This window comes from Mercenaria mercenaria, chromosome 11, assembly GCF_021730395.1.
Source record: "Mercenaria mercenaria strain notata chromosome 11, MADL_Memer_1, whole genome shotgun sequence".
NCBI classification, from domain to species: Eukaryota; Metazoa; Mollusca; class Bivalvia; order Venerida; family Veneridae; genus Mercenaria; species Mercenaria mercenaria.
Genome location: NC_069371.1, coordinates 35,431,086 through 35,678,105, shown reverse-complemented (window position 1 = coordinate 35,678,105; position 247,020 = coordinate 35,431,086). Strand labels below are relative to the sequence as shown.

Below are 247,020 nucleotides of genomic sequence, written 5' to 3'. Positions count from 1 at the left end.
GTATACATCAAAGATTGTTCTTAACATTTGTCAGTTTGCGATTACCATTTGATAATGTGTGTGTGTTTGTTTATCAAACTGCTTTATTGTCTGTTTGTCTGGTTTTTCATGTTTACCTGTCTGTCTGACTGTCTAACTGCCCATCTTTCTGCCTGTATGTTTCTCAGTCTGTCAGTCAGTCTGGTTTTCTCTCTATCCTTATATTTTCCGCCCACCTGCCTGCCTGTCTGTCTATCTGTATGTATATGTACATGTCTGTCTACATGCATGTTGGTGTGTCTATCTGTCTGATTGTCTAACTGCTTGACAGGTCTGACTGTCTGTCCATCCGTCCGTTCGTCCAACCGACCACCGACCGACTGACTGACCGACTGACCTATCTACTGACCAACTGTGTGTCAAAGCAGTCATATACAAAACTTTACTACATAAAAAGTTAACAAATGTACATCACCAGCTGGTAAACTTTCAGGCATCAGTTTTAAAATTTGTTATATGCTTTCGTTTTCTTTATCTACCTACTTTAGATTGGCGATTGTTTTAGTTTCAAAAATATTCATGTATATTGTTACTCGTGAATTCAAAATATTCATGCATAATGTCACTCACGAATTCAAAATATTCATGAATAATGTCACTCACCAATTCAAAATATTCGTGAATATTGTCCCTCACGAATTTAAAATATTCTTGAATATTAATTTAAACTAAACTAAAACCCAAACATTGACACCACGTTAACCAGCTAACCTTTAAATCGTTTAGGATGTACTATGGGGTATCAGGGTCGGTAATTTTAAATATCTATTAAAGTAGGTCTGATTTGGTTCTGACATTTTTCTGACTGATATATATGAGCCGCGCCATGAGAAAACCAACATAGTGGGTTTGCGACCAGCATGGATCCAGACCAGCCTGCGCATCCGCGCAGTCTGTTCAGGATCCATGCTGTTCGCTTTAAAAGTCTACTGCAATTAGAGAAACCGTTAGCGAACAGCATGGATCCTGACCAGACTGCGCGGATGCGCAGGCTGGTCTGGATCCATGCTGGTCGCAAACCCACTATGTTGGTTTTCCCATGGCACGGCCCATATAATGATAAGCAATAATCGAAATAGGAGTTTTCGACATAGCACTTTATATTATCTAGGAAACAAAATGAACTAAAAATATCAAAATTCACCAGTTTTTTAAACGTTTTTTTTTCTCTAAATAAATCTCTTAGATGCGCGGTGACCCCAATTTTTATTCTTTCCATTTGGAAACATCTTTGTGTGTCATTAAAGCTGCAAAATACTTTTAAAATTTTATCGGCAGAATTGTTTTTGTAGATCTAAACACGTTTACAACTTGTACATTCCTATAAACTGAATATTATATGTTATTATATCAGTGTATATGTATATTGTATATTATATTCAAGTGAAAGTGTAATACGCTAAATAAAGATTTACATCAATTATCAAGTTTAGATGTCATTACAGTTGTAGAATTTGGTAGGTCTTTTTTTCTCTGAAACAATTTCCATCTCAATTTGAATCTGTGCTGAATGACAAAGGCAAGGCTAAATTGTACTTATATTATTTTTAGTATAATGCAGTTTCACTCTTTATCGTCTTTGAAAAACATATTAACGATGTTTGAGTTTTATTATCTTCATTCCCTTTTCTCTTTTATTTTGAGAGGTGGGACGGAATTTATTTACAACAAAGCACGTGCTGCCATTCTTTTCAGCCTGCTGAAAGAATTCCAGGCAAATGTTTTAGTTTAGTTTAATCATATTTTATTGCAATTATCACACAAGACATGATAGTAAATGTACATCAAGACATGGATATACAGTACAGATATATACAACAGCAACAGAACATTAAGACATATAATTCTACAGTACATCAAAATACATTCGGTAACTTGCAATAGTGCGATAATACAAAAGGGTTGGACCACAAGTTTTGCCAGCATTAGAAATCGGTCCGTCCCTGGGTGTCAAATTAATATTAGATTAAACTAACTGGCGGATTTTTGTTTAGACTAGAATAGAAAAAAGTGCTTTACAAATTTTATAATTTTCAGATACAAATTTACATAATAGTAAGAGAGTTAAGATAAAAAAAACTATTTAAATAGAAGAGCGCGGGGAAAAAAACAGCAAAAAAACGAAAAAGACAGCAACATACGAAATCAAGCGCAAAATGATTCAATGCAACCTCACCACATCTGCTGCAAACATCCAGTCCAACCCAGAGTTCTCAAATCAGATATATAGTCAGACGATCAGGAGGCAGTGCTAGAGAAGCGATGTGTGTTTTTTTATATATATGTTTGTACTTCTAGAACAAAGTTTTGTTCTCCTCATCATTTAGTGAGTCAATACCATGGAGTAATTTTTGAGTACTAAGTTGATGGAATCTACGGGTATTAATAAAAAACAAGCGACGGGCATTGGCATAATGGCTACATTTAAAATAGAAATGTTCCGCATTTTCAATACCATGTCCACAAGAGCAATCATGATTGTCGCGTAAATGGTTATAAAAGAGATCATTGTTTAAGTTGCTACATCGGTTTAAAATACGTGTTTGAACTACATTATAGAATCGTTCTCCTATTAGATAAAAGGACGGAACAATTGGAGATTTAAATTTGCTCTTAAGTGTGTTAACATTGCGTGTCGGAAGGTCAAGATTATTCCATAGTTTTACTGAATCGGGTATAACTGATTTTGAGTAAATTTCAAGACGTCTAGGCACTGTAACAACGTTAGTGTTATTTCAAAATCATAATTGTTAGAATTATGAACTGTTGGAGGAAAAATCTCCGTAAGGTAATCCGGACGATGTCCATTGTTTCTTTTATATGCTAATATCAGTTTTTGCATAATTCTACGATCTGCAAGGGAAACCCAACCAATTTCCATTAGTAAATTTTGAATGGAAACGGAGCGAGTCAAACCAGTAACTATACTAGCAGCTTCGTATTGAAGTTTTTCTAGAGTGTCTTTTTCATATTGGGTACAGCTATCCCATACAACTGACGCATACTCAAGCAGAGGTCTTAGATACGATATATAAATATTGTTAAGAGTAGATCTTTTAACTTTGAATTTTAACATTCTCATCGAGCCGAGTACTTTTGAAGCAGAATTAGTGATAGTGTTTGTATGAGGGTGCCAAGAGCCATCATGACTTATTGTAAGACCAAGATGTTTGTGATCGTCGACAAAGTTTAAAGGATTATCAAAAGTTAAAGAAGTCTGGGCTATATCTCTAAAGAAGAAATACAATACTTCTATTTTGGAAGGATTAAATTTTACAAGCCACTGTTTCGCCCAGTTGGAAATTTGAGTTTCTATATAAATGGAGTCCGACGAAGATATAGCACGAGAGCTATCGTCAGCGAATAGTCTAGCGGTACTTTTAACAGAATCAGCAATATCATTTACATATACAAGAAATAAAAGAGGACCCAAGACTGCTCCTTGAGGTGCGCCTGCAGTAAGTGACAAACAATTTGAAAACGATTGTCCTACAAATACTTTCTGAGATCTATTTTCGAGGTAATCCGTTTGACAAAGTTTCCTGAAATACCATACTGCTTTAGTTTAAATACAAGGCCTTTATGCTAAACTCGGTCGAAAGCTTTCAGTGAAATTGGTCTATAGTTAGATGACAAATGTTTTATAAGATGTTCTCGGCGATCAAACCTCAGCCCTGGCTTCAACATACTTACTATGCAATCCGACACATCTTTTTTATGTTAAACTCTCTGACATTGCTCTCACACAGAATTGCAATTCTGCTGTAGCCTACTGACTTATCTTTACCTGAGCGTTCAAACTTGTTCTAGACAGTATGTACATCTGGATTTCGTCTATTTTTTTGTCCCCATCAGATTTTGAACAGACATGATATTCTGACAGCAGATGCTAGAACTTCCACGTTTATGATTTTACCATTATCCATTTTAGTTTCATACGAAACAGACTTTTTCGAACATTCAAGATTTTTTAAATAAACTAAATATATTGCCTGTGTGCACAATGTCTGAAGATTACATGGGCATAATTAAATAAAATTTGACAGACATGATTGATTTACTTGTGTAAAAACGTGACTGAGTTGTTGCAAGACGGATTTTCTTGTACTACACTGTAATCATTGTTTATGTATTTTGATAAGAGATGAATAAATAATTTTTGTCTGGACATAATGATTGTATAAATAATGTATTGCACATTAGATTGTACTAACTGGTTATATTTCTAACTAGGGTGAATCATAAAAACAATCTATTATAAATAGCCCTACTTCCAGCGGGGACAGTCAAAAGTAAGCAATTTTCTTTGGAGCCGATAAGGCGGAAAGTACTGAATACTGAAGTAAGTCTGAATTCGTGTCGGATTAAATGCTGACGGTACCATAATATCAGTATGATCAAATCGTTTGAACAGGACTTATCTAAGCTTGTTGAAATAACTTTTGTTGGCATTTGTCACATGATAAAAATTAGATATAGAAATTTAAGGCATCGTAGAGAGGTTGTATCTTAGTTGCTAATCAAGATGACAAGGTTTCAAATCCTGTTGATTGATGTCTCCATAATCCCTTACATAAGTGCCTGTTATACAAAATTAGGTCATCTTAGTAGAAGACAAGCCTGTACGAGTATATCCAGAGGACGTGAGCTCGATCCCTTGTCGAATCGAATATTCTCCATAACAACTTGACAATAAACAAAAATGGCTGAAATAAATTACCATCCACCTGCGGTTTTCAATTAAAAATGGCAGAAATTTAGAAAACAAGTAATAACTTCAACAACATCTAAATACATGTAAAATAGAAATATTTATTTTCAATCTTACATGTAAGAGTACTAACGTATATACTTAGGAAATTATCTAGGCCTGAGACACACTTTACTTTTTTGCGAAATATAATGCGTGCTCATGTTCTAGGTTATATGCCATAAAACGTGTTTTAATTGATTTAAACACGATGAGGTTATGCATGTACCTCCCGGGGAATAATTTCACGAGTACGTAGCCAGGTTAAACTCATTCTTCCAGCTTATAACCGACTTTCGGTATATAATGTTTCGTTTCTAACACGTACGTAATACAATAGATAAAACGTGGTCGCTAAATGTAAATTGACTTGTCGCTATCGTTAGCGTGTTCACATTTGAAGAAAAAGACTACTTGACTACCAGCAGTTCAATGTTTTTTGACTTAGTATAAACTCATACCCGGATTCAATTCTTACAAATAAATAAGGCTCGTTACATGGCTATGTTGGATTTCTACTTTTTTTTTGAAAAAGGGACTTCTGCTCAGCAATGCTGAAATGTGATTATTTCCAAAAACTATATTTGTAACAAGCAATTAAAGTAGTAAGAGTTAAACATTCGTTTTAATCTATTTTTCTGATACAAATGATTTGGGTCATACGTGAAATGCAAACACAAACTCATTTACTTTCAATCCAATAAAGCTCATTTGGTCCTGAAGTGCGTGTATAAATAACTTTGTCCTTTGCCCTTCGACATGTCTGTTCAGCCAATAACTCCGTTATTAAGATACATATGTGGTAAGACGCCGCATTTCCGACTGGACCTACTATCTGTAGCGATCGTTCGAAGCAACTTACAGCTTTGTCATAATAACCTAGTTTATAGTTGCAAAATCCCAACAAATTCAATGACCTATGGCGGTCAATTTTACCGCCGTCAAAACTAAGGAAGTCAGAAAATTCCTGTAAACATTGCTTACACTCTTTGACCTGTTTTCGTTTTAGACAAATAAGAAATAATAGGTAATACGAATATACCAGTGGGTGAAAAACACAAAAGTTCCAGTTATAGCGTTTACCGAGTAAAGCACATTCCAACCCTACACCAGGCGGAGCCCAAACTACATCTTCCGACGAAAAGTATATATCATGCGCTACCAAATTTTCCAACGTCGGACATACATCTATGCACTCGGGATAATTCTGTTCCTCAAGCGATATTTTTTCAGCCGATAATCCAATAAAGAACAAGTGTCCCTTCTTCGATATGAGTGAGTGGATTATCGTCAAAGCTTTAGTGTACTCACGCAGTAGGTAATGAAGAGTGGCAAGGTGGAGACATCCAATGGTTGAACCTATCGTTGCTCCAGCAAACAAATTGTAGATAGTCGTTATAAGTTTTGTTTTTGGCAACTCTGTGTCCGGATTGAATATTTCTGGTATATAACGCTTCCCAATCTCTATCTTCAAGCAGCTCAAAGCATGCTTTCGAAACAAGCTGTCAAATTCACTTTCATGTTCTGTTATATATAATCCTGCCTCTATTAATTTTTCAAGTTGTTGCCGAACACCAACAATGCGTATAAAAATAAAACGTCCATAATAATAACTTCTATGTGTCTTCTCCAAAAGTTCAGGAATATGTAGCATTTGTTCCCTTCTAGTATTAATAAAACATGCCAAGCTGCCTTTGCAGTTACTCCAGATTTTTCCAAGATCATCCAACGGGGCAAACCCCGTTGCAGCCTGAAGTACATATGGAGCTGTGTTTTTCTCGAGGTCTTCTAATTTATTTACTACGGCGGTTTGTATCTCTCTGTCTCTGAATTTAGTGAACAGTAAATTTCTCTTTCTGAAAATATAGTGAGGCAATGTCTTTGTCATCACACATTCTCTGAGACTTTGCAAGCATGAAACTATGCAATGAATGAGATTTTCAGAGGTCCAAGCATCGGGACCTTTATTTTCAATCTCCCAAAATACAATTGTCTTCAGAAAGAAAGAACTCAATTGATCAGGGGCAATTGGCTCCAGGAATTTTTTTCTTAGCAGTTTCAGTATCACATAGCACTGGATTTGTGTATCACTGAATTCCCATATTAATTCTCTTTCTGTTGGGACAAATGCAAACCTCCACTCAAGTGCACAATTAGTAGAACACTCGTCGCCTACCGGCAGAAGGTAACACGGAAGCTTGCTTAACGCTGATACTGTATTCTTTGAAGGCCATCCGTAAAACCTAGGTCGAGTGCACCATTCTTTGGCTTCTCTGGGCCAGTTGGCACACTCAATCCCAACTGCAATATCTGCCTGTTGAGAGTGGTCAAGTTCAATAGTTGAACATGGTCCATGTCGAAAGAAAGCAGTAGTCCTGGGACCAAAAGGTGAAAACTCAAATGTTGCGGACCTCAGCTTCAGGAAAGATGCAGAGAATCTATTGCTTGAAATGTATTCAGAATTTGCCTCGCCACAAACAAGGGATTCTTCTAGAATTTGTCTGGTCAAATCTTTCTTGTCAAGTAAGTGGTTTAGTCTTAGTTTTGAGAAACCATGACGCGAATCGTCTGTGTCCATTATCAAAAGGTGACATTTTTTAATCATGACTTGGTTCGGACTATCAGCAGCACACGTATCTGAAAATATTTGCATTTGGTCAACGTCACTTCCGGGTATAAGAGATTGTTCCATACAGCTGCCTGTTTGGATGAAATGTTTGCCATGCAGTGTTGCCACCAGGTACTCTGTTATATGTGCATAAAATTTCGTCAGTTGTAGATTATCTCTAACAATTTTCGCCCTTGCCAACGCACTAGACAAAAGTTTGCTTACTTCAGTGTTAATGTTGATTTCTTCGGTCATTTTCGTTGGAAGATATCTGTTGAAAGAATGCAGAAAATAGTATTAATTTTCAAATACTTTAATCAGACAAAAATAGGTAAATCATCTTTAAGGCAAGATATCTTTTTCATAAAACAAAGTTCTGTTTGTTTGTAGCAAAACAAAAAAAATCGTTAAGAAGACTCAGGATTTCATGTGAAATCGATCAGTACAGAATGTATACAATTTTACTCTTTTACATACTAAATACTGTTTACATATGACATTTAACCTGTATAACGCAAATACACACGTTGACAGCTTAGCTTAAGTTGTTTTACCTCTAAGAAGTCAACTTTTATCATTTACTTAACTTGTTGCTCTCCTCATGCTTGACAATATATAAAAATAAAAATCGCCTATTGACAAATGTAAGGACAAAGATTTAGGAGTAGGGAGAGCCTCATTCAAAGAAAACAATCCCCTTATACAAAAACCCTACAACAGTGAATGTATAGATGCAATTACTGACAGCAAGGACTAAACTGACAAAGAAAAAAACACCACTGGGGAATTTTGACCGGTTGAAGTTGCGCAACAAAGCTCAATCCTTAAACCCAACATGTTACTGTGGGACTAATCTTTAGTTCAGTGTAGTTTTGTATTTAATCGAACATGATTTTATGATGTTACCTTTCACTCCAGTGAAGTCGAGAGCCAATATATTCCAGTCAAAACAATCTTATTCCCGTTCCTGTTATATTTCTGTCATATTAAATATTAAATATATTTTAATGGTAAAGCTCTAATTCAGAGTCAATCACTGAGAAAAGTCGAGCGCGCTGTCTTACGGACAGCTCTTGTTCCGTGTTTCTGTCCATCAGAGAGAAAAATATGCTACACATATCGCAAAAAAATGTATTATAGCGAGCCATGCGCTCTGCACGTCGTCATAATGTTGTGAACATTTGTGCCAAGTTTCTTTAAAATCCTTCAAGCAGTTCAAGTGTTACACATCTCACTCGAAACAAAGTTATATGACCTTTGACCCCACTCTACGTGTGACATTGACCTTGTCTCGATGTGGTGGATATTTGTGCAATGTTTCTTTAAAATCCCTCAAACAGATCAAGAATTACAGAGCGGACACGAAACAAAGTCATATGACCTTGACACCTAAGTGTGACCTTGACCTTAAAGCTGATACAGGCGCTCTGCACGTCATCTTGATGTGGAGAACATTTGTCAAGTTTGTTTAAAGTCCTTTAAGGGGTTCACGAGTTACAGAACGGAGTCGAAACGAAATTGCTTACGGACAGACGGACACAGACAGACAGACGGCCGGATGACCACCTGTGGTATCCCAAAATACGTCCCCTTATAATAACAACATTCGTTATCGTTTTGAAATGCTGCCAACACGTTTTATATAGCTAGATTTCATATCTTATTCAACAATCACTGTTCGTTTTAAGTCACGCCGACATAGTTTCGGTTAGATAGCGACTTCCTAGTATTAGACATTTTCGAATTAAGTCTACGTGGACTGTGAACACCTAAGACGATAAATTTTTCAAGGGGACCATCTCAACATAATTTGATTATATTATGCGCAGTAGAAAAAAAAGTTTATAACGGCAATAGGGTTTGGGTTACTATATCATCACTATGCGGTAGGTGATATAAATTCGGATGTGTCTGTTTTTAGCTCGACTTTTTGAAGAAAAAATAGAGCTCTTGTACTCGCTCCGGCGTCGGAGTCGGCGTCGCCGTTGGTTAAAGTTTTTGATAAAGTCAAATATCTCTGTTACTATCAAAGCTATTGACTTGAAACTTAAAATATTTACTGTCAAAGTCTTCACCAGGAGAAATAATCCCCATAACTCTGATTTGAATTTTGATAGAATTATGCCCCTTTTTAACTTAGAATTTCTGGTTTAAGTTTTTGATAAAGTCAAATATCTCTGTTACTATCAAAGCTATTGACTTGAAACTTAAAATAGTTATTTACTATCGAAGTCTACACGAGGAAAAACAATCTTCATTACTCTGATTGAATTTTGACAGAAATATGCCCCTTTTTAACTTAGAATATTCGGTTAAAATTTTTGATAAACTCAAATATATCTGTTATTATCAAAGAAATTGACTTAAAATTTAAAATACTTATTTACCATCAAAGGCTTCACCAGGAGAAATAATCCCCATAACTCTGGTTTGAATTTTGATAGAATTATGCCCCTCTTAACTACTATCGAAGTCTACGCCAGGAAAATCAGTTCCCATAACTCTGATTTGAATTGTGACAGAATTATGCCCCTTTTGACATAGATTTTATTAAAGCTTTTGACTTGAAACTTAAAATACGTTTTTACTGTCAAAGTCTTCATGCAGATAATTAATCCCCATTACTCTGATTTGAATTTTGACAGAGTTATGTCCCGTTTTAACTTGGTATCTTTTAATGGTAAAGCTCTAATTCAAAGTCAATCACTGAGAAAAGTCGAGCGCGCTGTCTTACGGACAGCTCTTGTTCCGTGTTTCTGTCCATCAGAGAGAAAAATATGCTACACATATCGCAAAAAATGTATTATAGCGAGCCATGCGCTCTGCACGTCGTCATAATGTTGTGAACATTTGTGCAAAGTTTCTTTAAAATCCTTCAAGCAGTTCAAGTGTTACACATCTCACTCGAAACAAAGTTATATGACCTTTGACCCCACTCTACGTGTGACATTGACCTTGTCTCGATGTGACGGATATTTGTGCAATGTTTCTTTAAAATCCCTCAAACAGATCAAGAGTTACAGAGCGGACACGAAACAAAGTCATATGACCTTGACACCTAAGTTTGACCTTGACCTTAAAGCTGATACAGGCGCTCTGCACGTCATCTTGATGTGGAGAACATTTGTCAAGTTTGTTTAAAGTCCTTTAAGGGGTTCACGAGTTACAGAACGGAGTCGAAACGAAATTGCTTACGGACAGACGGACACAGACAGACAGACGGCCAGATGACCACCTGTGGTATCCCAAAATACATCCCCTCATAATAACAACAAAGGAATGGAGACGCAAGCTACTAGTATTACGTTTTCCACAGTTTTCACAATGACTTACCTACTGACCTACATTTTGATCCCAGCTGACCCAGTTTAGATTTATTCATGTCGGACGACGACGACGATGGAATATGGATACATTGCAATCAGACTAGCTCATCTTTTCAACTTAGACGCAGATGCGCAACTTATAATATTAAAGAACATTTCATGAAAGTGTTATGACGCTAGATCAAATACTTTTTTGCGATATATATAACAAAACATTTCTCTGGTAAACAGACAGACGGAAAGACAAATCCAAATCTTATCCTCCCCGCCGTTACATGACTGAAATACTGTTGAAAAACGGCGTTAAACCCAAAACAAACAAACAAAAATCTTATCCTGTTCGGCGACATAATAAGCCAGACCTTACCATCATCATAGGAATGTTTTCCTACCAAACATAAATTAAAATTATCATGTTGAGACTGTCCCTTTGAAAAATCGATCGTCTTAGGTGTTCACAGTCCACGTAGACTTAATTCGAAAATGACTAGTAATAACGAAGAAATACATTCCTTGTGCTCATCTGGGCATAGCACATAATTATTAGCACTATTGTGCATAAATAAACCTGAATGGAAATCGATATATGAAGCAGTCATTGTGACGGAATTATATTGCAGGCTAAACGTTGCTACTATTCCTAAACTAAACGGTGTATGATTCTATAATTATGTTATTCGTTCCACATTCTTATACTAAGAACGTATATCAAACAAATCAAATTAACGAACACAAATAAAATTAAACAGTACACAATACATAATATTAAGTTAACAACGAGATAGAAAATGAAGAACACAGTAAATACAATTCTTCAGTTTTATACTCTTATTGCAATATTAGCATGGAACGCCACAAATTATTCTTAACATTTATCAGTTTGCGATAACTGTGTGTGTGTGTGTGTGTGTCTGTTTATCAAACTGCTTTATTGTCTGTTTGTCAGTTTTTCACGTTTACCTGTCAGTCTGACTGCCTAACTGCCCATCTTTCTGCCTGTATATTTTTCAATCTGTCAGTCAGTCTGGTCTTCTCTATGTCCTTATATTTTCCCGCCCGCCAGCCTGCCTGTCTATCTGTCTGTGTGTATATCTACATGTCTGTCTACATGTATGTTGGTGTGTCTGTCTGTCTGATTGCCTAACTGCTTGACAGGTCTATCGTTCGACCACCAACCGGCTGACTGACAGACTGACCTATCTACTGACCAACCGCCTGACTGACTGACTGTCTGTCTGTCAGTCTTTATGTTTTTGTCTTTTTAACTGTGTGTCAAAGCAGTCATATACAAAACTTTACTAAATCTAAAAATATAACAAATGTGCATCGCCAGCTGGTAAACTTACAGGCAGCAGTTTTAAAATTTGTTAATATCTGCGTTCGTTTTCATTATCTACCAATTTTAGACTGGTTAATATTCGCGACTGTTTTAGTTTAAGAAATATTCATGCATAATGTCATTCTCGAATTCAAAATATTTGTGAATACTGTCACTCACAAATTCAACTGAAATATTCGTAAATAATGTCACCACGAATTAAAATATTCTTGAATATTAATTTACACTAAACTAAAACACAAGCATTCACGTATAGCTAACATTTGACGCCACGAATAAGACTGTTAACCAGTTAACCTTAAGACCGTTTAATGAAGCCTAAACGAAAGTTAACAAATCTACAGTATGGCTTATTAAGAGTTTGTTTGTTTTTGTTGGTTAACGTCGCACCAGCACATGTATAGGTCATATGGCGACTTTCAAGCTTTCATAAAGGAGGAAAACCCAAGGTGCCCCTCCGTGCATTATATCATCACGGGTAGGCACATTGGAAGAACCACCGACCTTCCTTAATCCAGCTGGATGGCTTCCTCATAGGAATTCAACGCCCCTGATGGGGCTCGAACCCACATCAGTGATAGGCAAGTGGTTCTTCTTCTTCTTTTTCTTTTACTACTACCACTACCACTACTACTACTACCACAACTATTACCACTACTACCACTACCACTACTACCATTACTACTACCACTACTACTACTACTACTACTACTACTTCTTGACCTACTAAGAGAAAACTAATATACATTAACCTGTGAAACTGTCGGAAAGCAATTTTTGAATCTTAAATGATTTCTTCAATAAACCTATATCTGACAACATGCTCTCGAAGTAAAGAGAAAAGTAATGATTAACAAAATTATCGGTTGAGAAATATGCTTCACTTTGTTTCAAAGGAATTCATCGACAAATGATTCTGTAGTTTTAGTTGACAAATAAATTTATGTTAACAGTTAAAAATGGTATCAAAATAAAAAAAAATAGTCTATGGGAATGATATTTTCGCGGATAGAAAATTTTCTACAACGTATATTTTAATGAATCTTCTCACAGTCGTAAATAAACATAATAATTATGATATTAAACATGATGAAATAAAATATGCAAGTCCGTGTGCTTGATTTTGAGATTTTTGCCCGTATGTAAAGATAATTATACGCACATTTCAAGTGATTTTATAGCATTATTTGGTCAAACATTTTAATATCATATTTTATCTTGAAAAAGAAAGTAACTTTGCCATTTTAGTAAATTTACTCACGAGTTGCCATTATTTCATAGAACAATTTTCACTTGCGTATACCAAGTCTAGGTCGTGCAGAACTTCAAGGAAACAACTTTTATGTATGGTTGCATATAATATTTAAGTGAAAGTGTAATATTCTACATGCAGAATCCGTGCTGCATAGGCAAAGACAAAGTTAAATTGTAATTACATTATTTTTAGTATAATGTAGTTTCACTCTTTATCGTCTTTGAAAAACATATTAACGATGTATGAGTTTGATCCTCTTCATTTCCCTTTGATTGGACGCAAGGACAATACCATTCTACCTTAGGCGTAAAAAAGTGTTTGTTTCTGGTAACGTGCTAAAAAAAATAGGGTAGGTAGGTAGGTATTTTTTTTTTTTTTTTTTTTTTTGATTTTTTAATAAGTAAGACTTTTCAGAAATTATTTTTGTGTTAAAAAATAAATACAGATAAGGGGGGTATGCCTTTAGAGCATCAGTAAGTTGATATCTAACGTGACTGACCATGTTTAAAGCATAAAAAGTGCAGTTTTGCAACTTTTTGTTAAAAAGTTAAAAAAAAGAAATATCTCCAAAGCCATAAAAAGATTTCGGGTTGCGCCAAAAATTAAGGGTAGGTCGTGATACCGGAAACAAACATTTTTTTACACCTTATTGGCATTCCGTATCCCCCCGTTCAAGAGCCCCCGGGGCGTTACATTTTGCACCAAGGGGCGTTTATTTCTGCACCAAAATACAAAAAAAAACGTAAAATTTTGAAAAAGAACTATCTCTATTTCCACAGTATTTACGCTAACATAAATTATTAAATCCAACAACAAAGTAAATTCGTTACCACTTTCAGTTATATAAATACGGCAATTAAGAAAAACACTGACTGTACACATTGACCCCGATTTCAACTCAGTCCATGTCCACGTGTTATTGGAAAATTGTACACGCGTGTAGAATTTTAGCACTGTTTAACTAGTTAAACTTTGAGAAGTTTACAGAGATGATAGCAGACTATGACAGTAGCGGACATTAAAAGTGAAGTCCAGTGGATATCTTAAAGAACTTGGTGTTGTTTTTTTCTAACATGTAAAATGGATATTTTACCGGAAGTGTTTAATTTCTATCAGTTACTTTTTTGCCTGACCTCTTGGAAGTAAAATGTCCATCCCTTCAAAGTCATTTTTATGCTACATATATGGTGAGGGCGTTTATGGGGGGGGGGGGGCGTTTAAACGGGGGGATACGGTATATTCTGTTTAATGTAGTGATTTGATGCGCTAACAGTCTACGCCCTCGCACACAACTGTCCTAGATCTCGTAAATGTGACATCCGGTCATTCAATACGTAATTTGTTGCGCACAATGAGAGGGTCGCAGTGGGGTTTGTTTTCCCATATTGGCCATGCGTTCGAGGTTAACGGCGTATGTCAACCTTTGTGACAAATAAAATGTTTGGCATGTTTCAACAACGCCATTTTTCCATCCTCGGGTTTAGTAATATTTAATCCGCGGAGCGTGTAAAGACAGAGAGTCGCCGCAGTTAGGAAAGAATAATTTTAACGTCAGAGGTTATTTCTAAGGTCACGGAGTTTGATTAGCCAGCTTGTAATGACAACAGCTTTCGAGGTCAGTTGCTCAGTCAAGTGTGACTTACCAATTCTGAGTGTTCCTTCGCAAGAGAAGGAACAAACATTTAACTTTCCAAACTGAAAACATGAACTATATTATCATGACCTTGTGATACTAATTATACAATCAAAAAGAAGAGAAAATGTGTATTACCTTAGAAAGGGATATTCGTAATTTTGTCCTAGTTTTTATTTATTGATTTATAAAAGCTGTTAGGATAAAAAACAAAGACAAATATCAAACAGGGAATGCCACATACTAAAAATGCAGCCTCCCCAAAACGAAACCCACAGCAAAAAAAATCAACTCGTAAAGAAGATTCAGGAATTCATGTGAAATCGACCAGGACTGAATGTATACAGTTTTACTCTTTTACATAATTGCTATAACTAAAATACTGTTTACATATAGCATTTGACCTGTATAACGCAAATACACTCGTTAACAACTTCAGTTGTTTTACCTCTAAGAAGTCAACTTTTATCACTTACTACACTTGTTGCTCTCCTAGTGCTTAACAATATATAAATATCAAAATTGCCTATTGACAAAATGTAAGGACATAGATTCAGGAGTAGGGTGAGCCTCATTCAAGCAAAAGAATCCCTTCGTACAAAAACCCTACAATAGTGAATGTATAGATGCGATTACTGACAGCAAGGGCTAAATAATCAAAGAAAAAACACCACTGGGGAATTCTGACTTGAAGTTGCTCAGTCCTTAACCCCAACATGTTACTGTGAAACTAAACTTTAATTCAGTGTAGTTTGTATTTAATCGAACATGATTTTATTATCTTACCTTTCACTCCAATGAAGTCGAGAGCCAATATATTCCAGTCGAAACAGTCTTATTCCCGTCCCTGTTACATTTCTGTCATATTAAATATTAAATTTCGTGTATTTTTCATAGAATAGGTACATGTTATCGTTTTGAAATGCTGCCAACACTTTTTTATATAGCTAGATTTCATATCTTATTCAACAATCACTGTTTGTTGAACTTAAACAAAGAAAGACACTCATTGGGCTCATCCGGGCATATCACATAATAATTACCTCTGTCGTGCATAAATAAACCTGAATGGAAGATAGTAGTTTTAGCATTTGGCAGGTCAAACGTTGCTATATTCTATAACTGTTTTTCTTAAACTGAACGGTTAAGACTTTATTATGATATTCGTTCGACATTCTTACTGTTGAACTAAGAACGTATATCAAACAAATAAAATTAACGAACAGAAATTAAATTAAACAATACACAATACACAATTTAAAGTTAACAACGAGATAGATACTGAAGAACGAAATAAATGTAATACTTCAGTTTTACACTCTTATTGCTATATTAGTATGGAACGCCACAGTTGTCTCTTTATTGGTGGTTTTCATTCCCGTCAAGTATACATCAAAAACTCTTATTAAGATTTATCAGTTTGCGATTAACATTTGAACATGTGTGTTTGTCTGTTTATCAAACTGGCTGTCTGCCAGTCTTTCTGCCGGTCTGTTTCTCACCGGTTTCTCTCTGTCCTTATATTTTCTCGCCCACCTGCCTGCCTATCTGTCTATCTGTATGTATATTTACATGTCTGTCTACATGTATGTTGGTGTGTGTGTGTGTGTGACGTCTGTCTGTCTGATTGTTTAACTGCTTAACAGGTCTGACTTTCTGTCCATCCGTCCGTTCGTTCGCCAAACCGACCGCCGACCGACTGACTGACTAACCGACTGACCTATCTACTGTTCGACCGACCAACTGTCTGTCAGTCTCTCATAGCTATGTTTTTGTCTTTCTAACAGTGTTTCAGAGCAGTCATATACTAAACTGTACAACATGAAAATTAAACAAATGTACATCACAATCTGGTAATCTTTCAGGCATCAGTTTTAATATTTGTTATATGTATATGCGTTCGTTTTCATTATCTACCTACTGTAGAGTGGTTAATATTCGCGACTGTATAGTTTCATAATGTCAGTCACGAATTCAAAAGATTCGTGAATAATGTCACTCACGAATTCGAATTCAAAATATTCGCGAATAATGTCACTCACGAATATGAATTCAAAATATTCGTGAATAATGTCACTCACGAATTCGAATTCAAAAGATTCGTGAATAATGTCACTCACGAATTCAAAATATTCTTGAATGTTTATTTAAACCAAATTAAAACACAAACATTCATATTCAGCTAACTCTTGACACCACGAATAAGGCTGTTAACCAGCTAACCTTAAAATTGCTTTAAAGCCTACACGAAAATTATCTAATATACAGTAGTTTGTTTGTTTTTGTTGAGTTTACGTCGCACCAACACAACTCTCTAGCTTTCATGGTTGAGGAAGACCCCAGGTGCCTCACCGTGCATTATTTCATCACGAGTGGGCCCCTGGGTAGAACCACCGACTTTCCGTAAGCCAGCTGGATGGCTTCCTAATAGGAATTCAACGCCCCGGATGAGGCTCGAACCCACTTCGGTGATAGGCAAGTGGTTTTAAGTCAGCGACGTTAACCACTCGGCCACGGAGGCCCCTTGACTTACTAAGAGAAAACTAATATACATTAGTCTGTGAAACTGTCGGAAAGCAACTTTTGAATCTTAAATGATTTCTTGAATAACCTATATCTGACAACATGTCCTCGAAGAAAAGAGAAAAATAATGATTTACAAAAAAATATTGGTTGAGAAATATGCTTCAGTTTGTTTCAAAGGAATTCATCGACAAATGTTTCTGTAGTTTTAGTTAACACATAAATTTATGTTAACAGTTAAAAATGGTATCAAAATTAAAAAAATGGACTTCACATAAGTTTTGTTAATGGGAGATTTTGGGAATAACATTTTCGCGAGTAGAACATTTTCTACAACGTAGATTTTAATAAATCTTCCCACAGTCGTAAATAAACATATGATATTTAACATACTGAAATAAGATGTATAAGTCTGTGTGTTTGATTTTGAGTTTTTTGCCCGTTATAAAAGAAAGTGATTTAATGACATTATTTGGAATTACTTAACATGATAAACATCGTATCAATCGGGTTTCCGAAGACACTTTAGCAATACATTCTACTAAAACATTTTGTGCTTATTTTGTATTTATCTAATTCAGTATGAGTTGTACGACTTGCTTCACAATCGACCTTAAATAAATTAGTACAAACTAAAGTAAATACTAACATACACAATTGCTTTATATGAGGCACGCATAGAATCATTTTCTTAAGCACGCTTGTTTTCAATGTAAAAACAAATATGATATCAGATATATTGTTGTGAACTATTTCAAAGACTCGCGTGACTTTGTTTGATTTGTGCGACATTTATAAAATATGCAAAAACAGAGTCCCTTTTCAATAGGCCTACCTCATAAACTAGTCAGTTATCTTTTCTACATGTAACTAAATCAAGTGAATGGCGTACTTAGATAGAAACAGTTATCGATAGAACTTTTATTTTTCCTATAAACTGAATATTTAAAATATAATATATCCCCAACAGTGATTTGTCGTTGAATAAAATTATTGCTTGGAGTTTAGATGCAAAAGAATTATATCACGAGGGTGCAGCCCGAATGATATAATAATAGATCTACGCATCTAAACGACAAACAATGATTTTATTCACGAGCAAGTCACTGTTTGAGATAGATCTATAATATTTCAATTCTAACACCTTATCAAGGATTATTATGTACGTCCTTGACGATATCCATCAAATATTTGCCAGTTCATTTTTCTGACGTCACAATTATTACGTCATGGCGTTGGACCTCATAGCGGCTCGCTGGAAAAGAAATCAACAGAAAACAGGCAAATTTTGAATGTGCATAAATCTTTCAAAGAGATACGCTTACAGTTGAGTCTCTCAGATGGCTTTAATAGTTTGTCTTGTTAAACTTCAAAGATTCTCGTGGAAGAACCCCAAAGTTTGACCCTATACATGCGTCTCCATTCTCCTAACCAGTAGATGTAGTAACTTTTCAGCCTTATCGGAACATTTCTGACATTAAGTTGTCTGTAAACTATCTAAATATTGTACCACGTGTCTTGCAGGTTGTTCAGAGATTCGCTTCAATTCCTATTCCCTTACTTCATCATTAAAATCCATCATTAGTTCTGTAGAATTTCGGGGTTTCTCAGGGAGGATCAAGAATCTCCGTCCCTTCGTGCGTCCCCATACTTCGTACTACAGTAGCTAGTATATACCTTTTCTAATAATTCCAACCACTTTTAGCGATAATTTCGTGCCAAAAATAGCTGATAATACAAAAATTGTTTTGCAGAATTCTGACGTTTCTCAAGAAAGATTTTCAAAACCCTTCCCGTCCTGTTCTTCTATTTTCAATACTATAGTCTGTCCCACCTAATTTTGGACCTCCGATAATTTATTTATTCTATACATAAAATTGTCAAAAATGACATCGTTAATACCAGACGGTTAATATCTCTAGGCACCTTTTTCATTTTTTTGAAAAAATGTAAAATGAAGTTAAAAATCAAGATTTTATGTTTTTCCCCATAGACTTGCATTGTAAAACTTCTGACTTTGAAAATTGTGCATTTAACTGGACATCGTTTGGAAGGATTAAAGGATAAATGGAATAATGATTAAAGGAATTTATAACTGAATACATTACTTAATGGCCGGATTCTTTCGTGCAAAGTTACAAAGTAAGTTCTTTTTCTATTTTTCAAAATTTCGTTTGTATACTAAATTGTAAATTCTATTTCAAACCCATTCTGTTTCTTACGGGAGGAAAAATAGTTAAGTGTAAAAAATAAGTGTGAAGCGTCCCCACGGAATAACACGTGAAATTTCCCGAAAATCTCCAAAATAGAGACTATTTGGCAATGGCGACCAGAAATAAACAACAACGAATTCCCATAGAGAAACTGAAATTTAGTCGCACGGGCAAACCAGACGATTGTTTCAAAAATCCTTGAAATTCTCGAGGGTGACTTTTTTTTTATTCACAAAAACATGTTTTATGTTCTTTGATCCCGTTTCATTTCTTCATATCAGACCAAAGTTGAGGTCCAAAATTAGATGGGACAGACTATAGTAGTTAATACATTTCAACTTGATTTGCGCATATATCACAGCTAGTAATGCTTACATTTTATGTCCAAATCAATTTGTCTCGTAGAAATGTAACATTTCATTCGGGGTATGACCTGGAAATCCCCTTCCATACAAACTGTGCCCTATAACAAGATCTGTTCATTTTGGTTTAATATTTTTGATGCAAAAGCTATTATCTCCCATTATGTAATATGGTCTGAAGACCTACAAAATGCTTCATGGAGATTTCGCGTGTGTGAGGCATATTTTCGGGAAAAAACTTCTAGGTTCCTAGCCTCATTGCCAAAGAAGCTTAACGAAGGGCGGATAATAACGACGAATTCACAATTAATATATGAAGAAAACATATCCCTTCTATCCCTTCATTTGCTTTTCAGAAAATCCCTAAATTTGCCCTATCTTTCTTTGGTGAAATTAGTCTTACTGTTATTCTAAGTTTTCCCTTGGGTAGCCCAAACCCTCTTGTCAACCACAATTTATTTGGTAACAGAATCACCGATAACTTCCACAAAAGGTACCCCTGTGTATTTTCGAGACATCCGTATATATTAATGTTATATTGATTGCACCTTAGATATGCATAAAACGCGTGATACCGGGTGTAGTGAAAATGTTATGACAGAGGGCTGTGCTCACGGACCTCACTTAGCGCCTCTTCTAATGGGCCTGCATGCCCCTGTTAGCTTTGTTTCTATTATTAAATCTTACTATGTTCTGTTTTAGCAGTTGTTACATTAATTCCTTGTGCGGGTATTGCAAAGTTGTGTGGATAGGCGAAATATATCTTTCAATATTAACCAAATATTTGAACATGGTGGAAGTGTTCATGCAATCGAACCTTTCTCGCACCGAAAGAAGTTTGATAGATAACTGATAATTTATGATGTTTGTTTACATTTCTAAAACGATAACTATATATTTAGAAGACGACATTGTCTAGGTATACAAAGTCTTAATATTACATGGACATAATCAAATATAATTTGACAGTCAAGATTGATGTACTTGTAAGAAAGCGTGATTCATGTGTTTCAAGACTTAGATTTTCATGTTCGAATCATTGTTCGTGTATTTTGATAAAGGATCAGTGGATCATTTTTGGACAGGACAAAATGTCTTCACACATTTATCAATAAAACTGGTTACATTGCTGGCAAGAATGTATCACAAAAACTCCCATTCTAAATGGCCCTACTTTCATTGGGGGATTTCTTCAAAGTCGATATGGCGGAAAATACTGAAGTAAGCCTGACTTCTTATCAGATTGAATGCTGACAGTTCCCTCAAGTATCAATATGATCAAATGATCTGAACCAAGCTTTAGAAGATAAGGGAGGTTTATAAAGCCGTGGTGAACAATTTATTTAGGCATCTTGGGAAGAACTATTTTTAGCACGTGTCACATGATAAAATGTAGATATAGAACTTTAAGGCGTTGTTATGGAGAGGTTGTGTTGGATTTGTTGGATTTACTGGTATCTGTGGTTAAATACTGTCTGATGTGATCTGTTCGCGCTAGTTGTGCACACAGAGTTGAGCTGTTGTCTTAGATTCATATTGTTATCGAGAACAGTCATACGGTAGTAATGTATCTGACTTTATGCTTTGATATGAACAGTGTGAACAACATTACTTCTGTTCTAAATATCGGTTTAGAACTTCAGCATGTGGCGATGCATCCAAGAGTAGGTACTGCCGAGACAGTCCACAGTACAGGTTATCACGTCAGGTTACAGTTTCCATTGGCTCGAATGATCAAATATAGGGAAAAGTGACCATAACCCCTTGTGGCAATGTTTTAAATGATCAAAATCATTGACAAATCTTGATAGTGGTTTACTCACGAAACTTTTGTGTAAATTATACAAAATTGGGAACAGCGGTTTAGACGGAATTGTCGTTTGAAGATTTGTTTAGCTCTGCTGGACCTTACGTGCAAACCAAGCAGAACCGTTTGAACAAATGAATGATCACAGCTTACCCCGAGCACACTGCACTCAGATGAGAAAAAGTCGTTGGTCTAACTGTGCAGACTTTCTTATCAAATTAATTTAAAAAATGCCCTACAAATTAAAATAATTCATTAATAAACTTTTGAATAACACGTTTAGAAAAATCAGAACCACGATATTTATTCATTGTAATCACAATGCATGACTGTTAACTAAAATTGGGATATTCATTGATATTATCTTATGAAAACAGCACGCTCTCAAATTACGTTATAGACTCCTATTTCAGTCGTAAAGACAAGGGAGTAACACAGACTAAATAACGTTAGTAGTCGATGGGTTATTATCGTTCCCGTTTCTGACTCCAGTAAAATAGTTAAAGGGACTCGTTCAAACATTTTAGACGATATCTTTCTTGCAAAAATCCATGAAATATGGATACTGTGAAAATGATCAGTGAAACAAACTGATTGACATGAACTTTGCAGTGTTTCTAATAAATAAACATAAATATTTTGCAGAAATGGGTAAGGCGTTGCAACGGTTTTGGTATAACGAACAGACTCAGCATTCTGTCCGCTTTTGTACCAATAAATAATACTTATTTTCACTCACTTTACCGGTTTTCAATGTCCTATATATATATGCACAATTTATTGGAAATCATTTTAAAGTTTCATCCAATTTTTGGGCGAGTAGCTTTAACCATGTCGAAATAGTCAATAAGACATGTTTAGGTCATAGTGCGAAAATAAGTGTTCCACATAGTTGAATACACAAAATTGTTGAATGGTGCCAATGGTCACAATTTCCCATGTATTTCTCTCCGGTAACGGTCACACAGTTCACACCTTTTAACTAAAAAAATGAAAGTGAATTTCTACTTAGTGTCATTTGTAACTTAAATTCAAAAAAATAATTTAAAAGCAAATACTGCTACATTTTCATGTTTTTCAGTAGTTTATTCAAATAAAACGGTGAATTAGATTTGAAGTTTTCACTAATTTTCGCACTTACTGGACTACAGCTTAACGCCGAAGAATAAGAATTATACTTCATCGGAAATTCTTTCAAAAATATACACTAAGACAGACGTATATAAGAGTCCTAAGAAGGTAAAAAAATACGTTTCACTGTATTAAAATGACAAAGAAGATTGCGTGGTTTTTATATTAATTCCATATGCGGATATGGCACAGTCTTGTAGAAGAATATTTTTTATTGAAAACCCAACATTTTAATGTTCATTTTATAGCGAAGGTGCATCCGAACCATCCTCACATCCGAAAGAAGTTTGACAGATAACTCGTGGTAATTTATTTGGTTTGTTTACATTTCTAAAACGATAAATGTATATTTAAAAGAGCAGATTGCCTATGTATACAATGTCTAAAGATTATATGGGCATAATTACATAAAAAATGACTGACATGATTGATATACTTGTGAACATTTAATACAAGACAGCTTTTCGTGTGCTAATCATTGTTTATGTATTTTGATAAGGGATAAATGGATAACCTTTGTCTGGATATAATGTTTGTACAAATAATGTATTGCACATTAGACTGTACTAACTGGTTATATTTCTAACTAGGGTGTATCATAAAAACAATCCATTATAAATAGTCCTACTTCCGGCGGGGAAAGTCAAAACGTAAACGTGCTAAAGTAAGCTATTTTCCTCGAAGTTAATACGGTGGAAAGTACTGAGTACTGAAGTAAGTGAATTCTTATTGGATCAAATTCTTACGGTACCCAAATATCCGTATGATCAAATCATTCGAACTGGGCCTTAGAAGATACGGGATTTATATAAAATGCGTACATAATAATTTATTTAAGCATGTTGAAAAAAACTATTGTTGGCATTTGTCCGATGATAAAAATTAGATATAGAAATTTAAGTCATCGTGGTGAAGAGCTTGTATCTAACGTTAATCAGAATGACAAGGTTTCAAATCCTGTTGATCATGGTCTCAATAATACTTTACATAGGCGCCTGTTATTCCATTTCAGGTCAGCTCAGTAGCCCATGCCGAATTGAATATTTCCATACCACTTTGACATTAAACAAATGGGCTGAAATAAATTCTCACCAGCCTCCGGTTTTCAATTAAAAATGGCAGAAACCCATATTTACCAAGTAATAACTTCAACAACATCTAAATACATGTAAAATATAAATATTTATTTTCAGTCTTACATGGTAGAGTACTGACATATATACTAAGGAAAGTACACTAACTGAAGTCGAAGTTATGTACACACATTTGACTTTTTCACAAAATATAATGTGTGCTAGGTTATACGCCATTAAAACATGATTTAATTGATATGACCTGGATGCATGTACATCCAGGGGAATAATTCCACGGGTATGTAGCCAGGTTAAGCTTACCCTTGCGGCATATAACCGACTTTCGGTATATATATAATGTTTCGTTTTTAATACCTAAGTAAAACAATAGATAAAACGTAGTAGCACTCTTTTTAGTCGCTACATGTAGATTGACTTGTCGTCAACTTTAGCGTGTATTATTTGAAAAAAAGACTACTTGACTACCAGCAGTTCAATGTCATGTGACTTAGTATAAACTCATATCAGGATTCAATTCTTACAAATAAATCAGGCCCGTTTACCCAGACATGGCTATGTTGGATTTCTACTCTTTTAATGAAAAAAGGGGCTTCTGCTTAGCAATGCTGTAATGTGATTATAACGAAAAACTGTATTTGTAACAAGCAGTTAAAGTAATAAGAGTTAAACATTCGTTTTAATCTCTTTTTCTGATATAAATGTTCCGATATAAATTATTTGGGACATACGTGAAATGCAAACAAATTCTCAATTTCTTTCCATCCAATACGTTCAATAATTTTCACACTTGTAGCTCATTTTTGTCCAGAAGTGCGTGTATAAATAACTTTGTCCTTTGCTCTTCGACATGTCTGTTCAGCCAATAACTCCGTTATTAAGATACATATGTGGTAAGACGCCGCATTTCCGTCTGGACCAACTATCTGTAGCGATCGTTCGAAGCAACTTATAGCTTTATCATAATAACCTAGTTTAAAGTTGCAAACTCCCAACAAATTCAACGACCTATGGCGGTCAATTTTACCGCCGTCAAAACGTAGGAAGTCGGAAAATTCCTGTAAACATTGCTTACACTCTTTGACATGCTTTCTTTTATGACAAGTAAGAAATAATAGGTAATACGAATATACCAGTGGGTGAAAAACACAAAAGTTCCAGTTATGGCGTTTACCGAGTAAAGCACATTCCATCCCTACACCATGCGGTGCCCAAAATACATCTTCCGACGTAAAGCAAATATCATGGGCTAACATAGATTCCGACGTCAGACATATATCTATGCAGTCGGGATGTTGTTTAAACGATATCTTTTCAGCCGAAAATCCAATAAAGAACAAGTTTTCCTTTTTCGATATGATTGAGCGGATTATCGTCAAAGCTTTAGTGTACTCCCGCAGTAGGTAATGGAGAGTGGCAAGATGGAGAAATCCAGTGGTTGAACCTATTGTTGCTCCCGCAAACAAACTGTAGGTATCCGGTATAAGGTCTTGTTTTGGCAAAAGCGTGTCCGGTTTGAATATTTCGGGTATAATACGCTTCCCAAATTCTATCTTCAAACAGCTCAACGCATGTTTTCGTAGCAAGCTGTCAAAGTCACTTTCATGTTCTTTTATATGTAATCCTGCTTCTATTAATTTTTCATGTGATGTTGGAAGATAAACAATGAACATGAAAACCTCATTTGCTTTCAAAAATCTTGATAATATATCCATCTTCTCGCCAACTTCAGGAACATCTGGTATTTGTTCCTTTGCAGTATGAATAAAATGTGACAAGCTGCCTTTACATTTATTCCAGATTTTGCCAAGATCAACCAACGGGGCAAAACCAGTTGCAGCCCGAAGTACATACGGAGCTGTATTGTTCTCGATGTCTTCTAACTTATTTAACACGGCGGTTTGTATCTCTCGGTCTCTGAATTTAGTGAACAGCAAATTTCTCTTTCTGAAAATATAGTGAGGCAATGTCTTTGTCATCACACATTCCCTGAGACTTTGCAAACATGAAATTATGCAATGAATGAGATTTGCTGTGGTCCAAATGTCAGGACCTTTATTTTCAATTTCCCAGAACATAATAGTTTTCAGAAAGAAAGAACTTAACTGGTCAGGGGCAATCGGCTCCAGAAATTGTTTTCTTAGCAGTTTAAGTATCACATAGCACTGGATTTGTGTATCATTGAATTCCCATATTAATTCTCTTTCTGCCGGAACAAATGCAAACCTCCATTCAAGTGCACAATTAGAAGAACATTCATCGCCTACTGGCAGAAGGTAACACGGAAGCTGTCTTAAAGCTGTTATTGTATTCTTTGAAGGCCATTCGTGAAACCTAGGTCGAGTACACCATTCTTCTGCTTCTCTTGGCCAGTTGACACACTCAATTCCAACTGCAATATCTGACTGGTCACCGCGGTCAAATTCAATAGTTGAACATGGTCCATGTCGAAAGATAGAGGTAGTCGAATGCGCAAAAGGTGAGAATTCATTTGTTCCGGACATCAACTTCAGGAAAAATGCAGAGAATCTATTGCTTGAAAGATATTTCGAATTATCTTCGTCATAAACAAGGCATTCTTCTAGAATTTGTCTAGTCAAGTCCTACTTGTCAAGTAAGTAGTTTACTCTTAGTTTTGAGAAACCATGACGCGAATCGTCTGTGTCCATTATCAAAAAGTGACTTTTTTTATTCATGACTTGGTTCGGATTATCAGCAGCACATGTGTCTTGAAATATTTGCATATGGTCAACGTCACTTCCGGGTATTTGAGAGGTTTCCATACGGCTTCCTGTAACTATGAAATGATTATCATGTAGTGTTGCCGCCAGGTACTCTGTTATAAATGCATAAGATTTCATCAGCTGTAGATTATTTCTAACGATTCTATCCCCGGCCAACGCACTAGACAAAAGTTTGCTTACTTCAGTGCTAATGTTGATTTCTTTGGCCATATTTGCTGGAAGATACCTATTGAAAGAATGCAGAAAATAGTATTAATATGCACTGAAAACTTTTTATGTATTAAATACTTTAATAAGACAAAAAAATAGATAAATCATCTTTTAGGCAATATATCTTTTTCATAAAATAATGTTTGTTTGTAGCAAAACAAAATCAACTCGTAAGGAAGATTAAGGATTTCATATGAAATCGATCAGTACTGAATGTATACAATATGCTCACTTACTGTTTACAAATGACATTTAACATGTATAATGCAAATAAACTCGTTAACAACTTAAGTGTTATTGGTACTGTTTAGCTTCTCAGCATGAACATTTCGGCCTGGGTGGTTCCAATACTCCCGCTTTCACAGCTTTGAGTATTGTATAATCACCCCTTGGATATGGTGCCTGCTTTTTAATTTTGTCTTTTGGCAGTTCCGGTGATATGCAGGTTCCATAACCTCAGATCCCCTTTCTAAATTCCAGTTTGTTTAGTTCTGCTCATTGTTTTCTCGTTTAGGGCAAACCCATTATTTTAACTGGGGACCATACGCCGCTTTTCCTGGAATTATACACTAGTGTAGCATTGAAGGTTCCATGTGCACCGCCGTATGAACATATCTGCGGATGTCTCTAAATTGTTTTTTGTACTTTTAGCATGTATAAATGTTGAGTTCTGCTCAACCCGGGGCTAGAGGGCGTGGACGGTAGCATGCATTTCCACTACCGTCCATGAACAGGCTCAATCAAACCGAGCCTGCAACATTTTCGATTTTGTTGTGCTGAGCGACCTGTGGAGTTTCCACTTTTCCTATTTTAAATTGTTTTACCTCCAAGAAGTCGTCTTTGATTATTTCCTAAACTTTTTGCTCTCCCTATGCTAAACAATATATGAATATCAAAATCACCTATTGACCAGATGTAAGGACAAAGATTTACGAGTAGGATGAGCCTTGTTCAAAGAAAACAGTCCCCTGCAACAGTGTATGTATAGATGCGTATATTACTGCTAGCAAGGACTAAACAAACAAATAAAGAAAAAACACCACTGGGGAATTTTGACCGGTTGAAGTTGCACAACAAAGCTCACTCCTTAACCCCTAACATGTTACTGTGAAACTAAACTTTAGTTCAGTGTAGTTTTGTACCTAATCGAACATGATTTTATTATGTTACCTTTCACTCCAAAGAAACCGGGTGCCAATGTATTCCTGTCAAAACAATGTTATTTCCGTCCCTGTTATGTTTCTGTCATATTAAATATTAAATTGCGTTTATGTTTTCATAGAATAGGTACATGTTAGCGTTTTGAAATTCTGCCAGCACGTTTTATATAGATAGATTTCATATCTTATTCAACAATCACTGTTTATTGAACTTTAAGTCACGCCGACAAAGGGCTCATCCGGGCATATCACATAATTATTACCTTTATTGTGCATAAATAAACTCGAATGGAAGGCAGTAGGTTTTCCGATATATGAAGCAGTTGATATATTGCATAACTCTTTTTCTTCAACTGAACGGTGTAAGATTTTATACTAAGTCTTATGTTATTCGTTCCATATTCTTACTTAAACTAAGGACGTATATCAAACAATAAAATTAACGAACACAATTTAAATCAAACAATACACAATACACAATATAAAGTTAACAACGAGATAGATAACGAAGAAAGAAAGAAAGAAATGTAATACTTCAGTTTTACACTCTTATTGCTATATTAGTATGGAACGCCACAGTTGCCTCTTTATGGTGGTTTTCATTTCTTCAAGTATACATCAAAAATTCTTATTAACATTTATCAGTTTACGATTAACATTTAATAATGTGTGTTTGTCTGTTTATCAAACTGACTGTCTGCCAATCTTTCTGCCTGTCTGTTTCTCAGTCTGTCAGTCAGTCTGGTTTTCTCTCTGTCCTTATATTTTCCCGCCCACCTGCCTGCCTGTCTGTCTATCTGTATGTATATATACATGTCTGTCTACATGCATGTTGTGTCTGTGTGTCTGTCTGATTGTCTTACTGCTTGACAGGCCTGACTGTCTGTCCATCCGTCCGTCCGTTCGTCCAACCGACCACCGACCGACTGACTGGCCGACTGACCTATCTACTGTCCGACCAACCAACTGTCTGTTTGTCGGTCTTTATGTTTTTGTTTTTCTAACTGTGTTTCAGAGCAGTTATATACAAAACTGTACAACATAAAAATTAAACAAATGTACATCACAAACAGATAATCTTTCAGACATCAGTTTTAAAATTTGTTATATGCGTTCGTTTTCAATAAATACCTACTTTAGATTGGTTAGTATTCGCGATTGTTTTGGTTTCAAAAATATTCATGGATAATGTTACTCGTGAATTCAAGAGATTCGTGAATAATGTCACTCACGAATTTGAATTCAAAAGATTCGTGAATAACGTCACTCACGAATTCGAATTCACGTTAAGCTAACTCTTGACACCACGAATAAGGCTGTTAACTTGCTAACCTTAAACTCGCTTTATAAAGCCTACACGAAAATATCCAATCGACAGTATCACCTACCAAGAATTTGTTTATTTTTGTTGCGTTTACGTCGCACCAACACAAGTATAGGTCATATAGCGACATTCCAGCTTTCATGGTAGAGGAAGACCCCGGGTGCCCCTCCGTGCATTATTTCATCACGAGTGGGCACCTGGGTAGAACCACCGACCTTCCGTAATCCAGCTGGATGGCTTCCTCATAAGAATTCAACGCCCTGAATGAGGCTCGAACCCACATCGTTGAGAGGCAAGTGGGTCTAAATCAGCGACGTTTACCACTCGGCCACTTCATGTTTAACTCTCTCACAACAAAACTGCATCTCTGCGATAGCCTACTGATTTATCTTTACTGGAGCGTTCAAACTTGCTCTAGACAGTGTGTACATTATGTTAATATTTCTCTGGTTCTCGTCGAACGTTTGTTCCAATCATATTTTGAACAGACATAATATTCCGACAGCAGATGCTAGAACTTCCACGTTTAAGATTTAAGCTTTATTTAACCATTTTAGTTTCATAAGAAACAGACTTTTTCGAATGTTCAAGATTTTTAAAAACAAATATATTGTAAAAGCCACTTCACCTGAAGCTACATCACTCTTTAAACCGCCATATGATCTAAATTGAGGCTCAAAACTGTCTGTCACATGATGCGCAAAGCAAAACTGTCAGTCATGCTTAAAAGTCCAAGCCATACATTAACATTAAAGATTATGTACGCAATATCATTGTTAGTGCCCCTTCAAAGATTATTTTATTGCATGTCACAAGTACGACACGGCGAGATGTACAGCTTTAGAACATGCAGTGTTAGTATGATACCCAATAGTAAAATATCAAATAGACGATTTTATATACAATGTACAATGTCAAAGCCGACTGCTCATTTTGTCCTTTACTTGAGTTACTGCACACCGTTATGGTTGTTAGGGGGGAAAGTGATGTTTTTAGGGGAGGGGGGTGTTGTTGTTTTTTTTAACACAGTCATCTGATTTTTCTTTAGACCAGATGTTAGAAGCAGGCTTAAGATATTAGATTTTAACAACTTTGGTTTTCTTTCTGAAAGATATGGTTGAGCCTTTAGATGAAATGGTGTAAGGAGTATTACTGTTTATAAATTGTAAAATGTTATGTATTAATTACAAGTAACCATTATATTCAGCATTGTGGTCAGGCTGGCCTTTAATTAATATATCATAGAGTAACAAATTATGTTCACCTGCATTCTTTCTCACAAGTTTAATTAATTTCATTCAGTTGAATGGCATCACTCAGTTTTTTAATTTGAAATGGATTTGAAACTTATAAAACAATGATAAATGCTTAGACCAAAATTACAATATCTCGATGAACTACCAATTGACCTTAATTAAGTCATATGTTTCCGACCTAACTGCTAGAAATAATATAATTTATGAAAAATTTCAGTAATACTGTTTATGGTAATTAGGATAAAACAACTATTTGAAGATAGTTATACAGATACCAGACGTTCACAATGAGATTCAACAAAACATTTGTTGATTTTATATCATTTTTATTGATTTTCAATTACCCTAACATTTTTTAAGGTGTTCCTTCATGTTTACAAGAACAAATATGCTGAAACGGTATACATCCAAATTATTTAAACGCTATTGGTTTGTAACGAATCTAACTGGACAGCAAAAGAAACTATCCAGTTTTATAACTGGGGTGTTTTTTATTAAAAAACTTTAATTTATAAATCACTTGTGTTTTTCATGTCGCATTACACTTGAAGAACTTCACGTGTAAACTTTTAAAAAATCAATCAGCTGTGAAGTAAGTAGTCCCACAATAGCCGTTTTGCACGAAATTCACGTGCGCCAGTGATTAACAATTTTCTTTGTGAAATTGTATTGTCATTGGAAATATTGATAATTGACTAACTCGAAAAACAGCATAAAGTTTAAAAAATATTGTTGGTTGCACCGCACGACTGAATCAAATTCAGCGCGAGCGCCCAATTGGGATGTTACAATGCAACTGACGCGCAGAAGATAAAGCCTTTCAAACGGCTACTGTGGGACTACTGACTTCACGGCTGAGTGATTTTTAAAAATTTATCATGGGAAGTTCTTCAAGTGTAATTTTGGTATGAAGTAACAATTCAAATTTGAATAATTAATTTTTTATTTCAAAATATACCAGTTATACATCTGGATAGTTTCTTTTGCTGTTCAGTATATATTTATTGTTCTAGGAAATAACTCAAATCCAAATAATTTCTATTTCATTGTTAATGAGAAATATTTATCTAAGTTCAGACGCTTTCTCAGTGGATGTTTTTCTGTCTACAGGTGCTCCCTCAGTTGGCTGTGCTCTTGAAGTCGGTTTATTAGTATCAGCAAGTGTTCCCTCTGTTGATCTGTTTCGGTCACCAGTAGTAACCTCAGTTGGTCCGTTTCTGTCAGCAGGTGTTCCCTCGGTCGGTCCGTTTCGGTCCCTCAGTTTTTCTGTCAGCAGGTGTGCCTTCAGTTGGTCCGTTTCTGTCAGCAGATGTTCCCTCTGCCGGTCCGTTTCTGTCAGCAGATGTTCCTTTATTTGGTTTGTTTCTGTCTGCAGGTACTCCTTTAACTGGTCTTTTTCTATCAGCAGGTGTTTCTTTCACTGGTCTGTTTCTATCAGCAGTAGATGCTCTTTCAGTTGATCTGCTTCTGTCAGCATGTATTCTTTCATTTTGTATGATTCTGTCAGCATGTATAGTTTTAGTCTTTTCAACCAATTTCTTTCTGTCGGCGGGGTTTTCAGCTGAAGGTATTTTTCTTTCTTCACTGGACATTTCACTACTTCTCTCTTCGTCATTTCTTCTCCTTGTATCTGGAATATTATACGTGCATAGTGGGAAAAAAAACTTTCGAACTCTATCCCATGTTTATCTATTAATAAGTGAATGAAAGATGTCTTCATCACTGAAACCTTTTCACGCTTTTAAAAACAATTATAGGTGAGATGAACAAGAAATCTATATAAGGACATAAATATGTGCAGCAAATCATGGACGGTATCATTTTGTATCATATCGATTAAAAACCCAATAGATTTAGTTTAATCATTATCTGTTCCGCTTCTAAGGAAAGTCATTTCAGTTCTAATTCAAATTGAGTCTGAATTAACACCTAAGTGAAAACAATATCATTCCTTTATAAATACCTTGACCTCCTCTACCATGAACTTGGCCTCTTCTACCAATTTGATCTCGGCTCCTATCGCTGCTATCTTTGCTTATGCTTCTGTTACTGCTGTCCCCTTCCATATCCGTGCTTCTGCTTCTTTCACTCTCCATGCCTCTATCTCCTCCCCGGTCTTTACTCCCGTCCGTTTCTTTTTGACGGGGTCTGGCTAAAACCCCAGCGAATACAATACTCAGTGTTATTAGAAGAAGAGTAAATTTCATTTTCCTGCCTGAAATGAAATGGAACAATTGCGAATAAGGAGAAATACAAGAACGTATATACATCCGAAATAAATCTTTACATTTGATAAATATGCCGCTGATTTTAACAATTTAAATCTATTTTGACAATGGGATGCACAGAGAAGTGGGCTTATCACTAAGATTGATATATTAATACTGTATCTATTACTAATTATTAATTGATAATTCTGCATGTTTGGATCAACATATCGTGTAAAGCGTAGATTTTAGTTAACTCAGGGAGTCTCCTTGGCGGGTGATTCGGGCTGCTGACTTGGAACTCCTAGTTTTATTCATCGCCTACATGGATTTGAAACCTCGCTTTTTTGTGTTGGAGATAGTCTTCTGCATATGAGGAAGCCATCCAGTTGGCTTAAGGAAGGTCATTTGTTCTAGCGCCCGCCCATGCCTGCAACAATGCCTGGGGTAGCACCTGGAGTCTTTCTGTAGCAACAGAAGCTGGAAAAGTCGCCATATACCATAAATTGTGCTGGTGTTGCTTTAAACCCAAGACAATAAGGAAAATAAATGATTTAAGTCTGATTTTCAAAACAACATGACGCTATTAGCAGATTCATCCAATGAAAATATTAGGGTCCTACGTTTTAATTTTTGCGAGACTGTTTACCTCGAGCAATTTTCATTATGGGAGTCAATTTTGATGACATTTCCGCAAATAAAAAAACGTTACAATGTAGGTGTTGCTAAACTTGTAATGGAATTTCGCTTAAGCCTGTAATAAGGAGCGTGATGGGGTTTGCTTATTTCATTACCTCCCATGAACAAACTCAGCCAGGTCGAGTCTGATATTATTTTGCTTAGTTGCATTCTATGCTTCCAAAGGATCGTCTTGGAGATTTTATTCTCATATTTGTAAATTTACATATGTTCTATCACATGCCATTAAAATGTATAGGACTGTGCAGACCCTTTTGAGATATTTCCCTACAAACAAAAAGATCCGCAAATGTCAGACTGATTCTTTTGACATTTTTTAGATATTAATGCATGTGTCATTTTTTAATTTTTGTATTTAATCTTTAGACAGGAAGAAACGTAGTATTTTTTATCAGTTAACATATGAGTTGTCATTTATGTACAATATCTAAGGTAAAATGTTTTAACAATTTGTTACAATTTAATCTCCTTAAGTGGCTTTTGGTATAAACATTATTACTTATGATTTTTCGGAAAGTATCACGGTAAGATGCAAAAAGAAGTAATTTAAAAGCGTTTGTGATACTAACACAATCCGGAAAATTTAAAATTACCTCAAGTGAATTCTAACCTGTCTTCAACACTCGGTTAACACTAATTACTGCAAATGATCATTCGTTTAACTTTTGAAATAATCCATTTCTTGGTCAAAATTTGATTAACCACCATAAACTTAAGTGACGAAAATTCATATGAATGATATTTTGCGTTTTTCGTCAGTCACATCTCACAAACATTCATTCAGTCAAAACGAGTCTGCTATTATTTTACTTATACCGTGTTCAGACTACGTTTTTAATCCTACATTAACTTGGGTTTATTTTTTAAACTGGTTTGCGTCCACACTATATGTGGTGTTAAACGTGAATTTTGTAAAGGTCAAGTGGTTTCTGTAATGTAGCATTAAAACTACCTCGGGAGGTGGTTTTAATACTACATTAAAAAGTAATGCTACATTATTTTACAAATGTGAACGCAAATGTGGGTTATAACTGGTTTTACAATCCCAAATCTACAGATCTTACCTTTTGGAGGAAGAATACCATGTGTTTCTCTTTTGTATCAAACAATTGATGCTGTGGCTGGCAAAAGTAATTGGACTTTACATTAAATTGCGATAAGGAGTCATGCTGACACTCAAAATGGAAAATAGATGGAATGAACAGAAATTCTTAGATGAACACAGAAGTTTAAATATTGATGACCCCTTTTTGTTTCTGTTAGCCTCAATTCTTTGTAACCTTTTTTGCTTATTGCAAGATATTTGTTAACTTCCAACATTGTATGTATATATCTAAACCACATTTCTTTGCCTAGTGTGGACGCAAACTAGATTATATTTTGATGGGTTTTGAATGTTAAATACCAATTATAGCCAATTAGTGCCTAATAAAAATAAAACCATTCTGCTAGTGTGAACACGGTATTAGTTGCGTTCTACGAGTAGGCGTCCATGAGGGTTTTTGTTTTGTATATTTTGTTATCATTATGTATTTAAAAGTTGTAGATCGGATTTTTGACATGTTACGGACTTGATTTATTTTCTATCTTTTTGTGTAGCAGCGGAGATGGGGGCGGTGTATTCGTGTACAATTATCTGAATTTCATTAGACTATGAGTAATGTTAAACACTAGAAGTAAATTATCAAAATTTAAATTGCCCAGCCAAGACCAAAATTGAAAATATTTGTAAATTTAATGAATATGCTTTGACTTGAGATTTCTATGTTTATCACAATTCTTACGAGTTAAAAAATGAATATTTTGCACAAGTTTAAAAGGAAAAATATTGCATAAATGGGATTGATTGGTACGCTGTTATTTTAGAGTTTACTTTTTTTCAAGAACTCTTATTGAATATTCATTTATAGAAAAAGGTTGCGAGTCCTTATTAAAACGACCTTATCGGTATTATATGGTCAATAACAGATATAACTATAACACAGAAAAATAAAAATTATCAAAAATATGCTTTCAGTAATTGTAAGTGTCCTAAACGTTATTTTTTTTATTTATTTTATTTTTTGGGGGTTTTTTTATTAGCTATTCAGTAATATTGGTTATAAGGTAGTGATAGAAATAATAATCATCTTCGTTATATGTAATTGTAGTAAATAGATAAATGAATAAATAAATAATAAAGATATTATATATGAAGAGTATTTACAATGTATGTATAAAAATCACGAACATTTTTTTAAAGTGATTTTTCCGTGTCCGTAATTTTCGACTATTATATACAGATTAGTTTTATATTAATTTAAGTCAATAAATAGTAGTAGGATATATAGACATTTATGAATTTAAGATACATTTCTTGAATATAGTTTAAAAGAAATATATTTGAAACAAGCTTACTTTCTGCTTTCCTTTTGTAAAGAAACAGTCCAGTAATGTTCTGCTTAATAGAGTTTACGCAGTACGGTTTATATACCTGACAGTCCCGCGGAAAATCTCGAACAGCTATATTAAGATTCTTAATCCGAAGGGTAGATCTACTTCAAATATTTGTGTACTATCAAAGTTTTAGGCATGTTCTTCGACGTACAACGCCTCAAAAGACTTTTTGACATTTTGAAATTACACATGCACTCAATACTTATCCGTAAATCGTGAATGGCGAAAAATTATTATTGAAGCAAGATAATTTGACATATTTCAGAAGGAATGATCAACTTTATATACTTATATCTGCTATTTATATATCACTCCGTGTTAATTTTGAAATGTTGCAAACCCTTGGTACCGTTAAGCTGATTTCAATGCGATGCATCATTTGTATACAAACGGGGCTGCATTTCTGTGTGCCTTACATAGATGACAGACATGAAAATATCAATCTCGGAATGTAAACTACTGGTTTTGTTCCTATTTCCAAAACGGGAAACTTTATATAATTATTTGATTCCCATTCTGAAAGTAAAAAGCATCATAATTCGCGTCATTCAAAAGGCACGGTTCAAAGAATATACATGGTATCTTTAAATCAAATGCATTAGTGTTAACATGACATAAATATCTAAATTTATACTGTTAATTTTTTTAAATGTTTTCATAATATTAATTTCATTTAACATTTAAATTACGTAATATCAAATTTTCCGATCTGGATACTCATAAAGATTGGTATTGAACAGCACATTTTTTAAATAATACTTAAGGTACATAAAATTAACAGTTACTTCTGAATTTATGGAATAGTATGCATCATTTGGGAAATAGATTTATGTTTTTCGTGCTTTGTTGGCAAATAAAAAATGTTTTGAGTTCAGATACGTAGTAGTCTATTCGTTTCGTTTTCCGGACATGATGGGCGGAACGATGGTGCAGATCTTGTTTGAATTTATTCTTGTATGAAATTACGTTAACGTTCAATTTCAAACCCTTCTTACATCTGCCCTCCACTGTCAATTCTAGCTTGACATATTGCGTTCAAGATATAAGAAACGTGTTTGTTTGTGTTTCCGGTATGACAGATTTCATCCAAAATATATAGTATCAATAATATACTATGTTGAAAATCATTAAATGGAATATTTTTATGAAAGAAACATTTTTCGTGTTGAAAAATGTTTTTTTGGTAATATTTTAGGCCATTTTGAATCATGGTGGCCATATTGAATCATATATCTTATTGTTAAATGTGTAAGCATGGCTGTTGCATGATAAAATACAGTTTGGTATTATTAAAGATAAAAGTAACTGATTTAATCACACTAAGATAAAAGTTTGTAAAACTTTTAGGCCATCTTGATGGCCATCTTGAATTTTGGTCACAGTATTGCTTAACATTTTTATTTCTAGTTCTTAAAATAAGCTTTAAAAAATCTTAGCTTGTAGTCTAAACATGTGTTTATTCTAACTACATGTATACATCTACCGACATCATATTTTAAGGTGCTTGCGTTATATTTCCTTACTAATTGAGTCTGCGATAGATATGTTAGTTGTAGTAAGTATCATTATGTATCTTATGTCAAATTTATAACCAATTATATGGCGTTGCTAATTTGTGCCATATGGGTCTAATGACCTTCTGGATTTAATTAATAAACTTTGAAACCTTGAAACTTTATCTAAAGCTTATTATATGTACTATTTTGTCAGAGTGTCGTACTATTTTGTTAAACGACACCCTATTTTCTCAAAGAAAAATGCTATCATGTCCACTGAACTTACTATCTTGTCTGAGTCACTTACTATTTTGTAAAACTACCATCCTATTTTCTCAAAGTAACCAGCTATCATGTCCAGCGTGCATAATATCTTGTCAGAATGACGTACTATTTTGTTAAATGACCATCCTATTTTCTCAAAGGAGAATGTTATCTTGTCAAGTGTGTATACTATCATGTCAGAGTGACGTGCTATTCTGTTTAACGACCGTCCTATTTTCTCAAAGTAACATGCTATCATGTCCAGTGTGTATACAATCTTGTCTGAATGACGTACTATTTTGTCAAACGACCATCCTATTTTCTCAAAGTAACCTGCTATCATGTCCAGTGTGTATACAATCTTGTCTGAGTGACGTACTATTTTGTCAAACGATCATCCTACTTTCTCAAAGTAACATGCTTTCATGTCCAGTGTGTATACTATCTTCTCAGAGTGACGTACTATTTGTCAAACGACCATGACAAGATAGTATGTTCACCGGACATGATAGAATGTTACTTTAAGAAAATAGAATGGTTGTTTAACAAAACAGTACGCTGGAAAATACACAAATGGAAATTAGGCAAATATGTTATGGATGTCGTCAAGGGCATACTTAAAAGTCGTTTGAAACGTGTTAGAATCGAAATGATATATCTTATTTAATGACTTGGTCTTGAATAAAATCATTGCCTGTCGTTTAGATGCGTATTATCATAGATTCTATCACCCGGGCTGCGCCCTCGTGATATAAATCCTTCTCATCTGAACTCCAAACAATGATTTTATTCAATGGCAAGTCACAAAATGGGATATATTATTTCTTAAATAACGTACAAATTTTAGTTTTCGTTTTTAATAGAACAACAAACTGGGTCGTGTTAGAATTGAATTTTATTTTTGATAAAGGATTAAGAATGACTTAGAGCGAAAAATAGTGTCCAGAAGAGTACATGGTGTAAATAAACAAAGTCGGAAGATTAAATAGACAAAGTTAAATAAATTTGACAGCTACGATTGATTTACTTGTGATAAAACGTGTATCATTTGTTTGGAAACTTAGATTTCCATGTAAAAGCCAATGTAATTTGATTATACACGTTGACTTTTGTCATACTTAGAGTATGTAAAACTTATGTATGACATATTAATTTGTCTTGGTTATACTTTTTGACAATGATACAAGGATCTAAATGTATGTATTTACACCACTTCTCAAAAGTTTAGTGGATATTGTTTGCTAAACAAGCTGGTTTTTGCTTTTTCAAAATGAATCAAAGTCGATGACGGACAGACTGAATCAGTAGGCGTTTGGCAGTAGATATTGAAATTTCAAAGCGTAGTGCAACCCAAGATACGGGCGACAAAGCTTCGAATCCGGTTGGTTGAGTGTGGGCTCAAAGTCCCCAATTGATGCTGCCATGATACAAATAAGATACGCTCACAGCAGCACAAGCATGTAAATCAAGAAGCATCTAGCTCGATACCCGGGCGAGTAAAATAGTCTCCATAACAAAGACGTGCACGTCCTGATGAATGATGTCACGAGTGTGCAGCCAGTCAGAGTGATCTATAATTGATGCAACACGTACGCTTTTGCAAAACATGTTTATATTCTAATACGTTCTATATGTAAATAATACATCAAATAGGATAACACTATTTCTTAATCGCGACATGTGGCTCATCGTGATGTCAAAACTAGCATGCATTATTTAAGAAATATTAATTTAAATAATTTAGAATCGTGTTTTATAAACCATGGACGGTTATACGTTGGGCGCAATAATTTCACGAGGGCGCAGCCGAGTGCAATTATTTCGCACCACGTATAACTGTCAAGGTGTATAAATAGTGTTCAAACACGGTTTTGCTATAAATTATTTCGATTCCAGTATGTTTGTTCTTGTAAAATTTAGATCAAATATGATTGAACTGCTTCTTCGCGCATGTATGGTGCCAAATGGTAGTTGTCACGCTGCTTTGTTTATGCATACCAGTACTTGAAATGGTAATACGTCTTGCAGAATAGTTCCATTAGGGTGCAAATGATAGCGAATTATTCTGCACAGCGAATAACCAACTCAGTATGTAACTAAATTAATCAAGACAGTTGTGCTATGTGAATTTTAGAATTTTTTAAGCATGTTTTAAGAACAAATATATGATGAAATTTAAAAGCACTATTTCTCGACGCATACATGACGCTACTTATAACGTCGACGTAATGGCAACATACTATCGTTGTGTTGATTTAAGCATTGCTAGTCATATAGCAGATTCATGAATAATAGCCAATATCGTTATGGTTATAGTATGTTATAGTAAGTATTTGATTGGTTGAATTCTATTTGAATTAATATAATATACATGTACTAACACATGAGAGTTAAACAAGAGGTTACACTGTCCTATGTTCGGCAGGCAAATTAACTAACAAATTCAAATGCATCAAAGATGCATCTGCATTATGTCATAGCCATGAACCAAAGGTACGTAGCTATATAACACATCAAAACGGTTTTCTCTAATGAATGACATTAACCTGTATATAATGATTATAAACTGGGGATAGACCACATATCACAAATACTAATATTATTGCAAGTATAAAACATTTAAGCAAAGTACAAGCCTTTGGCTCTAGTTGTATAAACTACATTTTTAAGTTTGACGGAAACAAATCAAAAGTGACTTAAGAGTAGCCTGCGTATTTTAAGACCAAATTTGTGGCACTTGTCTGATCACAGACTCACTCATTTAAAATGAAACTCCTGAATTTTAAATAAATTATTTTATTCATTACATGAACAGTACAAGTAATCAGAATAATAAAATACACAATGGAAACATTCTATTCTGCTGTAGCTCCTCCCACTTTCAAACAAACTTTGCGTTTACGAATATTTCTAAAATTTCATTTTTTAAATACTGTCGTGAATTTATATTAACATACACTGTAAATGGTTCAAAATTACGTTCATGTCATACTGAAAAACTAGTAAACATGATTAATATTAAAATGATTGTTGTTTCCAGTTTACACAATGTGGTATAAAAACGTATGGCATATGTGTAGCTGATATAACCTATTGCATATAGCTACAGAAAACACAAATCTATTGTGTACCATTCATATACTTATACTGATTCATCCATACAACTTTTGATATTACACAATGGATTGTCTTAAATATAGCTGTTGATATAAAGACATTCGTTGTGCTATTCTTTCTTTGGCCCTTTTGGTGGGTTTCTGTTCATCTGCCATTTCTGGCGAGGCTTATCATTACATATAGCTAGCTGGAGACCTTGAGCATCATAGGTCATTTCCACGCACTTCTGGAAATTTGGGTTATATATGGAGTCGTCCTGAAAATGCGAGCATTAAAATTAAAATTACTTATTTCTACTATTTTAATCTCTTTCGTTCAGAAAAATATCTACAATACTGTTAATAATTTACCCAGCTGCAACAGTATGAAAAAATAGAATACACGTCTAGCTCGAGAACATAATTATTGAGTTTATGAATGATCTTACATTTCTGTAAATGAACTCCTGATGACCTTTGCCTCCATGGCAACCGTAGATTTTGACCTGCTGGCCGTCAGGGGTATCCCAACAGTATTCATCACGTCTGATCTCGTTGAATCCACTTAGCAACCAAAACTGTTAAAAATGTAACAATAAATTGTGATATTTGTAACTACAGTTTGACAAAAAGTTTAATGCTGTTGTAAAACTTGACGTAATGGTTCTAGTGTAATATGTTTTAACATATAACTTAAAATATTTGTAAATGTTTGTGTTATAATTTAACATAACTGAAATTGTTTAAGGTGCCTCACTGTGTTCCTTTATTTGTTTGTTTTGGCCTCGTGTGTTTGCTTTGTAGTGTGTGTGTGTGTGTTAGAAGTGTGCACATCTGCGTGCTGTGGGTTTCGTTTTGGGGAGGCAGCGTATTTGGAACGTTGCATTCCCTGTTTGATATTTATCGTTGTTTTTTAACTTGTAATGTAACTGATCATCTCTTAATGTACAAAAGCAAAGAGATGAGTCGTCCAACAGAAATAGTCTCGTTCCTTACAGTAGTGCATGTACATATAAGTTAATGGCAGACACTTACAAAAGAAACAGATAGACAAACAACACGGATAAATATCCAACAGAACAAGTGCGTTTCTAAAATGCTGTCCCCTCAAACCGTGACCCTATAGCATGTGTGGGTATGTTAATTTATAATATATGCATTAAAGTTTATAGGCAAAGTAAACATACACTCAAAGACTTTTATAATCGGTCACTGTTGTAATTGCGATAACTTGGATAATATTTAAATTACACAATTGAAATTTTCTCGATCACCTTTGTTCCCATATGCTATTTATTCGTGGCGGTAATTTTCCATTAAAATGGCTTAAAACAACCATGCGTGGTATACTTTATTGTTTTATTTTCAGCGTACATCTTGTAGTCTTAACGAAATATATGAAAATCATAGGTGACCGGTTATAAATGTCTATGAGTGTATACACAATGAGAACCAAATGAACACCGTGGGGTACCGCCTTGTGGCGGTCATTACTAAAAACGCCACTTTGGGATTTTAGTCGGGTATGGTGCCTCCCAAAGTTCAAAAACATTTTCAAATTGCAAAACTTGTGGTATATTATAACATATAAACGGTTTATGATGTCTGTAATAAAACAATATCTCCGAAATACCATTTATATTGCTCGACGGAACGATTTTTTAAAACAATGTCCTTTCCATCCTTTCTATCAAATATAATATATAACTCTGAAAATTAAAAAACAACAACACTAACTTCTCATGAGCCTACCTGATTGCCGCCTTGTGAGTGGCACGGGTATACAGAGACAGGTTGGTTCCTGCCAGACTCGGTGTCAGTATTAGCATCTATACACATAGCTCTGTCTTTACTTCGAATCTTGAAATATTATATAACATATTTCATTTTGAGGTTAAACTTGAATTATCAGTCTTAAAATTAGAAACAAAGCAAATAGTGAATGAGGTGTCGGTCGTTCAACCAAGAAGGTCACTGGTTTGAATCGAGTCAAAGGGCAACTTCTTAAAAGACACCAGCATTGGTTGCATCCAAGAAGTGGACCTGACTGGTGTGATTAGAAAAAAAACACGACGCTTATTAAACAGTCGGTATAAACGTACACAATCGAGACGGTGAATTTCCATTCAAGAATTCATTTAAAGAATAAAGTTTGAATAACAGCTTACCTCTCCTGAAGCAATGGAATCACCCGGTACGAAAAGCTCGGGATAAATGTTGTTGAGGTACCATTTGAAACTTTTACACTGAAGTTTCTCTCTTAAAGCTTTTCGTTCACTTACATCTCCGTAGTCACCCTATAAATACATTATCAAATATTGGGGCCCAGTACAATATGTTTGTTGTCTGTCTCCATGACGCTAAATCTTAATTTGTTGGGTTTTCCCAAAAGTTATTTTAACCAGACCACATACATCTCTCTCAGATTCATTTGTGTCTCCCTTTTCTTTGAACTAGATGTAGGTAATAGGTTGGGTTAACCGGCTACTGTTATATAAATCAAACTGAAATACTGCTAAACCAGTCAAATAAACAAACAATCATAATTTTGAAGAAACTAAAAAAAACACTGTTCCTTTAACAGTTTTGTATTTTTATCTTTAAATTTATAACAGAAAGTAATAGTAAATATGCAATCAAACTATTAGTTTTAAAGCATACTTGCATGCCTACCCGCATATCTACCCTATTTTGAAAACCGAAAAATTAAAGGATAGTTTTGAGGAGTATGCTTTTTATTCATACCATCTTAATAATATTCTCAGTGAATTACTGTTCAGGTTACTATCCACTTTCAACTTACCTGTATCAAGATATCAATTAAATTGCTATTTTGATTTTTATATTAATGGTTTATATGTTTTCGGTAGAATAATAGTTCTTGCATGCATCGTATTCCTTAACAAAGTAGTTTTGATTTAGTTGTAATTAACTGCCAATTTTAAGCAGAAATAAATAAGTCCATTTGCAAAACAAAAATCATACCAAGTTATGATTTAGTCTCATGTAGTAGTAGTCCTTGAAATCATCAAGCCATACTTCAGCTAAACGCACAAGGTTTCTCTGAAGAGCATTGCGGTTTCCCCACTTGTAGGGACTTCTTTTTCTGAACACGTGACCAACATGTGAGCAAGGGATCGTCTCAAGCGTACCACCACACATCCAAGTTTTAAAAGAAAGCTCGAGATTTTCCCCACCCCATATATCCATCCCACTATCGTAGGTGCCAAGTTTGCGGAAGTAATCGCTAGAAATTGCAAACAGACCACCTGCCATTGTCGGTGACCTTTAAAAAGTGAAAGATGTTTCAAAGTGTTTGCCCCACGTGACTTTTCCTGGGACGGGCACATGACTGTTACTTTATCAGCGTTTTAAGTTTATTTTTGTGAAAAACTTTGAAACTAAATGTAACATTTTAAACAATATCGAAGTTACTTTAATATTAAAGTATGATACGAAATATATGGTGTAAAATATATAGGACCAGAACATAATATCTAAACATGAAAGCATACAGCTTTTGTAGGATTTTCTTTTCATTGACGTGTAAAACAAACAATAATATTATGAACTTTACTACCAGAAATCCCCAATCAGTTGTTGCTGTAGTACTAGGGAATGGATAACGTAGCAATGATATTGCAAATTTTACACTGAAGCTGAGCATAAGGTATCTTACCTAACTGGAAGATGGTTTTTATGATTAATGCGCTCTAATTCTTTTTCAGGTATTGCGTGCCAATTGAAGAGGAGTCCCCAATCAAACCCTCCAACAAAAACTGATCTGATTCCCCCACCACTCATACCGTTGTATCTAAATGTGTTATCATCGATTACATCTATGACGGGAACCAGTACATTCGTATTATTTTCCTTTATTCTGTGTAGTAAGGGTGGGAGCCAGCCTAAATATGCATGAAAGAAAATAAAAAAGGTATAAATGGGTAAAATGGAAGCTAAAGCGTGATCTTATAAAATTCATAAGACTTCAAAAACAATTACAAAGATCCTCCTTTAATCCATTCACAATTAACGATAACTGTAAAATATGGTTTATGAATCCAGTAATGGAGACTGCTATTGTATATTTGTCATTTTAAATTCCTTTATTCTGATATTATTTTTTCTTATTTTTCTTGAATTAGAAGACCGGTATGAATGAAGGAGTAATATATAAATTTTCCTTTTTCTAATTTAAAGACTTAGTAAGCATTTCGAGCTAGCATTCAACTTTGTGCCAGTTCTAACATCGACCTTCAATCGTGTAAAAAGTCAAAGCTCAAAAACACCGAATTTTGCTCAGCTCGAAAATCAAAATTCATTTTTTCATGAAGCCGAAACATCGAGTTATCATTGACTCGAAATTAATGCTAACTCGAAATTCAACAAAAGGGAACTTTGAATTTCAGTCTTTGAACTGGCGCTTATTTCAATTCCAGTTCGAAATTCGGCTTTTTGAAAATTCAAATATAGATCTTTTTACCATCTCAAAATTCAGCTTATTTGAAATGAAATTACTGGAAATTCAATATTAGCTCGAAATTCAAAACCTTAAAGATATTCATTTCGATCTTCAAACAGGTCTATGTGGTCAAATAGCAATCACCTCAAAAATAAAGACGCCCTACAGTTTCACACATACCTGTTTAAATATTAAATCAAAACCTCCCTAATGATGCAGTTTCAAACTTCATAGTAGGAATAAAAGTAGCTGATGAAATAGGTACAAAACTGGTAAAGGAATAGATATACCCACAACCGCACATAACAGTTACTAAAAATGGCTATACATAGTTAAGTTATGATATCTGAAACTACATGAAAATTAAAAGCAAAGGTATATGTCCTGGGAATTGGTATGCTAATATGTTGAGCAGATTGTATACTAGATTTAACTAAAAAGGAAAGAACTTCTGCTTTGAGCAGACCTTTCAAACCCCTCCTTAAAAGCATATTAAAATCAAATTTGAAAGTTAACTTTGATTTCAGTGTAAATGCTACACTTAAATCAGATATCAATTTTGATCCATATTTCTGTTACCTTATAGGTGATGTTCTTTTACTCTCCAATCTTTGTTTCTCATGGTCTGGTATAGCATGCCAGTGGAACCTTAAGTCCCATCGGAACCCACCGACGTAGATTATAGGAGGTTCGGACTCGGAACCAGCGGAATAATGATATTTAAATGTGTCGTCATTTATCGAATCGATAACGGGTACCAGAACATTTGTGTCGTTCTGTTGTATTCTAAATAGCAAAGGTTCTAGCCAACCTACAAAGCAAGAGAGGAAGCAACTATACTACCAATCGGTACTCCTCGGCGACTATAGATAATCGGTATTTACCGAAGTGTGGCGGAAATGGCCGAGAAGCTCCGATTGCTATGCTACATATACCTAGCCAAATTATGCTTATGCAATTTTTGTCTTCAGAATAAGAAATTAATCAAGGGAAGTAATATTTCGCAAAGCTAAGATCTATGTCTTTCTTTCTAAGAAGTATAATAGTTTTTTTTCTAAAGAACTGAATGGTGAAGAACTTTTGCTAAAACGATATGTTTAACATCCATTTAATACCGTAAACGTTAACCAGTACTTTATGTTATATTGCAAAACATATCTAAAATGCCAGGAAAAGCAATCCGGATAAGATTCTTTTTACGTACGTTAGTAAGTCACTTTCTTTAAACAATTTAATTTCATAATGTTTATTAATCCCAGGTAAAACGGGTCAAACGCTTATAGATAATTTTCTCATTAAGTGACATGTCTCGAATTTTTTTCTTGACATTGGAATGTTTCATTATCTTAATAGAAAAAAATTGCTGGTTTCACCTAACTACTGTCGCCACATATTCGCATAAAATTTGAGTACATTGTAATTACAGAAGTTTTCCTAATACCCAGGTACTTAGATTAATTATCTAGAACACGGTTGTGCGAGACAAAATATGCTAAAATAGTTCTTGTTTTCCATATAATGTAGCTGACCAATTAGGGAAAGAGATATCTGCTACATTAAACCTAGTTAACGAAGTGAGCATGTGGATGGCAGTAGCGGTTTTGACATGTCCAAACGCTTATGCGGAAAATACAAGACCTTTCAAATCGCCAAAGTAACATTTGAATGAACAGTTTCGAAATAAATAAGTGAATGTATGGTTGGAAGAAATATTCGACCACACATTTCATAAGTTCTTATACTAAAAACCTGTAGAGTTTTAAATATTGCGATGCAAACTTCTGTTAAATGTGTACATAATTTCACATAAAAAATAACAAGTTATTATTAGACTGTAGCAATAAAATTGTATTCTTATTATAATTTTTATATTCAAATAAAACATGTTTTTTGAAATATTTAGGTCTGGAGGTAGTCAGTGTATTAAAAGAGAAAGATCTTGTACCGATCTATAGCCGTTTTCCCATCTTGGTCACAGTTCTAATTTGATACAAAAAGAAGAATCTTTACCCTCTGTAACTTCGCAGTGAGAATCCAAGAACACAGCTACCTGGGCAGTACAATGATCAAAGCCCATAAGTCGCGCTCGAATGAGTCCAGATCGTTCAGGTGCCCGGACAAGAGAAACTTTCTCAAGTTGGTCAACATACTTTTGAAGAGGTTCCTTCAAATGCTCTGAAAGAACGATGGAAATATCTGGGTTTGCTAAACGTTCACTTTCCACATTTTCCGCTTCTCTACAATTTGTACAGTGGGTACATGGTTTACATACAAATTTTTACAATGCCTGATTCACGACTGTACCTAAAAGGTATCCATATTTGAGAGTCTATTAATCAAATATAAGTCAAACAGTTTTGTACTAAACTTCATCAGACTCTCAAATATGTATACTTTATTTTCCGTAACGGACATCACAAAAATACGTTAATAGTCTTGGCGGAAATAGGGAAATAGTTTTGCAAAATCTAGAGAACTATAGGTGCTGAAAATAACATATACAGTAATTGTCGTCTATTTTTAACTGTGTTAAGATAAATTTCTCGTATTTCTTTTGTACAATATAATACAAGTTAGAAGAGGAACCATAATGGCTAATGTCCTTAATTTATGAAATAAACTATTCTTATTCTTCTTCTTTTCAATCATTTTTGCTACTTCGCGACACAGAACCATGAAATTGGTATATACATTAACGCATATATGAGAGATGCCAAACACATTTTAAAAACTTTCCTACCAAGGATAAAGTCATACCCTTGAATACTATGACAGTTAAACTTTATGCTAGACGCCTTTCTGATCTCGCCACGCATACGCTTAATATTTTAGGTCAAAACTGATAACTAATCTTTAAAATGAAATAATTGACTCAATAACTTATATTAGTCAGTCACTGTATGGGTAACATCTTAAATATTTGGCAATGAAGAACAATCTCACTGATGCTTCCCTATATAAAATGTACTTGTTGATTTTTATGTAATTATTTTCATTTTAATTCTTAACTTATATACTTTCCAAGAAAACAAACGTACCAAATTCTGAGAAATCGTCAACAAGAATTATCTGTTTTAAGTTTTCCTCTGGTGATCTGTCCAAAATACTGTGCACCGTGCGTAGTAATACACTCCAAGCCTCGTTGTGAAATATTACTATTACGCATGTACTAGGCAAATTTTTCCCGTAGTTCAGTGTCTTGCATCTAGGGGAAAAGAAATTGTTTGTCATTCTTATATATAGTAAAATGTAAAAAGATAATGTTGTAAAAAGTGTGATCAATCCAGAGAGAAAATATTAAATTTCTATCAGACACAGTCATATGTGTATACAATTTGACAAAAATGTCTAGAAATCTCTTTGGTCTCATACTCTGTATGTACAGCAACGTGCCATCGGAGTGCTTGGACCAGAAATGTGAAATAATATACCTTCTTGCATTTTATTTGTTTTGTTGCAATACAGTAAATCGAATTACTTGTTTATTTAACTATTTCAAATTATTGTTTGTACAGCTCAGCTCTGTTTTATATCAGCTTCTATGTCAAAGTACCTATCGTTGGTTATTGCGCTCTCCCAAAGTCCTTGAATCCTTAGAAGCAGATTTGTCTAACAAATAGTTCGAGGGCTGTTCATTATTTTTTCAGAATGACTGTAAATGACGAAGTTGCCTAAAACAAGTTTTACTGGTATATGAATATCAGCAGAGTACAATGTGAGAAAGAGCACTGATAAAATGGAAAATTATAGGGGACTAGTAAGTTTTTAAATTTTGACGATCTAGACTTTGAATTACGAATTACGTACGCCTGCGATGCCGGAGAAGGCAGAAACCCAAAACTGGAAAACAAACTTTCTCATATGTCACGACAATTACGACACAAGTTTATAGTTGAGTGAAATACATTTATGAATTCATGAATTTATCTTGTTGGGTTCTAAGTCACACTCGGTCGAGGAGGCCCGCAGCCGATGGTGAAAAGAGAAAATATTTCAACCCAGACGAACTCTACAGCTGGTCGGATTTACCCCCTGTTGCCATATATATGGAACATTAACTTTTACAAATTTACTTACTCTGGGTCTCTAACATCAGGTAAGCTTCTGTGTAGTGAAATCATGTCACTGACATAACGGTTAAATGCATTATCACCCCATCCTTTATCAAAATCCGCCTGCTGTTCTCGTGTTAGTTTAGACTTGTCAATATCAACACCTTCTCCATTTTCACCTTTGAATATGTACATAAAAATAAATATGATTGAAATTCAAGAAAAATGCTACCAGTGTTGTTCTAGGATCCAATGATTATTTAATGTAGGAAAAAAGTATACTACATGATTAGTGTTTGTTGTACTTATATAGTATATCTATCAGAGATGACATAACCATCACATGGAACGGTAATGGAAACAAAAACAATATGAATTTCGTTTTACCTGGTCCATTGTTTTGTGGTTGTTGTTTCCTGTCCTTTGGAGGTTCTATCTGGGCACGACCATCCTTTTCATTGTCTGTTTCACTTTGGATTCCTCCTTTATGATTTTGACCAGTTTTCTCCTTTTGACCTTCGTCTTTCCGTCCTTGATCCCCGACCCCTTCATCCTCAACGCCATGTTCAGTTTTACTTTCTTTATGTCTAATATTTCTATCGTTTTCTGCATTTATATTTTTATCTTTGTTTGACTCTTCATTGTCTTGTTTTGAGTCTATATGGCCCGTATCAATTGCATCATTTACATTTTGAGATTCTTGAGCAATATTATCTTTTATTTCTTTATTTCCATGACCATTCTCATGAAAATGACTAGCCTTAATAACTTTATCACTTAAATCTTTTCTTTTTATGTCTTTAAAATTCGGATTTTGTTCTTTTTCATGATCTGAGCCGAATTCGTGTTTAGAGTCGGTTCCATTATCCATTATAGAGTCAAAAATGAAAACAGCTAAAGAGAAGAAAATTGCTACAGCTATGAGTCTAGCGAAAAGTCGCTTTAGATATCTTGTGGGTATCATTATCACACGAATGACTGTTTTTTGAGGACTATGTATAAAAATTATATAAAAGAATGATGTCAGAAGTGATGAACTAGCTATGTATCCGTTGAATTCACTGTAGTAAAAGTTGTCACAATTTTATCCATCCACATATGTTTTCTATCAAGTAGATACAACTTAAACGTCATTGCAGCATGTTTTAACAGAACAGACGGTGTTCCTGATCATCTTTTTCTTTCCGTGAAATCCTCTGTCTCTTTACAAGTAGGATCTACGCAAATGTATCTGTGAAGGAGCACAGAAAATTTCATGATAAACTTTCAGTAACAATATTACATCCTTTCTCACTCCAATCAATTTTTACATACTTTTCTTGTTTTAAGTTTTAATATCAAATACCTGACATTGGCGTCTAGAATAATTCACTGTTGTCTGAAGAATATTAACTCCTCTACGGTTTTGATTAATTATAAATTGAACATCTTTGGCAGAATGTCAGCTACAGACATACGTAGAATACCACGTCTTAATGTGAACGACATCGGACTTTACCAAATTGATCCCTTGGAAACAGATGTTGCCCTATTGTACGTGCACCAATGTTTTTATCAATGGAATGCAAACACGTGTTGCACAAAATCGAATGGTATAATCACAGTATACTGGTAGACAATACTTTCATGTAATTAATAGATCAATAAAAAGAGAATAGAAGTTTCCACAAAATAAGAAACGAATAATAGTAAAGAAATGTCTCGTGCTGTCTGAAGCAGATTTTAAGCTTGTAAAATAATAATTTACCCTTTTCGGCCGATATATGGAGATGATTAGTCATGTTATATTGGAAATTAGATAATGGAGTCTATACATACATAGATTGCCTGTTTACGACGTATCCGCATATTGAGGACCTATCCTACGAGTAAACATGTAAAAGTGGCATCTCTCCCTAACTGGTTTTTTCTTGTTTTAACTTATGCTGTTTCTTTTGTCTCAAACCATGACTTAAGTAGCAATATCAAAACATATACAGTTTTTATCTAAAACATGCAATCTCAAGCAGATGATCAAAGAGGTTAATCTCATTTTATCTTTCAAATAATCTGTTGTAACAATCTGTATGTACTAGAGTAAACGTATAACATGCAGCAGCTTGAAAAGTGATCTAAATAGTTTAAAACAAAATCAAATCAGTCACAACGACCAACATAACATAATGAATATTTTCAGCGAGTCAAAAGCAAGCGCCGCTGTGGACACGTCGATACGTTACCAAGTATGATGTACAAATCTAATACCACTAAAATCGTTAAATTAATGCTTCAAATTAGTATAACTTTGCAAGTGTATTTTTCATTGTAGTATCTGTGGTGACTAACTTTAAGATTTTAAAACTTTTTTTTCTATTTTATCTTCATTTTTTTATAATCTTTGAATTTCTGTTCATTTAAAAGGAAGTTATTTAACAAAATATTAAACAAAAAAAAATGCATGAAATTATTCACATCTGAACGAAAGGTACATACCGTCTTCGGCATTTATACATCTGTGACACTAGCCTCCCTCTTAACTTTTTGTGGAACTACATTGCAATTTCCATTACAAAAATACATGTGTGCGTAATAGCTTTTTACAACATATCTGTTGTTGGTTTAATTTCCCTACAAAGAAACCTTTCAACATTCGCATTAGATTTATCGCTATCCATTTTGACTGCCGCATATAAATAGATAACAAATCCACCTCATTGTATATACCTTGGTAATGTTGAAATGTTACTAAATCAGGGGTTATCTTTGCGTTCTTATCAGGGTAGCTAGTCTGTGTCGTTTTTAATAAAAGTTTACAACTCGGTACAAACACCGCTGATCTTTGGCTTATTCGGTGGTATAAATCAAATGTAAAACTAATTACCCTCTCTTTCTCATGCTTCTATCTCTACACATCTCTAACTCTCTCATAACAGATTTAAAAACAATGAACGAAAGAAATGGTTTGAAATCTTATAGTATTTTGAGACATTGAACAATAGATTGTCATTGACATTTAGGATGACTACTGGTTATACCATAAAACTTCAGTAATACTTTCAGGTATACTACACGCAAATTTCATATTTGAAAATATGAACAATTACTACATATATAAAATGTAAATATATACTTAACAAGTGTTTTGTGTATTATAATTAACAAGCGTAAATATTAGGTTTAAAATAGCACACACTTAACATATTATACCTAAATACAACTACTTATAACTGTGTTCTACCAGTAAGAGAGGTCGATCTCCAGGATTCAGGAGATGCTGAAACCAATCTTTCACAGACCCAGTGTTTTGAGAAGAAAAGTGACATAATTATACAAACTTTTAATAGCCTCAGGAGTTATCTCAACAAAACACAGACTACACCCGTTCCCCCCCCCCCCCCCCCCCCCCCCCCCCCCCCCCCCCCCCCCTCTCCCTCTCTCTCTCTCTCTCTCCCTCCCTCCCTCCCTCTCCCTCCCCCCCCCTCCCCTCTCTCTCTCTCTCTGCCCCCTCCCCTCTCTCTCTCTCTCTCTCTCTCTCTCTCTCTCTTCGAGTCAGAATGTGGAAAGCACAACTCGCTCGACAAACAAAAAAAAAAACTCACTAAAACATTAACAAACATGTTACATTAAATTTGAGCTTTCAGTGCAATGACTTGCAGCATATTATGCAAAGGAATACAACATGTATTTTTACTCGAGTGCAATTCCATAACGAGAAACCGGGGAGGCATTGTACAGAATATAGCATTTCAATTGTCAAAATTATGACATCAACTTGTTAGAAAGCGAAAGGAACATATAGAGAAAAATGCTGGCTTCGACAATGTTCCATTGTTTACATGCATTAATTATTAAATGTATTCGATCCGGGACATACGCGGTATAGAGCGGTTATCCATTTGTAAGTTAGTTTTCCAAGCAAGAATTTCAAACATGTTCATCTTGTATTGGAAAGGGCATCGATGGTAAAAAGGGTATTTTTAAAACTTACTGAAATTGTATCAAGACATGTTTATTATCCAGGCCTGTGCTAAGATCATTTTAAAATGCGAAACGATATTGACTGTACTTGGTAGGGGCGGAGGGGGTCTGAGACCTGACCCTAAGTATCTGTGGTATCAATGCACATGTTATACGTTATATATGTGTTGAGAAAACGATCGTTGCACCTGGGATACACTTACTCATGAATTTAATAAATTACAAACAGTAATCTTGACAGTAAGATGAACTCTACGCTTTGGTCTTTTGATTGGGTCTGATAGGATGGATGGTATATAGGCTGGCACTCCATAAGATCTTAGAACCTACGGAAGAGTGCAGCCAAGAAAATAATACAGACTCCAGGTATTAAGAAGAATTTCATCATATAAATAAACTGAATTGTCTCTATTATACCAGGACCAGACCATATTACAATTCTGAATCCTCCTGGACTATGCTGCTTTGGTATTCGTCTTCTGTCCGGTTTCGTCAGAGTTTCAAAAAGGTGTCTAGATTGAGTTACAATGGAAAATAAAAAGTTGTCTAGATTGAGTTACAATGGAAAATAAACTATCAAAAATGATTCTTTAATATTTGTGTAAAATATCAATATCACTAATTATTTAATATGATACAATTAAATAGATGAATCAAAACAATATAGCGCTACTGGTTTTCGGACCTAACTTCATGGATTTTTGCGTTTATTATACAGCTATCATTAAAATGTATAGTTTAAGGTGAAATTTAACTGCACATATCAATAAACGGTACATATTCTTGACAAATTACTACGTGTCGCTACTACAGCCGCTTCGCTCAAAAAGTAGACCTGCAATTATCTGCCATTTCTATACGTACAACTCGGATAGATAAATCAACAGAGTTTAAAGGAGACAAACTTACCTCTCAGGAACAGACTCAGTCAAACTGCGTCTGCTATTATTTTACTTGGTTGTGTTCTGTGCCGCCAAAGGATCTTCTGAAAGATTTTATTAACTATCACAACAGCAGTCTGTAAGTGCCGTGTTGCGGCTGTAAAATGTCTCCCCGTACTTGTAAATATATTTTCTGGTCTTTGGGGAACATAGAGTACATTCAATTTTGCTCTTTAGAATTTCTCCGAGGCCGGTGCTTAGGGCATGAGGTGTGTTGCACTTTTCATTATCTCTCATGAATAGACTCGGTCAAACCAAATATGTTGTTTTATTTTGCTTGGTTGCATTCTATGCTTCTACAGGATTTCCTTAAATATTTTATCAACTATCGCAAAAGCAGTTTGTAAGATCCCTGTGTAAAAGCCGCTCTTTTGACTCAGCCTTGTTTTATATTTTGGTCCTTTGGTATCATGGAGTACATTCAACTTTATTATGATAGAATTCCTCTAAGGGCGGTGCAAGGGGGCGTGAGAGGTGTTGCACTCTTTAATGCCTCTCATGAATTGTCTCAGCCTAACCAAGTCTGCTATTATTTCGGTTGGTTGTGTTCTATGCTTTCAAAGCATTTCTTATAGATTTTAATTACAAAAAAAATATTACTATTTGCTAATTTGACCTTTCACCAAAATGATACAGAGTCGAAATGTCATCTAACACAATATCTTGACGCAGCTGTCCTACTTTAAAGATCGACACTGCCTGAAGATGTTGTCTCTATTGTTTTAAAGAGATACAGAGAAGACACTATTTAGTTATATACGTAAAGACCGAGTTAATTTTAAGAGACGTGATGAAATTCTAATATATTTGCCGTTATTGTCTGGAAAAAAATATATAGCTGGAAAAATAAATAAACTACCTGGACAACATTACATTGTAAGTTCCAGCTACTGATATAATCACAAGATCTGAGAGTAAAGTGTACTTTTTTCCTATGTTTTAGAATCTAATCGTAATAACCGTTCTTGGCAGTCATAGATGTCAATGTACGTTTATTTTTAACAGGTGGTGGCAGCTTGTATTTCTATATCTTGTTATCGGCAATGTATTTAAGGAAAAATTTTGACAGAGTGCTTTGTCGATATTTATATGTTAATATGGGAAAAGGCAATGCCTCAATCGGGAATCGTTACAGCCCATCAGCTTTCCGAGAAAATATGCGTTTGTATCAATTTAGGTAGATTTGGGAATAGAAAAACAATACTGCACATATTTGTGGTCAGAGACCACCAATTCAAAAAAGTACAGGACACTTACTGGGAATAAGGTAAGTGAATACCTGAGAATAAGGTAAAGTTTCTCCGTTCTGATTGGTCAGTCATGTAAACAAACCCAAGTAGTGATTATTTTTTTCAAAATGGAATGTTTTTACTGCATTTATAGTATTTCATTATACATTTTGACAAAATTTGCTACATTTTATGTATATTCAAAAAAAGTTTTATCAAATGAATTTCTCCCGCCATGCCAACGATGTAAACTGGGGGTCACTTAATTCACACGAAAATTACTTTAAAAAAAGTATCACTATTCATATGTTTTTCGTCCGATATTTTGGTGGAACTAAGACAGTTCTTGAAAAAAGTGATTATATATACATGTTTCGATTTATGGAAGGCTGTACACGCCAAAATGTTATAATGGAAGTCTATGGGAAAACAATTGGTGTTCTCTAACCTTGTACTGATGTGCAAGACGTTGCGATTCAAAAAATTATGTGGACGCTTATTACGCACAAGGAAAAAGCGTATTCTTCCAAAAAATCCGAAGTCAGACGCTCTGTGCACGTGCCGGAAGACCACATTTTTTAATTCGATAGTAATACTGAACAGACTTTGTGTCGATCATTTTTTCTAACGGAAATTTTGACATGGTGATAATATGAAATAAGGCAAAGCCTCAAAGCGAGCTCAAAGAAATCGGATTTATCTAAAAATATTATGCATCATTTATTTGTCACAAAGAAAGTATTCACTAGTCACAAGAACTCAGGAGAACCTATTCACTTAAAAAGTCTACATTTAGTGTCACCATACCTATAACAGTGAATATCATAACGTTATAAAATTTATGGGAAGCCGGTGTCACGGTGACGTCATACCGCGTTCCCGTTTCTTTTTGCTTATTATGACATTTTTTCCATTTTGTGGCCGATGCTTGATCTTTTAAATGAAAACGATATTTTTTTTTCAAACAACTGGAAATCATTTTTTCATTATTGTTAAGTGATGAATAATTTTTAGCAATTGAATGAAGTTCTGTATTCACTCCGGAAAGAAGTACTTCCTGTGAGCACCAGTCCGCTAGGGTGCGCTTTTTTAAAACTTCCGACGAAACTTTTCAAATCCATCACCAAGTGTGAAAGTATACTTGCGTTACCGTAAAGCTCGATTCTCGAGCAGGCCCTTCGGGCCTGCTCTTCGAGCTCGCTATTAATGTCAATAAATGTACTTTTGACTTATCATGTTGATGCTGGAATACTGAGAATTACTTTGTGTTATTTGTCTGCTTTATATTCAGCACATTTTACTCGGCTAATAAATAAAAAATGGAATAAATCTAAAACTGTAAGCATTAATTTCATTTCTGGTCTCGTGTAATAAAACACTCACTGAAAGACTTAATGAAAACTATCGCCCGAGGTTCGAAGCCATTCTGTTAGTGTATACCGGAATGATTTATACAACAAACAAAAAAGGGACAAACAACGAACGTATCTTAGGATATATAATTATGTCTCCCCCAGGAGACATATTGTTTTTGCCCTGTCCGTCCGTCCTTCCGTCCGTCCGTCCGTACGTCACACTTCATTTCCGAGCAATAACTGGAGAACCATTTGACCTAGAACCTTCAAACTTCATAGGGTTGTAGGGCTGCTGGAGTAGACGACCCCTATTGTTTTTGGGGTCACTCCGTCAAAGGTCAAGGTCACAGTGGCCTGAACATTGAAAACCATTTCCAATCAATAACTAGAGAACCACTTGACCCAGAATGTTGAAACTTCATAGGATGATTGGTCATGAAGAGTAGATGACCCCTATTGATTTTGGGGTCACTCCGTCAGAGGTCAAGGTTACAGGGGCCTGAACATTGAAAACCATTTCTGATCAATAACTAGAGAACCACCTGACCCAGAATGTTGAAACTTGAAAGGATGATTGGTCATAAAGAGTAGACGACTCCTATTGTTTTTAGAGTTACTCCGTCAAAGGTCAAGGTCACAGGGGCCTGAATATTGAAAACCATTTCCAATCAATAACTAGAGAACCATTTGACCCAGAATATTGAAACTTCATAGGATGATTGGTCATAAAGAGTAGACAACCCCTATTGATTTTGGGGTCACTCCGTCAAAGGTCAAGGTCACAGGGGCCTGAACATTGAAAACCATTTCTGATCAATAACTAGAGAACCACTTGACCCAGAATGTTGAAACTTCATAGGGTGATTGTACATGCAAAGTAGATGACCCCTATCGATTTTGGGGTCACTCCATTAAAGGTCAAGGTCACAGGGGCCTGAACATTGAAAACCATTTCCGGTCAGTAACTTGAGAACCACTTGACCCAGATTGTTGAAACTTAATAGAATAATTGGTCATAAAGATTAGATGACCCCTAACGATTTTGGGGTCACTTTGTGAAAGGTCAAGGTCACAGGGGCCCAAACATTGAAAACCATTTCCGGTCAGTAACTTGAGAACCACTTGACCCAGAATGATGAAACTTCATAGGATGATTGGTCACCCAGAGTAGATGAACCCTAACGATTTTAGGGTCACTCTGTTAAAGGTCAAGGCCACAGGGGCCTGAACATGGAAAACCATTTCCAATCAATAACTTGAGAACCTCTCGACCCAGAATGTTGAAACTTCATAGGATGATTGTTCATGCAGGGTAAATGACCCTTATTGTTTTTGGGATCACTCCGTTAAAGGTCAAGGTCACAGGGGCCTGAACATTGATAACCAGTTCCGATCAATAACTTGAGAACCACTTGACCCAGAATGTTGAAACTTCATAGGATGATTGAACATGCAAAGTAGATGACCCCTATTGATTTTGGGGTCAGTCTATTAAAGGTCAAGTTCACAGTGGCCTGTTCATGTAAAATCATTTTTGGAAATAACTTGAGAACCGCTTGACCTACAATGTTGAAACTTAATAGGATGATTGGACATGCAGAGTAGATGACCCCTATTTATTTTGAGGTCACTTGATCAAAGGTCAAGGTCACAGGAGCTGGAACAGTGACTTGAGAACCACTAGGCCACTAGTGTTGAAATTTAGCGGGATGACTGGACATGCCAAGTAGATGATCCCTATTGCAGCCAACCATCAGTGTCTCTTTGACTTTCGCTCCTCACCCCTATTGACTTCGTGCCTATAGGACTTTGCATTGGGGGAGACATGCGCTTTTTTACAAAAGTATTTTCTAGTTTCTCTTCTTCTTCTTCATTTCAGTACAGGCACCAATCATCTGGCATATAGTCGTACTGGCGCTTGCGTGTATACAGGTGAATAACTTATTAAAATATACAATATTACAGAGCATCTAAAAACGATCCAGTACGAGTTTACCGAATCTCTACAGGCTGTACTTCCCTCTTGAAGCTGTCTAATACGGGACAGCTTATTACTGTCTTGGAAGGCTGTTCCATAACCTGATGGTGTCTGGGAAAAAAATGATTTCTGGAAGTTGAGGGTCCTGGCAAATGGCATCAGGAATCCCTTGCCATGCCCTCTGACTGTGGTCAACGGGCTGAGGTGTGTAGTTGGCACATCTACTAATCCATGGACAGCCCTGTACATCATGGTGACCTTTGCCTGTTCTCTTCATTCCATGAGTCAGTGAAGGCCCTTGAAGATCATGGAGCATAGGTGTGATGTTGATGGTTCGTCTGTAGTCAGAGAAGACCATCCGTGCTTACCTCCGCTGCACCATCTCCAGTCTATTTTTCCTGTGTATGGGGATCCCAGATGACTGCAGCGTATTCCATAAGTGGTCTCACCAGGATAGTATAACAAAGTTATTTTGTTTTCTTTGGGCACATATGCAAATTTCTCTGAATAAATGTTTAGTATTGTTTGCTTTCTTTGTAATAATGTTTATATGATGGTTCCAGTTGAAAGTCTTACGAACGTTGATGCCTAAATACTTTGTAGATTTTACTTCTTAAAATATGTGGCCATGGATGCTATATAGATTTCTAATTGGTTTCCGTCTGTTGGTGACGTGTATACATTATTTGGCATTTCTGAGGGCGAAATTCTATCAGCCTATTCTTTTTCCCATTACTATAGTGCTTCCAGATCCCTTTGCACTTCCACTGACCTAATCTTGTGGTAGAGCACACAGTCATCAGTGAATTATCTTGCAGTTGACACTGCAGAAATGTAACCAGGTAGGTCATTAATGAATAAGAGGAACAGCAGAGGTTTAAATATCATTACTTAAACGCGCTATTTTGGTAGATAATATAGTATATGTTCAACATTAAGAGGTCTGGCCCTCTTTGGTATTGATATAATATAAAGCTTTATAAATGAGAAGGAATTATTACTGCTTTTTCCTATGTTTCGCTGCATACATCTTAAAAGTATAGAAGGACATTTTGTTGGGTTAAGAGTCACACACCCATGATTTGAGCCGCGCCATGAAAAAACCAACATAGTGGCTTTGCGACCAGCATGGATTCAGACCAGCCTGCGCATCCGCGCAGTCTGGTCAGGATCCATGCTGTTCGCTAACGGTTTCTCTAATTGCAATAGGCTTTGAAAGCGAACAGCATGGATTCTGACCAGACTGCGCGGATGCGCAGGCTGGTCTGGATCCATGCTGGTCGCAAAGCCACTATGTTGCTTTTCTCATGATGCGGCTCATTTATGTCATGTGGCGGCTATGTCGCTTTTGATATTGGATGAAGACCAAAGTGCTCCTATGAGCATGATTTTAGGCATGGTATGGTACATGGATATATCCACCGACCTTCCGTAAGCCATCTTGATAGCTTTCTCCCATAAGAATTCTCCACCCAAAGCGAGGTTCCAAACACACATCGGTGAGAAGCAAGTGCTTTAGAAGCCAGCGACCTACACGCACTTCTCTATTCTGGTCATGATAGATGCCTAGCCCCCAAATAGAATTCATGATACTCTTCCTGATGCCAATTAATTATGGAAAATTAACGTATATATATACATTTGTATTCTGAAAAGAAAAGAAAAAAACAGAAGATCATATGTTTCAAAGGTCATAATGCAAAAAAAAAAAATATATTAAACTTCTTGTTTGTATTTCTATATATTTTCTGCAATATTAATGTTAAAGGGGCTTGCCTTCAAATTAACTTCTGTTGTGTCATATTTGCTATTACTCTTGCTTTGTTGTTGAAATTTTGATGTTCATCTCGAGCATGCTCCTTTAAAAAATACTTGTATGAATTAATAAAAATATGGATTACTAAAAAAAGAAATTACGGAAACTACAAACTACTGAAAACAAGAATTACTGAAAGTAAGGATTACTGAAAATAGAAACTTCTGAAAGTTAGTGAAAAGAGAATTTCTGAAAGTATGAATTACCGAAAGTAGAAAATACTAAAAATACGAATTACTGACAGAATTAATTACTAAAATAGAAACTGCTGAAAATAAGAATTACTGGAAGTCTGGATTAAAAATAAGAACTACTGAAAATAGATATTACTGAAAATAAGAATTACTGAAAGTACGAATTGCCGAAAATAGACCTCAGTGAACATAGGCAGTACTGAAATAAAAATTAACCCTTAGCCTGCTGGCGGAAAGTGATTCTGCCTTTGCGACCAGTGCAGACCAAGATCAGCCTGCACATCCGTGCAGTCTGATCATGGTCTGCACTAGTCGCTATTCAGTTAGTAAATTTTCAGTGAACACCCCTTCGAAAAATAGATTATATTGCCCAAATTGAATGATGGACCAGTCCATTTTAGAAATTTAGCAGGATAAGGGTTATATAGGAATTACAATAGGGAGAGTGCTGACAAAATTCCAGTCTGTATCTCTATAATCTGTAAAAAAAAGAAACAGCAAACTAATAGCTGTCACGTCTAATAGCGTCCCTTGACGTGACAACTACCTAGGCTTTTATATCCACAGAATGAATAATAGGTTTGGGGAATTTGTTATTTCTTATTTTGTTCAGTTTAACGTTTTAACTGCACTTAAATTCTGACTGAATTTATGTTTATTTTAAACATGTCACAAAGTATTAAAATAAACTGAACAAGAAGCCCAAACTTCCACAATTATATGCCTTGAATTTAGTATTGGCATGAACTTTGTTACTTGTGTATTATACACGGTATTGAAACTATAAAACATATTTATCTAATCTCTATTTTTTTAATTCCTGACAAAAAAGCTAATTGAGTTCTTTGTTTGATCAGATCGTATCAATCAATTTATGTGTAGACAGAATTTTCTATTTTGCACAATATAATATATCCTAGACACTGAAATAGCAAGGCACTCAAAAATAGGCAAACGCACAACATTAAATACGAATTGATCAAGAGTTGAAACAGCTATACTCGCGGTTAGATTTCGTTCTATGTAACCGGCTATTCCGATGCAGAAAAAAAAACATTTTAAACCATTACTGGTGTAGGGGTTTTCCACTCTTTGGTCTATTAAAGCAAATATCAATAAAATCACATCACCTTGAAAACATATGTTAACATATTGTTATGCACCATTGACTGGAAGGATGACAGAGAACATGGTTAAAGCCTATGCCTGGGGCACTACAATGATATAAACTTGTCCACTCTCTTATTATTGTTGTGTCGAATATGGACAAGAATTAAATACTCCTCCAGTGAATCATAAATATCATAACTTGTCGCTTAATAAAAAAATACCACCACTAGGTTTCAAGGTGAGTTTCTGGACTTAAAATGTGTGACATGAAACAGATATTTTAGTCGTTTTCATCGCATAAACTACTGAAATGGACAGTCTGAAAATCACGTGCGACGGACTGTAATGTACTACTATGCGTAATACATTCGCTGAAAATTCTCAAAATTTAATTTTCGCATTGACAGTTTTAGAGAAGTATATGATGGTAACTAGTACGTAAGATCTGCCTACATGGTCCATTCGAATGCAAGGGCTGTACATATTAATTAATGTTTAGTGCAGTAAATGTCATTTTCGTGGCAGATATAAAGTGCTTGACTGTAAAAAGGATATATGTGGCTATTTTAAGCTACTTTATATGCCTCCAAGAAGGTGCCGGAATTGCTACACAAACTTAAAGTGTAATTCCTTGTGTCAACCATTTTTCATAAGTCTCAGTCAGGTGACCATGGTTTCCTTGTATTACCACATACTTGTTGCATAATTTTCATAACAGTAGTGTCGTATGAAGTGAAAAACTAGAAATTAATACGGGAAAACCGAAGGTTTTTTTCCGTCTATAGATAATGTGTACGTGTATATATGTCAAAGTAAACCTATATACCGTTCAACTTTGGAATATGTTCTATACCTTCACCGGTTGTCCTTTCTATCCCATAATTCCCGGAGCTGCTGCGCCGCGGTGAATAATTTTCAGGACGACATTCGACAAAAGGTTTCTTATTAACAATTATCAGCAGACTTAGCGGCGCTGAAAGAAAACAAATTATTCTTATTCTGTCGTATTCTAACGAGTTGAAAATTCGCGGTATTAGATGGAATCGGTCTTATTCGGGTCTCTTTGTGTAACGTTTTTTATGATTCAAGCGTCCCGCTTACTGTATAGTTTTTAATATTGAATAATAATGTGCATTATAGTAGTGTTTGAAGAACAAAATCATCGCCAGTTTAATTTTTAATGTAGAAAAGCCAGTAATTACAAAAAATGCCACTGTAAAACGAATACAGACTTGCGTAACAAAAATTATTATATACACAATTTTATACTAAAATGTCATAGTCCCCGTGGTCCATTGGTTAACTTACATGCTTTGTATGCGCGAGGTCCGGAATTCGAATCCCGTCTTACGCCCAGCATATTTGTCACAAATTTTGGAGCAGAACTCATCAATGTGTATAGTTTACCAATGTTCTGTCTGTAATTTTTGAACAAAACTTGAGATTCAATTCAAAGGCATGGAAAGGCATGTGATGCTTATCTCCCTTTCACAGCCCTAGACTGTTAGGAGTCTGGTAAACAAAATTGAATTTCGACCAACATAGTTTGTGTTCTTGATAAAATTGTGGTCAAGAACTTTTTAGAATGAATTTGAAATAAGAATTTATCATGTCAATGGTTTGTTTGTCATTCTCCCACACAAGATCGAGGTTTACCATAGCTAATTAGTGGGACAAAATTTGTCCTAAAAGATGTCATTTGACAATATAAATGACATTTAAAAGAATTGCAATAGTCTGTGTTTAGGATAACAGGTTTATGTGAGTTCAAAAGTTTATTTGTTGGAAGAACATTAGATATCTACATTAAAAATTTAAATCAGTATTTTCTAATATCCAGCCGAAAAGAGACAAATTTCTATTTCACTGGTTTCTATGATCATAACTAATATGATTAACCCTGGAACACCTGATACGTTGTATCAGACTTTCCTGGATTAACCGTATAACAGAAATATTTTAGTTATAATTAATTCTCCTCATCTTGTGTTGTAGAAGACGTATTTCTTTTTCTTTAATAGAATAAAAAATGCCAAATTGTGTTTTAATTTTATTGTAGTCTAAGAATCATAACAAACTGATAATAAATATCAGGAATTATGGGTTATCATTAATGCAAACAATTGACATTATGTTAATAACTTAATAGAACATCAAACTTCATAAAAAGAATCTGTAATACCAGGTATTGGCATTAATTTATGATAACACAACTTCAATTTCTTCTATTTTATGGGGCACTGTTGGTTTATCAAGAGAATTCTGCCTTTTAGATAGTAACTAAATTCATACTGGTTTCCTATTAATTGTAATGTCCATTTTCTCTTTACAAAGAAATATGTTTTAAAAGAATTTTTCTAAGTTTGCTATTAAGTATGAATACTGTCACGTCTGGCTTGATGTTGCACCTACATAATCTAAATGCGCTGATACTATGAGGTTGAATGTGACGTTACACAGGATTAAGGTGTATTTTTTAAACTATTTGTTACATGTACATGAACTGAAAAGAAATGCATTCCCAGATTTAGAAAATTGTATTAGAGAAACGAATCGACAGCAAAGGCGTGATCGTTGGGGCCCATAGCACCGACTGTATATACTGGACTAGTGGCCTCTGGTGCATTTTGGGACTAGATTCTGTGCACCCAACTATTTTTCCGTCGTCTGTCTGGTCTTGACACAGTTGAAGAAATGATCTGATCTTGTTTATTTAAACCAAGCATTTTACAACATTTGCCTTTGTTCATAATTTTCATAACAAAAGGCTGAAGAGCAAAACCATCAGGCTTACTGTCAAAACTGAAAATATCAAAAAGAAAAATGAATGCAGAAAGTAGATTCTGCACAGTATAAATGTTTTATTGAAGTGATATTTTTTGTGTATTTGTGTATATTATATAATTATGTATTTGTATGTCTTGACCATATTGAATAAACATATTGTAAATGGTCAAAGGCATTTGTAATGCCGATTTGCCAATAAATGAAATGAAATGAAATGAAATGAAATATAACAAGGTTTTCCCGTCAGATAGGCAGCGCCTAATTTCATATTATGATAAATTTAGCCCCGTCTAACCAGATAACCAGATGGCAAGTAATTTAGTGTGCTGATATTTCTATTCATCAGCCAATCAAAAGTAGGTGTTCTCATTTTTACGATAACAATTTTACTAATTCTAAAATCTTATCGAATAAATTACGATCTCGCGGTTGATATCATAGGTACATTGTTAAAGATCAACATAAGACCTTAATATTATTCATTTACCTAGTAGGTACTGATTTCACAAACGAAAACTATGATACAACAATGACATGATGTTGTTGTTTTTATATATAATCACGTGATAGTCCATTCTAATTCTATCTGTATAAGTGTTACATGTCAAATTTCCTATATTTTCAACCTTTTTTTTTCTTTGTTCTTTGAAACATTTTCCGAAGTCATGCGTTTGACACAAACTTGTCTTTCCCTACTCCATTTACAGTTTCAGTACCCTAACCTGGAACAGGAATAATGTATTACTATGTATTTATGTCCCTGCCTGGAACGACTAATATACGTAGACGTTCCTGTCCTAACCAGGGTCTTTCAAAAATTTGAGTGACCCTGTCCTAACCAGTAAACTACTTCAACTACTTTAATGAGTAAATAACGTGCATTAAAGATATGAAATCAAGTAATTTGTGTTTTCTCCAGATTTGACTGAGAGCTAGGGGTCGAGATAAGTATTCATAACCAAACTGCTTTCTTAAAAGAGGCAATGCAAATGTTTGTTTATATGTATATATATTTTTGTACATTATAAAACAATAACTAAATATGAATCTGGACATTCAGTTTTCTAGCAACAAAGCGGAGCAATAATAAATGCACCCAAATGTCCTCTTTTTAACATTAAACGAACCTATTTGAAATATATATATATGCCTGTATCAGATAACAACATTTTATTTTGAAATTGAAAAATGTACCTTCATTTGTTCATAAGAATATAATTTTCAACAGTAGATCTATATAAAAATGATAAGTTAAATATTTTTGTTTGTTTTTTCTATAAATGCACCGTTCCGATTATGTTCTCCATGTTGTCAGTCAATGAAACATTAATCAAGCAAGCAAAAAGTTCATAGGTCATCGTATGATCCACGCGTGATGTTTCTTGTCAAATCGCGTGAAAATTAATTGAATGTTTATGCGATTTTGAAAGCACTAACAGATACTTTGCAGAAAACGTTGGCAGTATATTAATTGGCAGTTATAAAGTGAATATTTTCTGCAAAATATTTCGGTATGGTATTTTATCTTTTTAACATTTCTCTTTGTTTTTGTCGTTTGTTTACATTTGTGACAGATGGGTGGGGTGGCTTGTTTGCAAATTTACCGGCTAACCACTATGAAGTAGCCATAGCAAATGCGATATTATTTTCTGTGGTTTTTATTAGAATTTTTTTTATCTGAATTGTACTATGACTTTTACTCTAGATACGTCGTTTCTTGTTCTTTGAAATCAACCTGTCCTAAACACTGCTAAACTGCTAAAAGTCTTGACTTAAAAAGAAAAGTCAAGACAAAACACTGAAGGGACCACTCAGATCGACAGACTACTGACCAGTCAATTAACAGACAAGGGGTTACAATTTTCAGACCACTGATTTACTGACCAGATTAAGATAACAAGCATGGTACATTGAATATCACTAATGAAAATATCTGTTGGACACCACTTTGGTTGCAGTTCAAATAACCAATGAAATTTATATGTGCTTCAAACCATTTTAACTAAAAAGTACTTCACCTTCATAATTTTAATAGTGTGTAAAGGTTTTAATTATAGTATACTGACTTAGATTTTAACATTTTTTAATGTAGACATTGCAAGTAAGAAACATCTTGTCTCGTATTTGAAAGTAAAATGTAAATTTTGATTAAAGATTATTTATCTATGATAGTTAAAAAACAATAAAAATCAGAAGTATTGTAGTAAATTCTGACATATATTAAACTCAATCACTTGTCATTAAGGATTTTTCAAAATGTATTTCCATATAAGTTAATAACAAAATTCTGGACGAGGTGTCAATCCTAATTGTAATTGTTAACAGTTAACTTGAAAAATGCACATTTTTCCACTTTAATCTTACACAGCTCAGGATTTAAATATCCAAGTTGATGAAACTTTCAAAGTATTTGTCTTACAAAGTTAAAGACTTTAATTTTCTATATTCTATTCTGCCTTTAAAATGTAATATCATTCTACAAGAAATAACATTTATTTCCTGAATTCACATGACATATCTCGTTAATCCAAGTAATGTACATTATATGTAATTTAGAAAATGCGAATCTCTTTAATATCACATTAGAGCTACCAGGAGAATATTTTTCTTTTTCTTCTTCTCTTTTTTTTCACACATACTGAAAGTTAGTCATTTTCCATTTATTACAGTAAGTAAATTGTTCTCTGCATGTATACATATGTAGTATATGTAGTATATGTTATATACATGTACATGTATATTGCTGATGCTGCCCAAGTATTGTAGGACTCGTGTCAATCTGTAAATAAACTAATTGAATTGAACTGAATGCAATTTAATTATTTCCAAAACTGATCAGTATGTCTTGTCTTTTCTGAATTCTATCAATTAGTAAGTTCATTTGTTTTGTTTGGTTTTGTCTCCGTATCTTTCAGATTTTGTTTGTATAAAGTTTGAATGTCTACTGTAATGCAATTTTAAATGTGTATACGCTTGAAAGGATAAAAAGAGTGCTATATAAATGTGGTACAATAATACTACCACTTAGTACAACTACTACTAATAATAATGGCAAATCTCCAATTATAGTACCATCAAATACATATTTATATTTATTACATCTTAAAATTTCTCTTATTTAAGTTAACATTAAACAGTTTATTATAAAACACAGTAACACTTTGTGATGAATTCTCTGTTAAAAATTGGAAATTTCCGATCTAACTGTTATAAATTTCTTAGACAATAGGATTGTTCTAAATCAGTATAATTCAACATCAAAACTCCAGATTTGTTACTTCCAAAACAAGTAGGACATTTTCTAAACATGCTGCAGTGCAATATTTGAATTAAATATACAGACCTTTTTGTTTTCTGTTGTCTGTTATAATACTAAATTAATTACCATTGAAGAAAAGGGAACAAAGAGAGCACACTTAAATCAAAAAGGCTTTTTTTTTTTAAATTAAAGTTAACTTATCATTTGTAAAGTCGACAGGCTGTTGAAGGAATTTGTTCACAATTGGGATATCTTATATTATAAAGAATTGTATTTGATATCAAATGCAAATTTTAGGCTTAAAATAACTAAAAAAGTGAAAACCATTTGAAAATCATTTAATATAAATTATATTTTTTGTTAAACCAAGCTTGTCTATCATTACAATTAGATACAAATACCGGTACTCCTGAACTTTGCTAATAATTACAATACAACATGTCAGTATGTTTATACTGCAGATGCAATATTTAACAAAAATACTTCATTTTTTTATTGAAAATGAACACATTGAATATATGTTTTCTTTAAAACTGATTTCTTGAGTTGCTTTGAACAAAAAAGCAGACAAATTTTGCTGTCATTTTGCACCAGCTATAGAGTATCTTAATTAATTTTTAAGACGTAATACACTTCTATTCAAATTATTAAATTTCATTTAAAGTTGAAAAATGTGTATACATTGCACATGCAATCATTATGCTTTTAAAAGAAACTATTATTTTCTTCAGATGCAAAATCATTTATCACTTTAAGATACTTTTTTTTTCTACACACTAACTTTTCTCTTAAAAGAATAATTTCCCTTTCAGATCTTAGTATAAATTACCAAGGATACTAAATATATTTTCGAAAAAAGTTTGTTATAAATGCAAAATAATTAAATATCTCCAATGATTAATCAGATTACGGTCACAATGTGTAACAGTGAGCATGTGGATATATGGTTTATGCATAAAATTGATATTATACTGTTATCAATTAGCGGCTTTAGCCTAATTGTAATTATGGGTAATTGACATAAAAGATAAAGAGTAAGGGTAGATTTCCTGAAAGCACAGAACACCCCAAACATAGTCATACAGCCATGCATCGCAAAGTATGTCCAAAACAAAAAGAAATTGCCACAGAAAAATATTTATATAAGTAGATGATGTGCTTCAAAAATCCAACAGCAAGTACATTTTAATTACATGCAAAATGCAAAAAAGGGTGGGGTTTTGGTGGAAAGCAGGAAAAAACAAAACAGTGGGGCACCGCCCAGGGACGGCTAGCAGCCAAAAATATGGTGGGCACGATTAACGCATTCATTATAACTGTATTGAAGAAGTACCAATGGTCGAATAAGACAAAACTGCATAAAAAAATTTTAGTTATTTTTGTTCTTATTAAACATGACGGTGTCTATTTATACATTCAAATGCTGTCAAGTTTCAACAGATTTTAACCAAACTTACACAGTGATATTATTATTGTAATGTCAATCTGACTAAAGTACATCTCCTATATTACGCTACGCATAGGATCTGAAAACGACCTATTTATTGCCTCGTTCTGACGGCTCTTTTGCTAGCCATTCAGAGCCTAGCTTACAACATCTTGCAAATCTACATGTAACATTGACTTTTGATATTTACAATTCTTATGTCGTAATGTATCAGATAGCCGGTTAGCTCAGTCGGTAGGCCACTTGCTTTGTAAACGAGGGGTTCCGGGTTCGAGTCCTGGAATAACCGCATATTTTTCTTATCCTTTGACAATCGAACAAGTCGTCTGATTGGATAACATAAAAATAGCAATAATGGAAATCCAAAATATACAGAAGACGAATGTGAATGGGTCGTTCTCAGATCTTCGTTTAGAAGATCAAGTACTTTAGTCAGATTGATTGTAATGTAAGATGAACATTCTTGAATTGTCAAAATTCCAGTATTAACCTAAGTTTGTTTGCAGTGCGACTGACAAATTAATCAGAAAGTTTTCATGGATACTATACTACCTGTTTCAGTGGATTTCAACCAGACTTATACAGATAATTTAGCTACATAATATACACGAGTATTTGCAGGAAAGATATTGTGACTAATTCCAGTATCACCATCATTAACAAAGGGAGACTAAAATTATTTTATTGTTTAATTGTATGAAATGTGATTTTTATTTTTTGCAGCCTTAGAGAATGTCAGCCAAGGCAATACATGAGGCAAAAGGGAAGGAACTTTTAAATAAGTTCCTAGAGGGTGCTTCAATAAAGAACAAGTTTGCTGTTGTAAAAGAAGATGTGAATTGGGGACAGCTTGTTGATGACAATCCATGGCTGTCGACTGAGGTTAGTTATTAACATGTAAAACTATGTTCATTAGTACCCTACTAGTTGAAAACCAGTTTTGGGGACTCTATCTAAAGATTGCGCTTTTCCATCTGACCACACTTCTCTGTCCAATCCATAACTCAGTCATTCATCTTTACTTAGCCCATATGAGATTACATGTCGTGTGCAACACCCAGACTTAAAGGGTCAGTGTCACACCTTTAGGTCAAATGTCAACAGGCCTTTTTTTGTCTGTTCCTTTTATAGTTTTGAAAATATGAATATTTAAAAAGGATCTTGATGTACTACATTGTATACTGCTTATTTTCATCTTGATGTACTACATTGTATACTGCTTATTTTCATCTCTAACTGTTATCTGAAAGTCTGTATTTTCTGTATGTTTAGTACACTGGCACCAGACCAGGAAGAAAACGCCTCTGAACATGTTATACCCTATCCCTAGGTATTCTATAAGAACCATGGTCATGAATGGGAAAGTGCACTAATCCAGTTCAATCGTACATTTCTCATATAAACGCGCAGTTCGGTGAATGGGTACCTAGTATATTGAACAAGCGATAATTTATCTTTTATCGTGCGTCAGTCAAATTATCCCAATATTCCATATTGCAGAGGAGCTCCACATATTTATGCTTTCGTCAACGCTACAGAAAAAGCTTGCGTGAACTCCCCTAATGAACATCCGGTCTAGAGGTCACGGCAGTGTGCACATGTTAGGCGAAATGTAAACAAACAAAAACAGAATGCAAAATATTCACAGTTTTACGATAAAGCTCAGAATGATGAATGAAATTCATCTTGGATATGATTTTGAATTTGAAATCATACATTGGTATACATCTGTTCTGTTTATTTAATTCATTTTGCACATTTATGCTGCATATACACATTTTATCGAACACGTGTTGTAAAATGACGACTGACATACATTTTCACATCAGCTAATCAGAATGATTTTGTAATCTAGACCGGAACTTCACCAGGGAAGTTCAAGCAAGCTTTTTGTGTAAAGTTGAAAAAACTATAAACTACACATTGTTTTTCTAAGATAAAAAGTATTGAAGAAATGTGACCAGTACACAATGGTAGATAAATTACCACTAAGTCTTGTTTAATACTCATAGTACACATTTACCCAACTGCGTGTTTAAGGTATGAAATGCGCGATTGAAATGGGTTAGTATATTTTCCCAATCATGACCATGGTTCTTATAGAATACCTAGGGGTAGGGTATAACATGTACAGAGGCATTTTCTTTCTTGTCTTGTGCCAGTGGTTTAGTATGCTTATAACAGTCTATATCATATAAAAGTCTTCTCAGACTCTCTCTTCTCAGCTCAAACTGTTAAAAGTTTACAGAAATATACAGTTTTCTTGTTTGTTTAGTATGCTTGTACCTATGACTGACAAGGTAATTCCTTCTATATTTATCATCCTCTGCCTCAGGCAGAGGGATATTGTTTTGTCATTGTCTGTTTTGTTGTGCGTCTGTCAGTCCGAAATTGAAAATGCTTATAATTCAAATTCAAATTGTTTAAGCTAGAATCACCAAACTTCACATAATTATTATAGCACATGACCTTTTCTCATTCATAGAATTATCCCCCTTGACCTAGTAAAAGCTGAGTTTTTCCCTTTGATTTTGAAAATGCTCATAGTTCAAAATGCATTTCAGCTAGAATCACCAAACCTCAAATGATTATACATTAGTATATGACCTTTGCTCACTCAAATTATTATCATCCTTTCCCCAGTAAAAAAAAGAGTTTTTTCCCATTATTTGGTTTAAAAAGATATGGATTTTTGACTGTATCTAGGTAACATATTGATGGATCTTCATGAAACTACACAACTATTTATCACTATAGGGCAGTGATGCACACACAATTTTGTCAGGATCTCTACATTATTAGTTATTGCCTTTTAATTATTTAAAAATTTATAAATTCCCACAAAACAAAGTAATCCATTGATGGATCTTCATGAAACCTATAGATCACTATAGAGCAGAGTTTTCCCCCCTTGATATCGTAACAGATAGGAACCAACAAACCATAGCAGGGTCCTTTTGTACATTATTTGTGTGTATCTGGAAATGAAATATCTTTCAAAATATACTCCTCCCAATCACACAGGTTATTTGATGGGAGATATAAATTCATTGAATTTGCTTGTATGTATTCTCTTCTCAGACTCCTCGCCTCTAGCTTTTGAGAAAAAATTCTGATTTTCTTGTCAACAAAGAACCAGGAGCTGTTTTGAAAGCAAGTCACAGTATTTGAGAAAAGAGCAAACACTGACTTTGTTTTTGGACACTACCTGTCAGAAAAATCAGTCTGATAGGTCTAGTGCATGTATAGACAGATTTATTTTGTTTATGAACAAAAATAAACAGGTATGTGCAGGCTTTATTGAGCTATGCATTACTGTTTTTCTAACTTTTCCTTGTGACAGAAACAATGCTGAAAATGGCCAAGTATATACTGTAACTGTCTCGTCTCTAACTGTTTGACTGTCTCTGCATTAGCAGTGTTTTTGCAAGGTGTGGAGTGTTAGTAGGCATGTTATACAAACCTCTGATCTACAGGTTAGGGTCAGCACCTTATCTGCCTTGTTTAGGTTGTTTATTAAATTACAAATAATTCAAGCAGTATGCAGTTTCATTAATAAATTTTGTTTGTTTTAAACATAATCTGTTCCAACAGAAATCTGTTTTTATTACATTTTGTGCTTTATGTTAATTTATGGCTTCATTTAAGTGGAACGATATCTAAAAAGCAGTAAAATAAATAGTGCTTTGAGTAATCAAGATCACCATTGTTAGATGGGTTCTTTCAAAAGAATTTCTCTTGCAATTTTTGGGGAGGTTAAGAGTTACCTTTTGTTTTCCATCTGTCAGTTAATTGGTCATCCGAATTTATCTCAAGAAGTATTTGGCCCAGAGTCATCAAACCTCACTGGGTTGTTAATCAGCATGGGCTATTGTGCATCTGATGTTTTAATTTTGAAGTTGCATAGCCTGACCAGAGTTATGGCCATTGTGTCACTTAGTCAAAAATATGCATAAAAAGGGCCTAAGTTTGTGTCACATGTATCTCAAAAAGTATTTGACCCAGAATTATGAAACATTATTGAAATATTATCCAGCATGTGAATTTGTGCACTGGGGTTTTTGTTAGAACTTAGAGATATCACTCAGCCAGACCAGAGTTATGGCTCTTGACTTAGTCAAAAATATGTGTAAAAGGGAATAAAAGTTTGTGTAGCACTTACCTCAAAATGTATTTGGCCTTAAGGGTTATGAAACATCATAGGAATATTATATAAGTTGTGCACATAAGATTTTGTTTACAGATTTCTATTAGTCAAACCATAGTTTGGCTTTTGATTGTCAAAATATGCAAAAAGGGCATACAGGTTTATGATACATGTATCTCAAAAAGTATAGATTTTAAACATTCAGCTGTAGCAGATAAAAAAGTGTTCTATTTTTCTCAAAGATTTTGAGGAGACCTTACCTTGGCTATCTAACAAGGAAAAACAGAAAATAAAAGATCTAAATTTTGCCAACTTCCTTGTTGGTTTATTGGCACATTGTACACATACCGGTAGTTCTTTTCAAAGGAGATCACATAACATAAAAAATGTCCTAATTTATAAAAGAGTCACATTTCATAAAATTGCCATAATATTATACCTTAAACCATTAACTATTGCCTTGCTCAATAAGCAGTTATTCACTTCAAATGGTCTCCAGATATATGCAAGGTATATATTTCTGTGGTAAGGAACTGCAGTAAATATATGGTTGAAATTTAATGAAAAGCATTAAAAAAAAAAAACATGGGCAAAAAATATTTTGGTTGTTTTAACTGTAAAAACAAAATATCTTTTTTGGGGTGAGGGGGATGAAAACTTGCGATGTATTTTAACATGTTGTTTCCTATATGCTAGATAAGATACTACTCACTGTTTGTGTTAAATAATAAAAAAAAGTATTCAGATAAATTTTGAATTATATCTTGTCTCCATCAGATCAACTATGTTTAAATGTTGTGCATCTATCTATCATAATTATCTTTAATAGGGTTGTAGAATGATTTTTTTTTTCTTACTTTAAACAAGAGATAAAATTCGGTGACACAACTATTTCCTTGACTGTAAAGATAACACAATTCAATTCAGGCACTGATTGAACCTTTCTGGGTGCGGTTAAATCCGACACAGCTAGTGGTCTCCCCTTACTGTAAAAGCAACAAACGTTTTATCAATCTTTATTTCATCATTTGATATTGAAATTGTTTTGTGTATTTTTAAGAGATTTAAAGGCTAAAATGTATGATATAATAAAAAATTGAAATAATGTTTGAATTTCTTTTTAAAGGTGGTAAAGCAGAATTTGATAGAGTAATGGGCTTTATCAGAAGTTCAATAAATGATCATTATGTCTCCCCCAGGAGACATGTTTTTGCCCTGTCCGTCCGTCCGTCCTTACGTCCGTCCGTCCGTATATCACACTTCATTTCCGAGCAATAACTGGAGAACCATTTGACCTAGAACCTTCAAACTTCAAAGGGTTGTAGGGCTGCTGGAGTAGACGACCCCTATTTTTTTGGGGGGTCACTCCATCAAAGGTCAAGGTCACAGGGGCCTGAACATTGAAAACCATTTCCGATCAATAACTAGAGAACCACTTGACCCAGAATGTTGAAACTTCATAGGATGATTGGTCATGAATAGTAGATGACCCCTATTGATTTTGGGGTCACTCTGTCAAAGGTCAAGGTCACAGGGGCCTGAACATTGAAAACCATTTCCGATCAACAACTAGAGAACCACTTGACCCAGAATGTTGAAACTTCATAGGATGATTGGTCATGAATAGTAGATGACCCCTATTTTCCGTCCGTCCGTCCGTATGTCACACTTCATTTCCGAGCAATAACTGGAGAACCATTTGACCTAGAACCTTCAAACTTCAAAGGGTTGTAGGGCTGCTAGAGTAGACGACCCCTATTTTTTTTTGGGGTCACTCCGTCAAAGGTCAAGGTCACAGGGGCCTGAACATTGAAAACCATTTCTGATCAATAACTAGAGAACCACTTGACCCAGAATGTTGAAACTTCATAGGATGATTGGTCATGAAGAGTAGATGACCCCTATTGATTTTGGGGTCACTCTGTCAAAGGTCAAGGTCACAGGGGCCTGAACATTGAAAACCATTTCCGATCAATAACTAGAGAACCACGTGACCCAGAATGTTGAAACTTCATAGGATGATTGGTCATGAATAGTAGATGACCCCTATTGATTTTGGGGTCACTCCGTCAAAGGTCAAGGTCACAGGGGCCTGAACATTGAAAACCATTTCCGATCAATAACTAGAGGACCACTTGACCCCGATTGTTGAAACTTCATAGGATGATTGGTCATGAAGAGTAGATGACCCCTAACGATTTTGGGGTCACTCCGTCAAAGGTCAAGGTCACAGGGGCCTGAACATTGAAAACCATTTCCGATCAATAACTAGAGAACCACTTGACCCAGAATGTTGAAACTTCATAGGATGATTGGTCATGAAGAGTAGATGACCCCTATTGATTTTGGGGTCACTCCTTCAAAGGTCAAGGTCACAGGGGCCTGAACATTGAAAACCATCTCCGATCAATAACTAGAGAACCACTTGACCCAGAATGTTGAAACTTCATAGGATGATTGGTCATAAAGAGTAGATGACCCCTATTGATTTTGGGGTCACTCTGTCAAAGGTCAAGGTCACAGGGGCCTGAACATTGAAAACCATTTCCGATCAATAACTAGAGAACCACTTGACCCAGAATGTTTAAACTTCATAGGATGATTGGTCATGAAGAGTAGATGACCCCTATTGATTTTGGGGTCACTCCTTCAAAGGTCAAGGTCACAGGGGCCTGAACATTGAAAACCATTTCCGATCAATAACTAGAGAACCACTTGACCCCGATTGTTGAAACTTCATAGGATGATTGGTCATGAAGAGTAGATGACCCCTATTGATTTTGGGGTCACTCCATCAAAGGTCAAGGTCACAGGGGCCTGAACATTGAAAACCATTTCCGGTCAGTAACTTGAGAACCACTTGACCCAGAATGATGAAACTTCATAGGATGATTGATCATGCAGAGTAGATGACCCCTAACGATTTTAGGTTCACTCTGTTAAAGGTCCTGGCCACAGCGGCCTGAACATGGAAAACAATTTCCAATCAATAACTTGAGAACCTCTCGACCCAGAATGTTGAAACTTCAAAGGATGATTGTTCATGCAGAGTAAATGACCCCTTTTGGTTTTGGGGTCACTCAGTTAAAGGTCAAGGTCACAGGGGCCTGAACATTGATAACCAGTTCCGATCAATAACTTGAGAACCACTTGACCCAGAATGTTGAAACTTCATAGGATGATTGAACATGCAAAGTAGATGACCCCTATTGATTTTGGGGTCAGTCTATTAAAGGTCAAGGTCACAGTGGCATGTTCATGTAAAATCATTTTTTGGAAATAACTTGAGAACCACTTGACCTACAATGTTGAAACTTAATAGGATGATTGGACATGCAGAGTAGATGACCCCTATATATTTTGAGGTCACTTGATCAAAGGTCAAGGTCACAGGAGCCTGAACAGTGACTTGAGAACCACTAGGCCAAGAGTGTTGAAATTTAGCGGGATGATTGGACATGCCAAGTAGATGATCCCTATTGCAGCCAACCATCAGTGTGTCTTTGACTTTCGCTCCTGACCCCTATTGACTTCTTGCCTATAGGACTTTGCATTTGGGGAGACATGCGCTTTTTTACAAAAGCATTTTCTAGTTTACACTTAATTGTGTTCACTGAATGTTTAATACATGTTCAGTTTTCATGTAAACTATTTTTATGCCCCCGAAGGGAGGCATAATTAGTTTTCAGCTGTCCGTCCGTTCGTTAGTTTGTTAGTTCGTTCGTTCGTCACAACGTTAACTTTTTGCATGAAGGCACTTTACTCGCGAACCACTGCACCTAGGACCTTCAAACTTCACATGCTGGTAGTACTTATTGAGTACACGACCCCTACTGACTTTGGGGTCACCAGGTCAAAGGTCAAGGTCAAAGGTCAAGGCGCTGCGGGGGCATTTGTCACCATTAGTGACAGCTCTTGTTAAAATTTGATTTTCCTATCCTGGTTGCCCAACAAAAATAGAGTATTTTAGCATCTATATATCTTTAATAAACATACCTTGCTTAAGGAATAATATGAATACATAAGAAGCTTTTTAATATTTTTTTAAAAGTTTAACATTAACAAATACATATTTAGCCAAAATTCATTAGAAATACAAGTTTTTAAACTTAATATTACCTCCCTTTACCTTTATTGGTTGCACTAACAGGATAGGTTGGAAATCAGTGAAATAGCAAGCTACACAGTATTTTAAAACTTATCTTTTGTTTACAATTATTGAAATATCTCAATATCTGTCAAATTCCAGGGCACTCATTTGGCCGTTTTTGGGCCGAATATGGGCCCCATTCCCCTCATAAAATAATATGTTTTTTTCCCCTTTCTCAGAAGAAAATTCCCCTGATAATAGCTTGTTTGACACAACTAGGTATGAACTCTCTTTCAAGTTATATAGTGCCTCGAAGGAAGCTTACTGCTGCAATACAATTACATTAGTTAGAAATGATTGTATTAAAAAGTGTGAAAAGTAGTAACATATATATTGCTGAAAACTTCCCCTTTTTAGCTCACGTGACAGGGTGAGCTTTTGTTATCACCTTTCGTCCGTCGTCCATCTGTCCATCCACAATTTCCTTGTGAACACGATAGAGACCACCTTTTTTATTTGATTTTAATCAAACTTGTACTCAACTTGTATGGGCATAATATCTCGGTTCCTTTCGAAAACTGGCCAGATCCCATCTTGGGTTCCAGAGCTATGGCCCCTTAAATGGCCAAAATTTGCTATTTTTGGCTTGTGAACACGATAGAGACAACATTTTGCAATCAACTTTTGAAAACTGGCCAAATCCCATCATGGGTTTTAGAGTTATGGCCCCTTAAAAGGCCAAAATTTGCCAATTTGGGCTTGTGAACATGATAGTAACCACATTTTGCAATCAGCTTTAATCAAACTTGCACACAACTTGTATTGGCTTAATATCTCGGTTCCTTTCAAAAACTGGCCAGATCCCATCATGGGCTCCAGAGTTGTGGCCCCTTAAAGGTCCAGAGTTTGCTAGTTTGGCTTTTGCAGCCATATATTATTATTATTATTATACCAGATTTATATAGTGCCCTTTTCATGATCAATTTCATGTTCAAAGGCGCTTTACATAGTTCAAATGCAGCCACACAGGATGCATAATTCATCCTCTACTAGTACAGACACAGAGCGATCTGACCAGAGGGACAGAGTGAGATAAAGCCCCCATGACAGAGAGATCAGAAATCAGATACAGGCTTGTCCGGCTAACTTAGCCTAGCTCGTTGCGAATAGACAGCCTGGTTGTTTAACGTGCCCAGTATATAGTAGACTTCATTTATGGTTTGATTTGATACAAACTTGCAAAATACCTTCAACAACAATAAATCTTGGATTCCATGATGAATCTGTCAGATCCAATCATAGGTTCTGGAGTTATTTTATATCTGATTACCTCCCCTGATTTTAATCAAAATGGATTTATATCAATAAGTACTTATAGAACTCATTTGAAATTTCATTATTGTCATTAGTTGGACTCAGACAATCAGGGTAGATAACTATGGACTGATTTTATGTCAAATTACCTCCCTTTATTTCAAATTAGAATGGGTATATCTCCGTTACTAATGAAGATACTGATCTGAAATTTCATTTATGCCATCAGATGGACTTGGACAGTCAGTGAAGATATAGTGCATTTGCGGTGCTACGAATCGCAATTTAACAAAATACCGGTATACTACAAAAAGGTGTTGTGGTCCCGGCTGCTTTCCTTCTTATTTCTATGTAACAAAGTCGCGATTTTACGAAAATGCAATTTTACGAAAAATGCGCTCATACGAATGTATTGTTATGCCCTTAAAGCCTGTTTTCAACTTGTTTTAGTTGCGATTTTACGAATGTATTGTCTTAAGTTTTCACACCTTCCATAACGGCGTGAAAATGCTTTGGAGTGGAAAGTGTCACTATCATTTAGCTGGGCGTAAACAGTGATTAAAGTGTGAAAACTTAGTTATTAAATTCGAAACACATACGCTATACACTACGCACAAGTTAGTGGTTATTTTTTTCTCCTATAACTATCAGATCGGATGGCATACAAGTCACACTTGCTTCGATATCTATACGTCTCAAACAATCACTGCATAAAGAAAATAAAACAATATTTATGTCCTGATCGTCTGTATATTGTCGTTTTATTATACCAAACAATTGGTAAAGGGTAGCTGAGGGTATCGGAATATGCAGTTGCGATTTTTTCTCGTGCAACAATGTACCCTGTATGTGTTTTATGTACAGTGAATACAAAGTGAAGAAAAATAAACAACCCGCTCTACATTCTACATATGATCTGAGTTCAGATTCGAATAAGATTTGTAGTAAACCCAGATGTACATATAAAATTGGTATACATGTACTCCGATACGAAAATCACATGTTTAAATATCACGGGTTACGTATATAGATATTAAGGTGCTATATAGCGAAATTTTCTATGCTACGCTCGAAAGAAAATGCGATATTACGACAAAAACCGGCCGGTCCCTTGGCTTTTCATAGGATCGTGATTGTACTGTACATATTGACTGAATTTATGACAAATTACCTCCTTTTAGTTTTTATGTAAATGAATATACCTAGCAGCTTCTAATGAGATTGGTGTGAAATGTTATTTATGTCTTCCATGGTAAAAAATTTCTACTTTTACTTAATTTTCTAATATATTGTTAATCGCCCGCTGTGGCGGAGGGATTATAGGAATGGTCTGCATCCGTCCTTCCGTCCATCCTTCCGTCCGTAACAAAATCATGTCCGGTCCATATCTCCTAAACACCTTGAAGGATTTTCATGAAACTCCGGTCAAATGATCACCTCATCAAGACGATGTGCAGAACCCATGAGTCAGCCTTCTCGGTTCAAGGTCAAGGTCACAACTCAAGGTCAAAGGTTTGAGCCTGCCATTTTGTGTCCGCTCTATATCTCCTAAACCCCTTGAAGGAATTTTATAAAACTCAGGTCAAATGATCACCTCATCAAGACGATGTGCAGAACCCATGAGTCAGCCATGCCGGCTCAAGGTCAAGGTCACAACTCAAGGTCAAATGTTTGAGCCTTCCATTTTGTGTCCGCTCTATCTCTTAAACCCCTTGAAGGAATTTGATAAAACTTGGGTCAAATGATCACCTCATCAAGACGATGTGCAGAACCCATGAGTCAGTCATGCCAGCTCAAGGTCAAGGTCACAACTTAGGGTCAAAGGTTTGAGCCTTCCATTTTGTGTCCGCTCTATATCTCCTAAACCCCTTGAAGGATTTTCATCAAACTTGGGTCAAATGATCACCTTATCAAGGTGATGTGCAGAACGTATGAGTCAGCCATGTTGGCTCTAGGTCAAGGTCACAACGGAAGGTCAAAGGTTTGAGCCTTCCATTTCGTGTCCGCTCTATATCTCCTAAACCCCTTGAAGGAATTTTATAAAACTTGGGTCAAATGATTCCCTCATCAGAACGATGTGCAGAAATTATGAGTCAACCATGCCAGCTCATGGTCAAGGTCAAAACTAAGGGTCAAAGGTTTGAGCCTTCCATTTGGTGTCCACTCTGTATCTCCTTAACCCCTTGAAGGATTTTCATCAAACTTGGGTCAAATGATCACCTCATCAAGAACTCATGAGTCAGCCATGTCAACTCAAGGTCAAGGTCACAACTGAAGGTCAAAGGTTTCATATCTGTATCTCCTAAACCCCTTGAAGGATTTTCATGAAACTTTGGTCAAATGATCACCTCATCAAGATGTTGTGCAGAATTCATGAGTCAGCCATGTCAGTTCAAGATCAAGGTCACAGCTAAAATCAAAGGTTTACCCTTTCACTATCCATAGCAGTGGCGGGGGATTTAGCTGTCTTTCAGACTGCATTGTAAAGGTTTGTACTTTGTATCTTCTACATGCATATACCAATGCATGATTACTTCCCCTGATTTTAATAAAAATGGATTTATCTCAGTAAGTATGTAAAGGACTCATTTGAAATTTCATTATTGTCATTAGTTGGACTGAGACAATCAGGGTAGATAACCATGGACTGATTTTATGTCAAATTACCGCCTTTTGTTTCAAATTAAATGGGTGTATCTCAGTAACCAATGAAGATACTGATTTGAAATGTCATTTATGTCATCAGATGGACTCAGACAATCAGGGTAGATAACTTTTGACTGAATTTATGACAAATTACCTCCCTTTATTTTATGTAAATGGCTATACCTCAGCAGCATCTAATGAGATTGGTCTTCCAGGGTAAGGAATAGTCATGCTAGTACAAAAATGCAGCATTTGAGCCTAGGACCTCAAACTTGGTATGGAGATTGGCTATGACTAGTACTTGACCCATAGGTCAAAAGGGACTGTTACAAGAAAATATTTATCCTGATGATATTTAAAGTGTATGCCTATGTGATCTATGTCAAAACTTGATGTTATCATTAAGAGCAATGGTACTCAGATGAGCGATATAGGGCCATCATGGCCCTCTTGTTGTCTTAAAACGACAGAAAATTCCCCTTCCTGGGGGTATGGGTACCTATCCCCAAAAGTTGTCTAGTGCCCTGAATTCAAATGTAAAACTAGAAATTATATTTTGAAATCAAATAAAATTAGGGAACTAACTCTATATAAGGGGTCTTTTTATCATTAAATAAATCTGTAACAGAATACATTAAAAATGAAAATTGTCATAAACTGTTGCTTAAAATTAAATGTGATTGACCGCCTTTAACGGCTGGCACGTTATTTTGAAAAAATTCAAACAACAGCAAATCATAGAAAGAAATGGTTGTTTTATATGAAAATTGAAGAGCATAATAAAACATATATATTACTATACAAAACGAGTGTCAGTTTACTTATATATTGCATTGAATTCCAGAAAAGGACTGCATTCAGGAGTCACACTTTCAACCCCTTAAAAACACACCATTTTCTAAGAATTTTTACATATCTTCATTTTGGGGGCCTACCTAGGCCGAGTGGTTAAGGTCGCTGACTTCAAATCACTTGCCCCTCATCGATGTGGGTTCGAGCATCACTCGGGGCGTTGAATTCTTCATGTGAGGAAGCCATCCAGCTGGCTTACGGAAGGTCGGTGGTTCTACTCAGGTGCCAGCTCGTGATGGGATAATGCACGGAGGGGCACCTGGGGTCTTCCTCCACCATTAAGGCTGGAAAGTCACCATATGACCTATCATGTGTCGGTGCGACGTTAAATCTAACAAAACAAAAAACATATCTTCATTTTGGTGCGTTTGCAATATAATGGCCCAGTGTTTTTTTTTTTACAAAACTAGGTTTAACTTAGTTTTCAGCAATTCTTTTAGTTTACAGCAATTCTTTACAAATGGCATTCATTTTTAGCTCATCTGATTTTTTGAAAAAAAAATGATGAGTTATTGTCATCACTTGAGCGGTTGTCGGCGTTGGCGTCGGCGTCGGCGTTGCCTGGTTAAGTTTTATGTTTAGGTCAGCTTTTCTCCTACACTATCAAAGCTATTGCTTTGAAACTTGGAAAACTTGTTCACCATCATAAGCTGACCCTGTATAGCAAGAAACATAACTCCATCTTGCTTTTTGCAAGATTTATGGCCCCTTTTGTACTTAGAAAATATCAGATTTCTTGGTTAAGTTTTATGTTTAGGTCAACTTTTCTCCTAAACTATCAAAGCTATTGCTTTGAAACTTGGAATACTTGTTCACCATCATAAGCAGACCCTGTACATCAAGAAACATAACTCCATCTTGCTTTTTGCAAGAATTATTGCCCCTTTTGGACTTAGAAAATCAGTTTTCTTGGTTAAGTTTTATGTTTAGGTCAGCTTTTATCCTAAACTATCAAAGCTATTGCTTTAAAACTTGCAACACTTGTTCACCATCATAAGCTGACCCTGTACAGCAAGAAACATAACTCCATCCTGCTTTTTGCAAGATTTATGGCCCCTTTTGGACTTAGAAAATATCAGATTTCTTGGTTAAGTTTTATGTTTAGGTCAACTTTTTCTCTTAAACTATCAAAGCTATTGCTTTGAAACTTGCAACACTTGTTCACCATCATAAGCTGACCCTGTACAGCAAGCAACATAACTCCATCCTGCTTTTTGCAATAATTATTGCCCCTTTTGGACTTAGAAAATCATTTTCTTGGTTGAGTATTATGTTTAAGGCAACTTTTCTCATAAACTATCAAAGCTATTGCTTTAAAACTTGCAACAGTTTTTCACAATCATAAGTGGACACTGTACATCAAGAAACATAACTTTATCCTGCTTTTGCAAGAATGATGGCCCTTTTTAGACTTAGAAAATCATGGGTAGGACAATATTTCTATTATACAAAAAAAATCAGATGAGCGTCAGCACCCGCAAGGCGGTGCTCTTGTTAAAGGGGGACTACTTTTTGAGAATGTTTTAAGTATCCAGTCATAATATTTTATGGGACAGTACAGTTCAACATGTATTGGACAGGTAGATTGTTGGAAAACATGTTGTTCGTTTAGCGAATATTTCTGCGGTTTGGGGATATATTTCTAAACCATAACAGTCATGTGATTTTCATTGTGCGGCAATGATTGATGTGGCAATAGGGGAGGTAATCATTACAAGGAGTTTGATTTTTATCATGAAATTAATCAAGATTATAACATGTTTATTAAAAGAAAAGTGATATAAAAGTTGTAATACTGTCAGCATGTTAAATAAAATATCATACCATTAAAATGAAATAATTTTATTATGCGCCCAGAAAAATTCAGGGAAGCATTGTTATACTTGTTGCTTCGTGATAGTAAGGACATTATTCATACATCCTGCTATTCTTGCCTGATCTATTTAACCCATAGCCTGCTGGCGGCAAGTGATTCTACCTTTGCGACCAGTGCAGACCAAGATCAGCCTGCACATTCGTGCAGTCTGATCATGGTCTGCACTGTTCGCTATTCAGTCAGAAATTTTCAGTGAACACCCCCTCAAATAATAAATGGTATTGCCCAGAATGAATGATGGACCAGTCCATTTTAGAAATTTAGCAGGCTAAGGGTTAATAGCAACAGCTAGAGACATTGGTTAGAATTCAATGAAACTACACAAAAGCTAAAATTGTTTATTGAGAGAATTTTGACCAATATATGATTTAAAAAACAGTCACTTGTTTAAGTAATTTAAAATAGATAAAAAATTCAGAATGCTCTTTTAGTGTTTTGGTACAGTTTTGACAAAAAGTGCAATGATTTTTGCCAAAAGTAGTCGTAATATGTACACTACTTTATTTTCTGTATGCACTTTGATCTGTTTGTCTATGGCTTTCTCTCAATCTCATAAATAACATAAACAAGCTTTTATTACCTTTAATGAGCCAATTATAATAATTACTGCACTTTAAGAGGGCATAATGTGCTAATATGATCTCAAATATGACATTGCTGCTGTCACGTGAAGTGGCATACTGTCGACAGGTGACATGACAGCCATATGATTTCATTTGTTGTATAATTGTCACATGATTTTCATAGTACTTCCAGTTTTTTTTATTGAGTGCTGTTGGGTCACATGATCAGATTTTTTTTCCAGAGTAAACTGTCACATGACGAAAGTTTTTTTTTAAAAAAATATGGGAAATTGAAACAGAGTAAAGTTTAAACAATTTTGAACTATTGTGTCATTTGGGCACATTTTTTGTGCATAAAATTAATAATTATAAATATATTTGCATTAAACAAAAATAAGACCATCAAGGAAAAAACAAATGTGGAAATAAATTTTTTTAAAAGAATAATTTTCCGGTTCCTAGACTTGTTTGTTTTGTAAATTTGGATTATATAATATATAGAAACAAAAGAGATACAGATAGTAGGAATAGGAATATATATATATATATATATATATGAATATATATATATATATATAGAATATATATATATATATATACTGTGTGACATTTATGAATTCTGGACAAATAAAGAAAATATACAGTAATTATAAGAAAAATATGGGAAATATAATGTACATGTAAGTCTATTAAAAAAAAATTGTTTTATTAATTTTAATTTGGGCCTGAATACTGTTCAAACATTTCCCCCCTTCTGTTTCACTGGAAAACTAGAAATGCCTTTGAAAATGCTGCAGAGAATATTTTTAGCCCACCATCATGATGATGGTGGGCTATTAAAATCACTCTGCGTCCGTGGTCCGTCCGTCCGTCATTCCGTCCGTCCCTCCGTCCGTTAACAATTTCTCGTTATCGCATCTCCTCAGAAACTACTGGGGGGATTTTGACCGAACTTTGTCAGAATGATGTATTGGTACCCTAGTTGTGTCCCCCTGAAAATCAGACTGGTTCAACAATTTATGAGTGAGTTATGGCCCTTTGTTTATTTCTATAATTTATATAGATTTATATAGGGAAAAACTTTGAAAACCTTCTTGTCCAAAACCACAGAGCCTAGGGCTTTGATATTTGGTATGAAGCATCATCTAGTGGTCCTCTACCAAGATGATTCAAATTATTTCTCATGGGTCAAATATGGCCCCGCCCTGGGGGTCACATGGTTTATATAGACTTATATAGGGAAGAACTTTGAATAACCTCTTGTCCAAAACCACAGGGCCTAGGGCTTTGATATTTTGTATGTGACATCATCTAGTGGTCTTCAACTAAGATTGTTCAAATTATACCCCTAGGGTCAAATATGGCCCCGCCCTGGGGGTCATATGGTTTACATAGACTTATATAGGGAAAAACTTTGAAAATCTTCTTGTCCAAACCACAAAGCCTAGGGCTTTGATACTTGTAATGTAGCATCATCTAGTGGTTCTCTACAAAGCTTGTTCAAATTATCCTCCTAGAGTTAAATATGGCCCCGCCCCGGGGGTCACATGGTTCATACAGACTTATATAGGGAAAAGCTTTTAAAATGTTCTTGTCAGTAACTACAACATTCAAACTTGGACCACATGTATATTTTTGAGTGGCAAGATGAACCTTGACATGAGTTGACCTTGATTTTGACCTAGTGACCTACTTTCTCATTTCTGTAGCTACAGCCTTCAAATTTGGACCACATGCATAATTTTGTGCACTGGAAAAAACTTTGACCTTTATTTTGACCTAGTGACCTACTTTCACATTTTTGAAGGTACAGGCATCAAATTTGGACCATATGCATAGTTTCGTGTTTCAAAATGAAATTTGACATTGATTTTGACCTAGTGACCTACTTTCACATTTCTCAAGTTACAGCCTTCAAATTTGGACTACATGCATAGTTTTGTGTACCGAAAAAAACTTTGACCTTGACATTGACCTAATGACCTACTTTCACATTTTTGAAGGTACAGGCTTCAAATTTGGACCACATGCATAGTTTTGTATTCTGAAATAAAATTTGACCTTGATTTTGACCTAGTGACCTACTTTTACATTTCTCAAGCTACAGCCTTCAAATTTGGACCACTTGCATAGTTTTGTGTACTGAAATGACCTTTGACCTTTACATTGACCTAGTGACCTACTTTCACATTTCTAAGGTACAGGCTTCAAATTTGGACCACATGCATAGTTTTGTATTCCAAAATAAAATTTGACCTTGATTTTGACCTAGTGACCTCCTTTTACATTTTTGAAGGTACAGGCTTCAAATTTGGACCACATGCATAGTTTTGTGTACCGAAACAAACTTTGACCTTTACATTGACCTAGTGACCTACTTTCACATTTTTGAAGGTACAGGCTTCAAATTTGGACCACATGCATAGTTTTGTATTCCAAAGTAAAATTTGACCTGGATTTTGACCTAGTGACCTACTTTTACATTTCTCAAGCTACAGCCTTCAAATTTGGACCACTTGCATAGATTTGTGTTGTGTACGGAAATGAAATTTGACCTTGAGCTAGTCAGTAAGTCTTGAAATTTGGAACACTCAAAAATGGCACATTGGTGGGCGCCAAGATCACTCTGTGATCTCTTGTTGTATATACTAACCATTAGTTAAAATTATTTACGGTAATTTAATTTTTATCATTGAATGAAAGTATTATGTTCTGTTACAATGCTTTTACAGTTGTTTTCATGATAGAATATTTAACCTTTACCCTGCTTAATTTCTAAAATGGACTGTTCCATCATGCAGTTTGGGCAATACCATTTATTATTCAAAGGGGTGTTCACTGGAAATTTACTAATTGAATAGCGAACAGTGCAGACCATGATCAGCCTGCACGGATGTGCAGGCTGATCTTAGTCTGCACTGGTCGCAAAGGCAAAGCCAATCGCCGCCAGCAGGCTAAGGGTTAAGGTGGTGGACCAGTAGTAACGCTCGGAAATTTCTGTGCCATGACAATTTCAGGGTTCTTAGAATCTGTCGTAACAAAAAATTTCTTTTTGATAAGGACAAGAGAACGCGGAAATCACGTGAAATATAAGGATTGCCATTTATGGGCTTGTTACCTTTAAGCGTTCACATTTTGCGTGAGACACACAACATGACATTGAATGGCTTGCCCTTTACATGTACCAGTCCAGTCTTGACATTCCTTTAGCTTTTGAAAGACAAATGAGTGTGGATCAATGAAAAATAACATGTGCCTGTTAAACTTTTAACCTGCTGGTGGCAAGTGATTTAACCTTTGCGACCAGTGCAGACCATGATCAGCCTGCACATCCTGGTCCGCACTGTTAGCTGCTCAGTCAGTAAATTTTTAATGAACACCCCTTTGGATAATAAGTGGTTCTGCCCATATTCAATGGTGGACCAGTCAATTTTAGAAATTTAGCAGGGTAAAGGTTAAGTTTTAAATAAAAAGACTGAAAGCATTCTTGGAGCTTTTGTTTATTTACTTACTATTGAGGTTGTGAGCAGATATGCTTTAGGTCTCTCTTGAAAATTTTAGATGACTGGATATACAGGTCAGCTTTCCTCAGTCAAACGCCTTCAAAAAGTCACCATTTTCAAAGAACTGTTAGTTTTGATTCATTTGCAATTGCATGCAAGTGTTGAAATTTCACATAATTAAGTGGAACACAGTTTTCAGCAATTGTTTATTTTTATTTCTTTACAAATGGCATTCATTTTCAAAGGGGGACATCTTTTTCAGAATATTTTCAGTACGGGACAGTATGGCAGAACATGTAATGGTTAAGTAAAATATTGGTAATGATGTTATTCGTTTATAAAATATTTCTATGTTTTGGTGATATACTCCTAAACCTTAACTTTTTGCCGGATATATTTTTTTGCCATTCCTGACCCCAAACCCTTTCAGCGGGGGATACCAATTCATCGAATTTGCTTGTTACCAAATGAAATGCACTTACATTATTGTTATACTGATTTGTAGATCTGCATTTATCTTTGTTACTTATAATGAAGGGTAGAAGCAGGTTTGATATGTTGCGGCTTTGTTGTGGGAGGATGGGGGCAGGGTGAAGAGTAGGGAGAAAGAATTATAAGCATACTGTTAGCATCAGCATGAAGAAGAAGTGACATTTCTACAGGTATTTGATAATTTTGCTTCCTCCTAAACCACAATGTAAAACTAAAAGAATCGCTTTATATCATTTTAGACAGGTGTTTTGTTTTTGTCTTGCAGAAACTTGTTGTGAAACCAGATCAGTTGATAAAAAGACGAGGAAAGCTTGGTTTGATCAAAGCAGGGACAGATCTTGCTGGTGTTCAGGAATGGCTGAAACCCAAACTTGGAAAGGATTTCACGGTAATTCAGTAGTTTTAGATGTAATTTCATTAATATTTAAGCCATACTGATTTTGTTTTGTTTAATGTCTTCGTGTGCTTTACCACAAGAAGAATATTTTAGACAGGACATTCTTTAATTGAATTCCACATGACATCATTCTGCTATTTCCTTGAATTCCATTATGACTTTATTGGATTAATTGGAAAGGCATGAATTGAGAACTTCAATTTTAATAGGACATTAATTTTGAGGTATAAAGAAGAAGTTGCCCTGTAATCTAGAATCTTTTGATTTTATTAACATTTATGAAAATATTTAGTATATTTTGATTAAAACAGCAGTAAAGACTAGGAACATGGAATAACTTTATAGTATACTTAGATTTAAGATCACACTTCCGGCAAAGGTTTAATTCATATTCAATGAAGAACAAATACAGTCGAACTTTGTTTGCTTGAAATCGACGAGACCGGCAAAATTTGTTTGAATTAAGGTAGTTTGAACCGTCGAAAATTATACATTAAATAGGGATTTTGTTGGGACCTGACAATGAGTTTTAGCAAAAGGTGGCATTCTAATTATCAGACATACAATGTTTGAACTGTTTATCCATCCATTCATCCATCCATCCATGTGTCTCACTAATTTATCAGACACCCTTTAAATGATGTTATGTTCCAAGTTATGTAGCAAAATCATTTAAATTTCATGATTTTTTACCATCTAAATGATAAGTGGGCATAATGGATCATATTGCCAAGAGTTTCATATTAGATTTTATTTTGTACTTTGGACTTAATGATGTTTTAAAGTTCTATGTACAGATCTGTACAGAGACATCTATAAAGTCTGAATTCAGCAAGTAAAATTTTCCATTTTCATTCATTTTATGTTCAAAGGTTCTTCTTCTTTCTTCTTTTCGTTCGCGCATAGCGATATTGCATGGTGCTGTGGTTCGTTAAGAGAGTGCCAATGGCCCAGCACCTCTGTCTTCAACTTTCTAGGTTTCTTTCAGGGTTACCTCACCCTTAGTTCCGAGTTAAAACCCTATCCTGGGAACACAGGAGCTATTTGTCCCATAGCTGGGGGTCTGTTCATAGGCATCAGGGCGTGTCCACACACTGGTGGGCCTGGCATGCCACATGTCTGGGGGCAGACCTCCTCCGAGTCCCCTGCAGTTCTGCCTGAGGCCGCAAGGTGCTCAGTTACTGTGTGGCGCCATCTCAGAGACACTGCAAAAGGGCTTGTCTGCAGAGAGGCTATGTACTGGCAGGGAAGACTTAGCACTCGGCTCCTTTTTCACCAGAAGGCTAGCCAGCAGTGGAGGCTGAAAGCGGAAGGTGACAAGCACACAACACACAGCACACCACACAGCACACCACACTTGACGCATCAGCAGACCAATTGCCACAGGCGCACAGTTCAAAGGTTGATATCCACAAATTATATCCCTACAAAGTAGCCAGATTTTGAAAAAAAAAACCCCTGAAGAAATTTGGTGCCAAAGGAAATAAAAAGATGTGGTTTATTAAATCACTGTAGAAACAGATATGTAACATTAGCTGGCAGAGTAATTTTCATTGGGACTGTATATATCCATTGTAACAGTTGTTAGACCCTCCTCTTCCCTTTTAAAGCAATATCTTGTCTCCGATATAATATTTCTCTAGCATTTTATAACTTTCTATGTCTTGAAATCTGGCATTTCCCAGTACAATCAATTCTTTCAAATGGGTGCTATCAATCTTGGGTATTGATCAGTTGTTATACAGTTTTGTATTCTATAGAAAATTTGCCATAAAGCTGAGGTCAATACATTTTGGAAGAAAAAATGATTTTTACTTGGTAGCAGTAGGCATGCAATGATTTTTAACAAAATGGTGCTGTGCAGATGTTTGTATAATGCAGTCATTATTCAGTATCATTAAGACGAAAAGATGTATGACTTTGGATTTTTCCAGAAACATCTTTATCCAGCTTCAGAATGGTTTCTTTGTTCTGAAGGTCTGTCTTTTAAATAGGAGCCTCCATGGCCTGGTTGTTAATTAATAAGGTTTCTACCTCTAATTGTTTGCCCACCACCATTGCAGGTGCACAACCCCTCTTGGGGTGTAGAATTCTTTCATGTGAGAGAGATATTATAGTTAGACCGAGGAGGGTTAATGATTCTCCCCAGGTGCCCCCTTCTGCTTGAAAAAATGTACAGAGGGACACCGTCTTCCTCTACATATAAAGCTGGATAGTCAAAAAGACTAATGTAGCTACCAGGACTGAAATTCTACAGATATTTTTACATTTAGGGTAATATTCCTGCATTCAAATAGTTGAGCATTGGCTGTCTTACGGACAGCTCTTGTTTGCTACTCTGGTTTGAAAAAGTTGAAGTCTATGGGAAAATCACAATTTTGATAACATTTTCGCAAACAGGAAATTTTGTACAATGTAGATTTTAATGAAACTTCTCACAATCATAAATAAACATCTTGTCTATAATATGGTGAAATAAAATATATATGTCTTTGCTTAATGTTTTTGAAATGTTTGCCCATGATAAAAGAGATTGATCTGCATAATATTATTTCAAGCTGATTTTAACGGAATTTTTAACTTACTTAATGTGTCAAATGCTTTAATATATCATATTTATATCTTTAAAAAGATAGTAAACATTGTCATTCTAATTAATTTACTCAATCATGGGTTGCCATTTATTCATAAAAGATTTTTTATTTCCAGTATGCTGAGTTCACACTTTATTCTCAGTTATCCGGATAAAAGACATTTTGCCATTACTTTCGGTTGTATCAAAGGTGCAGAAGTACCTTAAAAGAAAACTACTTAAAATTGCTTATTATGTCTCCCACCACACAGTGGTGTGGGAGACATATTGATTTACTCCAGTCTGTGTGTCTGTCTGTCTGTCTCTGTCTGTCACAAAGCTTGTGCGCACTCTAAGTCAAACATTTCTCATCCAATCTTCACCAGACTTTAACAAAATGTGCTTGCCAATAACTCCTTGGCCAAGTTCGATAAGCAGCCAATTCGGCCCAGGCACTTTGGAGTTATGGCCACTGACTTAAAATTACGGAACCATTCATACAAGTCCATCTAGACTCACTAAATATATTATATATAAGAACAGACTTACTATTCAGATGATTAGGCAGTTGTGGGAGACATGCGCTTTTCTCAAAAGCAGCTCTAGTTTTAAATGTCATTTTACACGACTGGTTCCATGTTACACTATAAAATGTACAATGCACATAATACACTCAGTAGGCTTTTTGAAACAGACGTTAGTTGTTTTCATTTTGTCCAAACAAATCTGATAAATTATCTATAAGAGGGATGTGCTTACAGCAGTCATGTTACTGTTTAGCAAATTAATGAGACAAAATCTTTGAGAATGTCACAGCTGAGTTTGATTGGATCAATGTTTGTGCTAAAATCATGCTAATTGTCCCATATAAGAAACATTATCCCCACAATATGTGTCTCCATATTAGCATGACAGTCACATTTATGTTCAATATAATGGTTATATCGTAAAGGGACTGGACTCCAGATTTAGGCTAAAGATGCTCTAAAAAATTCTTTGAAATTGAAGTTTGGTAATATTATGATCATTAGAACATGGTCAAGATTATGTTTCTAAACAAAGAAGTATAAAATACACAGAATGGCAACTGGCTATAGTCTCGCGTAATCTCATGTCGGAGCGTGAATCGGCGTTATCTTAGTAAAAACAAAGATCGGCTGGTATGGAGTTCAATTTGTACCTTTAAAACTATATCTAAAATACATGTTAGCTTCTAAAACAACAGTAGTTTGATGTGAAATAGTCTTAAGACACAAAGTACACGTTTCTTACCATCAAAAGGAGCGTGGTCATACGGAGATAATTAATTTACCGATGAATAATTGCTTGCGCATACAAAATGGCGAGTGGAGAACGCGTCACTTCCGGTAAACGAGATCTCATTCAGTTATCACGTTTTTTTGGCGTGATTTGCTCTATATGCCTTTCAAGCTGCCAATCTATTTATTATCCCCCGACGAAAGTCGGAGGGATATAGTTTTGGCGTTGTCCGTCCTTCCGTCCGTCTTTCCGTCCGTCCGTCCGTCCTTCCGTCTTTCCGTCCGTCCGGAGCCATATCTAGGAAATGGTTGGGGATATTTATTTAAAACTTCATATACATGTTCACCACAATGAGTTCTTGTGGCCCGTCAAGTTTCAGTCAGATTGCCCAAGTAACACCAGAGTTATGGCCCTTAGAAGTTTCTAGTGTTAACTATATAGGGTACTATAAATATGGCAATTTCTGCATCATAACTTTTGATATATTTGACCTAGAACTATGAAACTTAAACAGAATTTAGATCACCATAATGTGATTGTGTACACACAATTTCATTTGGATTTATTTGTAAATTAAGAGTTATTGCCCTTTAATTGTATAAAAATCCACATATTTGTACATAACAAACTTACCATTTTGTAGAATTTCATTAAATTTCTTTCATTCTTTTCCATGAACATTTATTGTAAACATGTGAAGTCGTGTACCCACACCTGGTCACCCCCTTACCTTGATCACACACCTCCCCCACATCCCCCGACACCTCCCCCCGCCCCCAAAAAAAAAAAAAAAAAAAAAATTCATTCCTTATTTTAGATTTTTTTCAAACAAACTTCATATACATGTTCACCACTATGAGGTTATGGGGCCCATCAAGTTTCAGACAGATTGCCCAAGTAACACCAGAGTTATGGCCCTTAGAAGTTTCTAGTGTTAACTATATAGGGTACTATAGATCTATAGATATGCCAATTTCTGCATCATAACTTTTGATATATTTGACCTAGAACTATGAAACTTTAACAGAATTTAGAGCACTATAATGTGGTTGTGCACAGACAATTTTGTACAGATTTCTTTTTGTAACTTCAGAGTTATTGCCCTTTAATTGTCTAAAAATCCACATATTTGTACATAACAAACTTACCATTTGGCAGAATTTCATTAAATTTCTTTCATTCTTTTCTGTGAACATTTATTATAAACATGTGAAGTTGTGCACCCACACCTGGTCACCCACTTGCCTTGGTCACACCCCCCCCCCCCCCCCACCCCCCCCCCCCCCCACACACCCACACACTCCAAAAAAAATTTTTTTTTTTCATTTCTTATTTTAGATTTTTTTCAAACCTTCCAAGTTGTACCATTCCCCCACCTCACTTCTCCACCCAGTCATGCCCACCACTGATCATGCATCCTCTGCCCCCCCCCCCCCCCCCACTCCAACTTCACCCTTTTACCTTTTTTTTTTCATTTTTAATTTTCAATCAATATTTATAATCAGCATGTGAAATTTTGTTTCCTCTCCCATTCCCCTGCACCCCCACCCACTAAAAAAATAAATATATACATATATCTATATATAGATATATATATTTGCATTCCTTTTTTTTTTTTTTTTTAAATGTTTAAACCTTCAACATGTTAAGTTGTGACTGCACAAACCTTGCCCTCAGCCATGTTCAAGATATCTTACCTGTGTTCTCTTAAGGACATCTGATCTTTTAAGTTCAAATGTACATGTAAAACAGCAACACCTGGTGCCAAACCACTCAAAGACAATATTTCATTCCAGTTAAACTTCAAGCTCACATTTCAATTAACTGCATTTAATTTTAAAAGCTAAGCTTATTACAGTAAGCATATCCCATTCAAAATAAATTCTTTAGTCAGGATCAAAGTATCATACATTTATTATGTACTGTTTAATTAAACATTTGTTTTCTGTTAAATTGATTTTGACTTATGAAATTATTTGCTTCTTATTAACATCCTTAACTTTTTGCCGGATATATCTTTTTGCCATTCCTCACCACAAACCCTTTCGGCGGGGGATACCAATTCATCGAATTTGCTTGTTTTTATCTTTGTTCTAAACAATCTTAAAAAGTGCAAAATCAAGAAGAAGAAAAATCATATCTGAAGTGGAAATTACTTTGGCAATAAAGAAGTAACTTAAAGTTCCAAAGCCTGCAATAATTTCGTGATATCAGAATTTTTTATTTTTTCCGTTGTTGTTTGATCTGGAGGTTGGTGCCTTTAGGTTTAACCTGTTTTGTGCTCTGAAAAGAGTTTTGGTATTCCTCTGTTCTTAACATGTATGAACAAGTATATACCCTGTTAGTAGGACACAATGTATTAGTGTGGTATATTATGATATTTTGGTCTTTGTATATCTGCTTTTAATGCTATGAATTTAGTTTTCATTTCTAAAATTTTCCATCTTAAATATCGGGGGAAAAAAAGGAAAAAATTAAGCTGTATTTTGCAGCTGAAAATAAAAATATCATCTTTAAACATTACCACACATTCTGTGAACATTTTGTTCTGTTTGGAAAGTTATGAGTTTTTGGTGTTAATTTTGAGGCCAGCGAGTCCCTTTTAGTTCCTAAGTATATAAGTATTGTCTCAAGCTGGGTGATTTACTGATAGTTCCGTTAACCTTAAGACTCGGCAAGTGGATTTAGATACAGCCGATTTTACCAGTAAATGTCTGTATTAGGAATCAATATAATAGAAGAGGTCTATAATTTGGTTGCATTTCTACATTGATTTTGTCGATAGGGCTTGATTAGGTAGAAGACGTTTATTTTCTATTTCATTGGACAATTTATGTGTGAGATAGACCTCAGAAATATCAAGCGGTATTTCTCAGATTTTCATTAATTTTCTGCGGAAAGATCAAGCAAGATAAAAGTTAATCTATAACAAAATCTGGGCAAATTAACTTTAGAAGTTAACCATATCTGGTTAACTTCTATATAATATGTATTTGTTACAAAGTAATGAAAATATCAGAAAGTTGTGTCTGTGTGTAATTTACTTAGTACTGTTAGGCCAACATTTTTTTTATTTTCTGGTTTACGGGAGATTTTTCAAAAAATTTGGGTGGGGGTGGGGGGGGGGGGGGGGACAAATAAAAATAAAAGTCCCAATTTTGAGCAGTCGACCAAATAAATAAAAACGTCCAAAAGGATACAATTTTTTTATTTTTTTGTAAACCACAGAAAACAAGCTTGCAAGCTTAAATTGCATACACGCTCACAAATGAACTATTCTGAACTGGTTTATATCTCATCATCTCAGTATACTGTTGTTTTCTTTATGTGTAGCTTGTATGAATAATGCCATTTTCAAAGTCATCAAGGATACCGCTATTTGTGTTTTTGTATGTATCTTATTTTGTGGTAAAAATAGACATATGGAAACATTTTTCATAATAAAATATACATATACCACAGTTGACATTGTCATATCATAAGAACACTGCATAATGTTTATTATATAAACATGAATAAAAACTGCTATTAAAATGGGGATATACAGTGACTACTTTAGGTCTGCATCCTGCATACATGCATATTACTTCGCTGGAGATGCAGTCTTAAAGGTGGATAATCAGATTTTGGCCATGTAACGGATTTGTTTGAAACTTTAATGTCTGATCATTTACACCCATTTATGTTCTCTTAACGCTTAATACAAGTTAGATTTTCACTGGAGGTATTTTTAAAATTTAATTTTCCTATCCGGGTTGCCCAACCAAGATAGAGTTATTTTATCATAAGTATAAATTTGAGAAACATACTTTGCCTAAGGAAAGGTATAAATATTAGACATATTGTAATATATTTGTAAAAAATTTGCATTAACAATTATGTATTTAGTTGTTATTCATTAGAAACGCAAGTTTGAAAAAATATTATTATCTCCCTTTGTCTATCTTGGTTGCGCAACCAAGATAGATTGGAAATAAATGAATTCAGAACATATACACACAGCTTTAAAGCTTGCCTTTTGGTTAGGATTGTTAAATACTTAATATTTCTATCAAATGCAAATGTAAAACTAGAAATTGTATCGAAATAAGAAGAAATATCCAGCTTTTTAAATACTTTCATATTAAAGGGGAGTAATTACAAAAATTTATAAAAATTAATAAAATATACATTTCCAATAGGAATCTATCTCTATGTAATGGGTCTTTTGTTCCTTAAATAAATCTCTACCAGAATATACAAAAAGTAAAAAATGTCATAAATGTTGTTTAAATATGATTGACCACCTTTAAAAGACAGGCACTGTCATACTAGAAATGAAAAGTTACGAATTGATAAATATTATGCACACTGACTTTAAAATTAAATTGCTTTGGTAAAGTTTCAGTGGCTCGAATATTGTGTTATATTTTACCGACTGTCAGTGCCACCTATATTGTATGACAAGCCAAAACAATCTGAATTTTGATTCAGTTAAAATGTGTACAAAATAACAACCACTCGACTGATGTTCAAACAACTGAGATGGGACTTGGAATTATTAAGTTATGAGTCCGAAAAAACATTTATTACTTGATATGTCATTATGTGTTCCTCAGTGTCAAAACCATATGTGGCATACCGGTATAGTGTCTGAATGTTCATCCCATACTTACTTTCAAAGGGTCTTCTTACAGATTTTATCGATATACTTAAGTGAACATGAGAATATTGCTGGGAGTTTCATGTCTGATAATTATCTTTTGAGTTACTGTAGCTGGCTAGAACTTTAGTCAAACTTATTTTACGCAGTTCTAAGAAATATTGAGAGAATCTTTTTCATATGGCCATTAGTTCCACTCGGACTGTCCAATTATTTTGACTAGTTTGAATCTTTAAAATATCACATTTATCATTGTAAAGCAATTGCAGGTACATGTGTCATTTTACATTGAAATTGCACTTTATATAGAACAGAACTACTGAAAATTGTGGCATTAGTTATTTTTTTTTTCTTCTCTATCCCTCAAGTCTTCAAAGTAAAAAAAAATGTGTTTAGCAAGTTGACTCACTTTTGCTCTTCCGTCTTGCCATTTCATTGGTTTCTTTCCTTTTTAGCTCATCTGATTTTTTGAAAAAAAATGATGAGTTATTGTCATCACTTGAGCGGTTGTCGGCGTCGGCGTTGCCTGGTTAAGTTTTATGTTTAGGTCAGCTTTTCTCCTAAACTATCAAAGCTATTGCTTTGAAACTTGGAATACTTGTTCACCATCATAAGCTGACCCTGTATAGCAAGAAACATAACTCCATCTTGCTTTTTGCAAGATTTATGGCCCCTTTTGTACTTAGAAAATATCAGATTTCTTGGTTAAGTTTTATGTTTAGGTCAACTTTTCTCCTAAACTATCAAAGATATTGCTTTGAAACTTGGAATACTTGTTCACCATCATAAGCAGACCCTGTACATCAAGAAACATAACTCCATCTTGCTTTTTGCAAGACTTATCGCCCCTTTTGGACTTAGAAAATCAGTTTTCTTGGTTAAGTTTTATGTTTAGGTCAGCTTTTATCCTAAACTATCAAAGCTATTGCTTTAAAACTTGCAACACTTGTTCACCATCATAAGCTGACCCTGTACAGCAAGAAACATAACTCCATCTGCTTTTTGCAAGATTTATGGCCCCTTTTGGACTTAGAAAATATCAGATTTCTTGGTTAAGTTTTTTGTTTAGGTCAACTTTTTCTCTTAAACTATCAAAGCTATTGCTTTGAAACTTGCAACACTTGTTCACCATCATATAGTTGACCTGTACAGCAAGCAACATAACTCCATCCTGCTTTTTGCAATAATTATTGCCCCTTTTGGACTTAGAAAATCATTTTCTTGGTTGAGTATTATGTTTAAGGCAACTTTTCTCATAAACTATCAAAGCTATTGCTTTAAAACTTGCAACAGTTTTTCACAATCATAAGTGGACACTGTACATCAAGAAACATAACTCTATCCTGCTTTTTGCAAGAATGATGGCCCTTTTTAGACTTAGAAAATCATGGGTAGGACAATATTTCTATTATACAAAAAAAATCAGATGAGCGTCAGCACCCGCAAGGCGGTGCTCTTGTTAATGAATTGTGGTATTTTTCTGACAGTCCCACATGAATTTGATCGTTGTCCAATTATAATAAACAGACAACAAATCTCGTACATGTGATACACCAGATTTTTCAACATCTGGACAGCGTTGACAGGTGAAGGTCTTTTTTCGTAGGTGATTACTCCTAATGTCGAGCTTTAGATGTTGTATTTTCTACCCAGATCAAATTTGTTTACAATACTTGTTATCTCTGCCAACTTATTAAAGATTATTGTCTGTAAACTTGTATATTTTTCCTATTTAATTTCACACAATGTACATTCATGTAGGCCGCCATTTTTCATGCGTCTACTGATCTAGATTAAAAACCTCTACCATACAGTTAAACTTTTATTTTTGGCAGCAGCAATTATGGACGGTCGGCGGGTAAAATGAAAATAAAAATACTGAAAATGACTTTTATTTTTATTTTGTTTTGTCAAAAAGTAGTGTCGGCGCTCACGTAAACCGGAAAATTAAAAAATGCTGGCCTTAATTTGGAAAAAATCTGACATGGTAAAGTCGAATTGTATTGGGTATAAAATACATGGTTGGATTGTGACTGAAACACATGGCTAGAAATGAAATACACATACTGTTCAGTAATTAACACATGGTATTGTTTTTAGCTCTCTTTTTGTGATCGCTCGGCGTTCGACATCAGTCGTCTGTCTGTATGTCTGTCTGTCGTCTGTCCGTCAACATTTAGGCTGTATTTTTCAACTGATCTTCATGAAATTTTGTCAGAATGATTACCTTGGTGAAATCTAGGCCAAGTTCGAAAATGGGTCATCTTGGATCAAAAACTAGGTCACTAGGTTAAATCAAAGAAAAACCTTGTGTATGCGATAGAGGCAGTATTTTTCAATTAATCTTCATGAATTTTGATCAGAATGATAATCTTGATGAAATTTAGGCTGAGTTCAAAAATGGGTCAACTGGGTTCAAAAACTAGGTCATTAGGTCAAATCAAAGAAAAACCTTGTGTATGCGATAGAGGCTGTATTTTTCAATTAATCTTCATGCATTTTTGTCAGAATGATTGCCTTGATGAAATCTAGATCAGGTTTGAATATGGGTCATCAGGGATCAAAGAGTAGGCCACTAGGTCAAATCAAAGGAAAAGCTTGTATATGCGATAGAGGCTGTATTTTTCAATTGATCTTCCCGAAATTAAGTCAAAATGATAACCTTAATGAAATCTAGAATGAGTTTGAAAATGGTTCCTCTGGGGTCAAAAAGTTGGTCACTAGGTCAAATCAAAGAAAAACCTTGTGTATGCAATAGAGGCTGTATTTTTCAATTTATCTTCATGAAATTTGGTCAGAATTATTGCATTAATCAAATCTAGGTGAAGTTTGAATATGGGTCATCTTGGGTCAAAAATTAGGTCACTAGGTCAAATCAAAGAAAAACTTTGTGTAGGCGATAGAGGTTGTATTTTTCGATTGATCTTCCTGAAATTAAGTCAGAATGATTGCCTTGATGAAATCTAGGTCAAGTTTGAATATGCATCATCTTGGATCAAAAAGTAGGTCACTAGGTCAAAGCAAAGAAAAACCTTGTATATGCGATAGAGGCTGTATTTTTCAACTGATCTTCATGAAATTTTGTCAGAATGATAGCCTTGATGAAATCTAGGTCAAGTTCAAATATGGGTCATCTGGGTTAAAAAACAAGGTCACTAGGTCTAATCAAGGAAAAACCTTAGGTATGCAATAGGGGCTGCATTTTACACTGGATTTTCATAAAATTTAGTCACAATGGTTGCCTTGATGAAATCTAGGTCAAATTTGAATATGGGTAGTCTTGGGTCAAAAACTAGGTCAGTAGGTCAAGTCAAAGAAAAACCTTGTGTATGCGATAGAGGCTGTATTTTTCAATTGATCTTCATGAAATTTGGTCAGAATAATAGCCTTGATCAGATCTAGGTCAAGTTCGAATATGGGTCATCTGGGGTCAAACACTAGGTCACTAGGTCAAATCAAAGAAAATACTTATTTATACTTAAGATTTTTGCTCCAATTTTAATGATAATTGGTCAGAATATTTTTTTTGATGAAATCACTAGGTCAAACATGTTTACACTGTTATGGTGTGTTTCTCAGGTGAGCGACCTAGGGCCATCTTGGCCCTCTTGTTTAAAGAATGCACAGTTTGGCGTCCTGGAAACCAACCATTATTTCATACCTAAATGGTAATTAATAGTCTATATAAGACCAAATAAAAAAAGAAAAGACTAAAAGTCACGTGACACCCACTGACCAGAACTCAGCGCAGTCAACTGAGGAAGGCTATGCGATATAGCCGAAATATCCAGGTAAAAAAAGAAACAATTGCTCTAAGTAAATGGATTTATTCAAAAAATAAAAAAGAGACTTTAATTGTGTAAAAGTAGGATCTAAGAAATTTAAAGTTCTCAGAAGATTATATTTCTTTGTTCTTACATATGTATTAGTTTAATTTAACACACCAATGAAATCTACGAAAATCACTTCCAAGCTTACAGATATTTGCAATGATTTCAGACAAGTCTGTATTAGGAATCAATATAATAGAAGAGGTCTGTGATTTGGTTGTGTTTCTACATTAATATTGTCGATAGGGCTTGATTAGGTAGAAGACGTTTATTTTGTTCTTCACTGGACAATTTATGTGTAAGATAGATGGAAGAAATTTTCACTGACTGGAAAAACCTTATATTTTTACAGAAAAATCTAACAGAGAAAATTATTTTCAGAATCATGAGGATGATTCTGATGTCAAAGTCTGATGCATAAATATCAATATTGCATGTACATTATATACATGGAATGAGAGGTACCTTGAAACAAGAAATTGAAATAATTTCATATAGGGTATTACAAGACAATTGAATTTAAGGTAGCAGACCCATGATGACACATCATGGTTTTCAGTAAAAGGCAGAAAATGCTGAAATCGCATTACAGAGAAAACTTGCTTTACTTATTGTCATAACAAGTACATTACCTTAAGAAATAGTTGAAATGTAGGATACGATTGTTGATTGTGTGTTATTTAGAAGCCAGGCTGTGATTTTTGTACTTCTAGGCATATGCATATCTGTAGGTTTTTGTTCTTTATTTTCATTTAGCTTCTGAGGTATCAGAATTCAGAGCATTACAAATTTTTCCCACAATACAGCGGTACAAGTTCTGTATGTACTTGTAAAACCAGTATCTGTAGTCTTGAATGTATATATATGCAACATCTATTATTATAGTGTCAGACTGTCAAGAAATCTTTTTCTAGATAAATCTTACAGCTTTCAAGGGTTATAGAAAGAACATGAATATATACCTTGCCAGGTTCATGAGTTTAATGGCCCTTTGAAAGTTTATATTGTCCTTTGAAAGTTTATATTGTCCACTGAATATTAGCCTTGTCCGGTTAACTCCTTTACAGGTTTTAAAGATCTTGCTGAAAAGTATCATTATAAAGTGAAACTGAGTATATACATGTACTACAGTGCTGCATACCCCAGCAGGTACAAATACTTGGACGGCCTCCCCCTCCTGTTTACAAACAAACAATAAATTAAAGGAATTGCAATCATATTGTTGTGAAAACAGCCTGAGGAAATGAGAAATGTAAACTTTACTTTTGGCAAATTTTAGATTGGAAGAGCTGTTGGAAGATTGAAGAATTTCATCATAGAACCATTTGTTGCCCATAAACAGGTAAGTTTGGATAATTATGACCTAAAAACAATATTACACTTCTTTGGTCTAATAGTGTGCAACCTACTTTTTTAACCAATCAGTGCAAGTTATTTTTAAAAAAATGTGGCTTCTTATTCCTGAAGACAAATGTGACTGAAGCAATGATTTTCGAAGAACAGCTCTACGCGCTGAAGAGCGTTGACACGACTGCAATTCTGATTGGTCAAATGTAGATTTCACACTATGTCTGCTACGCTCCATTTCCCTCCCTATCAGTTTCTTTTTCACAAAGAATTGACACTTCATAAACTCTGTCAGATTCTATAACTTGGGGGCCTGTGCATTAGGTCATAAAACTGAGCTGGAACCAGCCTAAGAATGGAGCCTTGCCATTAGGTAATTTCAAATTTGTGTTCAGAAACAAGCAGTCAGAAGCTGGAGTCTTGCAAATTGTTTTGAAACTAGGTATCATCCCTTGAACTCTGTATACTTACACTTTGTTAGTTTGTGACAGACTTATAAGCACCAATTATGTTCAGAACCCATTCAACTTCTTAGCTCACTTGACCACAAATTGCTCGGAGTGACCTACCGTGATCCTGTTTTGATAAAATCTCAGACGAGATTGAAACTGGGTTATCTGGGTTAAAGGCCTCCAGTTGTAATCATTGAAAAGCCTTGTTAACACTCTGTAGGTCATATTTTCTACTGGATCTGTATGGAACCTGATCAGCTTGTCTCTATAACTTGATCATCTGGAATCAGAAACTAGGTCACTAGGGTTAAATTATAAAAAAAAAAACACAAAAAACTTTTGTTAACACTCTAAAGGCCATATTTTCTAGACAAGGTCAGAATATTTCTTTGTAAAATCAAGATCAGGTGAGAAAAGGTGTCATCTGAGGACGAAAACTAGGTCACTAGGTCAAATCAAACAAAACCCTTGTTAACCCTCTATAGGCCATATTTTCTACCTGATCTATATGAAACCTGGTTAGAATGTCTTTATGAAAACTCTTTTTAGGCCATCTTTTCTATATGATATTTGTGGAATTTTTTGTCAGAATGGTTGTCTTTCTGAGAGTAACATGGATGTCAAGTTTGAAGAAGTAAGAACTTCAACTAGGTCAGAGACAGTTAAACTATTGTTGTTATAGTGACCACTGTAGTACTCCAAATAATGTTTTAACATGACTTCGCTTTGAGGTTAACAAACCTTGTAATGCTGAAGTACTGTTGAAATTTATATTATTTTGATCACCATGGATATGCATGATTGTTTCCAGACTGAGGAATTCTATGTATGTATATATTCTCATCGCTACGGTGACACATTACTCTTCCATCATGAAGGAGGAGTTGATATCGGAGATGTGGATGCCAAGGCTGTCAAGATGGATGTAGCGGTGGATGAGGAGTTGAACACTGCAGATGTAGAGTCCAAGCTACTTGCCAATGCTCCTGCAGAGGCTAAACAGTAAGGCCATTTGTTAGAAATATTTGTTGACAGATACCTGGTGGAATTTAAACTAAGTTTTTCAACTGCAGTTTTAATTTTAATGGTTCTCGCCATGGAGACAAATCTAGAGCAACTACTGATCTTTCTACAGCAGGAGAGTCATTTAAACATGCACACTATTGCAAAACTGTTTGTACTCATTGGGGGCTGATTTCATGGTTATCATGATTGCATCAATACATGAAATTTAATCCCAACAAACAAATTCTCCTTTTATATTCAAAAGTTGAAATCCTTTCATACCTGAAGATCATGGTTCTATCTAGGTATCCATCCAGACCTTGAGATTGTGGTTCCACCCTGGTATCTTTCCATAGCAGATCATGGTTCAAAGTATCAATCCATACCTAAAAATTGTGGTTTTGTCCAGGTATCCATCCATACCTGAAGATCATGGTTCTACCCAGGTATCAGTCCGTATCTGAAGATCATGGTTCTGCCCATGTATCAATCCATACCTGAAGATCATGGTCTACCCAGGTATCAATCAGTACCTGAAGATCATGGTTCTGCCAAGGTATCCATCCATACCTGAAGATCATGGTTCTACCCAGGCATCTTTCCCTACCTGAAGATGGTTCTACACAGGTATCCATCAATACCTGAAGATCATGGTTCTACCCAGGTATCTTTCCCTACCTGAAGATGGTTCTACCCAGGTATCCATCAATACCTGAAGATGGTTCTACCCAGTTATCTTTCCATACCTGAAGATCATGGTTCTACCCAGGTATCTTTCCATACCAGAAGATCATGGTTCTACCAAAGTATTCATCCATACCTGAATATGGTTCTACCCAGGTACCTACTTGAAACTTGTGGTTCTGTTCAGGTATCCATCCATACTGTCAAACGAGACAGTTTGATCTAATTAAGAACAGGCTTTTCAAGGGGACAGATTTTCAAGTGGAATAACAGATTTTGTGGTTGTGTCAGTCCATGACATTAAATCCTGAGGAACAAAGAAAATTCCTTTATACTTTCTCTGTAAACTGAAATCCAGGTTTTGGCCAAAACTAAGAAATTTCATGCTAATGAAATTAGATGATTTCATAGTACATGTGTTGGATATCAGTAGCAGCAGGATTGAACTATGTGAATTTATTTTTCAGAACGTTGGTCAACTTTATCATATGCCTGTACAAAGTCTACAGAGAACTTTTCTTCACATATTTGGAAATTAATCCATTAGGTGAGATTTTTTGGCATACATTTTGTCTTATATCACATTAAATTTTCATCTTTAATAGTTATATCTAGTCTGCTAATGCCATTTTGTAGTGAATTGCTGTTGAAACATAATGGTTACAAATTGTGAATTTAAGATGCAAAAAACATTATTTAATGAAATCTGGGTTTGTCCACATATTCTGAGGTTTAGATAAAGTTGTCAGGAAAAAGCTATAAAATGTAATATCAGGTTTTCTGTTGGATAGACAAAATTGTCAGTGTTAGGTATTAATGTGCTTTTAGACTTTATTACTATAAGATAATTCAAGCGTGTTGCTACCAGATTTCATTGTTTGGGCAAAAACAGCTGTTAATTTGTGAATTGCAAATTGTAAAGATAAAATGAATAGGAATTTTGTTTGCTGTGTATTGATACAACAGCAAAAACCACAAAATTTAGTCCTGACTTCATTTTACTAATCATGTAGGACAATGTGCCAGTTGTACAGATTAATATGGAGTTTTATAAGCATGTTTACTCGATATGGGTTAAACAGTTAGTTGGTATTATATCTACATTTCATTTACAAATAGAAAATAGAATGTGTATATTAGCATGTCAGCTTATTTGTTTGCCCGTATCAAATAAACAGTTCTACATTGTTCTGCTGAGATGACAGATAAACTTAAATGATTGGAGTGTCAGGCTGTTATGACCCCCCTTGTGAAGAAAAGGTGGTATATTGCTTTGTTCATTGCCTCCCTGTCTGTTGGTCAGTCTTTCTGTCTATAGACAATTTGGTTTCTGATTGCTTAATGTCAAAGTGGTAAACTTCATGGAATGTTTGCCTGTGGTCAATAGATGACCCCTATTGTTTTCGGGTTAAAATGCTAGTCCAAAGTCACAGTCACAGTTACATTGAGATTGAAAACAGTTTATTTTTCAATAAGTAAATAACGCTTTGGCTTACAATCATCAAATTTCAAAGGGCGATTATCTGTGGACTGTAGATTATTCCTGTTCTTTTGGGGACCAGTAGAGCAACGGTCATGATCATAGTGACCTCCAGACTGAAAAAAAAAAAATCAATTTCAGCTAAATTACTAAAGAACCCTCGGGCACACAGTTGCCAAACTTCATTGGATGATTGCATGTGGGAAGTAGATAACCCCTGTTGTTAGCTCACCTGAGCAGTGCTCAGGTGAGTTATTGTTATCGCTTGATGTCTGTCGTCTGTCTGTCTGTCAACATTTAGCTTGTGTATGCGATAGAGGCTGTATTTTTCAACTGATCTTCATGAAATTTTGTCAGAATGATTACCTTGAAGAAATCTAGGCCAAATTTGAAAATGGATCATCTTGGGTCAAAGACTAGGTCGCTAGGTCAAATCAAAGAAAAACCTTGTGTATGCGATAGAGGCTGTATTTTTCAATTAGTCTTCATGAATTTTGGTCAGAACGATTACCTTGATAAAATCTAGGCCAAATTCGAAAATGGTTCATCTGGGTCAAAAACTAGGTCACTAGGTCAAATCAAAGAAAAACCTTGGGTATGCGATAAAAGCTGTATTTTTCAATTGATCTTCATGAGTTTTGGTCAGAATGATTGCTTTGATGAAATCTAGGCCAGGTTCGAAAATGGGTCATCTGGGGTCAAAAACTAGGTCACTAGGTCAAAGCAAAGAAAAACCTTGTGTATGCGATAGAGGCTGTATTTTTCAACTGATCTTGATGAAATTTTGTCAGAATGATTACCTTGATGAAATCTAAGCCAAGTTCGAAAATGGGTCATCAGGGTTAAAAAAACTTGGTCACGAGAACAAATCAAAGAAAAACCTTGGCTATGCAGTAGGGGCTGTATTTTACACTGGATCTTCATGTAATCTGATCAGAATGTTGTCTGGATGAAATCTAGGTCAAGTGTGAATATGGGCCATCTAGGGTCAAAAACTAGGTCATTCGGTCAAATTAAAGAAAAACCTTGTGTATGCAATAGGGACTTCATTTTACACTGGATATTCATAAAATTTAGTCAGAATGATTACCTTGATAAAATCTAGGTCAGGTTAGAATATGGGTCATCTGGGTTAAAAAACTAGGTCACTAGGTCAAATCAAAGAAAAACCTTGTGTTTGCGATAGAGACCGTATTTTTCAAACGATCTTCATGAAATTTGGTCAGAATGATAACCTTGATGAAATCTAGACCAAGTTTGAATATGGGTCATCTGGGTTAAAAAACTAGGTCACTAGGTCAAATCAAAGAAAAACCTTGTGTTTGCGATAGAGACCGTATTTTTCAAACGATCTTCATGAAATTTGGTCAGAATGATAACCTTGATGAAATCTAGACCAAGTTTAAATATGGGTCATCTGGGGTCAAAAACTAGGTCTCTAAGACAAATCAAAGAAAAACATTTTGTATGCGATAGAGGCTGTATTTTTAGCTCACCAGTCACAAAGTGACAAGGTGAGCTTTTGTGATCACGTAGCTTCCGTCATCCCTCCGTCCGTGTGTAAACTTTTGCTTGTGACTACTCTAGAGGACACAGTTTTCATGGGATCTTTATGAAAATTAGTCAGAGTGTTCAACTTGCTGATATCTAGTTCAAGTTCGAAACTGGGTCACGTGCGGTCAAAAACTAGGTCAGTAGGTCTAAAAATACAAAAACCTTGTGACCTCTCTAGAGGCCATATTTTTCATAAGATCTTCATGAAAATTGGTCAGAATGTTCAACTTGATAATATCTAGGTCAAGTTCGAAACTGGGTCACGTCCGGTCCAAAACTAGGTTAGTAGGTCAAATAATAGAAAAACCTTGTGACCTCTGTAGAGGCCATATTTTTCATGGGATCTGCATGAAAATTGGTCAGAATGTTCATCTTGATGATATCTAGGTCAAGTTTGAAACTGGGTCAACTGCGATCAAAAGCTAGGTCAGTAGGTCAAATAATAGAAAAACCTTGTGACCTCTCTAGAGGCCATATTTTTTACAAGATCTTCATGAAAATTGATCAGAATGTTTATCTGGATGATATCTAGGTCAGATTCCAAACTGGGTCATGTCCAGTCCAAAACTAGGTCAGTAGGTCAAATAATAGAAAAACCTTGTGACCTCTGTAGAGGCCATATTTTTCATGGGATCTGCATGAAAATTGGTCAGAATGTTCATCTTGATGATATATAGGTCAAGTTCAAAACTGGGTCAACTGCGGTCCAAAACTAGGTCAGTAGGTCTAAAAACAAAAAATCCTTGTGACCTCCCTAGAGGCCATATTTTTCAATGTATCTTCATGAAAATTGGTCAGAATGTTCACCTTGATGATATCTAAGTCAAGTTTGAAACTGGTTCACGTGCAGTCTAAAAGTAGGTCATTAGGTCAAATAATACAAGAACCTTGTCACATCTCTAGAGGTCATATTTTTCATGGGATCTGCATGAAAATTGGTCAGAATATTCATTTTGATGATATCTAGGTCAAGTTCGAAACTAGGTCATGTGCGGTCAAAAACTAGGTCAGTAGGTCTAATAATAGAAAAACCTTGTGACCCTTGTAGAGGCCATATTTTTCATGGGATCTGCATGAAAATTGGTCAGAATGTTTATCTTGATGATATCTAGGCCAAGTTCGAAACTGGGTCAAATGCGGTCAAAAACTAGGTCAGTATGTCAAATAATAGAAAAACCTTGTGACCACTCTATCTGTATGAAAGTTGGTCTGAATGTTCATCTTGATGATATCTAGATCAAGCTTGAAACCGGGTCAACTACGGTCAAAAACTAGGTCACTAGGTCTAAACATAGAAAAACATTTTGACCTCTCTAGAGGCCATATTTTTCAATGGATCTTCATGAAAATTGGTGAGAATGTTCACCTTGATGATATCTAGGTCAAGTTCGAAACTGGGTCACGTGCGGTCAAAAAGTAGGTCAGTAGGTCTAAAAATAGAAAAACCTTGTGACCTCTCTGAAGGCCATATTTTTCATGAGATCTTCATGAAAATTGGTGAGAATGTTCACCTTAATGATATCTAGGTCAAGTACAAAACTGGGTCACATGCCTTCAAAAACTAGGTCATTATTTGACCTTCTTGTCCTTAAGTGCAATGATAACAGGTGAGCGATATAGGGCCATTTTGGCCCTCTTGTTTAATTGAGGTTCATGAAATTGGGTCAGAATGATTGCCTTGATCAAATCTAGGTCAAGTTTTAATGTAGGTCATCTTGGCCCCAAAACTAGGTCACTAGGTCAAATTGAAGAAAATACTTGTTTACACTTAAGAGACCACATTTTTGGCCCAATCTTAATGAAAATTGGTCAGAATATTTGTTTCAATGAAATCACTAGGTCAAACATGTTTACACTGTTATGGTGTGTTTCTCAGGTGAGCGACCTAGGGCCATCTTGGCCCTCTTGTTTTAGGGATTAGTAGGCAAAATTTCAAGGTCAGAGTGCAAGTCTGAAATTTAGACTGAAAACTTCAAAATGCTGAATTTTCTTTTTTGACTGGTCATTGTTATATTAGCATAATTATATTGTGATAAAACTTTGCATGAATGTTCATTTGGCAGCTACAGACATCTCTGCAAAGTTTCATCAAGATAAATATGTTTTTTACAAAGTTATGATAAATTGAATTTATGTCATTCTTAACTCTAAATCCAAGTTTCAGAATCTAACCATTGATGAATATGGGACCAGCTGTTGCTTAAAATATCTGTGTTAACTGTTAATTGTCTGTATGTATAAATTCAGACTGAACTGTCTAGTTTTCATTTCATTGATTGAATAAGAAAACAATATAACTGGAAATATTTGCATTTTTCTTGCATCATGTTTACTTCATAAGCTCAACTGTATAATTTATTATCAATTAACCCTTACCCTGCTACATTTCTATAATGAACTCGTCCATCTTTCAATTTCGACAGTACCATTACCTGTTAAAAGGGGTGCTTACTAAAAAGATACTGACTGAATGGCAAACAGTACAGACCATGATCAGACTGCATGGATGTGCAGGCAGATCATGATCTACACTGGTCGCAAAGGCAGAATCAGTTGTGTCCAGCATGATATGGGTTAAACAAGTGCTATTTGTAAAACACAGTCATATGCTCCCATGATGGCCTGTCGAAAGCATGTATTGTATGTAATTTTGTATTCTGTCAACTTGACATTGGACCACATGACATCATGAACAACAGGGGTCATATACTGACTTATAGGCAACCATTATAATCACTGTGTACCATTTTATGAAGAAAAAAGCATTAATTATTGAGCAGAAAATGTTTTCAATCTCATGGTTACTGTGAACTTGACCTCTAGCCTACAAATCCCTACAACAAAGAGGAGTCATCTACTAACCACATGCAGTCATCCTGAAGTTTCTTGACAGTAGGCCAAAACATTCTTAAGTTACTGAGGCAAAAGATATAACTTTTATAAAAAGAATATCTACATTGTCTCAAACTTGACTGGCCTGTGGAAATATGTTTAAGAGGTTGGTAGCTTGAGCCATCCACATTCTGTCAGTTTTTATTAAGTAAACAGGTCAGTCTTTCAACAACCATTTATCATTAAATGTTATACACTTACCGAATGGCTAGCAGTCAATAGTTAAAACTGCTGCCTGAAACCTGAACTTGAGGTCAATAGTTAAAACTACTGCCTGAAACCTGAACTGGAGGTCAATTCAATAAGTGTTTTATTACATGATATCAAAAATAAACTTTCATTGTTTGACTTTAGCCCAGCCAAATTTAATGTTGAACTATAGACTGATCAGTACAGCACAGACTGGGAACCAGTGATTTATATAAGGAGTCATGTAATAACCAGTTATGTTGACCATTATTGACCACAGTATTTATATAGCAAACTTAAAATGTTTAAATAAATAGGTTCACATGCATAACAAATTTACAATCCCATCATGGAGGATAGTGTTCTGCAACTTTCAGTCAAACAGATAATGTAGATATTTTTAACCCTTACCCTGCTAAATTTCTATAATGAACTTGTCCATCTTTCAATTTGGACAGTACCATTAACTAATAAAAGGAGTGCATACCAAAACAATACTGACTGAATGGCGAACAGTGCAGGTCATGATCAGGCTGCACGGATGTGCAGGCTGATCATGATCTGCACTGGTTGCAAAGCAGAATCAGTCATGTCCAGCATGATAAGGGTTAATCATTTTAAAAATTATTTAATAATCATTAAATCTCTATCCTCTCAGATACCACAACAAAGCATGGTAGGTAACTGATACTTTAGACAATTATAACCTTCACCCCTCTTTTAATTGTAAATCTGACAGGATGTTAAAAACATGTCCAACTGGAAATTTTGAAATGCGTTAACTGATAGACAAAATCCAGATTCAGCTTGCACCATTTTGTTTGTTTGAGTGAAAAGTTGTGAAAAATAATGGTTTGAGAGTTCCAGTCATTCATGTTTGAATGAATTGAGGTAGGGATTTCACAAAGCCAGAGCAGAGTTATGACCCTTAACATAGGTAAAAATATGCTTACATGAAGTGGGGCCACCATTGCCCTATGGACTCACATCTGGTATTTCATTTTGATGCTTTTTTTAAAAAGCAGAAATACATTTGTCTTATTAAAAGAATGTAATTGGTTAAACAAAAAACAATTTAATTCTTTTTCAGTGGTGACAGGAGGCAATGTTTATGTTCTGGATTTGGCAGCTAAGATTGACCAGTGTGCTGAGTATCTATGTAAAGCCCAGTGGGGAGATATAGAATTTCCACCTCCATTTGGTAGAGATGCTCTCCCTGAGGTAAGATGGACCAGTGTTTTGCTATAGAAAGACTAAATTTCAGAAGTCATCAGCAGGGGATACAGTGTGATCTAAGATAAAATTGGCAGTATTTATGCTGAATCGCTTTATCATAGCTTTATGTTTTACAAAGGCCAATGTTGAGGTTTTTCTCTGAGATCAAGGTCATGTATGAATGCTGAATTCCATGTCCTCTGAATTTTTTTTAACTACATGAAGGATCATTCTATTACAGTCAGAAATATTTATCAGAATGAGGAAATGTACAGAGTTCAAGGTCATGGTCATATTCAAAGGTCAGAGGTCAAAGATGAGAAAATGGGGGAAGGAAAGTCTTTTGAGAAGTTGATAAATCCAGTCTTTGATAAAGATTTTCAAATTTAGGGTACAGTGACCTTCATTCCATGTGGGAAAAGAATAGAAAAGTTTTTTTAAGAATTAAGTAAATGCAAATAAAATTTACTCTGAAAAGAAATTAAATCCAACATTTTTTTAGCTCTGACACCTGTCACGTAGTGACAAGGTGAACTTTTGCAATCACCCTTTGTCCGTCCTTCCATCGTTCATCCGTCCTCTATTTCTTGTAAACACAATAGAGACCACATTTTGGAACAGATTTTTATCAAACATGCACACAACTTGAACTGGCATAATATCTCGGTTCCTTTCGAAACTTGGCCAGATCCCATCATGGGTTCCAGAGTTATGGCCCCTTATAGGGACAAAATTTGCTATTTTGGCTTGACCACATCTTGCAATAGATTTTTATCAAGCTTGCACACAACTTGTATTGGCATAATATCCCGGTTCCTTTTGAAAACTGGCCAGTTTTTAGCTCGACTATTCAAAGAATAGTCTAGCTATTCTACTCACCCTGGCGTCGGCGTCGGCGTCACACCTTGGTTAAGTTTTTGCATGCAAGTACATACAGCCATCAATTAAAGGCATATAGCTTTGAAACTTATTTTTTCTTTTTCTAGGTCAATTACCAACCTCTCTGGGTCAAGTCCCATAACTCTGACATGTATTTTGAGCAAATTATGCCCCCTTTTGGACTTAGAAAATTTTGGTTAAAGTTTTATATGCAAGTTACTATCTCCAAAACTAATGCAGATATTGATTTGAAACTTCGAATGTGTCTTCGGGGTTATAAAACTAGTTGATAGCAGCAAGTCCCATAACTCTGACCTTCATTTTGGCCAAATTATGCCCCCTTTTGGACTTAGAAAATTCTGGTTAAAGTTTTGCGTGCAAGTACATACAGCTATTTCTAAAAGGCATATAGATTTGAAACTTATTTTTTCTTTTTCTAGATCAATTACCAACCTCACTGGGTCAAGTCCCATAACTCTGACATGTATTTTGAGCAAATTATGCCCCCTTTTAGACTTAGAAAATTTTGGTTAATGTTTTACATGCAAGTTATTATCTCCAGAACTAATGCAGATATTGATTTGAAACTTCACATGTGTCTTCGGGGTTATAAAACTAGTTGATAGCAGCAAGTCCCATAACTCTGACCTTCATTTTGACCAAATTATGCCCCCTTTTGGACTTAGAAAATTCTGGTTAAAGTTTTGCGTGCAAGTACATACAGCTTTTTCTAAAAGGCATACAGATTTGAAACTTATTTTTTCTTTTTCTAGATCAATTACCAACCTCACTGGGTCAAGTCCCATAACTCTGACATGTATTTTGTGCAAATTATGCCCCCTTTTAGACTTAGAAAATTTTGGTTAAAGTTTTACATGCAAGTTATTATCTCCAAAACTAATGCAGATACTGATTTGAAACTTCACATGTGTCTTCGGGGTTATAAAACTAGTTGATAGCAGCAAGTCCCATAACTCTGACCTTCATTTTGGCCAAATTATGCCCCTTTTGGACTTAGCAAATTCTGGTTAAAGTTTTGCGTGCAAGTACATACAGCTATTACTAAAAGGCATATAGATTTGAAACTTATTTTTAGCTCACCTGAGCACAAAGTGCTCAGGGTGAGGTATTGTGATCGCTCACCGTCCGGCGTCCGTCCGTCCGTCCGTCCGTCCGTCCGTCTGTCCGTCCGTCCGTCCGTCCACACTTTCCTTTAAACAACATCTCCTCCTAAACCAACAGGCCAATTTTGATGAAACTTCACAGGGATGTTCCTTGGATGGTCTTCTTTAAAAATTGTTCAAAGAATTGAATTCCATACAGAATTCTGGTTGCCATGGCAACCAAAAGGAAAAACTTTGAAAATTTTCTTGTCCAAAACCGCAAGGCGTAGAGCCTCTATATTTGGCATGTAACATCATCTAATGGTTCTCTATCAAGTTTGTTCAAATTATGCCCCTGAGGTGAAAAGAGGCCCCGCCCCGGGGGTCCCAAATTTTACATAGACATATAGGAAAAAAAATTTAAAAATCTTCTTGTCTGAAACCACAAGACCTAGGCCTTTGATATTTGGTATGTAGCATTGCCTTGTGGTCCTCTACCAAGAATGTTCAAATTATGTCCCTGGGGTGAAAAGAGGCCCTGCCCCGGGGGTCCCAAGTTTTACATAGTCTTATATAGGAAGAAATTTTAAAAATTTTCTTGTGTGAAACTGCACGGCCTAGGCTTTTGATATTTGGTATGTTGCGTTGCCTAGTGGTCCTCTACCAAGATTATTCAAATTATGCCCCTGAGTTGAAAAGAGGCCCCACCCAGGGTGTCCCAAGTTTTACATAGACTTATATAGGAAAAAACTTTAAAAATCTTCTTGTCTGAAATCACAAGACCTAGGCCTTTGATATTTGGTACGTAGCATTGCCTTGTGGTCCTCTACCAAGATTGTTCAAATTATGCCCCTGGGGTGAAAAGAGGCCCTGCCCTAGGGGTCTCAAGTTTTACATAGACTTATATAGGAATTTAAAAAAAAAATCATTTGTTTTTGCAATTATATTTAGTTTTATTTTGTTATGATTCCATTAAATACCATATTTTCTTTTTTTCTAGGTTTACATGAATTATATCAAGAATTATATTCCAACAAACTATAAACTATAAATATTTGTATTATTGATAGTGACAAGTGAAAAACTTGTGGGATCAATAGTGTGTGACATAATAATAGTGTAGATATAGTGTGGATTTTATAGTGAAGTGTGGATTTTGTAGTGATATACTAGTAGGAGATGCCTAGAGGGAAGAACTGGAGAAGAGCACAGGCAAGGAAGGCAGTGATTCAGAGGAATGATGCAGAAAATGGGCGCCTGGTTAACTCAGATGGGGGTGGAGCCCGCCCCATTAGTCCTTTATTTGATAAAGGACCATCTGAGTGCATTGATAATGAGCTGGAATTTCTGATTGATATTGAGATTGATAATGAGCCTGAAATTCAGATTGATAATGAGACTTGTACTGAGCCTGAAATTCAGATTGATAATGAGACTGGTACTGAGCCTGAAATTCAGATTGATAATGAGACTGGTACTGAGCCTGAAATTCAGATTGATAATGAGACTGGTACTGAGCCTGAAATTCAGATTGATAATGAGACTGGTGCTGAGCCTGAAATTACCTGAGCACAAAGTGCTCAGGGTGAGGTATTGTGATCGCTCACCGTCCGGCGTCCGTCCGGCATCCTTCCACATTTTCCTTTAAACAACATCCCCTCCAAAACCCAACGGGCCCAAATTTTGGAAACTTCACGGGGTTTCCCTTGGGAGGGGCTTTTTAAAAATTGTTCAAAGAATTGAACCCCAAAAACAAAATTTCGGGTTGCCATGGAACCAAAGGGAAAACTTGAAAATTTTTTTGTCAAAACCCGAAAGGGCGAAGGCCTCTATAGGCATAAAACATCATAAAATTTTTTCTCTATAAAGTTTTTAAAATTTTGCCCTGGGGGAAAAAGGGGGCCCGCCCCGGGAGCCTAAATTTTACATAAAACATTAGGAAAAAAATTTAAAAATTTTCTTGTCAAAACCAAAGCCCTGGGCCTTGAATTTGGATTGCTTGCCTTGGGGTCCCACCAAAGTGTTAAAAATTATGCCCCGGGGGAAAAAAGGGGCCCTCCCCGGGGGGCCCCAATTTTAAAAGTCTTAATAGAAGAAATTTTAAAAATCTCGGGAAATGCACGGCCTAGTTTTGATTTTTGTATGTGCTTCCCTAGTGGCCCTCTCCAAATTATTCAAATTATCCCCCCTGAGTTAAAAGAGGCCCCACCCGGGGTTTCCCAAAATTTTACATGACTTATATAGGAAAAAACTTTAAAAATCTTTTGCTAAATCACAAACCTAGCCTTTGATATTTGGTACGTACTTGCCTTGGGTCCTCTCCCAAAGTTTGTTCAAATTATCCCCCTGGGGTAAAAAGGGGCCCCGGGCCCGGGGGGCCAATTTTTACAAGATTTTTTAAAAATTTTAAAAAAAAAAAATCATTTGTTTTTGAAATTTATATTTACCGTAGATCCCCATGTATAACCCCCCCCTTATAATCCACCCCCATTTTACTAAAAAACCCGGAAAAAAAATTTTTGGTCAATTTGGAGGGGAGGGAAAACGAAAAAAGTTTACATCGACACCGGTAATAAATTTTTACTCCAGGGGCGGACCGCTTTGGGGGTCTCGCGGTCTTATTTTTGTTTTCCGAAAAAAAAACCAGAAAAATTTTGTGTATTTTTTTTTTACCTTTTTTAATTAACTATTTTGAATAAAAAATGCAGCTGATTCTTTTCAGAATGGTATCTTTCAAAAGGGGGGAATGACTCTAAATTTTCAAACCGAAACAAAAGGTGTATAGTCTTTTTGTACGATAAAATTTTCCAGAAATTTTGGGAAATTAACCTGTCCCCTCGTGAAATTTATTTTGTTCACGTTTATCTCGTTGACAAAAATTTCTCATTTTTAATTAGACATAATTTTTGTGTTTTTTAACATTTCCTTCCAAAATCTTTTAAATTTATATAAAATTTAAATTTTGTTTGAAAAAAAAAGAAAACCATCGATCTTTACGGAACGAAAGGGCAATTTTTGATTAGGGGTGACAGTAAGCGCGGGAGTATTTCCCTTTCCAAAGGCGCTCTAACAAACTTTTTTTTGAAGTTGGAAAATTGTCTGACCGTGTATTAGCGCACCCACGATTCGGGGGGGGCCCCGGGGGTAAAAAAACACGCTTATACATGGGTATCTAGGGTAGTTTTTATTTTTTATGTTTCCCCTTAAATACCATTTTTTTTTTTTTCTGGGTTTTACATAAAATTTAAAAATTATATTCCAACAAAATAAACATAAATATTGTTTTATTGTAGTGACGGGGAAAAAAACTTGGGGATAATAGTGTTGCATAATAATAGTGTGATATAGTGGGGTTTTTATATGAAGTGGGTTTTTGTGGATATACTAGAGGAGATCCAGGGGAAGAACGGGAAAAGAGCACGGCGGGAAGGCTGATTCAAAATATCAAAAAGGCCTGTTAACCAGTGGGGGGGAGCCCCCCCCTTTATCCTTTATTTGAAAAGGACCTCGATGCATGAAAATGAGCGGGAATTTCGATAATTTTAAATTTGAAAATGAGCCTAAATGGGTTGATAAGAACTTGAAAGACCTGAAATCGATTGATAATGAGACGGGTCTGACCTAAAATTCAATTTGTTTTAATAACTTGTATGACCTGAAATTTGTTCATGAATAGAGTTGAAATGTGCAAAAAATTTTACAAGACGGTCATTATCCCGTAGAAAATTTTTCTCATAAATAAAAAAAACTATGATTATGCTTATCCGTTAAATCTATGAATAAAAGTATGGGTCAGTAAATTTGGTTCCTACCATAAAGGGTATCAGTTTTTTCTTTTATTCAAGGGGAAATCAGTTATTTAAACTCATTTTGTTTTAATTTTTATGCAAGATTCTTTTTTTATCAGAAATTATTAGTTTGTTTAAATACGTGATCAATATATAAACATTTTTAAAAACACCTTGAAAGGCTTGGAAAATTAGACCGATTTTTGGTCTTGACGAAATTCCAGATAAATAAATGTTCTTCAAGCTTGTTTGTGTTGAAAAGGCAGACATTATACCGGGTTGCTGTTGAACATTTTGGCATTCTGTTTTACCTTCTTTACACAGTCTTTACATACACATTTAAAAATGTAAACAGCTTGGTGATGTTTGGGAGAAATTTGTTCAGCAGTTTTTGTCAAAGATGACTTTTTTTCGGTTTTTTGATTTCATTCACATGGTAAAGAGGGGTTGTCTAGTCCTGAGGTAAATGTGGTTGTTTCTTTTAAACTGCCTAATGACTTTTTACCTTTATTTGTTGATGCAGCATGGCATTGATCCTTGCATAGAAATTTGCCTTGCATTACCTCATGTGAAAGTAGTAATGCCTCAATCTATTGAAAAATATTTTGAAATCAAGAGATAAAAAGGTCAAAAAATAGAACAAAAAAGCGTTTTATGCAAAATTTGGGGGGAACAAGAAGATTGGATTTTTTAAACATAAAAAAAAGATAAAAAAGTACTTTTAAAAAATTTAAAAAAGGAAAAACGAACTAATCCTGATTAAAGAAAAAAAAAACAATGCAGAAATTTCAAAAAAAAAGGCAAGCCAACATAAAATTTCAAAAAAAGAGAAAAAAAGCAGAAAATTTCCAAAACAAAAAGCTAACCAACAAGACTTCAAAAGTAAAAAAAAAGAAATGCAAAAAAAGTTCAAACAAAAACTAACCAACATCGACTTCCAAGGAAAAGAAAAAAAAATCAAAAAGTTCAAAAAAAAAAAAGCTAACCAAACAGGTTTTAAAGGGTAAAAAAAAAAATGCGAAAATTTAAAAACAAAAAGCAGAGCCAACATAGATTTCAAAGTAAAGAAAAAAAACAAAAATTCAAACAAAAAGGGTAGGCCAAAAAAGTTTTAAAAAGGGTAAAGAAAAAAAAAAGCAAAAAATTTCAAAACAAAAGCTAAGCAAAATGGGTTCAAAAGTAAAAAAAAAGAAAAGCAGAAAAGTTCAAAAACAAAAATTAAGCCAACATAATTTAAAAGGGTAAAAAAAAAAAATGCAGAAAAGTTAAAACAAAAACTGGCCAACATAGTTTTAAAAGGAAAAAAAAAGAAACAAAAATTTCAAAACAAAAAGCTAGACCCAACAAGAGTTCAAAAAAAAAGAAAAAAGAAATCAGAAAATTCAAAACAAAAAGCTAGACCAACATGTTTAAAAGGGTAAGAAAAAAATCAAAAATTCCCAAACAAAATTTGCCCCTTTTAAAAGGGAAAAAAAAAGAAATGCAAAAAAAATTTTCAAAACAGAAAGTAACCCAAACTAGATTCAAAAGTAAAGAAAAAGAAATGCAAAAAACTTAAAAACGAAAACAAGAGTGATAAAGGGTTTTTTGAAGTGGGAAAATCCTTTTCAAAGAACCCAAAAAGAAGTGCTCGAATGAAACCTTAGTGTTGAAAGAGAAAGGATAAAAAAAACTAAATTTTTCTCGTCAATGCGGGACAAAAAAAATACTTACTTAAAGATAAGACCAAAAAAGCTGAAAAGCGAAAAAACCTGTTTTTAGGCAAACGGGAAAACTTGCTGCAAAACAAACAGAAAGGAAAGGGAACTTGACTTGATCTCACTATTTCATGAAAAGCAAAAAAGGGTTTGGACCTCAGTTTGCTGCACTGCTGAAGCAGACCGGGTTTAAGCAAAGGTTTGAAAATTTTACAATTTTAAAAGGTGTTTTTTTAAATTTTTGACTCCCCCCCCTTTATTGAGGTTTAGAAGGAATGTACAACTTGTAAAACCATTTTAAAACAAAATTTCCAAAGTTATCTGAAAGAATGGTATGGGCTGGCCTGAAAAAAAATGAGCTTCATTTTATCCTTTGGAAAAAATTTTAAATTTCTTTACGATACCATTCATGCATTTTGGATTGCCAAGGGGCGTAAAATTTCTGTAAAAGGGGAATTTTCAATTTTTCCTTTTGATATTCAACCTTTGTAAATGCCTTCCCAAGACCTTTGATGAAAATAAAACATAGCTTTTAAAAATTGAAAAAGAAATTGTCATACAAATCCTGGCATTTTCAGAGAAGTGCGCCCATTACGGTTTTAGTAGCTTTGCACTGTTAAAAAAATAGTGACTTCTAAAAAAAACTCAACATTTTAAATAGATAAGAAGGCCTGCACAAAACCCAAAAACTGTGAAGATACAGTGCAAGAATTTTTTTCATTGAAACGACAACACCTACATTTTTAAAAAAAAAGAAAAAAATTTTATTCTACTTTTAAAGGTAAAGTCAAAAAATTTCCTTTTATGATTAGATCAAAGAAAACCCACAAAAAATGGGGAAACATAACCTCTTTTTGATATGCAGATTTGAAAATAAAAACAACACATTTTACCTTTGTCCAGAAAGTCACGCCCTTAGTATTTCAAGATAAAATTCAATTTTTATTTTTTCCCTTCCAATTTTTTTGGGGGAAAAAGGGAGAACTGCAATGCAGAAAGTTAAACCCCTTCAGCATGGGAAATTTTGGCTAAATGGGAACTGAGAACATGATAGCGAGCACCCAATAGTGACCAAATATTTTTTTTAAATTTGAAAAAAATTAAAATGAAGAACTAAATGACAAATTTAATCTTGCTTTTAAAGAGGTATTTGAAAAAAAAATTGACGCGTTCGGCAGAAATTCAGACTACTTGAAAGACTGACAAAAAAAAAGGGATATTACTTTTCAAACAGTTTTAAATTTTCTCCTATATTTAAAACAAGAAAAAAGATATTTTTGCAAGATGACAGTTTGGGTTTCCCAAACTTGGTTATGTCCTTTCATCTGCAATAAAAAGATGGACGTTTTTATTAATATGTTACAAATTTTAATGATGGCAATGAAATTTTCTAAAAGACAGATAAAAAATTTGCTGGAACAAAAATAAAGCTGATTCAAAAAGACCCTGTACTGTTCTCGTTTTTTTGAGCATGGGGTTCAGAAATTTTATAAAAATTGTTCTAAAAAGTTCTCACATGCCTTGGTTTTAACAGACTATTTTTATCGATTGAATTTCAAAGAGAGGGTTTTTCCCCCATTTCATATGATGTTTGGGTGGAAAAGCCCTAAATATAACAGTTTTTCCCCAAGGGAAAAAATAACGGGATATGTTGACCCGTATTTTTAAATGCGTTCAGATTTAAAAAATTTACAAGAAATTCAAAAAAAATTCAAAACATTTAAAAGGGCCGCAAAAAAGGGGAAAAAAAATTGTCGATTTGGTTACCCACTTCCCCCATTAAATCGGGCAATGGGTTCAGAGCCCCTTGATAGATTTGACAAGTCAAAAAAAATGCAAAAAAAAACAAGAGAAAATGAATTCTGAAAAAATGGGTTGATATGTCATATGAAAAGTTTTTAAACCTTTTTGGGGGGACAGGGAAACTAATTTAAATGCATACGAAGTTCTTTGAAAACATCTAAAGTATTTCTAGAAAGAACCCGATTTGTGTAAAATTGTACAACGAGGGGTCTTAAACCGGAAAGCAAAAATTTATATTTAATTTTATTAGACCCTATTTTTGCAAGTACAGTATCTTTAATTAAAATCCACGGGGGAATGAGTCTTATTAATCGCGCAAAGGGGCCAGAAATGGAAATTTTGTTAAAAAGAAAATTAAAAACATTGGGAAAAGATTTCAAATATGTTGGGTTTTGCCAAAAGCCTTATTATATTCAAATGTCTTTTTACAGGAGTACAAGAAGAGTGTTTATTAACATTCACAACCCCGTCGGCCAAAAAAAAGTGTACGGGCTTGCCGATTCTTCAACAAAATGTAGCTGACAATATCTCAAAAGGGATTCAAGAAACCAAAATGCCCCCGAAAAAAGGGCCTTGCGATTATTTTCAAAGTTAAAATTGCTATCCAAATTAAGAACCCCCTGGCCAAGATGTGATGAATGAAACATGTTAACAGAATATTCAGATGCCAAACTCTCTTGGGCTGAAAAAGGGACAAAATTGAAAGAGACAAAACCACAAAGAAACGTTATTTCATTTTTCTCAAACAGATAAGAAATCTTTTCGAAAAAACTTCTTTTTTTCTGTCATGAGAAGAAACGACAGATTGTACCAATTTTAAAAAGTACAAGGGGCATTATGAACAAAAAAGCATCAAAATTTACAGCAAGTGCAAACTGTTGAACACCTTTTAGGGGCAGAAATGGACGGAAACTGCGAAAAAGACTTTTTTCTTGATGAAATTTGCGCCCAAAAAAACAGTTAAGCAAAAAACTGAGGGAAAAGCTTTTTAATCTGAACTTTTTTTTTTTTTTAATCCGTAGGCTTTGAGCAAGAGAATATATATTGGGGATGAACTAAGCTGTACTTTATCTGCTACTATTTATTAAATGAAAAGGTTCCAAAAACCAAAAAAACTTCTGAGATTTTGAATAAAAACAAAAAACTTCTTCAACCCGTTTTACATTGGGGGAAAAAAAAAAGAGGCCTTGTATGCTTTTTGACTGGGGAGCAGGTTTGGAAAATGTTGAATCAAAGGGGTTTTATCAGACCCTTTTACAGGGATTTTTAATCAGAGAAGGGAAAATCAGATGAGAAAAAAAATCGTTGGTCTATAAGGGAAACAGCTTAAAAATCAATGGTTCAACAATATCAACAGCTTTTTTCAAAATTCAAGCAAAAAGGAACAAATTTAAATTTTGGGAAAACCCAAAACTTTTGGTCAAGTAAGAAACCCTTTGTTGCATTATAGATGGAAAACAAGTTACAAATTTAAAGCTAAAATTTTTTGACCAAAGACTTCAAAAACTGACAGCACAAGAATACCTTTTGGTGGGGAAAAAGCTCATAGCTGTAGGTGACTTTACCATTAAAGCCATGCAGGACTTGATATTTCAAGACCTTTCACAGAGCATCGCAGCATCTAATGTGGGAAGACACTTTTTTATGTTTGATTGATGAGATCAGCACAAAAAAAAGACAATAAATTTGAGAGGTTTTAAAAAAAGGGTTTCCAAAAATAAAATGACAGACCTGACAAAGAACGATCCCAAAAATGTCGGTTGTCCAAACCAGTAAAATACCCACAGAATGCACCCCTAATTTTTAGAAAAAAAGCTTTATGCAAAATTTAAAACAACATCAAAAAAATTAAATTTTCAAAAAGTTTAAATTTTCTTTTTCATGACCATATAAGGGGAAAATATCACGGAAACAAAAGAATTTTGAAAAAATTACCAAAGATCCGTAGTACGATGGGTTTGCACTACTCTTTGACAGTAGTGGGTTTGGGTGTTTTAAAGACTTGCGTTTTAAAATTGACACAAAAAGGGTAATAATGGGCCTCTTGTTTGTTAAAGATATAAGGGGCAAGCAAGCTGAAAACCAAAAAAGACCCAGTATTAAGGGTAAAGTTTTAGACCCCCGAAAGGGAATGAAAACGAAAAAAAACACGTAGGGCTTTTTTCAATCACTTAATTTATACAGTTGGGCTCCCCTATTTGACAAGAGCAACATTTCCACTGAGACAAATACAATTCAGAGAATCAGTTCCATTACAACCGCTGCAGAAACTGTTCACGAGCTCAGGGAACCCCTTTGACCAAATTGTTTTTTTTTTGTCACAAAAACAAAAAAAATCCCCATATCCATTATGTAGCCTTTTTAAAAATGAGGTTTTTAAAAATCCCATATTTTTTAATTCAAAAAACGGCTTTTCTTTGGGTGACGTGAGAAGTAAAAAAGGGAAAAACTTGTCTAACAAATATTCACTCTGTTATGTCCCCCTTGACACAGTCAATTCTGAGAAAAATTTTAAATAGTCTATAAAATTGTAGATCTTGCACAGACATTTTGAAGAGTAGCTGAACAATATCTTGTCACGCATTGATTGGGGTTGCGAAAAAATTAGTCCAAAGAGGAAAAAAACAGACTTTCAAATTTTGGGGGGGTTTGAATTAGAAATGACCAAAACCAAACAAAACATAAAATCGACCATCCATGGTTTTGCCTTTTAGTTAAAAAAGATGCACATTTCTAAATTTCCCCTTGCTATAGTACAACGAATTTGAGGGTGTCAGAATGTAAAAATGGCAAGCAAATGCAAAATTTTAAATTCTGTACAAAAACACCAGGTCCCTTCCCTTTTTATCTTTCTTCAACATTTAAAACAGCTTTTTTTAAACCCTGGGCTCGGATAAACCGTTATTTTCAGGGGGATTTCAATTAGTTGCCAAAAGCAGTCTAAAACAAAATTTTGAACGAAAGATTTTGTTTCCAACAAAGGGGATGAACCCAAAAACCATCAGGGGCCAAAAGATCTAGTATTTGCAAATTGCAGTGGCATGTTTTAACTGTAGAAAAATTCTGTAGATCACAAACTTGTTTACTTTATCATAAAAGGTTTGATTATCATTGAAAATGTCACAAAACGAAATTTAAAAACACTTCTTTAAATTTATCCCCTGGAGAGGAAAGCCAACCCTTTTATTAAGGTTGGGATTCATATGTTTAACTTTTTTTCAGGGTGGGCCCCGGGGCTTTTTTGGGAATAAAGTTTTTCTTTTTTTCTTTTTTAAACATTTTTAAAAAAATTTCCATTTTTTTTAAATTTAGATATTTTTTTGCTGTTGTTTTGTTTTTAAATGTGAAACAGCTTTTATGTAAAATTTAAAGACCGCCCATCCTACATTTAAACCTTAAATTTTCACTGAAAAAGCATGAAAATCCTACTAAAACATGACGCCTTCAAAATAATCTATTTTTATAAATTTATATAAATTACCTGTTTTTGCTCTAAAGTGTGGGGACGGGCCGTTAACTTTACCTTTTAATCATGGGGCTACACACAAAACTTTTGTTGTAGACTTTTGTAAACTGTAGTTTAAAATTTCTTCAATTTAAGCTGCAGTAAAATAATGTTTGATAGAAAATTTTTTTCCTTTGCATTGCCATTTTTTTAGAAGATTGTGGAAAAATCAGTAAAAGTAGGGGGCTTTGAATTTTTAAAATTTAATTGGAAAGACGTTTTTTGTTTTTTGGCAAATTTTTCAAAAATTTCTTCCATTTTTGGGAAATTTTAAACCATAACTGTGACTAAAGGTTTCTGAAAATGACATACCATTGCATTTACTAATGAATTAAGTTTTGTGCATAGTTGTTAAAAAAATGTGAACACAATTTTTAAAAACGGGTTTTTCGAAAGCTTCATTTTCAAAATACATTAACAAACAGGTTTAAAACTTGCAAAAGCTTGCTGAAGATTTGGCAGTGTTCAAGAACCCGAAGTTTCTGTATTAAATTGAAGGTAGCTCTGAAAAAATCTGATTTTTTTTGCCTAATCACAAAAAACTGTATTTCGCTCTGTGAGCTTTTAATGAAGCTGTAGGTGGGGATCAAAAGCTAATATTGTGCTATCATAAAGAAACGTAGCTGCAGTCTGATAAGCTGTGTGGTACTTATAAAAATCATATTTTTTTACGATCAAGCATATGTTTAATATTATAATAATATGAATAAAAAGATAACTTTTTTTTTCTTTTAAAATTTGGAACAATTTTTTGCAATTTGCAACAGCAAATTTTCTTATGATTCACATTTCCCCTTTTACATACATAGTCTTTAGTTTTAGTTTAACTTACCTTACTTTAACCCTTTTTAGTTTTTAACTACAAAAAATGAAGGGTTTTCATGGGATTGCAATGTGTAAAGTTTTAAAGATATTTTTGTCTAAATCAAAGGGTTAGTTTGGTGATATCCTGTTAGAAATATAGAATTGGCGAAAATAGTCCCTTTTTGCAAGAAAAATAAAGCTTTAGTATGAAGACAAAACGCAGCAAATTTAAATTTACTATAATTGTAATTTTTTCCTAATTTTAATATTGAAAATGGTTTAGGCTTTAAAAGCTTACCATAACCTTTTTTATTTTTGGGGTTTCCCCTTCATACACTACAAGAACATTAATATTTAGACAAATATATTTTAAACAACATGATGGTCCGAAAATTAAATTCTCGGGGAAAGGTTTTATAAGTTTAAAATGTTAAATTTCAATAAATAAAAAAAAAAAAAATTTATAATGAAATTTGTCATTTGACAAAAAGGTCTGCATTGTTTAAAAAATTTGTTGCCATAGAAATGAATCCTGTTTTTTATGAACACACCCCCTGGATTATCATGACATTTTTTATTCAATAAACAGATCTGATTAAGTATTTCAATGTTCCTTTCACTTGGGGAGCGAATAGGGCCATCATGCCCTCTTGTTTTTTTTTCAGACAATTTCCCAACCTCACGGGTCAAGTCCCATACCGGCAGTTTTTGGCAAAATTATGCCCCCTTTTTGGGCTTTGAAAATTGGGTTTAAAGTTTTACATGCGAGTTTCTATCTCCAAAACTAATGCAGATATTGAATTGAAACTTCACATGTGCCTTTGGGGTTATAAAACTAGTTGATAGCAGCAAGTCCCATAACTGATATGCATTTTGGTCAAATTATGCCCCCTTTTGAACTTAAAACTCTTTTGATATTTAACTTTTTGGGGTAATATTTTCCTGCTTCTGTGACAATATTTCGAATAGTCGAGCTTGGCTGTCTTACGGACAGCTCTTGTTATCATGAGTGTCAGAGTTATGGCCCCTTAAATGGCCAAAATTTGCTATTTTGGCTTTTGCAGCCATATAGAGACTTCATTTATGGTTTGATTTAATACAAACTTGCAAAATATCTTTAACAACAATAGATCTTGGATTCCATGATGAATCCCTCAGATAGAATCATAGGTTCTGGAGTTAGCGCCCCTGATTGACGCCCGAAAGAGCCAAAATTTGTTAAATTTTACCTTGTGAATACGATAGAAGTGACATTTTACTTTTGATTTTAACCACACTTACACACAACTTAAATCACAATAAGATCTCTGTTACTTTTGAAAACCAGCTATATTCCTTCATGGGTTCTAGAGTTACTGCCCCTGAAAGTTTCTATTTTTGCCCTTTCAGCCATATAGAGGTTTCATTATGCTTTGATTTGAAACAAACTTGCACAGAATGTTTGTCTTCATTACCTCTAAGCCAAGATTGAAATCAAGTCATGTGGGGTCAAAAACTAGGTCACCAGGTCAAATCAAAGGAAAACCTTGTTAACACCCTAGGGGCCACATTTATGACCTTATCTTCATGAAACTTGGTCAGAGTGTTTATCTTGATGATTCCTAGACCAAGCTCAAAACTGGGTCATCTAGGGTCAAAAACTAGGTCACCTGCTCAAATCAAAGGAAAAGCTTGTTAACACTGACAAGAGGCCATATTTATGACTCTGCCTTTATGAAACTTGTTAAGAATGTTTATCTTGAATGTTCGAAACTTGGCCATGTGGGGTCTAAAACTAGGTCACCACACAAATCAAAGGAAAAGCTTGTTAACACTACAGAGGCCACATTTGTAAACCTATCTTCATGAAACTTGGTCTGAATGTTTATCTTGATGATTCCAAGGCCAAGTTCTAACAGGTGAGCGATACAGGGTCATCATGATCCTCTTGTTTTGCATTTTTAGCTCGACTATTCGAAGAATAAGTAGAGCTATCCTACTCTCCACAGCGTCGGCGTCACACCTTGGTTAAGTTTTTCGTACCAGTCCACATTTTGACAAAGTCTTTTGTGATAAAGCTTTGAAACTTTCAACACTTGTTAACCATCACCATGTCCAGTTATAGGCAAGAGCACATAACTCCATCAAGGATTTTGGCTGAATTATGGCCCCTTGTGACTTAGAAATCATGGTTAAGTTTTTCGTACCAGTTCATATTTTGACAAAGTCTTTTGAGACAAAGCTTTGAAACTTTCAACACTTGTTTACCATCACCATGTCCAGTTATAGGAAGAGTACATAACTCCATCAAGGATTTTGGCTGAATTATGGCCCTTTTTGGACTTAGAAATCTTGGTTAAGTTTTTCATACCAGTCCACATTTTGACAAAGTCTTTTGAGATAAAGCTTTGAAACTTTCAACACTTGTTTACCATCACCATATCCAGTTATAGGCAAGAGTACATAACTCCATCAAGGATTTTGGCTGAATTATGGCCCTTTTTGGACTTAGAAATCTTGGTTAAGTTTTTCGTACCGCTTTATCTTTTGTTTAAAGTAATTGACATATGGCTTTGAAACTTTTATCACTTGTTCAGTATAATAGTCTCTATGTGTAAACAAGAGTACATAACTCTGGCATCTATTTTGGCTGAATTATGGCCTTTTTTGAAATTTTTCATACAAGTCCATATTTTGCCTAACCATTTGTCATATGGCTTTGAAATTTTTACCACTTGTTTACCTTCACAGTTTACATTATAAAGGCAAGACTTCATAACTAGGCCAAGGACTTTTTGACATAGAAATAAGTTAAGTTTCTCATACCATTCCATATTTTGTTTAAACTGTTTAACTTTGAAACTTTGAACACTTCATTACCGTCATGGTCGCTCTTTGCCATTTAGTGCGAGACTTATCGAAATCCACAAATAAAGGAACATTGTTTGTCTAATCAAATTTTTTCTTTTGTCTGAAAATCTGTGTTAATATTTTGACCCCATTCTTCAAACAATTCTTGGAATAGTCGCGCGAGCTGTCATCGGACAGCTCTTGTTATGGAAACAAAATGACTGACATTTGTCAAATTTCTTTCTCATTTTTAAGCCGATTTTGAAAATTGTTTTGCTGCCTCACATATTTCAATAGACAGAATACACACTTGGGCACAAAAATTGCCTTTCACTTAAATGGTTTTGATTATTTCAATAGACATATGACATTTAAATTAAACGAAGGATCTTTAGAAATATTGCCTATTTTAGCATATATTACTGTTACAGGAAGCGTATATAGCAGAACTAGATGCAAAGAGTGGAGCATCACTGAAACTGACTATCCTGAACAAGGCAGGAAGAATATGGACCATGGTTGCAGGAGGCGGAGCTTCAGTAATTTATGCGTAAGCACTGAGTTTGAATGTGAATGTAAATTATATACTCAAGAAAGTTAAATGCATCTGATGAGGGTTTTCTACAGTAAACTTTTATAGTATATATCTTAAGATAGAATATTTTATTGAAAGATGTGCATTGGCTCGTTAAATCTATTCATACATGATAGAAATGTGGTTTTGTTGTCTGGCTTTAAGCCACATCAAAACAAAAGGGTGTATGCTTTAAATAGAGAACAACACTTGGTGCCTGTCAAGACATAACCTTAAAGGCTTTACCAATGTTCACGACAACATCACCTTGTATGTTTTCAGTACTGCTTTTCCTCAAGGAAGTCACCTCAAGAGTATTTTTATAAAGTTGAAGCTGTCTTCACAAAGAAGTAGAAATAAATTAATATAAATAAAGTAATAAAGCTTTATAAGTGACAATGGCCAATGGAGACATTGTAACATTACAATTCTTTTGCACTTACTCCACAATATTTAATTTCTGTCATAAAGCACTGTGAAATCTTTAACTTTGTTGTCATGAAATTTAGTGGTTTTCTCCAAGGTGACCGTTCCGTGGAGACATAAATTCAAGGATTTCTAATTTTGAAGATAATATTAGTAGAAATATTTTTTTTCCTTGAGATATTTTGTGATTTATATTGCATGTGACATGTCTTTGTATAATGTTAATGAAATTTCATTGCTACATTTCAAAAAAGAACAAGAAAGTATTGTTTGTTTGGACAGTCTAATGAATGTATGTCTTTTGTAAATACCAGCCACTCATTTCATTCCTAGACATTTATAATTTTCAGAAATAAAATTTGGTATTTTTAAGGCCTTTATAATGCTGGACACGATTGATTCTTGTTTGCGACCAGTGTAGATCATGATCAGCCTTCACATCTGTGCAGTCTGATCATGATCTGCACTGTTCGCCATTCAGTCAGTATCTTTTTGGTTAGCACCCTTTATAACAGTTAATGGTACTGTCCAAATTGTAAGATGGACAAGTTCATTATAGAAATTTAGCAAGGTAAGGGTTAAGGCCTTTATAAAACCAAGTCCTGGCAGTACAATGTAAGTTTTCTATGTTCAGTTCTTTTGAGTATGATTATTTTTCAGCGATACGATATGTGATCTAGGTGGTGCTAGTGATCTTGCCAACTACGGGGAGTATTCAGGTGCACCAAGTGAACAGCAGACGTACGAGTATGCCAAAACATTGCTGTCCCTCATGACACAAGAAAAAAATCCAGATGGTATTTTATATTTAGAATAATTGTAAAAGTAAACACAAACATATTATTAGTCCCGTACCAGTGTTTCATCAGAGAAGACCTATGGTTTGCCCCCAGTCTCTCAAACCCTCACACAAACCAGGAAGCTGCAATAACTGAAGTACAAGGTATTTTTTCAATATATGGTACAGTACATCAGTAGATGGAAATATGGAGAATATGCACATCCTTTTATTTTTATTTTTTTTTGGCAATAATTAGTCCAATGATATGACTAGAAAGAGGATAGTTGTAGCCTGTGATTACTTAGAAAGTACAAGTCATTTTTTCCCTAAACTTGATTTCATGTATAGATTGCTTTGAAAATATTCATGTTTTTTATTTTTTGCTTCGGCAACAAATAGTTAAAAAGATATGACCAAGAAATGGATCCTGTTTTTTTTTTATGAAATTTAGCTTAAAGGTACCAGAAGCGTGGAGAACATGCTCATTATTTTATTTATGTCCATTCTCCAGTCTGGCTGTCCTGATCACCACATAGATAGAAAGCAATATGTAGACTATATAGGTCTTTTTTTTGTCCCTTTATTTGTTCATCACCTTGCCACATTTTGGGCGATATAACTTTGAATATGCTCTGTTTTTATTTATCACACATTTGACATTGCGGGAGTGAAATAAAACACTTCAACGACTGTGTCGTTTTAAGTATAGGAAATGTTTGTCGAGTTTACTTTGTGTATAATAGTTATAGAAAGTAGAAACTTTGATGTTTCAGCAGGAAAAGCTTACATGTAATAAAAAGAGTATTACATTTGTGTCTTTCAACCGGATTGAATTTATCAAACTCGTTGAATAAAATTGATAAAATGCTCTGCAAAGTCTCGCATTTTATTATTTAATTCAACTTGTTTAATAAATTCAGTATGAGAAGACACTCTTGTAATATCCTTTTTTTCCTGCCGAAACATCAAAAATTCTACTTTCTTTAACTATAGAAAGTCAATTTGACCAACATCTCCTGTTCTTTAAAATGACTTCGACGTCAAAGCTTTATTACACTAGTGTATTATCAAATTTATGTAATGGTTTTATTTCACTCCCGTGACGTCAAATGTGTGATAAGATAAATGATATAGAGCCGTTATTAAAAGTGTATTCTGAAATAATTAATAAATTAATTTCAGGAAAAATTCTCATCATTGGTGGAGGTATAGCAAACTTTACAAATGTAGCCGCCACATTTAAGGTAGGATTTCTCATTGAATAATTAGGAATTAAAAGTTAAGAATTGGTCAGCAAAGCAGTGCAGACATATAAGCTGCGCCATGAGAAAACCAACATAGTGGCTTTGCGACCAGCATGAATCCAGACCAGACTGCACATCTGCGCAGTCTGGTCAGGATCCATGCTGTTCGCTAACGGTTTCTCTAATTGCAATAGGCTTTAAAAGTGAACAGCATGGATCCTGACCAGACTGCGCGGATGTGCAGGCTGGTCTGGATCCATGCTGGTCGCACAGCCACTGTGTTGGTTTTCTCATGGCGCGGCTCATATAAGGATTACTTCAGTTGTCTGTAGCATCTGGAAAACTTAATAACTTGAGGATGCCTGCAGGTATGATCCTCAGACTGTGTGGTCATTTTGTTAGAGTTTTGATGAATTCTGTCCATTTTTGGGGTCACTGAGATTAAGCTAAAGGTCACTGACATTGGAATGGGAAAGTTTGTCTGCTTGGTATCTTGCGAATGGTAGCATTTTGAAGTAGATAAATATTTAAATGAGTATGCTTTCATTGGTTTGAAATAGCAAGTTGGTAAATGCACTTCTTCCTTTTTCTTGTTCACCTGTGACTGATTGCACCTGCAGACCATTGCACTTGCTAGTGATTGAGCCTGCACATGACACAAGTGCTCTATAGGACACCCGTCTAGTTTAGTTGTTTAGTATTTGCTAGATATCTTCTATTCGGAGGGGCCTCCATGGCCGAGTGGTTACAGTCGTTGACTTCAAACCATTTGCCCCTCATCGATGTGGGTTCGAAACCTCATTTGGGGCGTAGAATTCTTCACGTGAGGAAGCCATCCAGCTGGCTTACGGAAGGTCGGTGGTTCTACCCAGGTGCCCGCTCGAGATGAAATAGTGCACGGAGGGGCACCTGGGGTCTTCCTCCACCATTAAAGCTGGAAAGTCGCCATATGACCTAAAATTGTGTCGGTGCGACGTTAAACCCAACAAAATAAATAAATAAATCTATTCGGAGGTTCTTCTTAGGGGAAAAATTTGAAGTTGTTTGTTTATGTCATAAAAAATCCTGATTGTCAGACTCTGTACACATTAATTGGTATATTTTATTTAAACCATGACAATTTAGCACCCATGATCTTTTTTTTCAATATATGGACAGGCTTAAATTTTCAGGAAGCACCTAAATACAGTGATCCCATTTCTATTTTGGTAATACAGTTACAAAAAGTTTATCTGAAATAGTGTTATATCTAGAGCTCAAAAAGGCAATGTGTTGTGTAAAAGGGGCAGAATATTGGCTAAAAGGGGCTGAGTGTTGTGTAAAAGGGGCTGAGTGCTGTATTAAATGGGTAAGGTTTGGAAGTAGCAGATTGAAGTGTTCTGTGATTTCTATTTGTTTACATTTGTATTTCATTGTAATAAATGTCCTTTAGTTTGCTTTTGTCACAACATATGGCAGTCAGTGCAGTTTTGATTGATATATACTCCAGTTAATGCTTCCATGTTGAAATATAAAAATAAATTGATTAGCAATTTAGTTTGTGAATTAATGAGTGTCATTTCTTGAAGTTGAAGATCTAAAAGTTACTTGTTTCACTATAAATAAATTGCAATTTTTTTTTGTTCATATAACTTGGCATCTCATTTTGTAAAGATTTCCAAATTATCAACACAGCATTGTATTAACATCTGTTTTCTAATGTTAGCCATTTGGGCTTTGATAGAAATTACCAGAAATGGTTGTCCTTCCTGAGAATTGCTTTGGTAGCTTTCTTATGTAAAATACATGTTGTAGAGACATCAGCTTCTGTGCTTGTACCCACTGTTTGTAATGAAACAACTTTTTACCCAAAATGTAATATCCAGGTACTGATACACTTTAAGAAATAAGTACTTTACATGGCACAATTAGGTAATTGAGAGATAGTAATTCGAATTTGTACTCTATGTATCATGAAGAGTGACACTAAGATTGAGCCTATCGAAAGGAAAATTTTCAAAAGTGTGCGCAGCATCAGTGTAATTTTTGTTTAAACGGACATTCGTAACTTATTTTTTTTTTGCTTTCAAAATTTAATACATGTATGATTTATACAATTTTTTCTGAAATTTTCAATGGAATCAGGATCAAATCAGGATTATGTATAAAAAAAAATAAAAGACATGAGAAGAAGCTTTTAATGTGCTTTGCCTTTTGGTATCTTTAAGGTACTTCTGCATGTTTGATAAACTGAAGTAATGGCATAATGTCATTTATCCAGATAATGTAGAACAAAGCCTGGACTTGGTATACAAAAATTGTTTTATGAATTAATGGCAAGCCGTGAGTAAATTTATTAAAATGGCAATGTAACTATCTTTTTAAAGATGAAATATGATATTAAAACCTTTGATACAATAATTAATTTAAAGTAGCGTGTAACATGTGAATCTCTTTACTCACGGGCACTTATCTCAGAAACAAGCACACAGACCTATATATTTTATTAGCTTTTCTGAATTTGGAAAAAAATCTACGAGATTTTGTCGTCACTTGATCGTTAGCGTCGGTGTTGGTTAATATATTTTTTTTAGGTCCAGCTTTTCTCAAAAACTATAAGAGCTACAGCTTTGAAATATTGCACACTTGTTTATCATCATTAGTTGACTATCTAGGCCAAGAAAAAATTCTATTCGCAAAATCAATATTGTCATTTTCCCGTAGACACCCATTATTAAAACGTGTGGGGTTTAAATTTTTCAAATCAGGCTAGCAAAAAATCAAGCACACAACCCTATCATTTTTATTTGGCGAATTTTCTAAGTATATTCTGTAGTTTTGAAAAATCAGGGTTTAATCAAATTGTATATTGTAGAAAAAAATTTGATCAGGTTGCTTTCATTTTTTTGCTGTCCCATTATATGCTGTTTACAAAATCAGCAAAGCATGTTAGATTAGATATAGCAGGTAAAGGTGAAAAAAATGTGGGAAATGCAGAGAAGGATAATGACCCACAGTTGAAGGACAGGTAGGCAGTTGAAAAGAGGTGTGGCAGAGCACCAGACTGCATTGCTATAGAAATAACACTGTTTAAGCAACTTGTAAACATTTTTATATGCCCATTTTGAAGAAACGGACGTATTATGTGATGGCACATGGGTCTGACAGTCTGTCCATCTGTCTATCCTTCATAACTCATGTCCGGAGCATTACTTTATAATCATTAAATGTATTGACTTTGAACTTGACATATAGATAGATGGCGATGAGACTATGCAGAGCACTTGAACTGGCTCTGTAGATCAAAGGCCAAGGTCGTAGACATCAAAAAAGTTCAAAACTATCCATCACATTTTAAGTCCAGAGCATAGCTTATTAACCATGCAAGATATTGATTTCAAACATGGCGTTTAGGTAGGTGGCAATGGGACGATGTGCAGGGCACTTGAACCGGCTCTGTAGGTTAAAAGTCAAGGTCACAATTTGAGCTCAACGGTCAAATTTGTCCATCATATTTCATGTCCGGAGCATAGCTTATTAATCATGCAAGATACTGACTTCAAACATGGCCTGTAGATAAGTGGCAATGAGACGATGTGCAGGGCACTTGAATCGGCTCTGTAGGTCAAAAGTTAAGGTTACAATTTGAGCTCAAAGGTCAAATTTGACCTTCATATTTCATGTCTGGAGCATAACTTATTAACCATGCAAGATATTGACTTCAAACATGGCCTGTAGATAAGTGGCAATGAGACGATGTGCAGGGCACTTCAACCGGCTCTGTAGGTCAAAAGTCAAGGTCAAAATTTGAGCTCAAAGGTCAAATTTGTCCATCATATTTTATGTCTGGAGCAAAGCTTATTAACCATGCAAGATATTGACTTCAAACATGGCGTGTAGGTAGGTGGCAATGAGATGATGTGCAGGGCACTTGAACCGGAGGTCAAAAGTCAAGGTCACAATTTGAGCTCAAAGGTCAAATTTGTCCATCATATTTCATGTCTGGAGCATAACTTATTAACCATTCATCGTATCGACTTCAGACTTGAGATTTAAGTAGGTGGCAAGATGACAATTTACAGAGTGCATGAACCAGGGTGATAGGTCAAAGGTCAAGGTTACAGCAAAGTCAAATCTTTAGTATCCTGTCTTCATCACTGTGCAGACAGGCACCCCTCCAGAAAAAAAATCATTTAGTAGTTTCTTGCTCTTTAGTATCCTGTCATCATCACTACACCACACACACACATACACCCTGCTCCCACCCCCACCCCTTACCACACACACACAACTCTCACCAAAAAAACAAAATCCATTCTCCTCAGATATAACCCTTTCGGGCATATATTGCTCTTGTATGCATTTCAAATGAAACTTGACTTAGGAAAAAAATTAACTTTTTTATTTTTCATTAAAGTAGTATTTGGTTTAAATTTATTGACAAATTAATTTCAAGCATGGAACCCTGTTAAGTAAAAGAACTAACATTTCCAAAGGAGTATTTTATCGTAGACACTTTGGAATTTCAAACAAAACCGGCGCTAAATAAGGTTTTACCTTTTTTCTGTGAAATCATTTACTTTCTTGGCATGAAATTTCATAGTTTTGGTGAAAACGGCTATTGCATGGGGATATGAAATCGTGGGTTTTGATTTTTGACTGTATTACTTTTTAGCTCCACTATTCGGAGAATATGTGGGCTATTCTACTCGCCCCAGCTTGGGCGTGGGCGTGAGCTTTCTTGGTTAAAGTTTTTCGGCAACCTTTGTTTTTCTGTCATATCTTTGTTACTTTTGCTTATATCTTACTATAACTTCACATAAACATTGTCCAGCATACAAACAAAGTATATGCAGGGGCTGGGCCCACTATACCCAAGGTCAAGGTCACAAACAGAATTATGCCCCTTGGTGTATCTCCCTTTTAAAGTAGAGGTCTCTTATTGAGATATATATTTATTTTACTGTCAAATCGCGGAATAGTGGAGTGCGCTGTCTTACGGACAGCTCTTGTTTATTCTATTTGTTTATTGGGATATAATTTTGTAGATTGATGCAGCCATGGTATCCATGAAAATTAGTCATCCATGAAAATTAGTCACCCATGAAAAATTATGATTTCACTGTAGTGGACTACGTTTGTTATATTATTTCTCCTTATCAGATAGACAATTTATATCAAATGCTGTGTAAACTAATGATGGTAATAAAGTTTTCAACCAAAAGTTGGACAAGTATGAAACTTTTAATTAAATTGCTTACAGGTACAATTGTTAACATTTTTATACGCCCGTTTGAAAAACGGGACGTATTATGGGAACGCCCCTGGCGGGCGGGCGGGTGGGCGGCGTCCACAGACCTTGTCCGGAGCATATCTTCTACATGCATGAAGGGATTTTGATGAAACTTGGCACAGTTGTTCACCATCATGAGACGGAGTGTCATGCGTAAGAACCAGGTCCCTAGGTCTAAGGTCAAGGTCACACTTAGAGGTCAAAGGTCAAATTCAAGAATGACTTTGTCCGGACCATATCTTCTTCATGCATAGAGGGATTTTGATGAAAGTTGGCACAATTGTTCATCATCATGAGAAGGAGTGTCATGCGCAAGAACCAGGTCCCTAGGTCTAAGGTCAAGGTCACACTTAGAGGTCAAAGGATACAAGAATGAAAACTTTGTCCGGAGCATTTCTTCTTCATGCATAGAGGGATTTTGATATAACTTGGCACAAATGTTCACCACCATGAGGCGGAGTGTCATGCGCAAGAACCAGGTCTCTAGGTCTAAGGTCAAGGTCACACTTAGAGGTCAAAGGATACAAGAATGAAAACCTTGTCCGGAGCATTTCTTCTTCATGCATAGAGGGATTTTGATATAACTTGGCACAAATGTTCACCACCATGAGACGTAGTGTCATGCGCAAGAACCAGGTCCCTAGGTCTAAGGTCAAGGTCACACTTAGAGGTCAAAGGTCAAATTCAAGAATGACTTTGTCCGGACCATATCTTCTTCATGCATAGAGGGATTTTGATGAAAGTTGGCACAATTGTTCATCATCATGAGAAGGAGTGTCATGCGCAAGAACCAGGTCCCTAGGTCTAAGGTCAAGGTCACACTTAGAGGTCAAAGGATACAAGAATGAAAACTTTGTCCGGAGCATTTCTTCTTCATGCATAGAGGGATTTTGATATAACTTGGCACAAATGTTCACCACCATGAGGCGGAGTGTCATGCGCAAGAACCAGGTCTAAGGTCAAGGTCACACTTAGAGGTCAAAGGATACAAGAATGAAAACCTTGTCCGGAGCATTTCTTCTTCATGCATAGAGGGATTTTGATATAACTTGGCACAAATGTTCACCACCACGAGACGTAGTGTCATGCGCAAGAACCAGGTCCCTAGGTCTAAGGTCAAGGTCACACTTAGAGGCCAAAGGTCAGATACAAGAATGACTTTGTCCGAAGCATTTCTTCTTCATGCATGGAGGGATTTTGATGTAACTTGACACAATTATACATCATCATGAGACGAAGTGTCATGCGCAGTTCCCTTCTTTCGAATTACTTCCCTTTGTTGTTACTATAAATAGCTTATATTGTAACTTTTTCATTACTAGTCGTAGGGAAAAATAGAGACCACTTTTCTGTAGTACAACATGCATGCTACATCCAATTTTGAGGTGTATTTTGACCAGTCTCTACCTGGTAAAGATTTTTGTGAGGACTTACAATATTTTTTTTTGATTTTTTTTTTTTTTTTTTTTTTTTAAGATTAACTTCCCTTAGTTGTTACTATAAATAACTTATATTGTAACTTTTTTATAATTGACCGTAGGGAAAAACCAAGACCACTTTTCTGTGGTACAACATAGATGTTACTTTCCAATTTTAGGTGTATTTTAAGGTATCTCTACCTGGTAAGGAGTTTTTTTGAGGACTTAGAAAAACAAAACACTTAGTTATTACTAAACAACCACAAAATTAAAATTCCATTTGCAAATACAGGTGCTAGAGTAAAGAAATTTGCTGTGACGGGCGTATATTGTGACATTCTTGCACTCTTGTTTATTCTATGTTGCTAGGGAATTGTGCGAGCTTTACGAGAGTACCAGCAGAAATTGATAGAAGGCAATGTTGTAATATATGTGAGACGGGCTGGACCAAACTATCAAGAGGGGCTTAGGATTATGAGAGAACTTGGTATGTGTTGTTTTTGATAAACTCAAATGAACCGCACCATGAGAAAACCAACATAGTGGCTTTGCGACCAGCATGGATCCAGACCAGCCTGTGCTTTCAAAGCCTATTGCAATTAGAGAAACCGTTAGCGAACAGCATGGATCCTGACCAGACTGCGCGAATGCGCAGGCTGGTCTGAATCCATGCTGGTTGCAAAGCCACTATGTTGGTTTTCTCATGGCACGGCTCAAATCAAGCTATATGGATCCTACATGTCTGTTAGTGTAAGACAGGGTTTTTCCAATCCAAGGGGTGTCAAGGAATGGACAACCAGTGGTTAACAAGGTTTTCTTACTTGCCTTGTCCCAATGATTAGGAAAACAATCTTTCTACACAGTCATATATGGAAGAAGAGTCTTTGTCTTATTCTATACCTTTTGTAGAAAGGATGAATAGATTTCTTTCAGTTTTAGTACACATGTATAGGACTATATATTGTAAGCCAGATTTGACTTCATTTACACTCTTGAAGGAATGAATAGACTGAATTCACAGATCTACTAAAACCCGTGACGATGTCATCACGGAAAATATATTTTTTGTCACGGGTCTGTCACGGGTTTTGCTGTTTGTATTGTTTTAGCTTAAACTTAAACTCATGGGCAATTTATATCACGACATATGCCAGTTCTAATGATGTCATTACGTGACGACGTCAAATTTAATGGCAATAACGTCACGTGATTGTCTTAGTAACGTCGTCAGTCAAAATGGATGGAAAATAGATGTCCTTATCTACGGAACAAATTCTCCATTTAATACGGTCCGAACAGCCGATATCGGCGCTACCGTTCAGGCCAAAAGGTGGGGAAACATGGATTTTCAAAGGAGAAGGCTTAAAAAAACAGGATTGGAGAGCCGATGGACATCGTTGGGTGAACCAAGGAACTGTGGGCCTACCTCGCCGAAATCCAAGATTGAAGAAAAAATATTTCTACATCCATACAGAGAACGGAGCTTCAAAAGAATTTGTGAAATTTGTTTATCACGAGCCGGATTGTACCGACGGTCCATTTGTAATTCAGTATATCGGAAATGAACAAGTTTCACAGCCAATGTCACACGGAAATTCAAAAAATCAGGATCGTCCTTTCTTGAGAGCTAAACCAAGCAGTTTAGAAAAATGGCTGAAACAGACAAAGTCGGAAGACCCGAATCTTGTGTATAAGAGAGAAATCCATGACGACGAGGAGCAACCCCGAGACTTGAAGCAAATACAAAACCTGAGACATAAAGGCAATACTGAACTTAGAATATCCCGTGATGCCTTATATAACCTTCATGCGCTGGCCAGAGATACAAGTAATCAATTCATTCAGGTAATAAATACTTACCCAAATTTAGTTGTTATCTGTGGACACAAGTTAATGTTTGAAGAACTTGAAAGGGTACTATATCTCGACAATGAAAATCAGTGTCTCAGCTATGACACAACATTTCAGCTCGGAGACTTTTACGTATCTACGTTGATATTTAGACATATTCTTTTTAAAGAAATGCCTTGCATGCCAGCCCTCTTTATGCTGCACGAACGTAAGTTTCAAAAACATCACGAATTATTGTTCACTTTTTTCAAAGAAAATGTACGACTTCCCAAAACACTTTTTGCTTGTGTGACTGACGGTGAACAAGGCATTATGAATGCTATGTCGTGCGTTCCGACTCTAGTCGATGTGAGGTGCTGGAACCATATTTTGAACGATATCGGAAGGTGGCTGACGGAGCAAGGGTTCTCGAATGCGGAAGTAAATGCTTACAAAGACCATATTCGTTTCATATTTGGGAGAGATTCAAGAGAGGAAAGTATGGCAGCATTTATGGAATTGAATAAAGCCTGGGACGCGCATTTCCAAGAATATTTTGAAGAAAGAATTTTACCTCAGTTGGGAAAAGTTTCAAAATGGGCTATAGAAAAAATTACAAGGTATGACCCATACAGTGGCATAACCCAGAACCAGAGCGAAAGTATGAACAAAGTGTTAAAACAACTTAACAAATGGAAAGAAGCCCCAGCTGACGTAGTAGTACTATCATTTCTACGCCTTCATCAATATTATCTGAAGGAAATTTCTCGAGGTCGCGCAGGATTTGTACGTACACTTTAAAACCTCAGTACATATCAGCAAAAATAGATTTTTCTGAAATAATTCAATTTGCAGTTTCACAGCCTGAAGATATTGTAAATGGCATCCGCGAAAATCAGTTTTTATCAAAGGCAGAAGAGCAAATACTACCAGACGCCATTACGCAAAGGGTTGACATTAACATTTCTCGAGCTGATGAACTCATAAAGAATGATAGAATAGTTTTTGCCCAAAGACTAGGAACATTTACAATACTCGGTCAAGATGACAAGGCTCGAGTAGTCACAATTTTCCCAGAGTCATGTTCATGCGGATGCGCTAACTGCTATCATTTAATGGCTGTGAAGAAGTCTTTGGGCATGGACTTATGCTCAAAAGCGCAGCCAAACCTGACTATCCTGCGCGGCCTTGATGAAAAGAAAAAGGCGGGAAGGAAACGGCCGAGGATAGGAGACTACGATTATGAGAGTTCCCCGGACAAAAAACCCGTGACAAAAGAGGTGTCACGGAAATTGGATTCTTCCGTGACGGAACCGGTCATAAGCGAACATGAAAAACCCGTGACAAAAGAGGCGTCACGGAAATTGGATTCTTCCGTGACGGAACCGGTCATAAGCGAACATGAAAACCCCGTGACAAAAGACCCGTCACGGAATGTAGAGTCATCCGTGACAGAACCTTCATACACAATATATATAGAAGAAAACATAGAACCTGGACAGCCAGTTGCGTCAAACACATTTGTCAGTGGACCTGATTGGTTAGATATTGGAAACCTTAAACTTAAGGACGAAGAAAAAAACATTCTTTATTCACCAACAGAGTGGCTTAATGATCGGATTACAGATGCAGCAATGATTCTCATGAAGAGACAATTTCCGCATATATGGGGTTTGGACAGTTGTTTAAACGCGGTCAATCTGACTTTTCCTCGTGCATATGGTAATTTTATCCAGATTGTAAACAGAACTCCAGAGCACGGTGGATCCCACTGGCTTACTTTGTCAACCATGAAAACGAACAATAAATCGGAAATAAAAATATACGATTCCAGCTTTACATCTTTAAGCTTTCAAGTTCAACAAGTGGTGTGTAATTTACTTAAGAAGGATACCCCACCAAAGAAGTCTGACAAAATTTTGTTAAAATTCATGGACTGTGCTTTTCAGGAAAACGGTAATGACTGTGGTCTGTATGCAATTGCAAATGCCATAGCGGAAGCTAACGGAATAGACCCGTGTACTCAAAAATATAATGTGGAACTTTTACGTGGGCATTTAATTAATTGTTTAGAAAAAGCTAAACTAACACCATTTCCTGCCGGTTCTAGGACCCTTGAGCATGCAAGTGGTGTTAGATACACCGCTTATCTAAAAGTATTTTGTTCATGTAGAATGCCTGAAGATGGTATGTATGTTGTTTGTGATAAATGTAAAATATGGTACCACCCTGAATGCGAGGGTCTACAAAAAGATGACATACCAGCAGATGACGTTCCTTACTACTGTAAAAAATGCACAAACCCCAAAAAGCAAAGTAGAAAACGCACGAAAAGAAAATGATTGTATATTTTAAGATTTGTTATTGTTAATAAAAATGTCAATAATTACGATTTTGTGGTCAATGTTTAACCAAATGTAAAGAAGCCAATCATCGGAAGCATACGAAACGTTCCGGAAATTACCGAGTCATGTCCGTCCATTGTTATACGGGGCGTTCCGTAGTTTGCCGAATACAATCCTGTTTCTAAAAATAGATAGCGTCACGGTGTTTAGTACTTTAAGTAGTCCATCACGGAAAATTCAATGTGTCACGGATATTAGGTGTTTGTCACGTATTTATGTCGTCACGGGCATCACGGACTTCAAGATTGTCACGGGTTTTAGGTGATCCCCTGAATTCATTATACACCAATAAACCTTTTACATTGTCAGGTAGTTCTAAAAGTCAGATTCTTTACAGATTTTATAGCTGTTAAACAGGTCTTTGTTTTATTCAGAAAGGCAGTGTTAAGGGGATATCATTTAGTCTGCCGAAAGGCTGGCAGTTCCAGTTGATCCAGTGGTCAAGAAATATATGAGGAATATTCAAAAAAATATATAAATATAAGTAAGACAATTGTTTTGTTTCCATGTTGTCATTAAAATACTGCCTGTAGTTCACTGAAGATTATGCATGGCTCCCAAAAACAGAGCTTTAAGGAAACAGTTTTAATCAGTGATGATTTTTATTTCCAGGTGATACTTTAGGGGTACCAATCCATGTGTTCGGACCCGAGACCCACATGACAGCTATAGTCAGCATGGCCCTTGGTAAGAGAGATATACCCACAGATCCTAAACCCATGCCAACCACTGCAAACTTCCTACTCCCAACTTCTACTGCAGGAGGGGTAAGTTACAAACTAGATTCAGTAATATAAATTTTGTGATGCTGAAAGTTTGCTGTATTTAGAATTGGACTCTGTCCACCCACTTAGCTCAATAGGGAGGGCACAAATCTTTTGAGCATGAGGTCGTGAGTTCTATCATTGGGCCTCATATGTTCTTCATGACAATTTGGGACACATTTAGTGTATAAATCTACCTATTTCTATTGTTTTCTTAAGGTACAAATTTAGGTAAATAATACTAAATGCTTGTTTGAAAGAGTTAACTCATGATGCACGAAACATTGAGACACTATTATTATCTCATTTCTGATATCATGACTAAAGCAAGTAGGTTTACCAACAGTTATTTTTCCATATCAAATGGGAGTTGAATACAAGGTTTTGTATTCATTTATGAAATATGTATTTTCAGACAGAAAATATTGAGGTATATAATATAGATGAATATTTCTCATTAGGGTTTTGAGTTTGAGTATTACTTTGTTTATGAATATATTAAGTGAAAATAAAATATGGCAAAATTTAATGTTTATTTTTCTGATTCAGTCTTAACTAATTTTTTATCCATTTTATAGGCTCCGCAGGTAATTGCTTATGTTGTGAAGTGTTTATTTATGCTTCATTTTGCTAATGCAAACTTAATATGATTTGCAGTTGTTTTAATCACTGCTTTTGGAAAAAAAATACTGCATGTAAAAGTTTGTAATTTCCATTGCCTTGAAAACTTGTACATGAAGTTATAGCAGAGCTACCGGCGCCGCAAAGCGGCGCCGACAGCGTCGCATTACGGTTAGACGTATAAACAAGAAGACGAATAGAGAGATCTAACTGTGTATACTATCGAGTTGAAAATTCGTGGTACTTTTTGGAATCGGTGTTGTTCGGATTTTTTCATGTGCACTATGCACATAGTAATTAATCGGTAAAGACGTCAGTAGACGCTTACTGTTTACGGTTGACAAAAGCGTCTCGCTTACTGCTTTGAATATTGAATAAAAATGTAAATGCGCATTTGATAATAAAAAATTAGTGCTAAATACATTTTCTACGAAGAAAAAAGAAATAAAATACAATATTTCATGTTGAAACGACTTTTGTCACGCTGCCATTACCGGACTGTATTATATATACTTATGTTTGTCATAATGACGTCATAACTCCACAGTGGTGTAGTGGTTAGCGAGTTCGCGTTGTAAAGCAGAGGTCGTGAGTTCGAACCTCACCTGGACCAGATTTTTTTTATTCCTTTTTTATTTCAATTTTTTTATGTATTATTATGAATTTTGAAAATATTGTATAACTAAAGTCATTGTGAAATTCAACAAGTGTTTACTTTTGATGTCAGGTTCCAATGTAGTGCCTGTGCAGTAGTCAGTAGACATAACTTTAAAAAAAAAAGCTTTAGGATCAAAATATACAGGCATTGAATTTCGGCAAACACTGTTTTTCTCTAGGTAAAATTCTGATCATTAATTTTTAAAAATTGCTAGTCTTTTGGGTTTAAAACAAGCTTTGTATAGTCATGTAAATGATTGTAATTTTCCCATACCAGGCGTCTATTATAGCAGTGTTTTTGACTGAAAGCTGGACACAATCATACTTCCTTTCAGAAAGAACCAAAATTTGACAATAATGACATTTAAAAGAATTACAATAGTCATTTCCAGGATTATGTAAATTCTAATTTCTATTAACTTTAGGCTATTGTCCTAATGAGATTCTGTTAGGTTTGAAGCTTTTCAATTTGAAGGAGTTATTATTGGTGACTGGTTTCCAGTATGATAATAATTTATGTAAAATTGTTGATGCAGTACGTTTTAAAACAGAAATTATTCAAATACGTTCTTTTTTTCTTTTGGTGCAGATGTTAATCTATATCGAACTTTCTTTTAATTATATACAGAATATCTTTCGAGTATTTCACATGTCAAGAATTAAATTTGATGCAGTCTTAAACATACATTCAGAAATCATGAATTATCATTAATCAATACTTGTAATTTTAATAGATCTAATTTAAATAGAACATAAACTTCCTAAACGAATCCATAATTCCAGACAATTCCAACACCACTCCTTTAATTTTTAAGGGGCACTTGTGATTTTTCAAGGGAGCTCTGCCTTTAGGTAGCACCTAATTTCATATTATTAGTGTAGATTTATTAGGTTGACTATTTGAAACATAGTGAGAGTTACTCTACTCACTTGGGAGTCGGTAGCCTAGTGGTAGAGTGTCCGCTTCGAGTGCGGGAGGTCGTGGGTTCGATCCCCAGCGGCGTCATACCAAAGACGTAAAAAATGGTACTAGTAGCTTCTTCGCTTGGCGCTCAGTATTAAGAGGATAGTGTTAGGACAGGTCAGCCCAGTGTCAGTATAATGTGACTGGGTGGGGTATCATGCGTGATATTCTAGTGAGGCAGCACTATAAAATTGGGCGTTGTGCTCACTGCTACAAGTAGACACCGTCGTTTATATGACTGAAAAATTGTTGAAAAAGACGTTAAACCCAAACACACACACATACACACACTTGGGTGTCACCTACAACATCATCACATTTTATTTACTGAAAGGGCAATGAGCTCAGGCCTCTGATTTAGGGGGAACTAGTTAGATATTGGGACAAAGTGGAATAAAAAAAAAGCCAGATACAGAGTCAATTTTGGGGAAAACTGCATGTTTTAAAAGAAATTTTCTGTGGGGGGAAAAGGCCTTTAAATGGCCGCTATTATAGGAAAACCTTGAAGTTTTGTATGCAATGTAATATCTCAGTAACCAATGCATGCATCTGATTAAAACTTCACACAAACCTTTATAGACATCACACCTACTGAAATAACTTTATATAGCCTTTATTTCCTTTTGTGTTGTTTCATTTTCATTTTATATTATCACACTTTCTGTTATATTATTTTTCATTGTTTTAAACTTACACAGTGTATTGGGACATTCAATTTTTTAGCAGGAAGTGCTCATGCTTTAAGAATCATTGTATATTGATTGTCAGTCCATCTGTTGTTCATTCGCAATTTCTATAAAAGAACATCCCCTAAACCACAGTGGAATGTTCCTTGGGTGGTCCCCTTTCAGATTCCTTCAAATCTAGATCATCCGTACAGAATTCTTGTTGCCGTGGCAACCAAAAGGAAAAAGGTTTAGAAATTTTCACCTCAGAAAGCACTGGCCAAAGTTTAAAATAACTTCACAGAAACATTTCTCGGATGACCCTCTACCAGTTTCCTTCAGATAGTTTTGTTTCTTTAAAGTATGGCCATTAAGGGATGGGACAGTTTTCCCCTACATGGCTATATGGAGTACTTTGAAAATCTTCTCCTCTGAAACTGCTGACTTGATTCACTACTAAATTTCTTCAAATCATTATGTTTCATTTAAAAAAACATAGCCCAGCGGTGTCCCGGAGCTTGTTTTCCCTATATGTCTATATAGAAAACCCTTGAACAGCTAGTTCAATCTCAAAATAATTTGACAGCAATGTTTCTTGGAAGACCCTCTACCAAATGTTTTCAAGCGATGCTGATTGTGAGAAAATATGACTGTCTAGGGCTGGAACTAGTTTTCTGACTGTATGTAGGTATGACTATATAGAAAACTTTAAATTTAAAGTCTGCTCCTCACCTCCGGATCTGCTTTCTCAATTTGAAATTTTTTTTTACAGCAATGCTCCTTGGGTGAACTCCTTCTAAATTCCTTCAAATCATTCTATTTCGTTAAAAAGGATGGCACCAGGAGGTGGCTCTAGTTTTCCCTATTTGGCTTTTTGGAAAACTTCGAAGTTCTTCTCAACTGAAATGGCTGGCCCATGTTTAAAATGATTTTGTAGCATTTTCCTTATTTCAAAATTATTCAGTCCAGCTGTGAATGTCAGGTGAGTGATTTAGTACCTTCATGGTTCTCTTGGTTAGAATGACAAGATTTGTTGTCGGCTATATGACCAACTTGTTTCAAATGTGGAAAATGTAGATTCTAAAGTAGTAGTCTAAAGATCTGTTCTGATAGTAGTCAGTTTCCATGGGATTGTGTATTGTCTTATACCTCATTTTGGGGAGGGTTTTGTTTTGGTTGTATAATCAAACGAACACAAGGGTTTCCAAGAATTTAGAAATTTTGGAATTTGATGATTATTTGGATGGAACCACTTCTGCATTCTATGTATGTATGCACAGGTTTTATAAAAGCTAGAAATAGATATAAAATCTTGAAATAAAAATAAAATCTTACTTGGAAAAACAGAAGAATTGCAAAATATATTTTTTATTATAAGTTCTTTGTTTATGCTAACTGAGATAATAATGAATGTAACTTCATACCAGTCCACTAGCAACTAAAGACACAGTTGAAATTTTAAACGATTTTGATGTCTGAAATGGCCGAAATTTTCAATGGAAAATGCCTTATCAAAATCATTTCTGGATGATAAATTCAAAACTAATCAAGATATTTTGAAAATTATTAGAATTCTTTTTTCCAACATTGTGGTTCTTTAGACTGATATGATTACATGAATGCTACTGACTATAATACTCTAAGAGAAATAAAGAAAAACCCTTTATAGAAATCTTGATCAAACAGTAGAAGGAAATTGTCTGGGAAATTTGAATGCAAGCCTTTTACTTTTATATGACAAATGATGTCTTTGCTAATGGAAACAGTTTCTGTTGCCAGCCAAGCAAACCAAATTTGTCTAATTCTTCAACATATAATGTTGCATGTTATGCAAATACTATACATGTTAGTAAAGGTAACAGTTGTTCTGTTTCTTTAGTTTAGCTCCTCAAAAAAAAAAGAGTCCTGAGAGAAAGATTTTAGTTAAAATAGGTTAAACATTACCTGTAACATTTTCAGGCATCACCAGTCCCAAGCAGGCGTGAATCTTCAGCCGACCTCACAAAAGCTCCAGTCACAGCACCACCTCCAGATGTTGCCACCCTGAGTGACAGCCATTACTCTCGACCATTATTTACGAAGGGGACTAAGGCCATCATCTGGGGAATGCAGCAACGAGCGGTGCAAAGCATGATGGATTTTGATTATGTCTGTTCAAGGAAGGCACCATCAGTTGTAGCTATGATTTATCCATTCACGTAAGTTTATTTTTTTAAGATCAGAGTTATTAGATGAGATGAGTAATTTATTGTGACCCAGTCTCTTTTATCACACATTTTCCAAAGTGCTTTTTGAATTTGCCACTGTGATAGTTCAGATATGGGGGGGGCTTCAGTGGCTGATTGGTTAAGGTCACGGACTGTGAATTACTTGCTCCTCACCTCTGTGTGTCAAAGTCCTGCTTTGGTCATCACAATTCAAAACACCTAATCTGGGGTGTTGAATGTGAGTTGTTCTACTGCAGTTCATTCCTGTGTCTGAAATTATGCCTGGAGGGCACCTACTGTTGAGATTCTGTCAGTATGACCTTGAACTCAACAATACAACAATTATACCAGGTAAGTCCTATGGGAAATGTTTTTAGTTGCTTCCTTGCTCTCTCTGATGATATGATATAAGACAGTACATATTAAGTCATTCATCCTCTACCTGTGATTACCAAGACTTGTGACTCACAGTCAGGTGGAAGAAAAGTACTTTGTTTAAACCTGGCACATATATCAAAGCTTTTAGAAAAAATTCAAGAATTAGTGAAATATCATTCGGTGTTTCTTGAACAGTTGTACAGGTAAATGTTTACATTCTGTGTGATTTCAGTGGGGATCATAAACAGAAGTTTTACTGGGGTCATAAAGAGGTCCTTGTACCTGTTTATAAGAACATGGCTGACTGTATGAAGAAACATCCCGATGCTGATGTACTTGTCAGCTTTGCATCCTTGAGATCTGCTTATGAAAGTACCGAGGAGACGTTGACATTCCCGCAGGTAAAGTTAAACACATACAGGTTTATATAGGTTTGGGGAGACTATTTTTTTTCCAACGTGGCTTTGTCTGTTGGATATTCAAATTTGTTTTACATATCAAGAAGATACCGACTACTAAATACATACAACCTCAGAACAAGACAAATTGCTGTTTCTCCAATTAACTAAACTTATTTGACTCTTAAAGCTTATTTGTATCCTTCTTGTCACATGTTCAAAGTCACAATCTTCCAGTTCTGGGTCCAAGGTTAAAAAACAAGAAAGAGTTTGTAGACCACTCTCTGAATGCAACTTTGCCATCAGACTATTTTTGAGTCGGCTAAACGCTGTCAAGCGTTTGACGAGTCCTTGCTATCGCACGATTTCTCATTCTTAAATGGCCTCACAACACAGCGAAGTGATGTAGTTCCATTGGATTGTCCCTAATTTCAAAGAGTTCATTGATCGAATGAAGTTCATTTATGTCAATCCTATTTGCTATGACCAATATACGATGTAATCTGTCATATTTATGACTTGTAATTGTGCAATACTCGAATAAAGCCACATATTTTCTTCCGCGGTAACTCATTAAACATAAACACGCATAACGATTCTGCGGGATTTGGTAATACATTTGCGCATATGATTATGGTGACGAATTTTATGCCCTTTTGTCACAAAATAGCAAATATGATGTTCACAAATTCAAATAAAAACTGCATATTAACTTATTAGCCAAATTATCCATTTGTTACCCTGTCCGTTTCAAAAAATAATCTTTAAAATCATTGCGCAAATAACAAATTTATTGTGCTGTGCATTTTATGAATTGCGCAGACTTACAAAGCTTGCGTAACATCCAGCGAAAGACAATTCGCGGATGAATCCTAACTACATTCTGGACACTTCTCGGCGAACACGCGTGACCTGTTTATAACAATTCTTCTACGACTTTACGTGGGTTGAATTCTGTAGTCAGTAAACGGATAAATTATCGGAAGAAGAAGCTCTTACTGGTTTGTTTAGGCACTACTGATATTAAAAATGATATCAATTCTTATTTTTCGAGAAATAAACAAATCGGCGAAACATTAAATTGTATTTTCTTGTAGTTTTTGAAATCGAAAGTAGATCGTCTATGTTAGAGTGCTTTGACGAAACAAAACAATTTTTTTTATGAAATGATTTAAATAATTTCACCGTAAACTTCAATGTCAGATACTGCCAATTGCTGCTAAACTGTCTTCATATCATCACAATTTGTAAAACATATTATTGAAACTGGAGATTTTGGCAGTATGAAAGAAAGTGTAATAATATCCGGATATAATATTTTGGGTAAATATCGAGCTGTGTTATGAAATTTAAACATTAAAGTAACAGACATGATAGATATTATTGTAACAGAAATGATTCTAGAATTTATTTTTATAATACATACATAGAATCAATATCAGACTTATATTCTAGTGCTGAGGCATGACCTGAAAGTAAAAATATGAAGTGACAGTTATTCATACTTTGAATATTGTAATACTAAAAAGAATCTAGGTAATATTTAGAAATTGAAACATAAAATTTTCAGTTAGAAATCGCACCAAAGGCTGTATCAAGGGTCTACATTTTCAAAATTTTCTTGTGGTGATACCCCAAACCATATTTGCAGGAGGGGGTATCCTCCCACACCCTCCCCCCATATTGCCACTTTACAGTTTGATACATTTGCCCTTTTAACCACCTGCCACAATGCCCATTTCAAAATCTGACTGCAGTTCAAAGCGGGAAGGAACACCCCTCCCCACACCCACCCTGCTACCGACCACGTAAAAATGGCTCAAACATTTTTTCAGCCCAGTCTGGGCCTGTCTGTCTACATGAATCAAAACGGATAATTGAAAGTACATAGACTTGGGGACTACTGACATGGTTTTGAAGGGGTTAACAGGTCTGAAATAGAATAAATGATGGTTTTTAACTAAAAAAGAACTGCATTTATTTATATTGGTTATCTTTTCCGAAATTGGTAGCTAGTCCGAGTAACTTCTCTTAGTTTCGAATGCGCAATTTTCCTGTCAGTGTAAACATTCATGACACTATATATTGACACTCAGCAACATTTACATATCTTTAAACGCAAAAGTAAGTATACTTTAAATTCACATCCCTTATAATATGATTGAACAATACCTAGCGTGTGACACGGTTATTGCCAGGCCCCTTATCTGTAAAATATCTGAACAGTTCTTTCTCGTCCATCCGTTACAAATTGTATGTGGCAATCCGCGCTATAAAATTTCAATATATAAATTTTCATATTCAAATTTTATCATGTGCGAATATATACCAGCCGATAATTGCCTGTTTTGGTAATGCCGGAGGCAAGTGTTTACTGGAAAAATGTTTATAGTCATGTGCAGTATCTTAGTGTCACCTGTCAAATTGTAGTTTGTACTTTCAACATTTTTATTTTTGCGAACCACTCTTCAATTTTAGAGAAATATATTGGGTTTAAATACTTGTATAATGTCAATCAAAGTTTTACTAGGCATAGATTGAATGTCCATTTCATCTATTGTAACAAAATCTCTGTTCAGTTGGGGAAAAAAACTAAAACCAAACTGAAACTGGTAGACTATACTACCAGTACATCAATCATTAGCCGACTCTCAGGCCCTTCAGGCCTTTGATTAATACGTGCTCAGAAGTAACCAATCAGATCAAGGTGTCTGAACTCTGTATTACCATTGGTTCAGAACTGGTTACATATGTGGTAAAATATGCCAAAGTGATCCCATGGTGGTTGAATCTATGACTTCGTTTTGAGCAAATGGCATCTTGTCATCTGAACTACTGCTCCCATGAAAAGCAATTCTTTAAAGGGGCTAATATTGAAATATCTGTAGACTTAAACTTCTGGTATGACTTAAAACCAAACCATAAAAGAAAATTAGTGTCAGAAATTTTCCAACCTTTTAATATATTGATTTACCTTGTATTGCAGATTCGAACTATAGCAATAATTGCGGAGGGCATTCCAGAGAATCTCACAAGAAAATTGGTTAAAGTAGCCACTGAAAAGGGAGTCAGCATTATTGGACCTGCCACTGTATGTTGAACATGTATTCTTACAATGTATTTTCTGTATGGTTGAATTATACATGTTTTCAAAATACCTTTATATCCTACTTTCAGAGATTAGAATTATGTACATATATGTGTTGTATGTGTCACCATACATTTATTTGATATGTGACACTAGATAAATCTATTGAGCAGTTTTTAGCAGATTCCCAATTTCCATATAATTATAGTCTAACCTGTCTTAAAGTGGAATTACATGCATTTTTCAAGTAAAAATCCAGCTGAAATAGATGTGTGTGTAAAAAAGGTGGAGGAAATTGTAGCTTTTAACCAAATATACCAAACTCTTCCTGTTACCAGTACGAAATAATAAGTTTCCAAATATCACTTTTCTTATTTCGAGTTGGGCAGTCTTTTTAAGAAAAGTCAAACTGCACACATGAGTTGCTTCCCTTCAACTTCAGAAATCATTAAATATAGTTAAGGGAGATCACTTCATAGAAGATTGAAGAAAAGAACTGTTATTTTATTAGTCGGATTTCTTTATTTCTAAAGCATTAACTTCAAATACTTATGCAGCATTATCGTTAATTAAACACATTTAAATGCACAGTAACTGAAAATTGCTTCTATAAAACATTCACCAAAAACACAATATATGCAGAAAGATGCGCATCATGCCACTTTAACATCCATCTCTGAACAGATACCATCCTCCTCTAAAGAAATTCCGTTGTGGCTATAATTTCTGATTTTACTTAAGTTACTGTGAAATCATTCAATTTCATAGACATAAAAATTTGTGGTTTCAGCCAAAACGGCTATTTAATATGATCTGATTTAATGGACTTTGACATTTGAGAATAAAATGAATGGGAATTTTACTGGTTCTGAGGTAGATTGACTTGACAGTGAAATCCACAAAAAAGTAGTTCCTCATTAATATTAATGATCTAGCAATACTTGTGTTCTTTTAGGTAGGAGGAGTTAAGCCAGGTTGTTTCAAGATCGGCAACACTGGGGGTATGTTAGACAATATTCTGTCTTCCAAGCTGTACCGACCTGGCAGCGTAGCTTATGTGTCACGATCTGGTGGTATGTCGAATGAACTGAACAACATTATAGCCCTCAATACAGATGGTGTCTTTGAAGGGGTGGCTATAGGTGGTGATAGGTAGGTTTGTTGAAATGTACATAATTCAAGAGTTAAGGATGATAGATGAAAATGGTTCAGTGTTACAGACATGTAAAAATTGTTTCTTTGGTTCATTGGTTAAATATGGTGTTTGCTTTAAAACATAGGTTTCCATGGGAATTTTCTTCCAGGAAGTACATCAATATTTATTTGATATTCTTATTACATTTGTGCAATTTATTTGTTACTAAAAGGAGGCTCTGTCTACATGACTTCAACCATTTGTTGGTATTTTTAGGTACATTCGGTGAGGCTTCATTGTTAAAAACTTCCGAATTTATGTTCCAAATTCTGCCTTACTCCTGTTCAGTTTGTGATGTTTTGTCACAAATTGTCAATATTTATGTGGAACTTTCATTAATTTCATTGCATTTCATTCTTTGTAATATTTGTACAGTCGGTACATAATGTAATTGTTTCAGGTACCCAGGTACAACGTTTATGGACCATATACTGAGGTACCAGGATGATCCTGATGTTAAAATGATTGTTCTACTTGGTGAGGTAAGTTGATATGCCTACAAATAACAGTAAAACAGTGCTTCTTTGAATTGGACTGTTGAAGCACTAAGGGTTCACTTGAACAAGGGTGTGGTTTGTTACCAGATATTTTCTGTATGAAATTGTTCTAGATGGCTTCAGCATTTAATTTAATAATGTGACTCACATTCTGGTCCCTATGTATTATTATTCTATTCTATGTTGTTACTGGCAAAATTGATTTTTGAGTCGGCTAAACGATGTAATCGTTTTGACGAGTCCTTGCTATCCAGCGATTCTCTAAGTCTAAATGGACCAAATAACACAGTGAAGCGATGTTGTTCCATTAGATTTCTCAAACTTCAAACAGTTCACTGCAAGAATGAAATTAAGTTGCGTGAATTCCCTTTGCTATGACCAATATACGATGTAATCTGTCATATTTATGACTTGTAATTGTGCATTACTCGCATGTAACTCATTAAGCATAAATGTGCATTTTATGAATTGCGCAGGCTTACAAAGTTTGCGTAACATCCAGCGAAAGACAAAAAATAGTTCCACAGGGCTCCAGATAAGATGCGTATTAGCGTAAATTACGTATAGAAATAATGCAAATACGCATGTCTAATAATTTCTAAACGTATATAAAATTACAGAAATGCACACAATGCTTTTTTAAAAACAAAATCTGAATCATCTGGATGCTTTAGGTAACATAGCCGATCCCGATCAGCCTTAATTCTCCCACATTGAACGTATACACGCATCGTATGATTTCTATAAACTTTGCGTGGGTTTCTACACACACACATGAATTTTGCAGTCAGTAAACGGATAAATTATCGGAAGAAGAAGCTCTTACTGGTTTGTTTAGTTACTACAGATATTAAAAATGATTTTAATTCTTATTTTTCGAGAAATAAACAAATCGGCGAAACATTAAATTGTATTTTCTTGTAGTTTTTGAAATCGAAAGTAGATCGTCTATGTTTGGCGAAATGAAACAACTTTTTTATGAAAAGATTTAAATAAGAGGTAATTTAACCGTAAACTTCAATGTCAGATACTGCCAATTGCTGCTAAATGTCTTCGTATCATCACAATTTGTAAAATATATTGTTCAAACTGGAGAAAAGTGTAATCGTATCCGGATATAATATTTTGGGTAAATATCGAGCTGTGTTATGAAATTTTAAGAAAAAAAACTAAAAACAAACTGAAACTGGTAGACTATACTGTCAGTACATCAATCATTAGCCGACTCAGGCCATTCAGACCTTTGATTTTTGTTGGGTTTAACACCGTACAGACACAACTGAGCTATAATAAACTGTGTCATTAGTAGTGGAGACAGTCAAGACATTTTATCTGTTCTAAACATCAGCTGCAAGGGTACGAGGGCAATTTGGAATGTTTCTGGACAAGTGGCGCAAATTTTTTATCTTTAATAGTTTTGCTATGTAAACTTTTGACATACATACATGTAGCTATCAGTGTACTCTAAGGATTTGTTGTGGGGACAACAGTTTTTTTAGCTCACCTGTCACATAGTGACAAGGTGAGCTTTTGTGATCACGCAGCGTCCGTCCGTCCGTGCGTAAACTTTTCCTTGTGACATCTCTAGAGGTCACATTTTTTGTGAGATCTTTATGAAAATTGGTCAGAATGTTCATCTTGATGATATCTAAGTCAAGTTTGAAACTGGGTCACATGCCATCAAAAACTAGGTCAGTAGATCTTAAAATAGAAAAACCTTGTGACCTCTCTAGAGGCCATATATTTCACAAGATCTTCATGAAGATTGGTCAGAATGTTCACCTTGATGATATCTAGGTCAGGTTCGAAACTGGGTCACGTGCCATCAAAAACTAGGTCAGTAGGTCTAAAAATAGAAAAACCTTGTGGCCTCTTTAGAGGCCATATATTTCATGAGATCTTCATAAAAATTGGTAAGAATGTTCACCTTGAAGATATCTAGGTCAAGTTCAAAAGTGGGTCACGTGCCTTCAAAAACTAGGTCAGTAGGTCAAATAATAGAAAAACCTTGGGACCTCTCTAGAGGCTATATTTTTCATGGGATCTGTATGAAAGTTGGTCTGAATGTTCATCTTGATGATATCTAGGTCAAATTTGAAAGTGGGTCACGTGTCATCAAAAACTAGGTCAGTAGGTCAAATAATAGAAAAACCTTGTGACCTCTCTAAAGGCCATATTTTTTATGGGATCTGTATGAAAGTTGGTCTGAATGTTCATCTTGATGAAATCTAGGTCAAGTTCAAAACAGGGTCATGTGCGGTCAAAAACTAGGTCAGTAGGTCTAAAAATAGAAAAACCTTGTGACATCTCTAGAGGCCATATTTTTGAATGGATCTTCATGAAAATTGGTCAGAATGTTCATCTTGATGATATCTTGGTCAAATTCAAAAGTGGGTCACGTGCCTTCAAAAAGTAGATCAGTAGGTCAAATAATGAAAAAACGTTGTGACCTCTCCAGAGGCCATATTTTTCATGGGATCTGTATGAAAGTTGGTCTGAATGTTTATCAACTGGGTCATGTGGGAAGAGGTGAGCGATTCAGGACCATCATGGTCCTCTTGTTTTCCTTTTGAAGGAATATAAGTATATAGGTATCCAAAGAATAGATAATATAACTGACTACCAGTTCTGAATATTTCATAGAAAAATGTAAAATTTCATGTTTTTTATCCCGAAACTTTTCAAACACCCCTGGTATGTAGCTGTACTACCATTATCAAGGATCATACGAAGTGAGAATTCGTCTGTAAGCTAATGTTGAAATTTTGCATAGGATTTATTTTCTCTTCATTTATTAACTGATTGTATTCATGAAAAAGAATGCTCCTAAAATTGCCTTTACTATTATAAAAATTTCGTAAGTTGCTGATACGTTGTGAATATTCTACCCTGAACTAATTCTGATTTTAAAAGAACTGGTAAACTTTAATCCTGAAGGCTTGCAAAACTGATTTTACCTTGTGTTATGAGGGCTAGAATTTAACTTCTTATATGGAAATTTCTCCTAGTACAGGATTTTTCAACAGTCAAATATCAACTTTAGTGGCAACTTTTTCAAATTAACAAACAGTCTGTCGCCGAGTATGTGCACTATATAAAAATATCTTCAATGCATACTGTGTAAATTAAATGAACACTGTGGCCATTTCCATTTCACGATTTTGTACTTATGAAAATTTGCAGGCATATGGAAATACAATGTGCATTTTTCATTTTCCTCTGATATTTTGCAAATATGCAGTTGTTAAATTTGACGACTTGTCTATGTATATTTCAGGTGGGTGGGGTAGAGGAGTACAAGTTAACCCAGGCCATGTCAGAGAACAGAGTTACCAAACCTGTTGTTGCTTGGTGTATTGGTACCTGCGCAAAAATGTTCACATCAGACGTGCAGTTCGGCCATGCTGGTTCATGCGCTAATGCCGATGCTGAAACTGCTGTCGCCAAAAATAAAGCACTAGCTGATGCTGGGGCGCATGTTCCGAAAAGCTTTGATGAATTGGGATATCTTATTAAGTATGTTTTAACTTTTATAGTATTATAATATATGATTGTATAGATGTGGGAACTTGTAATAGATATAAATATCTGCTATTTCTTCACTAAATTTGTTTTTATGCCCCCGAAGGTGGGCATATTAAAATCACACTGTGTGTGCATCCATCCGTGTAAATTCTTGTCTGGGCTCATAGGGGGATTTGAAAATAATTTGACACAAATGTTAATGATACTGAGAAGGTATGTTGCGCTTATAACCCGGGTCTGTCAGGTCAAGGTCACAAAAGGATGCGTGTTTTTTTTTGTGTGTCCGGTCCATATCTTTTTGGCACATGGAGGGATTTTGAAATAAGTTCGCACAAATGTTCATCTTATCCCAAAGGTGTGTCGTGTCAATGACCCGGATCTCTTGGGTCAAGGTCAAGGTCACAATTTGACATATTGGTTTTCTGCATGCAGTCATTATTTTTGTTTTTGTTGTTTATATATGAATTTAAAAGTCATTTTGTGCAAATAACTATTTTAGCCTAAGGATATGCTATGTGCATGATCTGGGTCTCTTGATGGGTCAAGGTCAAGGTCATTATTCAAATTTTTATTTGTTTTGCGCAGACAACTGTAGCATTCTTGGGCATGCTTTGGAGGCATTTGTCACTAATAGTGACAGCTCTTGTTATTATTAGATAAGTCTTCATCTATAATTATTATTATAATCAACCTTGCTAAATATTTGAACAACCAACTGTGAATAACCCTGACCCTTAGTCCAGATTTCTCCCTGTTGTGACTTACTCTCCACAAATAAATGTCAATTTCCTCACATGAAGCATAGGTGAGAGACAAATGAATATCTGCCAGTTAGAGGACTGCGCTTGTGATGGCCATTAAACAAAAGGATCAAAGTCGTGACTGTGATTCTACAAGAGAACCAAACTCGAGACCACGATTCTAGCAGAGCACAAAGCTACATCAACACAAATGATTGCAATGATAATAACACAGGTGTAACAAACACACAAAAATACATGAAAAGAATGGCACTGCCTTGGAACAGTCGGGTGCAGAAAACACCACAAGAGAGAATAAACTAGTTTACTAACCTTTACCCTGCTAAATTTCTAAAATGGGCTGGTCCATCGTTCAATTTTGGCTGCAACACTTGTGCTTCAAAGGGGTGTTCACTGAAAATTTACTGTCTGAACAGCGAACAGTGCAGACCATGATTAACCTGCACGGATTGGTCTGCACTGGTCGCAAAAGCAAAATCACTTGCAACCAGCAGGATAAAGGTTAAACTCCAACTCCGTTCCTATATTACAAGACATATTAAATAAAATTACTTCACGCTAGGTGAATCCCTTGCACATAATGTTCACATTTAAATTTCAGGCAAGTTTATGATGATTTAGTTGCCGACGGAACCATTATCCCGAAACCTGAACAGGCACCCCCAACAGTTCCTATGGATTTTGCTTGGGCAAGGGTATGTATTGTGGTGTTTAGTGTAAGAATTTTTCAAGTACACATTCCCTTGATGAAAGATAATATGTTTTACTTTTGTGCAAATGTGGAGATATTTGCAGCAAAGTGGTTGAGTTGCTGACTTCAAGTTTCTCGTCTCTCCAGTTGGTTTGTGCTTCCTTTCATACAGTGAGGCAATTATGCAAACGCCCTTCACTGAAACACTACCTGGAGATTCACCCTGGATCTTCCTCCACCAGGGAAGCTGGATAATCACCATGTAACTATCATAGGTGCTTTATGACTGTACACACAAGCATCCCCACCCTCTGTTGAAATTGATTCTTGGAGGTGATGTTGATGTTCAAAATAGTCATATGCAGGTATGACTTTTTATGCCCCCGAAGGGAGGCATATTAGTTTTCAGCTGTCCGTCCGTTCATTCGTCACACGTTAACTTTTTGCATGAAGGCACTTTACTCGCGAACCACTACACCCAGGACCTTCAAACTTCACATGCTGATAGTACTTGCTGAGTACACGACCCCTATTGACTTTGGGGTCACCAGGTCAAAGGTCAAGGTGCTGCGGGGGCATTTGTCACCATTAGTGATAGCTCTTGTTAAAACAAGTTGTATTAGCTATAGATTTTGCTTCCTAAGTTTGTGTTGACCAAGTATTTATATTGTGATCATGAATTACACATTTCAGGAATTAGGTCTGATACGTAAGCCAGCCTCGTTTATGACCAGTATTTGTGATGAAAGGGGCCATGAGCTGCTGTATGCAGGTATCCCTATAACAGATATATTCAAGGAAGATATGGGCATAGGAGGAGTCCTTAGTCTTTTATGGTTTCAAAGAAGGTAAAGGTTTTACAGCAAAAAGTTGTTTTTTGATGGGTTTAATGACAGTATTTCAACAGTATCCAGTTATATATGGCAATCAATGAACCTAGATTTACTAAACAATATACTAAATCTTTTCTCCACAAGTAACTCTATACATATTACTCAGGTGAGCGATCCAGGGTCATCATGACCCTCTTCTTTAATGTTTTGATACACTTTATACAATATTACTTAATACATTTGACACAGATTTAAGCCATTGTTCAATATCTTCATCCACATTGGAGTCATTAAACACTCCAGAGACAGCTCCAGCCTCCTCAGATGTGCCCGGGTTCACTATCCAGCCTTGAAATAGTCATGGGCACTGTCCTGTGACAGGTCTTGTCTTTTTGGTCTATATGAAACATTGTCAGAATGTTTGTCTGTATGAAATCATATGTAATGTAATTTCAAAAAAAGGTGCTAGACTATTGTTTTAAAAGACTAGATTATTCAATGTCTTGGAGAAAATATATTCATACTCTTTACCTTTTAAAAATGTTGAAATATAAAACTGACAAGTTATCGTAGCTCTAGGCAGGTTAAGACATAACACCAGGAAAACTACATCTTAATTTGGTAATCAACAGTCTGGCCGGTGCATATAAAAGGTCTATGTACTAGACAACCAGGGAGGCAAGGCGGCAGAGCCACCAACTGTGGTTCTGCCAACGTAAGTCAAAATACCATTATGCCTCGTTAGGTTACCTTCCAAATATGTAGACTTCATGAAAGACAACTCAAACATAATTAGTTCTTAACATTTTACAGTAGCTAAATATTATTTGGAAGATGGACACTGAGACAATAAAACTACTTGTATTAAAAGACTTTCTTTAACTACCTGAAATTAAATAAACATCAGAAATGAACTATTGTGTCTTCAATCTTATATATGTGTGTGAAAGTTCTACCACAGGTTTTACAAGTCTGGTAACACCGGTGCCATGTGGCTTTTAGAGGCCATTACGCTACAAGACGAATTTTGGTATCCGAGGACCAGGATGTTCTCTGCGAGATTGTTGCGGCCACGTATTACACGAAGTACTCTGCCACTATACATCACGCCGAACTGAAAAGACGACACGAGCCACTAGATCTTCAAAAACGCAAGTAGAAATGTCTATTTTCCTTTTAAAAGTTTTGGGCATATTTTGGGAGGAAAAAATAGTTGAATTCAATCTAGCACGAAATGCAGTTTAAAATTAAAACGTTACTGAAAAGTTTGCATTAATAAAATTATGTATCAAATCAGAGTTATGTATAGAAATATTTACAAATCTTGTAGGGTAGGCGAAAATTAAAGAAAGCAAAACACTAGCATTAAACGCATACCTTTAGAAAAAAAATCTTATATTAGGTTTGTCAAAAATCAAACAACCTAAAAACCCTGTGGCGATATATTAATGAAGTAATATTTCAATTGTTTTATAACCATGATATATTGACAGCTTTCGTCTGCCCAATTTAGCTAATTTACAGAGTTTTCAAATTTTATATATTTTAGTGTTTTGCTTTCTTTAATTTTCGCCTACCCTACAAGATTTGTAAATATTTCTATACATAACTCTGATTTGATACATAATTTTATTAATGCAAACTTTTCAGTAACGTTTTAATTTTAAACTGCATTTCGTGCTAGATTGAATTCAACTATTTTTTCCTCCCAAAATATGCCCAAAACTTTTAAAAGGAAAATAGACATTTCTACTTGCGTTTTTGAAGATCTAGTGGCTCGTGTCGTCTTTTCAGTTCGGCGTGATGTATAGTGGCAGAGTACTTCGTGTAATACGTGGCCGCAACAATCTCGCAGAGAACATCCTGGTCACGGCACCAAAACAGAATTGTAGTGTAACGCAACAACAATTCTTTTAAAGTTTCAATATAAATTTATTTTCACAAGTGATCAAAAGTTCATTAAAATATCAATATAACCGTGTAATAAACTGACAGAGTACTTTTTGTAATAGATGACCTTAGCCTATATCTAGCTATTTCTCCGTCCCTAACCTGACTCTAACTGATTTTAATCTCTATATATACGTTTATAAAGAGGAGAAATGCTAGACAGGCCTGTGCAATATTACCTTAATATCTTGTAAACTTCCGAGGTAGTCTAGTATATTTTCAATCTTTTTCCGTAAATAAATCGAATAGTAAACAGATAAGACCCTGTGGCATTTGATTCAATGACATGTTTGACAAGTACACTCGGTCCTTTGCAAAACTAGGTCATCTTGGTGTAAAATCTATCATTAGGTCAAATAGAAAAGGATTTACATTGGAAATCACATTTTTGAATGGATCTTCATAAAAAATTTCTTGACTATCTATTATCGTACTAAAATGTAAATAAAATCGTTAACTTCCATGATACAGTTTATGATGATAAATAATCAAGGGCAAACTGTCATTGTTAGGTGAGTGACTCTGAGGGTTATCATGGAACTGTTATTTAGAAAACAAAATCATGGCTGCATTGGGGTGATGGTTCTATGGAATATTGAAAATGTTCTATATTTAATCTGTAGGCCATTTTTTAAAGGCACTGACCTCCAGATTTTGGATAAAAAATGATTTAAATTCTTTCAAAATTGAAGCTTGGTCAAAATTATTATAAACATTAGAATATGAGTTTTTGTTTCTGAACTATTTTAAAAATGCCATATCAACAAAAAAAAGATGACCGCGTCGGGAATCGAACCCAGACTGCTGCAGCAATAAAGAAGTTTTCCACTGTCATTACCAATACTGCTATGGAGGATTTAGTGTTTAATGCGCATGAAATATAGTCGAGGCAGTTTACCTTGAGTAAAACTTTACAAACGCTTTTCGAATTTCTTTGTAAAAAAGTAGTAAAAACAACTTATTCTCATGTATTTCGGTAACATATAGTCTGTCAGTAATTAAGTTTCAAAGCATTCTTCAGAAATATAGCATTAATTTCGAGATACCTAAAAAAACACTTTTTTTTGTCAAATCATCTGGATGCCATGCCTTTAATGTAATTTGGAAGAAGCATTTCTTCAAGTTCAATGGCTGTTGAGCAAAAAACAGGTGATCGATATCAGGCTGTCATGGCCCTATCGTTTTCAGGTTTTTTACCTTGTTGATTTTCACATGTGGTTTCTGTTTGGTTTCCTTGTTGCACTTAGGCTTTAAACAATGGAGTTTCAGTCCTGTAACCTTGTGGTTAGGTTTTTACATTCAAGTGACAACGAAACCATAGATACTTATAAGTTAGTTTGTTAACAAATATTAAGTGACTAACTAGTGAGATTTGTCAAGTGAATTTTCAAGAAATGCAACCATTTTCTTCTGATAAGAAGTGAAAACTGTATGAGGGGGATTGGTATGTTTCAGTTTAGTTCATTTTCCACACTTGAACATTTCCTCAATATTAATACAGTTTAGCTCGTGGGAGTTAGGACTTGTCAGATGGAAATTTCCATTTTCTTCAAATGACTACTTCTCCAGACATATCTGATCTTGAAACTTTCTCAAGTGGTAGGGATTGCATGCTGTGGCCTTTGTCTTTCAACCCATTCATTATTAGTATTAACAACTGAATTTCTTCTGTTTAATATACAAATTTCAATATAACATGTATATCTGGCATTATAGAAATTAGAAAATAAGCGAAAGTTAGCAAAGTAAAATGCTGACTATCTACCTTGTTTCAAAAACTTCCCAGACTCCTATGAAACTTTAGTTTTTACCATTACAACAAAACTATAAATATAATTCTGATATCTGTAGGTTTGTTCCAAAGACCATTTTCGTGAAATTCAAGTTTTAACAAAGCTTTAAGGACTATAATTACTGTAAGAAGAATGGCTACGTCACTTTCACTTTTAATTTCCTGTGATTTGTCAATGAGGGATGTTTCAGATGTAATGCAATTTCCATTGTGCCACAATTTTATGAGTTGTGTATAATTTGGACAGTTTTTTTAGTGTTTAAGTGTTGAATAAGTTGAAATAATAATTAAGCAGGGGTGGTTGGGGCTGCCCCTCCACCAACTGTTAGAGTGATAGGGCCAGTATATGTTTTGCTGCCCCATCATCCCCGCAACCCCCCTCCGCCTTTCCCCTCCTAGCCAAATCCCTTAACCTATGAAAAAAATACTGACCCTCACATCCAAAAAGTTTGATAATTGATGATTATATTTCAAAGTTTACATAACCTTTACTTTGATATCCGTATCTTTATTACCGTAATCATATTACATTGTTTTGGCAGAAAAATTATTTGCCAGAAAATGCTAAAATCCTAGCTACAAGGATTTGCCATGTGGTTGCTGCATAGAAAGTCTTCCCGTACTTATTTTCAGTGTTGTTATAGGTTTGATCCTTTGGGATCATGGAGTTCATTCAAAATCTATGTAATATAATTCCCCAGAAGCCCGTGCTAGGGGGCACGAGGGCTGTTGCACTTTCCATTACCTCTCGTGAACAGACTCCTTCAAACTGAGCGCTTGTTTGCATTCTATGCTTCCAAAGGATCATATTAAATTTTCAGGTTTTATTACAAAAGGAATTTTTAAGTGCAGTGTGGTGGCCATAAAAAGTCTCCTAGGGCTATAGCCAAGTAGTTATGGTCTCTGACTTCAAATCACTTGCCCCTCACCAATGTGAGTTTGAGCTTCACTAAGGATGTCGAGTTCTTCATGCGGGGAAGCCATCCAGCTGGCTTACGGAAGGTTAATAGTTCTACCTAGATGCCCGGCCGTGATGAAATAATGCCCAGAGGTGCACATGGGGACCTTCTTTCACCATTTAAAGCTGAAAAGTTGCCATATGACCTGTATGTATGTCAGTGTTACATTAAACCAAACAAAAACAAAGTGAACAGAAGTACTTTGATTCAGTGTTGTTATATTTTCTGGTTCTTTGGGACCATGGAGTTCTTTCAGTATCCATGTAATAGAATTCTACATAATCTGGTACTAGTTGGCATGAGGTGTGTTACACTTTCCACTACCTCTTTATGAACAGACTCAATCAAAGAGAGTGCATTTTTTTTTTTTTTTTTTTGCTTTTTTGCAGTCTGTGCTTCCAAAAGATTTTATTACAGATTTTATTGATGTCCCAGTGACGGTATTTATAGAGGCAAAGTGTTGGGGTGTTAGATCATCCAAAATATTCGCCAGACTAAGCCTCTTATGGATGTTCCTTGTCCAAAAAATAAAAATCTGTCCTTGCCGGAAAAGGTTAGTCTTCTGAAAGCATGACTTCATCTAGAAACACACTTGATTCAGCAGTATACAAGACACCCAGTGCAGACAGTTGAAAATACTTACAAAACTGTATGTGCAGGCAAAAAGAGGCTTTTTCGAACATTTCCTTATAAAATAACTAACCAATGTCTTAAAATGAATTTTTACAATTTGAAACACCCCTTGTATGACTTGTCTGTAATATAGTTTCATAAGATAATTGTTCGGCCTTATTTATTTCACACATTTTGTAGAAGGTGACAGAAGTTTTTAAAGCCCGTTATTGGAATATCAGGAGGTTTCTTCTCATCCATCTCAAAAGTAAGTGTACACACTAAAAGTTGTTTTTTTTTAAATAAATTAATTATAAATGTGTAATAATCACATTTTTGTTAACATTATCTGTTGTTTTAAACATTACTTTATTTAAAATACTGCAAAACAAATCCTGTTGAGATGTTAATAGTTGTATTTATTTTGGCCCTTTAGTACATGCATATTTCTTTATGTAGCACCTCTTCTGTTGTTAAATACAAATGAATGTAATAAATGTAATTAAATGATTTTTTTGTGTTATGTCTGCTTTCCATAAATTAATGTCCAAAGTCTAGCATCATAAATGTGTTTCATTTTTACTAATAATTTTATATATTGTATATTATATGGGTTATTGAGCTATATTTTAAATGATTTCAGAATGTCTCAAGCTCCTGGTCATTCCGAAAGTTTATCATTGAAATTATCCGAAGTGCTCAATGATATTAGTGTAAATGAAAGAACAGTACTGAAGATGAGAAGGATATTGTTGTTGATTGAATCTATATGCAAGAATAGGAAGATACTAACAGGAGACAACTGCTCCACGTATTTGTTTGGAAGTCAGGTGGAAGGTTCAACAACTCAAGGACTAAAGTCGGGCATTGATGTACTCTTCTGCAACAATGACTGGAATGTGATACAGGACTGGAGTATGTGGCAACCAGGCATGGGGAATCTTCTAATGATCAAAGAGGAGACCACACCTGGCTACTGTTTTCTCCAATATCTAAAAGTTGATGAGCCTTCTCCTTGCGCCTGTAATTACCATGAGACACAGAAAGATTTTCTTGCAGATGGAAGAGGAAGAACATTTGTGAAAAACAGTTTTAACATTGCCAAGTTTAAAAAGGGTTATGTTGTTAATGGTCCAGCACATACATTTACAAGATATAACAATTTCTCAACTACTGATAAAGTTTTAGCCTTTCCATGTAAATCATGGCCTAAAGAAGCCCAACTCTGGTTATCACAGCAAGGTATAGGAGGGTGGCCCACAGACGAAATAAGGAGATACTGTGAGGCTACAGGGTGTTTTGTTGTACCAGTAGGCAGTAAGGGTGGAGTTGATGAAGAACTTGAATGGAGAATATCTACTTCAAAAGCTGAAAGATGTCTGATGCTAAGTTTAAACATCACACAGATAAGATGTTACATCTTGATGAAGATGATTCTTAAAACATTCATCAGTCCACAGTGTGAAAGTGCCATTTCTAGTTTCATGTGTAAAACTGTTTTATTTCATTGTATACACACTACACATTCAAATCAGTGGCAGGAGCACAATTTACTTGCATGTTTAAAATATTGCTTGGTGTCATTGCAGTACTGTGTTAGACAAGTAAATTGTCCACATTTCATAATACCTGAAAACAACTTGATGGCTGGAAGAATTTCTTTTCCAGTCCAGCAACAGCTTCTTACAATTCTGGAACCCATCGTACAATGTGAAGTTTGGGCATTAATGGATATTCCTACTGATTACCTTGGCGTGAGACTTCAAGAGAAGATGAACACGTTACCAGTGTATCCATCTGGTTTTTATTGCCACTCCTCAGTTGATATGTCTTCTGCGGCTTTAGGATCTCTCATATATGAATTTTTCTTTCTGGTACGGTCAGAATTATATTCCAAAATAATAATCAGACTTGCTAGAACATGTAGAAATGAAATGGTGCCTTCTCTACTTTTAAACGTAATATCCATTTTGGTTAGAATATATAGCACAGCAGAATCTGATACACTGCAGAAATCAGTGTGCAAACTTTTGGCTCGGCAGGTTTGCTCTTCCCTTGGATCTGTGATGGCATCTACAGACATTGATGCTGGTAATTCCATATCCCACATGGCTCTTGCTTTATTTTCAGCAGGATTGAACTCTGATGTGTCATCTTGCAGGCTGAAACTTGCATCAGCATTATACTGTGCAGGAGAAACAGAAAAAACAATGTATGTTCTGGGTAATGTTGAAGAAAAGTTTGACTTAGATGTTGTTGAACCTGTGTGTGCGTGCTGTCGGGGTTTTGAAATGGTCTTAAAACGAGGATTTGTCAGTAAATTTCATACATGCAATGAAGAACTTATAAAAGATATTGCAGCTTTTTGTGTTAAATTCATGCGTTGTGAAATGAAGTGTGTCCCCCAAGAATTACAATATGAAATGTATAGATCTACACAAGAAGACTTCCTCGAGAGGGATGAAAATGATGACTGGATGGACTGTGCTGTGGTGGATTCTTTGCCTTACCTTTACTTCCTACAGTACAAGACTTACAGACACCTTCAGAGAGGAGCAGATCAACAGCGGGCCCTTTCACACCTTGCCACTACCATTGATACCGATCCAGATCTCAGACACAGAGAAACAGCGCTGAACTTACTGGGACAATGTTTGGAACAGGAGAACAGATATGACGCTGCTCTTTGCTGCTATATAAAATCTCGCAATATACGTACACGAAACAATGCTGCAAACATTCATATATGTAAACTGTTGAGTAGATTTTATGTCAGCAGAAGGGCAACGTAAGAAGACAGACAATATATGAATCAAAGCATGATATTGCAACAACAGACAGATGAACTGGCAAATGTTAAGCTTCTTGATTAACTCCCTTCAGTTTTACTGATACAGTTCATACAAATATATATACAGTAAAATTATTACAAGCAGTATTTTAACCCTTCATTGAAAGGTATATTTATGTATTTACTAAGATCTTTTAAATTACAAAGTATTGTTATTTTAATAAATACCTAGTTGTAAAATAGGAGTGAACAAATGACAGTAAAATGTAATTGAGCCGCACCATGAGAAATCCAACATAGTGCGTTTGCGACCAGCATGGATCCAGACCAGCCTGCACATCAGCGCAGTCTGGTCAGGATCCATGCTGTTCGCTAACAGTTTCTCCAATTCCAATAGGCTTTGAAAGCGAACATCATGGATCCTGACCAGACTGCACAGATGCGCAAGCTCGTCTGGATCCATGTTGGTCGCAAACACACTATGTTGGTTTTATCATGGTGCGGCTTAAATATGTTGTAGTCTGTGAATTATGTAGAAAAGCTATTTTGTCACACAGTAAAAATTGTAAGAAATTTATCTTTATATTATACTTGTAAAATAAAACTTAATAGTTTGTCTTTTTTGTTGATTTCTTTCTTCCACAATTCTTTAAGAACATGAATTTCCTCTGAAGCAACCAAGCACAATATAGATCATATGGCGACCTTTCCAGCTTTTGTGACCGCTCAATGTCCGTCATGCGCCTTCCGTCCATCAACATTTTTAGCTCACCTGAGCACTTTGTGCAAAGGGTGAGCTGTTGTGATCGCTCACCGTGAGCTTTTGAGATTGCTCATTATCCTTCCACACTTTCCTTTAAACAACATCTCCTCCTAAACCACCATGCCAATTTTAATGAAACTTCACAGGGATGTTCCTTGGATGGTCCTCTTTGAAAATTGTTCAGAGAATTGAATTCCATACTGAACTCAAAAGCAAAAACATAATAAATCTTCTTATCCAAAACCGCAAGGCGTAGAGCCTCGATATTTGGCATGTGACATCATTTAATGATCCTGTATGAAGATTGTTCAAATTATTACCTAGGGTTGAAAAGAGGCCCTGCCCTGGGGGTCCCAAGTTTTACATAGCCTTATATAGGAAAAAACTTTAAAAATATTCTTCTCTGATACTGCAAGGTCTAGGCTTTTGATATTTAGTATGTTGCATTTCCTAGTGATCCTTTACCAAGATTGTTCAAATTATGCCCCTGAGGTGAAAAGAGGCCGCACCCAGGGGGTCCCAAGTTTAACAAGACTTATGTGGGAAATAACTTTAAAAATCTTCTTGCCTTAAACTGCAAGGCCTATATAGGCTTTTGATATTTGGTATGTTGCATTGCCTAGTGGTCCTCTACCAGAATTGGTAAAATTATGCCCCTGAGATGAAAAGAGGCCCTGCCCTTGTGGCCCCAAGTTTTACATAGACTTATATAGGAAAAAAATCTTCTTGTCTAAAAGTTCAAGGCCTACGCCTTTGATATGTGGTACGTAGCATTGCCTAGTGGTTCTCTAAAAAGATTGTTCCAATTATGCCCCTGGGGGGGTCACTTGTATATTAGACATAATTATAGGAAAAAAATACTTTAAAAATATTTGATCATATTTCCTAGACTGTTTAATTATAATTACCTGATGACCCAAAGTAATTAGGGGTCATTTTGACTCTGACCTTGACCTATTGACCTACTTTCTTGTTTTTTAAGATACAGTCTTGAAAATTGGATGACATATACAATTTTGCACACCGATCTTAACACTACTTTCAGTGACCATGAATGTGACCTACTGACCTACTTTCTTAATATTTTAGCATCAGTTTGACATTTGAAACATGTAGCTCATATTACTCAGGTGAGCAATCCAGGGTCATCATGACCCTCTTGTTAGCTAACCTGAGCAATGCTCAGGTGAGTTATTGTGATCGCTCTATGTCCGGCGTCTGTAGTCTGTCTGTCTGTCTGTCTGTCAACATTTAGCTTGTGTATGCGATAGAGGCTGTATTTTTCAACTGAACTTCATGAAATTTTGTCAGAATGATTACCTTGATGAAATCTAGGACAAGTTCGAAAATGGGTCATCTGGGTTCAAAAACTAGGTCACTAGGTCAAATCAAAGAAACACCTTGTGTATGCGATAGAGGCTGTATTTATGTCTTCCATCACACAGTGGTATGGGAGACATATTGATTTACTCCAGTCTGTCTGTCACAAAGCTTGTCCGCACTCTAAATCGAACATTTCTCATCCGATCTTCACCAAACTTCAACAAAATGTGTCTGCCAATAAGTGCTCGGCCAAGTTTGATAACTAGCCAAATCGGCCTAGGCACTTCGGAATTATGGCCCTTGATTTACCAAAAACACTCCGATATCTTGCGCAGTTTTACCCCTAAACCGGCGCCTATACTACTAGTAGTATAGACGTCCTTTTGTTGTCTAGAAAGCGCATGCATATGTGGATTAAGTAAACAGTATATAAAGACTGACTTACTATTTAGATGATTAGGCAGTTATAGGAGACATGCGCTTTTCTCAAAAGCATCTCTAGTTTTCAATTGATCTTCATGAATTTTGGTCAGAATGATTACCTTGATGAAATCTAGGCCAGATTCGAAAATGGGTCATCTGGGATCAAAAACTAGGTCACTAGGTCAAATCAAAGAAAAACTTTGTTTAAGCGATAGAGGCTGTATTTTTCAATTGATCTGTATGAATTTTGGTCAGAATGATTGCCTTGATAGAATCTAGGTCAAGTTTGGGTCATGGGTCATCTAGGGTCAAAAACTAGGTCACCCGGTCAAATCAAAGGAAAACATTGTGTAGGCAATAGGGGCTGCATTTTACACTGGATATTCATAAAATTTAGTCAGAATGATTGCCTTGATGAAATCTAGGTCAGGTTAGAATATGGATCATCTGTGGTCAAAAACTAGGTCACTAGGTCAAATCAAAGAAAAACCTTGTGTATGTGATAGATACTGTATTTTTCAATTGATCTTCATGAAATTTGGTCAGAATGATAGCCTTGATTAAATTAAGGTCAAGTTTGAATATGGGTCATCTGAGGTCAAAAACTAGGTCGCTAGGACAAATCAAAGAAAAACGTTTTGTATGCGATGGAGGCTGTATTTTTCAATTGAGGTTCACGAAATTTGGTCAGAATGATTGCCTTGATCAAATCTAGGTCAAGTTCGAATGTAGGTAATCTTGGCTCAAAAACTAGGTCACTTGGTCAAATTGAAGAAAATACTTGTTTACACTTAAGAGACCACATTTTTGGTCCAATCTTAATGAAAATTGGTCAGAATATTTGTTTCCACGAAATCACTAGGTCAGACATGTTGACACTGTTATGGTTTGTTTCTCAGGTGAGCGACGTAGGGCCATCTTGGCCCTCTTGTTATAGTTAGCTAGGTTGGTGGTAAAGAAATATGACTACCATTGATTTTGAAATAATTTTACACAAATGGTCCTTGTGTGACCTTCTACCAAGATTGTTCAAATTATTATGTCTACCACCACAGAGCAGTGTTGGAGAACTATTGATTTACTCCAGTCTGTCACAAATCTTGTCCGCACTCTAAGTCGAACATTTCTCATCCAATCTTCACCAAACTCGGCCAAATTCAATAACTAGCCAAACCGGCCAAGGCATTTTGGAGTTATGGCCCTTGAATTACCGAAATTCGGCCTTTTTACTCTTGTCCGCACTCTTAGTTGAACATTTCTCATCCAATCTTCACCAAACTTGAACAAAATGTGTTTGACCATAAGTCTGGGGCCAGTTTCGTTACGCAGCCAAATCGGCCCAGGCACTTCAAAATTATGGCACTTGAATTACCGAAAATCGACCTTTTTACTCTTGTCCGCGCTCTAAGTCAGACATTTTTTCATCCGATCTTCACCAAACTTGAACAAAATGTGTTTGACCAGACTCGACCAAGTTCAATAACTAGCCAAATCGGCCCAGGTGCTTTGAAATTATGGCCCTTGAATTACCCAAAATCAGCCTTTTTACTCTTCAAAGGTATATTTGTAGTGAGTAAACAGTATATAAAGACTGAAGAAGATTTAGATGATTAGGCAGTTGTGGGAGACATGCACTTTTCTCAAAAGCAGCTCTAGTTTTGAATTGTCTAAAAACATGGCCACCAGATGGCGTGGTCACTTTTCCCCATATGTATATAGTGGAAACTTTAAAAAAAAAAAATATGTTAAACTGATAGCCCGATTTTAAAATAATTTTACACAAAAGGTCATTGTGTGACCCTATACCAATTTGTTCTAATTATTTTGAATGTCAAAAAACATGGCCACCAGTGGGCCTGGTCACTTTTCCCTATATGTATATAGATCTTCTTTTATAAAACTGTTATCCCGATTTTAAAATAATTTCACACAAGTTCTCCTTGTGTGACCTTCTATAAATAGTGTTCACATTTTTCTGATTCTAAAAATATGACCCCCAGAGGGAGTGGTCACTTTTCATCAACAATTAAACAACATCTCCTCCAAAACCACTGAATGGATTTTTATGAAACTTTACACAAATCGTCACCTCAATGCAAGAAGTGGATAACTGCATTGACTTAAAGAAGGACTTATACACTTTTTGCGCTAAGATGACGAAATGATCTTTGGGTAGCCCTCTTTTAACATTGTTCAGATGGTTCCAGTTCATTGAACATATGGGTCTTTTTGGTTAAAAATAGGTTTTCAGCTATCAGACTTCTCTAGAGCTTTGATATTTGGCATGTGATATAAGGGCTTGACTCCCTACCATAATTTTCCAAATTATTGCCCTAAGGTCAAAAATGGCCATGCCTCTGTGTGTGACATGAACTTACTATAGGCTTATATAATAAGAAACTTTGAAAATCTTCTCCAAATAAATAATAGCTAGAGTCTTGATATTTAGCTTGTGATATCAGAGTTGTACTGTCTACCGTAGTTGTTCAAATTATTGCCCTAGGTTCAAAAATGTGTGTGACATGTATATAATATAGACTAACTTAGAAGAAACCTTACTCTGTACTTGTACCATTATGTTATTCAAACACACTTGAAGCCTTGTACACAGGTGAGCAAGTTAGGGTCATTGACCCTCTTGTTTATTTTTACCACTCATTGCAGACTTCCACGATATGCAACTAAGTTTATAGAGATGTGTTTAATGGTGACGGCAGATCACGGGCCTGCTGTGTCCGGTGCACATAATACCATTGTGTGTGCCCGGGCAGGAAAAGATCTCATCTCGTGTCTGACTTCAGGACTTCTGACCATTGTACGTACATTTTTCTGTCTGATCCATTGGTTATTTTATCCAATTAAGAACTTCTCTTTAAAGTGGAAAAATGCGCATTTTCAAGTAAACATCCAGCTGAATAGATGTGTGTGTAAAAGGTGAGGAATTTATAGCTTTTAACCAATATCCAAACTTTTCCTGTACAAGTAAGAAATAATAGGTTCGAATATGACTTTTCTATAATTGACTGGGCAGTCTTTAAGAATAGCAAACTGCATGCAGGAGTTCTTCCCTTCAACTACAGAATCTCTACCTATAGTAGGAGATCACTGTGTAGAGATTGAGAAAAGAACTATCATTTTATTAGTCCGATTTCTTATTTCTAAAGTATCAACTTCAAATACTTATGCGGCATTATCGTTAATTAACACATGAAATGCACAGCAGTCGAAATTCCTTTTATAAACATCATCAAAAGCCACTATGTCAGTAAGATGCCATAAGCCACTTTAATAATAGGAATGTGTTGATAGCTGGTCACTCATTCTGCTGATTTAGGTGTGTGATATAAAGCAGGAGACTTTTGTATTATCAAACATGTTCACAGCAGTAGGAAAATACAGACTGCATGTACATGAAGGATATTTACTATATATTTCAATGTGTACCTGTTTTCAAATTCAAAACATTGGACTTTTCACCAAATTTATGCATACACTTTTATAAAAAGTTGTAAAATCCAATTTTGCCTTTCAAAGTTTTGTATCTTTACATTATATAAGTGAAACACTACATATACATGTATGTTAATGCATATTTAATTTGAATCTGTCCAAAATCCATTTATTCAGGGAGACAGATTTGGTGGTGCTCTAGATGCTGCAGCGAAACAGTTCAGTGAAGCTGTAGACTCGGGAATGATACCAATGGATTTCGTAAATACTATGAGGAAAAAGGGAAAACTTATAATGGGAATTGGTCACAGAGTAAAATCAGTAAGTATGCATTTTATTCATGTGCAAATACATTCCTTTAAAAAAAAAGTTAACCTTAACTATTTCAGCATTTAGATCTTTTATATTATTGTACAACTCATTTATCTGAAGTCAGAAAAGTTCTCAATCAAAACTTTTTCATTGTGAACCATTTAATATGTTTTTCAATTTTTTTATTGGCTCCAATTATTTGTGTGAAAAACTGAAAAATGTTGGTGAAATATTCCACTATCCCTATCACTGTGTTTTCTGAAAAAAATTGTCTCCCTTGCAATATTCTTTAATTATCTCCCATTGTTGCCTTTGAATAATGGAACATGTTTAATATTAATATACAAAATGCATTATACCCGAAGAAGAAGAACTTCTCAGACAAAGCAGCTTTGTATTTGTGAAACATTGAATAGTCTTCCTTATTGATAGTGAGCTACATGTATTTCAGTGTAACACTGAAACAAACATCTATGTATTTTTTATTTTCATTTCAGATAAACAACCCGGATATGAGAGTTGTAATTTTAAAGGAGTATGCACAGAAAAATTTTCCAGCTACACCAATTTTAGATTATGCAATTGAAGTGGAGAAGATCACAACCTCTAAGGTACATGTCACTTTATGAGCCACACCATGAGAAAACCAACGTAGTGCATTTTGCAACCAGCATGGATCCAGACCAGCCTGCGCATCCATGCAGTCTGGTCAGGATCCATACTGACCGCTTTGAAACACTATTGCAATTAGAGAAACTGTTAGCAAACAGCATGGATCCTGACCAGACTGCGCGGATGCGCAGGCTGGTCTTGATCCATGCTGGTCGCAAATGCACTATGTTGGTTTTCTCATGGTGCGGCTCATATTGTGTTTGTATACAGAAAAATACAAGCAGTTATTTGTTCAAGGTAGATGACTCGTAATTACAATTGGCAAATTTTGTGTTCTTTGTATGCAATTTTGGTATTCTGCAGATTTATATGGAAAGCCATGGGCCCATTAAGCGATATTTACTTCCCGGGATGTTGAATCGCATTTTACAGAACATGTACTGAGATGGTTTGAAGAAAGTTTTCTGAGAAATTTTGAAAGAAACTAAAATTTCAATAAAATTGGTTCATTTCAAATTCTTGTACATTTGTTTTCATATTCTTGTACATCTGTTAGTATCTATGTAACATAACAATTTATTTTTTGCAGAAACCAAATCTCATACTGAATGTAGATGGATTTATTGGAGTGGCATTTGTGGATTTATTAAGGAACTGTGGATGTTTTACTAGGTTTGTGTATTTTACTCATCTGTATACTCATAATGCATAATTCAACCCCTGATCTATAAAATAAACACAGATAGCCAGTCGAGGCCTTGTGTGCTTTCTTTCCTTTGCATGCATTGTTCTCCAAACTAAAGGTATTGCATGTATAGTCATTTTTTCCTCTCCCTAGTTCAGGTAGGGAAGTTGTCAGTTGTAGAAAACCGGAGTTCAGTCAAATCTCAAAACAGTCTGCAAACTGACACAAAGCACATAGTTGTTAACTGGTTGATTACTGATGATAGGAGGTCTTCTCAAGCTTTTTTCCTTGAAATTAAAACAGGCAAACTGGCATTTTAACATAAAAAGATGACCTGAACTTCGTTGATTGGATTTAAAGTCCAACATAAAATAATGATATCATGTGAGGAAGCCATCCAGCTGGCTTACGGAAGGTCGGTGGTTCTACCCAGGTGCTCGCTCGTGATGAAATAATGCACGGAGGGGCACCTGGGGTCTTCCTCCACCAATAAAGCTGGAAAGTCGCCATATGACCTATCATGTGTTGGTGCGACGTTAAATCCAAAAAAAAAAAAAATGATAAAACTGAACAGAAATCTTATTAAGGAGTATAATCATTAAAGTAACAAATTTTCTCTCAGAGTTGTATCTTCAAAAGTCCAGTCAAGTTTGTGCTTAAAGTCACCCATGAGAACATGGACCACTTGGCTCTAAAGACCTCTTTTCTCATGTCCAAGTTAAACATTTGCAATGTATTTCAACCTGTGAATTAAGACTACCCGCAGATAAAAAGCACTTTACAAGTTTCTCGGTATTAGCCTTTATATAAGAGTTTTCTAGATATCAATATTAACAAATTATTGTTGATTTTCAGGGAGGAGGCCCAGGAGTTTATCGAGATAGGTGCACTAAATGGACTGTTTGTGTTAGGTAGAAGTATGGGCTTTATAGGTATGTCAAAATTCATGAATTTATTTTCTGTTTTAGTATTTTTGAACAGTTTCTATAAAATTTTAATATCAGCTGAAAACACCTACAAGACACCTGTAGACAAAATACTTAGTAAATTAGCCTGTTCGGATCTGCAGTGTACAGCAACCCCATTCTAAACTTTCAATTGTTCACTTGTTAGAGATTGCACTGTACTTTCAGAATGTTATTTGTCTCCAGTAGAATGTATGTTACACTTCAAACATAAAACCAAAATGAATGTGTGTAATCTTCAAGGGTTTTAAATATTTTTTTTTTTCTTGATGTCATTTTCTGTATCCTGTTCATTAATTTCCTTCAAATTGACAAATTAATACATGTATTGATATGAAAATGGATAAAATAGATACCAACAGAAACATATATTCTAGTAATCAGTATTCAAGTACAATCAGAACTTTTAACCAGGTTCTTCAATCGTGAAACTGAAATACTGTTGAAAAATGGTGTTAAACCCAAAACAAACAAATCATCAAAAATGTTGTTTCATGTTTATAACTTAGCTAGGATTGGCATACTGTCACCAAACTTTGTATATAGTAATTACAAGAACTCTTGATTAGGAATGACATATTAGGATGGAAGTTGGTATGTTAATAGTTTATTGATACAGGGTTTGGGGTTGCTTATATGATCACTAGAATCTAATCACTGTTAGGTCAAGGACACTGTAACTATAAACAGAAAATATTTTAGAAACCAGTTTTTCATGGAATTTCTGCATCTCGTTTGTTTTATATACTTCAGATTTCTTTGGCAGTTAATATGAGTTGTTTTTGTTTTTTTTCAGGTCATTTTCTGGATCAGAAGCGACTGAAACAAGGTCTTTACAGACATCCTTGGGATGATATCTCGTACGTAATGCCAGAGAGTTTTGGCGGGGAACAAGATCAACAGTAGAGTTTACAGCAGGACCAACAGTAGTACTTGTTGGTATCTTAGGCTGTTGTTAGCAATATATACGTGACTCCCATAAACATTTCTGTAGGATATAGAGATTTAGGCCTATATATATTAAATGGTGATTGGTCTAAGGTGGTGACAATTTAAAGCAAACTGGACCCGCAATACTAGAAACATAACTTATTTAGCACCTTGTTGCCATAAAGTAGAGAATAGTTCATTAACATTGTGATGTTACATGTTTTATTATACAACATATTTTCATGAAAGTACTCTGCACGTTATCTGAGATTTTAGCTTATAGGAGGATACTCCTACAGTTAACTTACAGAGAAATTTCTATGCAGCATTGATATTTGATATTATTTACGACTAGCCATTTGATAAGCAGTATGACTTGCACTAGCTTTCAACTAACATACCTTGTATGTTTTCATTGTTTCAACTTGTATTTTGTTAAATCAAATATTAAATACAGAAATATTCCACTTAAGTAGGCCACATTTTACTTCTGTTAGTCATCACATGTTGTAAGTCTCACATAACCTGCAGGGTATATGTCAGTGCGAGGTTTATCTCAAATGTTTCTGTGTTTATTTTGTCATAGGAAATTAATGCTGGTTAAAGGGGAGTTGCTGTAGTTATAAATGTTCGTTTAGATATCACACATATCTTTATATAACAGATGCAATAGGTTTTTGTGGTCCCTAGCATAATCTTTTTTTTTTTTCATACATTTTTCATAAATCTGATCATGTCAGATTATATTAGATTGGTGCAATTTTTAAGAGTTAAAAACAATGGATTTACAGCCATCAATGTTTTGTTTAACCAGAATGAAATTCTGAAGGTTCGTATTCTTTAAACACAATGGTATATTTTATATCTAATGTAAACCATGATTTTTATTAGCTCACCTGTCACATAATGACAAGGTGAGCTTTTGTGATCGCGCGTCGTCTGTGCGTCCGTAAACTTTTGCTTGTGACCACTCTAGAGGTCACATTTTTTGTGGGATCTTTATGAAAGTTGGTCAGAATGTTCATCTTGATGATATCTAGGTCAAGTTCGAAACTGGGTCACGTGCCTTCAAAAACTAGGTCAGTAGATCTAAAAATAGAAAAACCTTGTGACCTCTCTAGAGGCCATATATTTCACAAGATCATCATGAAAATTGGTCAGAATGTTGACCTTGATGATATCTAGGTCAAGTTCGAAACTGGGTCACGTGCCATCAAAAACTAGGTCAGTAGGTCAAAAAATAGAAAAATCTTGTGACCTCTCTAGAGGCCATATATTTCACAAGATCTTCATGAAAATTGGTCAGAACGTTCACCTTGATGATATCTAGATAAAATTTGAAACTGGGTCACATGCCTTCAAAAACTAGGTCAGTAGGTCAAATAAAAGAAAAACCTTTTGACCTCTCTAAAGGCCATATTTTTCATGAGATCTGTATGAAAATTGGTCTGAATGTTCATCTTGATGATATATAGGTCAAGTTTGAAACTGGGTCAACTGCGATCAAAAACTAGGTCAGTAGATCTTAAAATAGAAAAACCTTGTGACCTCTCTAGAGGCCATACCCTTGAATGGATCTTCATGAAAATTGGTCAGAATGTTCACTGAGATTCTAGTCAAGTTGAATGGTCAGTGCATCAAACTGGGTCAAGTCAATATAAAAACCATGTGATCTCTAGAGCATACTTTCATGATCTGTATGAGTTGCTGAATGTTCATCTGATGATATCAGTTCAGTTGAAACTGGGTCACTGCGGTCAAAAACTAGGTCAGTAGGTCTAAAGTTAGAAAAATCATTTGACCTCTCTAGAGGCCATATTTTACAGTGGATCTTCATGAAAATTTGTCAGAATTTTTATCTTGATGATATCTAGGTCAAGTTCAAAACTGGTCACCTGAGCTCAGTAACTAGGTCACTATGTCAAATAATAGAAAAAACGCGTCATACTCAAAACTGGGTCATGTGGGAACAGGTGAGCGATTCAGGACCATCATGGTCCTCTTGTCTTCTGTTTATAGGTCTGTTTCATCTCATCTTTCACTTTGGTTTAACTGATCTATTTGCATACTTTTTAAAGTTGTAAATCTTCTGAAAAGACGGTCATCAATTACAGCTGCAAAAGATCTTAATGACCTTTCACAATGCACATTTGCCAGGTGTAGAATCTGCTAAAATGCAAAAATATCACTTTTGATGTTTACACCCAATTGATTGCTGTATCCTCAGTATTTACACTTCTATGTGGCATCATAGCCCAGTGAGTTCATTAAAAACTGTAACTATTTGAGCTGTATAGGTTTATCTTTGCAAATGCAAAAGCAGTGAAAATACCTAGTTCTATGAAATATTTAAAATAATAATTTAATGTATAGTAAAAAAAAATCTAGATTAATTTGCTCAGTTATTATTTATTTTAGAAAATCTGTTTAATTTTCATATCATATGTATTTATTAATCCCCCGCCGTGGCAGAGGGATTATAGGAATGGTCTGCGTCCGTCCGTCCGTCCTTTTGTCCGTCTTTCCGTCCGTCCTTCCATCCGTAACAAAATCGTGTCCGGTCCATATCTCCTAAACCCCTTGAAGGATTTTCATGAAACTTGGGTCAAATGATCACCTCATCAAGACGATGTGCAGAATCCATGAGTCAGCCTTGTTGGTTCAAGGTCAAGGTCACAACTCAAGGTCAAAGATTTGAGCCTTCCATTTTGTGTCCGCTCTATATCTCCTAAACCCCTTGAAGGAATTTTATAAAACTTGGGTCAAATGATCACCTCATCAAGACGATGTGCAGAACCCATGAGTCAGCCATGCCGGCTCAAGGTCAAGGTCACAACTCAAGGTTAAATGTTTGAGCCTTCCATTTTGTGTCCGCTCTATATTTCTTAAATCCCTTGAAGGAATTTTATAAAACTTAGGTCAAATGATCACCTCATCAAGATGATGTGCAGAACCCATGAGTCAGTCATGCCGGCTCAAGGTCAAGGTCACAACTTAGGGTCAAAGGTTTGAACCTTCCATTTTGTGTCCGCTCTATATCTCCTAAACCCCTTGAAGGATTTTCATCAAACTTGGGTCAAATGATCACCTCATCAAGGCGATGTGCAGAAGTTATAAGTCAGCCTTGTTGGCTCAAGGTCAAGGTCACAACTGAAGGTCAAAGGTTTGAGCCTTCCATTTCGTGTCCGCTCTATATCTCCTAAACCCCTTGAAGGAATTTTATAAAACTTGAGCCAAATGATTACCTCATCAGAACGATGTGCAGAAATTATGAGTCAACCATGCCAGCTCAAGATCAAGGTCACAACTAAGGGTCGAAGGTTTGAGCCTTCCATTTGGTGTCCACTCTGTATCTCCTTAACCCCTTGAAGGATTTTCATCAAACTTGGATCAAATGATTACCTCATCAAGAACTCATGAGTCAGCCATGTCAACTCAAGGTCAAGGTCACAACTGAAGGTCAAAGGTTTCAGCTCTGTATCTCCAAAACCCCTTGAAGGATTTTCATGAAACTTTGGTCAAATGATCACCTCATCAAGACGTTGTGCAGAATTCATGAGTCAGCCCGGTCAGTTCATGGTCAAGGTCACAACTGAAGGTCAAAGGTTTCAGCTCTGTATCTCCTAAACCCCTTGAAGGATTTTCATCAAACTAGGGTCATATGATCGCCTCATCAAGAACTCATGAGTCAGCCATGTCAACTCAAGGTCAAGGTCACAACTGAAGGTCAAAGGTTTCAGCTCTGTATCTCCTAAGCCCCTTGAAGGATTTTCATGAAACTTTGGTCTAATGATCACCTCATCAAGACGTTGTGCAGAATTCATGAGTCAGCCATGTCAGTTCAAGGTCAAGGTCACAGCTAAAATCAAAGCTTTTACCCTTTCACTATCCATAGCAGTGGCGGGGGATTTAGCTGTCTTTCAGACTGCCTTGTTGGTTTTACAACTACTTTATAATGTTTGTATCTGTGTATAATTTTGTATTCTTACATTTTTTTTTTGCTTTAACATTGATACACATTCCAAATGTCTCAGTGTTTTTACTTTTCATTTTTCTTTGACACTTTATTTCAAGTTTAAGGCCTGTCAGTGTGTGGCTAATTGATTATTGAAGTCATCTGGCTGGTCAGTGGTTCTACCCATGAGCCTGAATTAGTTCTCAGAGAGGAACATGGCACCAGAGGTCTTCAAATGGAAAGCTGCCATATCACCATGATTTATGTAACAAAAAAACAACTAGTATTAATTTTTTGCAACTTCTTTTCCACCTTTGGAAAGTGAAGAGACTTTTATGGTTTATTACTTCAATATGGTTGTTTTACAAGTCTGGTTGATATAAGAAAATACCATTTTATCCAAGATTTGGCCAAGTGCCACCACGTGTAGTTTTTCTATAGTACAGTTTGTTTGTGAATCTCGCGTAATGGTAAGACACATTAGTACTTGTATGACGCATCTCTCAAAGGCTTATTTACTTAATGCATTCCTATGAATGGATAAGAACTTAAGGGTGGTAATAAGAATCTTGTAGAAAATACAAAATCATACTTTAAAATTGATCATCCAGAAACTACATTGACAGGGTATGTTTATTTTGAAATAAGCCCATGTGAAATTATTCTGCAGACGTAAAACCTCTTCATTTTGTTTCGATATGTTAAAACATGGTTTGATATGTTAAAACATGGTTCTACTTAAATAAAGCATTGTGTTGTTTTTTTCTTTATCATTATAGTTAAATTTTTGTTAAACATTGGTGCACAATATAAATTGTACATGGAGAGACATGTTTTACAGTTGTTTGTCCTTATTTGTTGTAATCTTATTGTTACAGGTACCTAGTACATGTATAATTATGTTCTTTGTTAAAGCTTTGTATACATCAAGCATATAGCTGATCAAATAGTTGATTAAAATGTCATAATTGTGTAGCAGCACTGTAATAAATCATTCATACATGTTGAATTCTGCTTTATTTTTTTTAGCTGTCCTTAGCAAACTCAACTTAGCACAATATGCTCAAGGTGAGCTAATGAGTTTTACGTCTGTCATAAATAGTTGTCAATATTCTTGTCACTATTTTTGCCCAGTCTGGATATTTCCCAAAATAAAATCTCGATTTTAAAAACAAGGTCACTTGGTGAAGTAATCGAGAAACCCTAATCTATAGGCAACATTTTCAGGCAGATTGTAGACAGGTGCAATAATGCAAGGACTTCCTCGTCTGGTGAATACTTTTTTCGTGTTGTTCCCCATAGTTTGAACTTGAGTACTCTACTTCTTCCATACTTTCCATTCAATTCAAATGAAACTTCGTATTAATCATAAACATGAAGGGCACATGCACATCTTACCATGACCTTTACATCTGATAGTATTCTCGAGTTATGAGCATTTTTTGGACTAAATGAGTCTAAGCAAGCTCGTACGTAAATTATTACTGGTCACAACTGAATGATACAAAACGTGTTCCCTGTGATAAAAACCTGAATGGCATAGGTGCTATTACTCTTGCCGTCGTTTTCATTTTTATGAAAATCTGCCCCTTTTTAGCTCCACTGTTAAGAAATTTTTCAAATAGCGCTTTTGTAATCACCTTTTCCTTGGCATCTACTGTGACCTTGACTTTGATCTTTTCACACAAAAAGCAATAGGGATCCTCCTCTAGTGGTGCTTACTCATCACTTGAATCATCGAAAGTTTGAATCCCCTTATAATTTCAGACTTGAAAGAGAAAACGGAAAATAATGACAGATGGAAAGAAAACGTCATAACATAATAATTATGTACCATTTTTTCAAAAAAAGGATATATTGAAAAATATACAAACCCTTAACGCAATCCATAGTCTGAGGAATGTATGTAAATTCTATGGCAAAATAAGAAATGTAAACGAAGATTCTATGACAAATTTAAGTAATATCCTAACCTTACAAAACTATCTGTTTTACCTCCCACAAATTCTAGCATTTTCATTGGTTAAAAGATGGAGACATTGGGTATTTCTGTGGTGAGAGTCACGGTAGATTTTCATGTTGGGTCTAACTAAAACATAAATGGTACATAAAATAAATGGAACACTCGAGAGTTTGTTAGTATCCCATTACAGACATAGGTGGGGTCAGTATGATAAATACACCCTTGCCCCCTACCATCCCAACTAATTATCATACTGATCCGATATTTTTCCATGGACGGTCACTAACCCAATAATTAATCATGGCTGAAGTCAGTTAATGATGCAAACATTGGTTGGCACAATATCTAACTTTGAACTAGAAAATGCTTTTGTAAAAAAGCGCATGTTTCCCCAATTGCAAAGTCCTAGGCAAGCAGTCAATAGGGGTCAGGAGCGAAAGTCAAAGAGACACTGATGGTTGGCTGCAATAGGGGTCATCTACTTGGCATGTCCAGTCATCCCGCTAAATTTCAACACTCTTGGCCTAGTGGTTCTCAAGTCACTGTTCAGGCTCCTGTGACCTTGACCTTTGATCAAGTGACCTCAAAATAAATAGGGGTCATCTACTCAGTTTCAACATTGTAGGTCAAGTGGTTCTCAAGTTATTTCCAAATTATGATTTTACATGAACAGGCCACTGTGACCTTGACCTTTAATAGACTGACCCCAAAATCGATAGGAGTCATCTACTCTGCATGTTCAATCATCCTATGAAGTTTCAACATTCTGGGTCAAGTGGTTCTCAAGTTATTGATCGGAACTGGTTATCAATGTTCAGGCCCCTGTGACCTTGACCTTTAACAGAGTGACCCCAAAAACAATAGGGGTCATTTACTCTGCATGAACAATCATCTTATGAAGTTTCAACATTCTGGGTCGAGAGGTTCTCAAGTTATTGATTGGAAATGGTTTTCCATGTTCAGGCCCCTGTGGCCTTGACCTTTCACAGAGTGACCCTAAAATCGTTAGGGGTCATCTATTCTGCATGACCAATCATCCTATGAAGTTTCATCATTCTGGGTCAAGTGGTTCTCAAGTTACTGACCGGAAATGGTTTTCAATGTTCAAGCCCCTGTGACCTTGACCTTTCACAGAGTGACCCCAAAATCGTTAGGGGTCATCTATTCTGCATGACCAATCATCCTATTAAGTTTCAACATTCTGGGTCAAGTGGTTCTCAAGTTACTGACCGGAAATGGTTTTCAATGTTCAAGCCCCTGTGACCTTGACCTTTAATGGAGTGACCCCAAAATTGATAGGGGTCATCTACTTTGCATGTACAATCATCCTAGGAAGTTTCAACATTCTGGGTCAAGTGGTTCTCAAGTTACTGACCGGAAATGGTTTCAATGTTCAGGCTCCTGTGACCTTGACCTTTAATGGAGTGACCCCAAAATCGATAGGGGTCATCTACTTTGCATGTACAATCATCCTATGAAGTTTCAACATTCTGGGTCAAGTGGTTCTCTAGTTATTGACCGGAAATGGTTTTCCATGTTCAGGCCCCTGTGACCTTGACCTTTGATGGAGTGACCACAAAATCAATAGGGGTCATCTACTCTTTATGAACAATCATTGTATGAAGTTTCAACATTCTGGGTCAAGTGGTTCTCTAGTTATTGATCGGAAATGGTTTTCAATGTTCAGGCCCCTGTGACCTTGATCTTTGACGGAGTGACCCCAAAATCAATAGGGGTCATCTACTCTTCATGATCAATCATCGTATGAAGTTTCAACATTCTGGGTCAAGTGGTTTTCTAGTTATTGATCGGAAATGGTTTTCAAAGTTCAGGCCCCTGTGACCTTGACCTTTGACGGAGTGACCCCAAAAATTTTAGGGGTCGTCTACTCCAGCAGCCCTACAACCCTATGAAGTTTGAAGGTTCTAGGTCAAATGGTTCTCCAGTTATTGCTCGGAAATGAAGTGTGACACACGGAAGGACGGACGGACAGGGCAAAAACAATATGTCTCCTGGGGGAGACATGATTATTGAAATAATGTATGATCTACCAAAACAAACAGGAGTTTACTTTGCCCATTTTCCTCTTTGGAATTTCAATACCTTTATCATTTAACAAAGTAGGAAAATAAAACAGAAAGACATTTAAAACCTAAATTTTTACTTTCAACAGTTACATTAAAAAAATAATATTTCATAAATGACATACAAATAACAGGTAAAAGTAGTGATATGGACTGTCTATAATCTCTTAAGTACTGCAATATATACATCCTTTCATTTTTAGACTGTACATATTTATATGTTTACTTAGCTTATTTATACAGATTAATACAGCTTGTATATATTTTGCAAGCTCAAAATAAAGTTTAATCACTTACAGGCTCACTCACTGTAATTTTACTAGGATTAAGATCACAAAAACAGTAAATGAAAATGGTGACTTTCCGGATTAAATGGTGCAAAACATTTTAATATACAAGATGTCTATCATAGTTGCCTGGCTACAAGATTGTAAAACTGAACATGGAGACCAGTCTCAAAATTCAACATTGCCATTGGTCAATTTTTAAATCTGTCCTCAGAAAGAACAAGTCACATGCTGTAATTTTGAGAATGGTCTCCTATTTCAATTTCATACTGCACCTCTGATGAATGAGGCATATGTGTCGGAAAACTCGGTGGAATATCTCTCTTGACTGGGTATTAACTTCCATTCACTGCTGGGCAGATCAATTATTGGAAAGATAATGGCAAATTTGAGATCAATCAACATCATTCAAACTAGTAAGTGCATGCAAATGCCTTTCACCATATAAATGCTTCAAGAAATGTCTTTTATCTTCTGCATAAAGTGCAAATTAAATTTGACTATATTTTTACAAAAATACTCATAGTTTCATCTTAACTAAAACCCGGTATGATTTACTTTCAATTTTTACAGACATTGCTATCTTGAATATGTGTTTACTCGTAAGATACTTCATTATGGATATTCACCTTAAAATTACAAAGTATCATATTTCAGTTTTCCATAACATTCCAGTTTTTGTTAATAAATCTATATACAGTTGTTGTATTCCAATGCCTGTGAATTTCTTGACCCCAGAAGCTGCCCAATTCAGAGGTCTCAATGCTTAGCTGGCTATGGTTGTTTAAGTCACATTGTCATATGGAATTCATAGCTTGTAGAAATGTTTGTGATGCAACCTTGAAACGTTTGCTACTCAAACAGCCACAAGAATTGGGCGGTTTTATTCTATCTCAACATCATTCAAACATATAAAAATACATTTCAACAAAGACCTGTTTTTATTATAAAAACAGATATTTTTTATTATAAAACATTACATGACAACAAGAAACTTAACAGTTATTATAAATACTCCACCTTACCATCAATATATCAGTTCAGCAATAACATGCAAGTGTTAACAATTTTTCGTAATAAAATTGCACTTTGGTGAAACAACTAAAACCAGATCTATGTCATTGCATGTGATAAATGCATAAAAATTGGAGATTCAAATGGTATAAAAAAAAAACAACAGCACACAAAACATAACACATATGTGTAACCCATAGTAGACCTTTTCCAAATATCTTTCACCCATGAACATCAGATTTTCAATGCACCACTCCAGAAAATACTGCATCTGATGTTCACATGGTGGAAAAGATTTTGATCTGGCATAAAATAAACAGGTTTTCTTTTTATTTTATGTTTTTAAATCATTGTCTTATAAAATTATATCAGTTTTATCCAAACAATGTAATGTACATTGAACATTGGAAAGACTTAACATCACAATGTTAATACTGGTAAAAATGTTATGTAATTCTTTCTGATTTTTTAGACTTCCATTCTATATGTTAATATAGCAGAGGGAATACTTTAATGATTTCGAAAAGTATTTATACACTTCTATATATTTAAAAAATATCTATTTTGGAAAGAATTTTCAATTATTTATAGCATATATTCATTTGCATTCATCTAAGGTTCTTAATCATTAAAAATCATAAAATGAGAACCCTTCTGTTTGCAAACAATGAAAGTAATATAATCCCAACTACTAACAAAGTTTAACATGAAATGATAATATTTATTGGAACAACTAAAAAATACCTGTTCAGAATTCATAGATTTAGTTCACACAAAAATATTAATAACAAGAAAATTTGAGAATGCTTTGGCTAAATGACTGTAAATTTCACTGTAGTGCCTAAACTGTTGTAAATTTCACTTCAGTGGCTAAATGACTGTGAATTTCACTTTAGTTGCTAAAGATTGTAACACTGTATGGCTAATGACTGTGAATTTCACTGTAGCGGCTAAACGATGTAATTCACTTAGTGGCCAAGTATAATTTCCCATGGCAAACTGATTGTAATTCTTTAGTGGCCACAGCTTTAATTCCCACAGTGCAACATTGTAAAATTTTCAACCTTTAAAGTGGGTGGGGCCAAACAGCTTTATAAATTTCACCACAGTGGCAAAACTGATTGTAAATTTCACTTTAGTGGCCAAACAGCTTATAAATTTCCCCACAGTGGCAAAACTGATTGTAAATTTCATTGTAATAAATATAATACCTGAAACATGCAGTCTACCAACCAAACTAAGCATTTAACTGCAGTGCAGTGACAGTATGAAATGTTTGTTAATTCCCTGCATTGGCTAAATGGCTGAATATTTCTTTTTATTGAGTAAAATTACTAAAAATGTCTATACACCAACCAGAATTACAGAACATTTCAATGCAACAACCAAAATGGTTGAAAATTTCACAACATCAAACAAACTGACTGAAAAGTCAATACAAGAACCAAAGAATGGCTAATCTTTCACTATACCTGAGAGTAGCTGTAAATTACAGTATACACAAGCTAAAACTGCTCTTGACAGTTCAATATCAACCTCCTAAACAAAGTCGGGATTTCTAAAGCACTCAAAACGAATTGTGGTTGCAATTCTGTACACTGCAACATGTTTGATTAATTTTAATTACTGTTTCTTTCTCTGCTGTGCCATGTTAAGTTTGTAGTAGAACCCTTGCTTCTTCAAGAGTTCACTGTGTGTGCCTTCCTCTGTGACGACACCATGACGTATCACGCAGATTTTGTCAGCATTCTGGATTGTAGAAAGTCTATGGGCGATAACAATGCTGGTTCTTCCCTCCCTAGCCACGTCTAATGCCTCTTGTACAACCTAAAGAAAAAATATCACATTCAAATATAATTTAAATTTTGTTTTTTGTTGTGTTTTATTTTCTTTGTAGTTTTACTTGCTACAATTCTAGGAAGCAGCACCCCAGCTTCAGAATAAGATAGACATGTATTATATCTAATATTGCTCTACAATTGGACAGAAAAGTAAACACACTGTCAATAATTCTTTTTCACTTTGTTACTCTTGCTTTTTCTTTAACCTTTAGTCTGCTAAATTTCTATAATGGACTGGTCGATCATTCAATTTGGGCAGTGCCATTTATCATTTGAAGGGGTGTTTACTGAAAATTTACTGACTGAATAGCGAACAGTGTAGACCATGATCAGACTGCACGGATGTTGATGTAAATGACAACTTCCTCACATTAATTATATGTGGAGAAGCCATGCAATTGGTCAATTTTAAGAAAGAGCTCAAAACCAGCCAATCAGATGCTGGGTAAATTTTTTTTTCTCAAAACAGAACTTCATAATCTTGGATTCCTGTGTCTGGTACAAAAGGTACTACAGACGCAACAAAACTCATACTGAACACTTATCAATCTTAGCATTAATTGCAGATGTTGCCTCGTCTGAGATAAGAGATTAAGGTTCAAGACTATAGCCCATCCTGACAACCTAGCATCTGGGTAGGTGCCAGGTAAAAAAGTTTCTACAGGCAAAAAAAACCTAATCACTTTTTCACTTTCTGCATTAAACAAGGTTTTCTTCCCTATGAAAAAGCAGCAAAAAAATTCTAACCTTTTCACTTTCAGTATCCAACGCAGATGTAGCCTCATCTAAGAGAAGTATTTTAGGGTTCCTGACCAAAGCCCGGGCTATAGCCACCCTCTGTTTCTGACCTCCACTAAGCTGGGCTCCCTTCTCTCCAACATTCGTGTCATAACCCTGAAACAAAAACCTTTTGAATGAAATGAAAAGAAACATCGTGCAAAAAGTTGGGTGACAACTCTAGCCTTAAGAAACTAGAATTTTAAGGTAAGACAGCCAGGATGGCTCTATATCACTCATCTGAAAGCATGTTTTGTCAAACACTGTTTCCCAGTAAATCAAAGGCACATAACTCTTAGACAACCTAGTTTCATTACGCCAGAAATCAAACCTGACTCTGATCTTTTTAGGACCAATATTGTTTCTAAAGAAAACTAGATAAAAATGAAGATGCTACATAGAAAAAATAACTATAAATCAAGGACACATCACCCTAGATATACTCGTTTATCTACCTCCTCATTAAGACTTTCACATGATCTTATACATATAAACATTTAGTTTAAATACAACTAGGATAGGTGTTACAGTTGAACATAGTTAAATATGCCAATCTTCTTTTGATAAATCATGGGCTCTAACTCTGGAGCTACTGGTTTGATACAACCCATACTAAACAACTGGTCAAAATCTAGATACATTTTTCGATCATTTGAACTTGTGACCTAGTTTTTTTTTAACTCCAGATCCACCACTTTAAGACCTGAAATCAACTTGATAAAGCCATACATTTTGAATAGGTCACATGTATATCAGATATGAAAGATGTCATTTAAAGTCTTCACAAGCTTTTTGTATGATTTGATCTAGTGACTTAGTTATTGTTGCCAGATGATCCAGTTCTGAACTCAACCAAGACAGATATCCAGACTGGCTTCCAAAAAGATTTTGTAGAAAATATGGCCTCTTAAGAACGTTCATAAGGTTTTTCTATGATAAGATCTAGTGAACAGGTTTTTCTACACAACGTAACCCAGTTTTGAACTTCACAGACTTCATAAAGGCAAACATTCTGACCAGGTCTCAGGGTGTATTATTTGACCTAGTGACCTAGTTTGGAAAGCACGATAACTAAATTAGAAAACTGAACAAGATTGGCTCAAGGCAATTGTTGTGGCTAAGTTTCAACAAGATTTGGTGATAACTGCAACCTGAAGTGTTTCAAAAATGATAGTAATATTGTCACACAATGCACGACAGAAAGTGGGTCATTAAATAGCCCATCTTGAGCATTTTATGCTCAGGTGAGCTAAAAACGAAGGGTGAGTTACCGTTTAGTCTACATGAAAATGAATGAATGGATTTTTTCTGTGTAGAACAAGTTTGCATTACCTGAGGTAGTGAAGTTATAAACTGATGAATATTTGCTTTTCTGGCCGCCGCCATGATCTCATCCATAGACACCTGGCGTTCGTTATCCCCATATGCAATATTTTCTCCAATACTTCTGTCAAACAGAACGGGTTCCTGAGAAACAATACCAATCTGTGACCTCAACCATTTCAGGTTCAAATCTTTCAAATTGTTTCCATCGAGGTACTGAAATACAAATTTGTAAATATTTACAAACATGATACTGCATTATCATTTGATTTCATGGGCATTAAAGGTTACATAAATGGAAAATATAATTTTTGACAGGATGTAATTTCATTCCAATGGTAATAGCAACTGGTTCTGTCTTTCAAAGGTGAAGCAATGCAGAAGTCATTATACCACTTATTCTGGCCCAAAAGGCGTAGCATTCAAGAGGTCTCAACCAGTGATTCTGACCCCAAAGGCGGAACATTCCTTGTTGTCATAGCAACTGGTTCTGACCCCAAACATGCAGCATTTCATAGGTCACAACCATTTATTAAGTACCATTTTTTACACATGTCAAATTTTCATAGTAAAATGTGCATTTTACCAGATGCTGACTATGGGAAGTGTGCATATTGATTCAAGGTAAAACAAGAGCACCGCATTGCGGATGCAGATGCCCATCTGATTTTTTTGTCTCTGTATAATAGATTTTCTAAGTCCAAAAGGGGCCATAATTCTTGTAAAAAGCAATGTAGAGTTACAGTTCTTGCTGTGCAGAGTCAACTTTTAATGGCAAATAACTGCTGCAAGTTTTAAAGCAATAGCTTTGACCGTTAAGGAGAAAAGTTGACTAAACACAAAACTTAACCAAGAAATCTGATATTTTCTAAGTCCAAAAGGGGCCATAATTCTTGCAGAAAGCAGGATGGAGCTATGCTTCTTGCTGTACAGAGTCAGCTTTTGATGGTGAACAAGAGTTGTAAGTTTTAAAGCAATAGCTTTGATAGTTTAAGTGAAAAGCTGACCTTAACATAAAACTTAACCAGGCAACGCCAACGCCGACGCCGATCAAGTGATTACAATAACTCATCATTTTTGCAACAGAAAATCGAAAACAAACTGTAAATATATGGAATGAATTGTGTTTGGCCTCCACACTTAAAACAAGCCACTATACAATGTATTTTATATTCAGACAGTTGCTAAGTTACCCCAATTTATTCCATAAGTGTATGAGGTTAGACTGTACATGTATTTAGAAAGGTATCTTACAACTGCTCCATCCTCTGCATCATAAAATCTCTCAGTCAGCTGTACAGTTGTACTCTTACCACAACCTGAACTACCGACTAGCGCCACCGTCTGACCTTGAGGCACAATTAAATTCAGTCCTGTCAACACTTTTGTATCTGGTCGTGTTGGGTACACAAATTTGACATCAGAGAAGACAACGGTACTTCTATACTTTCCCTGAAACAATATGAACTTATGTCTTGGAAAAATATATAATCTGATCTGAAAATTACTTTAACACATGAGGAAACTTGCAGCAAGCTCTCAAAATTGCTTTAGTTTTTACTATATATATAATAAGAAATAAAATCCTAAAAATAGACATAAATATTGACTGCTACCAATCCAAACTTTACATAATTTTTGAGCTAGGCGCGTCACAACTTTTTACGGACGGACGGACGCACATACAAGACCAAATCTTACTCATTGTGGGGGCACAAAAAGTAAATTTTACAAAGAGTGTTGAGCTTAAAATTAATTAGCTTGCTTGATATTGTCAATTCAGATGCTATAATTTAACATTGGAATTTTTTCGCTTCATGAAATACTTCTAGATATGACCAGGATATATGACTATAACAATAATATTACTTTTGCAGGTATTTCTTTTCACAGAAGAGAAAAAATAGCAAATACAGCAAAACTAAATTCCTTGCAAAAGTTTCTTACTTTACAGTACAGTGAAATACAGTGGGCTTGAGAAGCAATGGCTTGAGCATCCAGACTTAATTCATGAGGTCCTTGCTGTTTTCCTAACAGCTGTGTATCTCTGAATCACACAAAACCCTGGAAAACTCATGCATTAAGCTCATCCCCTGGAGACCTCAAACCATTGCAGTTTTACTGTAATAGCAGTTCTTATTTGATGCTGCAGGAAAAACACTGTACAGTCACCTGTATACAAACACCACATATGAGAGAACCAACACAAGCTCCACAAAGCGGATGAAGGAGGTGGAGCTTTACCACAAGGATGCAATTATGATATATTTAAACTTAGTTACCAATGAGCTAAGAATCTCTTTGACTAATTAGTTTTTAAAACACATAATGGGAAAAAAGGATTCATAGTGAATTTTACTTCATCTAATTACCAGCAAATTCAGTAAATCTTAAGAGCCCTGTGATATGTGCACAAAGAAGTAAAATAAGATGTGTGTGGGTGGGAATGGGTGCTTGGTAGGGAAGTGTTATGTGGCAGTGGAATTAGGGAGTGTTATGTGGCAGTGGAATTAGGGAGTGTTATGTGGCAGTGGAATTAGGGTGTTATGTGGCAGTGGAATTGGGGAGTGTGTGAAAATGGTGATGAATTACAGAAGCATAAGAATTTTAAAGTGATTTTTTGGGGCATGGGGGTTAAGTGGGGAAGTAATGAGGGTTGTTGCACACTGCAAATAATTTAATCACCATGTACCTTCTTTCCAAGCTCAATACCTTGAACAGGCTTTAAGATATGCTCCTAACACAAAATATGACTGACATATTTGACCTTTAGCTCTGTGACTTTAACCTTTTGACCTACTGACCTAGCTCTTGTGCTCACAACAATCTACCTAAATGCTAAGTTTAATGTCATTACCGTATAGCGGGTTATTTCTGCGGTCAAAATATTCTGCGTTTTGGTCCCAAAAATTATGAAAGAAATTTCTGCGTGTTTAATTTCTGCGTTTTCACATAAAAGGAAGTGAAATTTCTGCGTTTTCGATACCAAGGAGGAGGTAGTTCCCCGCATGATCGGACGTCGTGAGAATGATAGCGTATGAAAACAATAAACTAAATTACCGGTAACTGCTGTTAAGTAGCTTTTCTTTTAATGAATACATTGTAGAATATAATAACATGTGAATTGGACAAAAAGACCAACAACTGCAAACTGCGGTATATCGGCATTACGGTTACATAAGTATAAAGGTTACTAAGGTATAGTTCGGAAGATGTTAATAAGAACAACTCAAGTGAAATTCACTCAGTTTATTACATTCACAAAAAAAATCAAACGAAAAAAAAAAAAAAAAAAAAAAAAAAAAAGAAACGTTTTCTCACCTAATTATACCATTATCGGTAATTGTTAGATGACGACGGTAATTTCAAATAATTAGACCATGCCATTGTGAACTTCGGATTACCTCGGGTAACATATCGTGAAACAACGTTGATGAAAAAATGCAGATTTTTTTGCGTTTTAAATTTTTGCTGGATGAATATTCTGCTGGTAATATTTTTGCGATTCTACTGAGAGACCGCAGAAACGCAGAAATATTGCCCCCGTAGAAATAACCCGCTATACGGTACTTTGAATTGTATTTAAGTTATGCTCCATACATAAAATATGATGTCAGATTTGACCTTTTGCCTCTATTTGTGACTTGACCTATTGACCCAGTTTATATGTTCTCCACATCATTTATATCACCACCTACCAATATGCCAAGTTTGAAGTCATTACCTCGAATAGTCAGATTTATGATGTCAGATTTTACCTTTTATGTCAATTTACATCCTAATCTTTTACCTTACAGACCAGTTTTTCCACTGTGCGCATCATCTAATTACCACCTACCTATTTGTTGAGTTTAATGACAAAATCTTGGAAGTTTTTCACACACAAATTATTGTGATAGACAGACAGAGAAATAGAAACCATCACACAGTATGTCCCAGTTTTCCAAAACAAAGAATTTGAGGTAGTCTCTATTTACAAATCAAAATACAATTATTTAAATTCAAACAGTTGTTAGTGTCAGGTGGTTTCCGTTCACAGATAGTCTGAAGCAAAGGTTTGACCATATCCAATTCTGACACTGAGAAGTAAAGCTCAAACTATATTCAATTCTGACATTTAAAAGCAAAGCTCAAACCATATTCAGCTCAAACACTGAGAAGCAAAGCTCAAACCATATTCAATTCCGACACTAAACTGTATTCAGTTCTGACACTGAGAAGCAAAGCTCAAACCATACTCAATTCTGACAATGAGAAGCAAAGCTCAAACCATATTCAGTTCCGACACTGAAAAGCAAAGCTCAAAGCTCAAACCATATTCAGTTTCAACACTGAGCAGCAAAGCTCAAACCATATTCAGTTTCGACACTGAGCAGCAAAGCTCAAACCATATTCAGTTTCGACACTGAGAAGCAAAGCTCAAACCATATTCAGTTTCGACACTGAGCAGCAAAGCTCAAACCATATTCGGTTTCAACACTGAGAAGCAAAGCTCAAACCATATTCAATTCCGACACTGAGAAGCAAAGCTCAAACCATATTCAATTCCGACAATGAGCTGCAAAGCTCAAACCATATTCAGTTCCGACACTGAGAAGCAAGCTCAAACCATATTCAGTTCCGACACTGAGAAGCAAAGCTCAAACCATATTCAATTCCAACACTGAGAAGCAAAGCTCAAACCATATTCAGTTCCGACACTGAGAAGCAAAGCTCAAGGAAAGAATTATATTTCCTCTTTCAAATGTAGGGATAACGCATGTTTTTTCGTGTTATAACATCTGCAGAATCCCAAGGAATTTGTTGGTACCCGAGGGATTCTGCAGATGTTATAACACGATATAAACATGCACTAACGCTATTCTAGCATAAAACGGGTAAAAACTAATAAATGAATACAATGTCACTCAACGTCATTAAATATCCACGAAATGCGCGGGAATGTCTGAGTTTTTTTTTTTTTTTTACGTTGACGTCATTTCGTTTTGAATGATCTGTTTTGGGGCCGAATGACGTTTACGCTTTGCCACGGAACGCGTATATATAAAAAGGTGTTATAACAGCAGACAAGCATGAGAATCTCTCTGTTAACACACGTTTTCTCTCCTGTTAAAACACCCCCCAAAAAGTGACAAGAACAGCAGTTTTATGCTAGAATGCACCTTATAATATGATTTTTTCTTTTCATTTTTTCCATACATTTTTTTTTGTCATTATTGTAGAAAATCTCTTTGATAAAAAGCTTCTGATGTGTTTCACATGGAAAAAAAGATATGTTTAGGAACTACAGATGTATAAATTAATAACATTTTGCCAAGAACTTTTCAAAATGTCATTATTATTTTTATTATTTTTATAATTACTATAAATGAAAGCTATCATACTGCAACAGGTTTCATGAAAAAAACAACAGAATTTCAATGTATTACGTATATCCTTATAATATATAGCCAATATATCATGTTTCCTGTGATATACAACAATGAAACACATCCTGTAAACTATCTATTTACTGTTTGACCCGCATAATACAATGCAGTGGAGAAGGTTTATCATAAATGCAGCTTTATTTTGCAAGATCCTGATGTAAACTTATATTTATAATACTCTACTCTTACTTAAAGAGAAATCAAGAAAACACCTTTTTACAGAAAAAGGAAGATCAAACAATAGGTAGTAATGCACTTTAGAACCAAAACTGTTTCTAAATAGAACAAGAGCTGTCGGAGGATAGCTTCGCTCGACTTTTCAACAGGCTTGTCAGTTGAATGAAAATCAAAGTTGAAAAAGGGGAATAATTTTGTAAAATTGCAAAACAGGGTTATGGAACCTGTAAAATGCATATCAGTTCATGACAATGGACAACTGTGTGAAGTTTCAATCTATTCCCATCAGTGGGTACTGAGATACCAGCTTACATACAAAAACTTAACCAAAAACAGCTAAGTTGGAAAAGGGGCATAATTTTGTAAAAATGCAAAGTAGAGTTATGTAACCTGTGCATTACATGTCAGATCATGACAGTGAACAAGTGTGTGATGTTTCAATCCATTCCCATTAGTGGGTACTGAGATACCAGCTTACATATAAAACCTTAACCAAAAATTTCTAAGTCGAAAAAAGGGGCATAATTTTGTAAAAAAGCAAAATAGAGTTATGGAATTTGTGCAATGTAAGTCAGTTTATCACAGTGAATAAGTGGGTAAAGTTTCAATCCATTCCCATAAGTGGTTACTGAGATACCAGCTTACATACAAAAAACATTACCAAATTGGGACGCGGACACAGACGCATGAGTGAGTCCAATAGCTCTACCTATTCTTTGAATAGTCAAGCTGAAAATGTGATAAAAAAAATTTCCCAAGAGTCCAAACTCTTTCTCCTCTATGGCATTCTTGAAGTAACTGTTTACAAGATACAGGTTTAATTCATGATAACAGAGACATTTTGATTTAAAGATAAGTGCAGGATTGCCTATATTTAAAATTCCCTGTAAGAAATAATAAACATCTGCTGAAAAGGCCTGCATAATTTCATTAAGTTGATCACTATACAGGACCCTATGGTTTAAGCCTCTGGTACATTATACACATTTAATCAATCAGAAAATTGCAATGTTTTTAATTTTGTCTCATAATAGTCTTGGTCAAACTAAATAATTGCCTGAAAATGTATGGAATTTTATCAATTCAAATATTGAGTAAAACAGCATTTACCCTTAATTTCTAATAAAAAAGGTGCTAAATCACCTTTAACCTGATACTTATTAAGAGCATTTCATATATCTTAAAAAGATTAACCTTTACCCTGCAAAATTTCTAAAATGGACTGGTCTATCATTCAATTTGGGTAGTGCCACTTATTATTCAAAGGAAAATTTACTGACTGAATAGCGGACAGTGCAGACTATGATCGTACAGGCTGATCCTGGTCTGCACTGGTCGCAAAGGCAAACTAACTTGCCGCCAGCCAGCTAAAGGTTAAACATGTAAAGCACAGAGTAAGAGGTCAAAAAGCTGTACATTCTGTAACTCAGTGAGAGGAGAAACACGCCAGTTAGACAACAAAGCACATGTCAAAACATCTAATTTTTTTTTTTTGAAAATGTAAGAACCTTTTCTTCTGTGTCTTCCTGCAGAAAAGATAAACCAATGTCTATAAAGTTCTATTTCTCTACTATATATACTTTAGTATGGAGACACAGTAGAGGATATAGAGATCTGTTTCTCTACCATTTAGATATAGAGGTCTATTTCTCTGGATATGAAGATCCATTTCTTTACAATGTAGATTATATAGGTGAATTACCTACAATATAGATACTAGTAAAAGAGGCCAATTTCTCTACAATGTAGATTCACAGTGAAACTACTCTGTTTTCTGTGAAAACCATGTGATAAGAAGCGTGTTTTTCACTTCCAAATTGAATACTGGTGTGCATTTTTGACATGTATATTAGTTGACAAAAATCACTACTTATGTAGGAATTAATGTTTCTTACCTAAAAAAGTGTTCCAAATTCAAAATAGATATCATAGGTTAATAAACTTATGTATTAAAGATAAGCTATTTGTCCTTAGACCTTAGACAAGCTTACTGTTGCTGAGTGGCTGCTTATTAATTTCTGACATTTACAGTTTGACCGTCACAATATAAAGCAAACTGTATGCGTCAGATTAGTTCGACTACCACTTCATGTGGTTCACATAATGTTAACACAATACCAACCACCGGCCAATATAAAATACCACAACCTTTTTATGAAACTACAAATTTTCTAACACCATTTTATAACCAAAGAAACTGCGTGCATGCTTACCTCAAGCAATTTGCAGCCCTCGTCAGAGTAACTGTCAATCTTCGGTTCCCTGTCAAGTAGTTTGAAAATTTCCTTTGCTGATTGTTCTGCCTTCGCAGCATCCGGAGCAAATGAACTCGCTTCTCCAATCGCCATACCACCAAATACAATAGCTGAGAATACCCTGTAAATAATCAGGGAGTTGTTTACTTAACCTTTACCCTGTTAAATATGTAAAATGAACTGGTCCATCATTCAATTTGGGCAGTACTATTTAATATTCGAAGGGGTGTTCACTGAAAATTTACTGACTGAATAGCAAACAGTACAGACCATGATCAGCCTGCAAATATGTGCAGGCTGATCTTCAAGCCTGCACTGGCTGCAAAGGCAAAATCACTTGCTGCCAGCAGGCTAAAGGCTAAAAATAACTTATATGTAAGGTGCTTTAAATAGTCATCAAAAATACATCAACATCGCAGTAATTACCCGCTGTGAAATTATTCTATTTTGTGGGCAAGAAATTTCTTGGCTTTCATAAAAACACCTATAATGTGGGGTTATGAATTTGTGGATTTCAATTTTTGAACATAAAAAAGCTATCATTAACATCTTCACTGGCATTAAATTTTTTGTATTGGCTCTATCACAAGGTCTACCTCAGTGCTGGCAAACAAAAACATCTGTACAAATTTGTGAATGATCCATCAAAGGAAGTTGTTCTTACCACTGTAAAGATTTAGGAAATGGTTATTGAGAAGAGGATGTTTTAAAGTATTCTATTTCTAACTCTGGTGGCCCTTCAGTACAGTCAAGCAAAACTATCTGAACAATTTTTAGAAAGGTAAATACAAGGATGTTAAAAAACAGTAAAGAAACTTACTTAAACACATCAACATAATCTATTTCTGACTGTTGAACCAAGTATGCCCCTAGCCAGAAAGAAGCCGCATACGCAAAGAACATGACAGCCTGAGAGAACGAAAATGAGATTCCAATCACATGTGCTTTCTTTAGCGCTTCGTTGTATGGAATGTCGAGCTCAGCACTAAACTTCTTGTAGAACATTTCTTCTCGAGTCAGCGAGGCAACAGTTTTGATGTTCTCGATAGATTCAATAGCAATCTGAAATAAATTACTACCGCTAGAGAAAAGTCTATGTATCATGTGCAACAAAAGGTATCAAAGCCGAAAAGTTGAACAAATGGTTACAGTAAACCTTAAAAGTTTATTTTTAACTTCTTTAAAGGAAAGCATATTGCTGACTCACCAGGGGCAGAGGTGCACTGTTCACCTCCTGTCCCATGGATTATTGTCTGTTTATGTTATAATTAATTAAAAGTGTAAAAGAAAGTCCATTATGATCTGCTCAAAATAACCTACTGGCAATCCCAATATATTACTGAAAACATGAACATCGACTTCAGACCCAACTGTTGACTTTCAGAATTAAATGGGACCCTAAAATTAACTAAGTTTAAAACTATATATACATAAAGCATGTTCCTGATTTAACAGATTCTTGTAGAATGTGGAAATGATGTTTTCATGCTCTAAAATAGGTACTATAGTGTCAAGAGGAGTTTGAACAATCATTTAGTTTTTTACTTTTTCAGCAGCTTCCACATCTGCCTTAATTTTCCCAACAACTCCTACCAACATTTACAACCAAGGGCTGAAACTCTAGCCTAAAACTCAGTTAATTACCTTGCCAGCAGCTTCCAAAGCCTCTTTATTTTTCCCAGCAGCCCCTGCCAACATTTTCATTTGAAGAGCTCCACCAATCACAAGAAAGGGAAGGAATGCTATAATCAGAAGTGTGAGTTTCCAACTGTAGATGAACGCAATGATCAGGCCAGTCAGAATACTGCATAAACCCATTAAACTTGAGCCAAGTTTAGCGCCCGCTGCCTGTAAAAAGTAAATTTACACAATTGTGGTCAGAGGAAAATACTCTTAACTCATTGAGCGGGACTGACTTTTTTTATGGATGAATTTGTTCGTTTTAATCTGACCTAGTACGGTTTCAGAAATCTGCTCATTTTATAACTATAACTATAATTTCTAAGTTGAAAACGAACATAATTCTGACAAAATTAAAGCCAGATTTAGGTAACTAATCATGTACCAAAAATTATGTACCAAAGACTGTGTGAAGTTTGAAAGCATTTGGCAAAATTGTGATAACAAATGCTCAACTATATGAAAAATTTCAAAATGTTGAGCTGAAAACAGCATGTCATAAAACAAGGGGTTTGTATCAGAAGGTCATAATAACAAATAAAGAAATCACTTACTACCTTCTGGTATTAACCCCTTGAAATATCAATAAAGTCTTTTCTACATAAATATGCAGTAAACACAATGCCCTGGAAATGATGACCAGGCATGGGGATGCAACCTTGCATGTGACCTTGACCTTGCAGGTATGGCCTCTTCATCATACTTGACATTTGTTTAGTTTCATTGGAATCCCTTGAAATTTTTAAGTTATAGCTCAGTCAAAAAATGTTTCAGATGAAAGTCAGGCAGACCCCTCACCACATCCCCTAAGACAAAATCCACCCTGCTCAATCTGACCAAGGTGGACAATGTCCACTTTGATTTTGTTGTAAAAACTCTAAAATTGAATTAAAGATTAAAATGAATTAAACAAGAGCTGTCACTATTGGTGACAAATGCCCCCGAAGCATGCCCAAGAATGCTACAGTTGTCTGCGCAAAAAAAAAACACACATCATTTCGTGACCTTGACCTTGACCCAAGAGACCCGGATCATAAGCTTGACTTATCTTCTCAATATGGTTAACATTTGTGTCAAATTACTTTCAAATCCCTTGATAAATGGCAGAGTTATTGACCAGACAAGAAACATCTTTGACTTCTAAGTGTGACCTTGACCTTGAAGCTAGGGGTCTATGTATTGCGCATGACACGTCATCTCAATATAGGGAACATTTATGACATGTAATTTTAAAATCTCTTCATCAATGGCAGAGTTATGGACTGGACACGAAACAGACCATGTTAACCTTTGACTTCTAAGTGTGACCTTGACTTTGGAGCTAGAGGTCTGGGTCTTTTGCACGACAAGTCGTCTCACTACGGCAAACATTTATGCCAAGTTATTTCAAAATCCCTTCATGGATGGCAGAGTTATGGACCAGACACGAAACAGACCCTGTTAACCTTAAACCTCTAAGTGTGACCTTGACCTTGGAGCTAGGGGTCTGGGTCTTGCGCATGACATGTCGTCTCATTATGTTGAATATTTATACCAAGTAATTTCAAAATCCCTTTATGGATGGCAGAGTTACAGCCCGGACAAGAATTTACACGGACGGATGCACAGACACATGGACGGACGGACAGTGCGATTTTAATATACAATTTTTTAGGATAAACTTTATCAATTTTTAAATGAAATACAGGGAAAATTTGGATATAACTTTAGAAATGACACAGTGGCTTTTGTCTGCATTGGTTAAATTGAGCAGGGCCGAGGATTTTGTCCATATCCTGTCAGGTACACAGACAGACTGCATAAGGTGGTAATAATGTTGTTTTTTCTAACACCTTGAGAAACGAATCTTTCATGAACTTTCCACTAATAAAAGGTTTGACCCTTGGAAAAGTCAGTATGCAGGGGCAGTCAGTATGCAGGTGAAATCAGTATGCAAGGGTATGCAGGAGTAAAATGCTACAGCATTAAAATCTTTCAAACAATTGTTACCAAATGAACAATAACTGGTTTATAAATGTATCTGCTTGACTATAAAGGTCCAGAAGCTGTGTTAGAACAATAATATTATTGGTATCATTAAGTTTGCTTCATATTTTCAGAAGAAGAAAAAAATCTATAAGAGGAACTTACCCCTTGAACCTGTGAAGCATCAGTTGACAGGCGTGTACAAAGAGCTCCAACACTATTGTCATGGTCATCAAAAAATGCAATTTCCTGTAAAAACAATGTTTTTTAAGAGGTTTTGTACCAGTAACAGTAATTTCCTGTATAAAAGATTTCTATTCAACATTCAAGAGGTACTATTTCGTAAAAACAATAACTTTTATTCATATTCATGACGTTATATACCAGTAACAGTATTTTCTTGAAAAAAAGTCTTTATTCAACACTCAAGAGGTATAATCCTGTAGTAAAAAACAAAATTGTTGTTCAGTATTCAAGATTTTATATACTGGTAACAGCAACTTCCTGTAAAAAAAGGTCACCTGATTAAGAGATTTTATACTGGAAATAGCAAATTTCAATTTCAGTTTTTCGTGCATTATACAAGGACTGAAGAAAATTACCTTGACATAAGTATGGTTTTAATAAGATATTTGTGAAATACTATCCTAACAACAGAATCAGAATATTGCATGTGACATGTCATTAATAGAGGTTTCATTAACAGGGTTGTCATTAATGGAGTTGTCATTGTCGAGGAGGGATTATTCCCAGACTTGCCATTAATGGAATTATAATAATATGTAATGCATATGTCCTTAAAAGCGATGTCCTTAATGGTGTTGTCGTTAAATGTTGTGTTGTTAACAGAGTTGTTGTTAATGGAGGTTTCATTAACAGAGTTGTCATTAAAGCAGTTGTCTTTAACACAAGTGTCATAACAAGTGTCATTATAGGTATTTTAATAGAGGTGTTTTTAATAGTGGTGCATTTAATATAATTGTCATTAACAGAAATATCTTTAAAATAGTTGTTGTTAAATGCAATGTCATTAACAGAAATATCTTTAAAATAGTTGTTGTTAACTGCAATGTCATTAACAGAAATATCTTTAAAATAATTGTTGTTAAATGCAATGTCATTAACAGAAATATCTTTAAAATAGTTGTTGTTAACTGCAATGTCATTAACAAAGTACACTATACCTTCTAAAATAGCTTGATGCAAGATCGGCATCATTGTAGTACCGACTTAACATTCCTAAACGGATATTTGTAGCTGCCAATGTGATAACCAACAATATCTTTAAAATGATTGTTGGGATTAACTGCCAGTTGGGTCATCACGTCACTTTTAAATATTGATTGTTAACTGCAATGTCATTAACAAAGGTTACACTATACCTGTCTAAGCATAGCCTTGAAGGACAGAGATCGGAGCCTCATTGTGAGATATTCCCCTGATCTTCCAAACATGTAGCCCTGAAACGTGAATATTTGAGCCGTGCCATGAGAAAACCAACATAGTGGCTTTGCGACCAGCATGGATCCAGACCAGCCTGCGCATCTGCGCAGTCTGGTCAGGCTCCATGCTGTTCACTTTTAAAGCCTATTGGAATTGGAGAAACTGTTAGCGAACAGCATGGATCCATACCAGACTGTGCGGATGCGCAGACTGGTCTGGATCCATGCTGGTCGCAAAGCCACTATGTTGGTTTTCTCATGGCACGGCTCATTTGTATATGAATAAATTATGAATAAATAAGTATACGCATACTTGTTTGATTATTACATCAACATCAAAATGTATTACCTGGAGAAAATATGTGATGAGACTTAGTTCTTACTATCACCCTAAGGGTGTTATATTATACCCCACCCCCATCAAGAATTATATGACCTTGAGACAATATATGATGAAACTTATTCTTACTATCACCCTGCAAGACATTCAGTAAGGGTGTGATAGTATACACCCTACCCCTATCAAAATATGTTACCTGGAGATAATACGTGATGAGACTTAATCTTACTATCACCCTGCAAGACATTCAGTAAGAGTGTGATCGCCCATCAAGATATATTACAAGGAGAAAATATGTAATGAGACTTAATGCCAACAATCATCCTGTAAGTCATTGAATAGTATAAATAAACTATTACCCACCCCTCTTCCCCAAGACAGATATATTACCTGGAGAAAATATGTTATAAGACTTAGTCCAGCCAATCCTACAAACATTAGGACATATTTGGTGATCTCTTTTTCTTGTTCATCTCTACTTTCGATTGAAAACACCTGAAATGAAAATTCATATTCTTTCATCAGGAAAATCTGACATCGATTTCTGAATTTGAAATGTATCTTTCCTGAGGAAACAATATTTTTGTATTTGGAATAATAATTGAAACAATTATTCCTGTCTTATTCTAAAGCAGGTACAAATGTATATTCCAGGGGTCAAAGTTTTTGACTGGTCATATTTGATTACATATTTATGTCATCTCATCCAGCATCACACCAGATGCATGCAATATACTAGACATTCTTCACGGAAAGCATGCGCTGTAATGTGAAATTAGAACTTTTGTATTCCACCAACTATGGTAAGTGAAATATTTATTCATGTCAGAATTTTATTACATTAAACATATACAACACTGTACAGCTAAACAATCAATGCAAAGAAGAGAGAAAAGAAAACAGTGAACATATGATATAAATTGCTGTTCCAGTAATTTCCATTTTGATATGAAATACATAGATAGTGTTTATACCTTCACACACTTTCAACCTGCCCAAATACATCTGACAGAGTATTTTGCCAGTCATTTTCATTTCCCCGATTCAATAGACAATAAGAATATTCCAGCTTTTTTTAAGAATTCGCACTTTGTAGCTGGTATAAATTCATGTACCAATTTGTTTGCAATTATGAGTGAAAACATGAAAACATGACGGAATCTGCAGTATTTCTCATCAAAATGAAAACTAAACCATGATTCATTATAGTTAACCCTTACCCTCCTAAATAAATTTCTATAATGAACTTGGCCATTTTTCAATTTGGACAGTACCATTAACTTGTGAAAAGGGGTGCTTACCAAAAAGATACTGACTGAATGGTGAACAGTGCAGATCATGATCAAACTGCACGAATGTGCGGGCTGATCATGATCTACACTGGCCGCAAAGGCAGAATCAATCGTGTCCAGCATGATAAGGGTTAAATACATACCCCAAGAATTTCAGCAAAAATGACAGCAAATGCAGGCATGAGTCCCCCATTTAAAATACTGCCGATACAACCAAGCATAATGCTCCACCATTCTGAGGCATTCATCTTCAAAATTCTCATCAAACCTGAATTCACCTCTTCCTCTTTCTTCTCCTGCAAGTGCAACAAAAATATTTATTTATTTGTATGACCTTGGATTCAGTTATACTTATAATGGCTTTCAATTACTGTAAAAGCATTTAACTTAACCCTTACCCTTCTATATTTCTATAATGGACTGGTCCATCTTTCAATTTGGACAGTACCACTTATTACTCAAAGGGGTTTTCACTGAAAATTTACTGACTGAATAGCGAACAGTGCAGACCATGATCAGACTGCACGGATGTGCAGGCTGATCTTGGTTTGCACTGGTCGCAAAGGCAGAATCATCTGCCGCCAGCAGGCTAAGGGTTAATCAGCATTTAATTTTGTGTTTCTGGTCAAAGTAGCCATTTCATGGTGAATCGAATTTGTGATTTAATCAAAATAAACGGGATCTTTGTTTGATATTCATGATATTCATGGGTTCTAAATGAGCAGTGACTACTTCTCCAAAAGTGACTGACAATTAGAGATCAGACAAACTGCATTTTTTTTATGCTGGATACCAAACTCATGACATCTAGATCTATATACTCAACATGAATGAAGCATCAGCACAGAATGGTATATGCTGTAAATGATGCACAATGTTTCAATCATCAACAGAACATTCAGTCAAATGCAATATTTCATCAAATACGAAAACATGTTGCATTTTTGTTGAATTATGTCCAATTCTGTCAAGATTTTTATCCAAAACAGTACAAAATATGCAACTGGGAAATGTTTTCAATATTTACAATAACTGACTGTGCATCCAAGTGAACAGCTTAATCAAATGTAGCCTGAATAAAAAATTGTAGATCAAATTATGCGAACAACAACATTACTTTTGAAGCAAATATTTAATCAAGTGAACATTACAGAAACTTTTATCCCGAAATAACTGATTGTAACTAGTTTGACGCTAAAAGTCGTTGAAATTCTATTTTTTCTCAACTAGATGTCATAGCCGATGAAATGTTAGATGGACAGAATAATTTTTAACATTTTGTCTTTGGTTTCCTAAATAGGCTACTATAAAATTCTATTCCTCAACTTGGGTTAATGTTGGAACAACAAAAAATCACCTCATCTGCTTTTCCCGCTTCCTCTTCCTTTTTATGTTCCGGGAAAACAATCATGGAATGTTGTGTTTTCAATGCTTTCTTTTTTGGTGTGTTCTCAGCTGCTTTTTCAAATATCTCCACTTCTTCATCTGAAATATTTAATTTCAATGTCTATTTGTTGAATTATCTAAGGCTCCTGTTTTCATCCTTATACAATCCTCTACCATATATACTCACCTATTAGGCAGATTGCTTATTAGACAGGGTCCCAGGTTTGTGCAAAAATCAGCAGTATTTTACTTACACCCTCTTATAAGACGGGTTCACCTTTTTTTTTCATTTGTGGGAACTTTCATTAGAAAACTAGGCCAAAATTGAGGGATGACTTCATCATCATTTTATAACACAGGACAGATGAAAATAGAAAATAAGTGTTGCATGAAAACAAACTTGGACAATGTTCATGTTTGTGAATAATGCACCACTGATTCTCACAGTTTTCATGATGGACAGAAATAGATTAGTTCAACAGATATTCAAAAAAGAAAAGAGCCATGCCATGGGAAAACCAACATAGTGGCTTTGCGACCAGCATGGATCCAGACCAGCCTGCGCATCCGCGCAGTCTGGTCAGGATCCTTGCTGTTCGCTTTCAAAGCCTATTGCAATTAAAGAAACCGTTAGCGAACAGCATGGATCCTGACCAGACTGCGCGGATGCGCAGACTGGTCTGGATCCATGCTGGTCGCAAAGCCACTATGTTGGTTTTCCCATGGCATGGCTCAAAATATTAATTCATTTGACTGCTTGACAAGATTGGTCTAAGTAGAATCCTGCTAAAAATTAAGTATTTCTTATATCAATTTTGTTTATATCTGAGGTGGAATTGTGAAATTTTAGTTTACATTAATAAGAAAGCATGCAGTCTTGTAGTCAAAATGATAGAACTTAGTTTGAGAACCAGTCACGCAATGCTGTTTTGCTAATAGTCAGTTTCAAAATTATGCTTAGAAACCAACCAATCAAACGCAAGAGTTTTGAGACTGGTTTCAAAAAATAAGCTTCAAATATTCAAACACCACCTTGACGAACACCAGTTTGATGTTTGTTACAATATCAAATAATTTAGGCATGCTAAAAGGAAGCTCTTGGTTTCAAACCATTGCTGGATCATGCTCTTACCTACTACAGCTCAACATACAGTGTCTTAACCCTTACCCTGCTAAATTTCTCAAATGGAATGGTCCATCATTCAATTTGGACAATACCATTTATTATTCGAAGGGGTGTTCACTGAAAATTTACTGACTGAATAGCGAACAGTGCAGACCATGATCAGAATGCATAGATGTGCAGGCTGATCTTGGTCTGCCACTGGTCGCAAAAGCAGAATCACTTGCCGCTAGCAGGCTAAGGGTTAAATACCAGTAGATGATATTAATCTTAGCCTGCTGGTGGCAAGTTATTCTGCCTTTGCAACCAGTGCAGACCAAGATCAGCCTGCACATGGTCTGCACTGTTTGCTATTCATTCAGTAAATTTTCAGTGGACACCCCTTCGAATAATAAAATGTATTGGCCAAACTGAATGATGGACCAGTCCATTTTAGAAATTTAGCAGGCTAAGGGTTAATATATAGATTGTCTTAGTTTGGGTCCAAGACTGCATCACTAGAGAAAATGCAAATATTTCAAGCAAAATTTCAGTTTTATGTCTGGTTCTCTTGAGGTGACACAAGGATGAACAATAATGCTCGACTTCTACAGGAATTCAAATGGCCAAATATAGTTCAAGGGCGTAACTACTGTTACGCGCAATACGCACATGCGTATAATTTTTTGTCAAAGTACTACCCTAAAAAGCAGCCAGACTGCACCAAATAAAGTCAATACTTCAAAAATTTCCCCTCCCCTCTCACACCCACCCCCTTTCCCGTGCGCCCTTACAGAAGAAAAAGGCCTGCTGCGTACTCTTGCTGTGTACATACAGCGTATATGATGCGTACATGATGTGTACTGAAATCAATAGTACGCAGGATATACACCGCACATACACCGATAGTACGTTTGTAGTACACTTTTGACATGCAAATGAGCTCTGCCGCGTACTACTTGCTGCGTACATGCTGTGGACTACATAGTACACAGGATGTACGCTGGAGGAATTTAGTATGCGAGAAATAGTACGCAGCATGTACACGGCACATACACTTTTCACATGCAAATGAGCCTGCGGTGTACTACCCCTGCGGCGTACATGCTGTGTACTCCTGCGGTGTACATGCTGTGTACTCCTGCGGCGTACATGCTGTGTACTCCTGGCCCGAGTCCTGCAGCGTACATGCTGTGTACTTCTGCTGCATACATGCTGTGTACTCTTGTGGCGAAACTGCTGTGATAATGTAAATTCCTTACCCCACCAACTTTCGTATGCAAATGCTGATCATTTGGACAGAAAAAAACAGAAAAAAGATAAGTGACATGCATCAATAAGTATTTACCCTTACCAAAATAATGTAGATTGATGTTATCAAATAAATTAGTATGCTTTTCTCCATCCACTTTTCAATGAAATAAATCAATTTTTGTAGCATGTAATTTGGTAAACATTTGAAGAAAATGGCGTAACTGCATCAAGGGAAACAACTTTAATGCAACTTAATATAAGTGTTATGATTTATTATAGACGATGTGTGCGTAGTATGTATTTATTTTGATTAAAATCCATCTGAGAACAATCTAGGACTGGAATTATATAAGCATTTATACACTTTTACGTCTGTAAAAAGTAGCGCACCAAAAAATTTTGGATTGATTTTTTCCAATGGGGCAAGCGCAATTAGCCAAAAACGTTCTGAAAATATACGAGCGGCAAATCCGATGAACAACTTTTTAATTTGGTGAGGCCTTAATGAGTTAACATAATGAGCATTAAAGCCTTTATAAAACATGATAGAGTGGTGTTTTGCTTAAGAGTATTCAAATAACAGTGAGAGCTATTAATTCTTCTCATTCGGGCGCTGTTGCGGCATTATCTTGGTGATTATTTCATGTATAACAAAATGTAATGCAACGAAGTTCAAATAAGGCTTTTCAATTATCCAAGTTAGAAAGCTCCAGGATTAATTCAAAATGAAAAAGAATATATTTTTACACTGCATGCAAGGTGCAGCTCAGAAATCACTAAGATGTAAGCTTCACAAATGAACATTGTAAATAGTTTGGCAAATTTTTATTGTTCAGAATACCGGTAATCTGAACTATTCTATGCTATTAAGATAAAAGTTACTCGGAAATAAAGTTCTTGCTTCCAAAAAAAAAAAATGTACAAATCCTTCCTGCATGAAGTCCCTCCCGCGTATATGAAGTTTACTTCAGACTTTAACTTATAAAAAAAAATTTAATATAAATGCCAAAAAAAACTGTACAAGTCTTTCCCGCGGATATTAAGTGTACTGCACAAATTTTCAGAGTCTGTGCTGCGTACTTGAAGTGTACTAGTGACCTCCTGCGTACATGCTGTGTACTAGTCGAAATAGTACACGGCATGTACGCGGCATGCGGTGTATGTAAAATGTACTCCTCTGGCGTACTACTGTGTTCGCGGCATATACACAGCAAATACGCAGCATGTACGCCACAGAGGCTTGCTTCTGTAAGGGCGTATAATTCATATCGCCCTGAGTACGCCCTTGTAGTTAAACTTATCTTATTTTAAACAAGAGCTGTCACTAATGGTGACAAATGCCCCCCGCAACGCCTTGACCTTTGACCTGGTGATCTTGACCTTTGACGTGGTGACCCCAAAGTCAATAGGGGTCGTGTACTCAATAAGTACTATCAGCAAGTGAAGTTTGAAGGTCCTGGGTGCAGTGGTTCGCGAGTTAAGGGCCTTTATGCAAAAAGTTAACACTGGCCCCTGTAACCTTGACCTTTGACCTGGTGATCCCAAAGTCAGTAGGGGGTCATGTACTCAGTGAGTACTATCAGCATGTGAAGTTTGAAGGTCCTGGGTGCAGTGGTTCGCGAGTAAAGTTCCTTCAAGCAAAAAGTTAACGTTGGCCCCTGTGACCTTGACCTTTGACATGGTGACCCCAAAGTCAATAGGGGTCGTGCACTCGATGAGTACTAAAAGCATGTGAAGTTTGAAGGTCCTGCGTGCAGTGGTTCGCAAGTAAAGTGCCTTCATGCAAAAAGTTAACGTTGGCCCCTGTGACCTTGACCTTTGACCTGGTGACCCCAAAGTCAGTAGGGGTTGTGTACTCAATGATTACTATCAGCATGTGAAGTTTAAAGGTCCTGGGTGCAATGGTTTGCGAGTAAAGTGCCTTCATGCAAAAAGTTAACGTTGGCCCCTGTGTCCTTGACCTTTGACCTGGTGACCCCAATGTCAGTAGGGGTCGTGTACTCAATGACTACTAACAGCATGTGAAGTTTGAAGGTCCTGGGTGCAGTGGTTTGCGAGTAAAGTGCCTTCATGCAAAAAGTTAACGTTGTGACTAACGAACGGACAGCTGAAAACTAATATGCCTCCCTTCGGGGGCATAAAAACGCGTCCATAAGAATTGCTGGAGTTTGCCCATCCATCAATGGTGTTTCCAAATGGAACACAGAAATTATCATGCTTTATAGACTATAAGAATTATCTAATTCAAAACAGTAAATTAAATAATTCAGTAGTGTGTAACTGACGCAATAAACATAATACTAAAATTGGCTGCATAAGCGATTAGCCATTTTTTGAAATTTCAAACTGCCAGTATCCTTGTTAATAATAGTCTAATTCAAAAACTCTTTCAGTCTTATCAATGTCTTGATGGTAGCTTTCATATACAATCAACTCAGATATTCCTTTCTATTTAATGATGACAGCCCCATTAACTTAACCTTTACACTGCTAAATTTCTAAAACAGACTGGTCCATCATTCAATTTGGGCAGTACCACTTATTATTTAAAGTGGTGTTCACTAAAAATTTACTGACTGAATAAGAAACAGTGCAGATTATGATCAGTCTGCACAGATGTGCAGGCTGATCTTGGTATGCACTGGTCATAAAGACAGGATTATTTGCCCCCAGTAGGCTAAAAGAGCAAGGAATGCCAGATAATAATTCAATTTTATATGAAAGCCATCTTCAAGCCTTTCATATCACTGAAAGAATATTTAAAATCGAACCACAATTGAAAAAGATATGGTAGCGCTAGTTTGGAATTTAAGAAAATGGCTTATCATGGAGGCAGCCATTTTAGTTTTCTGACTTTACACACTGCTGGATTCTTTATTTAGCAAATAACCTTTTATACAGATTAATTTCATAATTAGGTTTCTTGAGTGTAAGAGGTAAAAACATTAGTTTCTTTCATTAAAGCTGGAAAAAGTAGAAAAATTATTTTACAGAAATAAGTAAAAACAGTTCAAATATGTATTGACTTAATAAATTTGCCATTTTGTTTTTTGTTGCCATGGAAACAAAATGACTACCATTTTGATCAAATATTTAAATGTTCATAACTGTCTCATTTTTAAACCGATTTTGAAAATTCTTTTACTTCTTTAAATGAATTAAGATATCCTAGCAGACAGATTTAAATGCACTGACCTCCAGATTTGACTAAAAAAAAATCTTTCTTTCAAATTGAAGTTTGGTCATATTATGAACATTAGAATAGAGTTTTTGTTTCTAAAATATTTTAAAAATTCCAAATCAAGAAAAAAAGATTACTGCTGGGAATTGAACCCCGGACCACCGCAGCAATAAAGACATTTTCCAGCCGTCATAACTAATAGCACTATAGCGGAATTAGTGAATTAAGACTTCAAAATATAGATATTTATAATCGAGACAGTTTACCTGGAGTAAAGTATTACAAACGCTTTATGATTTTCATCGTAAAAAGTAGTAAAAACAGCAAATTCTCATATGTTTCCGTAACATATAGTTTGTCAGTAATTAAGTTTCATAGCCTTCTTAAGAAATATAGCATTTATTTCTAGACATCTAAAAAAAAAAAGAATATTTTTGTTGTTGTCAAACAATCTGGAGGCCAGTCCCTTTAACATAAGAACAACATTGCCTTTCTCTTTCAGGGTTAAATAATTCATAGTATACCTTTGCCTGTGTTATTGAAAATTTTCCATCAGCAGCAAATAAAATAGAGAAAATATAAATTGTAATTTTATAGGCACCATCTATGAATCAGAGATAAAATGATATGAGCCGTGCCATGAGAAAACCAACATAGTGGTTTTGCGACCAGCATGGATCCAGACCATCTGCGCAGTCTGGTCAGGATCCATGCTGTTTGCTTTCAAAGCCTATTGCAAGTAGAGAAACCATTAGCGAACAGAATGGATCCTGACCAGACTGTGCGGATGCGCAGGCTGGTCTGGATCAATGCTGGTCGCAAACCCACTATGTTGGTTTTCTCATGGCGCGGCATACTAGATTGTTTATAAATTTCACAAAATTATGATCAATATTTGCTGTTCTAGTAGATGTTTCTATTCTTTAAACAAGAGCACCGCCTTGCGGTCCAGACGCTCATCTGATTTTTTTGTCTCTGTATAATAATAGAAATATTGTCATACCCATGAATTTCTAAGTCCAAAAGGGGCCATAATTCTTGCAAAAAAGCAATGTAGAGTTAAGGTACTTGCTGTGCAGAGTCAGCTTTTAATGACGAATAACTGCTCCAAGTTTTAAAGCAATAGCTTTGACCGTTAAGGAGAAAAGTTGACCTAAACGCAAAACTTATCCAAGAAATCTGATATTTTAAAAGTCCAAAAGGGACCGTAATTTTTGCAAAAAGCAGGATGGAGTAATGTTTCTTGCTGTACAGAGTCAGCTACTGATGGGGAACAAGTGTTGCAAGTTTTAAAGCAATAGCTTTGATAGTTTAGGAGAAAAGCTGACCTAAACATAAAACTTAACCAGACAACGCCAACACCGACGCCGATCAAGTGCTGACAATAACTCAAATTTTTTTTCCAAAAAATCAGATGAGCTAAAAAATATATTAGCATATACATCGGGAAAATGCTCCCGTCAGGCACACAATACATGTATTTAAACAACAAGTATTTTTCAACCAAACAGAGATGACACTACAGTTGCTTTTCAAAGGAAAAAAAATAATGCAGCAATAATTATGTAATAATTGAGCTATTAATATTTGCTTACCGTCAACTGTCTTGGTACTCTGAAAAAGAAAAAAAAGACTAGAATAATCTTCCTTGAAATTCAAAAATGCTCATTTATCCCCAAAAAGGGGTTATAAGCAGTCAGCTAGAAAGTTCATTATGTACAAGCTGTGTGTTAGATTGGTGAAAATTTTAAGATACAGTGCCCTGTTTGCAGGAATAAGAAAACTACATTACATGTATACATGTAACAAGAAAACAAGAAAAGATGAGATATTGCTATGTAATGTTACTCAAGAACTTTCATGCTGTCTCAAGTTATTTTGTATTCATCTCAAGTACTTTCATCCTACTTCAGGTTCTTTCATATTACATCAAGTACTTTGATACTACCTCAAGTTGTCTGAAATTATCTCAAGTTCTTTGGTATATACATGTACCACAATCTGATTCAATTTGATATTACCGAAGTTCTTTGATATTACCTCAAGTTCTTTGATATTACTTTAAGTACCTTCATATTACTTCAAGTTCTCTGATGTTACCTCAAGATCTTTGATATTACTTCAAGTACCTTCACATTACCTCAAGTTCTTTGATAATACCTCAAGTTCTGTAATATTACCTCAAGTTCTTTTATGTTACCTCAAGTTCTTTGATACTACTTCAAGTACTTTGATATTACCACAAGTTCTTGGATATTACCTCATGAAAGTACTTTGATATTATCTCAAGTTCTTTGATATTACATCAAGTACTTTGATATTACCTCAAGTTCTTAGGTATTTACCACAAGTATTTTAGTGTAAGTTGATATTACCTGAAGTTCTTTTTTATTCTACCTTGAATTCTTTGATATTTACATTATTAGTAAGTACTTTCACACTGTCTCAATTTGTTTTATATTATTTACATCATGCTACTTTTATTATTATTTTATATCAAGTACTTTGATATTTATCTAAAGTACTTTGATGTACTTTGATATTACTTCAGGTTCTTTTATATCATCTCAAGTACTTTGATATTAATTCAAGTTCTTTTATATAACCTCAAGAAGTCTGATATTACCTCAACTATTTTGATATTACCTTATAAACTTTGATATTACCTCAAGATTTTTGATGCATTTTCAGAAGCTTCGATATTACCTTAAGTAAACTTAACTAAGTCTAAGTATTCTGATACTGAATAACTATTCTTAAAGTTGTTGTATGTACTTTATTGTTAGTAGTAAATGCATCTACAATACACTGATATCTCATTAATGGACAATTACCTGTCTGTTCACAAGGTTTTGATAAATTCCGTTTTTGGTCACCAGCTCGGAGTGTGTTCCTTTCTCAACAATAATACCATCCTTAAAGCCAGCAATCATATCAGCTGTCTTGATTGTAGACAGTCTGTGGGCAATAACTATTGTTGTTCTACCATGACTTGCCTGCAATTATAATCATCATTTGATAAAATCAACACTTTGATGAACATGCCAAATGCTGTGCAGAAAACGCTAAATTTCTAAAATGGACTTGTTCATCATTCAATTTGGGCAATACCATTTACTATTAGAAGGGGTGTTCACTAAATATTTACTGACTGAACAGCGAACAGTACAGACCATGATCAGACTGCATGGATGTGCAGGCTGATCTTGGTCTGCACTGGTCGCAAAGGCAGAATCACTTGCTTACAGCAGGCTAAAGGGTAAAGACCAACTTTTTCCACTTTGCCTTATTTATAAACTCAACAAGGTCAACAATTTTCTTTGTAAATAAGTTTACTATTCTGTTAACTTTTAAACTTCATTTTTAAAAGCATCATTTACATTAAGACATTGCATAAAAAAATGTAATTCCAAATACTGACTAAAATTTTAGTTATACTTTTTCCAGGGCCTCTTGTACTACTCCTTCACTTTCGGTGTCCAGGGCCGATGTGGCTTCATCCAGCAACAAGATTTTAGGATCACGCACGAGGGCACGTGCAATAGCAATTCTCTGTTTCTGTCCTCCACTGAGCTGTGCACCTCTCTCACCAACCATGGTGTCATATTTCTTCAAAATTTGAGAAATTGGAGAAGTATTTAAATTCACAGTTTTTAGATAGCCTCTCTTTTACCATAATATATAAGATAACAGTAAAACACTTCAAACTGGGTTGAACTTTATTTTGCATATTTACTCTCATTTGTCATATTATATTACTTTGCAAACTGTTGAATTCCCAATGACAAAAGTGAATAGGATATGCAGTTGGATATACAATGTTTACATTGATAAGAATTGTTGATTTTTGTTTTGTGAAAACTTTGAAAATTGCAAGGAAAGAATTTTTTGACTACAAGTGAAAATGAAGTTCCAATGAATAACAAGCATTTTACGATATATAGATTATATAAAGATAATACAACGATAATATATACAAATGGATGTAAAGTATTTTTTAATGTTGTTTTTTTTTAAATGTGGAAAAAACCTTCCTTCATCGCTTCTTTTTAAAGCTATATTCTCAAAGGCATGCATGCTGTCCAAAAATTGTAACAAAAAGTGTCTTATAGCTTGATATTCTACAAAGTCGCACATTTACCAGAAAAAAATATACTTTCCTACTTTCTTTAAGGTCAGTAAAGACTGAAAACTGATCTTGTGAAATCATCATTATTTTCATGCATAGCATACTATTGTTTGTGCAATTCCACTGCTTCGAAAATGGGGGTATAAAAATTCAACCACTTATGCATTATTACCTCAGGCAGTGCCATAACGAAATCATGGGCATTGGCCATTTTTGTAGCAGCCTCAATTTCTTCCTGTGTAACATCCTCGCGTCCGTATCGAATATTTTCCCCAATGGTAGTACCAAACAGTACTGGTTCCTGGCTTACAATTCCGATATGTTCTCTCCACCATTTCAAATTGATGTCTTTTAGGTTCACACCATCTATCTGAATCTAGAAATACAGGACAGTTTGAAAGGTCTGGATCAATGTTGATAATAGTAACACATTGCACCCACAGATACAAAGCACTATAAATATAAAATGTCATAAATTTTAGAACTGAATAAGCCTATTATGAAATTAAAGTAACTATCCTTGTGTTGATCTACTGACCACAGCCTTGAGCCAAATGTCAACCCATTGGACAGATATCAAGCCCAATATAAAATCACTTGACAGTGCTATCAAAATTGACTTGCAGGATTAACTGCTAAGAATGGTCAGCTGTTCTGCTGCAATTGATCATCCTGCAATTCACTAAGGAAAAACAATTTTTTATCCACAATCTCTATATCGAAGTCAAGTGAAAACATTATTGACTGAAATTTTGTCATGGACTATTGAGCATCTAGCTAATGAGATTATAATGCAGTACAGCAAAAAAAATGGAATGGATTTTAGAGCTGCACACAATAAATCAACTTTCAGTTTCAAAAGTTTTGGGCAGCTCCAATTTCATTTGATTTAGTATACTATACACCAGTAAGGAAACTCCTGAAAGTCAAAAGAAAATTCTAATGCCATATCTCCCGCCGGGCCACTTGGGCCATTTTTCAGTAAACAAATCTTAAAATCATCCCGTGTCGATTGTTCATTCCACTTTTCCCACTTTTCATAGTACAAGTATTTATATTTTTTGATAAAATATCTCACTTGTCCTGCAAGACTAGTGCTACAGCAAGTTTCACTTACCCAGAGCCAATTTCTAATTGTATTAGTATTAGATTTGTCAAGCTCTGCTTGATTATAATTTTATGAAATTAGAGCAGAGACAGTGGTCCTGTGGCATGTCTGACTACAAAACCAGGCATTATGAGTCCAAATCAAATTCTCCCACCAAAAATGACCTGCATCGGGTTATGAGTCAGATGTATTAGTGCTGTACAACTGGCATGCTAAAGAACCATAAAAACGTCTTGAATTGGAATGTCTTTTGTATTTTGCACAATCTTGTGACTAAAATTACACTTTGGAGTTATTGCCCATATGGGTTACCAGTGACAACTATAAATATGCTTTTAAAATACAAAAACACAGTCACTTTTATATGAAACGTTACCTCTCCAGAATCAGGATCATAGAACCTCTGTATAAGTTGTACAATAGTAGATTTGCCACATCCACTAGCCCCTACCAGGGCCACCGTCTGACCTCGGCTTATCTCAAGGTTGACTCCATGTAATATCTGAAATTAAAACAAGAATTGCTTTCTGACAAATGATTTGTAACTGTAAGAAAAAAAAAGAAAAATAACAAGAAGATCTATTATAAATAATTCAATTTTGTTTTTACTTTTCCACTTATGATTATTACATTTAGCTCAATCAGTTTTTAGGGGTTTTTGCTATTCAACTTAAATATGTGATGAAAATATCTGCAAGTTTTGGACAGTCAGTCAAAATTCCTCATTCTTAAAGAAGCACATTTCGTTTAAGTGTGAGGTCCCGAAGATTTATCCTTGTACATATACATACTTACGAATAAAGGTGGTAAGCAATTATTTCTTTAAGATAAGAAAATTGTTGCTGCTGCGGCATCAGCTCTAAGCATTTACGATGTACGAGGATACAGACATTAAGGAAACAGAGTACGCAATGTTGCTCATTGTAGACCTGGAGTGGTCTTCTGCGCATGTCTGGAAGTGATTATCAATTGAAGTGCACAAAAAAAAAAAATGCAAATACGAAAAGTAATCCTAAACAAACCTAAGTATCTGGTCTCGAGTACTCTCCATTCATAGAAACTAAGAAAAGTAATCCAAAACCAACCTTAGTCCGATGTTGCTCATTGTAGACCTGGAGCGGTCTTCTGCGCATGTCTGGAAGTGATTATCAATTGGAGTGCACAACAAAAATAGGCAAATAGGAAAAGTAATCCTAAACCAACTTTAGCATCTGGCCTTGAGTACCCTTCACCCATAAAAACTAAGAAAGTTAATCCAAAACCAGCCTTAGTGTCTGGTCTTGAGTACTCTTCACCCATAAAAACTAAGAAAATTAATCCAAAACCAACCTTAGTGACTGGTCTCTAGTACTCTTCACCTATAAAAACTAAGAAAAGCAATCCAAAACCAACCTTAGAGTCTGGTCTTGATGGATAGGTGAAATGCACATCCTGTATCTTAATGCTTCCCTGGAAGTTCTGTAACTTCTCCCCTTTTGTTGAGTAGCTATCAATTGGTGGCTCCTACAAGGAAATAATATTTTATCAAAACTTTAAAGATAATGTACCCTAAGATCTGAGGCCTGCTGGTAATTGTTCATTATGTAATGATTATATGAACATTCGACAAATTGTTTCATCCAGACAAGGATTTTCAATAAATCTAGTTGTTTCCCTTTGATTGAAATATGTAGCAAACATATTTGCAGATAATATAAAAAAAACATGGATCTAAATATCAAAGGTTTCAAAATTATTACAGAGAATATCTTGTAAAATCATTTGTACTTAAAGTTCACCGATTTTTGTCTGTAATAGTTGTTTAAGGTGCTAGATTTTTGGGCTAGGTGCCTGCATCACAAAGTGCATGTGTGCCAACAGACATCATATCATGTCATGCACTGTATTTCAACCTACCTATATAAAAGTTGAAAAATCTCTCATTTGAAAAATACCAAATTTTCTCCTACTTAAAAATAGGAAAATCTAGTTGGAGAAAATGTGGTATTTTTCAAACGACAAATTTGTTGACTTTCCTGTTATAACTGGCTTTATATAGGTAGGTTGAGTTACAGTGCATGACATAGTACGATATATGTCGGCGCACATTCACTTTGCGATGCAGGTGCATATATATATATATAGAGCCAAAAAATAGGGTGGTTGTACTGCTTGCATGTTTTTATATTTTAAGTTACGTAGTTATACGACAGGAACTTTACAATCAGGAAATAAAATTCAACCACATATCTTATGAAAAATGACTACCCCACACCCCGCTTTGCTTTTTTAATAGAGGGGGTCATTTTTAGTAAGATATATTAAGTTCTATTTTATTTTCTGATTTAATATCAAGTTCCTTAGATCTATAAATAAGCCATATAACATGCGCAATTTTACCGTCATTACACATGTTCCACAGGTGCCCGTCCAGTCTTGGTGCCCATATGGGTGCCGCCCCCTCAAAAAAAAAAAAAAAAAAAAAAAAAAAAATTAAAAACACTGTTTTAAGCCTAAAACGAAAAAAAAAAAATTTTGAAATTTTTTTTTCCCTATATATACTCTTATATGGAAATATAAGAGTATATAGAGGGAAAAAAAAAAAACCCATATGGGCACCAAGACTGGACGGGCACCTGTGACATGTTCTGGTTTATCTATAGGACTACAAGTTCCTATGGTAACATTTTAATATCTACAACTGCAGATGATTTGTTCATTTTCAATATTACAGAATATATATCTTAATATGCACCAACTTTAAATTAAATTTGCATTGTATAGCACAGGTGCCCGTCCAGTCTTGGTGCCCATATGGGTGCCGCCCCCTCAAAAAAAAAAAAAAATTAAAAACACTGTTTTAAGCCTAAAACGAAAAAAAAAAATTGAATTTTTTTTTTCCCTCTATATACTCTTATATGGAAAAGGTGCATGTGTTGCCGTAACGCTATGGAGGTTTACTACGACATGCTGTGGAACAACCAAAATGTCCAGTTCAGTACCAATGCAAGCTACCCTGCTGCAATTTACACATCATGCATTTATAACATAGTAAACAATCCTATTCTACCTAGTAAACAGCCTTAAATAACTTACATTTAAATTCTAAGACGCAAACAATGGAAAAGGTTTTCTACTTTCGTTTTGAAACAAAATGGCCGATCGTCACTGTTATTTTGCAAGTGTCTAGACAATTTGGCTTGTTTGAATTTAAATGCATAGCGTTACGGCAACACATGCACCTTTTCCATATAAGAGTATATAGAGGGAAAAAAAAAATTTCAAAAAAATTTTTTTTTTCCTTTTAGACTTAAAACAGTGTTTTTAATTTATTTTTTTTTGAGGGGGCGGGCACCAAGACTGGACGGGCACCTGTGTTGTATAGAAGACACCATTTACCTCAATTATCATTTCTTAATATTCTTAATATTCCTGAACAAAATCATGCTGCTCAAATTATTTCTATGAAATTCCCATTTCAGAAAGTAGGTGGAATTTAAAAAAATATATACCGAAATGAACATCGCAAAGATCTTTCTGTTTTGATTAGATACATTTATATTTAAGCTGTTTCCAGTTCTGCTTGCAAATGGAGAAAATCTGTGCAATGGAAGTGACCTCACATTTGGAATTGACAACTAACAAATGTGAAAAACATTACTCTAACTGATATTTTTGGCTAACTAAAAAGCTGCACGCACACAGGCACATATCTGGGGAATTCTAAAATCACAAGCAGACCTATTTTCTGGATACCTATCAATTACCTGTAACCAGTAAAACAAATACAACAATACTTTACAAAAGTTTGTTACTTCGTCAAGAAGTTATAGCCTACCAGTTCTATAAGTTGGTACACGATATAGGCCGCTCCTCTGGCCACTGACAAACTCTGAAGCGGAGGTGCAGCATTTCCCAGGGAGAAGGCACCAATTAAAACAGCAAAGAATACCTGCAAAAGTAAAATATCTAGGTGCATGTACATGTATGAATAAAACTGAAACAAAATGGAAAAGCTAAAAAATAATTTAGTTGAAACAGGAAGGTCTAATACGGTTGAAAACCCTGTCCCTACTGTACTTCCGCCAAGTCAGCACTCCAACTCACGGTTATCAGGTGATGATTTCTTTTTGGAAAATAGTATACTGATTTTCGTTCGACATTATGAACAGTGAAAATGAATATATTTGCATCTAGTGTTTTCAATACGTTTACTTACAATGTAACATAACAACAACAACTACAACGATAACGACTCACTATCATGACATTTCCAATGGTGTAGTTTTCGGGTTCTTCCCTAGACAGTTTAGCTCCGTACCAGAACCCAAGCGCATAGGCGAGAAACATGATCATCCATACCACACCCAGGGTTATACCATTCACCAGGCCTTTCTTTATACCTAGGTCTCGTGCTTCGATCAGATTAGCATTGTATCTAAAATGTATTCAGCCATTTTATTACATGATGCAAAAAAGACATTTTCTCAGTTGAATTGAAGCTTGCCCAACTATAGTACAAACTAAGGAGTGGCAAATTGCATGCCTATAAGGAATCATGCATTAATTTCAGTACATCTAGCTTTAATTCAAATATTACGATTTGTTTAAATCGAATTAAAACGTATGTACCGTAATGATCACTTATAAATGTCTTTAGGCGTAATATGAATACCTGAATTCAGAACGGATATATAATTGTAATATAAAACATTGACCAGTATTACATCAGCATCTCTCAGCCTCCCGTTACCACACACACTAGCTAGATTTAATAACTAATAAAGTCACCTTTCACATTCTTTCTCTTCACCTCCAAATGCCACCACCGTGCGAATAGCACCCATAACCTCTTCAGCAATAGCGCCGGCTTTGGCGTACGCTTTAAGTTCTGCCCCCGACGCCATACCCACCAACTGTAATACAGAGTCAATTGATAGATTTGGCATTTTTTCTGTTTGTATGCATGTACAACACTTAAAAACTCAGAGCAAGTCATTCTATAAATGGAAGAAAGGTGTCCCTATAATTCTAATTAAAAATTACTTTTAAGTCTGATTTAATGCTTTCCTGGGCACCCACAGTTTCTTGTCAAGCATACAAAATCATCTCATTTAAACAATAAAGAGACACATGAATATTTTTAGTCCAAAAAAACAAAAACAATGAAGATGTTGCCAAAAATTTTATTTTGATTATGTCATTTATTTCTGTTTAATTATACAATTCACTTAAACGTTGACTCTAGGCCTAGATGTACATGAAATAGGCACAAGTGTTTACCTTTGACATGACAAAAGCGGCCCCAGCGAGGAGTGGGCTGATGGCAATAACTACCAGGGTTAGTTTCCAGCCATACACGAACCCGACCGTGAACCCCATCAGAAACGCTGTAAACCACTGCACAAACGTTCCGATCTTGTCACCAATGCCATGGTGAATTTTTGAAATATCACTGTACCAGAGAATAAAACAAATTTAATTGATACCATCGTGACTTTGGAAATGTTACTGTATCAAAGGAAAAATACTGCTGGTCTGAACTTCTGAAATGTCACTGTATATTAAACGGATTAAGTCAAATATATTAAATAGTCACCATAACATCGGATAAAATCAAATTGATAAATTAATGGTTTTTGTTATTTCATTTTATCACTAGACAAAAAGTAAATTGATTTATATCGTTGTGCATTTGGATGAACAGCCATATTGATTAAAACCATATACAAGATTGCAACAATAAAATATTAAAATAATTTAATGAAATAAAGGCCTCAGTAACTTGGCAAATGAGTCGTGTCTATCTATGATCTATCCAATCTATAATTAAAAGAAATCCTTATGCAGGTACAAAATACATAAAAGTTGAATTGTCAGTAAAAAAAACAGCAGTCTATACTTTGAGCTTTTTAAAAATAATTTTGATTTTCAACTGTCATCACACTGCATGTTAAGGAATTGCTCCAAGCAGTTATGTATCTCAGTGTCTTTTATACATATAGATATCTAAAAATACAATTTGCGACACACATATAATAGAGATACACAGATCTGTCAAATATACATAATGTGTTCTGATGTGTAACGTGTTTCTTTCTGGCTTTCATGTCTTTTTTGTAAATGAGTAAACAATTCACCTTGTCAATCTAGAATTCATCTCCCCAGATTCATGCGTGTCAAACCAGCCAATATTTTGTCTCATAACGTTTCTATAGAAATGTTTACGTATTCTGTGCGTCTGTCTCTCTGAGGCTGTCATCCAAAACATGACCTGACCATAACCCAACACCATGACACCAAGACCGATTGCTGTAAAATATATGATATTTCCACTTAAATATCTCCGCGGCAATTTCTCGAAATAAATAGTGATCTTTGAAGGCTTAGAAATATTGGGGATGATAAACCTGAAAAATCTGAAGCAACAAAACGTCAAAATCTGTTAGAAATGAGTTGCATGCAATACAAAACATGTAAATTTTACTCAATATGCATCTGTTAACCTTTGAGTTCTAAGTCTGACCTTGACCTTGGAGCTAGGGGGTCTGGGTCTTGCGCATGACACATTGTCTAATTGTGGTAAACAATTTTGCCAAGTTATTTCAAAATCCCTTCATGGATGGCAGAGTTATGGACCGAACACGAAACAGATCCTGTTTAAACGTTTGACCTCCAAGTGTGACCTTGACCTTGGAGTTAGAGGTCTGAGTCTTGCGCATGACACGTCGCCTCATTATGGTGAACATTTATGCAAAGTTATTTCAAAATCCCTTTATGGATGGCAGAGTTTCCGTACAAGAATTTACATGGATGGACGCACGGACGGACAGTGCGGCCTTCGGAGCATAAAAAAGCTTGAAATAAATGAGCCATGCCATGAGAAAACCAACATGGTGGGTTTGCTACCAGCATGAATCCAGCATCCGCGCACAGTCTGGTCAGGATCAGTGCTGTTTGCTTTAAAAGCCTATAGCAATTTGAGAAACCGTTAGCGAACAGCATGGATCCTGACCAGACTGCGCGGATGCGCAGGCTGGTCTGGATCCATGCTGGTCGCAAACCCACTATGTTGGTTTTCTCATGGCGCAGCTCAAATCAGGAATACATAACACACAAGAAGAACAAGAGCTGTCGGATGACAGCGCGCTCGACTATTCGAAGAATTGATTGAAGAATGGAGTCAAAATATTTCCACAGATTTTCAGACAAAAGAAAAAAATGGATTAAACAAAAAATGTTCCTGTATTTGTGGATTTCGATTAGTCTTGCACTAAGTGGCAATGTGTGACCATGATGGCAAATATGTTATTAAGTTATATGTTAGGCAAAATATGGACTTGTATGAAAAATTTAACTAATTTCCAAGTCCAAAAAGGGTCATAATTCAGTCAAAATAGTTGACAGAGTTATGTACACTTGCCTACAGATGGAAATCATGTTGATATATTAGTGTTAAAAGTTTCAAAGCCACAGTTTAAATAGTTTTGATAAAAATTTCAAAGTCCAAAAAGGGCCATAATTCAGCCAAAATAGTTGTCAGAGTTATGTTCTCTTGCCTACAGATGAAAATCATAATGATAAACAAGTGTTTAACGTTTAAAAGCCATTATGTCAAATAGTCTTGACAAAACATGGACATATACGAAAACAGAACCAATTTCCAAGTTCAAAAAGAGCCAAAAAAGATGACAGAGTTATGTACTCTTGCCTATTGATAGAGACTATAATACTGAACAAGATATAAAAGTTTCAAAGCCATATGTCAAACACTTTACACAAGATATAAACTGGTACGAAAAACTTAACCAAGATTTCTAAGTCAGAAGGGGCCATAATTCAGCCAAAATGCTTGATGGAGTTATGTACTCTTACCTACAACTGGACATTGTGATGGTAAACAAGTGTTGAAAGTTTCAAAGCTTTATCTCAAAAGACTTTGTCAAAATGTAGACTGGTACGAAAAACTTAACCAAGATTTCTAAGTCAAAAAGGGGCAACAATTCAACCAAACTGCTTGATGGAGTTATGTACTCTTGCCTACAACTAGACATGATGATGGTAAACAAGTGTTGAAAGTTTCAAAGCTTTATCTCAAAAGACTTTGTCAAAATATGAACTGGTACGAAAAACTTAACCAAGATTTCTAAGTCAAAAGGGGCCATAATTCAGTCAAAATGCTTGACAGAGTTGTACTCTTGCCTATAACTGGACATAGTGATGGTAAACAAGTGTTGAAAGTTTCAAAGCTTTATCTCAAAAGACTTTGTCAAAATGTGGACTGGTACGAAAAACTTAACCAGGGTGTGACGCCGACGCCGACACCGACGCCGACACCGTGGTGAGTAGGATAGCTCTACTTATTCTTCGAATAGTCGAGCTAAAAAGTGCTTGAACACTATTACGACAAATGCAAGAAGTAAAAATACTTGATTATTTTTGGGTAAGATATATAAGAAATGAGTGTCTTACCTATGAAGTAGATGGCATATCTTTGCATCACTTCAAGAAGGTCGTTGTTAATGGCGTCTTGTATGACTGTTGTATCTACTGTGTTGTTCGTGTCTGTCTTTATGAACGATATGTGTGGTCTAGAAAGGACAGATACTAGCTATAAGTGGCTTGTGATGTTACTGACCTAAAGACCTAAACATGTATACGTTTGACTAATTTATTAGAAAAAATCAGTTGTTTAACTGATAAAAAGTTTTTATTAGTTCCCCTATTTTACACAAATAATACAAAACGCAGAGAAATAATACAGGACATAAATTTGCCTTGCTCTTATTATCGACAGACGATCCATTATACTTCAAAAACCCAAGAGAACATTTCCATGTACTCGGTAATAAATATGCTTTATCGTTTGATTGTCTTCTCGCGCGCAATGAAACTTTCCCACAAGATCCTTGCATTTTCGTTGGGTAAAAGGTTGTTACATGATGGCCCCCTATATTTCTTTGGAGGCTTCAAATAAGTAAAGTGGTCAGTAAAAGAAATCAATTATAAATATGGGGAGTCGACTAACCCCTTCCCCCTCCACCCCACACACACACTCCCATCCCCATTTATCATACTGGCCCCGCAATTACTTCTTTGGAGGGTCACTAACAAACCCAGTAATTAATAATCTATTGGTCGATCAAAACTCAAAACTTAGACGGAAAAAAATATATTATGGATAAATGATTTAAATTTGTGGGTAACAATGTTGGATTTTGTGCAGTTTATAGCCCTATCAGTTTAATTAACAATGGTCTATTGAACTACTAATAAACTTTGATAATATGGCAGCTGACCTCAATACAATCGACACTGTTTATTTTCCAATACAGGTAAATCCAATAATTGCTTTACAACAGATTTGTGATGGATTATCTTTGAACACCCCTGGACTTATTGGACTCAACTGCCACATTATCAAAGCTTATTAGTATCTCAGTGGCTATAAATTGCTTGTTTACATATCCCATTTATGACCTCTGTTATACATATATATATATGATGTAGAAATGAACGACTTTTTGAAGAGTAATCCATAAAATAAACATGCACGACAAACTTTATATACAATGGTAAAATATTAGCAATAGTCAACCTCCACAATCCTTGGATATGCCATTCTTTCGTCAACTATTCGATTTAACATGTAAAGACTTACACTGGGAAAAATAAGAAATCTTGAATGTTTTACAATTGAGCAGGGATAATCTAGATGACGTTATCTTATGATGAAATGATAGAGAAACTGACCATTCATTCACTATTTATACAGTGCAATAAAATGTTAAGTTGTAATTTCATAATCATTGTTATAACATGACCCCATTTTATGATACTGAAGTACCGTACAACCCCGCCCCCTTACCCCCTGCTTAATATGACCAAGTTAAATCCACCTTTCATTTGTTTTAAAACATAACTTTACTTTCAATTCATTCCATTTAAAAATACATGATCATCACCTTAAAATGTTATTTTTTCCTGATTTCTTTTGATGAAGTTTCTAAATTGAAGTATATAGGGGAAGTTTTGCCACTTTGGTCCAGCTGAGCAGGTGGATTTCGTCCGTGGGGGATTTGCCCTACATCCTGTGATACGATACTACTCGTCAAGTAAAACAAATCATAAATGTTTTTTTGTGTATATTTCCTACCGTGAGTGCCGAAATGCGGACATTTTTGAACACCTCCAAATCGAGATGTTTCTCAGGGTCCTAAATTCCCCCCTTCATTAACTGGAACAACAACAATTACTTCCTCTCACCTAGTGGACAAAATTGTCAAATAGTGAGTAAAACGTACAGACAGACCGGGACTTCAACACAGGACCACGGAATTCCGTTCCGATACTCTACCGAATAAGCTATTTTTCTCCAAAAATTATGAATCAAGTCCGAAGTGTAAATAGAAAGAATATATTACTGTAGTAAATCCGGGTCCCCTATCACTTGGGCGGAAGTAAAGTTTAGCTTAGCCATTGTTCCAAGGTTGACGAGCTGGTTCACGACATACTCGAACTTGCCGGAAATGACGAAAAGATCAATCATCTCACCAAAGACGATTATCATGAGAGGGAATGCTGACCCGTGACACATTGCGCATATCGTCCCTAATATCATAAAAAGTTTGTCTCTTTTTGTAGAATACCGAAACTGAAATAAAATTTGAAACTCTGATCTTTTCGGAACAGTAACCGACGCAATAGTAAGTTGGATTAAATTAACCCTTATCCTGCTAAATTTTTATAATGAACTTGTCTATCATTCAGTTTGGACAGTACCATTAACTGTTATGCGTAAAAAAAATTTGTTTCCGGTATGCCGACCTACCCTAAATTTTTGGCCTGACCCTAAATTTTTTTATGGCCTAGGAGAATATTTTTTTTCAACTTTTTAACAAAAAGTTGCAAAACTGCACTTTTTATGCTTTAAACATGGTCAGTAATGTTAGAAATCAACTTAATGATGCCCTAAAGGCATAACCCCTTTTTGTATTCATTTTTTGACACAAACATATTTTCCGAAAAGTCTCACTTAATAAAAAAATCCAAAAAAAAAAAAATCCGACCTACCTATCCTAATTTTTTTTAGAATGTTACCGGAAACAAAGAATTTCTTTTTGGCCTTAAAAGGGTGCTTACCAAAAAGATACTGACTGAATGGCGAACAGTGCAGATTATGACTAGACTGCACGGATGTACTGGCCGATCATGTCTACACCGGTCGCAAAGGCAGAATCAATCACGTCCAGCATTATAAGGGTTAAAATCTGTAAACTTCAGCGTTTCAAAACGACAGCCGGCTAACTAAAACTGATTGCAAGCACCTCAGCAAAAGGATAATTGTAAGTTGGAAATAGAAAGTCGGAATAAAAAAAAAAGTGAACGTTACGACAGGATGTCCGTAACAGTACTGAAATAATAAAATGTATGTTTACATATAAAACTTAAGCATATTCAAAACGAAAAAAAAAAAACACAAAAAAACATCAAAAAAATCACCCAGCTGGAGACGAAATATTTCATATATTTGAAATATATAGAGGTTATATCCCTGCGATAGTCTGTGTCATGATACTAGGGCAACAATAAACCTTTAACGAAAAACGAATAAATCTAGAGTTGTTATGGAAACTGCTGTATCTCTTTTCATCAAAATGGGATAAATTTAAGTTACAATATTAAGTGGGCCATGTTAAGATACTACTGTATAAAGATATGTCTCACATCACCAGTTTCATTTATTCAGTAAAAATTGCAAATTTCATTATAACAGTAAAAGTTTCAGCTTACATAAATAAGGGATGTAATAAAATATGCGTTTATGTATCAAATATACAAAATTTATACAAATATTTTAAGTATATAATAACACAAACACCAGGAAAAAAAACGTCTATTTGTACGCAGTGTATGCACTATGGAGACACAAAACTTTGTGTTTAAACCTTTGTACAGTCAGACTTGTATTATAGTAGTAAGCAGCCAGGCAAGGTAGTGACATAATCTGGCTGCTTAAGACAGGTGACTGCTTAAGACAAGCTGAAATAAGAACAAAAAGTCAATTTTGGAAAGTTAGCTGACTGGTCGCTTCAGGCAAGTCGCTGCTTGATACAAGTGACGGACATGGCAAGTTCAACTGTATTGCAAAGTTCCCTATCTAAAATCCTACAAAGCAATTTTAGCTAACAGTAAACAATAGCTCACATCTATTTCTACAGTAAACAATAGCTCACATCTATTTCTACACCGGTATTAGAATACAAGCCAATCTACTGACGACTATTTACCACAACAATATGTGACTTAACAACTTTTGTCATAGTAACAGAAGCATTCACCATAACAACCATGTCATACAAAACCAGGTGTAGACTTACAAAGTCTGTTGTGATCAAGTAATCTGTAATAAAGTTTATTTATTTATTCATAATGACACTCATTATTTCTTCTCTCTGGGCGCATCGCAACAGTTAGAGTCAGAGATAAGAGATACTGCATTTTTTCTCTCAAAAAGTGCTATTTGAGAAGATTAAATGGCAGAGATATTTATGTTAAAGGACTCTAACGACTGATGCCAGACTAAACACGGTGCACACTCGCTTATAAAACATCGCCTGCATTACTACTGTATTTTCTATAGCGATAACCAGAAAGTGATAAAATGTCCGCAGTAATTTCTTACCACTTCGAAAATTCCCACCATTGGTCCCACTTTGTCTTTCTTCTCATCAGTTTTACTATCTGTGTCTCCATCTTTTTGGCTCCCTTCCGCTCCCTTTGAAGATTTCGTTGGAAGTTCATCCACACTTTTGTCGAAATTCGTCGCGTGAAAACCGTTCACTGCAACGCTGCTGTTTGGTTTTTCTGACTTTCCGTTCATATCGTAGACTTCTTGATATTTTGGGGGAGGTGTTATATGTTTTGGACTGTCTTCAATGACTGGTTGTTTCGCTACTTTTTCCGGGGAATTCTGGGTAGAATCGGGTACACCATTTATCGAATTTTCGTCGGATTGTTCAGCAGGTGTAACTCGTCCTGTTTTGGAAAAAATATAAGTCTCAACTTGATTTTACCTCAATTTCAGGAGTGCCATTTATTAAAAAATGCCCGCGCAAGACACTATTTTATACGAGCGACTATACACATTTTTTCAGTCTTACCAATTTCATCACTCCTTGTGTATACAAGTTAATGTTACATTAGGCTTTTAATTTTATCTTAAAAACAGATGAAACTCCTGTCTAAATAGATGTTATGCATAATTACATGATTAGAAAAGCACTACATTCAATATTGTACATGATATATAAAGATCCACAAAGGGAAGTAATCAAAAACAGTAAATTCAATACTGTAACTAGAGATGCATTTGAGAAAAGTGCATGTCTCCCAAAACTGCCTTGTTTGTCTGGATTGTTCAGACGAATGGTTCCTATCAAAAATATCTAGTTTGTCAAAAATGTCTAGTTTATCTGGATGGTTTGGACGAGTGGATCCAATTGGATGGTCTGGACGAGTTAATCCAATCGGTAATTCAAGGGTCATAATTCAAAAGTGTCTGGGCAGATTTGGCTAGTTATCGAACTTGGCCGAGGTCTTATGGTCAAACACATTTTGTTCAAGTCTGGTGAAGATCGGATGAGAAATGTTTGACTTAGAGTGCGGACAAGCTTTGTACAGACAGACACACACACACACTGGTGTAAATCAATATCGGGTGGTGGGAGACATAATAATAATTTCCAGTATGTTAATTAATATTCATACCTTAGACAAATATATAAGAAAACTATTATTGAAATTATGATTTAACAAACTTTTGTTATATTTGAACTGGCATATCATAGTAGGTTGTAACCCGAAAACTTTGAGCAATAGATTATATAAGGAAACTCTTTAAATTTGTGAATGTTTTAGCAGATATGACATTATACATCAGTTTCTCTTCTTCAATTTGATGTAGAAATATTTATTCTTACTGAATGTCTTCTTGCTTCCAATTTTGTTTTAAAAGTATCACAATCACTTACATTGAGCATATACATGTAGTGAAAAGCACTAAGTTTTACAATTTCTTTCATTTTACTGGCAAATAAATCATGTTTTCCCAATAGCACATATGTAGGTGTTCTTAGCTTTATGAACATTATGACTTTAAAATGGTAAAAGCTTCTTGCTTTCATTTAACGTCAAAGTTGATCAAGAAACTCTATTGTAACTTACGCGGTGTTAATTTACAATTACATACACAAACAAAACAGGAATATGAAATGATAACGTTCATAATAATAAGAAAAAGGGAACATAATGTAACAGAACAGAACGGAACAAAACAAAGCTTTTATTTCACCCAGCTGTTTAAGGAAAATACAACCATTGGGTTTGAGAATAATTCGAATGACCACGAATTAGCTCCGACAAAATGTTAAATATTTTTTGAGCATTCAAAACTATTGATGGTAGGAGAAAAAAGTCATTAAGAGTCGAACATTGAAAGTTGTGAGTGGGGAAGGAAATGGGTAAATTTATATACGATAAACCCGAATTCCACAGAAGTACAAATGAGGGGAAAATAATAGACAAGTAATAGCATGCCTTAGTGCAAAGGTCAAGCTTGAACCAAGCTTGAAAACAAAACAAAAAGTTTGAAATAGCATGCTTTCCATAAGTGTGTACAATAGGATTATCTAGAATTTAGTGCGACCTTCATTTTTCTCACGGTTTTGTTCGTGAAAATCGTGCAAATTACTCACCGTTATAGCTCAGGTAAATTTTAGTTCATGGTTGAACTGTAAAATCAATGCAAACGGGTATATAAATCTTTCACACTATACAATAAGTATTGTACTATTTATCTGAACTGTCAAAACATGTTTCTGGCTTTCATTATACTCTGTTCACACCTGTATAAGATTAACATGAAAGCCAGAAACATGTTTTGACAGTTCAAATAAATAGTACAATATATAGACAGAACGAATAAGAACCAATCTGACTAAAATCATCTCCACTGGATCTGACGACTGGCTTTTGAGACACACCTATACCAGTTCAATTTTTTTAAGTGAAAGTAGAAGTTTAAAAAAGAAATATTTTCATAATTCAATGACGTTTTCTGGAAATAACTGTATTGCTTAGTTTATTACTTTTTATCACGTCTTTTGAAGAGAAAACCTCTAGGCATGTGTGCGAGGAAGCTACTAGTACCATTTTTTACATCTTTGGAATGACACGGCCAGGGATCGATCCCACGACCTCCCGCACTCGAAGTGGACGCTCTACCGCTAGGCTACGCTACTGAGGCGGTGAGGAGAGGGGGGGGGGGGGCATGGCCCCCCCTCGTCCCAGCCCTGGGTCCGGGCCCGGCACAAAGCAATACCACGATCAATGCAAAATATAGTGAATAATTGATATACGGCTTTAGCTTATGTAAGGGAGAAACTCCAATCAAAGGGAATTGGTTTAGCACAATCGATAATCAAGGGAGAGAAAAGTTGATATTTCTAGTTATAAGCTGGCCATGCACATTATTAAGTTAATAACAATGGCGTTATGAGCCTTCAAGGTTAGATACATGTTTAAACAAACTGTCAAGAAAGTCATGTTAAAGGCTACTCAAACATTTGACATATTTTCGTGTTTAGTCTTTGCCTGTAATTAATAACTGGATTGTTTAATGGAAACTTTTAACTTTACTCACAGCCCTGAGTACAATATTATCAACAAGAGCACCGCCTTGCGGGTGCTGACGCTCATCTGATTTTTTTTTGTATAATAGAAATATTGTCCTACCCATGATTTTCTAAGTCTAAAAAGAGCCATCACTCTTGCAAAAAGCAGGATAGAGTTATGTTTCTTGATGTACTGTGTGCACTTATGATGGTGAAAAACTGTTGCAAGTTTTAAAGCAATAGCTTTGATAGTTTATGAGAAAAGTTGACTTAAACATAATATTCAACCAAGAAAATGATTTTTCTAAGTCCAAAAGGGGCAATAATTATTGCAAAAGCAGGATGGAGTTTTTGCTTGCTGTACAGGGTCAGCTTATGATGGTGAACAAGAGTTGCAAGTTTAAAGCAATAGCTTTGATAGTTTAAGAGAAAAAGTTGACCTAAACATAAAACTTAACCAAGAAATCTGATATTTTCTAAGTCCAAAAGGGGCCGTAAATCTTGCAAAAAGCAGGATGGAGTTCTGTTTCTTGCTGTACAGGGTCAGCTTATGATGGTGAACAAGTGTTGCAAGTTTTAAAGGAATAGCTTTGATAGTTTAGGATAAAAGCTGACCTAAACATAAAACTTAACCAAGAAAACTGATTTTCTAAGTCCAAAAGGGGCAATAATTCTTGCAAAAAGCAAGATGGAGTTATGTTTCTTGATGTACAGGGTATTCTTATGATGGTGAACAAGTATTCCAAGTTTCAAAGCAAAAGCTTTGATAGTTTAGGAGAAAAGTTGACCTAAACATAAAACTTAACCAAGAAATCTGATATTTTCTAAGTACAAAAGGGGCCATAAATCTTGCAAAAAGCAAGATGGAGTTATGTTTCTTGCTATACAGGGTCAGCTTATGATGGTGAACAAGTATTCCAAGTTTCAAAGCAATAGCTTTGATAGTTTAGGAGAAAAGCTGACCTAAACATAAAACTTAACCAGGCAACGCCGACGCAGACGCCGACGCCGACAACCGCTCAAGTGATGACAATAACTCATCATTTTTTTTCAAAAAATCAGATGAGCTAAAAATGATTTCAAAGACCTGTCTTAAAACTCTACTATCTGACTGGGTTATTCTGGGTTCAGTTACAAAAAGAGCTGTCGGAGGACAGCAAAGCTCGTCTATTCAACCACCTTGACATCAAAGAAAGTTAACTGAGTGAATCCAAAAGCGGAAAAGGGGACACGATTTTGTTAAAATGCAAAACAGAGTTATGGAACATGTGCACTGCATGTTAGATCATCAAAGTGAACAAGTGTGAAGTTTCAATCCGTTCCCGTTAATACTATACTATGATACCAGCCGAAAAATGCCGAGTCCGAAAAGGGGCATACTTTTGTAAAATCCGAAATAAAGTTAAGTAACCTGTGCCCTGCATATTAGATCATCACAGCGAACAAGTGTGTGAAGTTTAAATCCATTCCCATTACTGGATACTAAGATACCAGCTTACATACCAAATCTTAACCCAAAACTGTCGAAAAAGTAAAACTGAGTTATGGAACCTGTGTACTGCAAGTCAGTGTAATCAAACTTAATAAGTTTGTGAATTTTTAATCCATTCACGTACGTGGCTACTGAGATACCAGCTTACTTACAAAAACTTAACAAAATTGGGACGCCGACGAATGGGCGGGTGCAGTATCTCTATCTATTTTTCGAATATTCGAGCTAAAATGCCGAATTCGGAGACTGGCTCCAAAACTCAAGCTTTGTAAGATGAGAGTAAGAAAAATGATGGTTATAAATGTACCATGCAATCGAGAGCATAAATCATATAAGATTTCTCGTTTCGTGTCATTTGTTCCTCACTTCTATGGGCTCAAACCCACGAAAAGATCGATTTCTTACATCTTTTGAAGCTGCCCATTTGGCTTGCGAAAATCCAAGCAAACGCACGTCTAAGTCCAAGCCTTTGAAAACGCCTGAAGAGACACAGAGGTCTTCAACCACCATGACTTCGAAATCAAAATTATGCCACAGAATTTGTATCTTAAGCCAAAGAAAAACAGTCAAGATCCGTTGGGAATAACATGCGTGGGAAAATGTCGTCTGCTGCGACTTCCGGCACAAAGTCGGATGGCAATTTCTGTCGCACTTCAACTCAAGTTTCAAATCGATTGCCGACTTAGGTAAAGACAAAAACAAAGATCAAGTAGAAATAGTAAAAAGCGCAGCCCCACTCTCTCTCTCCCCATCCCTCCCCAAAAAAGATATATAGGCCCTCCCCAAAAAAGATATATAGGGAACACATGCAGTAAGTCATCGCCTTTGAACGGTCAACTGTGGGTATATCCCGCTAATTGTATGTAAACCCTCGCTCTCAATCCCAATTCTGTTCAAGGATTATATGAAATAAATGGCAACAAAAGGCGATATATTGATCGACTACTGTACATATATACCTGACATATAAAATAACTACACATTTAGACATTGTGCCTTTGCAGCAGACCAAAGGGGTCCGACACGTGTGGGTCACCTTAATATGGCATAATAAATAGTCCTAACTTGTATTGGAACTTGTATTGGTCTTGTAGAATCTTCTTGAGTCCTGGAACTCGTCTTCTACGTCTATTAGAGTTTTTCTACCAAATTACTAGTACACTTCCGGTGTAAAATGGTTGTTAACAGTAGAGTCATAATGATGGTTGATTAATAAATATTACTGGTATCAAATCTAGTATTACCATGATGTCTATCTAACCGTGTCTTGAATTGTAATACATTATTAGCACTGATAATATTGTCAGGCAAACTGTTCCACATATCAATTGTACGAACACAGAATGATCTAAGACGAAACGTTTTCAAACATCTGGGTTTTATCAACTTTTTATTATGACCTCGGGTTTGATTGTCTGCAAATTCAAACATACCATCCATAGGAATGTCATCAATATTTTCTATGATTTTGAAAACTTGTATTAAGTCCATGCGGTTTCTTCTATGTAGCAATGTGGACAATTTCAATTCTTTTAACCTATCTTCATAACAAAGATTGTACAACTCAGGAAAAAATCTTGGTGATTCTTCGCTGAAACATTTTCAATCATCCTAATGTCCTTTTTCAGTGTCGGGTACCATATAACATTACCATAGTCCAGAATTGGTCTAACAAGTGTTTTGTATAGAATTTATAGAGTTTCTCTATTCAGATAAGAAATGAACGTTTAATGAGACCTACAAGTCTGTTTGCGCGATTTACTGTTAGGCTTATATGCTTTTTAAACTTTAAATCATGTTCTATAATGAATTCCCAGATCCTTTTCACTGTCAACAACTGTTAATTTCTTACATGTCTATTCTTGTCTGACATTTCATAGTCAAAACAGGTGTTTTCCTTCCAATGTGCATGACCTTACATTTATCAATATTGAAGTACATAAGCCATTTGGATGTCCATTCACAAAGTTATCAAGATCTTCTTGAATTGTTTCAAAATCCTGGAGATTGTGTAAGTCCTTGTATAGCTTGGCATCATCAGCAAATAATTTACAGTATGATTTTACTTGATCTGGCAAGTCATTTATATACAATATAAACAACAAAGGGCCAAGGACTGATCCTTGGGAACACCACTTGAGACATCTGACCATTCTGATGCTTGTCCATTTATAACTACACGTTGCTTCCTATCTTTCAAGAAGTTGCTGATCCATTTAATACATTTCCAGATATGCCCAACGACTTCAGCTTTAAAATTAGTCTACCATGTGGAACACAATCAAAGGCTTTTCTTATATCCAGGAAAATAACATCTATGGGAGTGTCATTATCTATGAATTTAGACCAGTCATCAAAAACATTCAGCAGTTGTAGTATACAACCTCTCCTGTTCCTAAAACCATACTGAGAGTCTGAAAATATGTTATTGTCATTACAGTGAGACCTTATAGATGTCTTTATTATACCTTCTAAGAGTCTGCATAAAATGCTGGTTATGCTTATAGGTCTATAGTTGCTTGCTTGAGTCTTATCACCACTTTTAAAAATACTTGTAACATTAGCTAGCTTCCACTCATTTGGAACAGATCCTTCTGATATGGATTAGTTGAATAGTATAGTAACAGGAAGAGCAATACTTTCTGCTGTTTCTTTAAGAAATCTTGGATGCATATTATCTGGTCCTTCTGATTTTGAAACATTTACAGCTTTCAGTAGAGATTTGACTTTATCTACAGTGACCACTATATCAGTAATAGTGCTGTCAATATTTTTATCAAAATTTGGCATTTCAAAACTCTCGTCTTTTGTAAATACTGAAGAGAAGAAGTTGTTTAGTTCCTCAGCTTTGTCAGTGTCATCAGTTATCCACTCTCCATCAGAGCTTTTCAAATCATTAACACCAGATTTTACATTAGTCTTATGTTTTACAAATTTCCAGAATGACTTTGGATTAGATTTGACATCTAGAGAAATTCCTCTTTCATAAAGTTTTTTACAATACCTTACACTTTGTGTAACTCTATTCCTAATAGTACAATATTTTAGGTAGTCTTCATGCTTTCGAGAGAAGCTGTACTTCTTCCAAGCTCGATATTTGTCTTCGACGAGTCTTAGACAATAATTATCCATCCAGGGAGGTTTAGGTTTCTTTTGTGTGACTTGTATAGAGGAACCGTCTCACTGACAATTTTATTTATATAAAGGCACTGGGGGCAAAAACATTGGTCAATAGATACAGTTACTATGCCCCAACGATAACTTGATATTTACAAACATGACTATAAATAGATTAAAATGGAACATAGGGAATTCAACATTTTCCTAACATGTTACAATCTAAATACTTGCAGGTTTTGTAGCAGTTACGAATTAGCTCAGTGGTAAAGCATAGAGTCCATGTTCAACATATCTTTTCCCGTGTGGGTTCGAAACTCAGCACCGACATTTATTTTTTTTTTTAATTTTTATTTCACTTTTGCATAAAAATTAAGATTCCTTCATGAGCTCTGTGACAATACCACAGAGAGGTATCTAAAGGCAGATCAGAAGAGTTTATTACATAACAAAGATGATATTGTATAAATGCATGCACTTAGCCATGCAAATAATGAACATACTAGTGTCTTATATAAAGACATATAAATTATACAAATACAAGTATGCCTACGGGCAGAATGTCGAGCCCACCAGCACCTTTGACCTCTAAGTGCGACCTTGACCTTGGACCAAGGGACCTGCTTCTTACGCATGACACTCCGTCTTATAATGATGAACATTTATGCCAAGTTACATCAAAATCCTACCATGCATGAAGGAGAAATGCTCCGGACAAACTTCAATTTGACCTTTGAGACAGAAAAATGGGGTTTGCGCATGACATACCTTCTCATTGTGTTAAACATTAATGCGAAATATAAACAAGATTGGTCCATGCATGTCAAAGTTATGGTCCGGACAAAATTGGACGGACGCACGCACACACATACACTGAAAGTGGCGACTATATCGAGCTCACCGCAAGCGTGCTCGTCAACAAACCATCAAAGAAAGAAACAAAAATACGGAAGAAAACGAATAGGAAAAAAAATCTGAAAAGAAACAACCCTCGTGAGGATTCGAACCCACAAAACGATCTGCTTACACCCAGTTATTGTCTGCATTTTACCCAACTGAGCTATGTTGCCATATACTTAGTGGATATTTGAAATGAAAGAAATACTAATAATTGCGTGTCAAGTAATGTGCAAGCATTATGAATAGTTATTTCATCAGTTATCATGAATTAGACTCGTCCTCGCGTTTCGGCGGGAATCACGTTATCATTGGGGATTAGTATATATCTATTGACCAATGTTTTTGCCCCCAGTGCCTTAGGACTATTTATTATGCCATATTAAGGTGACCCACACGTGTCGGACCCCTTTGCAGCAGACAAAGTAACTAAGGGCCTGACTGAACAGACTTAACGACAAAAAGCAAAAACAGCGCTATTATTGACCCCTGCGGGGAATCACATGATCAAAATAATCTCTAAACCAAAATAAATTTATGAATAATATGGGATAATATTGAATAATCTTTTGCTGAAAATCTAAAATATAGCCTATCATATGCCAACATACATGTATCCTAAAACTACAACGATTTCAATCACAATCACCTTCTGATTATCTGGAACACTTCAAGAAACTGATACTTATTATTTTCCTTAGTGTTTGTAATTACAGGATATCTATCATTATTGTCAACTACATGATAATTTAACAATTTTCATTAGTCACATGATAGGCTATGTTTAAATTTCATATCTTATCATGACAGGAAATTTATTCATGTTCTTCAAAATATAACTTTGGTTTAGAGATTATTTTGATCATGTGATTCCCCACAGTGTCCACAAGCGGCTGTAAAAAGGCTGAATGTGTAGAAACAATAGCGGGGTCACGGCCATTCAATAAAGAAATCATTTAATGATTTTATTGAATACAACTGGAAAATAACCTTGTTGGTCCAGAAATATCCCTATAAAATTCTTGTTTTGGCATATGTTGTCGCAGAAGTGTTATTTTAAATTTAATTAAATCTCAACGATAGTTATGGTAAAATAAGTAGAATTTTTCGCTGGATATGATTATGTAAGCCCTACTTAAGGAAACCTATATGTGTCCAATATGAATACATATTAATAAGTTTTAAAATGCACGTAGTCCAAACAAGAAATATCTTTAAAAATGATGGTCGGCGAATTGTAATAAGGAAAGAAGTTTATGATTTTTTCATCTAACATTCATCTTTCATCTAACATTTTTCAAATTGCAAAACTAAACACCGCATTTTAACAATTTAAATGGTTCTCTTTTATTTTTTCGCAAAGGTTTCGTAGGGTTGCAATTTTGTTTCGTTTATCCTTAGACGAATAATTACAGCAGTAGATTGATGAAGATTCATGAAGCGGTTCATGAGAAGAGGTTATTAAACGTGTTTATATTTTTAGCTAAATTGGTCCCTATCCCCATTTGTAACAAAATAGCAGGAGACCTTACGATATTGTTACACATCGAGTTTGATAAAAATCCATAACATTTTAGTGGTTAATGCGAAGAAAGGCATATCTACTTTTAGCTATAGTGGTCCCTAATAGGGCCCAAGTTCCTATATAAATAAATTTGGAAGAGAACCTTATAATGATGCTCCAGACCAAGTATGACAAAGCTGTTCATGAGACGCTGTATAAAGGCATTTCTAGTTTTAGCTCTAGCAGCCCCTACAAAGGTTAAATGTCCCAGCTGAACAAAGTTGGCTGCGGGACTAATAAAGATGCTACAAATCAAGTTTGATTAGAATACATGAGAAAAAATCAGTTAAAGGATTTTTTTATTTATTATTTTTATTTATGTCTAAAATAGGCCATCTGATCCCGCTTTAACAAATGCATATTCGCTATTCATGAATCTTTGGACAATGACGTCACACCAATAAAAATGTAAAGGTCAAGCAAAACATACAATTGTAATTATTTCAATATTTCTGTTTCATAAGCAAAGTTTGACCGTAGTCATATCACATCGATAAACTGTATGCAGCGTACCTTCATTTCAGTGTATTGAGATTCAGTCATTATATAGCATATATATAATAAAACAGATTTTAACTGAGTTCAATATTTGCATACCATACTAAAGAAAAATATTCATATATAATAAATCAGTAAAACAATTTATAACAAATATATCAAAGCAAACAAGTACTCATTTTAATATGCAATCTGAATAAGTCAAAAAAGCAAGAAACCTTTTCATATACAGACGACAATTGTAACAAAGAAAATCTTTTAAAAAGCACTTCTCTACATAAAAGACTCTTATCACACCCTTATTCATGTGATACGCAGACCGTATTCAGCTCTTTCTTTAATTTGATATATGTTGGTATTTGAACAGGTTTTTATCATATTTATTAAACTTACTTATCATTTTGAGATATATCAATATTCTTGCTAAATATACTGAGCCAAAGTTAGCTTTAAAACTGTGAACATCGTCGTTTAGGATAAACGCTTTGTCTACATTTCACTCAGCGTAGCACAATCAACAGAGTGAAAGAAATTGACACTCTCGTCCAATCAGGCAGAGTGTTGCATAAATCTTCCATTTTGATAAATTATCTATAATGCGTTATCAAGTAGTTTGATTTGCAAACTGAAGTCACGTGGCATAGGTAACGAAAACGAATTTAGACGGCGTCGCCGAAAAAAAATACTTACCGCTATGCATTATTCCTTTGTTCTTACAAATCCATACATACACCCAAAACAACAAAATATTCGCCTTGTTTTCTTAAAGCTCGAACATACAGTTTTTTTTTATTGTCTTAGTGTTAAATAAAATGAACTTTGAATTTTAAAGAATTGTAAATGTCTATTGACGCATGTAGGTCAATCCAATATATTCCCTCTGTTGAACTGTTAATACCAAACCAGTCAATATTAATCTAACAACAGGTGTTATATCACCCTTTATATAGCTTGCTGTTTGCCTATAACTATATTGTTTGTTAAACTGTTACAAATGTACCCGTTCAGCATATTTTAAGCTATTTCCTCTCTGTTTTACAAATATAGAGATTATATACCCGTTTGTTCTAAATCATAGTATCGTTGGCAGCCATCCGTGAAGCCTACCTGTGTGCCGTTTTATGAACTTAATCGATCGACCGATTACGATATACAGCGTGTGCCATATCTTGAACCGAGGGGGATCATGTGTGCTATTAATTGAACTTATGTCTGAAAGATACGCTATGCTATATCTGTGTTTGCTATCAAATAAGCAAAATAAAATACCTGAGTAAGGTGAGTAATAAAATATACCTGGTCCCCGCAGAGCAACAGTACCAATGTAGGATGTATTATAACTTATCATAATTAAAAATAGAATAGACAAGGGTAGTTTTAGAGATCATTTTGATCATGCGATTCCCCGTAGTGATAACTTATCATAATTAAAAATAGAATAGACAAGGGTAGTTTTAGAGATTATTTTGATCATGCGATTCCCCGTAGTGATAACTTATCATAATTAAAAATAGAATAGACAAGGGTAGTTTTAGTGCAGTTTCCAAATAAGGGCATATTTTTCAGACGACAGCTAATGAAAAATAAATTGTGGTTCGTGATCCAAAATAAAAAAATCAAAGCACTGGTGATGGCTGCTTTTGCGCAAATCAACTCGTAAAATACTGGAAATAACGTGACATATTAGGAATTCTTAGTATAGAACAGAATAACAAATACTTTTTTTTCGCAAAACATTCAGCTTCTGAAATTTGGACAGACTGAGTTACAACTTTTGTCTGAAAAATCGAAAAATGGGTAAATGACGAAAAACGTAACCATTCTGATGTTGATACAGATTGTTTTCTAAAAACTGCCTTGTCTTGTATTTCTTTGTTTATTGTTTTTTCTCTTGTCTTGTATCGTATCTAACTATTAATTTGCCTTTTCATTTATTGTCTTGTGTCCTTCCTTGTCTTGTGACTTGTGACTTGTTCTATGGTCTTGTTTCTGTTTTTGCCTGATATTGATTTTTTGTATTGTTTGGTCGTTTCTTGTCGCCTTGTCTCCTTGTCTTGTTTTTTTTTCTACGCATGTGAAACGGAAAATATGGGATCATCAGTGACGGAGGAAGGTGTCGGTCTCTCTAACTTCAGCAGTTCTTATCCAGTGTTCACATCCAGTGTTCACACTTTTTATGTGCATAATATCTCGGTCAAGTTCGATACTCATGCGGATTGTTTTAGCTACTCTGGAGTTACGGGCATTGGGTTACTAAATTGCGAAAATTGACGGGTCCATTTAATACCTTAAGTTTTTGTTCTTAAACGAGGCAATTTAAATATGGTACTACCTTTTTTTTTTATTTATTTCAGTTTTAAGATGTCCTTTGTTGTAAACATACTCATCAAAAACTTTGTAAAATTTTCTTTTTTGTACATCTATTTACATCGTATTTAACACCTACTTTCATGTATTTCAAATTTGTTCATGTATAGCCTGTGTATGCATTAAGTATCGATAGCGCATTGTGTGAATATCATATTAAATGAACTTCACTGAAACAATGACAGCACAATTAAAATATTACTTTTAAAGTGTTTACACAAATCTTGAGTAATCTATTAATGATAAACTCCCATTTGTACCTTTAAATTTTTTCTTATTGATTTTCCATAAATTTTACGAATGCAGGTAAGTCCGCATCTACTGCCATTACAGATAAAATACCGCCACCACGCCGTGACAGTTCTGTATCTCTCATTAGCTTTAATTGGTTCGAAAATTTCTGGTCTTTCGAAAAATATATCTGTCATGTATTGACAATGTAGCATATAAACATCATGAGCTGAGAAATCGAAAAATGGGTAACTGACGAAAAACGAAACCATTTTGATGTTGATACAGATTTTCCTAAAACTTGTCTCGTCTTGTGTTTTGTAACTTGTATGTCTTGTTTATTGTTCCTTCTCTTGTTTGGCATCGTATCAAACTATTAATTTGTCTTTTCATTTCTTGAAGCCTGCGTGTGTGCCGTTTGATCGATTATAATATACAGCGTGTGCCATATCGTGAACCTGCTGGGGATTTATTTTACTAAACATTGTGCTTTTAAATGAACTTATTATTCAGGTTTGTTTGACTGACGCTTTGCATATTTCATTGATTTTAAATAAGTAAAATGAAATACTTAAAGTGAGTAATAAAATATACTTGGGACTGTCCCTGCAGAGCAACAGTACCAAGGTAGGACACAAAATGTCTTATAACGTATCATAATTAAAAATAAACAAGGGTAGTTTTAGTGCAATTTAGCTTATCATTTGCTGTTTCCAAATAAGGACATATTTTCAGAAGACAGCTAATGATAAATAAATCCTAGTGGTTGGTATCCTAGTATATTGTAATTCAGGATTACAGCCAAAACGATTAAATGACCTTGAAGCTATTTTACTGGAATCTCTGTGTATTAAAATAAAAGATCATAATAAAAACTTTATTATTGCTACAGTCTATAGGCCACCAAACTCTGCTATCGACTTCTGGCAAAGATGTGATGTTCTTGTTGACCAGGCCTTAGAAATATCAGATAATATTATTTTATTTGGCGATATAAACGAAGATCAGTTAAATGTAACAAATCATAAATTTAGAGACATACTTATTCTTAATAATATGACAAATGTAATCAATACACCAACTCGAATAACACACAGTACAAGCACCTTAATTGATGTAATTGCATTAACAAATACTGTAATACCGCTGGATTCTGGAGTTTTTGAAACGCCGTCAAATATAAGCAATCACTTTGCTACTTATGTTTATGTAAAAAGCAGTTTCCAGGCCAGGACATGTTACACCCGCGGAGTGTGGAACTACCACCAAGCCGATTTTGAAAAGTTAAATAACTCGATAAACGCCACTGATTGGTCAGCTCTTAACTCAGACTCTCTAGACGTAGCCACATCTTTTTTTGAAAAAACATTTTTAGATCTAGCTAAAACATGCATTCCTTCTAAAATTGTACAAATCCACCCCAACGACAGACCTTGATACAATTCATTTATTCGTACTACATCTAGGAAACGTGATCGTTTAAAGCGAATTGCTATCCAGTCTGGGAAACCATCAGATTAGCAATGTTACAAGAAAATAAGAAATAGTGTCAATAATATGAAAAAACACCTACGAAAACAATTTTATAATACTCTTGAATTTTCCATGAATGATTTAAGTTCTACAAATCCTAAACAGTATTGGAAAACAGTAAAAATGCTAGACAAAGAAAATTCTAAAGCCGAAGAAGAAATTCCGCCCCTTGAAAACGAAAATTATGACACTGCTATTTCTGACGTAGATAAAGCTACATTTTTGAACGATTACTTCGTATCAGTATCAACTCTCGACGATTCCAATTCTGTTCTACCTGAGTTTGTTGCAAAGTCTAATACAACTCTTTCCCACTTTACTATTTCTGAGCAGGACGTAATTGACGTTTTAGATAACTTAGTTGTCAACAAAGCCTGTGGGCCTGATGGTATTAGTCATAAAATGTTAAAGGGATGTTCGAAAAAACCATAGCCAAGCCACTTTTTATTCAATAGATCTCTCATCGTAAATAGATACCCGTCTTCATGGAAAATTGCTAATGTAATGCCGCTTTATAAGAAAGGAGAAAAATCTTTACCATCTAACTATAGACCAATTTCTTTGATCAGTTGCGTAGGTAAAGTAATGGAACGAGTGATTTTTAAGTATTTGTACAATCATCTAAACACTAATAATCTTATATATAAAAATCAGTCAGGATTTCTTCCTGGACACTCCACTGTATACCAACTTGTAGATATATATAACCAGATCTGTACATCTTTAGACGAGAAGAAAGCAACCTGTATGGTTTTCTGTGATATATCGAAAGCTTTCGACCGAGTTTGGCATAAAGGCCTTATATTTAAACTGAAGCAGTATGGTATATCAGGAAACTTGGTCAATTGGATAACAGATTACCTGGAAAATAGATCGCAAAAAGTATTTGTAGGGCAATCATTTTCAAATACATGTAGTAGGTTATTAACTGCAGGCGTACCTCAAGGATCGGTCTTGGGCCCTCTTTTTTTTCTTGTATACGTAAATGTTATTGCTGATTCTGTTATAAGTACCGCTAGACTATTCGCTGATGATAGCTCACTTGCTATATCTTCACCAGACTCCGTTTATATAGAAACTGTTTTAATTTCAGATCTAGAAAAAATTTCCAGCTGGGCAAATCAATGGCTTGTAAAATTCAATCCTTCTAAAACTGAAGTCATGTTTTTCTCCTTTAGAGATATAGCTCAACCTTCGTTAACCTTTGATAATTCCCCTCTAAACTTCGTTGACGATCACAAACATCTAGGTCTTACAATAAGTCATGATGGCTCTTGGCACACCCATATAAACAATATCACTTCCTCAGCTTCAAAAGTACTCGGCTTGATGAGAATGTTAAAATTCAAAGTTAAAAGGTCTACCCTCAACAACATTTATATATCGTATCTAAGACCTCTACTCGAGTATGCTTCAGTTGTATGGGATAGCTGTACTCAATATGAAAAGGACACTATAGAAAAACTTCAATATGAAGCAGCTCGCATTGTTACTGGTTTGACTCGTTCCGTTTCCATTCAAAATTTATTAACTGAAGTTGGCTGGGTTTCTCTTGCAGACCGTAGAATTATGCAGAAATTAATATTAGCTTATAAAGGAAATAACGGACTGCTTCCAGATTACCTTATAGACATTTTTCCTCCAACAGTTTCACAATTCTAACAACTATGAACTTAGAAACAACACTAATTTTGTAACATTGCCTAGACGTCTCGAAATTTACTCAAAATCAGTTATACCCGATTCAGTAAAACTATGGAATAACCTTGACCTCCCGACACGCAATGCTAACACACTTACATCTTTTAAGAGCAAATTGAAAAGTAAATTTAAATCTCCAATTGTTCCGTCTTTTTATCTAATAGGAGAACGATTCTATAATGTAGTTCAAACTCGTATTAGAAACCGATGCAGCAACTTAAACAATGATTTATTTTATAACCATTTACGAGACTATC

General features: G+C 35.2%; 6 protein-coding genes across 12 annotated transcripts; 1 reads left to right on the top strand and 5 right to left on the bottom strand.

Moving 5' to 3' along the window:
- Positions 1 to 4,100: 4,100 nt before the first annotated feature.
- On the bottom strand, positions 4,101 to 15,895 carry LOC128545875 (uncharacterized). Of its 2 annotated transcripts, none has more exons than XM_053517137.1 (2): positions 15,737 to 15,895; positions 4,101 to 7,668 (listed from the first exon to the last, which is right to left on the bottom strand). In XM_053517137.1, exon 2 carries the CDS (start codon positions 7,650 to 7,652, stop codon positions 5,472 to 5,474), a length of 2,181 nt encoding a protein of 726 aa, XP_053373112.1. In that variant the 5' UTR covers positions 7,653 to 7,668; positions 15,737 to 15,895; the 3' UTR covers positions 4,101 to 5,471. The 2 variants fall into 2 exon arrangements, with proteins under 2 accessions (XP_053373112.1, XP_053373113.1); XM_053517138.1 differs by lacking the exon at positions 15,737 to 15,895 and adding an exon at positions 8,304 to 8,396.
- Positions 15,896 to 24,149: 8,254 nt separating this feature from the next.
- LOC123531993 (uncharacterized) lies at positions 24,150 to 28,422 on the bottom strand. Its single transcript, XM_053517136.1, has 2 exons — positions 28,202 to 28,422; positions 24,150 to 27,047 (listed from the first exon to the last, which is right to left on the bottom strand). The coding sequence occupies exon 2, from the start codon at positions 26,579 to 26,581 to the stop codon at positions 24,875 to 24,877; it is 1,707 nt and encodes a 568-aa protein (XP_053373111.1). The 5' UTR covers positions 26,582 to 27,047; positions 28,202 to 28,422; the 3' UTR covers positions 24,150 to 24,874.
- A 3,569-nt stretch (positions 28,423 to 31,991) lies between these two features.
- On the bottom strand, positions 31,992 to 36,423 carry LOC128546743 (uncharacterized). Its single transcript, XM_053518027.1, has 3 exons — positions 36,075 to 36,423; positions 32,735 to 32,986; positions 31,992 to 32,401 (listed from the first exon to the last, which is right to left on the bottom strand). The coding sequence occupies exons 2-3, from the start codon at positions 32,976 to 32,978 to the stop codon at positions 31,992 to 31,994; spliced, it is 654 nt and encodes a 217-aa protein (XP_053374002.1). The 5' UTR covers positions 32,979 to 32,986; positions 36,075 to 36,423.
- Positions 36,424 to 40,652: 4,229 nt separating this feature from the next.
- LOC123532483 (polypeptide N-acetylgalactosaminyltransferase 5-like) lies at positions 40,653 to 52,176 on the bottom strand. 3 transcript variants are annotated; one of them, XM_053517134.1, is made up of 11 exons: positions 51,955 to 52,176; positions 49,870 to 50,713; positions 49,508 to 49,661; positions 48,469 to 48,635; positions 47,441 to 47,605; positions 46,010 to 46,241; positions 43,954 to 44,254; positions 43,137 to 43,265; positions 42,721 to 42,828; positions 41,418 to 41,546; positions 40,653 to 41,246 (listed from the first exon to the last, which is right to left on the bottom strand). In XM_053517134.1, the coding sequence occupies exons 2-11, from the start codon at positions 50,444 to 50,446 to the stop codon at positions 41,100 to 41,102; spliced, it is 2,109 nt and encodes a 702-aa protein (XP_053373109.1). In that variant the 5' UTR covers positions 50,447 to 50,713; positions 51,955 to 52,176; the 3' UTR covers positions 40,653 to 41,099. The 3 variants fall into 3 exon arrangements, with proteins under 3 accessions (XP_053373109.1, XP_045169871.2, XP_053373110.1); XM_045313936.2 differs by lacking the exon at positions 46,010 to 46,241 and adding an exon at positions 44,648 to 44,873 and having other exon boundaries at positions 51,955 to 52,174; XM_053517135.1 differs by lacking the exon at positions 51,955 to 52,176 and adding an exon at positions 50,828 to 51,085.
- Positions 52,177 to 66,198: 14,022 nt separating this feature from the next.
- LOC123532481 (ATP-citrate synthase-like) lies at positions 66,199 to 179,100 on the top strand. Its single transcript, XM_053517133.1, has 26 exons — positions 66,199 to 66,360; positions 70,279 to 70,437; positions 89,304 to 89,426; positions 103,019 to 103,081; positions 104,350 to 104,540; positions 105,695 to 105,774; positions 112,433 to 112,563; positions 129,397 to 129,515; positions 130,626 to 130,762; positions 131,929 to 131,990; positions 139,050 to 139,167; positions 143,528 to 143,682; positions 148,546 to 148,784; positions 149,404 to 149,572; positions 152,556 to 152,660; positions 153,613 to 153,809; positions 154,253 to 154,334; positions 157,627 to 157,865; positions 159,237 to 159,330; positions 160,020 to 160,174; positions 173,437 to 173,587; positions 174,400 to 174,543; positions 175,032 to 175,145; positions 175,736 to 175,818; positions 176,687 to 176,763; positions 177,593 to 179,100. Exons 2-26 carry the CDS (start codon positions 70,288 to 70,290, stop codon positions 177,700 to 177,702), a joined length of 3,288 nt encoding a protein of 1,095 aa, XP_053373108.1. The 5' UTR covers positions 66,199 to 66,360; positions 70,279 to 70,287; the 3' UTR covers positions 177,703 to 179,100.
- A 9,026-nt stretch (positions 179,101 to 188,126) lies between these two features.
- Positions 188,127 to 242,003, bottom strand: LOC123532480 (ATP-dependent translocase ABCB1-like). Of its 4 annotated transcripts, none has more exons than XM_053517129.1 (28): positions 241,622 to 242,003; positions 230,375 to 230,727; positions 228,114 to 228,343; positions 226,162 to 226,280; positions 223,830 to 224,001; positions 222,973 to 223,144; positions 222,481 to 222,605; positions 221,950 to 222,127; positions 221,528 to 221,641; positions 219,103 to 219,213; positions 218,087 to 218,212; positions 216,775 to 216,978; positions 215,912 to 216,082; positions 215,308 to 215,469; positions 214,069 to 214,087; positions 206,908 to 207,035; positions 205,694 to 205,846; positions 204,649 to 204,753; positions 203,859 to 203,936; positions 202,642 to 202,725; positions 200,476 to 200,679; positions 199,652 to 199,893; positions 198,790 to 198,952; positions 198,085 to 198,102; positions 192,225 to 192,422; positions 190,980 to 191,186; positions 189,618 to 189,764; positions 188,127 to 188,856 (listed from the first exon to the last, which is right to left on the bottom strand). In XM_053517129.1, the coding sequence occupies exons 1-28, from the start codon at positions 241,629 to 241,631 to the stop codon at positions 188,653 to 188,655; spliced, it is 4,197 nt and encodes a 1,398-aa protein (XP_053373104.1). In that variant the 5' UTR covers positions 241,632 to 242,003; the 3' UTR covers positions 188,127 to 188,652. The 4 variants fall into 4 exon arrangements, with proteins under 4 accessions (XP_053373104.1, XP_053373106.1, XP_053373105.1 ...); XM_053517131.1 differs by lacking the exon at positions 241,622 to 242,003 and adding an exon at positions 239,519 to 239,753; XM_053517130.1 differs by lacking the exon at positions 198,085 to 198,102 and having other exon boundaries at positions 241,622 to 242,002.
- Between the last annotated feature and the right edge of the window lie 5,017 nt (positions 242,004 to 247,020).

Excerpts from the sequence above, each read along its gene's own strand:
- LOC128545875 (XM_053517137.1), bottom strand. The coding sequence starts at position 7,652 with ATGACCGAAGAAATCAACATTAACACTGAAGTAAGCAAACTTTTGTCT.
- LOC123531993 (XM_053517136.1), bottom strand. The coding sequence starts at position 26,581 with ATGTCCGGAACAAATGAATTCTCACCTTTTGCGCATTCGACTACCTCT.
- LOC128546743 (XM_053518027.1), bottom strand. The coding sequence starts at position 32,978 with ATGAAATTTACTCTTCTTCTAATAACACTGAGTATTGTATTCGCTGGG. Across the intron at positions 32,402-32,734 it reads TCATGGTAGAGGAGGTCAAG|ATACAAGGAGAAGAAATGAC; the intron begins GTATTTATAAAG and ends ATAATATTCCAG.
- LOC123532483 (XM_053517134.1), bottom strand. The coding sequence starts at position 50,446 with ATGATACCCACAAGATATCTAAAGCGACTTTTCGCTAGACTCATAGCT. Across the intron at positions 48,636-49,507 it reads CCTGATGTTAGAGACCCAGA|ATGCAAGACACTGAACTACG; the intron begins GTAAGTAAATTT and ends CTTTTCCCCTAG. Across the intron at positions 44,255-46,009 it reads AAAAGAACATCACCTATAAG|GTCACCGACAATGGCAGGTG; the intron begins GTAACAGAAATA and ends CACTTTTTAAAG.
- LOC123532481 (XM_053517133.1), top strand. The coding sequence starts at position 70,288 with ATGTCAGCCAAGGCAATACATGAGGCAAAAGGGAAGGAACTTTTAAAT. Across the intron at positions 105,775-112,432 it reads TTTGGAAATTAATCCATTAG|TGGTGACAGGAGGCAATGTT; the intron begins GTGAGATTTTTT and ends ATTCTTTTTCAG. Across the intron at positions 159,331-160,019 it reads TGGATTTTGCTTGGGCAAGG|GAATTAGGTCTGATACGTAA; the intron begins GTATGTATTGTG and ends TACACATTTCAG.
- LOC123532480 (XM_053517129.1), bottom strand. Across the intron at positions 216,979-218,086 it reads ATGATCCTGATTCTGGAGAG|ATTCAGATAGATGGTGTGAA; the intron begins GTAACGTTTCAT and ends CTGTATTTCTAG. Across the intron at positions 188,857-189,617 it reads TGGATACTGAAAGTGAAAAG|GTTGTACAAGAGGCATTAGA; the intron begins GTTAGAATTTTT and ends TTTTTTCTTTAG.